This window comes from Lepidochelys kempii, chromosome 5, assembly GCF_965140265.1.
Source record: "Lepidochelys kempii isolate rLepKem1 chromosome 5, rLepKem1.hap2, whole genome shotgun sequence".
NCBI lineage: Eukaryota > Metazoa > Chordata > Testudines > Cheloniidae > Lepidochelys > Lepidochelys kempii.
Genome location: NC_133260.1, coordinates 88,959,845 through 89,248,202, shown reverse-complemented (window position 1 = coordinate 89,248,202; position 288,358 = coordinate 88,959,845). Strand labels below are relative to the sequence as shown.

At 41.5% G+C, this 288,358-nt stretch overlaps 5 protein-coding genes and 1 non-coding gene across 11 annotated transcripts; 2 read left to right on the top strand and 4 right to left on the bottom strand.

Annotated features, from left to right (window-relative positions):
• Window positions 1-79,007: 79,007 nt before the first annotated feature.
• On the bottom strand, window positions 79,008-107,667 carry HSD17B3 (hydroxysteroid 17-beta dehydrogenase 3). Its single transcript, XM_073344956.1, has 11 exons — window positions 107,514-107,667; window positions 104,356-104,402; window positions 94,660-94,735; window positions 91,600-91,707; window positions 90,821-90,888; window positions 90,401-90,436; window positions 87,950-87,984; window positions 86,854-86,935; window positions 82,513-82,578; window positions 82,079-82,228; window positions 79,008-81,658 (listed from the first exon to the last, which is right to left on the bottom strand). Exons 1-11 carry the CDS (start codon window positions 107,665-107,667, stop codon window positions 81,548-81,550), a joined length of 933 nt encoding a protein of 310 aa, XP_073201057.1. The 3' UTR covers window positions 79,008-81,547.
• A 2,193-nt stretch (window positions 107,668-109,860) lies between these two features.
• Window positions 109,861-140,719, bottom strand: SLC35D2 (solute carrier family 35 member D2). 2 transcript variants are annotated; one of them, XM_073344950.1, is made up of 13 exons: window positions 140,230-140,719; window positions 137,009-137,042; window positions 135,252-135,338; window positions 131,647-131,714; window positions 128,978-129,049; window positions 127,782-127,850; window positions 126,235-126,337; window positions 124,316-124,408; window positions 122,349-122,504; window positions 120,426-120,493; window positions 119,168-119,246; window positions 116,419-116,501; window positions 109,861-115,694 (listed from the first exon to the last, which is right to left on the bottom strand). In XM_073344950.1, the coding sequence occupies exons 1-13, from the start codon at window positions 140,364-140,366 to the stop codon at window positions 115,607-115,609; spliced, it is 1,137 nt and encodes a 378-aa protein (XP_073201051.1). In that variant the 5' UTR covers window positions 140,367-140,719; the 3' UTR covers window positions 109,861-115,606. The 2 variants fall into 2 exon arrangements, with proteins under 2 accessions (XP_073201051.1, XP_073201052.1); XM_073344951.1 differs by lacking the exon at window positions 122,349-122,504 and having other exon boundaries at window positions 140,230-140,716.
• Window positions 140,720-146,195: 5,476 nt separating this feature from the next.
• ZNF367 (zinc finger protein 367) lies at window positions 146,196-159,463 on the bottom strand. Its single transcript, XM_073344949.1, has 5 exons — window positions 158,751-159,463; window positions 155,764-155,914; window positions 150,782-150,901; window positions 150,289-150,427; window positions 146,196-148,819 (listed from the first exon to the last, which is right to left on the bottom strand). The coding sequence occupies exons 1-5, from the start codon at window positions 159,087-159,089 to the stop codon at window positions 148,582-148,584; spliced, it is 987 nt and encodes a 328-aa protein (XP_073201050.1). The 5' UTR covers window positions 159,090-159,463; the 3' UTR covers window positions 146,196-148,581.
• A 6,549-nt stretch (window positions 159,464-166,012) lies between these two features.
• Window positions 166,013-190,368, top strand: HABP4 (hyaluronan binding protein 4). 2 transcript variants are annotated; one of them, XM_073344947.1, is made up of 8 exons: window positions 166,013-166,519; window positions 177,225-177,375; window positions 178,330-178,491; window positions 178,682-178,753; window positions 180,230-180,313; window positions 185,999-186,170; window positions 188,241-188,423; window positions 189,818-190,368. In XM_073344947.1, exons 1-8 carry the CDS (start codon window positions 166,210-166,212, stop codon window positions 189,872-189,874), a joined length of 1,191 nt encoding a protein of 396 aa, XP_073201048.1. In that variant the 5' UTR covers window positions 166,013-166,209; the 3' UTR covers window positions 189,875-190,368. The 2 variants fall into 2 exon arrangements, with proteins under 2 accessions (XP_073201048.1, XP_073201049.1); XM_073344948.1 differs by lacking the exon at window positions 178,682-178,753.
• A 7,130-nt stretch (window positions 190,369-197,498) lies between these two features.
• On the bottom strand, window positions 197,499-278,380 carry CDC14B (cell division cycle 14B). 4 transcript variants are annotated; one of them, XM_073344942.1, is made up of 15 exons: window positions 278,051-278,380; window positions 263,178-263,271; window positions 261,799-261,874; window positions 255,130-255,222; window positions 240,223-240,299; window positions 236,474-236,540; window positions 235,146-235,208; window positions 232,433-232,520; window positions 231,875-232,105; window positions 229,816-229,954; window positions 229,501-229,654; window positions 228,615-228,715; window positions 206,413-206,529; window positions 202,442-202,507; window positions 197,499-202,181 (listed from the first exon to the last, which is right to left on the bottom strand). In XM_073344942.1, exons 1-15 carry the CDS (start codon window positions 278,196-278,198, stop codon window positions 202,142-202,144), a joined length of 1,554 nt encoding a protein of 517 aa, XP_073201043.1. In that variant the 5' UTR covers window positions 278,199-278,380; the 3' UTR covers window positions 197,499-202,141. The 4 variants fall into 4 exon arrangements, with proteins under 4 accessions (XP_073201043.1, XP_073201046.1, XP_073201047.1 ...); XM_073344945.1 differs by lacking the exons at window positions 202,442-202,507; window positions 206,413-206,529 and adding an exon at window positions 225,492-225,636; XM_073344946.1 differs by lacking the exon at window positions 202,442-202,507.
• A 7,284-nt stretch (window positions 278,381-285,664) lies between these two features.
• Window positions 285,665-285,824, top strand: LOC140912187 (U1 spliceosomal RNA). Its single transcript, XR_012159263.1, has one exon. It is a non-coding gene; the product is annotated as a U1 spliceosomal RNA (small nuclear RNA).
• The last annotated feature ends 2,534 nt before the right edge of the window (window positions 285,825-288,358 follow it).

The window sequence follows — 288,358 nt, the reverse complement described above, 5'->3', positions numbered from 1 at the left end:
ATGGTGAAGATAAAGAAGGTGTTGGGAGGAGGCCATGGGGAAGTAGCCCAGGGAGTTGTAGCTGTCACTCAGCTGTTCCAGGAGGCTCTCTAGACAGCTGCATTCCACAGGGCCCTGGGCTGTAACCCGGAGTAGAGGGCAGGCCCGGGTTCCCCCGAAATCCTCTCAACTCCTGGTCAGACACAGGAGGAGTCGACCTGGACTGTGGGTTCAGAAAAATGGCCAGACTGAGGGCTGCCGTGAAGCTCCAAGATGAGCAAATCCGCCAATAAGTGCAAGACCCACCAAGGTAGAGGAGGAACTTTGTTACAATACATATCAGCAGAGGGATCAGACGCCCACTGGCAGGGAAGAACAGCATGAAGTCATCTGAGTCTGGGGACAAAATAGTGAGTTTGGAAAGATATAAGGGGAGAGAAGAAGCCGTCATGGCATCCATCACTGAACAGACAAAAGGGGCCAGAGCTTTTGCAAGCTGAGAAAGTCTCTGGGAACTGAATATAGGTGAAAAACCTGCTTAGACAGAGATCTTTCACCTAGGAAGACAAGGAAAGCCAGTACTTTGATCTTCTAACTTCTTGACTGAAAGAAGGTCAGCCATGGCTATAAAGAAGAAAGATTGAACAAAGACAGTAGCTTGTTAAGTCTTAGCCACTAGAAGGCATATTTTACTTTCATTCGCTGTCTTTATCGTTTGTACTTGAAATCATTTTTAACCTACCTCTTTTTTGGATAAATAAATTTTGTTTTACTTTTAATCTAAACCAACCCAGTGCTGTGTTTGAATTGAAGTGATGAACACTTGTTAAAGTAATACGCTGAGCTTTTATCTCTTCAAAGGCACAACAAACCTTATTGACTTCTCTGCATGTTCTGGTAGAGGGCTGGACACTTCATGGCAGATGCCTGTGGGGAAATTTGGGGTTGGGAGTATGTTCGAGTCACCCTGCAAGTAGTAACCCAGGCTTGTGGAGACCAAGGCGGGGTTGTGGTGTAGTAGGCAGGCTGCTGGGGACAGAGTGCTGAATCCAGGCTGCACAGCACACACATACTCCAGGAACTGTATGCTTGGCTGCTGAGTGTTGGTGGCCAGGCTGTGAGCCATAGCAGCAGAGCATTTAAGGCATGCAAGATTACAGGCCAGGCAGTGACACAACCTCTCACTGGTCTGAACTGCACTCAGAGGAGTGAATACATATCCATGACATCCTACAAGCCTTTGGGTGTGGAAGAGCACTTGCTGGGATTTCTCACAGAGAAAGGAGAGGAGCCATTTGAGAGCAAATATATCAAGAGGCACCTGATAACTCTAAAAGAATAAAGCGTTCACTTTCCTCCCCAACCAGGAGATCAGCCCACCACTACCACCAGCACCACACCAAGACCTTGGAACCAGGTTATTTTGGAGTCAAAGAAATATGTCAACTTCATATACCATCAGAATTCTATTGCAAGACTTCTTCTATTACAAGAAGGTCAAGAGATGGGATAAGATAGGGTGATTGCAATATTTTGTGTTCTGCTTTTCAGATTATGATATTCTAGTTGGAGGAATGTGCCTCTGCAGTCTTCATTTCTACCACACCAGTAGAGACTAAACCACATCTGGTACTCAAATGATGTATGGGGCCTGGTTTTTGTTTTTATTTTGTTTATTGTGCTCACTAGCTAAAACTAGAGAAAGAATTGTTCCCCGCTTCTCTGTAAAAGTTATTTTTCACACTAATTTTGTAATTGGAGGAGAGAGCAGTTCTTCAGTCTCACCTCGAAGGCAAAAGTTAATCTGATGCTCATTATCATTCTTATAATTTCTCAGCCAGTAATCAGTAACAGAGAATATAATTATTGGCCAGTTCCAGGACCCTTATCTTTTCATTAATTACAAGCAAACTTCATTCTTATTTCAAGTTTTACATTAGCTCTTGAGTTATTTATTTTTAAATATTTTGCTTCTTCTAGTACCTTCCTATAAAGTATCATTTACAGTATAGTAGCTTAGATCATATGACTGTCTTCTTTGGGTCTCTGGGAATACTGCACAGTGAAAGACCAGAGGCGTGTGGCTAACCTCAATCCTAGAGTGCAGGAGACAGTCATACAGAGTGTCTCCAAAAGAGGAATGTACTAAAAATGAGCATGCACCACCTTATGAAACTCCTAAATGAGATGCTAAGTATGACTTTCTCCTGGACTCTTGGGCATTGGTCAGTCATACAGCCCTGTCCTTTGCCCTCCAGCACACTCTGTTTTCCTGGGGATGCTGAGTGATATTCAACATGTCTCCAGTTCCTAAGTGACTACTTGGGACTATTAATAAATTGTTTATCCTTGGGTCCAAATTACTTTTACACCCTCCATGGGGTTTTATGCTGCTTTATTCCCTCTTGCCTCTCTACATTTGTGAGGATTCTGAAGTTCTTCAGCATAAGACTGGCAGTTCTCTGTTTCCAAGTGCAGCTTTTGTTCAGCTAATGAACATTTTGCAAATCTATCCCTTCTGTGTGTAAGCCTAGTTTCTACTCTTCAAATTCAGGTAAGATTCCCTTACAGAGATCCTTTGTCCTTATTTAGTCCAAAACTCTTGTTACAGTCAGTGAGAGTTTTGCCTAAGAACTGAGCAAACTCTCCATGATTTGACACTAAATCTGTTAAAAAGTAAAATTCAGACAACTTTTCTTAATATTGCTTTTAGTTGAACACATTCTAGTTGCTACATTTGAATTGTGTTGTTTAAATATATTATTTATCTAGTCCCCTTATAGTACATAGGAATTTCCATACTATATCAGGCTATTGGTCCACATAGTCCTGGTATCCTGTCTCAGATAGCAGCCAATGACAGTTACTTCAGAGGAAAGTACAATAAACACTGTAGTGGGTTTCACGCTGTCTGGAGTGGCTCAGGACCTTGGGTGCCAACTTCAGGGCAGACTGTCAAAAAGCAAGGCAGAAACCCCAGACTGGTTGTATGTTTTATAATTCGATTTCATCAAGCCAGTAACAACTGTGAACTCCTAAAGTATTGTAACAGTCTTACCATGGGGTCACAGACAGTTCCCTTGGGCAATCCAGTCTATCTTTGCTGCCCAAGCAAGCTGGACTACGTGATAGATGGTCACTTTACACTAAAAATCACAACAATACTCAGGTTACTCCCTGTCCCAAAGGACCAGTCACTTACCCTGGTCATTTGTACTCTAATCTCAAACCAAGACAACACCTGAAGCCAATCCTGTAATAATCTAATTAAAGATTTAATTACTAAGAAAATAAATGAGTTATTTACAAGATTAAAACAGGAAACACACACACATGCACAAGTTACAGGTTTAGATTTACAAAAGGTAACATTAGCTTCTAATAAAAGCAGCTTTATGTGCCCTTTAGGGCTGACCCATGCCAAGCAGCATGGGGATCTCTTGCTTATGTTTAGGAATCTTTGCCCCTCAGAATCCAGACAGCATGAAGACATCTCGATTCCTTCTGGTCAGGTATTTTTATCCCCTTCACCCCAGAATCCAAGATGAAGTGATAAGTTCCTGGGAAGGCCTCCCCTTCCTGGTGGGAGTGAGGAACACAGTCAATAAGATCTCTGTCCTTTTGATGCTACACAACGTCTCATTTACCTTCAATGGGCCATCTTGTGTGCAGGACGAGCACTTTACCTTAATTAATGTTTCTTTTCCTGTTTGGTGAGTTATACAATCACAGCAGTTTACAATGCAAACACTCAATCTAACTTTATACCATGGGATACAGATATTATAAGTAAGACTAATACACGTAGCATCCTAAAAGCATTCCATAAAGTCTAAATATATTCTTATAGCAATGTCTATTTTAACTGTATCAACACACAGGCGCGACAGACTGGTTTCCAGCTGTGCACTTGTCAGTGTTCAGTGAATCCCTGGGCCTTGGCATGAACTGGCACCTGGTCTGCCAGGGTCACAGTGGGTATTTATGGAACTTCTTGCTTATAGCAGATGTTTCTTCCTAGCCATAGGCAATTAATGGGTGGCTTTTTTCCTGAAGAGTGAGAGTTTATACATAACTCTATGGTGTTTGCCTGATGAGAAACATACTCCTCAGAGGCACTGAGTGCCTTCAATTCACAGTGAAGTCCATAGACATTGAGGGCATTCATCATCTTATAGGATCAAACCTAGAGTGGTTTATACATGAAGCACTTGGAAATCAATTTGCTCTTCATAAATGTCATATTAGAACACTAGACCTAATGTCCTTGGGAGGTGGGGGGGAAGAGAGAGAGAGTGTCTTTGCAGGAGCAAGAAAAGCTCACAAAGTCACTTGTGCTCCCTCTCCCTGTTGTGATCCTCATTTCTTGTGTCTCATAGCATCTCCTCTCAGACATTCCAAGTATGATGACAGCCATAAAAATTAGGCTTGTTAAGTGACAGGAAAGATCACAGGCTTTCATTCTTATTGAGCTCCTCCAACAACAGCTGCCATTTGGCTCACCATCACCATCTAATATGGGATCTGATTTATGAAGCTGCTCAGATCAGAAAGTGGGACACATGTATTGTCCTTTCCCACAAATAATGAGGTGGGACAGAGACACTGAAAGAGCTATTCTGGGCCATCACTAAATCCTAAAGCTAAAAAAATTCAAAGGTTATTAAAACTCACTTTAGATAAAGACGTCCAGTAATTCACAGGAATAGCTGTAATCTTATACATAGTTCAAAGATGCAGGAACACTAATGCACTTCAGTAGCTAGTAAAAAGTATTGTAGAATAATTTTTATTTGAAATCCACAGTGCTTGTGAATTACAGGGATAATAGATACATAGCTGCTTTGTAGCAATGCTGTCTAACATGGAGTATTTACTCCTGAAAAATAATTAGCCATGATAATATCTAGCTTTTATATAGAGCTTTTTATCAGTAGTTCTCTACTGATTTACAAAGGAGGTCAGTGTCATTATCCCCATTTTACAGGTGGGGAAACTGAGGCACAGGGCAGTGACGTGACTTGCTTATGGTCACACATCTGCCAGGGACACAGCTGGGACTATAACTCAGGTCTCCTGAGTCCCAGTCCACTAGGCCGCATTGATTCCCACACTGTTGTGATAAGCTGCTGAATTAAATAAAAATAGACATTTGATTTTCAAGATGAGGGGAACTGCATGTGTGTGGAAAATAATATTTTAACTTTTTTGAGTCATAAATCTTTTAGTGTGTGACTTTACTGAAGTGACTGTAGAGCTCTGAGGATGAGGGAGGAGTGGGGAGTCGCATATTAAAATTAAATGAAAGCAGAATATCACTGTCTTTCCCTGCATTATGGGACTTTCTGAAAATGTAGATTAATTTTGTGTCTCCTCCCACTACATCTGAAAGCTCTGAGCTGCCTAAAATGTCAGATGCCAGTTTATTTTGCTTCCATTTGGTTCAGATGGATGTAGAGAACAACCTTATTTTACTGTACATTGCTATTTCTTCTTTGTTGTACTGTACGTAGTTTTCCAGCTGTTGTCACTGATTCAATGCACTAGATCCTGTCCTGACTCTTAGGGCAATGGCTGCTTTTTTCTTGTTAACTTCTGTCCTCATAGTACGATGGTTTCTTCTCTGTGTGCAGTCTCTTCTTTGCCCCTTCAGAAGGGACTTCATAAAATACAGGAGAGGGGCACTCATCGTCCCAGGGTCTGTGGTTCACCCTCCCACTTTACTGTTACTTCAGGTGCTACTGCAGCTGCTGTTGCCTTTCCCTCCTCCCCTCCCCCACCCTGTGGTGGTACTACACACTAAATAATATCCATTAGGCTCTCTCTTTCAGGTCTCTGTTTTAGTCAGATTGCTATGTGATGAACAGGGAGACATTTGAACACCCACCTCAGGTGCCAGTCATATGGGTGATGGTTGTTCCTTTTGGTGCGGCAATAGCTGTTGTTCCCCACTAGTGTTATGCTGCCAACATTTTAACTCCATCAGTTCCATGCTTCTCTGTCCTCTGCAAAAAATCTGTTGTTTCCATACTCTTCCTTCCCTCCCTCCATCCCCCCAACTCCATCAATTCAGCCACCACTCCCACACCTAGCCCTTACCTCTTCACCCACCTATTTCCCCTCTCTTCATTATCTCATTAAGGCCCTTCTAGGTGTCAGGTGTTCCTCACAGCAGCAGCAGTGGTGTTGGTAGGCAGGTTTCTGGCTGGCTGCTTGCTTGGTTGTGAAGCAGGTCACGTCTGGCGATGGGCTTATGTAGTCAGTTGAGGAAGGGATCTTGTTTGGTTCCTGAAGTACGCAAGTATCCCCTGACTGTTTAAGGTCTCTCTCAATTGCTCTGGATAGGAAAGATGGAGTACATCACCCCAGAGTGGTGAGGTAGATCTCCACTAGCTGGTGGTTGGTGAGGCAACTGTGTCTCAAGCGCCCTCCTAGTACCATTTCTTCAAATTCCAAGCTGAGGCTGGGAAGAGAGGCACTGGCCGAAAGACAGCCGGGCTGCATCATGCTTATCTGTCTGGAAGTGGGGAATAAAAGAAATAAAAAATGAAGATGTGACTAATAGACATCTCAAGCTTTTATATGCCCTAGCACAGAGAAACCACACTGAGATGCCATGAAAGTTGTGGATAGGAAAAGAGACAGGCTCAAAACAGCATAAGGAAATTTGGTGCTCACATGAAAAAAGTCCTTGGAAAGAAAAGCATATAAATTAAAGGGGGTGGGGCGGAAGGCAGGCAAACGGAGAGTGCAGGTATTTTGGATTGCGAATGGGCTGATAGGGGCATTCATTGGGATTGCAGTCCGTGAATAACAAAGATGGTCCAAAATGTCTTGAATCTGTTGACCTTCAGGACATGCTGCAAGGTCCACCTGTTTTTCTCAGCAGTAGCTTGGCCCCTTCTTTCCTCAGATAGTACTGGAGAGGGATGGGGGGCTTCTGGAACTACTTGGTTGCTTCCCAAGGCACACCAGGAGGCACTGGTGAAAGATGCAAGCAGAGAGGATTAACATTTTTAATAGGCAGAGCTGGCCATAGTCATTTTGGAGCTGGTTGCCAAACAGTTTTTGCCATCTCCATCCTGAATGTAAGAGATTCCAAACTGTCACGATCTCACAACCATGAATAGGCCCAGCCTAAGGATTCAGGGATCGCAAACACCATGATACTTTGAGATACACCCAAAACTTTACTGATTCATTTTACTTAGCGATTGTGTGGGTATGTTTGTACAGAGGCAGGTAGGAGATTTAAGGGCCTCCCTGCTTCCTGCTGCAGAACAGAAGTGGAGCTCAGCTGCATATTCCTTTCAGTCTTAGCCTTGAACATGTAAACTGATTGCCATCTCCTCAAGAAAATGGTCTAGAGAGGTACTTTATTTAAAAATAACCCAAAAAGCTGAGATTCTCCTTTACAGGGCCCAGGGACCGGTTCTATTAACAAGGATCTCATGGTCACTTAGCAATCTCCAGATACTCCCCAAACTTCTCCACCCTGATAATTTCTTTCATTTTCTTCTCTTCTGTATTCTGTCTCCTAATATTTCCCCAGTCATCTAACTTCTCTTCCAAAATTAATGAAAGTAATAAAGGGACCAACTTATGCCAAAACACTTACTCAATATGGGTGCATATATATGTGTGTGTGTGTGTGTGTGTTTGGATGGTTCTATTATTTTTGTCATTTAACGCACCAGTAATTTTAATAGCCCTTTATCTGACTTTTTCTCTACAGGCTGTAAATTATTTTTGTGATATTTCTTGCATGTGACTTTTTCCAGATAAAGGTTCTGATTTGTCATGGTGTTTCTCTGGTTATATGTGTAACTCCATTGGTATCAGTGGACCTATGCTGCTGTAAAAAAGGTCTAATGGTGCAGAAAGTTTAATTGTTTGCTGTTGTAAAAGCAAGCCTAGCTTAGAAGGGAAAAAGCATTAGTAAGGTTTTTTTTTTCTTTACACATCAGATAAAATAAATTATCTGTAAATACTTATAAAATATAAGTTTGTAGCAAACTATGTCAAATTATGATATTGAATCTCTAAAAGTATCATTACTGAGGTAACAAATAATAGTTTTACAGTGAGTGTAAAAGAATGATTGTAGTCGTATTTGTTTCTTTTTTAAAAAAAAACACAGCTTTGGTTACTAATGGGCCTTTATCATTTTCATTTCATGTGCTTTGAAGCAACTGTATCTGTCCCTGGATGAACAATGGCATAGTGGAGAACTGCAATTTGCTGAGAAACTGAATTCAAAATCATTTTCAAATTAATATTAATCTTCCCCCTCTCGCTCCCTTTTGCATGTTCCCTGGAATTTTGCTTTGACTGGGAACCAAAAGTTGATGAAAAAATCTTCACTTCTCATGTTTGCATCCTGCAAATGTTATGTCTTAAATACTTCTTTTTCCACATGACTTCATGTGCTAGCAATTTGACTTAATGAGTAGCTGCAATAAATGTACAGTATGGAAATGTTGTTACAAGTCTGCTAGAGCATTCCCATGCTTAAGCAAAGCATTGCGTTGAAAGAGATGTAAAATATATAATTACTCTGAGGCCTTGAACAAAATCCTGGTTCTTAGTTCACTCTTACCCTTTTTTGGACAGTGTGAGTAAACCTTAATTATGCCTTGTTTTTAAAGAGAATTGCTGAGGGCCTGTACATCTGGACTTTGCTTTCCCTATCATCATCTATGGATATGTTCAAGCTATTAAAATGAACACAATTCACTGCATATTGTTTATTTTAGTTGAAACCCTGCCAAGTTCCTTACCTAATGATGTATTTAAAAGATCTCACATAAGCATATTGGTAATTTTATTTGGAAATTCAATTTAGTGGATGCAGCAAACAAGATGAACCCAGAATTAAATGTGATTAGATTTCCTCTCCTGAATATTTACAAATTTTAGATGTTAAATCTGCCTTCCAATCCCCTTCAATGTCAGCCTGTTGCCAATTTGTTTCTCATTGCTTAGAAGAGCAGAAAATCATGGGTGTGACTGAAATGTAGATTTTGCAGTTATTGTTGCTTTTCTCAGAACTGAAGCATTCAGGGTTTTTTTTAAATGGTTAATGAATAAATTCTGTGCTGACTTATACCCTATACAGTTTCAGTTAGTTTCTTAGTTCTTTTGAATGTCTGAAGCAGTCTTCATAGTGTAAACTGATGCACTGGTAATCAGTACCTCTTATTGAAAAGAATCTGTAGTGTCTAGTGATGGACAGAAATAAATCCACAGGTTAATGGTGGTTGAACTTTAAATGGTTTGCAAGTTAAGAGTCCAATCCTCCAACTCTATCAAGTCAACAGAAGGGGGCCAGCAAAGAAGGAAGTGCATGCACCACTTTTCAAAGGTGTGACAGGACCACTCTGCCTGGTACACCCAGAGCATTGCACTGTCTGATGCAGTCAGATACCACCGTGATGGGTGTGATATAAATGCTTGGGTAGATGGATGGGTAGACACACTGGCTACAGCAGCTCTCACTGGCACAGTGCCACCACTGAGAGGTGAAATCTGTCTGCTATTCAGTTTAAGACCTGGTCCCAGGAGGGCTCAATTTTGGTTAATGACATGTTGCTGAACATGATCTGTCCTTACCAATTAAATGGTTATGATATATTAACAGTTTCCCCAAAACTGAGCTGAGTGGAAAATATTTTTCTTCCTGCATAAGTTTTTCTTTTCTGTTTTAAAAAAAAAAATGGTGGTGGTTGAGGCGGGGGGCGAATTTGGCCACAATCTTTAGGTTAAAATTGAAAATACTTCACTGAGCCTCATGGAAGTTGTAGTTCAGGTGTCTCATACTCCCATTCTCCTCTATGGGCCAGGCTCCCTGGATGAGCTATATCTTCCCTGATACATTCGAGTTTCTCCTCTTGCTGAGCATAGAACAGTGCTTCATCAGAATCCCTAGCTGCAGTGCATTGTGGGAGATGTAGTCTGGCTGGGGAATCTAGCCCATAGAGGAGAATGGAGGCATGAGGCAGCAAAATAACAACTCCCATATAGCACCAGAGCAGCATTTCCAAATTGAAATATTTTAGTTTTAGACTTAAATGCTTTGGTTTTTTAGGTGTTCAGCTTTTTAATGAAAAGTCAGGTTTCCATGGAAAGCAGGACACTTTCTGTGACAAAAGGTTGTTTAGTCAAAAACCCAATTTTTTATCCAAAAACAGTTTCAACAGAAAATTTTCAATCAGCGCTACCCAAAAACATTGTGTCTCTCTCTCTCTCTCCTAATAAACATTAGAGCCATGACTAACATCATTTGATCTGAGAAACCATGAACTTAGGGTAAGTTCAGATCTGAGCTCTGCAACTCAGGCCCTTGTTATTATCTTCATGTATTTCAAATTCAAACAAAATGACTCCTCTTCATATTTGTTGTATTGAAGGATGGGCAGACTTCAAAAAGCTGGGTAGTAGTTTGAAACAGGACTTGAAGATGCTTATTTTAAGCCTTCCCTAATCTATCCAAACCATTTTATCCTTCAAAACAGGGGTTGAAACATTATGAAAGTAGCGTAGTAGCTTGTGTTTCCTGTTTTGCCTGCAACCATGAGTTACAGATATGAGTAAGGCTGAAAATATAATGAAAAAATCTAACGGGCTAGGGTTTGTCTCAGGAGTCAGATGAGTGGAGAGTCATTTTATGGGAACCTGTTCCTAGTTGCACTATGTTATTCTGGAGAAATTCTGCCCTATTTTGCTCCATACTACTGGTTTAGATGGTTCTTTTACTTGACAAATTACTGAGACTATTTTTAAAAATTATTTAAAATTCTATTTTTAAAACAACTATAGCAGAAGAGCAGCAATAGTACTGCCACGCTCTTTTACAAGGCCATAATTCAGTCCCCTTGTTGGCATAACCCATGAGAGCTTTGGTCTCATAGCTTCTCCATTTGGTGACTGGATTACTGCCTTGTAAAACAGCATGACAGTACTATTACTACTAAAAGAAGGGACAGCCATCCAGAGAGCCAATTGGCTGACACCTTTTTTTCTTTTGGCCATAATATTTTTGTTCTTGGAAGTAGCATATAAAACAAAATGTTTGCAACTCTAACACCTAATAATTTACCTTTTTTTCCCTGCAATATGAAGTCTATTTTATATAGTTTGCTTAATTTATTATCAACTTGCTGATAGTATTATTCATTATTTATATAGCACTGTAAATGTATGAGGCATGTCACAATCAGTAATATGTCTAAATATGTATATGGCTCCTTTACAAATATTATTAATTTACCCTCCCAAGACTTCTGTGTGGTAGGGACATATTATCCCCGTTTTACGTATCAGGAACTGAGGCTCAGAAAGATTAAAGATTAGATTGTGTATCAATTTCTCACATTGGTGAGCATTTACATACAGTGTCCTAATGAAGTCACCCAATGTGAATGTGAAGAAGGGGTGCATAATCTAGCCATTTGTGACTTGCCCTGGGTCATAGCAAAAGTCAGGATGGAACCCATATCTCCTGAGTCCCAAACCAGTAGCCTTAACCACAAAATCATTCTCCCATTCCTTTGAGAAGTAAAGGACACAATGCCTGCCCAAAGAGTTTACACTTTAAAGGCACTGTTGTGTGTCCTGGTCCCACTAATATGGCCTGGTATCATGCAGACAAACAGAGATCATTGTGTTGTCACTGTAGCTGCAGCATTTCCACAATTTAGGTGGGTTTGCGGAGACTTTTGAAGGAGGACAGAACAGGAATTTAGAACAACCTCCCAATTTTTTCACACATTCACGAGAGGGGGGCGGGGAGAAAGAGTAGTGGATAAAAGTCCTCAGAAGAATGTTTCCTGCTGCTAGAGCAAAGCAGAAGACCATAGCCAGCTGGATAAAATAGAGTAGCCCCCGAGCTGTTCTATTCTGTGCCAGATCTAAGGAAGGGAATCAGGGAGCCAGCTATTCCCCTCTTTGCTGCACCCAAGATCTGGCTTTGTGCCTTTGATGAATAAACTACTGCTAATTATCCAGCTAGATGAGCAATATTTTTTCTTTTCAAATACATAATTGCTTGTTTGAATCCAAAATTGCCAAATTTCATCTGTATCCACATTTTTATTCAAATTCACTCTGAACTACCAGTACTACAGAAATCTGCTTCCAGGTTGTCTTAGGGCTTGTCTTCACTACAGAGTGGAGTTATAACTCAAGTGGAGCTCCTAACTCAATTCCCATCCACACATAAAACCCCTTAACTTGAGAGTGGTGGTGCTTTTTACTCAAGTTGGCTGAGCCATCAGGGCCGTACCACTGTAGTGTCTCACTGTAGATGTTGGGTTGCCCTCAAAGTTATATAAGTATGATAGAATTATCATTATGTAGTAGTAGAAATAAAGATAGACAAAAGAGTATATAGGTATTGTAAAAAAGTATGAACATCAGTTCCATGCTGTTGAATTTCACTCTGTAACAAATGCAAGGCCAAAGTGCTAATTATTTCAGACCGGAACAGGACAAAGAGTCTGTGCTGGAAAGTGATAAGAACTTTGAGAAAATAATGCTGTTCTTTAAAACAACACTCTGATGCTCTTTCCCCACGGGGGCCCCTTGTCATGCCTATGTAAATTTTGGTATCCAAAGAGGGAAAAATAGATAGTGGGATAAAACTTGTTCAATGAATCAAGAATCATAGATTGTGTTGTTAAGTAAAAGAATGGATGATGAGTGCATGGAATTGAGAGCCTGAAGCAGGGAAATAATTGGTTAGTAACTGGTGCCAGCCTAATCCTAAGAATTTCAACCTTGGTATCGATGGGCCGAAGAATATGCAAAGTGGAGATAATCGGATGACCCCGGAGGGCGAACTGGAATCCACGCAAAACGCATCAAGGAACAACAAGAAGATAACACCTAGCCATCATGGATGTACCACCTACTGATTGAGCTGATTGATGGTCATCTCAATTGTAAATTCAGCATGATGAAGCAACTTCCATAGACTTGTATTGAACCAGAGACCTACAAAAATTGGGTCCAGGGACTGTGTTCTTTGAGTCTGGTTCTACAACCACCCTCCAGGAGCATCGGATGCGCATCTGACAATGACTCGGCTCCACTCTTGTGTCCAGGCCACCTGGCCAATGACTTGGCACGAGCAATGTCTAGGCTGGTAACTATAACAACCTTTTTGTACAACCTGTGTGTGAATGTCTGTGTGTGTGAATGGATCTATATAGAAATTGCATATAGGAATACTTTGTTGTATTTACAATAAACATGGCAACTTGCCTTGTCCCTCTTACAAGATCCTGTTGGTATAATTTTTATTAGTGTAACATAGACACTACCTATGCCAAGGGGAGGGGTTCTCCTATCACTGTAAGTAAGCCACCTCCCCAAGAGATGGTAGGCAGGTTCATGGAAGAATTCTTCTACGTGAGCACTTGGGTCAGGTTACTTACACCATTCAGGAGTGTGGATTTTCACACCCCTGACTGACGTAGTCAAACCAATATAATTTTCCAGTGTATACCAGGCATCAGTGTTATTTCACAGTGTGACTGCTCTCACTCAAGCGAGGCTAACACAAGAAGAGTTAATGCAAGTGTGTATAACTTGAGCTAACTCTGCAGTGAAGACGCAGTCTTAGAGAACAGAGTGCTGGTGCATTTCAGCCAGACAGAAACCGGTGTATGGGTAAAAGTAATTTTTAAAATAATCATTCATTCATAAATATTCTGGTTGCTACCACAACAGAAGCTTAAATTCTTTACAGATTTCATCAGTAAGCTTTCCTGGAACAATTTACAGGAAGCACAGGTAAACCCTGATTATCCAAATGTTTATTCATTTAGAACTTACATAAGACATGAACAGCATAATGTTTAAAAAGGGGGGGAGCCAGGATTGCAAAGCATATTGTCTCCCAGAAGCATTAAACATCATGCAATTCACTGCCCTTCATAAATATATAACTGGCTTGCTTACTGAATTGCATGTGAGTCCACGCATCCAACTCCCCCACTGAAAGACCAAAAATAAGTTACTGTAGCCAACATTTAGAATGGTGTTGGCAGATGCCAGAGGGAGCCTACCTAGCCCACCATCAGAGTGGTTGTTGTGACACAGAGCATTTAAGGGTAAATGGGAGGATTCTGGGATATGGTCTCAATGTAAATGTTTTTACAAGTATCTGGAACTTTGTTGTTTAAATTGTGGAATCAGTTGCTCCAAGGGAAAGTATGGAAAAAATGATGTAAGCCCACAGATCAAAATCTAACAAGTTTATTCAAATACCAGATTGCTTTCTTTTAGTTGGGAAAAAAAAACATTCTGTACTAAAAAGACAGTCTCGTTCCCACTTGGTAGCATGCTCTGCTTGCCTTCGGGCTGTCTCTCAGACAGCCCTCTTCACAGCTCTGCTGACAGAATTCAGAGCTCACCAAGGGTGCCTGTCTAAGAGTAACGCCCAACACCAACAGCCAAAGGGGCTGTCTGTGTTTGCCTTGCATGGTAAATGAGACCTCAATTATCATCTTCAGGACAATAAATCCCAGTGGATCACAATTTGATGAATACCACCTCAGTCCTAGAGGAAATGTTGTGTATATATAGTTCTAGCCAAATGGTCTCGAGGAGAATTGACCCTAGATTGTAACATGGGAACATTCTCAGCCAAGTTGTCAGCACTTCAGAGAGTTTCTTGCTTTCATGTAAATTCTTGATGTTGGGTCTTTCTGGTTACCAAAAATCTCATTTGAGTTCATTTTCTGCCATCTTTTAGCATCTTAAAGCTACAAAACTGACCTTAAAATCACAGCCGCTCATTTTATTAGTGCTCTGTATTTACACTTAGAGATTTTACACCTGGAGATTTTTATAGGATTTCAGTTTTGATTTTGTTCCAATAGCTTTTTTTTGTCCATCTCTATAACAATAATCAAAATAGCTTACATTTTTATGCCATGCCTTTCCTCCCAAAGGATCCTAAGCACATTTACAATCTATAAAAGCTGACTTTTCTGTATACAGAAATGCCTTTACCCGTCAGAGAAGTGCAGTCACCTGTGGGGTGGAGCACAGCTGTTTAAAAGCATACAACATTTTTGCATTTTAAAGTGGAAAGTGAAGAATACTGTATCCATTTGAAACTACAGAGGGGCTTTAATTAGGCAGAATGTAATTTATGCGAATAGTAATCTGACCCGGGCAACACCCCAGTTCTTGCAAAAAGTGCCAAAGGGCCTTTTAATTTTAGCATGCTGTCAGGACATCAGTTGTATGACTTCTTCAGAAAAACCAAATGTCCAGCATGGTGGCCCTTAATTCTATGCAGAAGGGAAGGGAGGAACCAAGTGAATAATCTGCTTCCAAGCTGCACTCTGTATTTTTCTTAAAAGTCTCTCTAAGTGCTGAGCAGGTTTCACTCTGCTTTGTTTGTGAGATTTGAGAAAATTGTAGCCCAAGGTGGTACAGCTGCAGCAAATCTCTTGATGGTGCTCACAGAAATCATGTTCTTTATAATAATAGAAAAATAATAATTGTTGGTGATGATGGAAGTAAAACTAAGCTTGTGTGAACGCACTGGGGGATGTTTTTGTTTTCAAACAGATTTCTTTATGATGACTCAGTATGAATAATAAGCTCTGTTATGACAAGTTGTATACTTGGCAAACTCTAAAAGTACCTACAGCAAACTAAGCTCACGCTTAGCGTTAAGCACATGCTGGTGTTCCCTTCCTGAATAGAGATGCTTTTTTAATCAGGGCCTATATGCAGAAGATATTTTAAAATACTCTGGCAATGTGAAGATTTGAAAGTAATGACTTTACTGGAATATCTGAGGTGCAAACCCCAGAAGAGGATAATATCCACTGCAGCAACAGCTGTTGTGTCCATGATAGTAACAGTAATTGGTGCTTATATAGTATTTTTCATCTAAGGATCACAAAGCATTTTCTGAAGAAAGTGCCATTTTTAAGTACCCCCATGTCACTGAATGGGGAACTGCATTACAGAGACTATGCTTGCTCAAACTACAATTATAATGAAGTGCTATCCACCATTTAAAACATAGATTTTAAAAGCCAGAAGTGGCCTTTTGGTCAAAGTATGACCTGATTAACACAGACCAGAGAATTTCATCCAGTTACTCCAATATTCAGCCTAATAATGTGTGTTTGACTAAAGCATGCTTTTCTTTTCTCCTTCTTTTTCTTTTATTGAAATTTCCCTTCCCCAAAATAAGGGAAGAACAGAAAACTAAACAGAAGAATGGGAAGGGAAGGGAAGGAAAGGAAAGGAAGGGGAGGCAGAGAGGGGAAAGGATAGGGACATCTTTGATTAATTCCTAGGGGATGAAAGCTAAGATTTCTAAAAAGTCAGACCAAATCTCTTAAAATTTGTCTGAGTTCCCTCTTCTCCAAAATGTTTCCCACTCTTCAGCTGCGAGATCAGCCAAGATGCTTCATGTGCCAATATATATTCATGCCTGTATCTGTAATTTTCACTCCATGCGTCTGAAGAAGTGGGTTTTTTATCCACAAAAGCTTATGCCCAAATAAATCTGTTAGTCTTTAAGGTGCCACTGGACTCCTTGTTATTTTTGTGGATACAGACTAACATGGCTACCCCTCTGATTTAAGATGCTGTGCTAATTTCTGTCCCTGGAGGCAAGCTGCTCTTCCCTTGATACAAGATGAGTCGTTTGGTTACAAGTATTGTTCTAGAACTAAGCTTTCCATGCCTTTCCAAGCTGATGGGATATATCCCAAAACACAGTTCTGGGAAGTCATTTTTAGGGCTATGTCCATTAATATATTAACTCTCCTACCTAGTTCTAGCGAAAAGGATTGTATCCTGGGACAGTCTCAAAACATGTAAGCCAGAATGGCTCTGGGTGACCCTTATCTACAGCAGCAAGTCTTTGGCAAGGCCCATGGACTGTAATCTAAGTGAGGACCATTGTGAATAAAATAGATTTTTCTGGTGGATCAGCCTTAATCATAGGTCAACAGTAGAGTTTTAATATTTCCCAAGGCACTTTCCCATTGGCTAGGGTTAAAGGATCTAGACAAATCTTTGCTCCAGGCCTGATGCAGGCAATATAAATTAGGGAAGGTCTTTTGGGCCAGGAAGGTGTAACAGGCTACAATTGGTTAGGTGCCCTATAAAGCTCCTTCCATATCAACGACTATCCTGGAGTCTCTGGTGCGCCCAGTACCTCAGGACCAAATATGTCCTTCAAGAAATGTTGAAGCTGGAAATAACACCTTGCCGCTGGTCAGCTTGACTAACGCTTCTTCCTGAGAGGCATCCCATCTTGGTATGAAGACTTCAAGAGATGGAGAATCCACTGCTTCCCTTGGTGAATTTCTTTTATATTTTCCTAAAACAAGATAGCATTAGAACACAGCTATCTAATGAAATCTCTGCACATAGATACAAAAAGGAGGCACTAAGAACCAGACCCTCAAAGGTTAATAGTTAGGCACCTAAATACCTTTGAGGATCTGGGTCTAAGAGCTTTCTATAAAGCCCATTTAAATCAATGAAAAGACTCTCATTGACTTTAGTGGATCGTGAATCCAGTGCTAAGGGAGCAAAATGAAGCATACAGTATATGCACAAGTCGGTCCAGGATGGCTGTCTATTAGACAACGAGCTAATAGTTTAAGGGGGCCTAAGCCCTAAATCAAATCAATGTCTTCACATGCATCCAGTTCGAGGAAGAACCCCACATGATAGTGCATTTTGAGCTGGATGCTTATTATTGTGTTAGAACTGCAGCGTGCTTGGTACTTTACCAACCAAGTGACATTGCAAATGGAACAAGAGAATTTGCATTAAAGGGAAAATGTCAGTTTAAAAATCCATATGCAAGTTAAAAGAAAAATATTTTCTTTCCTGATGACTAATATACCACAGATTGTAAAAATGAAAGGAATTTTAAAAATCAAATTTACTGTTCACTGTGTTCATGTATTTATCCATTTCACTACATTCAGTAAATGAAAATAGTCCAGTCGGCTTTAGTTTTTACTAGTGAGTTTTATTCTGTGATTGAACTGTAATACTACAAAAGAATATTTAAATCCAAACCCAAAATGAGAAATGTTTCAATGATTTGATTTATTTTAAAATTAACCTAAATTTTGAGGCTAAGTTAACAGTGTCCCTAGGAATTCAGACTTTTATTCCAAAGTGAATTCAGAATTATGAGGCCTTTTTCAGGAAAACTGTAGTAAATGGTAAAGCTAGGGTTAAAATTCTCTTTCTTGTCCATCATAGCAGATTTCTAAAAGAAAAACCCAAAACACACTGATGGATATATCTAATACTACCTTTATTTTCTTTTATCAGCATGAGCTGAAGATAACCCATTTAATTCTATTTGCCTACCACATGCTGTTTCCATGTTAGAAAGTGTCAAGGTTCCTTCCCCACTCTGAATGCTAGGGTACAGATGTGGGGACCTGCATGAAAGACTCCCTAAGCTTATTCTTACCAGCTTAGGTTAAAAACTTCCTCAAGGTACAAACTTTGCCTTGTCCTTGAACCCTATGCTGCCACCACCAAGCATGTTAAACAAAGAACAGGGAAAGAGCCCGCATGGAGACATCTTCCCCCAAAATATCCCCCCAAACCCTACATCCCCTTTCCTGGGGAAGGCTTGATAAAAATCCTCACCAATTTGCATAGGTGAACACAGACCCAAACCTTTGGATCTTAAGAACAATGAAAAAGCAATCAGGTTCTTTAAAGAAGAATTTTAATTAAAGAAAAAGTAAAAGAATCACCTCTGTAAAATCAGGATGGTAAATACCTTACAGGGTAATCAGATTCCAAACATAGAGAATCCCTCTAGGCAAAACCTTAAGTTACAAAAAGACACAAAAACAGGAATATACATTCCATTCAGCACAGCTATTTTACCAACCATTACACAAAAGGAAATCTAACGCATTTCTAGCTAGATTACTTACTAACTTACGGAATTATGAAGAGCGTTCCTGATCTGTTCCCGGCAAAAGCATCACACAGACAGACAAACCCTTTGTCGTCCCCGCCCCCCCCCCCTCCCAACAGCTTTGAAAGTGTCTTGTCTCCTCACTGGTCATTTTGGTCAGGTGTCAGTGAGGTTATCTTAGCTTCTTACAGGTGAAAGGGTTTTGCCTCTGGCCAGAAGGGATTTTATAGTTCTGTATACAGAAAGATGGTTACCCTTCCCTTTATATTTATGACAGAAAATCATTCATAAAGAATAAGTCATAGCCAGGTTCCTTCTTTGAGAGAAGACAGAGCATGTAATTCTTGCAGGAAACTAAACTGATATTTCATCTCACAACAATAAGAGTCTACAGCAGGGTGAAGATAACATCAGGGTCATGGAGGAAAAGGGTAATCATACCTGAAAAGTACATCATGATCAAACCTGTAAAGTATGTCTGGAGGAAACCTTAGAGGGCCTCATTGTCTTTATCAACTCTATCTTTTTAAAGTACTAAACTGATATAAAAGCAGGGGGAAATGATTACGGAATTTCAGTGCATTACAGTATTATTTACAAGGCTATGGGTCAAAAGGAGGTATATCATAGATGACTTTGGCCCATGGTGTTTTAAAAGGGTAAATGCACCCAAAGCCTATGTGAGGGGCATATTTTTAAAGTATAAGGCCACAATCCTACAAAGACTTACACACATGCTTAACTTTACACACTGTGACTAGTTCCATTGAGTTCAACAGGATTATTCCTGGGGTGTAAAATTAAGCATGAGAATTGGAGCCTAAAGAGGTAGGGGTGGACTGTGGAGATGGTATACAGATTTCAATTAGGGTTAGGATTGTGTTCAAGGCAAAATCAGGGCCTGGAGTCATGTTCAAATTCAAGGTCATGGTGAAATCTCCCTCACTGCTCAGTAGTGTCGAAAGCTTGAGATTGCTGATCTTGCAAAATTTCTGCAACTTCTAATAGTGGAAATCTCATGCAAGATAACAGTTGTTCTTTTGTGAGATTTCCATTGCCTTGGGCCAGAATATCACAAGTATAGCCATCATCAGGGAATGTTCTCTATATCCTAACCCCAAAGAAAAAAATAGGCCCCTTCGGGTTTTGGATGTGACCCACAACCATGGGTCAGATTCAGATCTAGGGATTCATCCCACTCTCTCTACCCCTCAAGCCAATCCAACTCTTATGGAAAAGTCCTATAGAATTCAATAGGAATGAAGGCAGTCGGGTTCTATATCAATTTGATATAGTCCTATGGGAAAGTTTGATCTCCTTACATAGTGTTTTGAACCATCCGATTCTGTAGCAGAGATATAATTCACTAATAAGTTTTATAGGATGATTTAAAAATCCTCTATTACTTTTTAGACACCTTTTCCACGAGGGCATGTTTTTTCCACTCCCTTCCCAAGAGGACATTCAATAGGGTGCATATTCAGGCTTGCAGTTTAAGCCCACCTCTAATAATAACCTAACATTTCATAAATAGAGAGGATGGGTCAGATGCTCTGCGATGGAATATAGAGCTTTTGCTTAAAACTGATCCAGGTTTTAGTAGTAGTGCCCTTACATATCAGTGTTTCTCCATAGATCTCAAAGCATGGTAAAAAGTTGTGTAAGTATCAATATCCTCTTTTTACAGATGTGGAAACTGACTCATGGAGAGATTAAGTAACTTGCTCAAAGTCACACAGCATGTCAGCAACTGAACATGGAACAGAACTTGGATCTCTTCATTCCCTGGTGCCTTCTCCATGATGCAGCTCAGGAGTTACCTAAAGTTGATTCACTGGTAAAGAACATGTTTGAGTCATACACAGGTAGAAATAAGATTTCAAATTACAGATGAAAATGTGTAGTGGTGGGTCTCCTAACTTGTTGCCTGATTCAAGTAACAGATCATAAATTGGTGTGTTTATAGACCACAAAGTATTTGTTGTTCTTTGTTTCAGGGTGTCCTAACATATTAACCATCTGATTTAAATTTGTTCCTGTAGATGCAAAATGGATACTGAATTTTCCTTTCTTTAAGGAAATTGAAAAACAAAGATGCTGGGCTTCCTCTCTATTTGAGAGAAACCATGTATATCTGTAGGCAAACCTGTTTCATATTTCATGCTCTGTTGGTGCTTTGCATTGTTTAAAATTAATTTCAGATCAGACTGCTGTTGAGTTCTAATATAGTTTTACTGAGCTCATTCTAAAAATTATTGGTGAGATGTTGGGCCAGATTATTCTATGTAGCATGATCTTTTTATGCTACATCATCAACATGATCTGGACCGAAAGGGCCACATCCAGCCCTAGGAAGATCATTCCAGTGCAATGAAAATCCTCTGGTGTATAGCCAGTCTACAGGCTCTTAGATTATTTCTTTTCCCTGATGTCTGCATAGCATGGAAAAGGTTGCAGAGCCAGAAGAAAGGGGGCTAGGTCAGGATGCCCCCATACCAGGCAGATCGCTGGCTACAATTTTAACCCCTTGGGGTTGTTATCTGCAGTAGGAGAACTGGCTCACATACAACTGCAGTGGGGGCTGTGAACAATTCAACCATTGCTGAGGATCTGACCACATGTGTTTTGCTCTTTTGCTATGAATCCTTTTTGCTATGTAATGCACATGATGATGGGGACTATTAAAACTAAGGGAACACTTGTAAGCTACATAGGAGGTGGAGTTGATCCTACAACTGAAAGGGAAACATTGCTGTTTCTCAGGATATTTATAGTAACCCCAGCACCATTTGTACTTTCAGGGAAGTCCTCCTCCTCCTGGTGATACTGTGTACTTTAGCCATGTGTGGTCCAGCATATTGGGCACAACACTGAGATTCACAGTTCTCTGAACCCAAAGCTTCCTTTGAACTTTGCAGTCCTACACAGTAAAGCTCTGTGTGGTGCTGGGCGTCCCACCCAGAGAGCTGGATACTTCTTGTGTGCTATCCTGCACTTCTCCATGGTAAACTACTGTTAAAATGCGATGGTAGTATCCATCTTTGTGTCAATACTGTTTTCTTCCCAACCCACTCCCACTCCAAACTACCCAGTGGAGGTGGACAAGGAACATCATAGTCTCATACATCATTGTGTGACAGGGTCGGGCCAGATGGCTACAGGAGAGTAATAGAAGGCAGATATATTAGCCCCATGTTAAGTAGGTCCCTTTTCCCTGGGTAAGGTAACAGGGAAGGTTCGAGAACAATCGGGAACCTTCTGGAGACAATTAAGACAGACAGGCTGATTAGAACACCTGCAGCCAATCAAGAAGCTGCTAGAATCAATTAAGGCAGGCTAATCAGGGCACCTGGGTTTAAAAAGGAGCTCACTTCAGTTTGTGGTGCGTGTGAGGAGCTGGGAGCAAGAGGCGCTAGGAGCTGAGAGTGAGAACACGTACTGTTGGAGGACTGAGGAGTACAAGCATTATCAGACACCAGGAGGAAGGTCCTATGGTGAGGATAAAGAAGGTTTTGGGAGGAGGCCATGGGGAAGTAGCCCAGGGAGTTGTAGCTGTCACACAGCTGTTCCAGGAGGCACTCTAGACAGCTGCATTCCACAGGGCCCTGGGCTGGAACCCAGAGTAGAGGGCAGGCCCGGGTTCCCCACAAACCTCCCAACTCCTGGTCAGATACAGGAGGAGTCGACATGGACTGTGGGTTCAGAAAAATGGCCAGACTGAGGGCTGCCGTCAAGCTCCAAGGTGAGCAAATCCTCCAATAAGTGCAAGACTAACCAAGGTGGAGGAGGATCAACTTTGTCACAATATATAAGTACAGTCCTAACTGTATGCTGTGTCTGAGTTGTGATCATTGAAAAATGATTCCATGCTTCTGATGGTTGATTCACTGACCATTACTTTTAATTGCTACCTTATCACAGAAATTAGAAATGGAAAAGACCTATTAGGCCAACTGGACTATTCCCAGGGATCAGTACAGGACTGTTCACTATGCTAAAATATCTACTGCTTAATCTGGGATCAGGTTGTAAGAGGAGACCTGCCACCAGAAGGATTGTCCTGTCCAAGAGTATTGTCACTCCAGGTGATTGACGTGGAAACCCTTAACCAAACATTATCAGGCTTTCAGACAGATTCAATTTGAATTTCACAAGGTGATTCTGGGAGGTCCTGACTTCACCCAAATTGGTTTGCTCATCTATGATGGGGTTCACCCCTGACCAAAACTAAAGAAGTGAGGAAGCAGTGCTGAGCCAAGAAGGTCCATCCCTCAGCAGCTGCAAAGCATGATCCAAAGGAAGGACCTGCTTAAAATAGGACTCTGGCAATCAAGTTCGGGGAGTGTGAAGGAGAGGCTATCTACAGGTAGGAAGTCAGTTAGTACCTTCTGGGACAGAGGAATCCACAGGGGAAGGACCTAGACTGTGGGTAAAGCTCAACTGGGCAGCCAGGGCCCTGAACTCTGTTTCTCTTTCCTTCTCCCTCACAAGGGAGAAATCACTGTAAAGGGAGCTGGGAAGCCCCGGTAGACTATCTGAATCACTGAAACTGCTTGAACAACCCCTCTGTGAGGGAAGCAGAGGGCTATGACCATGGCCCAGTTGGAGGAGAACACTGTGGGAGGGCAGATAAGAAGTGGCCCAGTGGAGGCTGGTCTGTGGTATCAGCTAGAAGGAACAGAAGCATTCCCCACACCTTCCACCTTGGACTGCTACATCATCTCAAAATACGAGCACTCTGGGTATTAGTGTTGTTTGTTTAGCACTTGTATGTATGACGTGTTCCACAGATAACATTGTGGGTATACATTTTTACTTTGTGCATTTCTTTTCTTTCAAAATTACAATCAATACTTTAATGTTATGGGTACCAAAATATCCTCTTAACTGCAAAATGTCATCAGACATTGATTTCTTGCTAGAAAGAAGTGGAAGCTACAGATAAGTCTTGCCAATGAGAGGAAAAAACCCTAGTATTGGTGACTTTAAAAAACAGTCATTAAATCCACCCTCTTTACATAAACAAACACGGTTGTAAAAGGTAAATATTTGGGGGGAACACTAAAGCCAGATGCAAAAAGTTTCAAATTAATAAGTCCAAGTACTGTGTATGAATAGGATAAGGCAACTATATGTATTTTTAAAATTTTATTGCAGCCCTTGATTTCTGTTTAATTAGGAGGGCATGTTTGTCCAAGCTTTTTTCTCGATCACAACATGTCACTAAACTGACATGCTACCCTAAAATGGCACAGACACTGTTTCAGTGTTAAACAATAGCACTTCTTGCTGCTAAAGAGCAAGTGAGTCACCAGTTTTGTTTCTTCCAGTTATAATACTTTCCATATATGCCATCTTTCATCTGAGAAGCTCAAAGCACTTTGTAGTCACTGGAGAATGAAGTCTCTCAACACCCCTGGGGGAGGTAAATAAGTGTTGCACATGGTAAACTGAGGCACAGATAGGCTGTTACATTCCCAAGGACAGACGGACAGTTGCAGACATGAAGAATAAAACCTGGTTTGCCTCACTTCCAGTTTGCTGCTGAAACCACTAATTTTCACTCTTTCCCATGTTAAAAGTGCTCCCTCTGATCAGAATCCTGGGTGCATTAAAGCTATATAAGCATCTAATGGATCTATTTGTTGAATATGTTTTTACTATAGTTTCCCAGAGCTTTCTGAAGGAGAACAGATTTACAGAACTTTTTAGACCTGCACAATCAGATTGGGGGGAAAAACCTGGTACCCCAAAATACTGTGAGATATTGCCTTCCCATCTGCTCAAATTGGTAAATTCAGGGAATGCAATGCATCACCCTTAGAGCTTTTTGGTGTCATCCTGGTGAAATAATTTCCCACATTTCCAGGCTCTTGAAAATGCTGGAGCAATTTCTGCTCTTGCAATCACACTGACTATGGTCAGTACTTCATCCTCTCATAATCTACAAAGAACAGGAGCACGTTTGTTATGTGGACGAGTCATATTTGTCATGCACAAAAATCTTGTGTTTGGCACTTAGTAATCAAACCCATTTCCAATGACTACGGTTCTGATATGCAGTTGGGGAATATTATCTCTGATTTTCTCTATTTCATTGGTGCCTTGCATAGCTGTCTCTTGTGGATTTCCTGTCTCTTTAAGAGCACTTGTCAGCTGTCATAAGTGCCCAGCTCCTGCCTGTGCCATAGACTGTTACACTAAGCACTTTATAACCTAAGCAAATTGGAATATTGTTCATATGCCTAAAGTCTACTACCTCTCATATGATATCACCCTGTAAATTAAAACATGCAGTTGTATAAAGGCAATTAAAGATTTGGCTTATGTTGGGCTTTTGGCCTTGAGGATTTCATTCTGTTTTTAGGTTTCAGAGTAGCAGCCGTGTTAGTCTGTATCCGCAAAAGGAAAAGGAGTACTTGTGGCACCTTAGAGACTAACAAATTTATTAGAGCATAAGCTTTCGTCAGCTACAGTTCACTTCATCGGATGCATTCAGTGGAAAATACAGTGGGGAGATTTATATACACGGATAACAAGAAACAATGGGTGTTACCATACACACTGTAACAAGAGTGATCAGGTAATGTGAGCTATTACCAGTTACAGTGGCTATTACCAGTTACAGTCATCACTGGCAATTTTATAGCACCATCAAAGTTTTTGGCACCCATGTGATCACTGGCTGTGTAGCGGCATTCCATGGTAAACATGTTTCAGAATTCATGGGTTGTTCATTCTAATAATATGTCCAAACCAAGAAACATCAAAACCAAACTAGTGCTGATTGAGGTGGTTTCTGGGTTCAGCTTCGAATATCCTCATTTCTGGTTTAGCCCTGCTACTTGATGTGGAGCAGCTGCTAAAAATTATGAAAATCAAAAGCATAAATCTAGTATTCTTCAGCCTGCTTCAGCAGCCACATTTCACTTCTGTACAATACTTGGTATAACCCTTGTTCAATGGATCTGCAGCTTCCTATCAAGCTTGATGGCACTACTTCCTTATGGAGGCCACTGAAGAGACTAAAACATGACAGTAGCTGGTGCTGTACAAGTGTCCACATCTTTTGAGTGTCCTCCAGAACTGTCTGTTACGTTGCCCAAATATTGTACCATTACCACCTGCTTGATGGCCCCATGCGGACAGGTTAATACTGAGCTGGTTGTAATCTGGAGCTGGAGACTGCTTGATGGTGATGGTGAGGGACTTAGTTTTAATAACCAGACTAATAACAGACTAATACACAGTGCTTCTTGCCTGACCATGTCTGCCATCAGCTGCAGTGATTCACCAAACTGAGCCAACAAGACAATGTAATCAGTGGATTTGAGAACTCAAAGCAGCTCAATACCACCACCAGCTGCCTCTTCAAACTTATCCACCAACCAATCAATGATTGTATTGAAAAACAATGGTGACAGAAGGTAGCCTTGCTGAGCTCCTGTGGAGAAACCACGCTGTGTATCTATCATGACTCGAACACAGCTTTCTGTCCCATTATAGAGCTCTTCTGTCAATGATACTCTCTTTCCAGAGACTCTGAGTCACCTCGTCAGACCTCACAAGCTTGCTCATTGCACTGAGTGAAAGGCCTGAAGGAAGTCTACAAAAAGCGCTGTGCTTGGTTTATTAAATTTAGCTACCTTGTCAAAGAAGTTGTCTCAAGGTAAAGATCTGGTCAGCAGTAGAACAACCAGGTCTAATGCCACAGTCAGTTTCCTGACCTTTGCCATGAAGTAGATAGTTGATTTGAGACATTGATATGGAAACAAAGGCTTTCTATGGGACTGACAACATCATAATACCTCTATAATTGCTACATTTGGCCTTCTTACCTTTTTTGAACAGAGACCGAATAACTCCCTTCTTCCAGTCATCGGGGATGATATTAGTGCACCAAATGGTCTGGAAAAGCCTATGCAACTGCAGTACAACAGTGCTCTCGCCTGTCTTCAGCAACTCAGGTGTCATGTTACAAACCCCTCATGCCTTCCCAGATTTCAGTTCATGGATTATGACCTGGATCTTTTCTTGGTTAAAGGAAGATGGTTCTACTGGGACTTCTTGCCCTTCTTCAAACGCAAGAGGGACTCCAGGTGGCAGACAACTGAGGAGCATCTTGAAATGATGTTTTCCATCAATGCAACTGATCTTGCAGATTCTGCCTGATTCTGCCATCCTGATTCTTTATTAGATAAACTGCTGCCACTCTCCCCCGCAAACACAGCAAAGTTGAAAAGAGGGCCTAAATATGAAAGGTATTACAGGCTACTACTATTAGTCTCAGTTCAGCTAGTTTCCCAGGATTTTGTCTAATCAAAATTGAACCTGAACTTCATAGATAATGAAACACGCTGAGTCAGAACGGGAGATCTGCAAAAACTCCCCAGGTTCTGCTCAATGGTTCAGTTGTTTATCCAGATCTTATTAAATTAATATTTGTGTCTAAAATATCAGTCTGTAAATCTCAGAGAAATATGCTGACAAAAAAAAATTCAGATTCTTCCTTCCACTCCCAACAAGAAGTATGTCTCTTCTCATTTCTTCTCTTTGTAAAAATCAAAAGAGTTTAGGTTTGATTCTGGGGTTGAACATAGACATAAGTTGGTTCTTATTTTACCATAAGTGGCTCTCAGACACCCACAAAGTTAGTTGGCACAATTATACAAATAGAGGTGATGTAATGTTAATATGAAAATAACTATTTTCATTGGTCTGTTAAGCCTTTGAGCATGCCCAATTAGAGAGAGATGTTACCAGAAGCCTGAACAGACTCAGACTGATCTATGTGTTCAAGGAGTTAATAAAAATAAAGTACTGTTCCTGACAAACCTGATTCGTGAGTGTCTGGTAAATATTATAGTTCCTAACATGGAAATCCATTTGACATCTAAATATGTTTTTGATTGAGTTGTTAGTGGTTCAGACTATGCAAGAGATCTGCAGTATGAGTCAGAGAGGAGAATTTACCCACTGGGCTAGACAGTGCAGCTTATAAGAACATACAAAGCACCTAGTGCAATGAGGTTCTGGTCCATGAGTAGGACTATGAAGTACTATGGTAATACAAATAAGCCATATGATTATTATTTATTTATTAACTTTGCATTCAAGAGTCTTTCATTCAGAGCTCTTTAAACACTCTTACAATTAGAAAAGGAGTACTTGTGGCACCTTAGAGACTAACCAATTTATTTGAGCATTAGCTTTCGTGACCTACAGCTCACTTCATCGGATGCATACCGTGGAAACTGCAGCAGACTTTATATACACACAGAGAATATGAAACAATACCTCCTCCCACCCCACTGTCCTGCTGGTAATAGCTTATCTAAAGTGATCATCAGGTTGGGCCATTTCCAGCACAAAGCCAGGTTTTCTCACCCTCCACCCCCCCCCCACAAATTCACTCTCCTGCTGGTGCAGGTGCTGGTGCAGGAGAGTGAATTTGTGTGGGGGGGTGGAGGGTGAGAAAACCTGGCTTTGTGCTGGAAATGGCCCAACCTGATGATCACTTCAGATAAGCTATTACCAGCAGGACAGTGGGGTGGGACGAGGTATTGTTTCATATTCTCTGTGTGTATATAAAGTCTGCTGCAGTTTCCACGGTATGCATCCGATGAAGTGAGCTGTAGCTCACGAAAGCTCATGCTCAAATAAATTGGTTAGTCTCTAAGGTGCCACAAGTACTCCTTTTCTTTTTGCGAATACAGACTAACACGGCTGTTACTCTGAAACAACTCTTACAATTGTTATTTTCTTATTTCAGATTTATATTACAGCAACATCCTGAGGCCCCAATCAGAGCCCAGGCCTCACTCTGCTCAATGCTGTACAACCACATATAATGACACAGTCCCTGCCCTGAAGAGTTTACAGTCTGAGAAAAGATCTTACAATGTTAATAGCAAGTCAGAGAGGAGGATCTGGTTCCTGACCCAAGAAGCTTCCTACCTAAATAAGGAACTGAAAGCTAAGTAAGTCAAACTCACCTAGTAACGGAATGACAGAAATGAATGATTATCAAGCGAGACAGGCTTTTAAAAAAGCCATTTTCAACCCACAGTTCCAGGCATTCACAGTAAAAGCCAAATGCCAATTCTGAGTTAGTGCAAACTTCTATTGATTGTCTCTCAAAAATCAGATCTCAATAGCTATATGAGATCCTGGAAGCTCTGGATTGTTCTTTGTCCTGCAATGGCATTGGCTGATAGATTACAGTATGATAACAATTAGCTCTAAATATCAGTTTTGATCTGTAATAGGCAAATCCATGCTTGATCTACATGATTTTCTTATTGTTTAGTAGAATGTAGACTAGAAGAGTTAAGTCACCCAAACATAGTTCACATTCTACAGCCCTGATCTAAAGCCCATTGAAGTCAATGAATATCAAATGTCCGCTCACGTCCTTTCCTCTAAATGAGCTATTAGCATGTTTCTTACAATACATTTCACACACTATATACAATATTTGTGCATGTACTGTGTACAAGACATTTTTTTCCATATATGTTTTCTGTTTCCCTGTGGTCTTCTGATCCTCTTGTTTCAGAGTAGCAGCCGTGTTAGTCTGTGTCTGCAAAAAGAAAAGGAGTACTTGTGCCACAAGTGATCCTCTTGTGTGAATGAAAATTTACTTATGCCAAAGAACAACTACTATAAAACAGGGGTTTTATAGTGGAGTTCCCTTTAGCCTGAGCCACTGTGGAAGGGGAAATAACATCTAGTAGACTCAACAAGACTGGTAATGGGTGTGATGGTGACTCAACACTTGACCACATTTCAGGATTCCTGTAGATTATTATTGAACATGAATGATAGAAGTCAGCTTGTTAGCCCACCAAATATGTAAAATATCAGGAAAAAAATCTTTGAAGGGAGATCTATTAGTATGAGAAACAGTCTTCAAAGGGAAGCCTCATTAATTAAACTGAACAGGATGTTATACTTCCAGGAGGAGAGGAGGGAACTTTGGTGGAGAGGAGGGAAACGGGGGGGTTGATGGGGAGTAAGCAGCTAGCCTTCCAAATACGTCTCTCCCATTTTTAATGTCTCCATATTGTATAATTCTATTCAAACATACACTTTTTGTTTATAAAAAATAATATCCCCTGTGACAAATGCATAACAATGACTCTGTTAGCCTGGGCACCGAGTTTATATATGTTAATCATTTGTAAGGTTTTATTAAGAGATGTTAATGCCTAGACCACAGCCAAAAATGTATAGAAATGCATGGCATTGCTATCACCTGTCATAATATCCTGTATTGTTGTAGGACTAGATGAAAGTCCCTCACTGTGATTCGCTTATTTATTGCAAGAATTCAAAGGCTGTTTATCTCGATTAGTTAAAGACCTATAATTACAGCAGTTTGACCTAGAGGAAGGTAATTACTCCACAAAAGCTCTCTACAGGAAACCAGACATTAGCCTTGGCTAATTAGGCTGACATTCACAAGCTGCCCTTATCAGAATGCAGATGGATTGGCAATAGCAGCATGCGAAGAGCATCTACAAGTACTGCATGAGTTCCCCACAGAAAGCGTCTGCCAGTCAATGGTGTCTAGGAGTGGAATTATTTTTTGCTGTCTTTTATACGTTTCTTTAAGAAAGTCCCTTTCCCAGAGACTGTTTCTCATGAAGAAAGGTGGAAGTTGATGGCAGTCTGGGGGACAGAATCAATTTATTTGGGGAAAAAACTATATGAGCCTGGTTTCAGAGTAACAGCCGTGTTAGTCTGTATTTGCAAAAAGAAAAGGAGTACTTGTGGCACCTTAGAGACTAACCAATTTATTTGCACATAAGCTTTCGTGAGCTACAGCTCACTTCATCGGATGCATACTGTGGAAACTGCAGAAGACATTATATACACAGAGACCATGAAACAATACCTCCTCCCACCCCACTCTCCTACTGGTAATAGCTTATCTAAAGTGATCACTCTCCTTACAATGTGTATGATAATCAAGTTGGGCCATTTCCAGCACAAATCCAGGTTTTCTCCCCCCCCTCCCCCCCCCTTTTTTTTTTTTTCCAAAAACCACACACACAAACTCACTCTCCTGCTGGTAATAGCTTATCCAAAGTGACCACTCTCCTTACAATGTGTATGAAAATCAAGGTGGGCCATCTCCAGCACAAATCCAGGTTTTCTCACCCCCCCCCCACACACAAACTCACTCTCCTGCTGGTAATAGTTCATCCAAAGTGACCACTCTCCCTACAATGTGCATGATAATCAAGGTGGGCCATTTCCAGCACAAATCCAAGTTTAACCAGAACGTCTGGGGGGCGGGGGGCGGTAGGAAAAAACAAGGAGAAATAGGCTACCTTGCATAATGACTTAGCCACTCCCAGTCTCTATTTAAGCCTAAATTAATAGTATCCAATTTGCAAATGAATTCCAATTCAGCAGTTTCTCGCTGGAGTCTGGATTTGAAGTTTTTTTGTTTTAAGATAGCGACCTTCATGTCTGTAATTGCGTGACCAGAGAGATTGAAGTGTTCTCCGACTGGTTTATGAATGTTATAATTCTTGATATCTGATTTGTGTCCATTTATTCTTTTACGTAGACACTGTCCAGTTTGACCAATGTACATGGCAGAGGGGCATTGCTGGCTCATGATGGCATATATCACATTGGTGGATGTGCAGGTGAACGAGCCTCTGACAGTGTGGCTGATGTTATTAGGCCCTGTGATGGTGTCCCCTGAATAGATATGTGGGCACAGTTGGCAACGGGCTTTGTTGCAAGGATAGGTTCCTGGGTTAGTGGTTCTGTTGTGTGGTATGTGGTTGCTGGTGAGTATTTGCTTCAGGTTGGGGGGCTGTCTGTAGGCAAGGACTGGCCTGTCTCCCAAGATTTGTGAGAGTGTTGGGTCATCCTTCAGGATAGGTTATAGATCCTTGATGATGCGTTGGAGGGGTTTTAGTTGGGGGCTGAAGGCGACGGCTAGGGCGTTCTGTTATTTTCTTTGTTAGGCCTGTCCTGTAGTAGGTGACTTCTGGGAACTCTTCTGGCTCTATCAATCTGTTTCTTCACTTCCGCAGGTGGGTATTGTAGTTGTAAGAATGCTTGATAGAGATCTTGTAGGTGTTTGTCTCTGTCTGAGGGGTTGGAGCAAATGCGGTTGTATCGCAGAGCTTGGCTGTAGACGATGGATCGTGTTGTGTGGTCAGGGTGAAAGCTGGAGGCATATAGGTAGGAATAGCGGTCAGTAGGTTTCCGGTATAGGATGGTGTTTATGTGAACATTGTTTATTAGCACTGTAGTGTCCAGGAAGTGGATCTCTTGTGTGGACTGGACCAGGCTGAGGTTGATGGTGGGATGGAAATTGTTGAAATCATGGTGGAATTCCTCAAGGGCTTCTTTTCCATAGGTCCAGATGATGAAGATGTCATCAATATAGCGCAAGTAGAGTAGGGGCGTTAGGGGACGAGAGCTGAGGAAGCGTTGTTCTAAATCAGCCATAAAAATGTTGGCATACTGTGGGGCCATGTGGGTACCCATAGCAGTGCCGCTGATCTGAAGGTATACATTGTCCCCAAATGTAAAATAGTTATGGGTAAGGACAAAGTCACAAAGTTCAGCCACCAGGTTAGCCATGACATTATCGGGGATAGTGTTCTTGATGGTTTGTAGTCCATCTTTGTGTGGAATGTTGGTGTAGAGGGCTTCTACAGCCATAGTGGCCAGGATGGTGTTATCAGGAAGATCACCGATGGATTGTAGTTTCCTCAGGAAGTCAGTGGTGTCTCGAAGGTAGCTGGAAGTGCTGGTAGCGTAGGGCCTGAGGAGGGAGTCTACATAGCCAGACAATCCTGCTGTCAGGGTGCCAATGCCTGAGATGATGGGGCGCCCAGGATTTCCAGATTTATGGATCTTAGGTAGTAGATAGAATATCCCAGGTCGGGGTTCCAGGGGTGTGTCTGTGCGGATGTGATCTTGTGCTTTTTCAGGAAGTTTCTTGAGCAAATGCTGTAGTTGCTTTTGGTAACTCTCAGTGGGATCATAGGGTAATGGCTTGTAGAAAGTGGTGTTGGAGAGCTGCCGAGCAGCCTCTTGTTCATATTCCGACCTATTCATGATGACAAAGGAGGTGCTGTTGTAGGATACTTTTAAATTGGATACTATTAAATTAGGCTTAAATAGAGACTGGGAGTGGCTAAGTCATTATGCAAGGTAGCCTATTTCCCCTTGTTTTTTCCTACCCCCCCCCCAGACGTTCTGGTTAAACTTGGATTTGTGCTGGAAATGGCCCACCTTGATTATCATGCACGTTGTAGGGAGAGTGGTCACTTTGGATAAGCTATTACCAGCAGGAGAGTGAGTTTGTGTGTGTGTGTTTTGGGGGGGCGGAGGGTGAGAAAGCCTGGATTTGTGCTAGAAATTGCCCAACTTGATTATCATACACATTGTAAGGAGAGTGATCACTTTAGATAAGCTATTACCAGCAGGAGAGTGGGGTGGGAGGAGATATTGTTTCATGGTCTCTGTGTATATAATGTCTTTTGCAGTTTCCACAGTATGCATCCGATGAAGTGAGCTGTAGCTCACGAAAGCTTATGCTCAAATAAATTGGTTAGTCTCTAAGGTGCCACAAGTACTCCTTTTCTTTTTGTATGAGCCTGGTTCTGTAAGTGCTTCAGTCATTCCGTGCCCTTATGACAATGGTTAGCCATCTCATCATTATTGGCACATTCTTCAATCTTCCCCCTTTTGACAATTTATATTGTGTTAATCTCTCTGAGGGGGTTTATATTTAGGCTTTCTGTATATGATCCCAATGAGCTCCAGAAACGAAGCTGATCAAAGAAAAAAATGACATTTAATTTGTGCTAAAAGTTGCATCATTTGCATACTAAATAAAACTTTTTATGGTTTGAATTTACACCTCAGTCATTTATGTAAGAGTGAATAATGATTCAATTAAGCCATGTGGAATTGTTTTTAAAGATACTAAGGATGTAGCTCTGGTTAAAGAGTTTACATTTTCAAAGTGAATTTAGTATTTTTTAAAGCAGCTGGACTGTCACTAACAGCAGAACAATAGAAGCTGGTCCAGTAAAAGCTATTACCTCACCCACTTTGTCTCTCCCAAACAGCTGCCAAGTTTAGAATTTATCCCAGTGGGACAGACACCTCCACTGTGCTTTCATATTGTCCATGTTGCGAGATTATGATCCAACATCTTTCTACTGAGAGGCAGTGTAATGATGCTGAGACAAAATGGCATTGTGTTGTAGCATGAGGATGTTCCATGGGCATGGAAAGTGAATTGTTTGTATTCCTCAAGCAGTGCTTACAGGACAGAGGGTTTCCCCAGTGCAATCATGCCAAGTCTGCAAATGATGAACCTGTGAATTTCAAGATGGGTGGTAACCAAAGTGAGCCCGTAAGAGAGTTTATCCACCCCACCCTGCCAAAATATCTCAACCCTGAGATGTAAGGACCACCTCAAGAGATGAGAGGGTAATTCAGTCCCACACATATTCAGTCACTGGCCCCTGCTGAGACTGTGAGTTGTAGGGGTGTCAAAACACTGTCAGTTGTGGTGATGTGCACTTCAGTCTCTGTAGGTATTAGACTGAACATTCAACTTATTTCACTTATACAGCCAAGCAGCCTTCAGATGATAACTACTGCCTGTTACAAAGTCATACCAATCAGGGCTAGTTTAAAATAAGCAATTTACCCATGGAAGGCTCTAATCCCAGTACAGATCTCTTCAATCAATCATTCCCTTTACATGGTTTCCATGGAAGGTATATCTATTTTATATATATATATACACATATAGGGCAAAACTCTCATTGAAGTCAATTGTGCAAGAACAGACTCCTAGAAAGGTTAAATTATTTTCTTCGTAATAGCCAAGTGTGTGGGGTTTTTTCCTGCTATGTTTCTGCACATGGTTTGGGGCCTTATTAGACAGAAGTGAGGATGTAAAAGCCCACTCCATCTTCACACCAGAGTACAGTAGATGTGCAAGTTGTGGTCCAATACCACAGTTATTGTTATTTATATAACTAAATATACCTGTTTCCAAGTTATTTTCTTTTTCTTAACAAAAGACAGATGCACGTCCTTGGAAAGAGGCCCCTTCAAATGTTTGAATTAAAAAGTTTTATTAAATGTCAGTTTGTTTTATTAGTTCACATGAGATTTTAAAGGCAGAATGATGCAATATATCAGTGCATCAGTTAGTTCATCCTACCACAAATATTCATGATGAATGCAAGCATGCTTTCTGAGTGAGGAGGAGAACTGGGATGAAGATGAGTCAAGAATAAGGAGGGAGTTCTTAATGTCCCCATACATATGTGCTCATGCATGCACTTGGATGTAGGTTCCTTCCAGCTCCTTCCACCAACTTCTGAACAATGCAGTATTTGACTCTCCATCGGCCAAGCTGCTCTTGCTTTTCTCCCTGCAATAGTCCCTAAATTTAATAAAAGAAGAACCTAGAGTATCTTGCACTTTTTAAAAATGAGATACAACTGAAATGTGGAATAGGAGTGAATAAATCCTCTCCAGCAGAGCGAACATTTTCTACAAGTTTTTTAGTTTCTCACCCGCCCTTGCAATAGATGAGATGGGGGACTAAAGGAGGGCTAGAGCAAGTGTTAATAAATCAGTTTCTTCTGTGTTAGTTTATCTTCTGTTTACTTCCCAGTCACAGCACAGGTTGTATTTTATTGCTGAAACAAGAGGGTAACAAGTAAATGTTAAATGTTGTTTAAGCCTCCTGGACAGTAAAAAACAAAGGAAACTATGTTGCATTGAAAAATGTCAACTAGTCCTTTAGAAGAATGTAGTTAACTAATGAAGGTTTGCATAGTACTTACAGAATCATTTGGTGGAGAAAATGAATGAAGTTCCTCCATCTAATTGCAACACTTGCTCACACAGAGCAATAGGGAAACTTCAGAAATGTCTTTGGAGTGTGTTATATTCACAATTGCTCTCCATTACAATCAGTCTAAAATGTCTTGAATTTTACACTTTTCCAACAGGGGCCAGCTCCTCAGCTGATGTAAGCTGACATAATTCCATTGAAGTCTATAGAGCTATGCTGATTGCACATTGGGGAGCTGGCCCTTGGTTTGGGACATCTGCATTTCTCTGCTAAACCTGATTGTCCATTGTAACAGTGTGTTTCCTGTAAGTGAAGTGCACAGTGCCTTGGTCATATCCAATTATTGTAAACACTTAATCTTCTGCTTGGAAAAGTGTTTGGAAATGTACATTAATAAGAGAGTAAGTAGATTGGTGTGTTTCTACTTTGGGTCAAGCACAACGCATTGCCCATTCCCAAGTTTTTTTTTAAAAAACACTTCTATTATAATCACACACACACACATATATATATAATGGGCCTGTCAGTAGTCTCGCTTCCTGTCCCCCCACCACTGCCCTGGTGTAAGCCCCATTTTAGGTCAGCACAGTGTATCGGCTTTGGGGGTAGGGCCGGTTCTAGGCACCAGCTCAGGAAGCTGGTGCCTGGGGCGGCAAATCAGAAGGGGCGGCACTTCGGCTGTTCTTGGGGTGCACTCCTTCCTCAGTGGCAACTTCTTCATTTTCCCTTCTTCGGTGGCACTTTGGTTTATTTTTCCTTCTTTGGCGGCTGCTTTTTCTTCTTCTTTTTTTCTTTTTTGCTTCACTGCTTGGGGCGGCAAAAAAGGTAGAGCCGGCCCTATTCGGGGGTTTGCCCTAGTACAGGGGCTCTCAACCTTTTTCTTCTGAGGCCCCGCCAACACGCTATAAAAACTCTACAGCCCACCTGCGCCACAACAACTTTTTCCTGCATATAAAAGCCAGGGTCGGTATTAAGAGGTAGCAAGCAGGGCAATTGCCCATGGCCCTACAGCAGTTGCTCAGGCTTAGGCTTTGGCTTCAGCCCTTGGTCGCAGGGCTTCAGCTTTCGGCCCTGGGCCCCAGTCAGTCTAATGCTGGCTCTGCTTGGCGGACCCCCCTGATACCTGCTTGCGGCCCCCCAAGGGGCCTCAGAACTGCTGCCCTAGTATAATTACTTCAGTGTAGTTTTATGGTATTTCCTTAATGTAGACAGGGCTGAAAGACCTGGAGATTGAAGTCCTTTACTTTTCACAGAAACAGTAGAGCAAAGGCAGCAGTGGAATGCTCCCTGCCCCCCACCAAAAAACATGTTTCTCATGTGTGGCCTGCAGAGACCAACCTAGATGTGAGATGGTCATAAAGTGCTAAATCTTCCAATTCACAACTTTGAAGGTGTACACGGAGAAGGGAGATCTGGGGCTCCCAAGCTGCTGCTCCATTGCACCATTTCCTCTTGGTGAGGTGATGCCAAATTCACTACTGCCCTTGGCAGGTACAACTCAGTTGACTCAGCTGAAACTGTACTCATATGCTGAAAATGAATTCAGCCCCAGGTCTGCATAGAGCATGTCTGGGAAGGGCCATCAAAAAGGGTGGAGTCCTGGAACTATAGAGGAAAACGCTATGGCTTCCTGGCTTTCTTTGTAGCAGTAACATGCTTCCACAACTCTCCTGACATCCCCACCTCACTCCAATAACATTGCCACATAGCACACCCAGGCCTCTTCTAAAGTATTAAAAACCCAGGGATCTGGACTTACCACTGTTAACTTATAATTTATAATGCATTATACATCATGGGATTGAAGAACATGCTGTCTTGAAGTGCCAGTACCTTTGACCTCCTGTCCTCTGTAACATTCCAGCTATGAAGCTGAGCTCTATCGTAGCAGCTGCAGAGATCAGAGAAGTAGCTCTCTATGGTGAAGAGAGAACATAACAAGTATTACCTTTCCACTCCATACAGCCCTCCCCTCAGCACTCTGCCACGGGATTTAGGCCTTTCATTTTTCCACCATGCCTTGTAAAAAAAAAAAAGGAGGGGAACATACAGCTGTTAGGCTCCAGACCCAGGTCACCAAAGAGCCATCAGCCAGTATCATCAGCAAACCAGGCTGGAGTCAAACTGGCAACATAGAGGGGAAGGTTCCAGGTCCCATTGCCAAACCCCTGAGCATCCAGTCCTGCTCCCAAATCCCGTTCAAAAAGATTGCCTGTCATGCATATGCGATGGAAAACTGTACTCTGGCAAAACACAAAACGTAAATATTTAAAGAAAAAAACACAATGAAACAAAATGTGATGCGTTTATATTTCCATGGTTCACTGCCAAGTATCTCTCAACCTTTTACCCATCTAGTGCTTAGTGCACCACATGTTTTTGAAGACAGTGGATTAAACTCCTCCATCATTGTGGAAAACATCAGTGTGTTTGTTCTGGCCTTTCTCTCCCTGCATTTGTTGTTAATTTACAAGTTTCTCACATCCCTTTGACAATTTCTGTCAGTGTATTTACATGTTTTAGATTTCTGAAGGAATGTATATACTGCCTGTAACACCACCCAGGGTCTGGTGGAGATTATCCCCACAAAGAATGAGTGTAGCCCCACCAAATTTTAGTGGACATTTGAGAACACAGACCAGAATTTAAGCATCTGAGACACATGCTGAGTTCAAAACTCCTTGATGCCCCACCGATGCACATCTTCAGATGCTCAGCAGGACCCTCCCTCTACAGAGAAGTAAATCATTTACAATTCCAGCCCAAAACTCCATCTAAACCTCAGGGTGAATCCGACCCTGAACCTTTGTTGAGAGACAGCATTGTTGTCTAGAGGAATGAGAGTCAAGCACTTGTAAGTCCTAATCCTGTCTCCAATGTAGATTTTTTTCAGCCAGTTACTTCACTTCACCACAGCTTCCTGATCTGTAAAATGAAGACAATAGTTCGGACCTACCTGCCAGGGGCACTATGAGAAATAGGAGAACAAATTGGGTAAAGAAAATACAGTACTTTGAATAGATAAAGTGCTTGAAAACTCTTAAGTGTTAGTGTCATTAATGTTGTGGTTTTAAAAAGTCAGTAAAATGTATTAAGCACTCTGACATAGTTGCCAATTTCAGCCAGGCATGGGAGCAGAAAATACTAAGCAAAACAGACCCTGATGAATACTGCCAAAAAAATCCCACTTCTAGTCCTTTGAATTGTTAAACAAATTTGTTTCAAATGTATTTGCAAGCCTTTTATAGCAATTTGCTATAAATATTCTGGAGAATGAGTTTATTGGTGGGAATTTTCATAGAAGCAACAATTTTTATTAAAAAAAAGTTCCCCAACTATTCGTGGTGACCACATTCTGATTTTGTAAGCATAAGTATTCACGCTAGGAGCCAGATTGCAAGAGTGACACTCGTCCCAGCTAGGAAGATGTGAGCCCTACTTCTCCCTTTTGGCCTCTGGAGCGGTGCAAAAGGACCAAAGTCAGGCCACAGATGCTATTCCTCAAACATTATGAAACGTTTGGTTGAGGTTCCCCACTATGAAGGAGAAGGAATTGGCCCCTATAATCTCTTAGTATATTCACCCTCCCTATGCCCTCCTTCATCCCATGCACATTTCTTACTTGGTGGCAGGTCTTCTTGGATGGACTGTCTGACAGCTGCTCTGCCTCCAGGATTGGGGGGGGCTTTAGAACTGATTAGCTGGGCAGCTCACAAAAATACATGGCTGCCGTCTTTTCTGAGGTGAACAGTTAATCTGCTCATTCACCTCAGGGCAGTGGATGAGCTGCCCCTTTAAACAAAAAGAAAAGGAGTACTTGTGGCACCTTAGAGACTAACCAATTTATTTGAGCATGAGCTTTCGTGAGCTCATGCTCAAATAAATTGGTTAGTCTCTAAGGTGCCACAAGTACTCCTTTTCTTTTTGCGAATACAGACTAACACGGCTGCTACTCTGAACCCTTTAAACAAGACTCCAGACATTCCATCCTCAAGTGAGAACCTTGTTCTCATGGCAATGCAGGCAGTCTGACCATTGCTTTTGCAATTCATAAATGTTTGCTGGTCCTATCCCCCAGCCTGGAGGCTTCTGCATCACCTGCTGAGAACCATGCCTGAAGAAGCAGCTAGTATTAATAGCAACAGGAGAAATAGCAAGTAGTTGAGTCTGTGTCCAGCATTCTGACTACTTGTGCCTATCTGGCCCCCTCACTTATACTGAACACCCGATTACAGGTCCTCGCTACATTCTGATCCAGCTAAAATATATATTAGATTCAGGGGCTAGTCTACACTAGCAACGTTAAAGCGCTGCTCCAGCAGCACTTTAACATGGCTTGTGTAGTGGCGGCAGAGCACTGGGAGAGAGCTCTCCCAGCGCGCCAAAATATCCCACCTCGACGAGGGGCATGGCTACCAGTGCTGGTGCACGCTCTACACGGGTGGTTTACAGCGCTGAAACTTGCTGTGCTCAGCAAAAATTAACCATCATATAAAATATTTGGTTTGGTTACTGTTGAACATGGACAACTGCGCTCTCCTCAACAAATGGACTCAGAAGAAATCCATTCCACTCAGGGCTTCACACTCAAAATCCCCTAGACTGTGTCTCCCGTTGACTGGCAGGAAATGGAATGTAACCCTACAGTGTTTTGTCAGTATTCATCTTGGGCCTTCTGTCCCCTGCTCCTCCAGCCAGTAAAATGTGGCAACATAAATGCTTTTTTGGGAGAAAAACCTTGAAGGAAAACAAGTGCTTACGCTAGATTGAAGAGCTGCTGAAAATGCTCCTTGTGATCCCTGAGGAAACCACATCAGAGCAGAGATGGAATTGGACAACAATGTATTGGCTTTGGCAAAGTCTCTATTGTTGTGTTTTCTCCAGGAGCATGAAAGAAACTAACAAGCAGCTTTCTATCCATGAAGCCCCTGTCGCCCCGCACCCTCCCGCCTACCCTGGCCTGCACCTGTCATACATTCCCTCATCACCCTCTCTCCCATTCAGACCTACACCTCTGAGACACCCTCTTATCCACCGAAGCTGAAAGCCATATTTCCTCCCCCACACCCCTACCATAGTCTGCACCCCCTAAGTGGAGGGGGAGGGAAGCAGCAGTGAGTATTTGGATCTGGGTGGAATTCAAAACTGCAGGGCACAGACTGGAAATGTTAACATACATGCAAACACTCCCAAAATGTGTGTGGATACATGTGTTAGGACTTGGGGGCACCAGTGCTGAGGCCATCAATATTCATGTTTGCCATTGGGTTCATCAAGCAGAAAAATAATGCTGCTGATTTTGCAGGTGTAGAATATGTGTGTGTGGTGCGCTGGGACGAGAACATGCATTTGTGCATGTCTGTGTTGAGTTACAGACCATGTCCCGAGAAAGAAAATACTAACATATTCTTTTCAACACAGCCACAGGAATATAAAAGTTGTTTAAAAACTAGATAGGCAAAGTCTGGTCAAAGTGCTGTCCAGAGAAATGACAGGTGTTTGTTCTCACGGGTGCTCTTCATGTCACAGCTTGTCTGCATATTAAAAGGGCTCATTTGTCTGTGAGGGGGTAAAGACGGGTCAGGGTCACATTGTTCTTTGCCGTCTTTGTTCCCTTAGAACAAAACAAGGAGTCAAACTTGAGTCCACAGAGCGGAGGGTAACCAAACAGCATGCTTGGGAACCTGTTTGCATTTGTAACTAGTGTAATGTTAATTACATTGAAATAGATTCACAGACATACTTTCTGCCCTGGTTTGGTTCTTCTATGAAGCTGAGTTTTGGAGGGGCTCATTTCATTTTATTTTTCATGTCACAATTTAAATGCTATTGGATGAACACCACCATTGTGCTTGGAGCACGTCACAAAAAGACAACACATCAGCTAAAATATTTTGTAATGGTCCCGTGTGTGACTTTGCTTTTTCATTAGAAATTTACCACAAGTAAAATAGTCCAACTGCCTGTGAGCCATGGATCAGTGTGTAACCTGACATTTTATTACTGAAATATTATGGTTCAGATGACGAATAGCCCAAACATTCATCAGTAGTCAACATCACTGCCACTGTCTTTGAAGAAGTTCTATTCTGAAAAGTGACTCCGTGAACATGGCATTATGGGGCTCCATGTTTTGAAATTATTCCAGGTCAAGTTTATTCAGTCTACACATAAGTAGAATAATTTTCCTAAATGCATGCTTGGCTAACCCAATCTGTGCTTTGGGGGCGGGGGGATCTTCTCACAGGACATCAGCACCAGTAAAGATGCTGCAAATTTGATTTTGACATGCACATCCACCATGCCATTTTCACAGTCATTTATCAAAACAGAGATGTACCTTAAGTGAAAACCACCTCCCTTGTAACACAAACATACAAAGAAACATGTTGTTTCTCTACTGAACTAAGGAAAAAGAAGAGAATCTGAATGACCATGCCATGGCTAACAGTGCTATATTTATAAGAACATCCTTCTACTGTGGAGAGTGTGTTATTGAGTGATTAGAGCAGGGAACTGCTTTGTAAACCCAGGTCTTGTGGACTCAGTATATCCAAGCCTGTGCTTGAGCATCCACACTATATTGTAAACCTGAGTTTACAATAATTGGACCTGGGTCTCACAGCCATGTTAATGCATCCATACTGCACTGCGCAAAACCTCTGACTCAGGTCTGTGGCTTGAGCTGCTTCCACGCTGCAAAATCACAGGGTTTGGATCTGATTCAGAACAGGACTTGGTTGCTGATCCACCCCTCAGAGGATCTTGGACCCAGATCCTACATGCTTGCTGACCCGAGTCAGGCTGATTTGTATGTGGACAGAAGGGGCCTGGGTGCAAATCTGCATCCAGGATCTGGCTATACAGTGTAGACATACCCTTAGATTTCTCTCAACAAGCCATCATAGAATGAATCATCTATCCTGTTGCGAGCAGAGTCACCAGCCACTTGCAACCAGTTGTGCATTTAGTATCTGGTACACAAATGCATTGGATTTGGGTCTGACAGCTACCTCCTAAAATTTTTGAGATTTTCAAAGCTTTAGCTTCAGTCTCTTCTTGTGGGATTAGTAGTGCGATCGATCAGAGAAGCACCAGATATCTCGGCCCGTACATGATGTTGCCACTACTCCTGGTTATATACCCGTTGACTGGGACCTCTTAATTTCTTCAAGGCCCTTCATATGTTGGCAATCATCCTGAGGTGCTCAGACAGGAACCTAATATTCCTTTTACGTTCTCTCTCTTGTCAGGATTCAGCCATGGGTTGAAACAAACCCCTGAACATGAGATATGAGTGATCTACCACCCACCTTTCCACAAACTCCTCTCTTTGGGCAAGCCTGAATTGTCCTATGGAAGGTTTCCCTCGATTGATTTAAAATGTTGCTGTCTGGAAGAGTCTCATGAGTGATGCATCTTATTCTTGTGGGGCTCCTCAGGAGGCACCACTAGGCCAACATACTTCAGTACAACACTATGTAACGTAGGCTACTCAGTCTAAAATAACAGAAAACATCTGAACAGTCCATTTCAGTTCATTTCACACAGATTTCTTAAAATAAAGCATAAAAATTGTCTTAAAACCAAACAAAATGGACTCCTGTTTCAAAGGAAGGGGCAGCCTATTCCATCTATTTGTAACCACAACTATGGAATCCTGATTCCTATAGCCCGTGTTATTTCTAAGTACTTTAAACTACATTGGGCCAGAGTCTCTGGTCTGCGGTTGCTTATTTGTACTGCTCCATTAGTGCATAGGGGCTGTAATGGTGGCTTACCGTGCCAGCTGAGAGAAAGGGAATCCTGGAGCTGAGTTTTGCTTTGGGCCCTACTATAGTTGTTCAGGTACCTTGGAAGTTTTGGTTCACAGGACATTTGGTGAAACACCTTTTGGTCTGGATCCATTTTTGCATTGTAATTTGGTTCAATTAAGGTGATCTCAACTGAAATATTAAGCTTTGCCTGTTTTGGGACAGGTCAAAATCCCATATAAAAGTGTCCCATTTTCCCCTGTAAATCTCCTCTTCCCGTCTTGCCCCATTACCCAAAACTTGCCCGGAATTTAGCTTAGGTTCTCTTGTGAACATTTGGTGAACACAGCCCTAGTGAAACCATCAGAGAGACTGCTACTGAGCAGCCAAACCTCTGTTCAGTCACTATGTGTGCTTTCCTACACTGTGTCCTAAATCTGGGGATAAACTGATTTTCTTTTACGTTGCTTCTCTGAAGATGTGACACAGAAATACACGTAAATGGGCAGGAAAGCTAAGGAATGTGGGAAAATAAATCATTCGGACAGCAGGCCTGCCTCTAAATAGAATGTGCACTTTATGGAATGTCTTAATTCACACCACTTGTTATTATCCTAAAGCCAGCTGCTGTGTCATTACTAACAGGAATGGATATCTGAGCTTTGAAAAGACATGATGTATTTTTAGGGTTATCTCCCAGACACCCAGGCAGGGCCTGATGGTCTCACTAAACACGAGGTAATTCTTGGTAAAGTAAGATTGGAAAGATTACTCACATGATAATTGGCTTTTGTGTGGGGCTGTGGAAAAGTCTTTGTTCTAGATCAGATTATTTGTAAACAACTGTATTAAATCATAGATTCCCCCCCACCCCATGATGACTGCAGTCAACATAGGGGGCATTAACACTGCACTTTCCCAAGTGCGGAGTTTGGGGTAGTCTGAGTGATTGTGTTCCCCGACATGTATGATGCCTCTGGTGGTACAGTTTTCAGAGGGATAGCCGTGTTAGTCTGTAAACTTCAAATTAGGCCTGAATAAAGACTGGGAGTGGCTGGGTCACCTTCTTGTCAACTATTGGGAATGGGCCACATCCACCATGCTTGAACTGGCATTGTTAGCACTGACCCCACACTTGGCAAGGCAACTCCCATCTTTTCATGTGCTGTATATTTATACCTGCCTACTGAATTTTTCACTCCATGCATCTGATGAAGTGGGTTCTAGCCCACGAAAGCTTATGCTCAAATAAATTTGTTCGTCTCTCAGGTGCCACAAGGACCCCTCGTTGTTTCTAGTGGTACAGTTCTACCTCCATTGGGGCTGAGGCTCACAGTGACTGTAGCGTATTCTCTGTAAAACAGGTGGCTGCATTTTGTTAGTTGGCAAAGTGACGGGATCTGGATGTACATATGGCTGAATCTTGTGGTATTTGTGTCTTTATGCTCAATTTCTCACCCTAATTAACTCTGACTTTAACCATGAATTCTCAGCCATTTCCCCAAAAATGATGTTTTAATTGAGAAACACTGGTCAGAGGCACCAGCGAGACAAAAATTTTATTTTGATTCCCCACTTCAGTGAGAGGTACTTGACGATATGTAGACCCGAGCCATCCTGGATGCTTTTGAAAGTGATCCTCTTAGCAGTTTTTGTTAGTCTTTCCTGTGGTACAAATCTCTTCTCCCTGCTGTGGAATGGTACATGGTTGAGAAACAAAGGCTTGGGGGATGCAACAGAATAAATGGGAAATAAATTGGCTTAAAATCTCACTTATGTACTGAGGGTCAAGTATAGGCTTGTGTTAACAAGTGCAGATTCATGGTTTTGCACCTTCTTACACCAGGACTGAATCTGGCCTCTAATCTAGAAGAGAGACAGACTGACCATGGGCCAAGCGCATCAAGGAACCTGAACTAAAACCCTGAACGTTGGGGAAGTTCATCTCCAGATCCAAACCTGGAGGCTTTACAGGAACAAGGAAAATCAGTGTCCTGGGACTGCACTTTCCCAGTCTCCCTTTTGAGGAAAGATGCTTTAAAAGGCATCTCTATGATGCACTCCTCATTGGAAAGCTGAGTGCTGACAGGATGCAGGGGTCTACACTGACACCATTTGGTCAGTGATTATTTGAAGGTTAGGGCTTAGTGGGTGGCATTGGATCTCTCTGTGAACTTTTTCATCTTGTTATTGCTTTTGGTTGTTGTTTTTTTTCTTCTTCCCCCAGAGTGGCCGGGAAGCAGCGGTGGGTGGGAGGACAGCACATTCACAGCTAGCCTGAGACACTGACCAGTTTATTTACTTAAACAACAAACATCCAGCCTGCCATGAGTGCAGTGACAGAGGGCAGTTCCTGAATGGGATGAGACAGTGTGTCTTTGCAGGCGCCCACCCACGTAGACTGAAGGGTTTAACAGAGCTGACTTCTTGCAAGGAAATGACAGCTTGTGTGTTCAGAAACGTCACAGGATGCCCAACAATGTGTGTGATGTGAGGATCCCACAAGCTGTTTGCAAATGGCCAGAGGCAAAACACTGCTCCTTATTTTCTTTTATTTCTCTTCCTCCTCCCTCTTTCCTCCCACCCACTTCTTTAGAGCGCTCATTCTTCTCGCCATCCTGCTTGCAGCTGGCAGTAAGCAGCAGAGGGGAGTCTAACATTCCTCCTTGAAAGGAGGGGGGAGTATATAAACAAAACAAACAAAGCAACAAGAACATTTCTAGGAGCAACATCAAAACTGACCTTTTGTCTTAACAGCAAAAATTAACAAAGGGGCTCTTGGGAAACTAAATGAAATGAGAGGGGGATAAACAGTAACCTTTAAACTCTTGTGTCTGTGTGTAGCGGACCATGCAGGGCCTTGATTTTTACCAGGGCTCTGAACTCTGCTGGACTATAAAAATGTATACCACAGTCATCATCCTCACTGTGCAAAGGCTGGTAACCTCTCAACCCAGCTGTAATTGAAGCAAAATAACCTTAATATTCCACTGTTTTTCTAGTGAGTCCTGGATTTGGGATTTGTGCTGACAGCTCCTCAGAATGGCAAAGCATGACACCAGTGCTCCAGGATCAGCACTGATGCCTGCTGGTTTTCCAGATTGAATTTAAGGTGTTGGTTTTGACCTACAAAGCTGAAATGACTTGCGACTTTCCTACTTGAAATACTTTCTCCTCATGCCAGCAAAGTTGCTCCAGACAGGTCTGTCTCCATTTAAAAGAAAGGTGGCTGGTGGAAGAGCTGTCTCTGTGAAGGGTCTGGACTGTGGAATAAGCTGCTCCCCGCTGCCCAGTCCAAAATACCTCTGGTCTCTTGACCTCTGGGACATGCGGCAAGTCTGCCTGGAGGTGGCACAGTAATGCAAGCTTCCATTCTGCCTGGGTCTTGGAGCTGCCTGACATAGCCCAGAAAGGGAATAGGACCAGCTAAGGGAGTGGACCAGACCAGGGCACCAGTAGATGTGCTGTGTCAGAGAGGATCCCCTAGGCCACCTCCATCAGTGGGCCTCCTATAAAAAAGCAGCCATAGGTTAGATCCGTGCACTCCTGTCAGAAACACATTGGGAGGGTGCATGCAGGCAGGCCGACCACCTGCTCATTACCAGCAGTGATTTCCCCCTCCAGTGAAACTGTTCCTAACAGTGCGAGAGGACAGGAGGTGCAAACTCCTTGCCTCTGCACCAACAGGACTGAATCACACTCTGTGTCTTTTAAACTTCATCTTAGCTGGGATGGCTAAGTTCCCACCATTGCTCAAGTCCACTAGTGTCTCTGGCAGAAGGGACCTTTCTTTCACTTCTATGCCTTGGATTTTCAAAAGCATCTATAGGAATGAGGCACTCAGCTCCCTGTGAATTTCAATAGGATTTTGGAGCCTCGCTTCCTTAGATTCCTTTGAAAAATCAAGCCTATATTTTAAAAAGATCAAGAGGTTGAGCCAGTGCTCCCAATTCACAGTGGCAATGGACAGCTTCATCTAAAAAAATGCGTAGATGATAAATCTGTGGAACTAGCAGGCAGTGAGGGTGGAAGGGTTATTTCTATTGCTTTTGCCCAGAAAACTGTAGCATGTAGAAGCATCAGCTGAGATCAGGGCCTGACTATGCTAGGAACTGTAGAAGTATATGGCAAGAGACAGTTGCTACTCTGAAGAATTTATAATCTAAATAAACAAGACAGACAAAGGGTAGAAAGCGTAACACCCTTTTCCCTCTAGAGTTTTAATCAAAGGGAACTATGTATACTTAACAAGCAACCCAGTGACTTTATTTTTTCCCTCATCCTTCTAAACAGAACAACTTTCCACCATGCTGCTCCTTTTCCAGGACATTTTTGATCGTTTTTAATGCTCTTTTTCTGCCCTAAACACTTACTCCCCAAGACACAAACCTTCTGACCCACCCGACAGCCAGTTATAGGTCCAGGAAATTTGAACGCATGCAAAGATGCAATCCACTCTTCATTGGTGTGATAATAGATTCTCAGGGAGCTGCGGTGCTGATAAATAAATATTACTTCCCTTTCCCCGCACAGAGGCAATTCTTGAGAAAGCTGTTAGACCAGATCTGGCCCACATTTATTCTTGATTTTTGTGGGTGAGCCATGAAAGTGACCCCTTGTATGTGACATTAGAATAGAGTTCATTGGGTTGTATGATAGTGTGGACAATAGCTAGAGGCTTCAGGGTGCTGCCACACTCATCCCAGGTAAGGAGCAATGGAGAGTCCTCTAAGCAGGCTAGAGTGGCTGCAGGGGAAGCAGCCAGTCAGGGCTGAGGAGGGCCCTATAAAAAGGAGCTACAGCGTCAGTGACAGTTCAGTGCCTCGCTAGCACTGGAGGAGTGTGGATGGCTCAGGGCACTGCAACACAATGGACAGCCTAGTGCTAGTAGGGACTGAGGGAGCAAGGGAGAGCTCCTGGCTGGCTACTGGGCCCTTAAAACAGCACTGAGATAAGGGTGAGACATTGGTGAGGGCTGGGGTCATGGGGAAATGGCCCAAGGAACTGAAGACCTTTTTACAAAAGGGACATGCTATTCTTAGGGTTCCTGGGCTGAGAACCAGAGTAGTGGGTGGGCCTGGGTCTCCCCCCACCCTAGACCACTGGGGAAGGGCCTACAGTTGGACATCAGTAAACCCCGAGAAAGGGACTGAACTGTCAGAAGGCCCAGTTGAAGACTGAGGCTAAAACAGGAGAAGAGGGAAAAACCATTGCCTCCAGGGAGGAAGCCCTGGGGGTATGGCCTGTTGGTAGGGCTGGGACTGGTTTGAAGACCGGGGACACACCCAACCAGAGGGGCCGCTTGCGAGAGGTGGGTGCTGACCCCATTACAGGTTGTATGAAAACAGCTCTTGAAGTTGGAACCATTGTGTCTTATCCTGCCATAACAAATATTACAGAGTGCTAACAAAGGACAAGTCTACATTACGGGCTAAGTCAACCTAAGTTACACAACTCCATCTACATTATTCACGTAGCTGGAGTCAACGTATCTTAGGTTGACTTATTGCAGGGTCTACACCGCGCTGGGTTGACAGGAGAAACTCTCCCATCGACTTACCTCATGCTTCTCATTCCGGTGAAGTACCAGAGTCGGTGGGAGAGAGATTGGCGGTCAATTTAGTGGGTCTTCACTAGACCCGCTAAATTGACCCCTGGTGGATCGATTGCTGCAGTGTTGATGCACGGTAAGTGGAGACCAGCTCAAAGAGTTAGCACTTCTATAGTGCTTGATACCTTCAGAGATTAACCATCTTATTCTCACAACACCCTTGTAACGTAGGTAAATATTTTTACACAATTTTACGGATGGTGAATCTGAGTTACAGACAGCACATTTTTGGAAAGGAAGATTTGATATCTGGGCACAGAAACATATACACTCTTCTATACTTATGTGTGTATGTGTCATTACCACAACTCTGTATGCAAATTGGTCGATTGTGCACATGAATATACCTGCAAAGGAAAAAGTGACAGTCAGTGGCAGAACTGGGAACAGACCCATAAGAGCACTGTGGTTAGGTCACTAGGCCATGTATGTATATACAGTAGTGAACTGGAGCCGGTTCGCGTGAACCGGTTGTTAAATTTAGAAGCTGGTTTAGAACCGGTTGTTAAACGGTTGGGCAAATTCCGGCCTGAGGGCCACATCTGGCCTGCAGGACCATCCTGTCCGGCCCGCCTGAGTTCTCAGCTGGGGAGGCTCCCCTTGAGAATCCCTTTTTACTCACCCGGCGGCACTCTGGGTCTTCAGCGGCACTTCGGCAGCAGGTCCTTCACTCGCTCCAGGTCTTTGGCAGCAGTTCGGCGGCGGGTCCCTCAGTGCCGCTGAAGACCCGGAGCGAGTGAAGGACGTGCCGCCGAAGACCTGGGGCAACTGAAGGAACCGGTTCTTCAGATTTTGGCTGCTCATCACTGTGTATATATCTATGTGTATACAGTGTTGCTGTAGGTGCGTTGGTCCTAGGATATTAGAGAGACAAGGTGGGTAAGGTAATATCTTTTATTGGACCAACTTCTGTTGATGAGAGAGACAAGCCTTCAAGCTACACCAAGCTCTTCTTCAGGTCTGAGAAAGGTACTCTGCGCGGCACAGCTAAATTTAAGGTAGAACAGATTGTTTAGCATAGGTAGTTGGCACATATTCTAAGACGGGCCATTCAAAGGGGAGTGGTGCTACAATGGCCAGGTACTAAATGTTACTGTTCAGCTGAGGATAAATCATTTGAAAAGACTTTAGAGTATGAAGTAAAAAGGGAGGAGTCTGTAATGATTCCTCAAAGTGTGTATGAGGAATCCCTTGTCAATATCAATCTACAGTGCCTAGCACAATGGGAGCCCAACTGGGTAGAGGGCTTTAGTTGCTATTGTAATATACATGTTAAATAAAATAATAATAATATTCACACAGACCCCATATGTTTATTGACAAAATTATTCTTGTCAGATGATGCTGGACAGAATGCAGTACCCTACAGTTTAGTATATATGGGTCTTTCAAATGAGACCTTGAACAACAAGGTCCCATCTATTTTGCATGGACATTAAAGATCCCTTTGATCTTTTCGTAAGAGCAGAGGTTTGCTCCAAAACCCTGGACAAAATATCTCCAGGCTACAATGTTGCACAGTGTGCTGAACGCTCATGGTTTACTTCCACCCCAGAGCCGGTTGCTTTTTAAGAATGGTGCATGATTTTTAATGCCAGCCAATTTTCATTGGTTTGTTTACTGAAACCAGTAAATGGGATGATAGTTGGCATTGCAGCTGCTGTCTTTCCCTCTCTCTACAATATCAGTTGCGTTAATAAATCTCTCCTGCTCTCTCCATGCAAAGAATTTTATATGCATTACCAAGATGTCTGCCTGAGAGATGTAGCCCTAACTCAGACCTGCAGCAGGAAAAGAGCATTTAGGTTATGCTGCTGCCAGAATTTCTCTCATCACTGCTACTGTTTGTTGTGCAATGGATACTCTCTCGTACACAGCATCAGTGAAGCACCAGCCAACTGCTAAATGCTTGCCTCAAAATTCATGAGTAAAGGGCATTTATAAACCATCATTACCTTGCTTTGTCTCCCCCGCTAAAACATTTGCTCTGAGCACTTACCATGCAAGCATCGTAAGTGGTCAGATAGTTGAACTGTGGCAAATAAGCTCTTCTAGGATTCATTAATAAATCTTAGCACAAACATTCCCCTGGTAGGATTATAATCAGAGTATTATATTATCCCTGGGGGAAGAGGAAACTAGTCCAGATTTTTAAATAGACATTTCTTCTGCACTTTGCATCAGTGGGAAGAAGCTCATATTAGACAAAAAACAACTGAGTCCAAACAATTACCAATTGGCTCATGTTTTACTTGATGAACTTTGGCCAATCTAAAAGTGATCATATGAGGAGCAACTGGAACCCTGTTCACAAACCTGAAGTGAAAAATGAACCTCCAAATTAGCAGAGCTAATTTCAAAGCCTAGTGCAGGAGAGACTGCAGTGGTGTTGTGAATACCCGTTATCAAGGAGTGGTCAGGTAGGTAGAGCTTGGAAATCTGTATACACAAAAGCTTAACTATTGATTTCTGCATGCCCACATCTTCCAAGATGGATAGACCACTAAATGCAGCGCGGCCTTGTCTACACTAGCATTTTCCTTCAAATTTCTCACCATTGTATTACTATTGGTACAGCTCCATTGGTGGCAACAACAGTGGGAAAACCAGTGTAGACAGTCTTCTGATGTTTTAACCCCATGTTGTCTACATTTTCTCTGAACTGGGTTAGACAACAGAGTGGAGATGCACCGGTGTAACAGTGGGAAATCTGAAGAAAAATACTATCATAGATACAGACACATGAAAAAGAGCCATATCCTCCCCTGTTTAATGAAAAGTAGAAGAAAGGGCGTAAATCCTCACATGTTCAGAGCAAAACAGAGCTACATAAATTAATATGTAACTTGCCATCTAGTCATGAGACAAAATGCTTATAGGAACCAGCAACGGGCATAGTTAGAATGCAAGTAAATCCCAATGAGCCAAATAGCTCAGGAAACATTCAAAATAATCCAGTGCTCAAAGTTTCAGCCAAATGAAACTGATCTCCACATGATGTTTCGAGTCAAGGGACATATCTGAATTTTGGATACCCTGAAATTTGGTTAACCAGCATTTGGATAACCTGGGTGTACCTGTACTACATTACCACGGAGACAGCATGTGTATTCAGGGCCCACAGTACATGAACATTTGCTGCAAAATGTATTACATTTTTTCCAAGCCCCTACAGTCAGAGATAAAGCCCACCTACCTCTACTATTTATATATCACTGTTGTATGCTCAAACACCCATTTCACCATAGCTATTTTGCTATTCTGTGCTGTGAATCTTTAAACAATTGTGGAGAATCATTAACTCACTACACTAGAATCTTCTTACAGTTAAGGTGTAATTTACAGATCTTTTTTCCCTATAAGTGAAGATTCTCAAGCCCTGGGAACATATTGGAACTGACGATGGAATTACTGTGGAGAATTATATGGCCTGGTTACATAGAATGGTCCCTTCTGGCCTTAAAACCTGTGAGTCTGTATGGATCTAAAATGGGAGTGCAATGACATATGCTGCATGTTAATAAAACATCTGAACTGCAACAACAAAAACCCTACCTGTGTAATCGAAGGGATGTTGTCCTAGGAAATAAAACTGCCAGTGTAGTAGTATGTCACACTACACTCATAGCAAAAAAATAATAACCTATTTCATAGATTGCCAGAATGCTAGTCAGATCTACTGCACGTGCCCTTTCCATTAGGGACACTGAGAAAGCAAGGCAACTGTATGCAGTGGAAATACATATCAACTATATTTCTACTTCACACACACACACACACACACACACACACTGGAATTTTTTTTCCAAATTAGACACAGGCAGGTTCTATAGAACACCCTGTGTTGCATTTTTGGAATTCACAGGGGTGTTCTAGAAATAAACAAATAACACTGATCTAAATAGTGCTATTGGATTGCAAATCACTTCTCTACTTCAGTTCAGTGCTTAAACTCCTTTTTTTAAAATCACCATACTCCTGATCAGCCACTTCTAACTTGAGTAACATACTACATAGGGAAGGAAAGAGAATCTAAGATGGTCCCAAAAAAACTATTTTTAAAATTGATTTTTCCTGTCTCTTTCTAATAAGCAAGATAATAAAAGGCTGTGGAAAAACATGGCAAAATTGCACGGAGACAGACAGACCCACAACCGAGAATGTTGAACAGCTGCTAAACCTATAGAAGCCACACTGTTTCCTGCATTGATTGTTGGAGGAGCTGAGTTTATTGAAGCCAGGGTGATTTGGAACAGCTTAGAGGGAAACTATTGACTGAAGAGCCCTTTTGTATGGGAAGCCATTGTTCGGTAAAATTTTATGACTTCACAGCTTTTTAACAAGAGGAATTTTAACAAGGAATGTTTCCTTCGAGGTTTCTTTATGAAGTGGGTGAGCTGAGTTCCCCATTTCTCCACAGATTAAGCTGTGCTCTAAGAAGCTTTCTCGTCTTTCAGGTACTGGAAAAACAAAAGGCTTGGCATGGATTTAGCTGTTCTAAAAAGGAAAAAGAAATTAGAGGAAAAAATTCTCAGTTTGATTAACTTTTGTATGTACTTTATAGAAGCTGCTGGTGGTGAGTGGATGTCTTCTACTTTGTCAGTAGTTGCATTATCAAGAATTTCATCTCAGTAGGTCTGGACATTCTCCAGAAACAGTAGTCCTGTCTACACTGAACTTTTACTTAAAATTTCCTACCATTGCACTCCCACAGCTGCAATTCCACTAATGGTACCAACAACAGTGGAAGCGCTAGTGACCATCCATGTTTTCACCACCATGTCATCTAGTCTTGTTTTGAGCAGGGTTAGATAATAGTGATATAAATGCCTTGACTGACCTTGTTTGCACTGGAGCTCCTGCTATTGCTACTGCCAGGACACAGATACAACTTAAAGCAGAAATGAAATTTTGGTCAGTAGGACTCCTTGCATGGAGTTAGGATTTAAGGATTCATCCTCTTTTTCCTCTGCTTCTCAGACTACATATTCTAAACTAAACTTGTGGCACCTTAGAGACTAACCAATTTATTTGAGCATAAGCTTTCCTGATCTACAGCTCACTTCATGCATCTGATGAAGTGAGCTGTAGCTCATGAAAGCTTACGCTCAAATAAATTGGTTAGTCTCTAAGGTGCCACAAGTACTCCTTTTCTTTTTGCGGATACAGACTAACACGGCTGCTACACTGAAACATATTCTAAACTGACTCCTTTGACTTGTGAGAATACAAAACAAACTTGATGATCCAACATGGGATATGAAATTACTGTGGACAATCACATTAATATAACAATGATCTTTTTGGTTTCAGGAGACTGAGTCATAAGCTCTGCAGACGAAAAGGATCTGTAGTTTATAAAAAATTTTGGGAAAAAGTATTTTGTGTGTGTGTAATATACTGTGCAGTATTAAGTGGTCATTCCAACATGGGAAATGTTATGTGCTGAAATCAAGCCCCAGGTGCAAATGAGAGTTTGTGTGGATAAACAAGGTTAGGTTCCATGTTAACATATTTTATACAACTATTTGACCAAATCCTGACTCTCCTGCTGAGAAGCGTGTAGACCAGCCAGAGTTCTGCAGCCTGGAATGGCATTGAACCAGTGGAATTCTGATGGAAAAGGGTCACCGCCACTCTCAGCAAGGTGCGCTGCTCCGGAGGTGCTGGCAGCTGTACAGCATTGACCCTTCTCCCACAGGTGAAGTCTGTGCCTCAGCCCCCTGCTGCCGCTGGGTATGGCAGTGAGGTTGCCGAGGAGCGATGTTACCAGAGGCAGTGCTCCATGGGTCCTGCTGCACCACAACAGCTACAGTATACTGAGCAGAAGAGAAAGAGGGGCCAGAATGGCAAACATAGGAAACTCATGTTAAGCCTTCATGGAGCTTGAACATGGAGCGGCTTCTCTGCACCCAGCTGCACCAGCCTGACCTCCTCAGGATTGGTGTGGCCTGCCCCAGAACTCATATCTGTAGGGTTAAGAGGCCTGCACAGCCCATTTGGCCCATTGTAAGCATCTTTTAGAAGTATAACAGTTGATACAGACACTGAGTTTTCTTGCTGTTGATTTTGTTTTAATTAATTTGGAAAACTTAGTAAAGAGATATTTTAAAAGACTATTAGTATTAGCCAGTCATCCAAAGCATCACACTCTTTCAACGGGAGCAGTCAGGGTTATTTAAACATTTCAAAACCAAGTATTTAGCCATAGAAGGAAATATATATAAGGACAGTGGTGTATTGGCAAATTTAGAAGTGTGCATACTGTTTGTCATATGTAGTCTCATGCTCTGGAGTGTTGGGGAGACATGACCCAGAAGAAATCATTCCATGGTCATAATATAATTTTGGGAAACGAGGGAACTTCCCAATTCATGTGTGCAGTAGCTCCATTGAGCTCCAGTTAAGCTACACCATGGCTGAATTTGTTCCCACATAAGTCAGTGCCTGCTCACTTCTGCAGGTTGGGCTTTCCCCACAGTAAGATGTTAGGACTCTCTCCTGCTGCTGCTGTAACAATTGTAGGACTGGAAAGGACCTCTAGAGGTCTTCTAGTCCAGTCCCCTGCACTCAAGGCAGGACTAAGTATTATCTATTATTATGATCAGCATCTATATAGGCAAGACTTGTCACACAAAGGACAACCACAGCCTGGCCTTGGGTGGTTGGCAGTTGCTCCAGGGATCCAAAATCTGCTCCTAGTTACACAGGTGCAAAGCTGGAGCAACTCTATCAGTTTAGGACAGTGGTTCCCAAACTTTAACAGCCCGTGAACCCCTTTCACTAAATTGTGAAATCTCGTGAACCTCCTCCTAAAAATGAATATTTCCAGGGATTTAAGTTTAAATTTCCTCCACACTCCGCATTCCGTGGGGCTCCTGCTGCTGGACCACATTGACCGCCCCGGTCAACTGAGCTCCACTGAGCTCGGGCTGTAGGTCCCGCTAATCGCCGGGGCTCGGACTGCCAGCCCCAACTGCCCTGCCCCGCTCTCCCTGGGGCTCAGGCTGTCTGCCCTGCAACCAGGTCCCACCTGCTACCTCCAATGCCCGGGGTCCTCTGGCCACCATTAGTGATATTTTTCTGGTGAACCCCCTATAACGTTCTGCGAACTTCCAGGGGTTCACAAACCCCAGTTTGGGTACCACTGGTTTAGGAGGAATTGGCCAGATTAAGCTGGTGTAATAATAGAATTTGTCTCATCCCCTCCAAAAGTCAATCAGCAAGAATTTATTTGAATGACATCACACTAATCTAGTCCTGGCATTCTACTCTACACAGGTTCGTTCATCACCCTCATCACCATAGTATCTGAGAGCATGTCCATACAACAGCTAGAAATCCTCTTGTGTTTACAGAAAAGTGAGACTGGGATTTTTTTTATTTGTTTCTTTCTTCGGAGATCAAGTTGGGAATGTATTTGAGGAAACTATTTAAAAGGCATTTGTAGCACACCTGGGGGTTAGAATATCTTGTATAAACATAATTCCCCAGCATTTGGAGCATTCACAGCTGTGAAACGCAGTTGAATATACTCTGAATACTTACATGCAGTTAACCCTGTACTGCTCTGTAATGCAGAGACTGAGGAGTTTTGCATGTGACTCTTCTGAACAATAGGCCCCTACAGAAACCACACTGAGTCATTATGCTGGATTATAGATATGCAGAGCATGGGTTCTAGAAGACATGGCCTCTGAAAATAGTATAATGTCACAAAGTATTTGCCAATGATTCTTGCTGTGGTAATATCCCATTCTGTTAGCTCAAAGGCTGTAGCAGACTCATAAACTTCTAAGTGGTCCATTCAACACGAAAGGGGGATAGAACCATGCTGAGTAAGCATAAATTACACATGAATCACCACTGAGTCTTGCCATTGCCCCAAGATGACATTCCCAGAAGTACAGTTTTCTAGGCGGCTTTTTTTCCCATGTTGATATTGAGAGACATGGAGGAATTGGATAGTGCAAGAGATTGACAATTTTTTTAATGGAGCCCTTCCTGCAATATGTTGGTGAATGGGTCCCACCCACACATGCCCATCTTTCACTTGGCCCCTGCACAGTTGCCATCTCTATACTTGTCTCTCTTCATTCTCTCTTACCATCATGTCTCTTTCCTGTCTCCATTCTTTCCCCCTTATCTGTTTTTTTAATCTTCATGTGCTTTCAGTTTTTATTCATTTTTCTTTTTTTCCTGCTTTTTCCTCTCCTCCCTAGGTTGCTCCACTCATTCCATCACTTGCCAAAAGGCTACAGTCTGTTCAGGGTTGGGCTTCCATTAGTGGCTCTGTGGCCAGAGGAGACAAAATCCTGCAGTTGAGTTTTGTAAGAGCAGGCACCAATGGTCTTCTCCCTGAGAATCACCACGGACGATAAATAATCCCCCTAATCAGATCATTGGTGGTTAGTTCATATTCAGAAATTGTGAATAATCCAGGAGTTCACTGAATGAACAGCACAGCAGTAACTGGGAGCAGAGCATGTAGAAGGCAAACAGTGCAAACTAGAAGGCCTTAGACATTTTCCTTTGGCTTTTGTTGCTGTTCTTTACAACAGTTTTCAAATTCGTATTGGCAAAAAGGTGTGAGATTTAAGTTGTGGAGCCTGAGATCCTCCAGCCACATGACAGGGACCGTAGTAGCAGCAGTAGTTCAGCTTCTCCACAATGTGCTTCAGATCGGTTCTGCGGAGACCATTTCTAATGGAGAGAAGATAGTTCAGTATCCATTCCCATTCAGTCCTTGGCCTTCATTCCCCTTAACACTTTATCATTCCCTTTGTAAATTTGTGTTGTAAAGCACTCTGGCAGAACTCATCAAGTCTCTGCATTTTCCTTTTTGTATGTCATGGTGATCAGTCAGTCAGGGTTTTAATTAAACTTACCATTGACATCTATTGACCTGTCAGTCCTTCATTTACCAGCTTTGGTAGTATCTTGATCATTCTTATTTTTCCAGGTAGGTATTTTCATATGTATTCTCTTCATCTCCTTTCTGGTGTTCAATACATTGGGTCTCTTTTATATTTGGGCCTCATGCCATCAACTTCTGTGCATATTGATTTTACTACAGATACACCATAACTTGTTGCATGAGCACTCCAAGGTATCACCATATCTTCAGACAAACAGAATAGTCACACTGTGCTGTTACTTTCTAGAAGGAGTGTGATGGAGTGTATTACCACTTTAGGAGCCAGCCAAAAGCCACAGTCAGAACCACCTGCATAGAATCAAGGAGGCTCCCTGCTCCACACTAGGACTGACCTATTTAAACAGGAAGAGGAAGCTGAGTAGGGAGTAAGAAGCTGTAGAGCTGGCCAGGGGTGGTGAGTGCTCTTCAGCTCTCTGACGGCTGTCCTGGCCAGATACAAAGACTTTTGTTTTGGGGGGACTTTTAAGTTGTGGGAGTTCTGAACCTGGATCCTGAAGTGAGGCCCTTTAAATGGTTTTCCAAGTGCTCCTTTCATGGGGCTTTGTTAAAGGGAGATGTACTTATGTTAATTAGTGTGTTTGGTTTCTTATTGCCCTGATCTGAGCAAGACCAGTTGTTGTCACCCAGTTGGAATAAACCAGGGTGAGGTATACGTGCAGTACTACACCTGCCTATGAGGGTTGCATTGGGATGGCCCATGCCCTCTACAGGAACCATTTCTAGAATATCCTACTATGGCAATTGTGGAATAGTAACAGCCGTTCAGTATTTCTAATGCAACAACATCCGTCCTGGCAAATGGGATGATGTGGCCTTGACAGGAAAGCAGGAGTCAAAAGTACCCTTACTGGTATTCTAACTCTTATTCTAATCCACCATAATCCTCCTTGCTATTAGGTTACTGCCAAAAGGTCATTCTTGGCCTTCATATCCAGGTTCATAAATTGAGGGATTTGTATCTTCACCTCATATTAGCTTACAAATACCACTTCTAAAATATTGTTCTCCTTGACTAACCCACATGGGACAAGGTTTGATATCAATCAGTTTGACAGTTTTAAGGTATCTTTGACTTACTGTGTTGGAGGCTAAGTAAATTTCCCTTTCCTACAAGAGTAAATGTTTGATATTGATTGCTCAGAGTACAATTCATACTCTCAGAATTGTCCTGCTTTCCTGTTTGCTGATAAATGTTATCCAGGTCATGTGTGCATGATGTTTCAGACTCATTGTTTCATCCAAAAATGAAGAGAGTTCACACCAAGAGTAATTAAAGTCAAAGCAAAGGACATGAGGGAGATGAAATATCTTGAACTTTCTCAGTAGTTCATACTATTTCACTCTCTAGTAATTGTATCGGTGTAAGATGTGTTCTCTCCATTTTTTTTCTGGCATCAGAACTTGGCAATTGAAAAGGCTACCTGTCTGACACTTATGGCTCAATCCCGCAATGTGATGGATGCCGCAAGGTGCAGTGCTGAGTGCCCACAATTCCCAGCTAACTTCAGTGCACAATGCAGGATGCAATCCACGGTGGATGAGAGAGGCTCGGAACATACCCCTGTGAGAAATGGCAGTTTTAACATGCACTGCATTTGTGAATTACTGTACAATATTGACAGGTTTCAGAGTAACAGCCGTGTTAGTCTGTATTCGCAAAAAGAAAAGGAGTACTTGTGGCACCTTAGAGACTAACCAATTTATTTGAGCATGAGCTTTCGTGAGCTACAGCTCACCTCATCGGATGCATACCGTGGAAACTGCAGAAGACATTATATACACACAGAGACCATGAAACAATACCTCCTCCCACCCCACTGTCCTGCTGGTAATAGCTTATCTAAAGTGATCATCAAGTTGGGCCATTTCCAGCACAAATCCAGGTTTTCTCACCCTCCGCCCCCCCCCCCCCCCAAACTCACTCTCCTGCTGGTAATAGCCCATCCAAAGTGACAACTCTCTTCACAATGTGTATGATAATCAAGGTGGGCCATTTCCTGCACAAATCCAGGTTCTCTCACTCCCTCACCCCCCTCCAAAAACCACACACACAAACTCACTCTCCTACTGGTAATAGCTTATCCAAAGTGACCACTCTCCCTACAATGTGCATGATAATCAAAGTGGGCCATTTCCAGCACAAATCCAGGTTTTCTCACCTCCCCACCCCCATAAACACACAGGGCCTAATAACATCAGCCACACTATCAGAGGCTCGTTCACCTGCACATTCACCAATGTGATATATGCCATCATGTGCCAGCAATGCCCCTCTGCCATTTACATTGGTCAAACTGGACAGTCTCTACGTAAAAGAATAAATGGACACAAATCAGATGTCAAGAATTATAACATTCATAAACCAGTCGAAGAACACTTCAATCTCTCTGGTCACGCAATCACAGACATGAAGGTCGCTATCTTAAAACGAAAAAACTTCAAATCCAGACTCCAGCGAGAAACTGCTGAATTGGAATTCATTTGCAAATTGGATACTATTAATTTATGCTTAAATAGAGACTGGGAGTGGCTAAGTCATTATGCAAGGTAGCCTATTTCCCCTTGTTTTTTCCTACCCCTCCCCCCCAGACGTTCTGGTTAAACTTGGATTTAAACTTAGAGAGTGGTCAGTTTGGATGAGCTATTGCCAGCAGGAGAGTGAGTTTGTGTGTGTGTGTCCCCGGGAAGGGGGGGGGGTGAGAAAGCCTGGATTTGTGCAGGAAATGGCCCACCTTGATTATCATGCACATTGTAGGGAGAGTGGTCACTTTGGATAAGCTATTACCAGCAGGAGAGTGAGTTTGTGTGTGTGGTTTTTGGAGGGGGGTGAGGGAGTGAGAGAACCTGGATTTGTGCAGGAAATGGCCCACCTTGATTACCATACACATTGTGAAGCTCATGCTCAAATAAATTGGTTAGTCTCTAAGGTGCCACAAGTACTCCTTTTCTTATTGTGAAGAGAGTTGTCACTTTGGATGGGCTATTACCAGCAGGAGAGTGAGTTTGTGTGTGGGGGGGCGGAGGGTGAGAAAACCTGGATTTGTGTTGGAAATGGCCCAACTTGATGATCACTTTAGATAAGCTATTACCAGCAGGACAGTGGGGTGGGAGGAGGTATTGTTTCATGGTCTCTGTGTGTATATAATAAAAAGAAAAGGAGGACTTGTGGCACCTTAGAGACTAACCAATTTATTAGAGCATAAGCTTTCGTGAGCTACAGCTCACTTCTTCAGATGCATATCGTGGAAACTGCAGCAGGCTTTATATATACACAGAGAATATGAAACAATATCTATTCCCACCCCACTGTCCTGCTGGTAATAGCTTATCTAAAGTGATTTCCAGCACAAATCCAGGTTTTCTCACCCTCCACCCCCCCACACAAATTCACTCTCCTGCTGGTGATAGCCCATCCAAAGTGATAACTCTTTACACAATGTGCATATTGTGTAAAGAGTTATCACTTTGGATGGGCTATCACCAGCAGGAGAGTGAATTTGTGTGGGGGGGTGGAGGGTGAGAAAACCTGGATTTGTGCTGGAAATCACTTTAGATAAGCTATTACCAGCAGGACAGTGGGGTGGGAATAGATATTGTTTCATATTCTCTGTGTATATATAAAGCCTGCTGCAGTTTCCACGATATGCATCTGAAGAAGTGAGCTGTAGCTCACGAAAGCTTATGCTCTAATAAATTGGTTAGTCTCTAAGGTGCCACAAGTCCTCCTTTTCTTTTTGCGAATACAGACTAACACGGCTGTTACTCTGAAACCTGTGTATATAATGTCTTCTGCAGTTTCCACGGTATGCATCCGATGAAGTGAGCTGTAGCTCACGAAAGCTCATGCTCAAATAAATTGGTTAGTCTCTAAGGTGCCACAAGTCCTCCTTTTCTTTGTACAATATTGAACAGTCATGAATACAATATGTTATCTTGTATTGGTACCACAGTAGGGCCACTTCATTTTTGTCTGAAAACTTCATGCATACCTTGGAGTAGCCACAATGGAAAACATTTGGTTAGAATAACACGAGTTGTTCTCTTTCCAGCAGCAGCTAATTAAAAGCATTAAAAACCACACATGTACTAGTAGAAATGAAGCTTCAAACAAAGGCACCTGTAATTCACTGACACTACTTTGCATAGAAGCATCCATTGGGTTACTAAATGGTAAACAGTGGCAGTACATAATCACTCCAGATACTGCAGTGGCAAGTCAGATTCCAATCTTTTTGAATTCTAGATTTGATAAATGCTACAGTATGTGTGGTCCTAAAGAAAGGGTGTTTATACTTAATTTTTTCTTGTGCAAGCAGGATACTTTAAACAAAAAAAATTCAAGACTATAAATTTGTTTTCTGTTATGTCACAATCTTACTCCTGCAGATCAGCAGGATTTGTCACTCATCTTTTTAAACTCCTTTGATAGCACTTCTTTTATTTCGTCAGACAATTTCTCTTCTTTCAAAAGACTTTTTTCTCCAAATATTCTATAGCATTATAGCCTTTATTTCTGATAGCATTACTAGCAATTGTATTGATTATGGTGTGCCATAAGTATGGATGGTCCCCGTAGCTAACAATCAAATCAAGGAGATAAGACAGTTCGGACAGGAAAAAAAAGTTGAGTCTCATAGGTTAGCAGTCTAAGGCATTCTTTAATAAGTGATAGCTGTTTGTGGGATGTGTTGAGTGAGTTTATAGTTTTCTCCAGCGAAGTCTTTTTTTGGGGGTGGGGGGGAGCTTGCTTGTTTAGACACTGGTTTCCAAAGTTTAAAAGTTTACAGCACTGTATTTTTAAAGAAAATGATAGGAGGAAGGCAAATGGAGTATGAACTGCACTGTAATTGTGACCAGGTGCATGGAAGTATTTTATTACCTTAAAGCAGCTGAAAGTCATTTATGAACATGCAAGATATGTACAGGAATAATTTTGTGTATGTTTAGTAATAAATACCAAAAGGCATTGTAAATGACTTGACACCATCAGAAAACTGCCTCAGAGTATTCACTTTTATTCCGGATATTGTATCCTGAGTGTGTGTGGATGGGCTGAGGGGAGCGGAAGGGGGAAAAGGGGAGTACAATACCTATTCACACCTTTATTCCTGCGAATTCTAAGAGATTTACTCCCCCAACAACACGTGTGTGTGCTTTCAGAAGTGGAAAGAGAGTAACACAGCCATGGGGCTGCTCTAACTTATGCCAGAATTGACGAGAGAAAGGTGGCATAAGACTACCTTTGGCTCATTCCTGTGAATGCAGGCCTGCCAGACATAGTAACCAACAGTCATTACCAGATGATGGCTGTTCATTAACCTACTGGTACATGAAATGAGACAGATCAGCTGTCTGGTGGATATGTCCCTACATCACAAAATACTGTAATCAATAGTGCAGATGGCACCTGCACCACTATATGATGCTGTGCCTTTCTCTTAGGGCTTGTCTACATGAACACTTAATGCGTGGCCAGCTGAGGTATGAATCTGCCCTGCACTAGCTTGCCATGAATTAACTGTTCATTAGTTTGAAAGAACTAGATCAAAGCAATGAGGACTAGCTCAAAGCAAACCAAATAGTTAATGCACATCAGCAGGGTCCACACAGACAGTTAGTCCCTGGTGGGCTAGTATGAGGTAGATTCACCCCTAACATGCAGTAAGCTAAATGTTCATGTAGACAAGTCATTAGTGGTATTTTATATGTTGTCTGATCTGGGGTTTTAGCAGGAAGTTGAGTTATTCCTGTGCATGCTGGAGTTAGTACTTGCAGTATACCAATAAATCACTGATTCTGCAATTGAGCATTACCCTACACTACTACAATTAGCAACCTCAGCAGATAGCAGTGTCTGAAGGGGCATGGAGGCTGAATTACTCTTTCACTAACCCAGTTGGTTCAGTCACAGTGGCTTGGTCTATTTGTAGCTAGCGGGAGGACAGTGAGTCTGATATGGTTCACTGACTTTCAATGTGTCATGTCTACATGCCTCTGCACATCCAGGTTCCCCCATTTCCCCGTATAGAAGGGATATAGTGCTGTACCACAAGATAATCTGTTTTGAGAGTGGGTGAAATTCACTTTGGTGCACAGAGCCAGAACAAAGCCCTCTACACCCTATACTTAGGCACCATATTGGGGCTGTAGGGAAGGGGGGAGTCGTAGGTGAAGTAGTTGCACACAGGTATGTGCTCATTGCAGAGTGGGCCTCTGCACCAGCCCACACATGGTATGGAGAATGGCCTTCCTCCATAGCCAGGGGATGGGCTATGGGATCCATGTTTATATAGATCTGATGCTCCTAGCACTGTGTGCAAATGTATGGAGGGGCTGTAACCACTTGTCCAACCCGTAGTGGGCAGTAGTGGCTCCAAAGCAATGAGCTGGAACTCCACAGCCTGGCTCTGAGTTGGGGAGGTGAATTTTGTTTCCCAGCATCCTATACTTATCTACATACTGGTTGCAAGGGCTTAGTGCAGGTGATGTGAATGTCATCCAATGTTTTATGGACCCATGATGAGGTTTGGAGCACTTAGAAAGCTTTGATCTAGACTTTTGAGTGCTTATCTGGACTGCATCTCTAATCCTTAGCTCCCTCCTTAGGTATGCTTGCCTGAAGCCCTCTTTAAAAATGCTTTTATGAGGCTGTTTCATCCCAGGTAAAACATAGGCACACATTTGCCCTCTTCCAAGTTAACCCTAGCCTAATCTCCAATGCAGATAGCTGAAATGGGCCTTCCTCTGGAGAGGCAGATCACTAGCTGAGATGGAGATAGATGGAGCTTCTAAAAGCCTTTCTCTTATTTGTAAGGCAAGCATGTCTTGAAGTGGACGTGGCTGACACTGTTTAGCCAGTCTCTGTGGATGGGTCCATGCTGGATGACTGAACCATGCTGAAATCACTGTAGCCAGGCTGGGGATGGAGAGCCCTATTGGGATTGCTTGGCTGGGTATGGAGGGACCATTTTGTGCTGGAAGTGATAGCTTCAGAGGTATTTAGAGGACAGTGAATAGGAAGAGACCTTGTCTAGATTAGCCTATATTCAGCCTTGGTGTCCCTGCACTCTTAAGTGAAGAAAAGAATGTACAATGAATCAAGATTTAGCCTCCTTAAACCATCTTAAACCCCAGTTAGGTAAAATTGCTGCAAACCCCTGCATGTTCTTCCCTATACAAAGGGTCAGCATTGACTGCTGACTCAGGGATATACCTGAGAGAGGAAAGCCAGGAATCCCCCAGACTGCCCTGTGGTAGCAGCCTAAAGAACTTGAGTCTCTACCGTACAGTTTCCCTATTGTCTCCCCTAATCCCACTGCTATTTTTATGGAGAGAGAGCAGAAGCCAATGAAGGTGCCTGTTCAGCTACAAGGTCAATCATCTCTAGCTTGCTGTACTTATGACCACCCTAGTGAAGGAGTGGATAGTGAAGAGTTGAGGGAAGAGAGAGGTGAGTCATGGGACTGTGCATTAAGGTGTAATGAATGTGATGGAAATGGAGAGACAGAAGCATAAAACGTAAGTACATATTTTTCTTTACCCAACTTAACTGCTTGTGTGTATTGTGGCTGAGGATGCCTCGACAGCCTCTCGCCCGAACCTCCCCAAAGGTCATTATGTAGAAGACTGGATGTCTTCTGACCTGTTCTTCTCATTCCCCACTGGGGCAGGTTTTCTGGTGAGTGGTGGTAAAAGAGATGGGCTGTTAAACCTCACAATACCAAAGTGAAAGAGTAGGATGGGTAAACCTCAGCATCTAGCTGTGCTAGGATCCACTTTCCTACAACCAGGCCATAGTTCTGCCTCCTAGTCTCTGGCCTTACCTAGCTGAAAATACTGTCTCCTCTGTATGATTGAAAACATTGTGGGGGCGGGCGTGATGTAGTCTAATGACTGCTCCAGAGAGAGGATAAGGGGTCTGCTCCATTATGGGAGAGGCCAGCTTCTCAAGAAGAAGAGGCAAATGGTTTTGGTAGTGAATGACCAGAGTCTTAGCACAGCTCTCCTGACGTGTGCATGTGTAATTTATCTACCATAACAGAATGTAACCACTCCAGGGAATAAACTTTTTTATTTCATTTTTATTGTAAAGCCCCTAACTCTGTTGTGGGCAGTGTAAAAGATCAGAGGTGGCTTGAAAAAAGGGTCACTTTTCTGGCAAAAATTGTCACTGAAAATGTGTCCCTGTCCAAAAAAAAATCTCTGCTAAATTTTTCAACCAGCTCTAACAAGTAAACTGTCCTGCAGGCACTTGAATTCATTATGCATTTTCAGTTTTGTCATGCAAATGCCCTCTTTTAATTATAAACTGTTTGTGTAAAAGTACAGCCTCTATTTAATATTGACTTGATTACAGCTCTCTTTTTTCTACTGTGATATCTTTCTTCCAACAAACTGTCATACATCACTTACTGGCAATGGATTTTCTCAGACTGAAATTGTGCTGAAAACAAACTAAAGCAATTGATTCAGAGTATAATATGTTGATCATGTGTTTGCCATATGCATATGTTGTAAGTTCTGCCAGGCCTACATGGTTATTCAGTATTAAAAGAATATTATTCAACTCTTACTGACATCCTCTGTGATTTCATCAGTACACTGGTTTCTGTGATCCAGATGGGGTGGGTGACATGGTTTAGTAAGGCAGGCAGCTCTGAAAATCAAGGTGTTCTCCTTCAGGCCACCCACACAGTGCCATTCATTGGGATCTGCCAGATAGAACATGAAGCAGAATTGGCATTTACTGTGCAGCGGCAGCAGAGACATTTTGTCACTTTATTGATCTATGTATTGATTTATGAGGTGGGTGGGCTGTTTGGAAGAAAACTGTCTTCTAAAGCCTGTATGTATATCATCAACATATGATGATAGTTAGAGGCTGCTCTGTGAACACTTAGAGCAGCAGTCCTTGGTTTCTGATATTTCTTTGTACAGAATGTCATTAAACATCCCTTTCAAAACTTTTGTCACTCCCTTTGGAAATTAAGTGGAATGCCTTGCTTACCCATTCAGAACAGATCATGTATTGGATTTGGAGGCAAGTGATTAAGAGAGAGAACTTCTGAAGGTTTTTACGTTCAATCACCAGAGTCTGAATAACTTCCTTACCAAAAAATGACAAGTTTTTAATTAAGACCTGTGGATGTGTTATAATCATTGATGAAAATGGCACCACCCCGGAATCACATGAAAAGGTACATTTAACAGTAAGAAGGGGTTAGCATAAACCATTAAAAGTAAGGAGACTGAGAGTTCAAGAGGAATCCCGCCCTTGCAATCTCCACTCAGCACATGCTATGTGACAGTATGTCATTTTAGAGGGCTGGGTTTTTCTGGTGGGAAACGCTCCTGTCTGAACACAGGGAAAGGTGTCACAGAAGCACCCCCAGATTGGGTGCACGATGGCTATCATGATCCTAAGCTTAGCCCTGTATCTTCTGACTTCGATTTGCCACAGACTGTCCAATGCATTAAACCATCTTGAACAGAGTTGGTTATAATGTTTTATTCAAAACAACATCTTGGAATCAAAGTGAAAATCTTCAAGCAAACTCTTTTCAAATTTTTGTTTTTAATGAAAAAAGTTTTCAAAATACAAAACTTTTTAAAGGTTTATAGAACATGAAAACCAAAGGCTGAAACATTTTTGTAAAAATCTGGGGGAAGGGATTTCTTTTCTTGAAATCTTTAGCAGAAAATACTTACCACTTTCAACCAGCTCTAATGTTAATAATACATAACCATTGTGCTCTGTATTCTGCTTCTGTGGGTGGAGAAGTTAAAAATATCATTGTCTTTAGAACTGATAAGTTCTAGCAGTTCATGTTACTTAATACACATGCATTGTGAGGTCACACATTGACAATGCTGATGGAGGGAGAATGGACGATCCAGGAGTCTTTCACTTACAGATCATTACTTCAAATACAGCCCAGGTCAGTATTGATCATTACCGTTTGGTGGTCTTTCTAGAATGGGTAAATAGTAGACTGTTGTCTACATCACAAATACCAGGGTTGCAACTGGCACTAAGTGGCAATCTGGTTGGCAAAGCTGCAAGATCAAGGATGAAATATGTATGATCTGAACTACACCGTCATCCCTAGAGTGGTCTCTTCAGGGCAAGCTTGAGCAACTTAAGTTATTTGACCATGAAGAAAAAAAGGCAAAAAAGCCCCATGATGGCTCACATACTGGCTATGCCCAAGAAGTGCTGACACAGATAAAGTACCTTTCGTACACACCTCTCCTTAAGCCACTTTTAGGCCTCCAAAACAATCTTTACCCCAGTCAGATGCTGTCACATTCTGAGATGCAATCCAGGCTGGTGAGGAGTTTTCACCACTGGCCCTGTAACCCTGAGTGCTTCACAAGACTCGGCTGCTGTGGTTCTCTTGTCTGGATGCTCCCAGCCAGCATACAAACCTGCACAGAGTGTCTGTGAGGTAAGCAACTCTATGACTCAGCAATTCTGATTCCAGCAGCTGGCTTGTTACACCTCAGCCACAGTCTGGTTACCCGTGCAGTAAATACACCCTTCCCTTCAAACACAGCACTGAGTTGGTTTATCAGACATTTTTGTTAGTCAGAGGACATCGGGTTCAGTGATACCAAGTAGAAGGAATACAGTTAGAAAGGGTTACAAACAAAAGTAAAATACACTTTCTGTTGCATGGTGGCTAAGACCTAACTTAACAAGCTACACTCTTTGTTCAAAGTCTTTACTGATCTTGTTTTCCCAGAGACTTCAGCCTCCTTGGTTGAAGGGCCCATCTTTCTCAGCTTACAAGAGCTCTGACCGGGATGAAAGAAAGATAAAATACTTACTGGGATGGGGGCCCGGCTCCAGGACCCTGGAAGGGGTGGGGTCTCCGGAGGAAGGAGCAGGGCTGGGGAGGTCAGCCTCACCCAGCCAGCCCTTCCAGGCTGCCCAGTCTGTGCAGCCCGGGACTCTGGTGGCAATTAAAAAGGACCCGGGGCTCTGGCCGCTGCTGCAGTAGTGGCAGCTGGGAGGCCGGGCCCTTTTAAATCGATGGGCCCCAGGGCAGCTGCCACTTTTTCACCCCCACCCCCACCCTGGCAGCAGTCCTGGCAGGGGGCGGAAAAAGGGGCAGCAACGTTAAAGCATTGCCACGGCAATGATTTAACGTTGGTTGTGTATGGGCTGGTACTGGCAGCCACTTCTTACCAGTGTGCCATACCGTCCCGTACCAACCCACTTTCACCTCTGGCTCTGACTTTTTGTCTGCCCGGTAGTGGATGCCAAGATGGCTTCTCCACTCTCTTATATCTTCACAAACTTACTGTTTTGTCCCCAGACTAAGGATGACCTCATGCTTTACTTCCTTCCAATTTCCTTCCTGATATGTATATAAATGGAGTTTCCATTGTTTGTTTTTTGGTCACACCTGAGTTAATTTCATGGGAGATACGTAGGTAGCTGCATTTCCTCTTGTTTGGGGGGAGGAGGGAAGAGAGACCCATTTCTCTCTGTGTTTGGTCACAGCCTTTAAAGCATTATATCATTAAGTATCCATATTTCCTCATATAGTGTTAATAAAAACATTCACAATGATATTAATCACCAGTGTGCCATTAACTTTCAGAAAAGACCTCACTTGATAAACTTTTCTAATACAGTAATATTGTATACAATCAGTTGATTCAATTACTTATTTGAGGTTCAGACCTGCTGTCTTTATAGTCCAGATAATGTTTCTCTTGCTGAGGCGAGGACACCATTCTGTCTTCCTCCCTACTTGATGGCTTTGTTTACTTTATAAGTAAATAGACCTTCATTGTTTCTGACTGAGAACCAGGCTGGATAAAGAAACCCAATACATGGCCCATTTGGGTAGGGCATACTGGGCTTATGCATTGCTTGCCAAACACATTTTTGACACCACTTTTTTTTTCTTGTACACAGCCTATGCATGATCATGCATGATTATATGTGATCAGTGAGTTACTAGTTTTCCAGTAATATCTTACATGCCACCTTTCAGATATGGAACTTCAGTAAGTTGGGGTACAGTGAATTGGTTAGGCCAGCTGAAACTTACTCCCAGGTAGCAGTAAACCCCTTGCTTGATTATACCAGGATGTTGCTAGGGTCACATAATTCCCAAATCAGCAGCAGTTGTAGCCACTGCTACTGTGTTCTTACATTGGAGCAATGCTCCTGTGTCTGGTGAAACTGACCTTAGGGCTGCTTTGCCCCAGCATACTGGGAAATCAGCCCCTTTATGTTCAGAATAGAAACCTTGCCCTTAAATGACTCAGAATTGGCTCATGTGATAAGCTTCAAACTTTGCCTGTTTTATAGATCTCACGGAGACTTGGAACTCAAGTCATGTTTGTAGACAGCTAGCCCGGTAGTTTTAATTATGAATATTTGGGACCAGGCATTTCTAAAATGAACCCTGAGGTCTGTGCCTTCAAGGCTATGCTGGTGGGGAGTGAGAGGGCAGGATGAAGCCATGCTCCCAGGTCTTTGATATCCTGCCTCCTTATCCTTGCCTAGCTGAGCTGTCATAGTGCTCTCCAACTGATGGGCTGCCTGGGCACTGTCTCCTATCAATCAGCAGCTAGCCCTTCACCTACACTGCCATGTTCACCACAGGGAACACCACTCTGCCCGTATGTCTTTAAATGAAAAGGAGATCCCGCAAAGTTTAACGAACCTTAACTATGGAAGTTACTAGTAATGCATCCATAATATAGAGAAAGAAGATATGTTCACTGCATATGAGAACATTTCAGCCTTTGACTAGACCAGGGGTAGGCAACCTATGGCATGCGTGCCAAAGGTGGCACGTGAGCTGATTTTCAGTGGCACTCACACTCCCTGGGTCCCGGCCACTAGTCCTGGGGGCTCCGCTGCTGGCCTGGGGGACAGGCCACCAATCCCCTGCCTGCCGGGGTTCCATCCACCGGCCCCGCTTAGCCCGCTGCCGGCCTGGGGTCCTGGCCAACGGCTCCTGGGGCAGTGAGGGGTGCAGACAGGGCAAGAGGGAGCGCAGCTCAGCACCCCCACCTTAAAAATTGTTCCAGTGCCACTGTACTGGGATATTTTTAAGTCCTGATTTGTTGCTTACATCACTATCACGCCACGTGGAACAGCACACTGCATTTGACATTGAGATTAGAATGTACATGCAAGAATTGGAATCAGAATTTTCTGACAGATTTCCAGATTTCCAACAATTGGCCCAATGCTTTCTTTTCTAATTAAACCTGAAAAGTTCAACGAAAGCAACTTGGATTTGTCTGTATTTCAGTGGATGGGTGTTGAAGATTTCGAAATGCAGCTCATTCAGTTAAAAAGCTCCGAACTGTGGGCATCAAAGTTTAGAGATCTGCGGAGTGCACTTGAAGCTACCGAGAGAGATCCTGGGGCCGCTATTCTGACCTGCTGGACGTCCCTGCCAGTGAAATTTAACTGTTTGAAGAAAATTGCGTTTGCAATGCTTTCAACATTTGGATCCACATACCTGTGTGAACAGGTATTTTCACATATGAAATCTGTCCTCTGTCCCTCCCAGAGCCGGTTAACAACTGATCACTCAGAAACCTGTGTGCAGGTTAAAGTATCCAAATACGTGCCAGACACTGGAAAACTCAGCAAGGAAAAGCAAGGGCAAGGATCACGCTAAACTGATAAGATCTGCATTTTAATTTAATTTTAAATGAAGCTTCTTAAACATTTTTAAAACCTTATTTACTTTACATACAACAATAGCTTAGTTAGATATTATAGACGTATAGAGAGAGACCTTCTCAAAACATTAGAATGTATTACTGGCACGCGAAACCTTAAATTAGAGTGAATAAAGGAAGACTCGGCACACCACTTCTGAAAGGTTGCAGACCCCTGGACTAGACTATATCAGGGTGGTGAACATTCAGTTACTAGCCACACATCAGGGCAGAGGCTGCCAAAACCATAGCCAGAAAGAAGATGGATTTAAGCAGCACTACATACTGTAAATAATAAAACGTCTACAGTAGAAGAGGCCAGTAGATTTAGACCAGAGCCTGCTAGCGGAACAGACATAAACCAGAACCATGTGTTTCCCTACAGGTGGAGTTCCTGCAGTGTTGGTCATTCCTCAGTATTGTGTTGATATCGGTGGTCTTTCTGTCTGAGCATGCTCAGTTGGCTCATTCTGACATTAGGGTGAACTAAATTCTATTGATAGGTATATGAACGCTAACACTTAATACTCTGCTGTAGCACTGAATTGAAAAGTGCCAGAAAGTGCTGATGTCTGAGTTCTGCACAGGACAGGACATAAAATCTGGATTTCAAATCCCAGGGTCTTTACTCTGTCCTTATACAAGCAAAATACTCACTGAAGTCAAGATGTGACTTTATCTACTATTTGACATTTGAACTCAGAAAGATAAGCTAGATGAACTTACAAAAGTTAGCATGACATACAGGGAAGGGCTAGATCGTGATGGCAAAATCCCCCTGGAATTTGTTAGAATGAGGCAATAGTGCCCTCTTCTGGTAATGTTTGGAGAAATATAAAAATATCTGTTAAAGGAATTACACATATTTGTTGTTTGTTGAAACATGGCTTTCCCCTGGGTTTTAAAGCTAATAGGGATAAATATTAAAAACTTTGCTCCTAGAAGCTGATGTTTGCACTCCTAGGGTAAAATTCTCAGAGGCCCAATGTCTGTATGGAAAATATATACAGAATTGTATATGGATTTACTGTGATTGTGCATGCAAACTGCCATTTGTACACCACTGGCAGTAACTGCATGCTAATTTAGGCATACTGGTATTGAATGAATGGAGAATGTCTACCTACATTCATAATGCCAGGCAAAGGAAACCTTAAAACATGATATGTCTGCAGTGCCTATTCCACTGGGCAAACATCTACCCACAAATGAAAAAAACAGTACTGAGATTTTCAAAAATATGAGCCTAACATTCACTTTAGTTAGTTCAGGCAATGGTCTTATTGAACACAACATAACATGCTTACCCTTAAATAGTAGATGACATCTTCAAAGGACTATACAACTATTAATGAATGCATCCATCCAAGTAGGTAAGTATTATCCCGATTTTACAGAGTTTAGATTATTAGCCTAAGGCCTTACAGCAGAACTCAGTTCATGACTGCTAATCCTGCGCCTCTTCTACAAAACTACACTACTGTATTCAGGTTCTTACAGCAGCCTTGGGTGCAGTATATCTAAGCCAATTCATGCTGCTGTAACATTCCTAACAGCACTCTAAGATTAACCAGTAGCTAGACTGCTTTTCCTTTAGTAGGATAGCTGCAAGAGTAAGCCTGACATGTTCCGTGAAATTAATAGAATAACTTTTTCTCTTTGGGGAGAGAGTGAACCTACACAGCTGACTATGCAGCCTGTAAATAATAAACATGTTAAAATTAGAAAATCCTGTCTTCCTGAACATAAAACTTTGGGCTGATTGGAACTGCTATGCTTTGGCATCTGAGAAATAATCCCACAATCAGCCAGCAGAAAACTCATTTTATTTGCAGTGTAGGAAGGCAGACAAGCCAAAAGCTAGTGTATAAATATGTCCATTGTGTTTAGAATATCTCCTAAACATGATTCTCAATTGTTGCCATAATATTTATTAGTTAATAACTCTAAAGTACTGAACACACAACACAAAAGGTCTGAGTTTTCAGCCATAATCCTGAATTTTCTTGGGTTTTTTTACAGTTAAGTCAGATCTTCAATTACTTTAAGGCGTCATTTTCTGCAGTTCTTATCCACACACTACTGGTATTTCTCCTAAACAGGTGCTGCAGGGATATTATAATTAAGCACTCCTTTAGTGCCCCTTAGTGGTGAATTTACCTTTAGTTATTGTTACACAACGGGGGGACTCTGAGCAGCAAGCAACATTCATACATTTCAGAATGATACCAGAGAAATCAGATTACTGTACATGACCTATTGCACAAAAGCCTTCTCTGCAATATTCAGCTACTTTGAGCCATCATGGCCAGTGTTAGACTCACTAGGTCTCAGGGCAGAAGGCAGAAGGCAGAAGTCCTGCAGCATGGGACTGCAGCCTGGGACACTAAGCGCCACCACCTGGGACTGAAGCCAAAGCCTGAGCAACTTAGCTTCACAGTGCCCCCTATGGTGTGGGGCCCTGGGCAATTGCCCTCCTTGCTGCCCCCTAATGCCAGCCCTGCCTTTTATATGCAGCAAAACAATTGTTGTGGCGCAGCTGGGCCATGGAGTTTTTATAGTGGGGAGGGGGAGAGATCAGAAAGAAAAAGATTGAGAACCCCTGATCCAGGGATTTAATTATTCTAGCTATTTGTAGGTCCACCCAAGGTGGCAGGGATAATATCCAAACTGTGGGTGAGCGAAATGGTCCAGTGGCCCTGACTTTCTCTTGAAACTGAGGCACTGTTTTGTTTTTCTTTAAGCAGTTGCCTTTTAACCACCCTTACGGGCCTGAATCATAGAGCAGTTCCATTGAATCTACCTTTACCTGGCTCCCTCTGAGCAAGTTATGTGGAACTATCTCAAATACTCTGTTAACACGGAGAACTACTGAACAGGCTTTATAGCCTGTCATAAATAGAAATCAAGGGTCAGATTCTGCCAGCTATACACCTCTTGAGCAGTTCCTTCTTCCACAAGTAGTCCCTTGGTCACTATGGGACCAGTGCAAAGCCCACTGCAATCAATGGGAGTCTTTCCACTGACTTCAGTGGGCTTTGCTCCTTAGGGCCTCACTTGTTCTGAGGTCTCAGAAATAATTGCCCATGGTTTTGATACTAGTTCCTGTAGCATTGTTGGGGGTCTCAGTAGGGCCTTCTACCTTGAATGGAAGTAAGTTAAAATATTAGTATGTACTCTTTTTAGACTGAGCATGCTTCAGGTACACTTTTCTGTTTAGAAAGTGCCACGCCTTTGGGGTACTACGGCAATCTAAATAAGCAAATAGCAATAATAATATGGCTTCATAATGACATAGCACCTTTTATATAAGGATCTCAATTCTTGACACACATTAATAAAAGCCTTCAAACTGGGGGGAAGAAGGGTTTTTTTTTCTCACCTATGCGGTAGATGTAAAATAGAGAAACTGGGGAAACTGAGGTCCAGAGAGGCTTAAGCGACTCATCAAAGGTCAGACCATCACTCATTGCTAAAGTTAAATATAGCCCAGGCCTTCTGACTTCCAGGCCTCTAAGACAGCAGAGTATCTTGCTACCTCGAGTACTTATTCTGGTCCAACATAATTCTTCCTTTTGACTTCTCCCTTTCCTTGCTAACTATTATTACATTAATATCCTCTTACCATTAACCATTTCTACAACTTACTTTGTATAACATCTCCTGTGGCATCCATTTGCTTAGTTAGTTTATTTGGTTTCCACATAGGGCACTTCTGCAATGAATGGTTATCAGAACTCTCATGAGTGCTGGCAATGTGTAGCAAAAGTTTTTTTGCATCAGAAGTGTTTGCTTCAAGGAGAGAACCTTGCAATAGAGTTTCTGCTTGCACTGGAATAGTTTTCATATTATCATCTTAGATAATTGCGTCATTTTAATGTGGATGAAATGAATAAGTTTGTGGAGCGTAACCATCTGCCACCTGCTCTGGAGAGGGAGTAAACTACATTGGGTCTATATCCAGTACAACAGATGCTCCTCAGCATGTTGGCACAGCTATGCTGCTGGGCTCATGGATGTAGAAATCCAGGTTCCGGCACTTCTCCTGCCTCCCCCTGTGAAGGAAGGGATGGCATGTACCAGCTCTGCAGAACCTGCTTCCTCTTCTGTGCCCCAAGACGTGGGTAGCTAGTGCAAGGGCCTGGACAACTTTTTTCATTTGGGAGACTAGAGTTTAACCACCCACCCCCACACACTCTCTCTCTCTCTCTCTCTCTCTCTGTTGGCTAGCACTTTAATGAGTAGTTTGGTACCATAACTAAATCTCCGTTTTACTAAAGTGTGATAAATCAGTTTTTTGTCCCAAACTCAGTGCTTCCTTTATTTATTAATACAATCCCTAAATCTTCAGAGAAGCTAAAGCCCCCACAAGCCTCCAGTTGTCTCTGGCCACGCAGTGCATGGGGAGGCAGGGGGGAGAAGGGGGCGGGCAAGCGGATGCCTTGCAACCCCCTTAATCCCTTGTGCCACTGTTCAAGCAGGACAAAAATTTGACCCTAAACTCCATCTATAGTTATAAAATGAGAATGTAGGTTTCTAAATACAGAATTAGGTACATAACTTTAGGCATCTAAGACTGAAAACTGGGCTTAGACAGATCTCACTGTCCCACAGCTCCCCATAGAGAGGGGAGAAGGGTACTGATTAATGCATCAAGCTGTAGTCCAGTCTCTCACTTCTGCTCCATCAGCTGCCACTGTTTGGAAACTCCTGGACACGGTATTGAATTCTTAGCCTGGCCTCCCTCCCAGCACCCCAAAAGTGCAAGTGTATGTGGTGCAAGAATTTAAGGATCATGAATAGAATGTGCGAGCGTGTTTATAACTAAAGATGTTCCTCACAATAAGATTTGGATAACTGACCCCTGCATGCATTTTCCCCATCAATGTGTGAGCCTTGCCCTTCTGCTGGGATGGGAAGACAACCTAATCTGTCAGAATAGCCTGAGAGAGCGTGTTTGCAATGTTGCTCATTTAGGAGGACTGTATCACTTTCTGAAATATGTATTGCAGCCATTGTCAAGGCCAACCCCATCAGCTGCTCGCCCAGTAAGCACTCCTCACTCCTACAGCTCTTTTACATTGTTGCCACATAGTAATATATCTCAAATAAATATTTTGGGCAAGCTGCCACATAAAATTCTTTCTGTTGCGGGTGGTCCTTAAGAACAGTAGGGTCCTGTCAGTATTACCAGTCTTGATAATAGTGTTTACAACTTTGGGATTCAAGGGTTTCGATTTTTTGTACTGTGCTCTAAATGGCTTGTCTAGACAGATTTCCAGTTCCAATCTCTTTAAAAGTAAGACTTTGACTTAGTGCTATGCCACTGATATACTCAATCAGTGGATTACATCGTTATTGTTAAAAGCAATCGTGCCCTGAACTGCTTCTTTTTTCCTTAATGTAGTACTTTTGGTGACTGGCTGCACTTTTTGTTACCGAAACAATGTCCCCTTTGCCTGTACAAACATGTATGAGGCTAATTCAATAACTGAAATGTTTTGTAAGTAAGGGTTGTTCACATTTTCAAGACTGTGTATTACATTTTTAGGTCAGTAGACCAGACTCAGTAGAGCTAGTCAGCATTTCACTCATTAACTGAGAGCAGGAGCTATCAAAGGCCACAATCTTACTATTAAGGAAAGTCTGTCCAGATAAAATAGTATGGCCTAGACTGATTTTGTCCAAATTGAGACACTTTAATGGGGTCTGATTCTCAGCAAGTGCTGAGCACCCACCCTGTGGAAGTCAGGGCCCTTTAAAATGCCTCAATTTGGACACCCAGAATTTAAGGCACCCAAGATGACTAATGACTTCGTGTTTGTGCATACAAACACACATTCTTGTTTACCCATGTTTCTTAAAACTACCTTTTTTTTTTTAAACCTTATTTTCTTCTTGTCATATGCCCATCTTATCTAGCTTTCTATTTTCGCTCTGCTTCGGTAACAAAACTAGATTGATCATTTTCACTTTTGAAACTCAATAGGGAATTTGCCAAATATCCAATTTTTTCTAATTTAAATCCTATCTGCTAGAAGCAAATATTTCTTCTTGCATTATACGCTACTGGAGAACTTGATATGTTAATTTTATTGATGCTCTAGTCACTTCCTGAACAGGTCACTCAATTCCCCAAAATATCCATTTCTGTCCCACCCTTTTCCAGCAGCATGTGTGTGGGGGCGGGTCCTTGTGTTACTGAATAAGGCAGTATTTGATTTATCAACAAGCAAAAAACACTGTCATCGCTAGAGGAAACTGAAGGCCTGAGTGATAATGCAGTGTAGACTTTCCCAGGGTCTCAGAGCCTGGGCTCCAGCCCAAGCCCAAATGTCAACACTCCTAATTTTAGCCCTGTAGTACGAGCACAAGGCAGTTGACCTGGGCTCCAAGACTTGCTGCAGGGATTTATTTGCACAGAGTGTAGACATACTCTGAGGCTGCAGTCCTGCAAGCATTTAGGCTTTGTCCTCACTGAGGAAAAAAGTAAGTTATCTCATTAGCTACCTCGAGGAATAATCCTAAAGCAGCTTGGAGTTTTCATATAGGTTAGTAGATCAAATTAAAGGCGAAATGCCCTCTCTGCTTCATTCCGCACCATTGAAGTGAATACAGAGCATCCATTGACTTAGATGGGTCAGGATTAGACACTAAAACACAGTCCCATTGCTCACATGAGTAAGCCAATGGGCCTACTCACGTGCATAAAACTAAGCATGTATATAATTACTTGTGGCTCTAGATGGATGTAGGGCTAGAGAAAGAATATTATTTATTTCCTTATCTTGCCCAGACTTAATTTCATATCTCAAGAGAGAGAGTGTGTCAGTCAGTCTGTCCCCCTCAATTGTTGAATTGAACAGGGGATTTCCCAAAGGCCTGTAGGCTTTGGCTCACATGTAATATTTATCATGTATTGTTGGTTTATTGTAAAGCTGTACAAGTAGCATACTTTAGAGACTATCTTTTAATCTATATAAAATGGTAATTTATGAAATGATGACCAAACCATGTCCATTCCTCATTTTTTCAAACAAAGTTAATATGTATAACACCAGTGTCTCATTGCCAGTTGCAGATGTTTTTTATACTGGGTGTGAATATTCAGTAGTTTATATTCTATGAATTGTTTAACACAACTATGAAACAACCAAATAAGTAATGTAGAAAGACTGTTTAATTTACAAACTGAGCAAGTTCAATGGGCATAAAATGTAGGAAATATTTTCCATATAACAGGGTACTCAAAAAGACAGACAAGGTATTTAGTTCCAATGTACAGTATGTGAATTTCATAAACAGGAGAAACATTCATTTTGGGTTGTGTTATGATATTGTGTAACATTTTCAAAAGCACTTATGTCCCAGCTCCTCAAAAGTAATTAGGCTCCTAACTGCCACTGCGGGGAGAAAGGATGACCCAGCAGTTGGGGAGACATAGGAGACACATGTTTAATTCCTTGCTCTGCCATGGACTGCCTGTGTTGGACAAGTCACTTAGGCTGTCTATGCCTTAGTTCCCTATCTGTAAGGGATCCCAGAGAAGATAGGGACTGCTAGGATAATATCACCCATTGAAACATCATGAAATGATGCCCCTATGACTGAGTTGGTCACAGAATACATGGACATAGAACTGCCATTGAAATCAGTAGCTAGGAGCCAACATACCTTTGAAGATCTGGGCCTAAGTGACTTCGAAGTCCTAATGGGACTTAACAGCGAAGTCATGTAGGTGCTTTGGAAAATGTCTCTCTAGACTTTTTCTAACAGCTATTAAGCACCCTACATATAGTACTGTTTTTAATTAAATTTTTCACTTGTTTTTCTTCACAAAACAGCAGAGTGATCTTTTAATACATAGTGCCTTTTGTACAACTGCTATCTGCATTCCTAAAACTTTGGCAAAACTTTTTCTGGAGTTAGAAATTCAAATCTACTAACCCCAAATCTCTTACTGAAATGTAACTATTCCTTTCAAGAGAAGTCCAAACAATGGGAGATGCCAAAATTCATAGCTAGTGCTCTCATGCCTTAATTGTGTTTCTGCTGTTCTTGAGGAACCTGGCTCACTTTTCTCTCAATGTTTCATTTTCAGCAGTCAAAGTAGGAAGGACCTAGCAGTGTTGCCAAGTGTCACAATTGTAGAGTTTCCTCTATGGTTTTGGGGGGTTGGCTCATGGTTTTTTGGAATGCTTCGGAGTTGGCAATCCTGACCTGGGTGACCTATTACTACCTTAGCCCCGATCCTGCAAACCCTTATGCACATGCGTAAATTTAAGCATGTGAAATAGCCCCACTGAACTCAGTGGAATGACTTATTTACATAGAGTTACTGGCATGCTCCTGTGAGGCCTTGCTTTACAATTTCCATAGAACATAGTTCGTTGTACCTTACAGGTGGTGTGGTGGGTATTACATGACCATGAAGAATGCTCATTGTTTCCTGGAGATTGAAGTAATTATTTTAATGATGATGTTCAGTGTGAGAGGGGTTGAAAATAGATATTAGTATGTAAACGTCAGAATCAACTATTTCTAAACACGTATGTCCACGCACACACACACAAACACCATAACATGTAGTACGCTTTGCGGTGTTCCCTAATATGCCTTTGAATGAAGATTCAGAACAGTGCAGAATTTGGTTTCTGTGCTGACATATGTGGAGAGTTAGGATCTTTCCTGTCTCGTCCTTCTGATGTAAGTCAGACTTACAATGAGATTTTAACATTGTATTTTATGGAAAGGAGCTGCTATGCTGTACTATGTCAGTGCGTTGGCAGTATCTGGCATATGTCATTATATAGCTTTTTGTCACATGGCATCTTAAAGGAATGGCAGGAGCCATTAGGATCTATTTAGTGGTTGAATTAAGTGGGAGCACAGCTTTACCTCCTATCTTGTGTACACTACAGGGACATCCTCAGATCACATTTGGCCAACAAATGCAAATATATATTCACTCCTGCTGGTTTAAATAAGACTTCTGATACTTGACTGTTTCTTTATTGAATAGCTTTTTGGAACGCACAAACAAAACAAAGTGCAAAGATTCTCACTTCCTAATTCTACACAAAATAAAGAGAAGTTCTGAATGTGTAAAGTTTTCCAAATAACTATCTAGATTCAAAGTCTTCACCTTCAGCTTTCATCTTCCTACAAACACAGGAATAGAAGTTACCATACTGGAGGTCTACTTTGTCCAGTACCCTGTCTGACAGTGATTCATATAAGATGCTTTGGAGGACTCCAAAGCCCTTTCCACTAATAAACTCTGTTCCTGCAAACTTCCAAAGCCCCTATGCACAGATTCCCTCCAACGTCTAAAACCTCTTCCCACTATCTCCTCCTCCTCTAGAAAAAATCTCTGTGTCCTACCACAAAAATCCAAAGCCCCTTCACAGATCAGGTGAATCTTCCTAAAAGCATCAAAGCAAACAAACCTATGTTTGGAAATAATGCAAATTGTCTTATTTGTAAACATTAAACAGCTGTAGCTACCCACCCTTTGCAAGCTCAGTTTAAAGAAGCAAAAGCAGCTGTAGCATCCCATCCCTCTGTAACTGATCCAAAGCCCATTGAAGTCAGTGAAAAAACATTGACTTCAATGGCCTTTGGATCAGGCCCTTAGCAAACTTCTTCATTAAGCATGCTGGGCCAAATTCATCCAGAGCTGAATTTAGCCCCCAGAATTATAGTGTATGAAGCTAGAATTCACAATTTCACATGGTCTAAAAAGTTGATTTTGTTAGGGCCTCTTCCAGTTCCTTTTCAGGTAAGTCGAAAATGTGTTCAGAAACACCTCTTGAAGTCTGTCACTGTGGAATACCCACAACGGAATGAGCTGCACGATGCATGCCTTACAAACAGTGGAACAAAAAGGAAAACAAACAAACAAAAAGGGGAGGGGGAGGTAAAAGAAAAGTCATTACAGGTAGCTATAAAGAAATCAAATCAGTGTTCATGTAGGTTATAATAATTAGCATTGAAAACTTTTGTGATACTGCTACAGTCAATATTTCAGCGTGGGGAGGGGTTTTTTTTCAGTTTCCAACTGATGGAATCTACTCATATCAGTGCTTGTACCTAACTCCAACTACGGTTAATTGGTGACATATATAAGCATCAACAATTCACAATCAGCATTAAGCCTGTACAGAATTTTTCATTTGGGGCCTGATCCAAAACCCCATGAAATCAATGGGAAGACTCCAGTTGACTTCAATGGGCTTTGGGATCAGTCCCTGAGAGCCCTGTAATAATTATTAAATTTAATTACCAAGATCTCATGGGCTAAACAACCAAATGTCTCCTCTCCAACAGTTACATACATCAGTGATTCTCTAACAAACTCCTCCGCAGTCTTTGTTATGAGATTGGGTTTTTGGTACATTGTCATTGGAGTAGAAACAGCAAAAGGAGCCACCACCTGAAATAAAAGATCATTATTGACAATAATTAGTGCCTTTCATTTAGAAAGGTCCTTAACACATTATAGAAGGTATATGGAGCATCAGTGAAAGGGCAGCCACCTCTCAGGTGGAGTGAGGAGAGGAAGCTTTTGTTTCACAACAGTGAGGAGGAAATTTTAGCAGGGACATTGGGCCACCCAACGCTTCCACACGGGTGTCCAGCACTTCATGGGATTGGGCTCTGTGACTGGACTTCAAATATTCATGAAAATGAAGGCAAATAACAAAGATACTATATCACCTGTATGATAATTCCCTTTGCCTTATATTCTGCTTGAAGTGCTTTGGAAAATGTGCATACAAAAGCCTAGAATAACAAAATTGAATAAACTTAGTCATAAGGAACTGAAATTACTTGTGTGCACACATGCATGCATATACACACATACCCCTTACCAAAATGGCCCCCAACTATCATCCAAGCTAGAGCACAAACATGTCTGCAAAACCTAGCAATGAGTTACTTAGTGAATCCACCTGCTGTACCACATTTAGAAAAGGAGGGCCTGAATCTGATCCCACAGGATCTTCTACACAGAAAAAGTTGTACCCATAGTCCAGCACGAGTCAGACATGAAACAAGCGCTAGTGTACAAGGGACTCAAAAGTATCCCAGGTTATGAAAATGCAGTTTTGAGGACACAGTGGTAAAAAAGCCTGAGCTGTGTTTACACCAGTTGCTAGCACAGGTGCAGTTGTACCATTGCTGGAATATAACACATTCTTCTTTTGACACATGTGCTGAGACATCCACCCCACACCAGGCCTGCAGGGGGAAATTAGGCCAATAACCTATAGGCTGGACCTGGAGGAAACCTAGGGTGTACAAGGACCTACTTGCAGATAAGTCCAGCTCGGGGGAGGAGCTGGGCAGGACCTATAAAGAAAGGAAGGAGGTGGGTGGGGTGGGTAACCTACAGTTGCATTTCCTGATACAAGGGTAGGGTTGCCAGGCATCTGGTTTTTGACTGGAATGCCCGACTGCTAAAAGTCTGGTCGGCAGCACAGTGGGGCTAAGGCAGGCTGCCTGACATGGCTCCACACGGCTCTCAGCAGCAGCCGGCATGTCTGATTCCTAGACACAGGGGCAACCATGGTGGCTTTGCATGCTGCCCCTGCCCCAAGCGCCGGCTCTGTAGCTCCCTTTGGCCAGGAACTGCAGCCAATGGGAGCTGCGGGGGTGATGCCTGCAGGTGTGGGCAGCATGCAGAATCCCCTGGGTTCTCTGCCTAGGAGCCAGATATACTGGCCATTTTCAGGAGCCACCTGAGGTAAGCGCCGCCTGGCCAGAGCCCCCACTTTGAAAAAATCCTTCCTGCATCCCAATCCCCTGCCCCAGCTTAGAACTCTCTTCTGCATCCCAACCCCTCATCCCCAGCTTGAGTCCTGTCTCACACCCAAACTCCCTCCTGCACCCTGCCAGCAGGTTTAAAACAAATAAAAGGAAGTTCTTCTTCACTCAGCACACTGTGGAACTCCTTGCCTGAGGAGGTTGTGAAGGCTAGGACTATAACAGGGTTTAAAAGAGAACTGGATAAATTCATGGAGGTTAAGTCCATTAATGGCTATTAGCCAACCCCCTATCCCAGCCTAGTGAGGGTGGAAGAGAGCAAACGATGGAGGGAGAAGGGATGGAGTGAGCAGGGGTGGGCTCTCAGCGAAGGGTCAGGGCAGGGGTGAGTTCCCAGGGCAGGAGTTGGGGCAAGGGTGTTTGGTTTTGTGCGATTAGAAAGTTGGCAACCCTATACAAGGGGGAAGAGTGGGAAGCTGCAAGGAGAGAGTAGGAAGCAGTCCAGGGAAGAAGCAGTAAGGGCTGGAAGAGTAAAAGCCCAGAGCTGCTTGGTTGAGGGTCCCTGGACTGGAACCCAGTGTAGAGGGTAGGCCCAGGTTCCCCTACCAGCCACTGGAGGAGTGGCACAGACCAGGCAGTGAGGAGCAGACTGCACCTGAGACAGTTTGCCTTACAGTACCTTAGATAGGGGGAGAACTTTAATGTGAGTTGACTGGCAGGCTAAGCTATGAAGAGGAAAGTGCCGCAGCTCCAGGAGCATGAGAGGCTAGTGAGTGAGTGAGAACAACGACTGACTGAGTAACTACAGGAAGGGTTTTAAGACCAGATAGCAGAGCTAATTCCCCATCTGAGCCACAAGGAGGCACTGCCAAGTGGTGAGTAGTGCAGTTCCTGGGCCAATGCACTTACAGGAGAGTAACCATTGATTCCACTCAAGTTAGTCCCAATTTACTGTTGTGAGTGAAATCCAAATCAGGGCTGGAATTTGGACATATTTATTTGTATTGCTGCTGTTCAAATGTCTTGCCAAAAATCATGAGTCAGGCCCCATAACATCATGAGCCTGGCTTACAAATAATTAGACTTTTAAAAACAGTACGTTTGGCAGAGGAAAGAGAGATAGATACTTTCTGTTGCTTGATCCTTTAGTGTTTTAGTGTTTCCAGGCTTCTCTCCACACCAGAAGGGCTAGAAACTTGGCTTTCATTTTTTAAAAAAAGTAGTAAGAGTCTCACATAATCTCAGGTTTCAGAGTAGTCTCATGACTTCAGTAGCTGGGGCATGGAGACACACCAAATATCAAGTGACTCGGCAACACTGAGTCATTCATCAGTAATTAGATGCACAAAATCAGTGTTGAAGATAATGTTTTCTGGTGCTTTTTAGATATTATGCAGAGGGCAACTGGTGTTTTACACCTCAATAGTCTCATTCCAGCATCTGAAAATATACTATGAGCAGTGAGAGGAAAGGTCCCTTTTTAAACTGGAATTAACTATATAGTGGTAGAAGATAAATCATTTGTATGCTTTTTTTGGCCCATAATGCCATTTTAATCCCTAAATAGAATTGAGGTTCACTTTATTTAAAAAATTAAAATCACCAAAAGGCTAGACAGCTGAATAAGCCATTCTAGGCACCAGAGAATAAGGGTTGCATTTTGTGTGTGTGATTCTCAAGTAGAGGCTGGTAGACAGGCCCTCTGAAAAACAAGAGAAGGGATTGGAAAAAAACCTGAAAATTAAAGATAGACGAGTGTTAGCCTTTTAGTTCCTCTCCATTTTCTGTCACATATTGCAGTGCTCTTTATCTTGCAACAGTGACAAGAGCCAAATTCAAAAACTCTAGTGTGGAGAAGAACCCAAGCCTGGAAATGTGGCTCTGGATTGAGATCCATATTTCATGGACCCAAATTGCAAAATTAAGATCCACAGATGAATCTAGATCCCAATGTACCCATAGTTCAATATTGTTCCTGTTGGGACCATCTCTAGTCTGGAAACTTTGGGCCTGATTATCTGCCGTGCACCTTGTATAGTATGTTACTCCTGTACAAACTGAGCAAAACTGGGTGTAAAATACTATCAGGTCAGAATTCTCCACTCATTTACATCAATGGTAACATTTTTACATCCACTTTGCACAGATCAATGACTATGCAAAGTGCAAGTAGAGATGACGGATGGTTTGGTTTTTAGGATACTAGCCTAGGACTTGATCTGGGTCCGAGTCCCTGCTCTACCACAGACATCCGTGTAACAATGGGCACGTCACAGCCTCTCTGTGCCTCAGTTTCTCATCTATAAAATGGGGATGATATGGAAATGCTATCTTACAAGTTTCAGAGTAGCAGCCATGTTAGTCTGTATTCACAAAAAGAAAAGGAGTACTAGTGGCACCTTAGAGACTAACAAATTTATTTGAGCATAAGCTTTCGTGAGCTACAGCTCACTTCATCAGATCTTGTGAGTATTTATATATTAGAGTGTGAGGTTCTCAGATATATGGTCCCTGTTTCCATAATAAGTACCTAAAAAGAGACATGTCAGTCGGTCATCAGAAATTTTTAGATAATGCTGACCACGTTTTTTTCAATCTAAAAATATTTTATTAAATTTGATTTCACTTTTGAGTAGAGCCATGAGAAACTTAGGCAACCAAAAAACCCCACCTAAAAACTCAGGTTTCAATGTAGCTGAAACTTGGGCTAGATTTGTGTGAGTTTGGTCTGGGTTTTGAGGAAGCCTGGGTGGAACGTCACCCAAACAAGAGCTGAGTTTCAGCATTTTATGGTTTTGAATGGAAATCAAAGTGAATCCTATCAGTATGAAGTTAAAATTTTGGGAGTTTTAACTCAAAGTGAAGCCTCCAAATGAAACACAGGCAAGGCAACCCCTACCTGCTGATGGTGGGGCAGCTGAGTGAGGGAAACTGGGGGTCCGACCTGCCTGCCCTCCCCCGCCACGCATCTCCCATCTCCATCCTTCCACTACACAAAATTTTACCCTCCACAAAATCTGTCACATTTTGTGCATCTTCAGTCTTGAGTACACCAGTTAGCCTGTCCCTACAGAAGTTCACCATTGTCCTATTCTTTGCCTTAGTTTAGAGGGATACTATGAATATTGTGGTGGTGGTGTTTAATTGTATCTGAAAATATCAATATTATTAGTCAGATTCGCAGCTAGTGCATTGCTTCCATAGACTTCAATGGAGCTACACTGATTTAGACCAGCTGAGGTGTAAAACATTTCAGCAACACTGATTTACAAAGCAATATGAAAGACTTACTTTAGAAGCTGAATATATAGTATATAATGGACAAGGAAAGGTGCCCAAACCAGAAGAAAGGTTCAGAATAAGTCCTTTTCGTCTGAAATTCAAATTAAATTGTTAAAATTAAATTTTCCTTTTGCTATATTACAGTAGGATCTGGGTCCTGCACAAGATTAAATCTGCAGTCTTTTCCTCTAGAAGGCAGAACTTTTCTATTATACAAACAGAATAGGCTACATTCTCAAAGAGAGTCTTTAGAGCTTAATTAGGCACCAGCAAATACACAGACAGAAAATTGTAGAAGTGTAATTTAAGTGAATAGTGCAACTGGAACCATGGGGGATTTTGCTTATGGTGTTTTACATCTGAGCATGAATATTGTCAGATATTTGAAAAATTCAGAGAAAAGAATTTATGCTTATAACTGCTCCTTAACCAAACCATTCCTCTTCCTACTTCCTTCATTTGTGCCTTCATTTTCCCTATACGCAGTAAAAAGCATCTCTCAGCTATTTTCATACTAACCAAAGGGAAAACTAATAAAAGGTAAAAGCTTGTCTTTATTGTTGCTGAAACAAAAATTTACTGTATCCTAAAATAAAAATTTTCTTCTCACCCTTTTTAAATTCTAACAGATGGAAATTTAGTTATCAAAATTATGTCTTAAATATATGTTCCCTTGAAACAGATAAGAAAAGGAACCCTTTACTCATGGAGCTGAATTAATTGCTCTTAGTAAATCCAGTTATTGTAACCTATCTTTAACACTTAAATATTATTATTCCAAACTCTACAGCTACCTTTAAAAATACTTATGTGCGTAAAGACATTTGTATGTTTAATTAGACTCATAAAAGGCAGGTTTACATATGCTATACAAGCATATCTTTTTTGTAAACTTAACCCAGTATATTACATCTTCTGATCTGCCTTATATTTTACTTTTTTGTTACAGTTCCTACCAGTTGTTCACACAGCAATGGGAGAAATAAATTATACTGAACATCGACACACTGGAACTTGAGTAGTTATTGCAGAACTAATTGGAGCTAGCAAGTATTTGCTAGAATTAGAACCCACAGAAAGCTTAAGGGAAAAAATGTACTTTTACCTTCGCTCCATTTGTTTCAAAATTATCTGTGTCATCTACAAGAAATAAAACAGCTATGAGTTACATTCCTTCTCCCTGTGCTTTGTGTCTTTTTTTTTGTTTGTTTTGTTGTTGTTTTTTTTAAACAAAGAAAATGTGCTAACACCTTAAGTTCTTTAAGAGTACGGGGGGGTCTGAGCCAGAGCAGGTAGGTTAAAAAAAATACTTTGAAATTTTGGGGAAAGACTAGAAATTTTACTGGCACAGATTAGAACACATTGAGTTGAATTGTTGACCAAAGTTTCCAAGGGTCAGTTTGATATGCAACTTTCTCCAGCTTATGTAAATCTTCTCCAAACTATCTGAATTTCATGAGTCTGTAATATTGGATCAAATATCTCAATCTGTTTCTTGGTATTTCAGCATTTCCACTTCTGGTCCCAACTAGGATCAGAAAGTGCAAAAACACAATGTTTTTCCTTATCTTTTCAACTTTTTCAAGCCGCAGCATAAAAGCTTTAGGTTCATTTTGAATTTCAAAGGTTTGTGTTGTATCTCTATCACTCTAACCCTGTTTTAGCAAAGCACTTAGTTATGTGCTCAAGTCCATCCCTATTTAGTGAAGCACTTATGCACATGCTTAACATTAAGTATGGACTTGAGTCCGTTTGAACTCAATGGGACTCCTCAGTGTTCAAAGACTTACACATGTGCTTAGCTTTTAAGGAGAAGAGCCTTGATAGACAACTTACAAAGAAAGGAAGGGCTAACACTGTAAACTAGTGCAGATAAACATACTGGTGCTTAGTTCCGGTCAGCAGCGTGAAGGGGGTGAGAATGTGCATTCGGGGGTTTAAGCCTCATTTTCAAATTGGAATTTATGGACGAAAGGATGGAGCCATTTCGTGTCCGAGTGGGTGAAGGGAGAAGGTGCCAGTCATAGTGGACAGAGTGGAAAAAGGTCCAGAGATGAGTGGCTGGAAGACATCAATATGGAAATTTGCCATGAAGTTTCACTGGAACAAGGAGGGCAGAAGAGAGAGACTACAGTATCAATGAAAGCAGATGCCACAAGGAACATCCTGCCCCTATCCAATACAATGGCAAAAATCCCATTAAATGCACTGGAGCCAGGATTTCACCTCACGATGTTTAGAGCTTGCAGGAGGTCAAGAGCTTACATATGATCAGGACAAAAATGAGAAACCAGCAGAAACATTTGAAGAGAGGATGGATCTAGTCAGAGACATGATTAATTCTTGTACCAGCATTTGGAATAGACGGAAGGGGGCATGTGGCTTTGTGAGAGGCCAGAGAGGTGGAGGTTGCAGTAACTAGGGGAAGGCATCATCCAGGCCGAGAAAGGGAATTATTTGGTGGAGGGGTAGAGAGGAATTGGCAGATTTTATGGAAGTTTTATAGAAAGAAATGGCAGAAATAAATAGTTTATTTTAGTTGAACAATATGAAAGGATTTATACATCAAACCTTGAAGAAGAAATCATTTGCCTAACCAGCTAACACAGCTTATTTTGGCTTGTCCCACTTCTACACACTTAAATTTAGCCTTTTAGCTGTCTCCCCCCCCCAAGAATTATTTTGGGGTTTGTGCTGGATTTTAAAATCCAGACACCTTTCAAGAAGAGAGATTCTTTGGTAAGCAGTCAAAGCAATTCTCAGAGCATAGCCTTTGAGAAAGTATGTGGTGTGATCAAACAGGCCAAACTGGGGGAGGTAGGTATGTTAGATAGGGGGAGGAAACTCTCAACAATTAAAGAGGAAAGTCTGTCGATAAAAGCCTCTCATGTCATGTTTATAAAGATATTAGCTAAGGTTGAGATGAACTATGAAGCATTTAGTTGTAGCTCAGGTTAACATGTTGCCCCAAACAGCAGAGCAACAAACCTTAATCAGAGCTGGGGAGGTGGTGAAATACTAACTGTGCTTGAAAGGGAAGTAGCTAATCAAAATTAGAGCTGGCCAGAGAACAGTTTTGTTTTGAAACAACTTATGAGGTTTTGAAATCTGTCTTCAAAAGGTTTGTTCAATCTGCAATGAATGTTTTCACAAGGTGGAATTGCATCACATCCATTTTTGAAGCAAAAAGGTCAGATTTTCAATCTCTCTCTCTCCAACCAGTGTGGACAAGAAGCTTTCCTGTCAAAGGTTTTGTCAAAATTGTTACCTTTTTGCAAAACATTTTGGTTTTTGCCACAACAGCCTATTTAGACAACCAAAAATAGTTTGTTGAGAACTTTCTGACCAGCTCTAATCAAAATGTTTCACACGTAGCAGAACCTAGCAAGTTAATTAGACTCCTAAAATAATGCTTCCATTATGGCTCAGGATGAGCAGCTAAGAAGCCAGCCAAAATGCAAGGAGATAAGAAAACTCATTGTCACTGTTTGAAACAATATCTTTCTCTGGTATAATACATTTATTTCTTTATACACTGAATGTGTGTTGTACATACCTTGGTAACAGAGATAATGTTGCAGTTGATGAGGTTCTGTTGAAAACAAGAAAATAATGCAAATTTAAACACATTTTGAGGGGTCACTTAGCTGGCATTTATAACATGAGGATTCAGTTTGCACAGACTTCTAATGGAACATCCAGGGTAAAAAGTAATTCAAAAGGAGGCTGCAAAAATGCATGCATATTTACCAAGTTTGTACATGCAAATAACTATTTTCCTGCACAATTATCCATTTGTCATTGTATGTTCATTTGTAAGTATGTTTAGTTAGGCCCCAGTTCTCCTCCCACTGAATTCAACAGTGCGACTTCCACAGACCTCAATGGATGCAGGATCTGTCCCTTAGTAAATGGAACCTCCGGCCCTAATTGTTACATTGCAAGAAAAAACAACAGTACTACAACGTAATCCTACCTCATCTGTGTCTGCTCCATTTAGGAAACGGCATGGAAGAGAATTATGAAGCATTCCAACATTGTTAACTAGTCAGGAAGGAAACAGAACAAGAAGAACTATATTTGGATGAAGTGCATAGTTTAGCTGGTTAAACAAAAGGTTTCTCCTTAAGATGCTTTTAAGCTATATGTGAAGAGAAATGCTACGTTAGTGACCCATTTGCTCCCACTGAAACCAAAGCCATTGATATTGACCTCAGTAGAAGCAAAACCAGGCTATTACTGGGTTTTTTAAATTCATTAAAGGGATACTTAAAAAATACTTTGTTCCTATTCATAACACTCCAGTTAGCTTTAACAAAAAGTTCATTTCTAGCGGCTTTCAGGTTCAGTGCAAGAATTCCACACAGCTGTAAAACAAATGCTGAAAATGAATTCATTGAGATTAAACAGGCAGAGTTACCACATAAAATGGATACTACTCAGCAGGTGGTAGATTGGCTTAGATGGTAAATAAATTACTGTACCCTATTAGAGAAATAAGGAACCCAGAGAGGGCCTTGATTCACCTCTACAACCTGTATAATAAACAACCAAAACCAGTTTATTAAGCAAGTGCACACTTAGTTTTAATAACGTCTACATGTTAAAACCAGCTGTTAGTGTCATATACATCATGTTCTAAAACAAGTGATGCCAATTTGTAGTTCCATAGTAAGCTGCAATTACTTAAATGCATTTGTATTTATATAATGTATTATCAAAATACTCTTCAATTAATGGGTCTAATTAACTTACCCAAAATGCCAATTTCTAAGCCTTCAAGACTTTCTTCAATATTCTCATATATGTAATCTTTTGTAAAGTCAGCTTGTATGATCTTCACATTTCTACCTGTGGCCTGTGCTGTAATTAACAACACAAAATGTCTTTATATATAAATAGAGAGAATTGCAATCAGGAGGAATGAGCCAAAGAACTTGGTTCACCCTTTTGTATTGCACTCTGTACTACATGCAGCTGTTTCAACTCCCTTGCTTTTTAACAGTAATCAAAATATAAGCAAAAGGCACTTTCTGTAACACATTTTTTAAGGAAAATGTAAGGTCAGTTTCTGCTCTGAAATCTGTGGAGCGCTGCCCAAATATCAAGACAAAATTTAGCCCCCTAACTATAAATAATGCAAAATTTCTAACATTTCCCCCGATTATTTTAATGTTTATAAGAGAAGGGTTGCAATTTATTGAAAAAGAACATGCTGACAGATCTTTGATGTAAACTCTGTTTTATACAATTATTTAAAAAGTTTGCTTCTTTGTAAGATGAACATTTTAACAAGCAGAACTGGACTTGGCATTTTGGGTGCAGGTTGTGAAATAATATTTTGCTGCCTCCCTCTGAAATATAGCCTATTTGTGTTATTCATAATCACACCACTGTAAAATGGGTCAGGCTAAGGATTTTGGGAAGGATTATTGAGGCAACTCTTTGGGCAACACCTCAACTTTGACTCATTTTACATAAAAGGGAAATGGGAGAATCTATAATCTCTCCCCCTCCCCAACACCTACCCCTCCTCCTGCAAAAGTGGAATCCAGCTGCAGAATTCTGTCTCTGAGTTGTTTGATTTATATCCCGTTTACATTTTCAATACTGTCTTCACAAAGAAGAGAGGTTGACTGACTGACTTCACAAATGAAAGCTGAAATTCTCTGTTGGAGAGCTCAAATTATAACTCTGCTAACAAGGGGGCTCACATGAGAAATATTTACTACTAAACCTGCTTTCAGGTTTCATGATCATCTTGAACCTCCGACCAGGTTTGTTGAAAGATTTGCTAAGTGAATCTAGGACCAGTTGAAAGGCTTTCTCTTCCTCCCTTTCTTGAACGGTGATCTGAACACACACATTTGTCAACAATGGAAATGCAGAGACCATTTCAGGTGCACACAGACTCCAGAAAGTCTAGGAGCTTCCTTCGGTGAAATGGAAACTGATTCTATAGCTATACGGAATTGGACTTTGTATCTAACTTTCCTATGTGTTTCTTTTATGTCACCCGCTAGTGTCATCAGAGCTTGGCCTTTTGGTGGGGGGAGAAGGGAGAGACCCTAATTTCCCCAGAAATTGCAAGCTTCTAATTCCACTTCAGTTATCAGCATATCTTCAGATTTGGCAAGAGCTTGCTTCTTCTGTACATCTGAGCTCTGCTTGGGGCAGGACAGCAGGGAGGCTGTCAGGAAGCCAATTATGGCTCCGTGATTCTGCGGGCCGGACTGTGCCAGGCCTGGCATGAGTTAGAGAACCAGTGTAATGGAGTGGAGCAGAGCTCCAACCTGTTCCCTCCCTGCCCCCGCCCAGTATGCTGTGGGGTGAAAATGGCTGGTGCAGGAGCCAGCTCCATCAGGTTTGTACCAGCTGAATCCCTGCACCTGAGTAGCACAAAGGAGCCTGAGCTAATTGCAGAATCTAGCCCTAAATGTACAGGGAAAGACTCCAGCAGCAGCACTTTTCCTCACCACAGTGAAAGTCTCGGGTGGCATGGAGCCAACAAAGCCTTTCTCTGCTGCCTCCCCTCTTCCGGAACCTTTCGCTGACAGACGTAGCTGCACACCATAGTGTGGAAAGGGACCCTGGCAACTCTGGTCAGCACTGCTGACCAAGCCATTAAAAGTCCATTTGGCCACAGCGGGGCTGGCTGGCTCCCTGCCAGGGTCCACGCAGCTCCCAGGAAGAAACTGGCATGTCCCTCTGGCTCAGGAACGGCCCTCGGGGCTCCACGTGCCTCTGCCCTGAGGGTCTGGGAGCCATCCAAGGTAAACACCGTCTGGAGCCTGCACTTCAAACCTCCTCCAGCACCCCAACCCCCTACCCAAGCTCAGAACCCCCTGCTGCACCCAAACTCCCTCCCGGAGCCCGCACCCCAAACCCCTGTCTCAGCCTTGAGCTCCCTCCTGCACTCCAAACTCCTTGGCCCAGCCTGGAGCCCCCTCCTCACCCCAAGCCCCTCATGCCCAGCCCCACCCCAGAGCCCTCACCCCAACCTGGTGGGGGAGAGCGAGTGATAGAGGGAGGGGGTATGGAGACTCAGAGAAGGGGCAGGGCAGGGGTGGGGCTTCGGGGAAGGGACAGGCACGGCAAGGGTGTTCGATTTTCTGCGGTTAGAAAGTTGGCACCCTATGTGACATCTAGCTATACATACTTTACACACTGCCATCCAATGGTTTATAGTATAAACATAGCCTTCGTTTTATGGTTTGATCAATGTTTTACATACACGACACAAAATGTGTTACATTAGGAGCCTAATAGACATAACGGCTCTACTTGTCTGCACAAACTCAATCTCTTTTTTTCTCTCGAATCTTATCTTGATTTTTTTAAAGGCCTTCCTGTCTGAATAGGTGGAAATTTCACTCTACATTCCAACACTGGAGATAAGTGTTTTTTTAATTCTGGATTTCTGCCTATGTAGAATGCCAATTCTGCAAACTCCTATGGCACAACTGTAATTCATGGGGCTGAACGTGTCAAAAGAGTAATCCTTTTCAACTCACTTCCTATACTGGAGGAGGAGGTGTTCGCTATTTGTTAAAGTACTGGACTGAGAATAAGGAGGTGTAGGTTCAATAACTAGTGCTGCCACACATTTATGTGACTGTTTAAAAATTAATCTCTGTGCCTTCGCAAAGTATTTCTAGCCATCAGTTGTGGATAATGATACTCATCTACCTCACAGAGTGGTATAAGAGTTAATGTTTTGTAAACACTTTAGGAACAGAATCCTGGGTCTCCTGAATCCAGTGCCCTATTACACCATGCTGCCTGTCACAGTCTTCTTCAGATTTAAACACTTACCAATTTCAGTGGCTACTTTCTGCAGTTTTTCAAGTGTTCTGCTTATCATAACAATATTTAATCCACGTTTTGCCAGCTACAAAAGAGGTGTTTAAAATGATTAAAACCGATGACATTCTGGTGATGAGAACATTAAATGACTTTTTTAGCTTTCAGCACTAAGCATTTTATTTAATATTTCATTTACTTTCAAGTACCCATCACTGTACTATCTGGAGACATGACAAAAATTAAAACCAAGCAACACATTAGTTAAACTGCTTATAGCAGCTGCACAAACATCCCCCTCCGTATATGATCCTGACCCATCATAACAAAACCCTCTGAGCGTCAACCTATAGCCAAACAAAAGATTTGCCAAAACAATGTCCCTTGAGCCCTTCTCGGAAAGGCTCTAATTAATTGACAGAAGGAGAGCAATTCCACCTGATATTTCCAATAAGGGGCCTTCTGCTGTAGAACTGACTTCCCCATTAATTCACCAGAACCTGAATTTGTTGACTTCCAGGTCACTCTATAATATTTCATGTTTTTCCAACATGCTTCCCTCCCCACCCCCACCCTGAGAAAAGGGGCTAAATGGGCTGTATTGAATAGTGGGAGGGTCCTAACTTTGGGGTGAATTTTAAAAGGATTATATATTTTGGACTTCGGTTAGAATTTATATTATATAATATATATATCATGCCCCCAAAACTTGAATGAGAGAATTTTTAAGTAAAGTGAAGTAAATAAACAAGCAAGAGTTTTTGTGCACACAAAAGTACATCCATAAAAATGTAGACAAGAATTTAGGTTTGTAGATGCAAACACTTCTTGACATAAGTCTGTTTATAGTTGGTGAGGTAATGTGAAATAATGCAAAACAAATGGTCATATTCTCCCCTTATTCTTATGGCTTCTTGTGGTAATTCTAGGCCTAGCAGCAGTCAGTTTGCAGGCAGGCAGCCTAGAGTAAAGTGGGGTGATTTGTAGCTCTCTGTTTTAAGGAGCAGCCTGTTTTGTCTCTCTCTCTCTCCCTCCGTTTTTGGGGTCTTGTGTGTTATAATTCTGAAGTCTAAGAAATAAAGTAGTGTTAGGTTGCAACCTTCCAGCAAGAGTATTTTATGTTTTTATCTAACTTCTCTCTGTGTGTACATATATATAATGAACATAAACATTTCCACTCCCAATTAGAGCTTTGTGCACAGATTGAAAGGAGAATATGCCCCAGCTTGTGGAGTGTATGTTTTTAACAAGCTGAAGTTGCACTAGAGTTTGGGTGCATGATCAGAGGAGAGAGCTGAAGCTAGAAAGCTGCCCACAGAAGCAGGGAGAGGCGGAGTTAAATAAATGTGTACAAAGATAAGGTCAACTTCATCTGAAAGTACCAGGTTTTACTTAGAGAGTAAGAAACTAGTTGACAAACCCCACACACTGAAAAGGCATTCATTTCTGTAACTGACTCCCTGCAATGCTTTCCCCCCTAAATCTATTTGAGGGAAAGTTTGTCCCATTGAGCTTCCCTGAAACAATGAAAAGAATGTTAAGAAATAAGGACCTTTGTTTAAAAATTTGCTACATCGAGAGTATGAGGGAGAGTTGTCCACTAAATGTATTGGAAACAACCATTTGCATTTTAAGCACAAAGACCATTCTCACAGTTCTGAGCTTTTGGAGACTCTTACATAATTGTCCGGTGCCACAAAGAAACATGCAAACACTTAGACACTGTGGCATTTTGAAAGCTCATTTTAAGGGCTGCATTTGAAGTACTCAGGAAGAGAACTCTAATTGTCTACGTACTGGCAAATTTCCCTTTGTCCACATTAGGCTTGACTCAAGCTGTTTCCAATCTATTCGGAAGGCAACGGAGACATGGTCGCTGTTTCCATGGTCACTCATTCCAAGTTGTAATTTGGGGACCATTTGGATGGGTTTTTTAAGCATTCAGATCCATGCTAGTAATATAAATATCATCATCAAAAACTGAGCTATTTTTCTGAACTTTGGTTTTAATAAATGCGTTTCACTTATTTTTATTGCAGTTTGCTGAAAAAAGTAAATGATAATGATTTTCATTGCTAAATGAAATGCCAAATTTCAGCCAAGAATAAATGTTTATGGCCAGCTAATAAAACCCTAATAAACAGTGATCATTAGACAAGAGCAGGAATCATTTTAGCTTCTCTATAGCAGGCTGGAAATGTGACGTGATGATGGCCAATTTTTAATGCAAAAGAGAGTTGGAAAATACCACTCTACTTGGGCTTGTATACTATGGCCTTTTCTGTATTGAGAAAATTCATTTTTAATCAGTCATGTTGAAGGGCAAAGTCATGTTTAACATTCTATTAGTAAAAACATCTTTGTTAAAATACTTTCTAAGACAATGCATTTTCCTAGTACAGACAAGGCCTGTGATGCAGCTAGAGAATAGAATTTCCCACTGCGGATGAGAGCAAGCCCCAGCTTCCAGCATTATGCAACATAAACCTGTTTGTATTAGGAAATCCTGACTCCCAGTGGTAAAGGATTTAAATGCTCATGAAATTCTGGGGTTCCTAAAAGGCAAGATCATCATGACTACTTCCAGCAGTGACAAATGTCTAAGCATGTTGAAACAGGTTAATAGAAGGCTTAGGCACGCATTGTAGTGTGCAACAAAAGACTTTCACACACATCAAACCAGTAAAAAAACCACTATGCCTTATAGAGCATTTTTGCAGCTTCCAGAATGAGCCAAGTTTTCAAATAGCTAGAGCCACATGCAAAACTGCACAGATTTTGGGCCTCATTTGTGCATGTTATTACTGCCGTTGCACACACAAACTGGCCATACTCAGACTAGATCATAAGAACTTAAAGTTGCAGGATTATGATTTATGGAACAGTTGTTCTAGATTTCTAGACGTTTGTAAAAGCTATTAGATTATTTTTTCCTAAGGTCTATATAGTGGGATTTTGGGCAGGACTGGCATCCCCAGTCATTTTTTTTTTCTTTTAATTTCTCGCGGTTCAACCCTGTGAGACCTGTCTGACTCAAATCTCTCAACAAATATGTGGCCCAGAGGAAGTAGGATAGGAGAGCAGGATTGCAAAAATGAAGCTCACCAAAAGGAGAAATGGATTCTGCAAAACTGCTTTAAAATGTTTCTTCTGGTTCTACTGCTAAAACAAACCTAAAATATTTGTGTCTGCAGAAGGATGTAATGGGAGACTCCTGCAACACTGTAAAATAGTGAATCAACTGGAATAGGGCAACTCAAGCCATAATTAATTTTCACCAGATTGTAAATAACAGGCTAAGTTTTAACAAATCACACAAAGGTTTTCCCAAACACCACAGCTTATATTATATGAAATTCCTCGCTCTCAAAAATGATCTAATGAAACCCTGATTTAAGCAAATCAACCTTAAATGTTTAAAGATATGAAGCTATTAATAAACAAGAAAAGTTGTAGTCAAAAATTGCCCTATGCTTTCACTTCAGCTCAGCAAGTTCAGGGTGTTCAGAAATGCTGAGCCACAAGCCTTACATAAATACGGGTCTTCATATTAGCCGAGCAAACTAGAGATGCTCAGCCAGTAATACTCACAGAAGTCTGTCCCTGGACATCATTCCAGGAAGATAGAAGTGTCAAGCCTGTAAATTGCCAAAGGCCAGTGCCTTGACATGCTAAAAGTGCAGCGTAATGGTACATGTAGGTACCAATGCTAAAAGTGCAGCATAGTGACTTCATAGGGGCCTAAGACTTCACATAATCCCAGCAAGCTGTGGCTGCTGAGCCAGTAATTCTCACAGAGACCTGTGCCTTGAGATCAGTTTAACAAGTCTGAAGCCCTGACATCAGCCCCCAAATTAAAAGGCCTCACAGAAATCTGTTCCGTGAAATCAGCCAGCAAGCTAGAGCAAGTAACCTCAGAGCGGTCTCTGCCTTGATATCAGACTAGTCAGCTTGAGGAACTCAGCCAGTATTGTCACAGATGCCCAAGAAGCTGGAAATGCTGATTCAGAGACCTCATGGGAGTCTGGACTTTCACATCAGCCCAACACGCTAGAGTGCTCATCCAGTGGACTCACAGAGGCCTGAACTTTAATACAAATCCAGAAAACTATACATGCTGAGTCAATTGCTTCCACAAGCCCTGTGACATTAGAAAGCTATAACTGTCATGCCAGTAACACTATGCCTTTACATCAACCCAGAAAACTAGATATGCTGAGCCAGGAACCCTCACAGGGGCCACCCCTCACAGAGGTTGCAGATGTCTTGAGGCATCTAGATAAACTTATGTGTAGTGCTGGGAAGAGCAGGTGGTCGTGGTACATGTAGGTACCAATGACATAGGGAAAAAAGTAGGAGAGACGTCCTGGAGGCCAAATTTAGGCTGCTGGGAAAGAGACTGAAATCCAGGACCTCTATGGTGGCATTCTCAGAAATGCTTCCAGTTCCACATGCAGGGCCAGGTAGGCAGGCAGAGCTTCAGAGTCTCAATGAATGGATGAGATGATGGTGTAGAGAGGAGGGGTTTAGATTTATTAGGAACTGGGGAAACTTTTGGGATAGGGAGAGCCTATACAGGAAGGATGGGCTCCACCTAAACCAAAGTGGATCCAGACTGCTGGCACTTAACATTAAAAGGTTTGCAGAGCAATTTTTAAACTAAGAGATGGGGGAAAGCCGATTGCTGCAGAGGCGCACATGGATCAGACAGAGACTTCTCTTAGAGGAGAGTCGATTGATAGAGATTCTCTAGGTTTTAGTCAGGAGGAGAGGATGGAAGAGAATAAAGTATGGGCCAGATCAGACAAGAAACATTCACATAAAGAATCTGCACATCAGAAAAGGGCAGACAAATAAACAGTGACAAGTTTTTAAAGTGCTTGTACACAAATGCTAGAAGTCTAAATAATAAGATGGGTGAACTAGAGTACCTCGTGTTAAAGGAGGATATTGATATCATAGGCATCACAGAAACCTGGTGGAGTGAGGACAATCAATGGGACATAATCATTCCGGGGTACAAAATACATCGAAGGACAGAACAGGTCGTGCAGGGGGTAGGGGGGAGGCACTATATGTGAAAGAAAATGTAGAATCAAATGAAATGAAAATCTTAAATGAATCCACATATTCCATAGAAGCTCTATGGATAGTAATTCCATGCTCTAATAAGAATATAACAGTAGGGATCTATTATCGACCACCTGAGCAGGACAGTGATAGTGATGAAGAAAAGTTAAGGGAGATTAGAGAGGCTATCAAAATAAAGAACTCAATAATAGTGGGGGATTTCAATTATTCCCATATTTACTGGGTACATGTCACCTCAGGACAAAATGCACAGACAAAATTTCTCGATACTTTAAATGGCTGCTTCTTGGAGCAGCTGGTACAGGAACCCACAAAGGGAGAGGCAACTCTCGATCTAGTCCTGAGTGGAGCACAGGATCTGGTCCAAGAGGTAACAATAACAGGACCGCTTGGAAACAGTGACCATAACATAACAACATTTAACATTCCTGTGGTGGGAAGAACACCTCAGCAGCCCAACACAGTGGCATTTAATTTCAGAAAGGGGAACTATGCAAAAATGAGGAGGTTAGTTAAACAGAAATTAAAAGGTACAGTGACTAGAGTGAAATCCCTGCAAGCTTCATGGACACTTTTCAAAGACACCATAACAGAGGCTCAACTTAAATGTATACCCCAAATTAAAAAACACAGTAAAAGAACTAAAAAAGAGTCACCATGGCTTAACAACCATGTAAAAGAAGCAGTGAGAGATAAAAAGGCATCTTTTAAAAAGTGGAAGTCAAATCCTAGTGAGGTAAATAGGAAGGAGCATAAACACTGCCAAATTAAATGCAAAAATATAATAAGAAAAGCCAAAAAGGAGTTTGAAGAACAGCTAGCCAAAAACTCAAAAGGTAATAACAAAATGTTTTTTAAGTACATCAGAAGCAGGAAGCCTGCTAAACAACCAGTGGGGCCCCCTGGACGATCGAGATACAAAAGGAGCACTTAAAGACGATCAAGTCACTGCAGAGAAACTAAATGAATTCTTTGCTTCAGTCTTCACAGCTGAGGATGTTAGGGAGATTCCCAAATCTGAGGAATTGTCACAGACTGAAATGTCACTAGAGGAAGTTTTGGAATTAATTGAGAAACTTAACAGTAACAAGTCACTGGGATCAGATGGCATTCATCCAAGAGTTCTGAAAGAACTCAAATGTGAAATTGCGGAACTATTAACTCTGATTTGTAACCTGTCGTTTAAATCAGCACCTGTACACAATGACTGGAAGATAGCTAATGTAACGCCAATATTTAAAAAGGGCTCTAGAAGTGATCCTGGCAATTACAGACCGGTAAGTGTAATGTCAGTACCGGGCAAATTAGTTGAAACAATAGTAAAGAATAAAATTGTCAAACATGTAGAAGAACATAAATTGTTGTGCAAAAGCCAACATGGTTTCTGTAAAGGAAGATCATGTCTTACTAATCTATTAGAGTTCTTTGAGGGGGTCAATAAACATGTAGACAAGGGGGATCCAGTGGACATAGTGTACTTAGATTTCCAGAAAGCCTTTGAAAAGGTCCCTCCCCAAAGGCTCTTATGTAAATTAAGTTGTCACGGGACAAGATGGAAGATCCTTTCATGGTTAAGAGATAGGGAACAAAGGGTAGGAATCAATGGTAAATTTTCAGAATGGAGAGGGGTAACTAATGGTGTTCCCCAAGGGTCAGTCCTAGGACAATCCTATTCAACTTATTCATAAATGATCCGGAGAAAGGGGTAAAAAATGAGGTGGCAAAGTTTGCAGATGAGTTAAGACCAAAGCAGACTGTGAAGAACTTCAAAAAGATCTCACAAAACTAAGTGATTGGGCAACAAAATGGCAAATGAAATTTAATGTAAAGTAATGCACATTGGAAAAAATAACCCCAACTATACAAACAATACGATGGGGGCTAATTTAGCTACAACTAATCAGGAGAAAGATCTTGGGGTCATCATGGATAGTTCTCTGAAGACGTCCATGCAGTGTGCAGCGGGCAGTCAAAAAAGCAAACGGGACGTTAGGAATCATTAAAAAAGGGATAGAGAATAAGAGGGAGAATATCTTATTGCCCTTATATAAATCCATGGTACGCCCACATCTTGAATACTGCCTGCAGATGTGGTCCCATCATCTCAAAAAAGACATACTGGCATTAGAAAAGGTTCAGAAAAGGGCAACTAAAATTATTAGGGGTTTGGAACAGGTCCCATATGAGGAGAGATTAAAGAGGCTAGGACTTTTCAGCTTGGAAAATAGGAGACTAAAGGGGGATATGATAGAGGTATACAAAATCATGAGTGGTGTGGAGAAAGTGAATAAGGAAAAGTTATTTACTTCTTCCCATAATATAAGAACTGGGGGCTGCCAAATGAAATTAATGGGTAGCTGATTTAAAACAAATAAAAGGAAGTTCTTCTTCACTCAGTGCACAGTCAACCTGTGGAACTCCTTGCCTGAGGAGGTTGTGAAGGCTAGGACTATAACAGGGTTTAAAAGAGAACTGGATAAATTCATGGAGGTTAAGTCCATTAATGGCTATTAGCCAGGATGGGTAAGGAATGGTGTCCCTAGCCTCTGTTTGTCAGAGGGTGGAGATAGATGGCAGGAGAGAGATCACTTGATCATTACCTGTTAGATTCACTCCCTCTGGGGCACCTGGCATTGGCCACTGTTGGTAGACAGGACACTGGACTGGATGGACCTCTGGTCTGACCCAGTATGGCCATTCTTATGTTCAGAGATCTGTCCTCTGTTATAAACCCATAAGTGCAGAGGTGTTGAGCCAATACCCATATAAAGGCCTTTTGGCTTCAACCCAACAAACCAGAGGTGCTGAGGAGGAGACATCAGTGAGACCTGTGCCTTCACATCTGCCCAGAGAACATGAGGCACAGAGTCAATAACCTCAGAGGGGTTTATACTTTGATATCAGTACAGCAAGGCAGAGGAGCCATGACAGAAACTTCAAAGGGTCAGAGGTATTTAACCAGTAGCCTCACAAAATCCTGGGCCAGCCAAATGAAGATGCTGAGCAGTGAGCTCACAGAGGCCTGTGCCTGGCATCTGCCCTGTAGATTAGCTGAGCAGGGTTTAAATCAATAAGGCTTCTTGTGGAGTAAGGTCCTATTCAGCATAAATAAAGATGGTGGAATCTGACTCTTACTCATACAACAAAAGCCAAAATAATTAACAAATGCTCCACAGTAACTGGTCAGTAACAGCCAAAGTTTCCAAACCACACTCAAGCTGTTCTACTCCTCCCCAGTAACACAAAGCAGCATAAATGTGTTTTAATTGTCCTGTTAAGCCAGGTTTACAGTTGCTTTCTATTGCTCAAGTAGCACAAAGCAGGCAGTGTGCACTGAGTCTGACACATAACATTTGCAGGTGCACCTCTGTATGCATGCAAAACCCACATTTGTGTGGGCAACACAGCATTTGTAACGACACATTGGTTAAATGTCATCCAAACACTCACTTATATGCACTGATCCACAAGTTCCACGGGTAGGCATTTGCACTCATAAATGTGGTTTTGAAGATGCAATTGGGCATGCATACTTATTCCTCCTATTCTGCACATTCTTCTCCTAGATGATCCCCTCCCCACACCTGCCCATTCACTGAGAACTGGACCAAAGACAAGGGAGGGAGCAATGCTGCAGAGAATGAAACTGACCCACTCTTCTGCATGAGAAGGGTGTGATCCATGGGTCATGGAGGCTGGTTTGGACACAATAATAATAATTACCAATGCATATTACATTATAAATACTAGACACTTTTGTTTATGCTTTATATGTTCAAACAAACTATAATACTGACAACCCCAAATGCTCAAAATCATGCGTCAGGCCCTTAATGCCCTAAGATTGGCTTAAAAATAATGTTTTTAATATGTTTTTTCTATGCCTTCTGGTTTTTGTGCCATCAGATAACATTTTCAAGCTTTTCTCTGTAACCATGAGGGCTAGAAAAAAAATTTCAATTAAAACTGAGATTCTGTCACAAACATTTGTTTCCAGGAGCAGGGGCATTAAGTAATTCAGCATGGAACTCACAATAAAATTGTGGGAGTTGGCACTGCTATTAAATAGTCACCCCTGTGAGGTAGATATTATTATCCCAGTATTAAAACTGGGGAAATTGAGGCAAAAAGGTTAAGGCCAACACTTTCAAATTTGTGTTTAAGGTTAGGCACCCAAGTTTGAAATACTTGGCATAAGTGACTTGCTCAAAACCAAACAGCAGGTTAATTGAGAATGGAACCCAGGTCAATAGATTTTCCAGTCCCAAACCTAGTCTATTAGACTATACTGTCTCCTAAAGTTTATACTATATAATTATTACAGAATGCGTTAAATCTTTAGGATCACTCAGTATTTCCCTTTGATTTTCTTGGCACTATGGAAGCAGTTGGGGCTATTTCATGTCATTCTTCTAATTTTGAAAGTGAATATCATATCTCTAAGTGATAACATGAGTTATGCACATACACAGAAGAAAGATTAGGTCCCTAAGCATATAATGTTCTTAACTGTAGAATCAGTTTACTAAGTTGCAGAGAATGTTGGAAGGGAGGAAATTTCCCATTCACCAATATTTCCCATTCACCAATATTTGATTTTATAGATGCTTTACTTACCTCAAGGGAATATGCTTTTCCAATTCCATCTCCTGCTCCTGTGACCACTAGGGGGAAAAATAAATTTATAACCTTCTTTTGTTCGTCCTTTCATTATTCAATCTTTTTGTTTCAGAATTTCCTAAACACTAATGGCCAGTGCTCAAAGAGCTGGGCTAAAAGTGCAAACTTTAGTCTCTTTTTAGTTTTTCTCCAAGGAACCTGCTTCCACTAATCAGTGATTAAACACATTGTACAGAAAGTATGGCTTATAATTCCCCTTAAAGTGCAAGCAGAACAATAATTTGTACCAATGGTGTTTCATTCTAGATATTTCATTTAGTTGAAAAAGTCACAATGCCAATAAGTATAATTATCACCTTATTTAGCTCTTTTCAATGTCAAGGTATTTTAATAACATTGACTGATTAATCCTTATAGCAACCCTATTAGGTAGTTAGATCAGTATTATCCCCATTATAGATGGAGAAACTGAGTCAGGATACCAAACCAAACCAATAGACTCAATTTTTTTCTGCAAAAGAATTTGAGCAAAATGTTCTAATCTCTCAGAGATTTTTCAGTGGCACAATGGGGCAGTTAGGCGCACAACCTGATTGAAAGTAATGGGAGGTGGATCTCTTGAAAATTCCAGCCTTATCCCATGTTTAAGTACCTGTCATGAATACCACCAGCCCGGAGGAGTCTTCAGGTGACCTATAAAAATGCCACAGAGTTTCCTCCTCACAACTAGTAGCAAAACCAAAAGGTGCAATGAATGAATCTGGTCCTGCCCCTCTCAACTTCTCCCCACCCTAGACACAACCGGAGCTGAGTAGCATGCCAGGCCCTTTGCCTCTTCCCCACTCTACATGGCTCAGACCAGCCTACAGGTATGTTTACACTGCAATAAAACACCCTGCAGCTGGCCTGGGTTAGCTGACTCGGACTCAGGCTGTGGGCTGTAAAATTGCACTGCAGCAGTTTGGACACTGGCACATCCCGCCTTGCAGGGTCTCAGAGCCCAGACTCCAGTTTCAGCCTGAATGACTACAGCACAATTTTATAGCCCCGCAGCCTAAGCCTTAGTTAGCTGACCCAGGCCAGCTGTGGATTATTCATTGCAGTAAGACATACCCTGCCTAGGTGGCCTGTAAATCACAGTAGCAGGTGTAGTTCCCCCAGTCTCCAGCTAGTGCAGAGGATGCAGGGAGTGAATCCAGGCCTGCCAATCCCCACTATTCCCCACGGTCTTGGACCACCCCTCTTGCACTATCACGTTCTGCTCACGGACCGCACCATTGAGTACTATGACCCTTTCCATTCATTCTCCTGTTCCTCATCCTCATCTCCCGGTCCCCTTGCATCCCTCTCTTTTTGCCTCCATCTTCCCTTTAGTGTCTCCTCCATGCTCCTTTGCTCTGGCAAATCCTTCCCCACCACTCCAGTCCCATCTAATCCACTTCTACCCCACCAAACCTTAAAATACAATATCTTAATTTTTTAGAGAACAACTTTAAAGATGCTACGATCCCCAAGCAGGACATACATAGACCACAACCAAATCAAATTTGCCATCATGTACGTGCAACCCTTCTCCCTCCACTCTCCTACCCATTCTCTTCAATTTTGTCTTCACACTTCTCATCATCTCTTCATTTGGCTTGAAATATCCTTGGTGCAGGGACCCAGCAACTAGAATGCGTTGGGTGCCATATAAACAATCTGACCATAGGGAACAAAGTGAACAATTCCCAGGTGGCCCCAAGAAGTTTTCATAATAAATGGAATGAAATGACTATGAGCATTAAAGGATTTTGTTTTGTGAGAGTCTCTGGAAAATATGGATTTGGGTAGCCTGAATTATAAGAGAGAGTTTTTAATGCCAAGATTAGCTGTTAATACACACATCACTCCCCTATGTCATATGGAGCCAGGAGCCCTTCAACAAAACAAGCAGTGATTGGTTAGGTTTCCCAGCAGACCAATAATTAAAAAGCCATAGTCTTCTGGGCAGAGCAGCAGACTTGACAGGTCTAGATCTGCCAATTTTAATTCTAGTGCCTTAGAATATCCTGCTTCATGTGATGCAATGAACTGTTTAAATAAACCTACCAATCTTCATTGAGCCCATTGACTTAAATGGGGTCAGGATTTCAACCAGAGAACTTCCACTTAATGAAATCCACTCCCCACGCAGAGAGTCAGCACTAGACTTGTGCCCCACTGAAGTCCCACTTAATTCTTCATTATAGGGTTTACAGGTTATTCAGTAGTGACTGGGCATTGTGCTGGCCTTCTGAAAAGGGGTGGATGCCACCCATCAATAACAAAATGTAACATGTACAGTGAGATGTGATCTACTCCCATTGAAGTAAATGAGACCAGGCTCTTGAGACTGCAATCTGGAGGGGAAGGTGTTTACACCAAAGTTGGTATTTGATGCTAATGATGGCATCTTGTTATTAAGTAACCTCATCTGTGACACTTGTAATACAGGAATTCAGAAACTGCAATAAATCCTCAATCCTGCTTAATGCTAGCAGTTTAACAACCCTAAAAAAAAAATCTCTGCATTAAATATCAAGAAAATGTTTTATTTTTAAACACCAATATTCTTCTTTTGAGGACATGTGGTACCTTTAAAATGGAGCAGCCAAGTTTTGAGTCTACTGTAAATGTGGATGTCAATGATATTATTATTGACAGGTAGCCACTTCAGGCAAATTACATGGGAACCAAGTTATCATGAACATAGGAAACTACCTTCAGAGGATGGGGACAGATGTTCATGGTAAATTAGTTGCTTCATAAATGCTATATCAGGAAACTAAGGATATAGGCAATATTATAAAACTAAAGCACTTCCAGCAGAGAAAAGGTGATAGAACTGGGATGTGTGCAGTATAGGGAAGGATGAGGAGGGAGTTAAATTCCATATATATGTATTTAAAAAAAGAACATATGGTGTTTGATACCATTCTGATTATTTTCTTGTATTCCCAAGTACACTGAAATGTCTGGTTCATAAAAACTAAAATCAGTGGAACCCCCCGCCCCCCCAGCAAAAGTTACAAGCTTAGTTCTTAAGAGGGTTAGGGGGAGAACCACTCATGATTAATAACACAGAAATTCATCACTCAATTATAGCAATAAAAATGTGAAGAAAATTCCATTACCTGCCCATTCTCCCATTGACTGAAAGAAAGATTGAGGCAAAGCATTCCATATACGTGGGAAAAAATACTTCAAAAATCTAATGCATTTCACCAGAGTAAACAGACAAATTAGACCCCCAAAAAGAGCGAGAAGTTGCTGTTGGAACTCTTCCATTGTGAACAGATCCAGTGAGCTTGGATGAAATACCAACACTATCTTCCCCTTAACTGCCTCCTAGCTCACTTCTACTCTCTGAGCATTGGCAGAGAAGTGTACAGTCTAATCAAATCCACTGGGTCATGTGATTTTTTTTTTTCCCCACTGAGTGCCAAGGGTTTAGATTAAAGTAATTTCCCTATACTACACTCAGATTGGTAAATTACTGGAAAAAATAAAACCAAACTAGGATTTCTAATACCTGTTTTAGACAAGGTTCCTTTTTTGGGAAAACATCCAGGAACAAAAAAGAATTTTCATAGAGACTAAAGATGGGCCTAACCCAAAACCCTGGATGAGAACACCTTCAAATTTGGGGGACATTCACATCCAGATCTTTTGCTGCTGGACAAACTAAAATTCCTTCCCGACCCCAAATATGGCAATCAGCTGAACCCTGAGCATGTGGGCAAGATTCACCAGCCAGATACCCAGGAAAGAATTCTCTTTAGTAACTCAGATCCCACCCCATCTAACATCCCATCACAGGCCATTGGGCCTGTTTACCATGAATAGTCAATGATCAATTAATTGCAAAATCATGTTATCCCATCATACCATCTCCTCCATAAACTTATCGAGTTTAATCTTGAAGCCAGATAGGTCTTTTGCCCCCACTGCTTCCCTTGGAAGACTATTCCAGAACTTCACTCCTCTGATGGTTAGAAGCCTTCGTCTAATTTCAAGTCTAAACTTCCCGATGGCCAGTTTATATCCATTTGTTCTTGTGTCCACATTGGTACTGAGCTTAAATAATTCCTCTCCCTCCCCGGTATTTATCCCTCTGATATATTCATAGAGAGCAATCATCTCTCCTCTCAACCTTCTTTTGGATAGGCTAAACAAGACAAGCTCCTTGAGTCTCCTTTCATAAGACAGGTTTTCCATTCCTCGGATCATCCTAGTAGCCTTCTCTGTACCTGTTCCAGTTTGAATTCATCCTTCTTAAACATGCTGTCTTTCTTGCTGACAGATCTGGAACATGAGCCTCAGGACTCTTAGGGTCTAGTTCCAGCTCTGCCAATGACTGACAGTGACCTTGGGGATTTCCCTTTTCTGGGACTCAGTTTACAACAACTGTTTACAGGTTGTACTGTCAGAAAGTGTCTCCTGATATTCAGCATCAGTTTTCCTTTTCTTGCTCTCATCCAATTACTGCTAATACTATGACAATCAATTCTTATCCATCCTTGATCTTTACAACCTATAAATATTTGTCCAATTATAATGTCCTTCCTTACCCAGTCACTGCTTATCCAAGCTCTATGTACAGAATCTTTCCCTACAGTTACCTAAACATGTGGCCTGATTTTCAGACGTGCTAAGCATACAGCTGCTTAACACTTTGGAAAAATCAGGCCATTTGTTTAGGTACCTAAATATGGACTTAGAAGCCTAAAATTGGGCACCTATTTTTTAAAATCTTGGCCTGTCCGCAAAAAGAGAAAGATTAGAGCAGTGAGTTCTAAGAGTTTACAAAACACCTTAACGCTTGGTTAAAACAACCTATGAGTTTGTATAAAACTAAGAGTAGGGTTATCTACTAGTGTATGGCAAGAGACATTAGAATTAGTTTTGATATAGTAAATGGATACTTTGGGGTGAGATATGTAAAGTTACCAATATCTGTCAAAATAATTCTGAATTTAATTAGCATTTCAATAATTCAATATTTGTTTACATTTCTAACTTAAGAATTACATTTGATTGAACAGTCCCTGACATTCCTGTAGCTTTCACTGATCTAAAACTTGACTGGCAAATGGATAAGCACTAGAATTAGGGATAAAAATTTTCTATATAGAAAGAAAATAGTAGATTATTGTTTGCCACTGTGTGATTAGATTTGGGATTTGATTTCTTCTTGATAAGTTTTGACATCCTACATTATTGTCTTAATTTCTTAATGATCTTTTACATCTACTTTGATTAATAAAACATACATATGTATAAGAATGATCAAGGTTTGTACTTTAGCTAAGCAACCCAAAATTCAAAGCCTTTATCAGAAGCCTGGTATGCACAATTGGCTAATTAAAATTACTTCAGCTATGATTATGTGTTTTTTTACTGTAATGCATTTGACCTAGGGTTCACTTGTGACTTAGAAGTATCTTCCCTCTGCACCCAATAATAAAAATACAAAAATAGTAACAATAATTTCATTTATGTATTTACAAGCATACAGCAAACAATATTGCAGAATTAAGCCACATACCAAGTTGAACATAGCTGTTTTCCTTGAGGGTCTCTTTCTAAGTGTGCCTCATTTCAGTAGTTACAATTGCTAAACATCAAGCAGTGCTGTAATCCCACTTCTGTGCTAACCCTCTGATTATCGGTGAAAGCCATCCTGCCACCTACTTAAAGTTGAATTGTCAGGTAGTTTAGGCCCCAAAATTCTGGTGGTAGTGGTGGGGCAAAGGAAGTTTTACTAGACACCGGGAACAGAAAAATGTTCAAGAATTTTTTAAAATATAAAAGAAAACATTTTTAAAAATTAAAGTATTTCCCTGAATTGGCAGAATTGTACGAGATCATAATAGCCAGAAAGTAAAAGTGAAAGTGATGAACATGCTTTCAAGTAGTAGTATACCAAGTCACACTCTGAGACTTTTGGGGTATGTCTACACTGCAACTGAAAACCTGTGGCTGCCCTGGGTCAACTGACTCGAGCTCACAGGGCTCAGGCTAAGGGGCTATTTAATTGTGAAGCAGACATTCAGGCTTGGGCTGCAGCCCGAGCTCTAGGACCCTCTTCACTCACAGGGCCTAGAGCACAGGCTCCAGCCTGAGCCCGAAGGTCTACACTGCAGTTAAACAGTTCCTTCGCCCGAGCCCAGGTCAGCTGTCATGGGCCAGCCACAGGCTTTTACTTTTAACCTCCGTGCACTGTAGGAGTGTCCATGTGGGACATTACTGTGCAATCAACTTGGAAACTGTGGATCCACACCCTGGTTTACTGCACAGTAACCTACCAGGTCAACAAGCCCTAAGGGAAATTAGTTTAACCAGAAAACAAACAAACAATCTAGTCATAGCTGCTTTCTGGATTGGGATATGAAAGGTAGAATTACAATATGGGCTTGGTCATGGTATGTAGCCTCAACTGCAGACAGTGGAAGTGCAGGGCTGCATCACCCAGCAGGAGTGATGAACGATATTGTATCTCTAGCAGGCAAAATACCTTGCACAGCTAGAAAGAGACCAACTGTACCACGTTTGGGGAAGGTGCAGTGTCTCTGCTCTCCTCATTTTCGAGACGCTTGCCCTAACGACAGTACAGGTCCTGGGAATGCAAGGATGTGTTTGATCTTGAGTGGGGAGAAGCTCTTTGCTCTCCAGTCTAGATGTAGGGCTGGCAGAAAAGGGTTATACAGTACCTGTGAGAATTTGAGGTAATTTTCAGTTTCATGCTAAAAACTATTCATCAGCAGGTTAAATACCCTGCAAAAAAGATTTCAACAATCAAGCAGCATGGCTTATATTTTAAATTAAGTTAGCAAATACACTGACTAGAGATGGACCAGAGTCCAAATGCTGAATCTAACACCCCCAACCTGTGGGGTTTAAAATCCAAACCTGGCTCTGGTTTTTGCAAATGGCCTCCGTTTTTCTAGGCTGAAACATAACCATGGAAACAAATGCCTCCCAAACTTCAGGGGATGTTTTAAATCTACATTCATAATACATGGTTCTCTAATACTAACAAAATACCAGGGTGTTGTTTGAACATTATAATGATAAAACGGCATTTCAATACCTGTTGTGCTTTTCTTTAACAGCTCACAGAATGGAGATGGAAAGATCACATACTGGTTTCTGGATTAGGGCTTGTCTGCACAGGGAAATTTGCTGGGATAGCTATGCCAATATAATAATACCAGTATAGTGAAACTTATTGACTTAGCTGTGTAGACAAGCTCTTAGGCTGTTCTTTGAACTATTCAAAATGCAGTGGTTTCACTTTACAAAGCTTCACACAAACACTATTTTTGGTTTGATCTACAGACCTTAGAAAGGAAATGGATAAATGGGGGCATGAAGCATACGATACACTCCCGTTTATTTGACTGGCCTGGGGTACATCCAAAACTTTCAGATAACTGGGCATTCAGATTAACAGAAATGCTATTCTGAGCTGCAGTTTCACAGATACAGAAATACAGGGAACACAGGCAGTAATGCTGATATTTCTAGGGGTAGAAATGCTGCAGCTGTGCCACTATAGTGCCATAGTGTGGATGCTTCCTATATCAACAGAAGGGATTTTTTTCCATCTATGTAGTTATCCACCCCTCTGAGAGGCAGTAGGTAGATGGATGGAAGAATCCTTCTGTTGACCTAGCCACGTCCACATAGGGGAGTAGGTTGACCTAACTACGGTGCTGAAGGCATGACAATTTTCACAGCCCTGGGCAATGTTGCTAGGCTGACCAAGTTTTAGGTGTAGGCCAGGCCTAGGACCTTGAGAATGTGTACTTGCTGCTTGAGATCCTAACACACACACATATTTTTTTTTACATTGTCCTGCCAAGCTGTGCAAACAAGATTAGATCTCACTAGTTGCAATAACCACTAAGAACCGCTATACAGATATAAAGCTGTTGAGTAGTGCTAGCGGGTGTTAAGAGGCTAATTGAGAACTTATCAGTGGGTGATTCACTAAGATAGAGCTACATGGGGGGCCACACTGTGGATTCGGATAAACTAGGATTTTTTGAAAAACGGTATTTGGATAACTGGAATTATAGTGTATAAAAGAGCAAGTTGTATAGAGAAGGTAGAGCGGGGCTTCTGTTCTCCCTATCTCACAACAAGAGAACAAGGGGACAGTGAATGAAACTAAAAAGATGGGAAATTCAAACCAATAAAAGGAAATACTTTTTTCACACAACACCTGATTTAAGCTGTGGAACTTCTTGCCGCAGGAAGTCATTGTGGCCAAGAACTTATGATTCAAAAAGAGAGTGGATAATTACATGGCTATCAAGAATATCCAGAGTTATAATTAATGACAAACAAACATTTAGGAACTTTATGCTTCAGTGCTTAAGCCAACCTCTATCTATTAGAGATCAGGGTGAGACCGGCAGATATCCCACATTTGCAGACTGTGGGATTCTGACAACTTCCTCTGAAACATTTGGTACTGGCCACTGTCAGAGAGGATACTGGACTGCAGCTGACTCAGAATGCCACTTCCTATGGTCCACATGGGTTTGCACTCCCCAAGTTTTGCTGAGTTTGAACCTCAAATCTCAAACTGAAACTCAGTCAATCAATACTATCCAGATCTACCTGGTTCCATGTCAAAATCTTGTGAAACTTCAACACTTCTCATGATTTCAACAGAAAATCATAACTTGGCTCGTGCATATCTGAAATTGAGAACCCTAATAATCACTGTACACCCCATGGCACCATCTGAGGATTTCAAATGCTTTGTAAAAATTGATGAACTTAACTATATGATGTAGGTAAATATATATTTTCTGCCTTTTCAGATAAGAAAAGACAGACAGCAGTTATATTATTGTCCAACATCTATGACAGAAGCAAGAACAGACCTCAGCTCACCCAATTTCAAGTTTGTACTTCAACTACTGGACTATCCTCCCCTCCTTAGTGAATCTTTGGGAACACAGTCTGAGTTTAGAATACAGAACAAAACCAGATATTCTAGATGATTTCAACTATTATTATGTACATGGTACACCGTGGAACATCAACAATTCTGCATCAATGAAACATTATTGCTTAAAGTCAGTCTTCAGTGTGCCATTGATTTTTTTCTGCTCCAGTCAGTGCACAGTAATTGCATTTGCTCTGTATTGTTCCAAGCTACGCGCTGACAAACAATGTGCAGAGGGGAACCTTTGATATCTAAGTATGCATACCTGAACAGAAATGAATTTCCCTTTCTGGTCTCTCTCAGATTTTTCCATGCAGTACTGGCTAATCAGCCAAGGTATTTCTCTTTAAACAATAAATATTTCTCTCGCTTCCCTTCTCTTCCTTTCATTTGATCCAGCAGAAAGTCAGAATAATCCACTTATGACAAAACAATCATGATTGTGGCAACAGACTGTGATACCACAGAGGATGATAGCTTCTTTGAATGAATGAAGCAGAGAATTGGTAGGATAAGAGAGAACTCCTTTTTCAAAACATACTGGACTGTACCCTGAGTTCCTTATTCAGTTTTCAATCACTCCTTATACAGGAACACCCAGGATTCAAGTATCAGAGGGGTAGCTGTGCTAGTCAGTATCCACAAAAACAATGAGGAGTCCGGTGGCACCTTAAAGACTAACAGATTTATTTGGGCATAAGCTTTTCTGGGTAAAAAACCCTACTTCTTCAGATGCATGGAGTGAAAATTGCAGATACAGGCATAAATACAGTATATTGGCATATGAAGAGAAAGGAGTTACTTTACAAGTGGGGAACCAGTGCTGACAAGGCCAATTCAGTCAGGTTGGTCCACTCCCAATAATTGATGAGGACGTATCAATACCAAGAGAGGAAAAATTGCTTTTGTAGTGTGCCAGGATCCAGTTGTGCAGTCATTTATACTAGTGCAAAGTGGGTGTAAAACCATTTTGATTTGGTAGCATTGTATACCCTCTTTGTAGGTGTAAATAAGTCCACAAGGTACATGTAGCAGGGTGGTCACACCGCTCCAGGCCTGAAAGGGTTAAAAGCCAGCCCTTGGAGAGGGCTGGGGCTGAGAGCCAACCAGGAAAGGCTATGAGGCAGCTAATCAGGGCCAGGCTGGGCCCTATAAAAGGGCTGTAGGGCCAGAAGGCAGTCAGTCTTTCTCCAGCCTTGGAGAGAGATGGATCTGGCTGCCTGAAAGAGGAAAAGGGTACCCTGGACAGTGTAGTGCTGGGGAAGGGCAGGAGGAGCTGGGGGAGCTCTGGCCTGGCAAATCCCCAGGCAAAGGCCTTGCTGTCAGGGCCCTGTAGGGCTGGTATAAAAAGGACTGTGATCTAGGAGGCAGGCAGTCTTACTTCAGCCTTGGGGTGGGAAGGACCGGGCTGCCTGGAAGCACAGGGTACCTTCAACAGAGCAGTGCTGGGGAAAGGGCAGGCTGAGCTGGGAAGCTCAGGCCTGGTGACCTCCTAGGCTGAGGCCTGACAGGAAGGCCTGAGGTACAGGGGCTGCAGGAAAAGAGAGCAGGTCCAGCCCCCTAGCCAATGATGAGTGGCCATTGCACACTGCAGTTTGCCCCTGCGTAAAGGGGCTAGATGAAGACTGGCAGTGGGTCACTGAGGCGAGGTGGGCTCAGGGGAGTGGGGTTCTCTGGGTGAGGGGCAGCACCCCAAGATAAGGGGCACTGTGGTCTGAGAGGGAGTGAGGCCTATATGTGGTGGAGATAAAGGGACTGCAGAGAATAGGTAACAGAGGGCGAGCCACCGGCCCATAGATAGTGCTCCAGTCCTGAGAGAGCTAATTCCTGGACGACCAGCAAGAGGTGCCACGCTGGTGATCTGCTACAGTACTGGACAGAAATGAATCAAGCCCCCATTGTCTTTGTGGGAGTTTTGCCTCACAAGGATTGATGAAAACTGAGCAAGAAATTTAAGATTTGGCTGAGTACAAATATTGTCAATAGCAAGAATAAAGACGGTCACAACTAGCCAATTACTTTGGATAGATGTTCCCATATTATAAGTGAAGCTTGGTTATAAAACAAAAATAAGTTGTGACGCTGTGTGTAAGAACACTTCTGAGCCTATAAGATGTCTGTGCACAATGGTTACTGAGGTAGATTTTTCTCATTTCAGATACATTCCTGCTGCAGGTGCTTGATTAACTTTGTGGCAGTGCTGTTTAGTGGGCTTGCATCTTCACTGCCTTTCACATTATTCATTTTTGCTAGCTCTTTGAATCAAGACACGTTTTCTTCATCTGTAGGCTGCTTAGGTTTCTTGTGGTCTCGTAATGTTAAAAATGAATATCTCAGTCCTCCTGCCATGCTAAAGAAGAGAGAGCAGACACAGGATCAGGGATACTTGCTGACAAAAATCATATATACATATAACAACTTTCCTTCCAAAAGATTTCAAAGTGCTTTACAGACAGAGAGCCAGATTCTCAGCTGGTGTAAATTTATATAGTGTAGAGCTACACTGATTTACATGAGCAGAGAATCTGGCCCTGACTATATGGGGGAAATCAATAAATAACCACTCTATAGCACCCATATGGGGTGGGATGCAGGTAACACAACAGATTTTAAGAACTGGAAATGAAGAATGATTACTCCTACTGAAAGTACACCATCCTGGCACACAGATTCAGTAACAAGTTACAGGAATGAGCACATCTCATTGAATCAACATTCCCATTTCCTGCAATACTTGGAGTTTCCTTAGATGGCTTCTCCCCAAACTGACAAGACCCACCTCTGCTCATAAAAACTAATGAGCTACAGCTCCCAGTAGTAAAATGGTAGGCATATCTACATAAGTACAATCTTAACATGACAAAATAAATATACAGAAACAAACATAAATAGACATAAAAATTAGAACTGAACCAAATGAATTTTACATCCTGAGGCAACATCTAGCACTTGCCCAGTCACAGGTTTCACAATTACCTCAGCCAAATTGGCCAGCTGAAACAAAAACACACTAGTCCTCATTAAGGAATAGTTTCTCAGTTTCACCCAATGAAGATCATTCAGATTTCACTTACCAAATATTTAGCCCTATAAAGTTTAATATAGAGAATATGTAGTCTCCACCAACCAACATTCCAATATAAGCGATGGATATATTCTGAAAAGAAATTAAAAGCCATGCATTTACTAAACAATTTTAGCCTCTGAGATCTTAAATGTCATCAAGTCAATTTGCTTTTGAACACGTTTAGCTGTTCTCACTTCAAAAACTATTACTAAAATCAGTTTCACAGTGTGGCAAGTTTACTGATAATGTAAAAACAATAATATATAATAAACATTCATCATTTTCCCAAATATGGGACAATTCACTACAAGCTGATTCGGGTAGAATGTTTTTGAAGGACCGGAAATTCCAAGGACTATTTCTTTAATACTTTGCTATGTCCCTTTTTTGCAGGGTACATTTTCAGCTGAGCCCAACCTCTCTTTTTCAGGTGAAAATCTCAGCATCTGTGTCTATAGCTTCTTGATTTATGTCTGCAATTGTGTAGAAGTGCAGGTATTCATATTTGCACTGGCTATTCAACTGTAGGCACAAATTGTCCCTCTCTCCCCCCAAAAATGGATGCTACTTTTTGCGATATAAGGAGGGTTCCTCTTCACAGCAAAATGGTGTATTCTTAACTCAGGTTAAAATAGCAGTGAAGATGCAGCAGCAACTCAGCCTTTAATTTGGGCTAGAAGCTCAAGTTCAATGCTAGCCTCCCCTTTAGGCTCTAACTCGCACTGCTAACCTGAGTTAAAAGCTAAATCGCCATGTTTTCACTGCCATTTTAAGTCAAGTTCGCTAACATGGATTAGGTAGGCTAAGCACACATTCTTTCTCGCAGTGAAGACATACTCTAGGATTCATTTCACCTCCAATTTCCTGAAAATAGGTCTCATGTCCTCCAAAAAAGGGTGGGTGGGGAGGGGGGAGGAATGTTGGAAAATAAAATAAAAATGATTTATTGTTGTTCTACAAGGTTCAGTGTTTTGCTCTGCAGAATTAAAAGGCAGTCAGACCATTTGGCTGTAGGTCAATATGAACACATCTTTTAATAAAAACAAATTTAAGTTTCAAAAAATGAATTTTTTCCTGGAGACAGAAGGAAAGGTATTATGCACTGTGCTCATTTTGCCAACACTTTTGTTTCACAAGTTTTGGCATCTAGTACGGTCAATGACCTTGTTTCTCTTCGGAGTTAGAGTCACTAAGTGCCTTTCAAAATTCAAAAAACCTTTCAGAAATTAGTTATGCTATTTTTATTTAGTCATTGTCTTCTTTCGTGTGGCTTAAAACAGAAATGTTAGCTATCCAAGTCTCAACTGGCGATCCAATTAATTGCTTCACGTGACATAGAATGGATGGCAGAGATAGGATCAGATCATTTGGGACATTAATTGATGATGTGTTCCCTAATTTGAAGTCCGTTTCCACAGTCACAAATAGGATTGCATCTAAGTCCCCATCTATGGGGAAGGTAGGAGCATCTGCCTTGTGATGTGTGGATGTCATTCAAAGTGGACCATATTTCCTAGGGGAGTGAAAAACCACTGGGTCCTTGATGAAGTGTTTGTTCAGGACTTTGGCATCCTTCCACCTTGCTCACCAGTGATTTTCCAGGGAAAATCCAAGTCTTCGGAGCTCTTGCAGTGCAAGCCAAAAAGATTTAGTAGATTTGAGTCAGAATTTCGGTATGTTATTTGCATCTTCATGTATTGGAAGATCCTTGTTCCCTTGAATATGATGGAATGCATAAAGGATTCTTATGTCACTGCAAATTTGGGGTGGGTATATGTGAATCAGTACAGAAAGCCATGGCTGTGGCATTGATTTTACTGTGCCTGTAATGATTTGCATTTATTTAGTTATTTTCTGATTTGTAAGGTGCCCTACCCAGATGTCTCAGGGCACATGTACAAAATTTAAAACAATGCATGGATCATATCTGAGAGATAGGGTTTCCACTTCAATGCTTGCCAGAATTAGAAAAGAAAACATTCAGAAGACAGCGACTTCAATCTTCCTCTGACAAATTTAAACATGTTGGAGCCATCCAACTGGGGCTTCTCTAAGCTTTTGCAGCCAGTCTGACCAAGGCCATTCTAAAGGAGATGCTTAGGGTGTTCTCTCCTTTGTTGAGACTGAGAACCATTTTAACAGGCTTTTTTTTTTTTTTTTTTTTTTTACCAGTACTCTTCTTTCATTTGACAACTCTTGTGTTCTCCTCCATGAATTGGCTGGTAAGAGGTGCTTGTGAAGTCAGTGACCTTCTCACATGGACACTCAGGCCTTATCTACATGAGGGAGTTGCATTTTTGTTATTTTAAATTAGTTTAGTTAAACAATGCTTTGTTTGTATTATCCTAAGTCAATTAGGAATCAGTTTAAGATAAACCAAAATAAGTCACTCAAACTGAAATAAATGTGTTCACACAGGAGCTTGCATCAGATTAACTAAATCAGTTTAAAATCAGGTCTTTAGTTATACTGGTGCAGCTTTATCAAGCAGCCAAGGCCTGAGTCATGTTCATTTCTACAATACATCTGAGCTTCACTTAGTTCTGGGAGAAATTATACTCATTCTCCTAATGTGGATCTCCTGTACTGACAAAATGTAGCACTGCCACCAAGACATGGATTAGCCATTTGTTGAGTTTCCAGCTCATACAGACACTCACAACATCAGCAAGACACTTGGTGACTGAATACTCTTCACCATCTGAATATTCTTCACTATTCCAATGTTCTCACTCTTTTTTCCTGCTACCACTTACCTTGAATGCACCAACCACTGATGTCGTAAGTGCAGAATTGTAATGGCTGCACAGGACCGCAGAATACGTTAAGAGAAACCTAAGGCAAAGAAACAAATCTTAGTAAATTCATTCCACATTAAACAATTCAGCATTACACAATGGTATTCCAGTTAATCAAAAGTAAAAGGTTTATGACTTTTAAAGTAAAAAAACATATGACTGACACTGGGTTACCTTAAATACAATACAGAATAGCCCCACTTCAGTGTGACCCAGGATAGTGAGGTTTACATTAGCACTTCTAGTGCTAAATTGTGCTATAGCTTCTTTTATAGAGATTGTGTTTCTAGCTCTGTCCATAGGTTTGTGGACTACCCCTAAACTGACCTAGGCCCCTAAATGATCCTTCAAGGCATTGACAGCTTCTAAGAGACGCTAAGCATCCTTATCTCTTATTAACATTAATGGGGGTCTAGGATGCTCCTGAGCACTTTGAAGTGCTCAGGACCTTGCATGATCAAAGCCCTACTGAAATCCTCAAACTTATCAGTTCCTTAAAAGTGCATTTAACATTCTGAAAAAACAGCTCTAAAAGAAGACATAGTTGGGTTATGGTTTAGTTTCTTTTAATGACTCCCATACCAAATTTTTTCAGATTACAAGTCTAAAATTGATTTTTATAAATGTTAGCTGTACAAGCCCCACCCAAGATACGCATCAGGCTGTATCTTCTCTGCCTCTTACATCACCACCCGTAGTACCAATTTCGTTACGTGTGCTTACTTGACGCTGGTTGGTGATGAGGTAAGACACAATAGAATCCAGCTCACTTTCCTATATTTTTATTTGCTCTCCTAACTGTAGCAAAGGCTCATGTTTTATTCACATTCAGAATTTTTATAGCACCCAGATTGTGCTAGGTGCTTTAAAGAATAAACAAACATGGTTCCTGCCCTAAAGAGTATACAATCTATAAAACTCAGTGAAATAAACTCATATAATTTGGAGAGAGGTGACATTTTAGATTCATGTTTCTGACCACCACAGTTAAAATAAAAGATAAATATAAAAATGCCAGCAAGTGTTCTGATAATAGTCCATGTTCTTAGAAATCTCCTGAGCTTTACCATCTTACATTTCAATGAAGTACTTTCTCCTAGAAATTCCCAGAGAACTATCTTGAGGATTTACTGTTTTCTGCCTAACTAACTACAATTTCTGAGAGATGAAATAAAATTGCTGCCAAAACCTCTTCATTTATCATGGCCCTTCTTACCCCAAGAAGCAGGAGAGAAGAAACTGAAAGAGAAATAAAAAGTTTGTCCAATGCTTGAAATCTGTGACCTATTAAAAAGAAAGAAATATGCAATTAAATACGGTATAATTAAATATATACTTTCATGGAAACATTGTTAAAAATGAAAATGTTCAAAATAACAAAAACAATGGATTACAAATCACGCTAGTATTATGGAGGGTTTATATTCACATGGGAGATAGTTTTATACATTTAGCCGGCTAACAGCCCAACTGATTTGTAACGTATTCTTTAATTTTGTCTGTTATAGCAATCTTTACAGAGCAGTCACATTAGACTGCATGTTGCAAACACTATGCAACAAATGAATAATTCTTTATACAGAATCTTGGTTTGAACTCTCATTCACGGATGCTCTTGCCTAATAGTGCATATCATTAATATGCAACAAACTAGAATTTACACTAAACTAGTGAAAGGATAAAGAATTAAACCTTCTCCAGAAAAGACACCTATTCTATATCAATGTATTGCATATTTACAGCTTTTAGGGCCTAATTCTGCACCTACTGAAAGCAAAGGGATCACTGCTACAGGTATTACTGGATACAGGATCAGACCCTAATCCTTCTTTTCAGTGAGATTTTACAAACTAGTGTGTCTTTTAGAAGGTTTTCAAGCATGAGATTAGATATAAACAGCTCTGGATCTAGTCCCCTCTCTGCCACAGGCTTCTGATGTGACCCAAGGCAAGTCACTTAACCTGCCTGGGCCTCAATTTCTGCCTGTACAGCTGGACATGATAATTCTTAATCTTACAGGGGTGTTTTGTGACTAAAATATGTAAATATTTGTAAAGCACTAGAGGAGATCCTTGGATAGAAGGGACTATAGCCCCAATCGTGCAAATCATCCTTATTCATGTAATTAGACCCATTCTACTCAACCCACATAAGGACTATTGACAATTCAATGGGACTACTCATATGAGGAAGTGTTTGCTGGATTCAGCATGCAGATACAATATAATTTAGAGGGGGAGAAAATCTTAACCTTTGGAAACTTCCTCAACAATTAGAATACCCCACCCTCTTTTATGCTACCTTTTACAGATGTAAACCAGGGATTGGTTTTCATAAGTGGAGTTAAGATCCACACCTTCTTGTACAGGCATACTTACTACATGTTGCATGCAAAGCAGGAATTTACTCACATACAAGCAGGCAGGCACCTGCTAGCCTTGTTTACATGCAGTTCTCAGTTACTGGGCACAGATGGTAAACGTGCATGCAAAGAAGGACTGCAGTTTGGCCTCTCTATATTTTGAAAATCAGACCCCGCAAGTGACTTGTTTGGATTCTTAGCTGTAGCTGCTTTGGGAATTAACAATAATTTGTTTGATCTTCTGTCCTTTCAACACCCATTATGCACAGCTGTACGAAAGGGAGGGCTAGCTATACTGAACACTCATTTTTCTACCATTTTCACATATGGGTGTTGGGCAATATTTTCTTGGAAGTGCACATGTTTTTGCCTTTGAGGTGAAAAGAAGCCCTGACTCTGCTCCCTAAAAAGATGCAATTGTGTGTCGTGTGGGGAGATCAAAACTCTCGCTTATGTTAACAAGATTTGTTCCCAGTGTGCAGGGGCAGGACTACTCTGTATCTCAAAAATTTCATTCATCTAGTCAAACAAAAGGCTCATATATCACTCTGAAGGTTGTTCCTTGGGAAGAAACACAACTAAACACAAAATTCACATATCAGTCTCTACTAAATGTGTCAATAAGATTCATTTGCATTAATTTTGATGATAAACTGGAATCATGATTGTTACAGTTACTGAAGAGACTTCATTTCTGTTTTGTTAGTTCATACTCCACTAACAATTAATCAGCCAGCTGTGTTAAGGACAAATTAATAACAGACACTCCTAGATTACCTCTTCCTCACAGCAGCCTATGGGATGCTTTACTCTACCAGATCTGTATGAGTCAGCAGGAGTGGGAACAGTTTCCATTCCACACAGATTGAACACAAATATTTTGTTTGGCATGTGGTTGTTTCTTCTGATTACAGGGCACAGACTGCAAAGTGCCTATGTTGGATTACAGCAGAAAACCTTGTAATGTAGCACCAAAGCAACAAAAATTTCTGTTATATGACAACCAGGTAAAAACAGGTATTTCCCTTGATCTACAGATCATTCATCAATGTTTCTACATTACCATGGCATTTTCCATTATTTGAAGTATATTCATCATGCTGGGTCAGCTACACAAGTGTCTCTTATTCATAGTAATGGAACTTAATTCTAATAGGTACAAATATGTGTTCTCAATAGCCATGATATATTTGTGGGGCGGGGTCTTTTTAAAAACAAACTGTGCATGAAATTGCTTGTGAAAGGTGCCAGAACAACAGCCCAGGACAATGAAATCCTTGATTTATTCACAGAACAAGCATAGCACAGACTGCAGCAGAGCAGACTTCCTCATGCATTCCCATCAAAATGCCTCAACCCTGCTTACAGGGATCACATCTAAGTGTGAGAGAGCAGTTCAATCCCTATAACCACATAAGCTTAGGCTCCACTAAGTCTGCTAACCAAGGCCCTGGTAAGTTGTGTTTTTTGTGATGGGGACACAGGTTCACTGGACTGAAGCCACAAGATGATGTTTTGCACAGAGGACTGAACTAAGACATAATATATTTGTAGTGGGTGACAATGTTCCAGTTAACTGCAGAATTTTAAGAACACAGCAGTATGAATGACACAAAAAACTAAGTGTCCAACATGCAGCAAAGAACAATGTAATGAATAATAATAAATATTAGTGATAATACATAAACTCTTATATAGCACTTTCCAGCTGTAGATCGCAAAGCACTTTACAAAGGAGGTCAGTATCATTAACCAATTTTACAGATGGGGAAACTGAGGCACAGAGCAGTGACAATGTGACTTACCCAAGGTCATCCAGCAGGCCACTGGCAGAGCCAGGAATAGAATGTGGGTCTCCAGTGCTCTATCCACTGTGCAACACTGCCTCCATTGATGTGCTATAATTATCTATGAAGGGCCACTGAGCTATCATGGGTTTATAACTAAGTTATATGTAGGCCACATGTGGAAATGGGGTCTAGCTAACTCTGAATATTCTCTCTTTGATAGAAGACTAGATGGCATGGAAGTTGCTTGCTTTGGCTACTCTCAGCCACATTTTAGAGCATTTGGCAAAACTGAAAGCTCATATAAATCACATGACACAGCTGGGACCTTATTTTGGGCACACTAATTCCAGCTGCTATTCATTAGTAAGTTTTACACACTGACTGGAAGAGGACTAGTAATATGGCTAAGGACCACTAATTATAGTAAGGGTTTGCAGGATCTTTCTGGTGAAGAGAAAGCCCAAGCTATATGGAATCCAAATGCTGGCCTCCAAATAGAGGGGAAGGTGCCTTGTAAAAATCCATGAAGCAGAGAGTCAAAATGAGAGATACTGAGAGCAGTAATCTCATAATTCTAACTGTAATGGGAAAAGGTCAAAAGGAAAGACTGTTGTGCTAATTAAGGTAGCTTTATTTGTTCTTTATCATGGAGAAAAAATGAGAAAGTGAATTTACCATGTGATTACTCATCACTTAATGTCGTTGAACTTCACTACATTCCTAGCTGGCTGAAAAATTCATGGCCACAACATAGCTGGACTAACATCATGTGCAATCCGAATGAAATTAACAGGATTGACCAGGGATGTAGTTCTGTGCAGAAGGTGGCCCTAAATTTGGAGAACGGGGCTAGAGCATTTTGTTTCAAGGAACTCTAGATACAGCAAAATAACTAAAAGGGGTGAAATAATTAGGGTAGTGTACTAGTGTAAGATGTCTAACGGTGCTGCTCACCTGCTGAAGGTCTCCAGTGGAGAAGCTAAGAATCATTGTGGGTATCACCATAAAATAAGCATTATAGAAAAGGACTCCATATGTTCCCAGCTCCTGTGAAAAATGAAACACACTTTTTGGAAACCTGGACCATTTGATAACAACCAACATCCCTGTAATGTCCCTTCAGGCAATCTATTTATGAATGTGCAAAATTTCATGCAATACAATTTAACTGACAAATTTGTTATCATTAGGTTTCAAAACTAAACACTGAGCTGACCTACCATTTCAGTTAGCCTGTCTGCAGACTCAGTAAAGCAACACTGTACTAGTTCACATTCAAACATACATATCCAGAACAATATAGTTAGAAACTCAGTTAGGCCTAAATTTTTAACTGCTTTGTGTTACACAGCTGAAGAATTTAGCCTGACATAGCTGTCCATGAGAGAACTCACCACATCTACCATAGGGGAAATCTTCAGTAGGGTAGGGCTGACACAGTGGCTCCTATATCACCTCCCCAGTCCCAGTGTAGTGGGTATGACAAGGACAAAAGGGATGATCCCAGGGTGGTAATATGGAGCACTTTGAGTCACTGGCAACTGATGTAACCTAGAGCAATCCTGGGGCTGCTGTATATTTTGTTGGCGGATTTGCCTGGTACAGGGGAAGTCAAGAATCAGGGGAGTCCAAAGGTCACCTTTTAGCTACACTGTGTGATCCCTGACCGTAGCCAAATATCTGGATTTTAATTTTTGGTTTAAAATGAAAGCCTAAATTCTGCAGAAATAGATGGAGTACAATGCACAGAATAAGTTCAGTTCGACCTCTGTGTTTACTAAAGGACATATAATCAGTGTAGGGATGAAATCCTGGCCCCAGTGAAGTCAATGGTAAAACTCCCATCGACTTCAGTAAGGCCAGGATTTCACCCAAGGTGTTTAATGCTTGGTGTTTAAGGTTATATAACCTGCCAGTTTGATAGCACTTCTTGTTTTGAAGAGCAAATTGCTTCTTGAATTACAAGGGATTAGTGCATAATCTGTTCTTTTTGTGTTAGTTTATTCTTGCACCATTTTGTTTTGGTCATTTCTGCATTAGAAAAAAGCAAGAAAAACTGAAGAAAACAAGAATTATAACTCCAAAATGGCTTCTTTTTAAAAGTAACAGAGTAAAATTCAAAGATTTTGTTAGTTTGGGAAAAAAAGTATAAAATGATTGTGAGATAAAATTGCTTAATGTAGTCACAATACCACCCAGGTGGGTACAGCATGGAAAGAGGCAACCTTCCACAAAGTCCTTACTTATATGCTTCAAACATGTTCTTGTGGAACCACCCACTGGGGCAAGATGGTTCATTTTTCATGCACATTCAGTTCTGGGGCTCTCCAATGCCACCTATTATACCAGCATCACCACAACAGTTGGCACATTTAGTGATATAAAACACTTGGCTACTAAAAACTGGATTAAGATTAACATCATTCCCAGCTCATTTTATATAATCTTTTGCTTTGATAAAGATCATTAGTGGCCAAAAAGCTGTTCTCTTCTAGATACGCATGGTATCATAAACCTTTTTTTGCTTTTACTGTAGTTTCTGGATATAATTACTTTTTGAGAAAGCGAAGTTTATTTTTTCCTTCTTTAGTAAAACAAGATTATGTTACTCTCTGCCTCAAAGGCTAAATTGGGTGAAAATCAAATATGTTATTCACCCATGCGTAGGCTGAGAAATTCCTAACAGCTTCTCCCTCAGCCAATCTATATTAAGAGTATGTAAGTTAACTGGAACATGAAGGCAAATGAAATTAACTCTATTTGTTAAATTTGGTGTTACCCCGCTCGTACGCAAGAAGTTACATAACAGTAGATGACTTTCCATTATCACATGCACAAAATGACTAAGTGCAACCTGATCACCACAAAATTACCTTTGGATCCATTTTCTGTTTAGTGTATACTCCATTTGCTGCCGTGAAGATATCATTTAGCAACACAAAGGTGTAGCCTTCCAAAGTAAAAGAGAGATCTGATCTGAGAAAAAAAACAAAAACATATATATATATACACACACACACACATATACATGCGCACACAAAAGAATATAAACCTTGAAAACCCCAGCAAATTCAGGGTTTTGCCTTAAGTCTTTTTTGTATGCTGAACTATTTTACATTTCCACAAACATGTCAATATTACAAACAAGTCAGCTCTTCACAGAAATTCATACAATAAAGAACTATCAGTACTATTCCATTCTACTTTTGCCCTGTTTTTCCATCTAGCTCAGTTCTGACAACATAGAATCATAGGATCATAGAATATCAGGGTTGGAAGGGACCTCAGGAGGTCATCTAGTCCAACCCCCTGCTCAAAGCAGGACCGATCCCCAATTAAATCATCCCAGCCAGAGCTTTGTCAAGCCTGACCTTAAAAACTTCTAAGGAAGGAGATTCTACCACCTCCCTAGGTAACGCATTCCAGTGTTTCACCACCCTCCTAGTGAAAAAGTTTTTCCTAATATCCAACCTAAATCTCCCGCACTGCAACTTGAGACCATTACTCCTTGTCCTGTCATCCGCTACCACTGAGAATAGTCTAGATCCATCCTCTTTGGAACCACCTTTCAGGTAGTTGAAAGCAGCTATCAAATCTCCTCTCATTCTTCTCTTCTGTAGACTAAACAATCCCAGTTCCCTCAGCCTCTCCTCGTAAGTCAATACTTACTGAACTTTTTCACACAAGCAGTAACTACAGATTAGAATCTAACCAATTTTTATAAGTAGAATCGGACAGGAAATAACTGTCTCTTCTGTTTTGTTTGGTTACTATTCTCAAATAGGGCAATTTGTTTAAATGATGGTGGAGCCATTAAATTCATGCCAGATGGAAATCATTCACTCAACTATACCTAACTGCTTTATACTTTGTATGTAGCTAACCAAAATATGCTACATTTCTCATGGAATTCCATCCTAATAATATAATTTTCTAACAGGAAAGGCAGAGGAGACAGCAGAAACCGCCCCCCCCCCCAGTGATCCATCTCAAATTTAAACTTGTACAAAATTATATGAACTATGTACACTGCCTACTCTAATTTCATGACAACCAACAGACTACCCCCTTTCTATCAAGGATTGGGGTGGAAGGGTTCTTATGTTTGATTATGTTATATTTAGAATTTTATCAAGGAAAAACAGTTGCCCTTGTGTATTCTTGGCTTGCTGTGTTATTTATATTAGCATGTATATGCAAAACTTAGTAAAAATGTAGCTAACAGAAACATCGTTCAGTTAGAACTAGATTTTGCCCTTATACGATTGTGACCACCACCCCCCCCCCGCCCCCATCCACTTTAAGTAGATCTCTTCTCTAATTTAGGATTTGCACTCATCTAGGGGCAGATTAGCCCCTGAATAACAAAGAAAAAAATAAACTTTAAACATTACTTAATGAGATCAAGTGAAAGCCTTACCCAGCGGCTATGAAAGCCCCAAGAATGATGGCAAATACACTGACTATAATACCCATTGAATATCGTTTCCTGTAAACAAAAATCAGACAAGTTCATATTTAGAATATTAGAAGAGAAACTAATTGGCTTCCAGTTCATTTAAAAGACTTCAAAATCAATCAGTATTTGGAAAATAGCTAACAGAAGGACAAATCTTGGTGGCCCTAAGCAAGCAAAGTTCTTTCTGATGTCAAGGAGAGTTCTGCCTGTAAGGCCTTCAGGATTTGACCCTGTGAAAATATAAAACCAGTAAGTAATAAAATCTGCAGTCTGACAGGATTCTTATTAATGTTTTACTTGCTAATCTTGTCATAATTTAAGTATAGTTTTTCTTCAGATATTGTTATTGTAACAAAATGCTAATGCTCTAATACTTTGGGTTCTGTAAACACAGCTTGATAAACAGTGTCACAAATTGTCAAAAGTCCTCTGCTGCTACATAATTTCCAAAGTAAAGCCAAGAAAAATATGTTTCAATGATGGTGAGAGTGGAACAAATTCTGCCTCAGGTACACTGATGCAACCGCAGTCTTCAATGGGGTGGCATTTGTGTAACTGACAGTATGATTTGGTTTGTTGACTCTGGGACTGGTTATTACAACTCGAATTTCTTTTATACCAAATACCTGATATATTTTTAATTAATTTGGCCAAAGAATGCTGTTTACACAGATTGGTAGATGCCCACTTTGCCTTATTGAGCAGATACATTTTAAGGCCCAACCCAGCAAGCTGCTCTGCATGATCAGAACTCCTGCATAGCTCCACTGACTTCAACAGGGCTCCATGTGGGCACAAGGCTCTGCCTGTTTGGAGCAGTTTGCAGGATTGGTGTCTAAAAAGAGCAGACCTTAACCAAACAAACAACAATTTGGACCAAACCCTGCTTATCTTACTCAGGCGAAGTGAAGTCACTAGACTCACTCATATGAATTAAAGTGAGAGGACTTTGTCCTAGATCCACAAAAGTGTATATTTTTTTTATTTCCACAAATAAATTCTAACTAGTTTCTATACTTTTTCCTCTGAGTTTCTCTAATCAGTGAAAATCAGCCATGCAACAGCCTGACTGAATACGACAAATCCTCCACTTGGTAATGACATCAAATAAAAGGTATTTTGCAAATGAAACAAACAAACAAACAAACAAAAATCACCCAAGTATGATGATTTCCAGCAGTAATGTAAGTGGAATGGTAAACTTCCTGAGCACTGTAAACATCGGCAAACTGTCCAAAAAAAGGAAAAAAGAAAAAAATGATCCAAGCACTGTGCAAATGCAAAGCATTTTTATTGGTTTAATTCTTACCTAACTTCACTAAGCAGAAGATGAACTAAACAGACTAGCATTAAGAAGTTAGCAAAATGAATTCTCAGCCTGTTACCATACATAAAAATGTCAGTCTGACACCAGAGTTAGATTAGATAACATAATCACTGCAAATAAAGAGGCCTGCCAATTTTTCAAAAAAACCCCAAACCCGGCTACCTGTTACAAAGCTTCTCAGAGTTTGAAAAGAGGAAAAAGAATAGAAATAGTTATTTTCAAATTCTACCTAATGAAGCCCATATGAACTGATGTTTTCTGTAGAAATCCTGGTTATAAGAAATAATGAGGGCCTTTATTATAAAGTTTAAAGATGACTAGTGAATGTGGCTCTGTACATGAATAAAAGAAATATAATTAAAGGGATTGTGTTTAACATCAAACAGGTTTTGTATTTAAAAATGAAACATAACCAAAAAGATGGAACTAGAAACATGTAAGTTGGTACTAACCCTATCTATTAAAAAAAATTGTGGCATTTGAATAACAGATAGTTAGGATACACAGAATGATGCATTCTGGGGTCTTGTGTGTTTATTGATAATGCCTTTGCAGCTGATGTTTTCAAATGAGACACCTCTGCCATCTGGACCAATTAAGCCCTTTTACAAGGTAATGACTAGTGGTCATGTTAAAAAATTATACAAATCCTAGTTTCAGGCTTACAACTCACTGAAATCTTGGATTTATACATCTATATCTTGTCTTCAGGACAAATTCTTTCAAAAACCAGATGTGAAGTGGAAAATTCCATGTGGTGAATTACATATTAACAATTAAAACACTGCAGTATTCCTTAATTTATTATATGAAATCATGGAGAAAAATTGTGATGAGTAAATCTAAAAGTATATTTTTGCAGTGGAAGATGGGTGTCTTGCATTTGGAATTATAATAAACTGATACCTTTGTATTTCAAAATAATTTGTGAACCAAACTACAACAATACTCACTGTTAGATTTTGTTGAGCTGAAAGCAATTCCAAATTCACATGAGCAAATGAATTATTAACCACCATATTGTTGCCGGCCGTACAACAGTTATAAAAGGATCAGTCACATTGGAAAATTGCCATGTGACTTTAATTGGACTATTGGTGATTACATGCTACACACCATGGGTAAAGCGTTTCAGAATCAGGTCCTCAGTCTCTTTAAATTATAGAAAATTAATTTGTTATCTTAAAAAGAAAAGAACAAGATATATACGCCACCAAAGCCTCTTAAACATATAAAACACACATCCAAATTTAATTCCTTTTTAATTTTTAATTCCAAATTTTAATCTATTTTAATTTACCATTAAAACACTGTAAAATACAGAAAAGTTTATGATGGGGGTTTTCATGTTTTTTTTCAAAGTGTGGTCCACATTTTACCAGATGTTCTCTCACAGAGCACTTGCCCTGCCCATTTATGTTCACACAGACCACTTCCCCTCCCAATGACACCTGAATACCATTTACGGGTAAACAAACCTACTGCTTACACAAGGAAAAGTTAATTAAGGAAAGTATTTGTGGTTTTTAGTTGTCTTCTATGCATTAAGCATTTAGTTCTATTGGAGAAAATTTAACCCCTGCTTTTTTCCTTCATCTCCCTCTCACATGTACTCTGTTTCTTTCAGCTGGAAACAAGGACCAGCAGCCCCCGTTCCACAGGCTACAGTTTGGGACCCTCCCGTATAACATTACTGGAAATTGCTCCATGGGCACTACTACAGCCTCAGGTCCTACTACTACCATGCTGCCTATGATCCCTTTCCACAGGGAGCTTAGTCCCCAGTTCACATAGCAGATCCTAGGTCATTTCAGTCCTGTCAACAATCCTTATACCTGCAGCCCTGGTGTGAAGGCAACCACCATGGAGCAGTGTTCAGGGGCATACAGAAAATGTAAGTATGTATGCCTTCTGTATGTCCTCTCCGCAGCCTGTCCTTCCTATCCAATGAAACCAAGCTGGTTCCACTACATGTGAATTCCATCCATCCCCTGTACCAGTCTACGTAACTCATGCAAGACTTTGGTATACAAAGAAAAATAATAAATAAATAAATAAATAAATAATAATACCTAGCTCTTATATAGGGCTTTTCACCATAGATTTCAAAACTATTCATATGCATGTAAAAGCATTTTTCTTACAGGTTTCACCCCTCTTGTTGGGCTACCCATGGAATGCTGGCCATTCACATGAAGAGAAGAAAACATTTAACAAACACATTTATTATTGCAGTGAAACTGCGTTCGCACTCTATGTTGGTACAGACTATGCTAATCCCTCCTAAAGGCAGCACAGAGATTGTAAACTGATCAGCTGCTTTGGTTGAGATTTTCAAAGCAGTGCAGGGGATTTTGTCATACATCATCTATTAAAATTAATGTGCAGCTAAATCCCCAGCACTACTTTGAAAATCTTAACCTTTAACCTTATACTTTGTACCTACAAGAATAAAATAATAAAAACCAAATGGTCTACTATGACCCGTGCTTACTGTACCTTAGTTTGCTGGTGCTTGTTAATCCACTTATGTGATTTCCAACATAAAGCAGAGGCAGAGGAAACAACTGCAATAAAATCACAGCACAAGTCAGATTAGACCTATGCTTTAAATTACTGTTGAGGAACTTTGAGTTATTTTACTAGTGTAAAATTCCTTCATTCCTAAAAGAGATTATTTTTCTTAGGGGGGGAAAAGAACCCCACATCCATTGAATTTATTAAACAATATCCTCGACTGGTGTTCATTGGCATAACTCCATTGACTCCAATAGAGCAACACTAAATTACATTAGCTGAGGATCTGGCCCAATATAGATTAAAAAAGAAATACTCAGCACTTGACTGGTTTCACTTTTGTAAAATTAATACTTGATTAGCTTAGACCTACTGTTTTTATTTAGATTTAAAACAGAAAGAAATTGAGCGGGTGGAATGAAAGCATGACTGATCTTCTGTAAGGACACAGTAGAGTACACAGAAGAGCACATACTACTATGTATAGAAAAAGAGATTATTTTAAGTACAGCTATTGAGGAGTCCTAGTGAACAATCATATAAATTATAAAGACTGCTGAAAAGAAAATTTAGATGTTTAGGGCTAGGTTAGACTGTAGGCCCTTTAGGGCAGCACCTATAACAATGCGGTCCTGACACTGTAGGATTGCCAGATGTCTGGTTTTCGGCCCTAGCTCCGCGCGGCTCCCAGAAGTTGCCACCAGGTCCTTGTGGCTCCTAGGCGCATGGGCAGCCAGGGAGACTCCGGGTGCTGCCCCCTCCCCTTGTGTCAGCTCTGCAGTGCCCACTGGCCAGGAACCACGACCAATGGGAGCTTCGGAAGCAGCACCTGTGAGTGCGAGGGAAGCGCACGGAGCCTCCCTCATCGCCCATGTGCTTAGGGGCTGCACGGCAGGGACCTGGTGGCCACTTCCTGACAGCCACGGTAAGCACTGCCAGGACTCTGCACCGCAAGCCCCTCCCGCACCCCAACCCTGTCCAACGTCGGAGTCCCCTCCCGCACCCAAACTCCCTCCTGGAGCCTGCACTCTGCACACCCCAACACCCTGCCCCAGCCCTGAGCCCCCTCCTACACCCCAAAACTCTTATGCCTGGCCCCACCCCAGAGCCTACCCCCCCCAGCCAGAGTCCTCAAACCCGACCCCACCCCCAGCCCAACCCCCAGCCCCAGCCCCAGCCCGGTGAAAGTGAGTGAGGGGTAGGGGGGAGAGCAAGCGAAGGAGGGAGGGGGATGGAGTGAGTGGGGACAGGGCCTCAGAGAAGGGGCGGGTCAGGGCGCGGGGCCTTGGGGCTGGAGTGTTCAGTTTTCTGTGATTAGAAAGTTGACAACCCTATGACTCTGACAGAAGCCTTTGGGCCCTACCACAGTACAAACAAATAACAACAACGGATTGCATTTAGCCCGAACAGAGCATGCAAGGAGCTATGTATCCCTGACACAGAAAGACCATGGGAGTCTAAAGCCAACTGAGGTAACCAGAGGGGACAGAGAGGAGCCATAGCTCTGGCCTGGCTCTACATGAGCTAGCAGAGCTGGACCGGCATGGTGGAGGGACATGCCACAACCATGCCTGGTGTTGCTGTGTGTGTTCCCCAAGAGACATTGACTTATGTGCTTTTAAAACTCTATGTGACAAAAGTATATAGACATGAACATTTTATTTATTTTAAAAAGTATGCCATATTTGCTCTCAAGTGGAAGGGAAGAACAAAGGAGACGCAGGCGGAACGGGGTGACAGTATATTTACAGCCTATAAATCTCTCATAAAATGACCCTGCAAACATTTAGCAATAACAACCCCCTGCTGCAGCATTTTATCCAGAAAGAGAACTTTAGATATGGGGTGAAAATGGAACTGAGTGCAATGGAAAAGAGAATATATTTTCACTTATTGTAATGGTGAAAAAACACAGACAACTGCAACTTACCTAGCACAATCCCAGAGGGCAGTGAAAAATTTGCCGAACAATAGCCAAATACCGAGAGCTTCTCCCACTGAAATCAGCAGTTTGCAAGCACAGGTCTCAAATTCAAAGTTCAGATTAAATTTATCTGTAATTTGAAGATTCTCCATCTCAAATGTGGGTCCAGTCATGCCAGCTGCTGAGCACCCTCAACTCTAGAGGAGCTGAGAGTGCTTCACATCTAGCAGGAGGCCTTTTTGTTTCATTTTGTGGCATCTGGCTCTCCTTCAGCATGATGGATAAGACCAATGCTAGAGTACTCTATACTGGGAATGAGAACCCACAGTGACTTAAGAGAACTTGAAAGTGAAAGGGAATCTAACTGTGCTACAGTTAATTACAGCCTAAATACACTTTACAAAGTAAAAGAATCAACAAATATAAACGCAACTGATGTGCTGAGACTAGGAAAATCCAGTATTATGGCTGGTACATAACTGCTGAAATGTTGCAACACTGATTGCTCAAGATATAGTTCCAGAAAACCTCCAAAGCATTAATACTGAAAAAATATAAAAGAAACGCCTGGCACCGAGGATACAGCAAGGAAAGAATGTATGTAGGGAGCAGTATGCATGGGGAACAAGGTGGTCTCAAGGATCCGATAAGATTGTGACATTTGCGCTACTGCCCCTTAGTACCAACCTACCCACTGAGACTTCTTCCCTGACCACATTAAGGAGAAAAACAGGTGTCCCCCATGATCATAGCTGTTCCTGCAAGACTTCTATACATAGAAGGGCCATTGATTTCAATGGGAATTCCATGTAAATAGGGCTCATGGGATGAGGCTCTTTAGTAGTAAGGTGTGTTCATGGTAAAACTTCTTAGGCCCTATAGGAAGGATGGTTCTGTAATTAAGGTGCCAGGCTGGGACAGAAGAGATCAATGGAAGAACTGGGAACTGAACCCAGACTTCCTGTGTGACTTTGGGCAAAGCACTTAGGCCCTGATCCTGCATCAAGATGCACACGGGCAGACCTCTGCACCCATCCAAAGTCCCAGTGACTTCCATGGTGTTCTGCAGTGGTGCAAGAGTCTGCATGTGTGCATTTCACTGCAGGATCAGTGCCTTATTCACTCTGTGTCTCAGTTCCCAGTATGACAAATTGAGATAATAGATCCTTTCTCCTATTCTTTGTCTTGCCTTTTCAGACTATAAGCACTCTTACTATGTGTATGTAGCAAAATGTAGTACAACGGGTCCTGTTTGCACATAATTAATAAATAAAATAAAATAAAATAATAATAGTGTTTTCCCACTGCAGAATACTGGAGTCAAACTGTGGGGCTGATCTGAGAAGATAATTTTATTATTAGACACTACCGTCTCAAATGCATCCTCTCTCATGCCAAACACAAACTACATAATCAAACTGCAATTTAATTCAGTCTCTATAAAATGCAAGATTGTTATAGTGAAATTATATTATCTACTTACAACAAATTAAGAAAATAAAGACACAAAATCAAAACTTCATGGAACATCTGGAAAAATCAGAATGTTTGCAATTTTCCATTGTACCTTCTGTCCAAAGAAAACATTTTTGAAAAACCACAGTAAGAAGACGATTGACAAAGGTACAATTTCCTTCTAAATCAAAATCCAGACATTTCATACCTTCATAGGGATACTTTTGTCAAAATCAGGGAAGTGAATAATCTTACTGAATTTTGACACATACAGAATAAGTATGGTGGTTGCCATCTAAGAAAAGAAAAGAAAAGCAAGACACAATGTAAGAGCCAAAAGCTATTTTAAACTTACATATAATAACTGTTTTCAAGACAAGTTCATTACACTTATTAGACAAGTACAGCACTAGACAGCATATCAATTAAGTGTTACTTTCAAAGGACAATAACAGAGTACAAAGAAACAGCTGGGATATTTTTCTTTTTTACCAACCATATTGGTTGAAACTACAATACAAATATGACATGCTTTACTGGCATGAGAACATGTGTGACACCTTAACATATGTATATACTCATTGGGTAATTGAGCAAATAAAACAGATGATCAATGCTCCATGCTATTCATGCAAATTTCTTATTACTAGTGGATTCTCTCAACCAATCAGAATGCAGATGAATAGAAGAAGACCCAGTCCTACAGCTTTCCTAATGATGTGTGAGACAGAGGGCTGTGAGTGGACCAGTATATTGGCAAAGCAATTAGTAATCCATGTATGTATGGTCAGAATGAGAATGTATGGAGAGAAAGCATGGAAACCCCCTGGATTCTTAGGTTCTGTGAGGAAATCTGGCTACATCCGTGCAGGACTTGGCCCACTCTGAAGTGCTCCCCTGGTTTTTCTGCTCTTTACCCTTTAACAGCAACATGGCTCCCTTAGGAGCCATGGCATCACTGGGACTTCACCGACACCTCTACATTTCAACCTTCTCAATGAGGTCATGGAGATCAGTCACTACGCTATGTACATAGGAAAAATTATCACCTCACCAACTTTCCAGCAGAAATCTGCATGGTACAGAGGAGAATATACCATGGAGAACAAGAGTTCCCTACTCCCATTTCAAGGCTGAGGAGCCCCAAAGATACATTTGTTGTATGGAGATGTTTCCACAGTCTCTGGAGGTACAGAGCATCCCACTGCAGTCCAGCTCTTTTCTTTCACATATCTGAGCTCTTTTCTGGCCACTTTGCTTCCCTCTATATCACTTTGCAGAGAGGTGCTTGTGGCCCACTGTTTCCCTTTTGTTCTCTAAGCTCAGCATCTTCTTGCCCTCATTTAAAAATCACAGCTCTCTCTTAAATTGTTTAAATTAACAACAAATAAGACTTCAATCTAGGGCTCTATTCTCCCCACCCATTCCTTCTTTGAGTAATCAACTCTTTTCATTCCCAGTGTAGACAAATGGTTAGATATCTCTTTTACCAGTGTCAACAAAGATTTCTCCCTTTCTCCTGCTACACCATTGTCCTGAGCTTTATTGTCCCCTCGGCCTCTGTAGGCAAAGAATAAAAATTATGTGGATCCCTATTAGCAAACTGCAAGGGAATTAGAAAGAACTGTGAGGGAATGCAGAGACAGTGCCACCACACATACATTCCAGGTCTTCAGTGGATCCCCTGGGATCCATATGGATCTGGGGAACTAGCAGATTTTGAGGGCTGAGCATCTTGTTCACTGAATTTTGCAAGAGAAAAGTTTGTGGCATTTCCAGTCCTCTACATGGGTTTTCCCACGTAAGGGTTGAATTGGATCCTGATTTCCTCCAGGGCATTAAAACAGATAAACTGTGAGGAAGAGTGATTTCTTCCATAACAGTAGTATTGCACTGTAAGATGAAAGCACTTAATTTTATTATCAATCTTAACTGCAGTATATTAAGTTTTATTGTTGAACATACCTGTCCAATTCCAAGAACCATTGGAGATGGGAATCTGAAAAGAAAAGAGAACTATAAACATACATATCACAACAACAAAAGTGTGAGGAAGCAATAGGGTTCCTATTCCCTTAGGTCAAGCTTATGAAAAATGCGTGTCTAAATCCATGTTAGATACCTACATGACTGGCCAAATTTTCAAAAGTGCTGAGCAACCGGCAACTGTCACTGAAGTCCCAGGTAATCTTGCACTATTCTAGTCAAAGGCAATTCCCTCCTCCCCATCCTCCCAAAATGCAACATATCACAGGCTGTATAAATGTTGCAGAAACATACATTGGCTGCTTAAAAAAAAGCCTATTTCTCTACCCTCTGGATTGGCTTCAGCCAAAAGCAAAGATACTTCAAAGGAAGGGATGCAGTTTGAGTAGGATATTCGTAGAATCATAAAGCCCCCAAGGATCTTTTTTTAATCCATAATAAATTAATTTTTAAAAAAAATTAAGGCACTAATTCTCCATGGGTATCTTGATGTTAGGAGATGGGTCTAGCAACAAGTTCCTACAGATGCTTCTTATCCCATAGCAATACAGGCTGGAATTTGTGGGTGCCAACTTGTTAAGTGCTGAAAGACCTCAACTTTCCATGAATTTAATAGGGCACTGCTTCCCAGGAGGCACTTAGCATCTCGCAGGACTGGTCAGCAAAAGGGTTGGTTTGCACTCAGACTTTCACCACAATAGCAAAACATTTTAATTAGACCCTATTTTCGTGCAAGTCTGCATGTAGCTTAAGAAAGCAAGCATCTGATTTCTTGGCAAGCTTTCTAATTGTGCAGGTATCCAGTGTCCAGCACTCCATGACACTGTGATTATGAATCACAGAGGTTGCTACAAACTGTTAAAGCACCACTGAGCAAGTACAAGGAAGCACCCTTCTCAGCTGAGTGACCTCAGACCAGGACTGTAGTGTTAGCAATAGAAACAATCTGAACAGAGCAGGAAGAATGTCATAACTATACTCAAATCATAATATAAAGAGAGGGTCAAGAAGGTCCAGAAGAGATAAAACTTCTGGGAAATAGAGATGAGATTCAGGAAATACAGAAAGGAAGAGACAGGATATTTACTGATAGATGTATTACATATTCTGTTCATCACTATATGAGTACATGGTCTGTATTCATCTATACAACAAATGAAAGTTTGTATTATATGAAGATCTGGGAGACATGTAATAGACTGTAGTTGTATGTTTCAAAGAGCACTAACTTTTAGCAAATGCAGCAGAAATTGTGTACCTTTTTTTCCTCAGCTTCTGATAAATACTGGAATAAAAAAGTTAAAAGAGAGAGACTGGGCTCTGTAAAGATGGCAATATTCTTTAGCTAAGGGTGCGGAATCCCGGAAGTAACATCTGGCCAAGAGGACTGTGACTGAATGTGATTATTGTTTCAAGCCAAAAGATGTAATATCTTTTGTTTATTATTAATTTAAAGAAGCCTGTTTTTAGTTTTACAATTGTTTTCCTTTGTATACCTTAAAATGCAGGACATAAAAAAAAATTCTTCCATCCCTAGTTCAAAACACTTAAAGTTTTGTATATTGTTGTGATTCTCGATTGCAGAATTTATCTATCAGTCTGTGAGAGACAATGATTCCTACAAATAGCTGGACTTTCAGGTATACAGATAATTAGGCGCTAAATTGGTGTTTAGGGGAATACCAATCTTTTGTATCTGACGGAAACAGTGGTTTTGCTGCTGAACTGTCAAGAATCTTCAAATCAGGAAAGTGCTTCTTTATTTTCCCCCCATACCTAAGAGGGAAAGATTTAAGAACAGTAGTTGTTTCACTTCTGTGCTGCTACTGATGATGAGATTACAACACTAATAATCATATTCACTTGCTGACTTTATTCACTTTTTTTACTAATTTTTTATTAGACTTGTTCTATTACTTGAACTGGGCTTAATTCTGTATTTGATTTTGTTTTCTAATCAAATCAATGGGATTCCATTGGTCACAGGGATCTGTGTTAGTGAGCCACAATGTAGGACATAGGCCTTCAATTTGCCCTGAGGTTTTTTGTGAGCATGTAGGTAGAAGAATGATCTTATGTGTAAGGATCTGTTTTGGAATTGAATTCAGGAGATCTGGGTTCAGACTCCCTCTGTGACCTCAAATAAGTCACTTAAGCAGAAATTTTCAAAAGAGCCTAAATTTTGCCTGACAGTTTCAGGTGGGTTTTGACCAGCTATGGAGATGGTCGACATTTCTGAAAAATTATGATAAAATTTTGAGGGGGACAAAGCAATAAAAAACCCTTATTTTTTACTGCACTGCTTTCATTATTTGTGCATATTGGAAGTAAATCTACTCTAAAATTAAATGGATTAACCACTCCCCGCCTGGATCTTTGTAAATGTCAGTTTCAGGGAGTGCTTGACCATTTGTAAGTGTATTACTATTGTCAAGCTGTCTGGAGTGGCTCACAACTGTGAGTGCCAACCTCAGGGCAGACTGTCAAAAACAGGGTAGACACTCCAAACTGGTGGTATGTTCTATAATTAGTTCTTACCAACCTGGTAAATAATTTGAACTCCTGAATCACTATAACTGTCTTACCATGGAGTCACAAACAGTCCCCTTAGGCTCTCCAGTCTATCTTGCCACCCAGGCAAGCTGGATTTAGTGATAAATAGTCACTTACACCAAAAAGCACAAAATATTCAGGTTGCTCTCAGTCCCAAGAGACAGGTCACTTATCCAGGTCAATTGGTATCTTAGATCTCACACCAAGACAACCCTTGTAGCCAATTCAGTAATAAACTAACTACAGGGTTATTAAGAAAAAGAAATTAGAGTTATTTACAGGTTAAAGCAAGCATATAACACAACTGAGTTGCAGTCTAAATCCTAAGAATGACAGCGTCGTAGTGATTGGTCAATGCAAAATGTCTTTTTTCAGGGCCCCCCCAAAAGCTGGCTATTCCTACCCACGGATTTGCAGACAGGACGGAGGACTAAGAAAGCCGGGGGGGGGGGGGTGGGCAGCAGCTAGGATTGGGGTTGGCTCCCGCGCCAGCTTTGGAGGATTCAGGGCCAGCCCCAGCATAAATATTCCTTTTGCAGCCGGCAAATTGTGCGTGTGCGTGAGCGGCGTTTTCCGAGGGGGAGCGGAGGAAGTGAAGCGGGGGAGGAGCCGGACAGAGGGACGGGAGCCCTGGCCCCTCGTCTCACCGGTAAGTGGTCAGCACGGTCTTGTTCACCAGGACGATCAGGAAAGAGCAGGTTCCATAGAAGAAGGCGGAAAGCAGCCTGAGCAGCGGCGGGGGGGCGGCACCAGCCGGCTCCTCGTCGGCCTGCTGAGCGCTCATCTCCTCGTACGTGCAAAGTGCCTGGGCCGCGGACGACAAAACCCAGCCCCTGGAGAGCGGCGAGGCGCGCCGCCGGACATGCCCGCGGCCCGGGGGGAGAGTCCCACAGCGGCACCCAGGGCAAGAGCCGCCGCCCCAGCCCCTCCTTCCTCAGCACCAGGGCAGCGAGACAGGAAGAGCTCGCGCCCAGCCAGTCCCCTCCCTCAGCAGGCGGGCGCCTCGCTGCTGCCCCGTCTCGCTCCTGCTGACGCCTCGGAGGCGTGTGGCTGGGGCAGGGCGCGCCCGGGCTCACGGTCCCATCGTTCAGGTGCGCTGCCGGATGCCAGCCCTGCCCGCTGCACCGATTCAGGCTGAGCCCCGGAGTGGAGGGAGCCAAGCAGCAGGGAGGTGCCGAGAACAGCAGCTCCAGCTCGTAGGCTGTAGCCTGGAAAAGTTGGGTAGACTCGCACCTCAGCAGTCCCGGCCCAGCACTGGAGAGAGACGCGAGCTGAGTGGTTTCCTCCCGCGTCCCAGCCAGGTGGGCTTCTTTGCCTTCCGAATTTGTTCCTCTCTCTCGAAGATACATGTTCACTCCTACGTCTGTGGGAGATGCACATAAAGGTGCATGTAAGCATGGGGCCTGTACTTATGATTTAAAAAAACAAACAAACCCCCAAACCCTACAATGGAAAAGGACCTGCAAATCTAGAGTTTAGTGATTGTTATTATATACACTTGTGGCAATTTTTGTTTTTGAGGATGAATTGAGTGGCTAGAAATATATACTATGTACATACTCACCAGTGTTGAACATGAATTAAATATAAAGAATTTGAAAAGCAATGATTGAATATTTAAGCTTTCTCTACACAAGAATTGCACCCATTTAACTTAAGGTGTGTTTTTGAAACTTATTTTGGCTATACTTGCGAGTGACAGCGCAATAAAGGAGCCCCTGGCGCACTAGCTCATTACCCGTCCACACTGGCAAGGTACGTAGAGCGCTCTGACTCTGGTACTCCCCCTCGGCGAGTGGAATAACGTTTGCTGCATCCCCGCTGGAGCGGCCGCGGCACCAGTGTGGATGCCCTGGTCCTATAGTGCGCTGTGATTGGCCTCCCGAAGTGTCCCACAATGCCTGTGCTAGCCACTCTGGTCATCACTTTGAACTCTACTGCCCTGCCCTCAGGTGACCAACCATCAGACCTGCCCTTTAAATTCTCTGGGAATTTTGAAAATCCCCTTCCTGTTTGCTCAGCCAGGTGTGGAGTGCTTTCAGTGAATCTTTCCAGGTGACCATGCCTCCATGCGCCAGGCAAGCCCCAGTATGGAACAATGGCAAGGTGCTGGACCTCATCAGTGTTTGGGGGGAGGAAGCTGTCCAGTCCCAGCTGCGCTCCAGCCGTAGAAATTACGATACCTTCGGGCAGATATCAAGGGACATGATGGAAACTTGCATCAACACGATTCCAACAGTCGACTTTCCCATTCCAAACTGGTTAGCAACCAATCGGTAGCTGTCTGGAGTTGCCAGCTTCCGGATTGCACCCACTTCTCCACCGTCAGGGAAGCTCTCAATCTCGTGTCCTTGCGCCGCAGGGTGGGGGGGGTGAGCTCCTCACACAGTCCCATGAAAGTGGGTTTTCTCATCTGAAAGTTCTGCAGCAACTGCTTGTCATCCCAGATTTGCATGACGATGTGATCCAACCACTCAGTGCTTGTTTCCGGAGCCCAAAAGCGGCATTCCACGGTGGTGAGCATGTCTGTGAATGCCACAAGCAAACTCGTGTCATATGCATTACTCAAGTCGATATCGTCAGAGCCCTCACTGTCACTTTGGATCATAAGGAATAACTCAACTGCCAAACGTGATGTGCTAGTGAGAGTCGTCAGCATATTCCTCAGCAGTTCGGGCTCCATTCCTGCAGACCGAAAGGGAAGACAGAGCATGCAGTACAAAAACCGTTGAAAGATGGTGCCAAATATGGACAGAAACACAGGGATTGCTGGGATGCAAACCGATGGATCACGGGGTGTTGGGACAGGACTCAGAATGCCCTGCACCCCCCAACCCCTTCCCACAAACCACAGCACCAGAATGGGAAGAGGTGCTCTGTGGGATAGCTGCCCATAATGCACCGCTCCCAATGCTGCTGCAAATGTGGCCACTCCAGTGCGCTTATTCCTGTCAGTGTGGACAGACTGCAGCACTTTCCCTACTGCGCTCTCCAAAGGCGGGTTTAACTCAAAGCGCTCTACATCTGCAAGTGTAGCCATGCCCTTAGTTAAACCAAGGCGGCGTGTGGGACACTTATTTCAGTTTAGCGAAAGTTTATTTAATATCTGTTTTAAGTTAAATCAGAATGAACTACTCAGACTGAAATAAGAGTATCAACATGGGGCTTTGCACCAGATTAACTAAATCAGTTTAAAAACATATTGAAGATAAATCAGTGCAACTTTCTCATGGTAGATAAGGTCATACTTCTCAAAGGTCAAAGATACTTTAAGTTTCCAAAAAAGTAGTTACACTTACGATTACTTTTTGATATGTTTAATGAGCAATTTAAACTTTTTTAAAAACAGGTCATCTCACTGGTAGTCTTTTCACTACCCTGAGCACAGATTGAGGTAAACCAAAATTGTAAACATTTATAATTCTTAATGGAATAAAGCAGTGATACCACCAGCTGCCTCAAAGTACAGTGTGAATAGAGGCCAGGTCTGCAGAAACAGACTTTCTTACATGCTGCTTCAGTGGGCTACTCTGGTCTTCGTTCTAAAGCCCTTTTATTTCAGAAGGCCATCATTCTGCATTACCAAACTGATCCCCAGTATAACTGCATAGGCCACTTTCATTGTGTAACATGTATATTACACTTAATCAAACTCTCCAAGTCTTCTTGGCTTTCATTCTTGCTAATTTGATATGAAAGAAATCTTGTCTATTGGGCTGCTGGTATATGAATACTAATATGCTGATGACATTCATATACTGCTCTACTCATCTACATGCACTCTCTCGTCCACTTAAAGCATTTGATAATGCTAAATTGTATCAGTACCTTCACAAATGTGATTAAGTGGTACTCGAGAGACAAAGTGTGTGAGCGAATATCTTTTATTAAACCAATTTTTGTGAGTAAGAGACAAGCTTTTGAGCTTACACTTCTTCTTCAGGTGGTACTATCATGCAAATAAGACTCAATTCTGCAATTTCCTGTACAGTATTTGTACAGCCTGTTGTATAGGAATGCAAGATTCTCACAAAAGAGCACCTGTTAGAAAGAGACAGCGTACACAAATTCCAGGGTTAGACTTTTAGGTAGGTTCTGCCCCCTCATGAGAAAGCTAAGCAGATTGCTCATTTTAGGTAATTGTTTCAGCTATGGATTTGATCAGTAGGGCATAGGAGTGGTTACTTTCAGATTTTTCAGTGATCTCCATTCAGTTTCTTGTGAGTAGGCCACATGCCAATTGCCACTCTTGCCAATAACTTACAAAAAGTCACTTCAAGGTAACATGAACTTTCCTCCTGCTCATTCAGGAGAGGAAATCATCTTTATAAAATATTTCATTTTCCTTAACAATGCTTTTATTTACCAATTTTGTCCCCTCAGAGAACCAAGAATAGAAGTCTGGTTAATAACACAAACTATAATTTCATCAGTCTTGCCACTTAAGTATTCTGGACAATGTTGCAGGACAATTCCAGTTGTATATCATTAGTTTTCTAGTGTCCATAGTTTACCTTAATCTAAAATACTAATAAGCAGGGTGGATAAAAATCAATGTTTTTTTTTTAATTAAAAAAAATCAGATTTAATTTAAATCAGATTTTTTTGATAAAATGCTTTTTGAGGAAAAAACCTATCTAGCAATATTTGATCTATAATGTATCATCATGGAATAGGGATTATAAATTCTAATTCTATAGTATGAGACAATATATTCATGTAATGTTTTTAAGAAAAGGTTTGTAAATGAGCTTCAATAGTTCATGGATTAGGGACCCAATTTTATGGGATTCCAGGCGCTTTTGTATAGATAGAAAGATTAACCTAAATACAATCTACCAAATAGGACTCAGTGCTCAGTCTAGAAGATACCATCAGAGATGCTTAGTTTTGCAGTTCTGAAACTGTGGATTTGTGTCTCCAGAGAAACATGTTAACAGCAAAAATGTTTTAAAATATATAGAGGTGAGAAATAAGACCTCAACCCTATTGTCCCTCTGCAAATTTATGTACATAATCAATCCCTTACCTCTCTCTAAAAGTGCAAAATTTCAAAAAGTTCAATGAATAGAAGATTGTTGGGGCAGAATAGATCTGGACAAGGAGAAGAAGTCGGGGGATAAAACGTGAGAAGGGAGGGACAGGCAGTAGAAACAAAAGTGAAACAGTTTGAGCAGCATGTTCCAGGAGTCTTGAGGTCTTTGAGTGTAGCCTTCATTGATTTGAGATCTAGCATACCGTTCTCTCACTAGAAGGGAAAACCTATAATAGCAGCAGGCCGTAAAAGACAGTTTGGAAATAAGAACCATTCAGGAAATTTGTTTGCTGATGTTTTAGAGAAAGTCACACCAGTGAACTAGTGAAAGTCACTTAAGCATTTGGATTCAGAGACTGTTGAAGTGATAGTCTCACTTTTAACAGCAGTTGCTTCTTCTACCAGTATAGAAAAAATATTTTCTTCCTTTGGACTAATTCATTCCAAATTGAGAAATCTGTTAGGACCTGAAAAAGCAGGGAAGCTTTTTTTTCCTCTTTTCCAGACTATGAACAGGAAAATGAAGGTGAAGATGACTGAGTTAGCTGCAGAAGCCAATATTTTAAGCTTCTTATGTTGACTTAGCTGACAGTCCATTTAATTTGTTTAATATTTCATTTAACTATTTTAGTTAAAAACAAAAACAAACCTGATTTAAAAAAACTTGTTTAAATTCAAAAATTCACATGCTTGTTTTGTTAAAATTCTATGCTTGCTGTTGAACAAAAACCAAGAATACATAACATTGTTGTTTTAGTTAAATAAAACAATTTAAAAGGTCTGTCTGGTGATGTTCTCCTCCTAATACAGCATGGCAAGAAAATCCTCCAAATATTGATTAACCTGTTGAATTGGAGATAGTTCACCTCCCAATGACTTCATAGATATCATCTTCAATTACCTTTGGTAAATTAAATAACCAAAAAATCATTCATTTTCTGATATAGCTGTAAAACTAGTCTAAAAAGTTTTCAAAATAAATCACTTTAAAAATGTATAGTGTGTACCTCCTAAAAATGAAACCTACGTCTCTCTAGGTTATAACAACCAACAAGAATTCACTTTTATGTAGAATGATTAAATTGAGTCTTCCTGCCTAGTGATTTAAATAGATTTGATTTAAATCAAATCTACCCTGCTGATAAGCTCTTTCACACATACCATGTCTGACAAAAAATAAGAACATAAAAATGAACAGATCAACTGCAAACTGAATTGTTGGTCATGAAGTAGGACACTTCACTAGCTTGGACTACTTCAAGAAAACGTATTCTTGCCAGGTTTATTCATTTTGGGCTACCATAATTACTCCAAACAGGATTCTCATTGAAGTGAATTATCTTGAACTCATCAAGTACAGTAATAAGGTTCAGAAACCAATTTCAAGTTAGAAGATTAGGAAGTAAACAGCAAGAGTAATTTTTTTTCCCTACAATAAGAATGTATCGGTGAGGCCAATAAACCCTTAAAAAGAGGCAAGGAACAGTTATAAAGTGATTGAACTGTAGGAGTCAAGAGCAACTAGCTTGACAAAATACAATTAAAAACATGATCAAAAATTACCACTGCTAACACTTGGATTTTAAACTTAAAATTAAACCAACTTTTATTTGGAGCACCTATGAAAATTACAGCACTTTTATTCTTTTGCTGTTAAATCATGCCAAACTACAACTGACACTTATGCAGCACAGAACATTTCAAAATTATGTTAAGAAATACTCCAAAAGCAGTCTTCAACACCTCAAACAATTCTAGTTGGTATTTTCCCAAAATGTATAACATATACAAAACAGGTTAAGCTGCTTGAACGTGTTTAGTTAGACCAAATTCAATGTATTGAATAATTTGTATAAAGTTTCTTCCAGTACTATAAATGTGTCGAACCTTTTACAATTGATTGGGGAAACTGGTTCTCCTCCCCAACCCCAAAACATGGTCCTGATTTCTGCAACTGGCTACTAACAGATCCCTGTGCCCACATGGAGTACCTATAAAGTCAGCAGTGCTCTATGTGGGCATGCATAGGAGATCTGCCCATGTCCAGCCACTTGAAGGATTAGGGCCCAACACTGTTAGTCTTAGAGGTTTTACAGCTACTGCCTTTGAATTGCCAAGTAGTTGTATGTAGTTAGAATATCCCAGGTGGCCACAGAAGAGTATTTTGCTTTATTTAATGGTTTTTTTTTTTTAAAAAAAAAGCTTGAGGCCAAATAAATTAACAAGGAAATGAACACAAGAAATTAAGAACCGCATTGGTAAATCTAAAAATCACCATCACTTAAAAGTTAGAATCTCTGACCACTGTTCAGTTAAGTGCACCAACAATTGTAGACATGTACCAGGTTAATAAAATTCATGCCATTATAGGAATCAGTTATTAGAAAAACTGAATTCAAGAGTTGCATTCTCTACTATAATCATGTTATATTTGTGAAACATCTGTCCTCATCTAATCAGTTTAAAAAAAAATTAAGAGGGAAGAGTCTATAGCCTGGGTAATGTTATGAACTACAGAAGCAGTAGGTCAATAAATTTGGAAGATATTAACAAAAAAATCCAGTTGTTATCACTAAACCAGCAGCCCAACATTAAAATATTTATATATAAAAAATTTGGTGAATTGGGCATGCTCAATTCAACAAATTTTTTATCATCTGTTAGCATATTACACATCTCTGGTTATATGCTGCTCAAAAGAAAGGCAAAATAAGACCATCAGACAAGCCTGTTGTATTGTAAGTCAGATAAAACCAATACAAAACATGAGGTGATGAGGATGTACTGCTAACCTTACTTTTCAGTTTGTGCTTGAGGTCACTAAGCAGTGCTCTATAACTTCATTTATTTGGGAAAGATATATGAAACCACACAATTTAAACACACTTGCAACTATCTCTGAAGCCTATTTTCTAGTTGAACAGCAAATATTCTTCTGCAGTGTTTAACTGATAGCTGTACTACACTTAGTGAACACAAACTTGACATCTTATCCTGAAGTAAAGCAATAAGGTGGCTTTATGCACTTAAAACAAAAGAATATGGAGGCTTCTATTTGCTAATAGTCATATAAAAGCAGAACTTTAAAACTTAGTGTTAGCTAATAAGAGGTCTAAATAGTTTACTACAAATCAATACCACCCTGTAAATACCCACTTTATTAACAAAACAAGTGCCAAATCTCATTACAGGGTCCAAAATATCTGAGAAATATTACCAATTGTTACCTTTATGTCTAGACTTTGCAAGACTAATCATTCATTTTCAAATAAGCCTGACAATGTGCAAAAGTTCCCAACATCACGTGCTAGGAATAACAAGTGCTACTCAGACCAAGAGATTCTACTGAAATCTTAAGTCTAAAATAAGATAGCGAAGTCAGTCTCATACTTTGGGCAGTCGGCAGTCACAGTGAAGATCCTGAACTCTTATAGTTTCTATGTAACTAGTTTCTTCGCCGCCACAAGTTAGAACCTTTGCCCTCTTCTCAGTGATACTAGATAATATATTGCCATTAAAGACTTGGTTGCATCACTGCTTACAGTATTATCAAACGTACTAAATGTAATTTTGTTTAAATAGTCAGATAAATAATCCTCCTCGTTAACTGTACAATTCTCCTATTCATACAAGCATTATGTTCAGAAAGTGCTTCCTGTGAGAACTGCTTCAAATGAATGAATTAACCTTGCAAAAAATCTAACTTTCCACAATATGCAATTTGTCGACCCTGCATTGTGCAGTCCCATATTTACAAAATACTTAAAAACTTTACATCTGTCTTTTACCATACAAAAAAGTGCAATTCTCTCACCCCATCTTGTGAGGCAACAACATTCTTCATAAATTCTACAGAATAGCAGCCTATGACAAGCAAATAAGGTGCTTAGCTTATGCCCAGGATCTAACTGTTTAAGTACCACCAGGCAGTACATTTTATATACTGGCAGATTCAGTTCCTATGCTACTGTCGCAGTGGTGCTCCAGCCAGGTTTGCAAGCTCAATAAGAGCCAGTGCACCATGCAGGCGTTCACGCTGCTCCTGAAGACGACGGCGGGCAGCTGAGGGAGCACTGTTTTTTTCCTCATCATCCTCTTCATCAGACTGAAGATATTCCATGGGATCTTGCTGTTCCTGGTCAGCTTTCTGAGCTGTTTTGCTTTTCAGAGTAGGAGTGCGCTGTTCTCTTGTCTCCCAATACCTGTGAAGTCAAAGTTTTACATAGTTTATAAGCATCATCCAACTTGACCAACAAGTTTCATTGAAAGCTGACAAGAATCTTCCAAACCAGAATCTTAACATGATTGGATCATTCATTTCATTCCAATTGCTAATTTCTCAGCCCCTATTTTGTGGTATTTAAAGAAACAGAAGGCTTTCCACCGCAGGAAGATGATTCAGTATTCAGCTCCCTGTCCACACCCTCCCTCCCTCCCCCTTCCCCCCCAATCCTTTCTATATGTTGTTCCCACACCTCCATCATAGATTCGAAGGCCTGGAAGGACCACTCTGATAATTTAGTCTGATCTCCTTAATAAACACAGACCAGAGAACTTCCCTGAAATAGTTCCTGTTTGAACTAGAGTATATCTTTTAGAAAACACTCAATCTTGATTTAAAAGTTGCTAGTGATGGAGGATCCACCACAACCCTATGTACACTGTTCCAAAGACAGGGAGTATTGTTATTCACATTTTACAGATAGAAGTTTTAATGTCTCAGAATCTAAGATTAAAAGACTAGCTTAGAAGTCTGTGGCAGTCAGGAACTGAATTCAAATCTCAAGTCCCAGTCCTACAAGACCACACTCTCTCTCTCTCTCTCTCCCCCCAAAGAGAGAGTCCGCTCTTATTACAACTACCACCACCTTCCCTCATACATGCATATTCAACACCATGAACACTGCAGCACCAAAGGAAAGCACTGTATTAACAGCTGCTGTAATAAGCAAAGAGCCACTCAAAGGGAGAATCGTATAGAGAAGGGAAAACAGATGAGAAGGAAAAAATCAAAAATGCATCCCAATGAGAAAAAAAGCAGAAGCAACTACCACTAGAGAAGTTAATTCTAACCTCTGGAATTTAAACAAATAGCATACTAGGGAACAGCTGAATCATTCAACCTGAAGAGAAAAATGAAGAACAGAGGAAGTGTGTTGTATCATCTTCAGAGTACAATGCTTTTATACAGCATGCAGTAGCACATTCATCAAAATGAGACATCTGTGTAACCACGGAGGGAATATTAAGAACTTCCTGAGAAACTGTCACAAGAAGTGCCTAAAAGAAGAAGTCTGACTTGGGGTGGTTGTGTCAGTGAAAAGTACCAAGTCCGTATTTGATACTGATGACAATTTTAATTCTCTTAGAGGCTCTATGGATACGTCCTTTGCTAAATTAAGTCTCTCGTGGCATAGGTGTGAAGGAATCGATACATTCGAGAACTGCCAAGGTGAATAAGAGCCAGAGAAATAATGATGAGTCTTTAAAAATTGTTTCACATAAAGGTTGTATAAAAAGTATTATAATTCAACAGGAATTTAAAAATAGTCTGAGATGACAAAAAACACCATGAGTGTAAAAGTTTTTGGCTTCTACTGACATTTCAAATCTCAGTGCTCTCAGCATCTTAATAAATAATTCTAGATGGTCACAGTTTAAGAGAACTTACTTTGCTAGCCACTCAGCAACAGCTTTATTGTCAGCTGTTTGTTTTTTACTCAGTCTGCCTGTGGGTTCTTCTCTCTTCAGTCTTGCATAGGGATGCTTGGGGCAATGACGGTTTGCATGTGTGAATCTGCTTAAACATCCTTAATAAAAAAGCAAGGACAATAATCAAGAAAAGCAGTTGTCCAACATGTAAGCCCAAAATTTAAGAAACTAAGTCATTATTAAATTAACTTTCTTCCCACTCTAAAATCTGGATTCAATTCACCATAGAATGCCCCATAATCAAAAAATTAAGTAATTTTTTAAACAACCTGCTTATACTTTTAAGAACTTTGCTTTTAAACTGACAAATGTTTATGTGGTTGCACACAGATTTATTTTCCCCCCTTTTAAAAGATTATCTAAAATGGAAATCCAGGGCACATTTAGATAGTACTACTACTGCGAAACTTGCCCATGCTCTAAATACTGCCAGTTATTTTCTGATGGCTTACCATTTTCTGAGCAGACAAAAGGCTTTTCTCCTGTGTGAAGACGTTGGTGTGTTTTGAGCTGCCCACTCTGAACAAAGGCTTTCCCACAGTCTGGATAGTCACACAAATAAGGCCTTTCACCTAAAAAAGTTGAGTAGAATTTTAAGAGTTATAAATTCAGAAAGTCTGGACACCATCTAGTGATGGTCCATGGCTCAGTGTTTCTGCTGAGGATCCCCTAAATCAATGATGAAAAAAATCCTTTGTGGAAAGATAATGGTTGCCCAGAAACTGTAAAAATCCACTTCCACAAGGACATCAAATTGAAATTTAGTCAACTGAGTTAGTGTTTAAGTAGTCTTAGGTGCTACACTTGCCCTAATTTTCTTGACAGTTGTGATTTTACAATGATATTTTGCAATTTACACAGCCTTTCCCATGTTACTATGTAAAAAGAACCACACAAATGAGAAACAAAGTGACAATATAAAGGAATAATAAACTGATCTAACACAAAGTAAACAGCGACTACAGAAAAAAATATTCTCTAGTAACTTTCAGTTGCAACAATCTTAGGTGTTACTTATAGCAGAAGTAATTTTCAAACAAATCAGAGATTTGAGTGTCCCTAACACAGCAGAAGTGATTATGTTGTGGTAAAATGTAGGAATCCTCGTGCATAAGCACAAATGTTTATATTACGGGGTGACTGATTTAATCTTTCTCTAGCAGGAGGGGGGCTTGGGGGGCTTGCAGAGGCTACAGCCACTCCAAAATTTGGCTTAGCCCCCCCACCCCCCCCAAACTGGGCACCTGGCCAGCAGCCGACAATCTCCAGCCACCCAGCTGCTGTCTTGACAGTCTCCCCTTCTTTGGGAAGCTGATTCATGGCTGGCAGGATGCTGTGGGAGCTTGCCCGATGTTAGAGGTGGCTGTGCCTGAGTGGATCTCTGCTGAGCTGGGGGGGACAGGGAGCCTGTCTGTGCTGGTGCCTCTGGCTCAGGAGTGGGAGTTGCAGCTGCTGCACTGAACAATTGTTCAGGCTCTTGAGTGCTCAGCTTAAAGAGACAGTGCACTCACAGGCACACACAGTCTCTCATATACTCCCTCCAACACAGACACACTATTATTATTTCTTGGTACTTTGTCAAAATGCACATATATTCTCTATAATTTCACTCTTTCCAAGTTCATTAAAGATTACAGTACTGTTAAATTAGTTTTTTTGACTGGACTGTGCATTTCATAATTTTATTTCTCTTATGCTTAAATTTAATCCTTTGAGTAGTGAGTTCTAAAATACCTAACCTGTCCTGGCTGGAGTAATTATCATTACTTTTACCGTATTGTGCTTTGTCATTAATTATTTAAAATGGTACATTCAAATAGTGTCCTTCTAGAAAGCAAATTTAGCTTGTACTTACTTTAGCAGTACAAGTTTAAAAAAAATGAGCTGAACTAGTAACTTTAAACATTGTGCAGATGGTCACTTTTTTCAATTTTTATTTTTAATTATATTTGTAACGTAACTTAAAATGTGTACGAAAATAAATGCAGTTCCAAGTCTGATACTAATGGTAATGGAGTCTAATGTTAGAGAGTCACATACATGATTGTGATCAGTAAACATAAATGCCAAAATAATTAGAAAAATAAATTCCTGTCCTTAATAAAAGGAAAAAAACAATCACGTTAAAAATTAAATATGTTTTTAGTGGAGTAAAAAAATAATTGATTAAAATAGAGTAGATAATGGCAGTAACAGAGTAGGTCTTTTAGAGAAAATAAGCAGATTTTATTTCTCTCTACTATAGATGCGTACAAAGCATCTAACTTGTGTTTCTGATATCTGTCCTAAGGCTCCAAAATTTATACCTCAAGGTTTGAAATTATCTTGCTGCATTATCTCCTAATTTTTCTAAACTTAAAATATGGCTTTAATAGGGGCTTTTAAATATGTTTTTCTTTCTTTATATAGGAATTAGATACACTGCTCCTATCAATTCATTTCTAAGTTATCTGCAAAAAACACAACCCTGGAGTTTTCGGGTACTTAAGTAGCCCCTGGAATCACAGTAAAAGTCCACCCCGCATCTGAAATGGCACCCCTCCTTCCTCCCTACATGGTTCACATCCCCAGTGTGGCTCCCTGCCACATGCCTGCTGCAGCTGCACATGCTCTGGCTTAGGCCGACAACGTTTCGGTTTGCAATCTGGCTTGGGCTCAGGAGCAACATAGAACCAGCATCCATTCCCTTTCCCACCCACTGCCTCTTCCCGTTGCTAAAGACTGAGCACAGAGCAGGTGGTGTTCAGGTAATGCCTTCTATAGCACCTGTGTGTTCAGTTCTCTCTTTCTTGCACCAAGGCCCCCTGCTCCAGATTGACTGCAGCGTGAGTTGTATCATGGCTCTGAGTCTCCAAATATCTTACTTTGCCATGTGAAAATGGCAGAATTTTGAAATATAATACAGTACTTTCTCCAATTTAAAGTAATTAGCTATTAATATTATTTAACCAGTGATTTTTTTCCCCAGAAGTTTGCATTTGTTAGTTATTAGTTTATTGGCTTAATTATTTTTCCTGTTGGTTTTCTGTAAATAAATGTTGCACAAGTGAGCTGCTACAGATGAAGTTTAAAACCAATCAATCACTTTATATTTTTATTCCCCTTCTGAGGATAACAGATAAAACACACATTTAAGTGCATATTGTTAAAAAATAAGCTAGCATGTGTGCCCACAGCATGTATAGTGCCCCTGCCCTCTCAATTTTCATTCTAGCCAACCTCAGCCCTGCACTGGGAAGAGGCTGGAGCCGCCCCTCTGGTCTAGTACATGAAGGGCGGCACTTGGCTGAAGTTATGTTCAAAATCTGTAGCACTGTTCACAATTCCACCACTAGGTGATACTAAACAAATACTGTTTGGCCAAAAGAATACTGACCAAAAGAAACAGTATTGCTAACATTTCAGAAATAAAGCTCTGATTACAATGGAAGTTAAGAGTCTAAATACCTTTGGGGATCTGGGCCTAAGTCCCTAGCCTATGGCCAAATCCTGAGGTCCATAAATGGAGCCCGATCACCCTTGGTCCATGCACAGAAATCCACAGATCCTACCCTTTCCAAGAGAAAATGGGGTTGTTGCCTCCACAACACTGTTAGCATTTCCTGGACTTGCACAGAAGCAAGAGCTTGATATGGATTTGGATGGAGAATCATAGTGACTTGTGAATGGGGTTGGCAATATGCTACTCATTATGGTGATGAACCTTGCCCTGCTTCAAATTTCACTGTGAAGGTTTAGGGGAAGCAATACTACAGCGTTAAGCTGTATTTCCTGCCTCTCCAAAGCCTCTGGCAGCTACTACTAAGCAGTCATATGCAACCCAACCAATGGTAGAATGTCTCCAAGAAGGCTTCTGTCCTTTACAGAGCCCTAATAGCTAGGGCTAGGAGGGGCAGTTTTAGGAAGGCTGCAAAAAAACTTCAGATTTTCTTCTCTTCCCAGCTATTTGCTGCCTGCTGTCTACAGAAATGCGTTAAGACCTTCAGTTATACAGGCAAACTACCACTAAAGTCAATGGGAGTTTGCCTAAGAAAGGACATCAGGATTTAGAGGCAGAATATTAGGTCAGCTGAAGACAAATCTGCAAATAATAAATACAGCTAATAATTTCTGCCTTCCTATTCTACAGGGAAATTTCAAAAGTAAATGAAATGGGCAAATAGTCTTTTTGTGAGATCTAACTGGCCAAATCTAGTACCGTAGTAAATCTATATAAGTCAATGGAGTATCATCACCAAGGATGTATCTGACCCAACGAGTTTTCCATTAAGACAATCTGAATCGGTTAGCACTTCAGGGATGGAAGTTTAAAGTTACCGAGGAAAATGAAATACAAGGACATCTTGTGTGTGACCAAAAAAGAATAGAGAAATTGGCGTTTAATACTGGCAGACAGGCAGACTTGCCTTATTTGATCCAGAAAAATAAACCACAGGAGGCAAGTTATTTTGAAGGTATTATCAATTATTGTGACATTTTATTGCAGAATACAATGTCAGGTACATAAGAAAAATCTGTTCAATTATGCTTAGTATAAGGGAACAATGAATCTCCTTTTCAAAAGCAAGATGGGTCCAGTTTGTCAATGCATAATGTTTGAGCAAAGAATTAACCATTTTTCTGTAACACTCTTACATTATTTTTCCCCAAAAAGATGCAGTTCGGTGGTCAAAGGTCTGTGTTAAAATAGTCAGCAGTTTTTTCCCCCTAACAGCCAAGAGCTGAGCAAAACGGAGCATCTAGATAAAGTTAAAAAAAAATCTGATCTCCCCTAATCTAAATGCATGTTAGCTACACAATTATTAAATAACTACTCATAGGAAGAAATTTTATCCTTAAATTTAACCCAGAAACATATTACATCATCAAATAATAAACACAAAAAGAAGGGGTGGTAATGAAGAAAATGAGAGAGGGCAAGGTCTATTTAAATCTAGTCAATTTTTTTTTAAACTCAAAATATAATAATACCTGGCCTAAAGCTCCCCGACAATTTTTATGGCTTTATTAACATTTTCCTTCTCTGCACTCACCCTTCCATTGTTGTGTGAAAGACCCACACAAGAGGGAAACAGAAAAGAAAGTGAAAAGTACCATCATATATAGAGTAAAACCAAGAAAAAAAATCCTCCTTTTTTTCAGTTACTAAGTGTAACATGTCACTAAAGCAGAGGGAAACAATCTCTAAATGTTTCCTTTTATCACAGCAATGCTGGTTGCTCTGCCACAATTACTCCAGTATAAACACAAGCAGTTACACAAAGATAAATTTAAACAATGTCTTGACCACACTAACAGACCTCAGGGAAAAAAGTAGTCCATTCAATAACTAGACCAGAATACTAATTGTAAGAATGGAAGAACTTCCAAGCTAAAATCTTAACTACTTGATAAATATTTTTTCTATGCACAACATTACATTCCTTTCACTTACCAGTGTGAGTTCTTTTGTGTGCCTGTAAAGATTTCTCTCGTGGAAACACCCTGTTGCAGATGTTACAACGGATTCGGCTGGATGAATGCTCTCCCTCACTTATTAGATCTCGCACTGTGTCTGCTCTTGGTCGGCCACGTCTAATACCATCCTATCAAAAAACCCACACTGTTAAGAAACTGTGCAGTTTGTTTAAAAAATATTAATATAGTACTTGCAGACAAATGATTCAGTCCAAGGGAAGCTTTTCTAAACAGGAACTTTCTGTTTCTCGAAAGTATGTACCAACACATCAGGAAAATGCAGTTGTTTAATAGCTTTTATTTTCCTCCATCGTAATTATTCATCAAACATTAAAAGAACCACATCAAGAGATTTAAATCCATAGCAACTATTCTTCCCTGAAAACAAGTTAATCACAAAGCTCCAGCTTAAATGTCATTTTTAAAGAACACAAGTAATTAGATACTAGAAACATGATGTCATTGTATAAACACAACAATAGCATTCAAGTTATATATATACACACACACAGACATGTAAGAGTGAAAGAGCTGGACCCACGGATTACCTCGATTTAACATTAACTCCTGAACCAGTTTATTGTTTAAAAATAAAGTATATCATGAAAGCACAACAAATACGAAGTTAGGGTATATCTGGCACTCTAAATTATTTTATGGTAGGAGTCACCAGATGGCCCTATTACATAGTTTAAAAAAAAAAATTCTCAGCATATGAGCTCTATTCAATCTTCAAATAAACGTTACATTGTTCTTAATTTGGTGATGTAATTTCTTTTTGGGGTAGCCACTGCAAGCAGCAGCACAATTTGCTCTCTGCCTTAATCTCTTTAAGGAAAGAGAATTCTTGGTTTTCAGGGAGCAACTCTGTCCCAGGCATTGGTGTTTGGGCTTAGATTCCTGAAAAAGAGGATTGCCTGTGTGCTGCCACAGAATGCATCCGATGAAGTGAGCTGTAGCTCACGAAAGCTTATGCTCAAATAAACTGGTTAGTCTCTAAGGTGCCACTAGTACTCCTTTTCTTTTTGTGAATACAGACTAACACGGCTGCTACTCTGAAACCTGTGTGCTGCTTGAGTACTCTTGTTCAAGGATTGAGGAATACAGTGTAAATAAAAACATCACTGATTTCACCTCCTATGGTGAAACCTACTTGCACAGCACTATCATCGTGGCAGAGGGAAGACTATTATATGATATTCTAGAATATTTTGGAAAGAGCCAAACTTTTTTTTGTAACTTTTAAAATATATTAGACTAAGTCATCTAGCTCCTATCTCAGGGAGTGTCAGGATTGAGAGTCTCCTCCCGCTAAACTTCTCCCTTTCCCTACAACTGACACCATGAAATTATAATTGAAAGTATAAAGGCCATTCCAACTTTGGATCAGTTGGACTGAGCATAACAGAACAAGAGGCAACCTTTGTCATGACTGAACTGCTCCACTTGTGAAAAGGAAAGAGAACTACCACATCATGCATAGTCCTCTGTCAGCTAACAGATTGATTTGAGCACATTTTTAAACTTCAGGTCCAGAAAAGACGTGGCAATAGCATTTGTATGAATGTAAGTAATACACAAGAAGTCTTGGAATGTATTGTTCTGAGACTTATACAACTCAGCTAAGTTGCTATTTACATTTTTATCACTAAAGGCAGCAAAGAGTCGCTGTAATCAAAGACTGAATGGTTAGCCAACTACAAAAGCAGTTTCTCCTCCCTTGGTGTTCACACCTCAACTGCTAGAAGAGAGCCTTATCCTCCCTGATTGAACTAACCTCTTTATCCCTAGCCTGATTCTTGCTTGCATATTTATACCTGCCTCTGGAAATGTCCACTACATGCATCAGACAAAGGGGGTATTCACCCATGAAAGCTTATGCTTCAATACATGTTAGTCTATAAGATGCCACAGGACTCTTTGCTGCTTTTACATATCTAGACCTACACAGCTACCCCTCTGATTTTTATCACTAATATTTTTAGTAATGCCCTTTTTGAAGGGTTCCTATTTTAACACTGGGATATAAATGAAGTAAAAGATTGTTTTAGAGGGGCCTGAATCTTGAAAGAACTCAGCCAGCCAGCCAATGTGCAGAAGGATCATGTATTTAAAGATCTACATTTCCTCAACTGCAACCAGGAGTTTAGAGGAAGTTTGAACGACCAAATGACCTCCTCACACTCTACACCTTGGCTGGGGTTGCGGTAAAACAGATTCAGTTGTTACTAAGGCTGAGGGTGGGAAGTAAGAGCACAGCTGGACTCTCAGGGCCAGGCTGGCTTTGCTGGGTTGTCAGTTTGGAGAAGCATTTTTACTGGGAAGCTGAGCATGTGGTCTGCAATCGGCGAGACACAGCTGGCGTCTCACGGAGCATTTGTACAGAAGCACTGTGCGGGGTGGGGCTGCACTGCAGAGGCTGCAAAGGGCCACGAGTTGCGAACAGGTGAAATTCTACCACTGTAACGACCCCCATGCCCGAGAGTTTACCGAGAGGGGTGTCAAGTCACTGGGCCACGCTCCCCGCAGCTCTGCTCCCAGCCCCGGCCTCCGCGTCCCAGACCCCGAATGCCCAGACTGCAGGCAGCCCCGCCCCCAGCAGAACCCTAGGCTTATAGGCTGACATACCGCACCGCGCCTGCGCACAAAAGTGGAGCTGGAGCGCGGTCGCGCCCTCCCCAGCCGGCATATGACACAGGCAAACGGCGAGCGAGCGTCTGGCGGGTATAATTTTGGCGCGCGAATGTATCGTCACCGGCGCACGAGCTGCACCCGGAAGTGACTTCACTTTAAATCGGGGGTGGTGGCCAGAGATTCACCCTTTAAACCGGACAGACGCCCGGTGCCCGCCCTCACCGATGCCCGCAAGCGCCCCGCGGCGGCAGCGCCTCCCCCATCCTATGGGCCCGGCGAGGGTTTAACCCCATCGTGCCCAGCTCCCTGGCATGCTCCCTTCGAACTCACCTTCAGGTGGCTGCCGCCGCCGCCGCTATCTGGGCTGCCCGCCTCCTCATCCTCCCCGCTGGAGGCTCTGACCACCCCCCCTCGAGGCTGCTGGACGGAGGAGGGAGCGGCGGCGCTACTGGGGCTGAGGGTCACGTTGTGCGCGTTTTCCCCCCAGCGCCAGGGATACACCATGAAGTCACTGAAGCCGGGGCTGGTGGGGACGGGCGGTGGGGGCGCCGGCTCCTCACCCCCCCGGGACGGTTTAATCGGCGTGGTTTTAATAACGGAGACCAGGACCCGCTTCGGGGAGTCCTGGCAGAAGATCACCGGGGGGCCCGGGGGCGGCCTCTCCGCCATCGCTAGCCCCTCGCAGACAGCGGGGCGGGGAATCTCTGTGGCGGCTCAGGCCCGCTCTCCCGGGCGCCGAGATCTCACCCTGCGGCCGCCTGTCACCGCCCGATCCGCCTCAGCCACTCATCGCCAGCCGGTCCTCTCCGGGTCTCCCCTTCCGCTCCGGCCGCGGACCTGCTGAGCCGCGGTGTCAGCGGCGGCCGCCGGCCATGGCAGCAGCCCGCGGAGAAGGGGCCACACCTGCGCTCCTCTCGTTTGCAGCGGCGTCGGCTCCCCAACCTGGCCTCGGTCACAACAGAGCCCGAGCCGCCGCCGCCGCAACCCTTCCGAGCCTGCAGGCAGCCCGGCCCCTGCCGAGCCCAAGATTTTCCCGCGTTACATTTCGCGCCTGGGCGGAACCAATCACCGAATCCCGTTGATATATAATGGAGTGACAGCCAAGTTCAGGCAATCACCTGTGAGAAAATGGCCGGCCACGCCCCCGGGGGCGGGATGTGGGTGGAGCCCGGTCACATCCAGGCCCCGCCATTGGCGGGAGAGCTCTCCGGCCTACAGAATTCGAAACTTCTTGGGATCGCGGGCCAGCGGCAGCGATGCTCCGCCCTGCACTAGGGGCGCCGCTCCGACGGAGTTGGTCGGGTGCTGATTGGGCCGCTGAAGGAAGGAGGCGGGGCCATCGTGGCCTTATGGTCGGCTGTAAAGAGGCCGGGCGGGTTGCTGAGTTTGGCGGGCGTTGTTGTTGTCTTATTCTTTTGGCCAATCCTGGAGGCGGAAGATAGCTTCCCGCGCGCTTTCACCATTTATGACGTCTCTTGCTGTGTCCCCTGTTCATCTTAAAGCGGGTAGGCGGAGGTATTGCTGGGGCCTCTGGCGGCTCCTCCCTCTCCCTCCCCCGGGCACTGTTAAGCCAGCGACCGCACGCTCCAGGCTCCACCCCCGCCTCGCTCCGTGCCAGGTGCCGCTTGCTGCTGTGGGCGCAGCCCGGCTTTCCCGCGCTGGGCTACGCACCGCCTGGCCCGTGGGCCGCTGCAGGCGCCGGGACGTACCCGGCGCAGCGGTCGGCGGGCAGCCTTGCCACCTCCTGCATAGAGCCCCTGTGCTGCGGGGGTGGCCGCGTCTGCTGATTTCGGGCACCTAGTGCCCCAGGCAGAGTGAGCAGCGCTCCCCGGGAGGAGACGTAACAAGGACAGCGGGCGCGCTCTTCATCGCAAGCTTTTCTCCGCAACCTGCAAGGCTGAACCTGCCTTTCATTAGACAACCCGCGAGCCGGGCCCGCCCATGAGTCTCTCCGCGCTGGGGGCCGTGGCTTGAAGAGGAGGCCCTGGCAGGCTGTGGTGGCCAGGCCGGGACTGCTGTCCTTCTCCGCTCTGCCTAGATTGGAAGACTGAGTTCCCCAAGGGGATGTTTGTTATGTTGTGTTTGCCCCGAGATCTGGAGGGCGGATTTTACAACGCTGTTAGGGCTTCGTTTTAAAGAAAATCAAACATTTTAACTCGATGAGTAAATAGTTATCATCGATATATTGGTTGATGGTAACTGCCCAGTCGTTGTAGATGCTTCCAGGAAGAAGTGGGTGTGTGCTTTTGAAGTGGCAGAACCATTGTCCTATGAAAGCAGCATTATCAAAAGGGGAAAAAAAAAATCTGCCTGTGCTTTGAAGACCCTGTGCTCTCTGCTTGAAAAGTCAAATATCTCAAAACAGACAGAGATTGCATTTTAAAGTTACTCCTGTTCATATTGCAATAGCATCTAAAGGCTCCAATCAGGATAATTTCCTACATACTACATATCTGGCATGTCAGATCATCTGCCCTGTCTTCATCAGTTTCAATTAACATGCGTTTTTTAAAGTTCTGCAAGTCAGTTTCAGAAACAAGAAACAAGCCCTTGTGATACTTGGGGGACAGTTTGCCCCCGGGATGTACAACTGTAGTTAGAGCATCCTAAATGATTCAGAACTCTTATTTGGTACTGAATCAGAAGTAATCTATAGCTGCAATGGAATTTTATTAGTATTTGATTTCCTTACACATTAACAGGTTTCAGAGTAGCAGCGGTGTTAGTCTGTATCCACAAAAAGAAAAGGAGTACTTGTGGCACCTCAGAGACTAACAAATTTATTTGAGCATAAGCTGGATTCCGATGAAGTGAGCTATTAAGTGAGCTATAAGTGAGTAGTATTAACTTCAATGAGAATCTTTTGGGATGTAGGTGTCCATGCTAGCAGCTGCTCAGATATGTTGGCAATGGTTAGATCGGTTCAACCAATTTTTTTTTTTTTTTTTACAAATGGTATAATGCTAAATTATCCAAAAGCAATTTCACTGTCTATATTCAGACAATTTATTGCTACCATTTACATATTAGTTGAAACTTGGGAATCTTTTTGGTTATACAGAATCATGTGTTCTCTTGTAAAGATGGAAATTTTATTACTAATTTATGTTTTGGAATACAAGGTGTGGGTTATACATGTGAAAGAAAGATCCCAAGTACTTTAATCAATGCTGGAGAACTTGTATTCAAAACAACATATTTTGGACACATCTACTGATTATTCCATATTGCGAAGATGGAATAAGTAACTGAATCAATAACAAATTGGATTAGAACCCTTCAATATGCTGTTAGTGGGAAGATGTATCAATGGACAAATATCAAGAAACTAACGCTGCAGCTATTACTCTGCAAAATAACAATGCAAGAAATTGGCTACATGCCTAGAACTTTTAAGCATCACAGAATGGAACAAATGTCTGTACATTGATTAGGGTAGAAAGGTTAACTCACTCAGCAAATAATTTTCTTGATACAGATTACAAACGATGTTCACTTTAGCACACATGAAACTGTTAATGTGTAAAAAGAAAAGGAGTGCTTGTGGCACCTTAGAGACTAACCAATTTATTTGAGCATAAGCTTTCGTGATGCATCTGATGAAGTGAGCTGTAGCTCACGAAAGCTTATGCTCAAATAAATTGGTTAGTCTCTAAGGTGCCACAAGTACTCCATATCTGTCACAGTTACCCAACAAAAAGTTATAGTACTAGTGCCATTTTCCTTAAGCTCTGCCAACATCCCTCACTGCTGGCCCATCTGCACTCTTCCTTCAACTAGTACAGTGAGTCTCAAATTGCTTTTGCAGCGCAAAGAGGACTTGTGTACCACTTGCCAGCGAGACAGCAGCCAAGTGGAAATTACTGTGAGCAGTGTAAAAAAAAAAAAAAAAGTCTCTTAAACATGCAGTATGTGAGCCATGTTTAGGAATGTAAGGATGATGAGTGCAAGGGGGAGAACAAGGTTTTCAGACAGGCTATAGGCAGCAGGCTAGATGTACTAGAGCCCTGCAGTGGGACTGGGATCCTGTGGGTCCCACACAACCCGCTGCAATAACAGCAGGAGTGAGATTAAAGAATAGTCCCATGCAGGGATCTAAAATGCACCACAGAAGTACTAACAGTACAGTAACTCAGCTTTCTCTCTCTGATTTTGAATATAACTACACTGAATTTCCACATGAGAGCTTTGCCATCAACTTCATGGGATACAAGTTTTCATTGCTGACGTGGTGCTATGCCATCTCTATTAATTTTATAATATTTGATAATTACTACTAAAATTATTTCTAGTATTTTTTATTTAAAAGGGACTCTGAACCAAAAACCCCACATTCAAAGAACCCTAAGAGGTGGTGAAGCTCAGCATCAGATCTGAGATTTGTGGGAGGCCACTTTTCTAAAACAGAATGACTCAGAAAGTCAGATCCAAACAAAGCCAAACTTTAGAGAAATTTTCAGATCCACCGGGCCCATCTCTAATTGTATTCCTTGTTAGTGATTTTATTAGGAGAATAAAACATGCAACATGTGTACTAAAACATTTTCATGGCTACTTATATGATTTGTGCATTCAATCCTTGTAAATGCAGGTGAGGGCAGCCAGTATGTTGGTCTGAGAAAGCTTGGATGCCCAGTGGTGCTCTGCTGCATTGGCTTCCTCATGGTGAGGTTTAGATGCTTTCTTCTCTAATCTGTTTTATTAGCACCACAGGACAGAATGCACTAGTACTTGCCCAAGTTTTAAGAAAATAAAATTACATTTATAGTGAATTGTGCAAACTTTAATAATATGATTCTTCCTCTTTTCATATATGCTTTGATTTGCAGTGAAATAGTTAACAACATTGACATTTAAATTTTCATTATTGGGCATTTGAGTCAACACCGCATTAGAGCTATTCTTTCATGCTATCAGCAGATGCAGGCAGAGAGTGAACACTTCACTGATTTGTGCTCAGATTATGTTTTTTCATCGTTTTCTTTGAAAACATAAGGGCAGGAGATTTATGGTTTATCTATATGGGGAGGTTACTCTGGAATAAGATAGGGGAACTGAAAGTGCAATAGGTATTCCAGAATAGCTCCCCCTGTAGACACTCTTATTCCCGAAAAAGTGGGTTTTTTTCCGGGTTTATCTTAATTCACATCCAGTAGCTACTCTGGTTAATTTCTCCATGTATACAATCCCTTAAAGAAAGCAATTCTGAGATGTCAGTCTAAAAACTAGGTCACCAATCTGGCATTACCTAGCCCAAGTCAAGCCCTCTGTGTTCCTCACAAGACGGGTGGAGAAAACACTATTTTGGTCAACCTCCGAGGATATTTATCAGGAATCCCTATTTCTTCCTTTTAACCTCTAATTTCAACCCTTCAGTTTTATGGTCAATTTAACTTGACTGTGTAAAGATATCCAGAAGACTTCAACCAGAAGCCTTTAGACTTTCTAGAAACAACTATTAGGCATTCTTTTTTTTTTTTTCTCTGCTTCCCCCAACCATCCTCTAACCAAAACAACTGATTTCTTGAGTAATAATAGCATTATTTTCTCATTTATTGCATCTGCACATTTGCCAGCTTGCTGTGATTGTTGTGTAAAGAAAAACTAATCAAGTAATGTATTACAAATGCCTGTGCTTTACACTCTGCTACATTTGCTGGCACCATAACCTTTAATGCGTGTAAGTGAAAAGGAATAGTAAATGTTTTACAGCGAAATTCAGCCATAGCCTGATTGGCCAGAACTCCATTGACTTCAATTAATGTGTACTATTTCATTAGTTAATGTGAAAGGGTGCCCTGGAGTCTTCTGTTTTGACCTTTGCAGAGGTAACACCCCCCCTTTACCTATGGCATCTTACAGGAATATTTTTTAAATTAAAGCTAATATTAAAATTATCTAATACAAAGGTTAAGGAAAGAGTTTCTATGCAACTGGGTATAACATACTACACCATGAGCAGCATCAACCTTCTACCAGTTTAGTACCAGACTAATTATTATTACTGAGGGTACGTTTGCAGTACAAGCAGGGCCAGGTTTACACCTTATGCCCACTTAGGCACAGCATCTTCAGCACCCCCTTTGCCTACAGCTGACCTTTGTGTTTTCCATAATAATTGAAACTTTTAACCCATTTTTAACTTCTAGGTGCCCCTAGGCACGTGCGTGCTGTGACTAATTGGAAATCCGGCCCTGAATACAACAACAGCGTTAGTGGCCCAGCTGTGGTGCTCCGCTCTAACACAGACCCTTACTTCAGAGATGGATGGAAGGGCTTTTCTGTTGCAGTAGTATAACCACCCCCTCCAGAGGTGGTAGTAGGTGGATGCAAGAATTCTTCATTGCACCTAACTCCATTTACATGGGGGCTAGGTTGACCTAACTATGGTGCCTTAGTTTTTTACAGCCCTGAGAGATGCGGTTAGATTGACCTAGGTCAGAGGTGGGCAAACTATGGTGGCCCGTGGGACTGTGCTGCCCGGCCCTTGAGCTCCCCGGTGGGGAGGCTAGCCCCCAGCCCTTCCCCTGCTGTCTCCTTTTCCCCACAGCCATGCCACAGTGTGGGCAGTGCTCTGGGCGGCGGGGCCGCGTGCTCTTGCAGGGCAGCACAGCAGCATGTCTGATTCTGGCTGGGCTGCGCGACTGCCAGACATGCTGCTCTGAGTGGCATAGTAAGGGAGCTGGGGGCCTGGGGCAGTCAGGGGACAGGGACCGTTGGATAGGTGTGGGAGTCCCGGGGGGCGGTTGGATGGGGCAGAGGTTCTGGGGGTGCAGTCAGCGGATGGGAAACAGGCAGAGTTGGATGGAGGTGGGAGTCCTGGGGGGCCTATTAGGGGGTGGAGGTGTGGATAGGGGCAATCGGGGGGTTGGATGGGGGGAGTCCTGGGGGGTGGTTAGGGGCAGGGGGTCCCAGGAGGGGAAGGTCAGGGGACAAGGAGGGGGGGGGTTGGATGGCTCGGGGGTTCAGAGGGGGGCAGTCAGGGGGTGGGAAGTGGGAGGGGTCGGATAGGGGTCAGGGCCAGGTTGTTTGGAGAGGCACAGCCTTCCCTACCGGCCCTCCATACAGTTTTGCAACCCCAATGTGGCCCTCGGGCCAAAAAGTTTGTTCCCCCCGCCCCTCGGTTTTAGGTGTACACCAAGCCTTAGAGATGGGGCCACGGAAAGCCACTCCATGCCATGCACCGCCCCCCCCCCCCCCCACACACACACTCTGGCTGTGCTCAGACCAGTCCCTGCCTGTGCAGCCCCAGCCCCTTCCGAGCCACATCTGCTCATGAATAATTAAAAACGTCATAAATAATTAATAAGACGATTTACCACGGGGGCGGGGGTAAAATGGTTAAATGGAGCCGCTGAGGAGAAACTACCTGCAGCGACGACATAGTCGCTAGACTTCATTGGTCGGTGGCGTGTGATTGACTGGCGAGCATCCTACGGATTTGATTGGCTTCCACGGCACGCAGCAGGTTGGACCAAATGTGTTGATTGGTTGCTAGAGCTTGCCGTGGCTGGTATTGGTTGCCTGAGCTCGGAGGGGGCGCGGCCGAAGGCGTTGATTGGTTGTGAGCGCGGGCCGCGAGGGGTGCTAGTGCTTTGGTGGGGCCTCGGCGCTCTCTCGGGGTGTAGGGAAGGGTCGAGCGGCGATGGCGCGGTTGCCTGGGCCCTGCTGAGCCGGCCCCGGCTCTGCGCTCGTCCCCCGTTCCCCCTGCCGCGCGGGTTGGGTTCGCCCTGCGCGCTGGTAGCGCCCGCAGCTGTCGCCGCCCGGAGGTGGCGGGGCGGCCGCGGCGATGATGAAGGGGGCGCTGGGCAGCCCGGTGGCCGCCGCCATGCAGGAGAGCTTCGGCTGCGCCGTCGCCAACCGCTTCCACCAGCTGCTGGACGATGAGTCCGACCCCTTCGACGTCCTGCGCGAGGCCGAGCGCCGCCAGCAGCAGCGTAGGAAGCGCGATGAGGCGGCGGCGGCGGCCGCCGCTGGCGGCAGAAAACCCGGCCCCGGCCAGAGACCCGGCCCCGCCGCCGGCAAGAGGGAGTCCCAGAAAGAGCGCAAGGTCCTGCAGCCCGAGAGCCCCGCGGCGCCCGGAGCCCCGCCGCAGCCGGGTACGGGGAGCGGAGCGGCCCGCGCACACCGCGGGAGGCAGTTGAGCTCTTCCCTGGGGGGGCGGGGAGTACTGGGGCCGGCTGGGCGGCGGGCCAGGACGCGCGAGGTGCGTGGGCGGGCGGGTTCCTGCTGCTCAGGGCTGCGGCTGGCAGCGGCTACCGCCTGGCCCTGTGCTGGGCAGCGTCTAACTGAACGCGGGGAGTCTCTCTGAGAGTAGCTGTGAGCCTGGGGTGCTGCCCTGGCCGGGAGAGGGTGGGAAGCGCTTGGCCATTGACTTTCTGAGAATGGTTCAACGCGTTGCCGGGTTCAGCGACTGCAGGTAGGCAGGAGTCCGCGTCCTCCCGTTCCGCACGCGGCCTAAGCGACTGGGCCCATGTCGCCTAGCGAGTCTGGCGAGCTGCCTACAACACACTGCCTGACTTCCAGCCCTGCCTGACCCGAACCACAGGACTGGCTTCTCCCTCCCTCGCTGTCTCTTATCTTCCCCCAGGCTTTTCTTCTCCAATCACCTCTTGATGAATGAGATCTAAAGAACTTGGGGATCAGCTGGTTCTGACTTTAAAGAGGTTACATTTAAGTCCAAATACATGATCAAATGATTATCTTGTTTCAGCATTAAAACAATGAGGTTGGAAATGAAGTTATACCGTTGTCCAGCAGTAGGTGAACCAGCTAGAGCTAAAATCTGTGTACAGTTGCGTTTATACTTTTAATGTTTTTATTTTCATGTTCTGAACACGAAAATTGTGTGGACAGCAGGTAATCAGATGCACAGACTAAACTGTGGTGGTATGACTTTAACCCTTTATATTTTATAAGCAAGTCCACTCTTTGTTGAAGGCTAGAGTGCTTAGTCTCTAAGGTGCCACTCTGAAATCTGGTAGAAATTCAGTGAAACTACTCTAATAGCACTGAAACTAAAATACATAGAGGTAAAACTGTTTCAAGTGTATGAGCCAAAATAATTTAGGAGAGTATTGAGATTGAGCATTTATTTTGGTTGTCTTTACTTTTTAGCATTTTGGAGGTGAGCCTGGATGATGTTGAAACACAGCTCAGTGATTTAAGGATCTAATTTAATAAAGAGAAACTACTGATGTCTGTAAAGTGATTTAGAAAACTAGGGCTAGTGTTACTAAACAACAAAGTTGACCACAAGCATTTGTGGATCCTATAATCAGACTGCAGATATATAACATCAGTTGAATGTGAACAGCTTAATGGAGCCAGGATGTCACTTCTGTTTTTAAGTCCAGTGTTGCAGAATTCTTGCCAGAACAGTGTGCATCTGAAAGTTCACTATTCTTTTATATATAGGTTCTTATACTGCTTTCAGTATTTTAGTACCTGAGCACTTTACATATGGAACAACTTTAGATACAGGCTTACCATGGCTGTGGCTTGTTTCCAGTACAAAGTGAGCTGTGCAAATGTAAATATTGTATGTCTGGTTCTAGCTATTGCAATGGATTCTTTATATTTTGGAGCACTGTAGTAGTGGTAGTTGATTGAGGGGTTGGTAAACTGAACACCGTGGGCTGGTTCTGTGTGGTGCTTGTCTTCTCAGTGTTTCAGCATGTGTTTTGGCCAGTGTTTAGTATTTTGCAGTTTCCCCACAGTTCTTTGAAGCTCCCAAGATTGTCGTTTTGGAGCATCAACACCTGAGGTGCTAGAGAGCTAACTCAGACTTTTCAAGAGCATAGCAGCGCCTGCTTTGTGAAATCAGATCTGTTTATTTCATGCCTGCATTGGTGCTGTAGCATAATTCGAGTCAAGGATAAACAACAAAATCCCTCTTTTCAGTTGTTTTCTTTTCAAATATGACATCAAATGAGGAAGGAAAGCCATTCTGCAACTTCACACCCTGTCTGTGGTGGAACAGTGTTGAAGACCCATGACCATGTTTGTTGCACTGTCTGCCTTGAAATTGACCAAAATGCTCTGGGGGCCAAAGTCCTCCTGAGCAGGGATGAGGCATCAGTAGAACCTCAGAGAGATTACAGTGAGAGTGGCACCAAGATGGCTTTGACTACTTTGAAGGATAATCCCTTGAAGCTAAAACTTTGAGTTGGTCAAGACTGCTGAGTGCTAAGATTTGGTACGAGAGCTGCTTAAACAGTGCAGGCCCAACTCTTCTCTGTTAAATCTGGCAGGGCAGCGTTTCTATCAAAGTAGGTGGTAATGTCATCTTCAAAGCTGAAGGCTCTACCAGGCATTTGTGGTCATTGGTACTGCTCTTCAGGTCACAAGATGAGACAGTCTCTTCCAAAGAGGGAGGAGTTACTGAGGAGTGGCTAGCAACACCCCACTGCTAGATATCTGCCTCGTAGCCTCTAGACTCTCTCCCACAGTCATTCATGTACAAGTAACAGAAGGGGATGCCTGTTCACGACTAGTCCTGTGCAAGGTTGCCATAAAGCTAATAGTTAGGGCCCTACCAAAATCAGGGTCAATTTTGGTCTGTTTCACAGCCAGAGGGTTTTAAAAATAGTCAATTTAACATTTTCAGATATTTTCATCTGAAATTTCATGATAATGTAACCAGGGGGTCCTGACCCAAAAGTAAGTAGTGGGGTGGGGGATTACAAAGCTGTTGTAGGGGCCATGCAGGATTGCCACCATCACTTCTGCACTGGCTTCAGAGCTGCACTCTGAAATCAGCAGCCATGGAGCATCCTGCAGCTGGAAGAGGCTCGTGGAGGTGGGTCTGATCTCCCCCATGCAGCTGGGGGTGCCTACTATGCAGGGGTCCAGCTACTAATCCTGGCTGGGCTGGAGAGAGATGAGACTTCCTCTTTCCACTGTGCTTCCTGCAGCTGAAGGAGGTTCTCGGAGGTGGGTCTGATCTTCCCTAAGCTGCTGGGAAAGCCCCAGTTGTGGGCTCCTAGTTGCTAGTCTCGGCCAGGCTGGGGAGGGACAGGGCTTCCTCTTCCCCTGCATGGCCAATCTTGGGGCAGGGAGGGAGATCATACCCAACTTTGGGTGCCTCTCTTGGCTGCAGGCAGCTCCGCGGCTGTTGCCTTCAGAGTCCAGGTCTGAAGGCAGCACAGTCGCTGAGCTTCTTGCAGCCAGGGGAGGTACCTGGAGTTGGGTATGATCTCCCCACTGAGCGTGACTATGTGGGGGAAGAGGAAGTCCCATGCCTCCCTAGCCTGCAGACTACGAGCTGGAACCCAGCAAACAGTAGGAGCCCTTGATGGGGTGCCCCCGGCTCTCCACTGGCTAGATTTCACGGGGTAGATTTGATTTCCCAGTTTGTGATTTTCACAGCTGTGAATTTGGTAGGGCCCTACTAATAGTACAGTTTTTCTCGCACCCTGCAGGCTAACATTGCACCCTGGGATTTGGTGCTCGTGGTACAGGAAGCTCCATGTTAGACATCAGCCTCTTGCACCAGAGGTTATGGTGCAGACTATGATTTGCAAGGCATTATTAGTGCTCCAAGGCTTTATTACTTAAACTCTTTACAGATTTTTGGGTGAGACTGTGGGTTGAAGTGCAGAGGGCTGCTATTTGAGCTCAGATGAGCCAGAGCCATAGACCAGAAGGGACCAGCAGATAATCTAGTCTGACTTCCACAGACCATCAGCACCTGCACACTAGAACCAACAACTGAAATTAGACTAAGATACTACAGCCCACAGGAGACTAGACTGTTACATGCCACAGGAGGTACACCAGTGTCTGAGACCACAGCAGTGATTCCAAATATATCCACTATTGAGGACCTCCACAGAGGATGATCATACGCTTCCTACTTTCCTTTATTTTTGGAGGGCAGAGGTGGAGAATCTTATAACCTCCATGATTGAGAGGACTCAGTGCCAGGACCATCCTGTTTGAGGCAGATGAGCTTTTTACCTCCTGTTGTACTCCAGTCACCTTAGATGCATGGGTCCTGATCAACAATCAGTGAGACATGATCAGGTTTTCAGAAGCCTGTCAAGGTATCTTTTCTCTCTACTTTGCCCCTGCATGCTCTCTGCTGCCTCAACATCCAGAAGACCTGTTGCCAGAAAACCAATCTTTTTCTGGCAGATAGCCATCAAGCCCTGCCACCAGACAAAAGAGGATAAAGGCAGCAGGGGGTGTGTGATTAGTTGTTCCAGATATTTCCTGCTAATCAAAATGACAAAAGATCTCTGGCCCACCCTAGATTTCAGGGAGACTGGGAGTGGCTAAATCAGTATGTTGTCAAAGAGAGGTTGAAGATGGTCACTCTGAGAGTGGCCATACCTCTTCTATGCAAGAGCAAGGCAGCTGACAATTAAGTCCAAGTGCTCTGGACTTAATTTCAGTGCTCAGGAAGTATTTCTATGCACATATATACAGCCATAATCTGATTTGCACTTGAGGAACATTGCTACCAGTTTTGTGACTTGTCTTCTGGGAGGGTGTTGGCTTCATATGCTTTCATGAAAGGCCACAACGACCATCAAGCATATCTGCATAGGCAGGAAGGGCATGTGGTTTCTTAATTGAACAATTGACTGATTAAGGACACTACTCTGAAGAGTTTTCAATGACTGATCTATATCAACATCGGGGTGTTCCTAACCGTAGGGTTCATGATAGGCTACAAAAAGTCTAAAATTGTCCCTAAAAAGCAATTAGAATTCTTAGGAGCCTTTCCTGGATGCGGTTTGACTGAAAGCATCCTGCTGGACCCAGTACAGGATCCAGAGCATCGCCAATCTGGCAGAAAAAAATACGCAAGAGCTTGTTAAACTCCTTGCAGGCTGAATTTGTCAAAACTGTAGAGTTCTCTAATGATCCCCACCTGTGTTGAAGGGTACAGCTTTATATTAAAGATAAGTGAGGTTGCTTTCTTGAATTGTCTTGTAATAGACTTCAAGGGACTTGTTACTAGACTCTTTGCAAATTAAAAGCTTAAGTACTTGAACAGCCAAGACTGATTCTGGTATTAGAGTGAAAGTACAATTGTGCAATTTTCATTATAGTAGCTTGATCTAAGTTATTTCGTTATATGGGTTACTTTGGCTAGAAAAAAATTCCTAGTTAAGAGCTGTTCCTTGCAACATGTAAAACCTGAATATAAACATTCAGCATTTTTCAGAAAGATTTGAATTTCACTCGTCTAGACATCCTGTGACTTCAGATCTTCAACTAGTAAAACTGTCCCTCTGTCAGGCTCTGCTCAAAAGTTCTATATAATATTATTCAATATAATGTTTTTTGTGGTTTGAATGGAGGTTTTTTGTATTTGCATATTACTGTTAATCATCTGCCTTTTTTCTTTGTCTTGACTGGTTCTCAGCTTTTATTCCTAAGTGAGTTCCCACTTAATCATGGAGCTCATCTGAAAGTGAGCAGTTTGTCAAGCAAATGGAAGTCAGAAGTCCAGGTCCTGTCTGTTAGGTGTTGGCCTTGCACAGCTCAATATTAAATCTTTTTGAATCCAGAATACGCTCTCCCTAGGCTTTGTTGTTAATTAGATGAGACAGTAATAATAAGAGCAGTACCATTGTCAGTATTTAATTGACCTTACCTTTTTTTTTTAAATAGATCTCTATTCTTCAGACTACCAAGGTTCTGGTGCTTCCTTACTCTTTCAGAATAGTGGTGGATGTTTGCAAAGCCTTGTTCTTTGGTCTTTGAGCTGCTTTTGTGTGTGGTAGGGTGAGGGGAGGGGTATGGAATGTAGGTATTGTAGCTTTTGTAATTGTCTCTTGATGTTAGTTCAACTCACCCATTCTTAAAACAGTCATCAAATTGCATTTGCCAGCTCTTTATTGAAAGGGCCCAGTGAAATGCAGAGCTTGCATTTTCTACCAGTCCAGGCAAATAAAAGTTGCTGATCCTGCAGTAATAAAAAGCTTTGTTCAGTTTGTCTCTAAGCCTATTATGAACATTTTAGGTGATTTGTTTCCCATCTTTAGCATGTACATTTTGGAGATGGTGTAGTTTAGACATCATCCCTGATTGCTAAAAGATTAATTGTATTATCATCCACCATTTTAGTGGGTAGTAAGACACTGAATGTTTTGAAGAATCCTATATCTTGATGATAGCTGTGAAAACCACAGTGTGTCTCTTCTTTTAATGACTAACTTCAGTATAATTATTCCAGATATATGGGCATGAGGCTGTACAGGGGGAACCTGCTGTAGGTGATTCTGTTACAAAATGCTGGCATATTGAAAGCACAAGATCACAAGGTGGAAGTCTATCTCCATTTAGTTCATTGTGTTTATATTATATGAAATAGATATAAAAAATGGTGTTCTTTTATGCACTTTCCTAGTCTTCTGAAGGGAAAAATGAAAACCAAATTCTGTTGGTTACAACCGTACTTCTCCCTGAGTCATTAATGAATCAGATTCCTGTATGGTGCCATATCTTATGTCCGTGACCTTTGAATTATAGAGCACCATCTCCCATTCCCAATTCTAGTCAATTAGGACAGTAACCTTGTTTTGATGTTTAAATTCATTGTATTTTGAGGTCTCCCAAAACTTTCAGTTTTGTGTGCCACAGATTTTTATATTGAAAATAAACAGCACTCAAGACTTGGGGGGTAAGGAGGGAGAGGTATGATAGCTGGACGTTTTGGCAACTGTGTAGGGAATATTTGGACGGGGAGGGGTTGGGACACCTATTAAGTGCGGATGTTGGTTTTGTGTTTTGATAACCACAAGGCATTTAAGGCTTTAGTCAGTGTGTTTTTAATTCCTTTTTTTTTTTTTTTACAGCAACTAGCTGCCCCACTACTCATTCTCAGTATCTGTTACTACATGCAACAGCAGTGAAGTATGTTAGCTTGACATTTCTTCAAAAATAGTCAGCAGTGAAAAAAGCTAAGTGTTGACAGTCTTATCATTAGGCTTCAATGTCAGTAGCCCAGTGGGATGAATGGGTCAGCTGACCCGGTTCACAGCTAGTTGTTTTGATCTGCCTGCATACTCATGCAAATATCACAATATCAGTTAACATTTTGACAGCTAACCTTCATAACACAAAGCTAGAGACTTTTTCTTAGCTGTGCTAAGTTTTTAACTGTTTAAGAATCTGTTTTCATTTTTGTGGCAAATTGAGCTATATGGGCAGGACAATTTCTATGGTCATAATCATGTATATAGGGCCCCGTGTTAATTTTGATGATGGAATTGCTCTGTTAGATGGGATGTAATAGTGTGGCTCTGATCACTTGTCTTATGTAATGTTAGCAACCAATTTGGACTAGATTATGGATGTTAACCTCAGCTTCTGGTCACATTTAACAATTACTAAATATATTCTGCATATCTACGTTTTCCTCTTTGGTTTCAAATCAGCAGTGTTCTTCACTTACTGTTTTAAATAATGTTGTATATAATTTGTTGGCTGCACTTCGGTAATGGGCAGAATGATTTATATACAGTTTTTAAATTGCTTTAGTTTCCAATTCTGTAGGAACGATACTACATAAAATGTTTGCTCTAAGGCTAACCTGTCTGGAGTTTTCAATTTAAGCTGGGATAGGAATTTTCAGTGAAGTGACCTGCATTATATTTCCTTTATGAAAGGTTGAGTGAACTCCCAAAATCCCATAAATTTCTGTGGCATACATTAGCTGCCCAAAAGTGAGAGAGTGGAAGTTAGTGAGGGATATGTGAATAGCTTAAATAAGCCACAATTGATGAAGATGTTGCCTGTGAACTTGAATTCAGGCCCCTCCTGTGCATGTGTTGTGAAAGTCCTGAATTACATGATCATATATGACCTTTTCCACAGGTCCTCTGCCTCATTCATTGATTCATCCCCAGTTGTTATTTAACACTTGTCATGCAAACCCTACACATAACCCATTATTTTCTCTGTGTGTTTCTATAGTGCCCTTCTGACCAGGGTCCCGGGGGTGGCCACACTGAGGTTACTCAATTAGGGCAAACTGCAAAGAATGGGGCAGACAATCCCCAAAGCTGGTGGATATTCCCATACTTGGCTTGATAAATCTAGCAGAAAACAACAGCTTCTATAATACCTTACTGATTACCCAGAAATAAAAACACAGTTCCCTTAAAGCAGTCCAGCCTTTGGGTTCCCTCCCAGGCAGCCAAGTCAGATATGAAAGTTCTACCAATCCTAAAGGATTGGACACATTACTTTCCAAGTTAACGAATACTCCAGATCTTACCCAAATACATGCTTACAGCCAGTTCTTATTAACTAAACTAAAATTTATTTAAAAAGAAGCGTGAGTGAGTATTGCTTAAAAGATCAATATACGTACAGACATGAGTACAGTTCTGATATCGGTTTCATAGTAGAGATGGTGAGCTTTGTAGCTGCAAAGAGTTTTCAGAATTAGTCCATAGGTTATAGTTCAGTGTTCATATTCACCGCTATCCAGGTGGGACTGAAGATCTCAGTCTTATGGACTCAAGCTTCCCCTGCATAAAGCATCAAGATCTGAGATCAAAGGATCAGGTCCCAAGAGTCTTTTATATAGTTTTCTAGCAGCCTCTTGAACAATAGGCTTTTGCAGTAACCTTCTGTTTCCTAAACATCACTGGTAATGAATAACATGGTTAACATAAGGTAATTATTCATTAAGCAGTTCATATACAGTTTACCACAACCTTCAGACAGACACATAGACTGACATTTTCACCCAAGATTCATCTAAATATTAATATTCCCTTTTGATTTCTGAGTCAATAGCTATAGTAATAGACAGGAACTGTCTGTTTACATGGCTAACATCTAACAAGATACAAGTAAACACATACATTAGTATCCCCTCTAATTCTCAAACAGTACAGGATTGAATTTCAAAGTTCTAGCAGATTTAACATGGAATGGCCCTAATTACAATTTACATACTCTTCTAACATGTCTCTAAAGGTTGAACCTGGGTCAATTAGCCTGTGAGCCGCTTAACCCTTTCTGGCCATGTGTCACAGCACTCCTCATGGTATCTGAATACTTCATAAAGATTAATGAATTCATCCTCACAACATGCAGGTTAGATTCAGTGGTGGTATTAGTTCCCTCATCAACAAAATGAGGGTACTGAAACAGAGGCCAAAATTGCCAAGTGACCACTAATTTTGGAGGCTCAACTTGAAATACCTATGCTCTGATTTGTTTTAAGATTACTTAGGGTTTTTATAGCTCTTCATATGTCCAGAACTCATCTTCCATTGACTTCAGTTGCATTTGTGTGTTCAACACATCTGTGTATCTGGGCCTTCGGTCACGTTTTGGGCACTCAAAAAAAGACACCACTGGTGACTAACTGTAAAAAGTTTGGTTGAAGTGACTTGCCCGTTAACTCATTGGAATTCAGTGGCAGAGGCAGGGATAGAAATCATTTCTCCAAGGTGGCATTAACTACAAGGCCATCCTTTCGCTTTCTGTGATCATCTGCCTCATTCACTACACACCTTCAAACTTCTGTCACAATTAAGGCAATGATCCTATATACAACAGCTTTATTCATTTCTAGAGCGTCATGCATTCTGCACTGAGTAAGGTAGGAGTCCTATGAGAAAAATAGTATGGGATCATGTAATTTAAAGACTGTATCGTGGTGCATACATAAAAGGAGAGCAAATTATGATTGCTTTGGCAACCTCAGTTCTGCCATTTCCTGAGTGCTTGGCTTTGCAACCTTTACATACTGTCATCTAATTTCCTAATTTAGAAAAAAAATCAGTTTTTTTTTTTTTTTTTTTAAATCGTATGGCATCATAATCACACCCACATGTTTCATCAGCAGGTTAGGTCCATTGCACAGACTTCTTCCATTTAAACTAACGGAGTAACTGATAGCAGTATAATTAGAGTCAAGGTGGGTGAGGTAATATCTTTTATTGGACCAACTGCTGTTGGCATGAGAGAGAAGCTTTCACATAGTTTCCGCTTCAGCTCTGTGTAAGCTCGAAAGCTTGTCTTTCACTCCAGTAGCTGTTGGTCCAATAAAAGATACCTCACCCATCTTGTCTCTCTAATATCCTGGGACGAACATGTCAATAACACTGCATACAGCAGTAGTAATTGTCACTCTCTATGGACCACCACTAGAAAGGGATGACACTTTGTCAGTGGATTTCACATCTGTTTACTGATTGTAGAGGAATGTAGACACTGGGGACTCCTGGGTTCAATTGCAGGTTGTGGCAGAATATGTTCTAAGGGGTATAAATCTGCCTGTTTTTGTCCCCCTCTGTTCCTATTTACATCTAGCTCCCTGACTCCTGTTCCCCATCCTCTGGCTCCTGCAGCAGCCTTGCTCCCCCTCTGCCCATTCCTCATCCCTCTGTGTTCCAGTCAGGCTGTTCTGCCATTTTGCTGTCTGGGTGCCCACAAAAGGAGAGAGAGTTCCTGTAATAATTTTTTTTAACATAAGCAAAGTGAGGTATTTTCCCTAATCTTGTTTTCTGAAATGGCTGCACTATGTTAGCCAAAACACTCCAGAATTTTCAGCCTGGGGCAGATGCCTGGCATGGTAATTTCAACCTGAATGCCTAAAGTTTGGACTTATAAGCAACAGAAAATATGGTCTTTTATCGTAAGAAGTGTTAGGCAACCTTAACCACAGTTTGGCCAACAACTACCAGCTTGTAACTTGGTAGGAGTGCAAAATTAGAGGACTGTATGGTGGCATAGTCCTCTCTTTTGAGCCTGTAGACCGGTAATTGCAACTAAATCTATTAATGCTGCTTATGCTTAGACTCTTCACAATTTTTTTGTGTGCAGGTCAGAAGCGAGCTCCTAAAAGGGGAGAACAACAAGGATGGAATGATAACAGGGGAACGGAGGTAAAACAAGACAAAGCTGAATGGAGACCATCTTTTAGGGAATACCGTCCCTATGAAAAGGAGAGACAAGTGGAGTTCACAGTAGAAAAGTATGTATTTCTAAGAAGATGCAAGGTGGTCCTCAGTGAAGAGTTTGGTGTCCTGAGATGCTTTTATGGAGTACTATTTAGTTAGCACCTAGTAGTGTGGTAGCCCAGTTTTGGCTGTATAAAGACTGATATGACAAAGAATCTATCAGTTCTCCAGTAAATTATCCTGTATTTATACAGTAGTCAGAATGTTGTACGGGTCTGGTGTCTTCATGTCCGTTACATTTCTAATGGAATAATACAAGCTTTTTTTGGTAGTTAAGCAATTGGTTTAAAAGTCTGGTTTCAGTGTCTGACATATAGTACTTAATATTTCATGACTTCAGCATGTGAGTATTAACATCACCAACCAGATTTTAAGTAATTGTACATCTAGGTCCCATAGACTCTGAAGCAAAATGAGACCAAATTCCGTTAACCCTTAAATTCTGTGGCAGCGCTCACTTATTGTATCTCCATGAAATACTTCTGCCCAAATACATATAACTAGCCCGTAGCTAAAAATAATAGATGTACAACTCATCAATGCTTGTTGTCAGCAATGGCTGCGTTTGTGTGTGGTGGTTTGTACTAGAACTCCTCTTGAGTTTCTTATAGTCCTGGTATACACCCTGCTACATGCAAATCTAACATATGAGGGCAGTAATAGTGCCTAAGAATTAGAAAAAAGCAAACAATTAATACAGTCACTATTACTGACATAAGGATAAAAGAATGCGGGCCTTAAACTCTGCTCACATTTAGCTTCTGTCTGTTTTTAATCCTGACAAAGAGCATCAGTCTGGGCATAAGATCAGTGTAGTGTAAGATGTGATCTAAAAACTTCTAGAAATAGTGAGTATAATTGATTGATTGATTATCACAACTACACTAAAGCATCCCTATGACACCAGATTTTCCCCTATTAACTTTTATATAGAAGTAGTCTGACTAGAAATCTTCCTTGTCTTTCAGGCCAGTTGACAGATTTGACCGGGAAAGACCAATGAGAGGTCGTGGGGGAGGAAGAGGTGGAATGCGAAGCCGAGGAAGAGGTGGTGGGATGAACAGAAGTCTTAATGGCTATGACCAAAGAGGGAAACGGGAATTTGAACGACAGAGTGGGAGTGATAAAACGTAAGTGCTTTGTGTATATACTGCTCTCATCTAATATATTGGTAAGAAACACACACCTCAAACATTTCAATATCTTTTTGAAGGGTTGAAGTGGGAAAGGAATATATTCAACAATTTAATACTGCTTTTGGTTTGGTACATCAATGAGGGAGGAATTTCCTAATTTGAAGAATACTGTTTCTGTCTCTAGAGGAATCAGAACAGAAGACAAAAGGGGTGGAAGTGGAGCTCGGAACTGGGGAACAGTTAAAGATGATCTGAGGTATATGCAAATTTGTGCCCATTCTAGTTTATAATAATTTCTGTAAAGTAATAGGCTTGCCTTTATTTCAAGCTTTATCCATTCACCATGTCTTTAATTGTTATGGCCCCTTTGCTCATGCTTACTGAGTAGATCCTAGCCTGAAGGAGATTCTTCATTTATTGCAGGGTTCCAAGTATCTGTTTGCCTAAGGCCAAGTCATCTTTTCACTAGAGTGAAATATACTTCTCTTTCCTATTTTAGTAAATGGTGGGCTTGGGCACTGTGACTGGCCTGTGTAAATTTTAAAGAGAATTCTACAATGCTAACAAATATCTAGGTCTTAAATTGTTATGTACTCTTTATCTGGTTCTGTTTGAAATCGCCTTGAACTGGAAACAGGACCAGAAGCCGCCTTTTCTACCCCTTGACACAGTTGGAGGTGTGCTGCTATTTCAACTAAATATTATTCTGGTAACTGCATAAGACAGCTTTCCTCCAAGGGGACATAGCAGGACTAAGTTGCTTGTCTGGGTCCTCCTAAACTGGCTTACCGTGGGGAGAAGGGAGGCAAAACTTCTAATTTATAGCAGGCTCTGTAATGGCCATTAAATTGTATTCTTATTCATTGCGTTGTCTAAATAAAGTGCTACGTCTTCATATATAAACACCTTAATAGCTCACAAATGCATATTTTTATAATTTGAACTTAAAATAAGTTTTTCAGGGTTAAAAATGGGGGAGAGAGTATAATTAGTTGTAATTTACAATAAATCAGCTGGGTAATCTTAAAGTCTTAAGGTAAAAGTTTGTACCTTCCATCAATAGAAATTGGTCCAATAAAAGCTATTGCCTCACTTACCTTGTGTGTCTCTCAAAAGCATGTAGGTCATCTGGGCATTCCAAGTGCTGTTGAAAGTCAACAAAAATGAATTAAAAATGAAACTAGGTATGTGAAATGGTATAGAGAAGGTCAGTTGGGTATTTCTAGATTACCTTTTCTCATAAAACAAGGGAACACCTATTGAAACTTAAAAATCAAATTTAAAGCTTATTAGGGCATACTACATATTACACAGCACACAACTAACTTGTGGAAATCTGAGCCGCAAGATGGTGAGGCAGATATATATGATTCTAGAAAATTCATGTAAATGCATTAGGTCTGATTTTCTCATATCGAGAACATGCACACTTCTGGCTTTCACATATTTGTGGATTCCACTTCCTCCAGCCAAGGATTTCCAGTGCTTCCCACTGTATAATCTTGTATTACTAGCACACTAAACTAGTCTTGTTTAATGGTTTTGTTGTGGTTTTTGGGTGATCAGTAGATTGGGAATTCTTATGATCACAGAAATGTTCTGATCTAGACAATTCCAGAAAGGGTACTATCTTCAGTTGGTCGTGAAATATGCACATTTACAAAGAATGGGGTCTATTGATCTGTAAGCTTTCAGTATGACCTAGATATGTGGTGGCTTTTCTATTTTGCAGTGAGATGGAACAGACTGCTCCTGTGGAAGATACTGCAGAAACAGAGGATCACCAAGGGGCACCTGAAGGAGAACCTCTGACCAAGTACAGTCTGCCTTGAATATCTTAATTCTAAAATGCAAACAAAATAACTGGCCAGTGCCAATGTTCTTGATTCGTATAGGGAGACATTCCAAGACCATGGTTTTCAATGTGTCTGTAAAGCACTTAGCAGACATTTGGCACCATATAAATGTTTTAAAATGGAAATATATACCTACAGAAAAGTTGTTTCCTAGCCAAATGGGGCTCCAATCCCAGCTGAGGCCTTCAGATGCTATAATACATACATACTAATGCTAAGTAGTGGCACTATTGACCTGTTTAAAAAACAAACAAACAAAACCCTCTAGCTCAGTAGCTTAGATGATAAATTTCTGTAACATATGAACTTTTATTTAAGTAAGAGAGAGAGTGCTCTCTAAGTTACTCTTAAACCCTACTAGGAATATAACTGATATAACGTGTTCTAGTTCCCAGTTTATTTTTAGAAATATTACAACAGACATCTTGTAAAGCAACCCCTCTTGTGGAACCACATAGTGATGATATGATTGAAATACAGTAACAGAAAATTCCCTTATGAATTAGTCAATCAAAGGTGTCTCCTATACAACAGGAACTTCTCCCTTGAGATTCATATGGGGCCAAGAGTGGTCTTCCTCCTCCAAACCCAATGTTAAAAAAATGACTGCTTGGAAAGAGTGTTGCATTGTTCCTTAAAACTAAGGTAAATTGAGATGGATGTTTGCATCCTGATATTCAGTCATTGGTTCTGATCAGTGTCCAAATGTAAAAATTAATTTTGCTTCAAAAGATCTTAATTATCAAGTTAAAATTAGATCAACTCAACTGTTTTTAGATATCTCCAACTTGAACACTACCAACACAAATAACTTCTAGTGAAGGGGTGGTGACATCAAAGTAAGGAGTAACATTTCAGCCAACATTCCTTTACGTTTGAAGTTGGGAAGAATCTAACTGATTGTGTTTGGGTAAGCCATTAGACAAAAGTTGAAGGCATCTAGCTATTGCCAGCCACTTCACTATGATTTTATGTACATTCTTGTTCAAGTTGGAGATATTTTAAAAGATTCTAAGTTGACCTAATTTTTCAACTATGCAATTAACATATTTGGGTTACTCAATGGTTTAAAGTAACTGGTGGCGAGGAGAGTCTCTTGAACAAACTTGAATTAAGAATGTTGAGTTTCCAGAAACTTAGTTTTCAGCAGACTTAAATCATGTGGGCAGTGAAGGTAGTCTGCATAGAACTTAATTCTTATGTATGCACTGTACCACTTTAACAGAGCTAAATATTAAAAATAGCAGTTAAGCCTTTTTACTTGAGTGTCCTGGGTCATATTTCAGAGTCTCACATAATTTTCCTCTTCATGGTAGTTGAAATCAAAATCAAATCCAGCTGTCCTAGCTCTTTCTTTGTAAGTACATGTGTTCTAACTTCAGTTCTCTATTGAACATAGAGACATGAAAAGTACACCCAACTGTAGTGGGCAAATCCGGTTGGCTTTTAATTATGAAACTATTAAATGTGTGAGCTAATACTCTGTTGCTATTTTAGACTATTCTCTGCAGAGTCTATCTGTATTTCCTTACCGTGCTAAGGCTTTCGTTGCAGACAGGAAGGTTAGAAACTTTCCTCCTCAGTGAATTTAGATGTAGGAGAAGTCCACAGCAATCTGGAAGATAGCAGTATATGCAAAGGTTCTGTGAAAGGCACACTATCATATGGTATCTTACTTCAGTGTAAATGACTCTCATCCTGAGAATTCTCAAAGCTGTGTTCAAACTAAATATGTATTAAATATATGGGCCTCATTGTGGCTACTTCTGGTGGAAGATAACAGCACAATGAGCCCACACTTTAGAAGAGCAAGTAATGCCATATCTAATAGAGGCAGAATATATAATTAAGGATTGAATTTATTCAGAACATCTTCTAACACCTACACTCTTGCACAAAGTCAGACTGGGGCAGTGTCTTTATTTATGACCTTTGCTGTTCAGCAGCAGGAGTTAGTTGAATAGAATAAAGAAAAGGAGGACTTGTAGCACCTTAGAGACTAACATATTTATTTGAGCATAAACTTTCATGAGCTACAGCTCACTTCATTGGATGCATTCAGTGAAAAATACAGTGGGGATGTTAATACACAGAACATGAAACAATGGGTTTTACCATACACACTGTAACGAGAGTGATCAGGTGAGGTGAGCTATTACTGGCAGGGGGGGGAGAGACCTTTTGTAGTGATAATGAAGGTGGGTCATTTCCAGCAGTTGACAAGAACGTCTGAGTCCGATGAAATGAGCTGTAGCTCACGAAAGCTTATGCTCAAATAAATTTGTTACTCTCTAAGGTGCCACAAGTACTCCTTTTCTTTTTGCGGATACAGACTAACACGGCTGCTACTCTGAAACCTAGTTTTAGTCTGTTTAAAATGACTTGAGTTGTTTTGGGACTCCTGTGTGCCTAATGCCCCCCTTTCTCTTGGAGGTAGTGCAATAGCAACAGAGGCCTCCTGGACAGGCAACTCAACTCAGTAGGGGCCCCAGAATAGCTTTAACCTTCCCAGACATAAATAGGTAATTTTGGCTTCTTGAGTTCAGTGATTCCAGCTGCCTTTTAATGACCACTTGCAGTCAGGCACTCGGTTTCAAGTGTCATCTGAAAGCTCTAACCATTTAGTCATTCCTTCCCTTCTCAGTTTATTAGAACTGATCCTTTTAGGAAAAAGACCCCAGAAATTGGGTATAGCATTTGTGATGCTGAAGAACTATTGTTACTTTCCTGGTCTTGCATTTAATAACCTGGAAGGCTTTTAACAGTATTGCACTGCAAGCCTGTATATAACTTTTCTGCCATTATCACTAGATCCTTGTCCATGTTACTGTTCTTCAGCTTTCATTTTTATGCTGGTGCCAGGCAGCATAGTTTGTCTTCTATTTATCGAAGTGTGACCTTATCTTAGTTCTATTTGCCCATATTTTTGAATTGTCTAGGTTCTTTTCTAGCTTCTTTTTGTTTGCAGCCTCTCCTAACATAGTGTGCACACTATTAAGCTATATGCATGCTGTAGTATGAACATGTTCCAGGATGTCATTAATATATTAAACTATAAAGATAGTACTGGTTCCAATTGTCTTTATAGTCTCATTTTTACAATTACCTGGAAGACTTCTATGGGGCTTGTCTGCACACTTGGTTTAGGAACTTGTTAAAGCATTTTTTTGAGTAGTAGGTAGTAGTAATTACAGATATATTTCTCTATTTTCTTATTTTACCTCTTACTGAGATTAGATTTATTTCCTTGATCTGCTACTTACTCTTGGTATTAAATCTGTCCTTTTTCAGTTCTCTGGCACCTAATAAATTCACAGTTGTTTACCACTAGTGGTTCTACATTTCCTTCTGATCATTCTTTCTTCAGGAAACCTTCAGTTCCCATCATCTAGTTTGCTGATCTGTTTATCTGACTATCGTTTTAATAGCTCTATAAAGCTAATCTATAGGTTTAGCCAAATCCTCATTAGCATTTCATTCAATATATTTCTCAGTTTTGTTTGCTAAGCTGATAGTGTTGAATGTCTCACCTATCGGAGTTGTTGGTCTTCTGGAACCACTTATTAGCTTGATTAACCTTTTTTCTTAACCCTTTGGCTAATTGTCTTAATTTTAACCTTAATTTTGGCACTAAAATATATTGTTGTTGTGGTTTTCTGACCACCCCCCCACACCCCCCCATCAGCTAGTTACACAATGTAGGTTGAACCTTTTCAGTTGAAGGTAAAGTAAATAGAACTTTTGCTGTCACTAAACTAACCCATGTTTTTAGTGTTTACCATCTCTTAAGGTTTGTCTCTGGCTACTTTTATAACTGGTAATGTGCTATGAAGGCAGATATGTTTGTGATTCCGGCCGCACCCCCTTCTGTATACTACTGTTCATCCAAACAAAGCAATCTCTCTGCAACCAAGAGGAAAAGACACTTTAAACTAATGCTTAGTAAAGGGCTATATCCAAAAAAAAGAAAAGAGAAACTGAAGCAGAATTGGAAAGCAATGTGCAGCATTACTAAAAGTCTCTTAAATGTATACAGGGATACCAAACTAATGGAATTACAAACTTATTTTATTACAGTCCTGCCGTGAGGCCCCACTCCGGGACTCTGCAAGGTATTGTGCAAACATGTTGTAAATGGTCAATCCCTGCACTCAGGAGCTTATAACTTCAGTTAATGAAAACATTCAACAGCTGGATAAAATAAATGGGTAGGAGTGGAGAGCAGGAGGATGAAGTAACAGTATGAACAACATCCTTTCAAGTAGACCTTCAGTGTGCACAATGTATATGGGGGTAGCCGTGTTAGTCTGTATCCACAAAAACAACAAGGAGTCTGGTAGCACCTTAAAGACTAAGATTTATTTGAGCATAAGCTTTCATGGGTAAAAACCCCACTTCTTCACATGCATGGAGTGAAAATTACAGATGCAGGCATAAATATACTGACACATGAAGAGAAGGGAGTTACCTCACAGGTGGAGAACCAGTTCTGACAGGGCCAATTCGATCAGTGTGGCTGTAGTCCACTCCCAATAATAGATGATGAGGAGGTCTCAGTTCCAGGAGAGGCAAAGCTGCTTTTGTAATGAGCCAGCCACTCCCAGTCCCTATTCAAGCCCAGATTAATGGTTTTAAATTTGCAAATGAATATTAGTTCTGCTGTTTCTTTTTGAAGTCTGTTTCTGAAGTTTTTTTTGTTCAAGTATGGCTGCTTTTAAATCTGTTCTAGAATGTCCAGGAAGACAGAAGTGTTCTCCTACTGGCTTTTGTATGTTACCGTTCCTGATGTCCAATTTGTGTCCATTTATTCTTTTACATAGGGACTGTCCGGTTTGGCCAATGTACCTGGCAGAGGGGAATTGCTGGCACATGATGGCATATATAACGTTAGTAGACGTGCAGGTGAATGAGCCCCTGATGGTGTGGCTAGAGTAGATACGGGGACAGAGTAGGCAACAGGGTTTGCTACAGGGATTGGTTCCTGGGTCAGTGTTTCTGTGGTATGGTGTGTAGTTGCTGGTGATAGTTTTCCAGGATAGGTTGTAGATCCCTCCCTCTCTCAGACCTTGGGAGGCAAGCCAGTCCTCGCTTACAGACAGCCCCCCAACCTGAAGCAAATACTCACCAGCAACTCCACACCACACCACAGAAACACTAACCCAGGAATCAATCCCTGTAGCAAACCTTGTTGCCTACTCTGTCCCCGTATCTACTCTAGCTACACCATCAGAGGACCCAACCACATCAGCCACACCATCAGAGGCTCATTCACCTGCACGTCTACTAATGTTATATATGCCATCATGTGCCACCAATGCCTCTCTGCCAGGTACATTGGCCAAACCGGACAGTCCCTATGTAAAAGAATAAATGGACACAAATTGGACATCAGGAATAGTAACATACAAAAGCCAGCAGGAGAACACTTCTATCTTCCCTGACATTCTAGATATATTGGCCAAACGGGGTCTATGCTTCAGGTGTATTTTCTTTAGTATTGAAGTTCTTCAAATACAATTCAGAGATGGCAGAGAATCTGAAGCATTCAAAATACTGTACGTAGCAAAGTAGTCTTACTTCAGGTTTTTTTGTTGTTCTTGGATGTCAAAGCTAATGGTTTTTACTTTACAACTATAAACCTTTAGAGTTGCTGAAGGGGAGCCAGTGGAAGAAGTAGCAGCTCAAGAAATGACGTTAGATGAGTGGAAAAATCTGCAGCAACAGAGTCGACCAAAGCCTGAATTCAACATCCGGAAGCCAGAATCCACTGTTCCTTCCAAAGCAGTGGTGATTCACAAGTCAAAGTATAGAGATGATGTAAGCATTGCTTTAGAATTCTCTAAATTCTGCTTTCTACCCGGAGATCCAGGGTTAGGACACTGTCTCCTATATTAAAACAGATTCTGAACAAACTGGAAATAAGTATTCATATTTCAAGCTCCTGTAATAGTGTGCAAAAAAAACCCATCAGATTCATTTTGTCCAGTCTCCAGGCATCCCTTTTGTATTATGAGCATGGAACGCTTGACCTATCATGTTGTATTTATACCAAGTTAAGTTTCAGTTCTGCTTACTTTATGGCTTAGTTTTAGAAGATTGAAGTCTGTCTCCTTGCCTATGCCACCTCATGTACAATTTTGTTAACTGAATTGTAGGCACTAGTGAACTCCATTTACTAAATGTTTTATATTTTAACTTTGAATCACATTTTGATACACCCAGTGTTTAGCTTACTTATCGCTTTACTAATGAATTTTTATCTGTGTATACTGGAAATTCAGTTTCCCAGCATCATCAGCATACCAAGTTGTCCTGAATCTGGTCACTATCACAACGCAATTATCGCTGAATCACTTGAGAACATCTGAATGATTTTTATGAGGACTGTGGTTCTGCTTCTTAAAGTGATCCAGGAGAGCTTGTTTTATTTTCCATAACTCTTGTTCTGCTCAGAGCCACTACGCTGTTATAACTAAAGGTGTAGGGTGAAATCTTGGGCCCCACTGTCAGTGGAACCAGATTTCTACCGTAGATTCTTGCCTACTTAGACTGTAAGCTTTTCAGGTAAGGGAAGTCGCTGTGTCTGTTCAGTATCTGGCATGATGGTGGGGGCTTGATCCTTGACTGGGACCCTTACACACTGAGAATCTGAATTAAAAAATTGGTTCAGCATATGTTAGTCACTGTTGGACTGTGATAATTTATTGGGCAGATTGTACTTAGTAGGCTGTTTACAATCCTACATTTGTGTTCCTTTAGTGTGGCTTTAGACTTCCCCCAGTTACAAGCCTGCTGAGTTTAGGACCCGTCTTTCACAGGATCTGAAGAATGTGCCTTACATTTTATTTTACTCCTGAGTAGACTTTATGGCCAGCAGTGTAAAGGGGCCCTAGTATGGCAAGAAACGTGCCCTAGAGGAGTAGTGACTTGTCTGGTACAAGTATTGCTTAACATGGGCAATCTATTAGACATCAGAATCGGTACATGGGGAATATGATTTGCTGTACCTTTATAGCACTACCGGTGTATTCGCAAAAAGCAAAGGAGTACTTGTGGCACCTTGGAGACTAACAAATTTATTTGAGCATAAGCTTTCATGAGCTACAGCTCACTTCATCGGATGCATTCAGTGGAAAATACAGTGGGAGATTTATATACATAACATGAACATGAAACAATGGGTGTTATCATACACACTGTAATGAGAGTGATCACTTAAGGTGAGCTATCACCAGCAGGAGAGCAGGGGGGAAAAACCTTTTGTAGTGATAATCAAGGTGGGCCATTTCCAACAGTTGACCAGAATGTCTGAGGAACAGTGGTGGGTGAGGGGGGGGAATAAACATGGGGAAATTGTAAAGGCTATTTTGGAAAATATTATTTTAGTATGCTAGCTATATTTAATGCTAAAAATCGTTGCCTGCTACAGTAACACTAGAGCTGTAACTGTAGCAAGGTCAGTACTGGAATGGATCAGTGGTAGCAATTGATAAGTAAATTTTAGTGTTCGATTCTTATTCCTTTCCAGCCCTCCCCTAGAGGGTATCTCATGAGTAAATGCCTTGGGCCAGATTGTGTGGTCCCTCTGGAACTGTCGAGATCTTGCCACAGAGAGTTTTCTGAGTGTGGGAGTTCTTTGGTGGTATAGAGCTAGCATAGCAGTTTCCTGTGTGCTTATGCTTAATTGCTCCCAAGCTAGTGTAGAGCTAGCCTGAGAATGGAGGAGCTGTCATAGTCTCCCTTCTTACCCCCACTGCCACACACAACTTAGGGGCTCCTGGCTATCCAGGAAGTCTGACTTTACTGGTGTGCTATTTGGTTTGTAATATAGTAACTTTTTTTTGAAGCTCTGAGCAGCATGCTAATTGCAGATAAATTCACTTTCAGATGTTAAAGGAGGATTTTGAGGATGACTCCCACATCTTCCGAAAAGCAGCTAATGATATAACTTCTCAGCTGGACATTAACTTTGGGAATCTTCCTCGTCCTGGGCGTGGAGCCAGAGGAACACGAGGAGGTCGTGGGCGTGTCAAAAGAGTTGAAGATACTGGGCCTAGACCAGAAGTGGTGGTAATTTGATTTTGTGGCTATGCATTTGTAAATGACATGAGAATTTGAGGGTTTTTTTGTTTTGTTTTTTTTTTGCTGAGGACTTGTTAGTGTTTTGCTTACAATACTTTACCAGGCTTTCAGTCCATAGTATGTTGCTATATGTGATGAGATTTCAATTCAGATTGCAAATACCGTTTTTTATTTGTGAAGAGTTTGTTCAAAGGTCAAAGTTCAGGTCACTCTTATGACAGCTGGAAGGAGTAGTATAGGAGAAGTAACTTCCAGTTTCTGAAAAGAATTCTGATAAAATCAGGGAAATAACTCTGCACTTAAAATTACTAAAGGCTGTAGCCTTCAAGCAAAATTATTGTGTAATAAGATTCTAATACTTCCTCTAGCTACCAAGAGTGAAGTTAATAAATGTTGCATGTTTGACCCTGCAGGTTAAGACACAGGAGGTACAACCCTCTATTAAATAAATGACAAGTCAGATATGGTAAATTGTTTCAAAACAAACATAATATAACTACTAATGATCATAGTATCATAGTACCTGCCACTTTCCATTGAATCCCCTGATTTAACATACTCAAAACCATTCTCCTACCAACTGTGAAAGAAGCCATTCTATCTGCCAAGGGTTGCTACTGTTGAGGTATGAAAACCAGAACATGTGGGATGATCCTGAGTCCATAAAACTGGGCAGCTGGCAATGTGTGCTGAGCACCCATACAGATTTCCTGTGGGAGCTACCTCCAAAAAAGGGACAGTCCTGGGGATACCTGGGCTGGTAGCAACCCTATACTGCTTGAAGGTGAACAAATATGGAGGATTGTTGTTGTGGGTGGGTTGGTTTTTTTGTGTGTGTGGTTTTTTGTTTTGTTTTTTTAGTAAAATCCCCATAGTTTTTTCAGTTCATCAAGGATAAAATACTTAGCCACATCTAAAGTTTGGAACTTTAAAAGGGACATGGAATTAATCCCTCTGGTGCTTTTGTTAGGTAAAGCTACATTCTGAAAACCTCTAGTAAATCAAGTGTGCATCACTGTCGCTTTTTGTACACAACTAAAAATTAACTCTTCAGTTTTTCAATGTTTAAAATAACTTCTCATTCACTTTGAATGATGAACTGCTTCCTGTGTCTGTCTATAGATTTCCAGTAGCAAGAACCTGAAGTATCAGGAAAATGTCACTTCTCCTTTAATCACTATACCCATACCACAGTGACAGGTACAAGTCTAGTACCTGCGTAGAAATAGTGATGGATACAAAACAGTTTAGAAATAAGCATTAATTGCCTCTTAATGTAATTTAGCAAATAAATAAAATGGAACTAGTTCTTAGTTAGATTGGAGACTCCAGATGTGTCCCTGATATGTGTATTTTTCTAAATTTACTTCCTTCTTTTGCAGACACAAATCATTGCTCCAAATCCTGATGACCCTGAGGATTTTCCTGCTTTAGCCTGAAAGAACTGTCCTGAATGACAGCATCTCAAAGTAGCTGTGAAGAGACCAGTTTTATGTTGCTGTGGAAAAGGATCATCTGAGTCTGAAGGAAAAACGGATTTTTTTTTTTTTCTTGTGTGAAATGATTGCACTTCTGTGGTATTGAGGGAAGGGGGCTCTGGAGATATCAGTGAACTGGGATCTTGCAACAGATTCCAGCACCTCCTATTGGGATAACTGTGTGAAGGCTTATGGTATTATACTCAAGGGATTTCAATAAAGTTCAACAGTACAGTGTTAAAAATGTGTATATAGAGATTATTTAGAATTTTCCATGAAAGCACAGTGAAATGTAAGCTGTACAACATGGTCTGCTATTGGAAATCTGTAGCAAACCCTTGTAGACACTTGAAAGCTGCTTTCCCTACTCCATTGAGTGAAATGTACCTTTGCATATTTTAAGCAGTTATACCGCAATTTTCGTAAGTTGACAAATAAAGAAAACTGCTAATTGGTTTGGGTGTGAGGTGCTTATCACTCACTCCATTGTTCCTTGGTATTGGAGCAGCAAAGTGTGACTGCTTCTACTATACTGTAGTCTGAATATCAATTTGCATTTCTCTTACAGCTCTACCTTGCTTGCCCCCCTCCCCCCAACTGTTTGCTGTTTTCAGTACAAAAACAATCTCGACAATGTAGGAGAGATTTAAATTTAAAACTTCTCTGCGGCACATTTACACTTTCAATTTTTTTAAATGTCCTCCTTTAGTAGAGAGTGAGAAATGGAAATCCTACTTGTGTACCATAGAATAGCCAGGTCCTAACCACAACTTCTTGTATGTGGAAGAGCTGAATGTGAATTGAAATGTTTTCTGGTTCCATCCCTTGCTGTAGAAAACTCTGCTTTAAGAAGCAACTCCAGCTTTTGGCAGTTGCTCCCATTAAAGTAAATTCTAAGACTTTTAAGTATAAGTTTTTACTGACTCATGTGGGTAGAGGAGGAGATTGGGCTTTGCTTTAATGCCAAGGATAAGAGATCTGAGTGTGGCTGCCCAAGTTGGGTACTAAGTGATCCCTTCCTTTTTTTTCCACACAACTATTGCAAAGGCTTAAATACGAGCTGCAAGAGGAACGTAAATTGTTAAAGCTGCATTGGAGCAGAGTTGGTGTTTGGACACTGATTGCAAGGCAAGGGAAGGAAATGGGAAGAGGGGCTCATTAGTGGCCAACAGGAGCAGCTACCACCGGCCACCTCTGGTTGCTGCTTCTGAGGCACAGAGAAAAAGCCTTTGAATTCCTGCAGAGGCTGGGTTCCTTTCCTACCCACTGTTACTGCATGCTCATGCAATTTTCTTCCTTCGTGCTCCCCATTCCTTGCACATCTAACTGCAACAGAACAAGGCAAGGCATGAAGTAAAATCTATCAGCATTTGAAGAGAGCAGGTAGCAGGGTGAAAATTCTCAAAAGCATAATTAGTGTGTACTTGTGGCAGAGTAAGAGCCGGGGAGGGATAGCTCAGTGGTTTGAGCATTGGCCTGCTAAACCCAGGGTTCTTGTTTCAGCAACACTTTCCACCGGCAAAGCAAAGTCCTGATACGCGGGCCCATTTATGTTGAGTTCAAAAGTTGAAAGTCTTTTCTTCTGAGCTCTGAAACATTAGCAGAACTTTGCCTGAGATCAGACTTTCATACGCAGGTTGTAAACCACTTGAACACACAAGTTTAGGTGAAGAGTTGAGACTACAACAACTACAGTAGAGCTGCAGAGCTGATCAGCACTGACTCCTGAGCCAGCTCCCACTCCTCCTCCACTGGAAGGGGAACACTCGCTGCTCCACATGCTGAGGAAGGAGACTTTCCTCATCACATGCAACAGCTGTGGAAGACGGACTGTCACTCCCTTCCCCACAAACAGATTTCTTCATAGACTGAGGTGTTCTCTGCTGGAGGACTTGCAGCAGGGCTGAAAATCCAGTCTGTGGAGGAAGCCTACTGAGAGATCTGGGATCGCTTTCTGCTTCACTGGTGTGTTCCAATGGCAACACTGAAAGCTATTTAACATCCTACAGTAATTTTATGTGGAGGTTTGGGCCAGAAAATGACACATTGTAAGCACCTCGAAGGAAGATTTTAAGCAGGCAGAATATATACCTAATAGGAACCTGATCATGAGACACAGAATAAAAACTGTTACAGAAATTACAGTGGGCATGCTAATGAGGACTCCCAGCTGAGACCTTGAATTTTCATCTCTTCTGACAGCAGCACTGCTCCATGTTGGGAATGGATTCAGAATGGGTGCATGGCAGATTCAACCTCACTTTCCTTATAGCAGCTGAGTTTTTCTTTGAGGTCTACCATCAAACTTCTAATTACATTGGAATCTGCTTAGCGCATGCAAGCTCATGTAACCAGAACCCAAAGGGCTATGAATGTAATTTGAAATTTTTTTTTGCTATCTTTGAACAATTTTGCATTAGGTCTAAAATTATTTTTCTAAAGGTGCAATGGAATCATAGCCCTGAAAAATTAATGATTAATTCATTTAACTCCCACTTCCACAGTTCTGATACTGGAGAACAGTTATTTGTTTCTAGAGTCCTGCCTGCTGCCAGCATTGATTTAGTCTTTCAAAATTATTATATATATTTATTTTTCCTGTTTATGAACAGTGCCAAAGGGTCCAGAAACTACAAAATCCAACCCTCTTGACTTAGCCATCATTTAATTCTTTGGCTCATTTCATGACTACACCGATGCTCCATTCTTTGACCTTGCCTTCTCAAATATAAATTTACAGCTGACAGTATATGTACATAAACCCTACCAAAATACTACAAAGCATGCACAATTCTGCTGCTGGGGAGAGGATGAGAGAATGAACTGTAGCTGACAGGTATATGTTAGTCTCAGCACTTAATACTTTCTCTGAGTACTTTTCAGTAAGTAGTGCATGGTGGGAAGGGTGGTTTGAGTCTGTATGGAATAGAAGAGAAACCACCACCCAGGATTTGCTCACTTAGTCTAGAGTGTCTCTCTTCCTCCAGTTTTCCCCATAGCTGCTGCTGTAATAAATAGGTAGTTCATAGAGCTTTCTGTGGTCTGGTCAAGACAGACACTCCCACCCTTCTGGGCTTTTCAAGGCCAGGCTTTCACAAACCAAGACTTCCCCTTGGTTAGGGAAGTATTGCAGGCTAAAGAAGCAGGACAGATCCTGTCTCTGTGAGCAAGACAGGAAAAGGAACCCAGCATCTGCACTTTCAGCCTGAGCAGCAGAAAGGGAGATGAGCTGTTAAATGGCAATGTAAATTGCCTTTTCCAAAACTGCTAGTGATTGGAGAACAGTTGATTGATTGCAATTGTTGTAGACCATAGAAGCTTGTGTGCAAAATCCACAGAGATGGTGCTTCAGCCTTACTCCAGTTTGATCTGATCTGACTGCCTTATTTACATCGAGTTCTGGGTAGAGCATTGTATTTAGACTTCTATTTTAAGACAAACCTTGAGTGTTCTGATGCATGTTGTAGCAGGAAAGCTTGTTCCACAGCTTTCTAATCACCTGCCATTTCCCTCCCTCCAGAACATTATCTAAATTTAGCAGAGTGTCACAGATACAGGGAGGGTAAAGGGATGGAGAAAAAGAGTCAGAATTTATATTCACAGACAGGAAGAACCTATTTTACAAATAGCATGGTTGTGTGATGCTGAAAACCATTTTTCCTCAAAAGACTTGGTTCCTTTCGTCTGAACAGGAGCTGGACAAGCATGGTATGGTTAGCTTTAGAAATAGAAATAGTCATTTTGCTTTAGTGAATGTGTTCTGTGACACACACACACACACACACAACTGGAACCTGGAGTTTTAAGTACAACTTGTAGAGATAGCCTGGAACTCGCTTCTGATGCATTTTAAAATGAAAGACTCAGCACAACCTTTTGTTTCCTTGGAACTTTTGTGTGAATGTCTTAACCCCAAAAGAAGATTAAACTCAGTGGGACCCAGCTTGAGGCCTAAACAATGTGAATGCCAGGCATGACAAAACCCTGGGGAGGTGGAAACTGTGGCATGGAATGATCAGGCGGTGTTGGGCAGCTGTGCCCCACAACAGACAGTACCAGTTAATTAAAATGAGACCTCTTGCTTGTGTTTCAGTGTGTATGCCTCATGCTTTGCATGTCTGGTCAGTGCTTCTGAGTAGGAACTGGAGTGACAATTTACAGGAATCTCATTTACCAGCTCTTCACAAAGCCTTAGGTTGGAGGGAGCTGTATGACAAAGGTGGTGGTTTTCCCTGACATGACCAATGCTTTTGAATATGGCAGCCATAGCCATGAAAAAAATAACAGCTGGTCCCACACATCTTCTGTTCCTTTTCCCTTTGAAGGTCTACCAGTAGGAGGTAGTAGAAGTTTATTTTCAAGGACAAGTTTCCATTGAGCAGGAAGACCATCCTAGCAACAATCCTAAATGCTCCATTATATGAATAATTCACCCTAAAGGAAAACTTCTTGCAGTGGCTGAAGCTTTTCAATAGTTACCAGAATCCAGTCACAGTGACAAAGTAGAACGGTAAGTGTTGCCATGAGGGTGGAGAAAAAGCACCCAATTCCCCACTACCCTACAAACATATAGGGTAGTTAATTCCTTATACTGTTTTCCTTTCATTTAAATTCCAGTGACTGTAGCCTCGCCTCTATGACAGGTGAAGGGCATTAACACAAGGCTTCGGGTTTTGACATGTTTTCTTAAGCAACCACTGTCCTCTTTTCACAATCTGCATACGCACTACTAAATTGAATAGTTCAGGTAGTACAGCATCCTTTGTCTGACAGCATCCAATGCTTGGTGACTCAGGAAAGAACAAAACCAAACCAAGGGACAAACTGGTCATTTAAAAACAGAAAAACTTTTTCTAGCATGTGCAGTTAATCTGTGGAATGTACCAGTATGGGATTTGATTCCACCTGCATCTACTAGAGAAAAAATAAGTCTTCTCCATCCTTGTGCTTCAGGATATACTACTTACCATGTGGAATCAGGAAAACACTTTTCTATCAACACCACAGGTTTTCTAAAGCCTCTGAAAGATAATCCACACCACCTTTGCTATTTTAAAAATTCTGTTCCATTTCCTGCACAGACCGTCAAGTGTGGAGACTTTGCAATATTGACAAATAGAAACTATAGGCAAAACAAAATCTTTAATTCCAGAGGTGGTGCAGAGGCCTCTACTCCCATATGACCAAAGTAACAAAAATCCAACTCAGCCTGCTACGCAACTGTTCTTAAAAGTTAGAAAATGTCAGAGGCAAATATACTGGTACAAACTGAATTGTTTAGGTTCAAAAACTGGTGATAAAGAATATTCAAGGCTGTTGGTGAAGTCACCAGCTGACTGGAGTGCTGCTGGGGTGCCATAAAGAGCTAAAAGATTGTAGAAATGGGAGGAAACGTTTACGATTGATGGGTTAAGGTGATGTTGTTGTCACCCCTTCTTGGACATTGTTTATGAGGGGGGTCACAGTGGGAACAGCTGGACTGAAAGGAGCAAGTTTCTCCATCTCGTCTGCCACCTCATGGGGGACACACCACCACTATTGGATCCTTATCATCCTGATCCTGAAACGCATGCTGGCCTTACTCTATCAAAGAGAGGGAATCAGTGCTGTCATCATCTTCCTTGGCTGACTGCTGAACATCTGGGAGATGTGCTGCCACGACCTCTCTTGTGTACCCTTTTCCTTCCCCACTTAGTTTCTTCTCTCCTCTCTCTCTCCCACCTCATTGAGTGACACTGCTGTGAGTTTGACCCGTGAGGCAGCTAAGACCTATGCCATAAACAGCTCAGTGCTGATATAAATTTGACTGATCACAGTGGTTAAGAGTGGGCTGTGTCCACCTCTCTCCAGCAGCAAGGTTGCAAGGTACAGTCAGTGCCAAAGGCAGGAGCTGTATTTTTTCTACTCTTTTCTGTTCTCTTTTGTGTTTCTTGGTTTGTCTTCAAGGAAAGAAAACTGCACCTCAACAGCTCTAGGCCATTTCATCTCACTACTTTCCCCCCAAAAAGTACAATTAATACCAGCTTTAAGACGGTCAAACAGGGATTTTTCTTATTAAAAACTCTTCACAGCTGAAGGGAATAAAGGGTAATGTTAACATGAAAGCCTTACTTAATATTTTGTTTCAAATGCATTAACTGTTTCCTTTTTCCTGCATCTTCAGTAAAAGGTTTAAAAGATCAATGGTCATGGTTACAGTGGAAGTAAGCCAGCAACAACTTGACAAAACCCCAAACCCATACTTAGTGTTCTAAAGTGAGCACCGGTTTCATTAACATTTTATCCCATTGGGCCTGAGATAACCCCCCTGCTTTTTTAAAACAACACAGCATAGTGCCAAACTCTTAACAGAGAGTAAATTATTGTGACAGGACATCACATTCTCCCTTGGGATGCCAGTCATTGTCATTTCCTCCCTGGAGATCTGGACTATGTATAATTTTTTTTTAAAAAGTGTTTCTGCTCTGACTGTTGGTCTTTGCCATGATACGTTGTCACTGATTGACACGCAGGCTCAGAACAATTACACACAGTGATATATCTATTACCGTGAGCAATGTACCCTCTAATTTTTGACAGGCCATGTGCGCAAAAATTTTCTTCTGTGCAGATTTTTGAGCACGCAATGTTTCGCCATGTGCGTGGGGCTTAAGATCTGCATGCGCACACGCACGTGCGCAACTTAGAGGGAACAGTGACCGTGAGACTCATTCATTCTCCAGCATGCAGCTTATTCGGGTCATGAAAAACCTTTTTTATTTGTAAAAGTATAATTATCTTTAACCAATTTCAAAGCAGAAAAGGATGAGAAGTGAAGATTAGCATTTTGCTGTCCAAGACCAACAGGATGATGATATATGCATGGGAAACATATCGGGAGGATGGGAGGAAGGTTTATTTGTGCTTTTGGGAAGAAGGATGAGGCTGTGTTAGAGTTTTAAAAGTTTGCTGATTAGCTGAGCCTAGTGTGTTTTTGTTGTTTGACAGAGGCAACCACCAATGGCAAAGGTTGACTTTAGGCTAGCCCAGCTTGGCCATTGTTGAGTTTATACAGAATTTTAGAGTTTGTGAAATTTTGAAGTTTAAGAGTTTGCAATGGACCCTTTTTTGCAATGTGTATTATATTATGAACATTTCAATAAAACTTGATACTATACACTTTTCACTTGATATTTTTATCTTTTATTCTTCCATCTTGCAGCACTATACAAAGGTAGGTACTATCCCCACTTTACAGGTGGGGAAAGATGCACAAGAAGGTTAAGTGATTTGCTCAAAGCAAAGTCAGTAGCGGAGTCAAAAAAAAAAAATAACCCTGGCTTCCTGAATTTCACTCCTCTAATCTTGCTAGAGGTAAGTGTCTTCACAGAGTGAACATATTTACCAAGGCAAGAATTATTCATGAGAATTAGGAGTTATTTTAGTAAATGAAAAGTTATCCCTTACAATTTTGCCCTTTGATTATGTTGGTCAGGTAGGCATGATTAATATATTATGCATTTCAGGGAATAGTCACAAAAATGTTACCATTTGTTGATCTACTGCTGGAAGCCACCCACATCAATGCAGACTCTGACCAATCTGATTGTCGAGGTTGTTGGGCATAACAAACACCAGGTTAATAGTTTTATTGGTACACAATTCGTATTTACAATTATTACTATTCAATATTTTGTATAAAACAAGTTACAATATGCAAGATTTCCAAATGACAAATGCATATCAAACTAAGTTTACAAGACATTATGAGGCTTTATCTTAAAAATACCTTCAGCAAAATAAAACTCCCATTCTGTCATTCAATCGGATTTAAAAAAATAGGATTAGAAATATACAAGTTAAAAAAAATCAGGGTGAGCAGTATTGAGTATTCAGTAAGGTTTAAAGAGCTTTCCAGACTCTGTACCCAAGGCAAATGAAAGTCTGCAAACCAGGAATATAAACCTGCAGAATAATCTGATGAACATAATTGTTGATTTTTCTTCCACTTAGAATGTGCGTCACATTTGATACAAATCCTAGCTTAATAGTTTTTGTCCAGTCTTTAAAAACAGCAGCACATCTGCAGCAATTTCCTATTTACAGTCAGAACAACAGGTCAAGATCTGGGAGTAACTTTAATATAAATTACTGACACTTTGCTGAAAAGCAGCAACTTGACCCGAGATAGTTACTATGTATTTTAAGTAGCATATTCACTATATTATCTCAGTATAAAAGGGCGGATGGGGAAAAAATGATAGGCCACCCACGCAGAATTATAAATGCATCACAGCAGGGATAACTAGCTTCTCAGCACACACAAGTTCAAGGTCTCCAGCAGTGTTTTACATGTACATTCCATTTGGCACGCTTTCACAAGTCTTTAGAAAAGAAGTGCTTTCTCCCCTGGCTTTCAGAATTGCATGTAGACAACTTTGGTACATATGGTGCAAACGCAAGGCAAATGTCAGATTGAAAGTACGAGCTAAATGTTAAAATTACATAGGATATGAGGAGGTAATGCTGGTCACTATACAGCAATGCTGATTTGAATATTCAAGTAAGAATGGCAGTAACATTTCTGTGTTTCTCCGCAACTGTAAGACGTACAGAGGTGAAAAATGGTAGCCCAGAATCTTCATACCTAACAAAACTGTGAAACTTTGTTTAGAGACTTTCACTATATGTAATAGACATTTGTGACAGGCTTTGTTTTTCAATTAAAATCAGTACTTGATGTTTAAAACAATTATACAAAATTGAAAGTCCAAGAGTTCATCTGGTTTTTAAAAATGTAATTTCAAAGTTTGTTAAAACTTCATATGTTGGGGTGATTCTTAAAAAACAAACAAACAAACCCTAGTCTGATTCTTTTCAGGTTCAACGGACAGTTCAAACAACTCAAACTGTGCATATGTATAAGCAACTTATAGCCATTAAATTATTTTGAGGCAGACTTTAACTGAACAAATCAGTTCAATATTTGCCAACAACAGACATCTCCTCAGTTTCACTCTAGCGCTGAGGTAAAAACACAAACATACACACAAGATGAAAATACCTAAAAAGCAAAGAACTGGGTAGGCAGCTGGGAAGTTAAAACTATTACTTACTGTCCAAAAGCCTTCTTGTGTTTTTTTAAACTAATCCTCCCAACCACCCTACCTTCCCCTCATTCAGCTGTTTAGGCTTGTAAAAAACGTAACTGTGACATCCCCAGGGTCAGGACATTTTTTAAAAAAATAGTTACCTGTACAGCACCTAGCACTGTGATGTCCAAACCTTTCAGCTTTAGAGGCAAACATTTTATTTTTGAAAAAGGTCAAGGAGCACCAGTTGTTACACTGGAGGCAAAATCTCTTGCCTTGCATTGTAAGTCTTGGTTGTTGGATGCACAAGTAAAATTTCTCTAACCATTTTCACAAACCATCAGTCTCTTGACCATGCACACACTGGATCAATGCCATTCCTATTTGTATATTAATAATGAAGATGAGCCTAATAAATTTGTTACAAATGGAGGGGGGGAAATCACTCAGGTAATAAAAGGAGTGGAATCCCTCACAATGTCCCTGCTGGGGATTCTACCCAACTGGAGTGCATGGAGCCAGTTTAGCAGGGCAGAGGTGCCCAGGAGGGGGAGCAGGGAAGGGTGAGAGAGTAGAGTGTGTTATGCTTGGGCTATCCTCAACAGGCAGACGGTCCCATTGGGACTGTTAGCTGGCACAAGTTAAGAGCAACTGCCAGGCTGGCTCTGACCAGGATTGGGGTAGAGAATCATGAGTTTTAATTGAGTGTTGTCTCTCTGTCTTTATCTCCCTGCTCTCTTGGACTGCCCTGGGCAGCTGCTGGAAAGGATGGAGCAGAGGGGAGTCACCCTTTACTAGGTGCTCCCCTGCATTGAGGCAGAGTCAGTGTCAGTTAATTTCCTATCCTACTCTCCTTGGCTCCAACAACTCAGCAAGGAAGTAAGGCTGTTGAGCAGCCAGAGCTACACTCTCCTCTGCAACACAGCAGGCAGGTGCTCAGAGCATTCCAGGCTCACCCAAGAACTGCAGCTGCAAAAGTGAGAGGTATGGGGGAGGCAGCCATCACAGGGCCTGGGATGACACACACACACTTTGTTTTTTTTAAAAAAAATCCATACGGATGGTTCCGGGAGCACATTTTCAATTCATCATTAACTGCACATTCTCTCTTCAAGGTCACTGGTGGAAGTTGGACGCACCAGTCTAGCACCACAGGGACTCTAATTCTTGATCAGAGTAAAGAGTGCTCCTCTACTCCAAATAAAAAAAAACAAAGGGGCTGTATTAGCAGAGAGGGAATTGTTTTAAAAAAAACCCATTGACTCATTTTGTCCCTCCTCCCCTCACAAAGTTAGCAAGGCTCTTGTCCCCAGAATGATGTGGCTCAGCCCCTCACTCCCAATTGTTTTGAAAGGCTATATAAACACAAAGATTACTATTTCCCTGGAGACAAGAGTCTCTAAGCTGTACAAAGCAAAGGAGCAAAGTCAGAGGACTCAAAGGGGTTTCTTCTTATAAAAAAAAGAAAAGATATTAAATACCTGTTCAAGGTTTTGATTCTATACTGGAAGAACCTTTTCTTCTATATTCTTTACATTCAAGTTTGTATAATTAAAAGTTTCAGAACAACTTGGGAGGTGCTTCCATTAACTTAATAAGTAACCATATCCTGGACTATTACTCTTCTCCCTTTAGCATCGAAAGCTAGTCAAGTCAACATATTGTTACTTACACTATCTAGGCAACACCCTTCAATTACCATTACGATTTTTTAATGCTTTAACAGGGGATGTAAATTAGACCTAGGTGTTGAACCTTGCCTAGCACTGTTTAAATTTAGTAGGAACATTCCCTCCCACTGCAAGACAACCGGTCTTCTTCCTTCAGGACAAAAAAGTCTGTTGAGTAACATTTCAACCTTCCTCCCCAGACTGTATTTATACAGAACTCAAGAAAACAAACCTCTTTTTACTGTTGGCTATGCAGTAGCAGATCTATTCTGAGGCATGTGCACATGTCAAATATGATGCTGGCAAACAAAGATACTAGGGGGAAAATAAACTTCAAATATAATAGGATAAATCTGGAGGAAAAACTTTTCTGATTTAGAAGAGGATATTGAAAAGGAAATAAATAAAATTTCAAATCCTGGGTCACCTTTAAAAAATTACAATCACATTTAACAGATAATTAGGTATCCAGGACTATTTTTTTTTTTTTAAACCAAAAGTACCGGGATGTTTAAAGGAGCACTGAAACCTTGAAATAACCATTTTTAAAAGAATGACTGACTACACCTGTTTCCCACTGCCAATTTCAGTAGTTTTATAATCACAATTCCTTATTTTTTTGAAGTGTCCCTCTTCCCCACTACCGCCCCACAGTATGGAAGAAAATGATTAAACAAGGGAAACCATGACAATGACCATAAAGCATGGTCTGATGCATAAACTTTAGGGTTGAGAACCTTAGGTATTACCTCTAGCACAAGTAGGTAAAAGGTTACACTGCTATCTGAAAACTAAGTTGATGGTGCTGCTTTAAAATGATAAACTCTGGTAGGAAAATCAATGTTTTTGAGCAACTAAAAGCTATTACTAATAAAACAATTAACAGCTTTTAGTTAAATTGTTTAAAAAAACCCTTTGAAATAAAGCACTCTTTGGTGTACAGTAATTAGTTTGGATATTTAACATTACAGCTTCATAAAAAAATCCATATAAAATAAGGAAGGCTATCCAAATCAACAAGAAAGTACAATGTTATGAGAATAAAATCTTGCCTTCCCAAGCTTTGCTCTGTATTGGAGACTGAGACCAGCTTGGACAGACAACAGTGAACTAAATATTTAAAAGCTCCCACCACATCTTCACTTCTTATGGTGGCCAGCATCTAAGTGATTGCCATCACAATTACACACATGCATCATACCCACTAGTAAACCCTCTTTATAATAGAGAGTTTAGATATTTACACCTGAGTCTAAATTTACAAGTTTTTTTTTTTTTTAACATTTGAGAACATTTTTAGAATTAGAAAGCTGAACTGTGTCAAGCTTCTTGAACAGGTCGTTTTCTTCTGCGAATTAGGAGGAGTTTTTCTGCTAAATCTTAGCTGCATTTTGCAGTGAAAATGTCTTTCCTTTCAAAGAAATTAAGTTCCATAGCAATATTCCTTTTTTCCCCCTTCAGCATCCTCTTCAGTCACTTCTTTTTACTTAACGCAGCACTGTCCTGGTCCTTGGTATGGAGTGACCACTAAAATGATAAAACACAGATTTATGAGGAATAAAAACCATCCGATTTGAAATTCAAAAAACAAAGCAAGCGCAAAATCTTTCAAACATTTCTGCCAGTGTAAACTAAGTTAAGCATAATACTACAAAGAAAAATTTTTGAAGACTTGATACTTTTATAGGGAATACTTTATCAATTGTAAAGAAAGCACAGACTACTGTTCTGATTACAAAGAGTAGGAAAAAAGCCTTTGTAAAGAAAAAGCAGAGGATTCAAAGTACCATAATTTCATTAAGCGAATTTGCTGTAAAGCATTCCTTTTCCTTTTCTCCTTCTGAGGTATCAGACTGTGGGAAAAGTAGAAAAGAATGGAAAAGAAATATTAATTTTTTTAAAGCTAGAATTAGATCACAAACTGAAAGCTCTGGTGTGCTGCATGCCATTTCCATCTCAACACGGGAGGAGAATGTTGCTTAATGGCTCCCTTCAATGGTGAAAGCATATTGGGTTAAGAGTACCCCTCTGTTAGTTTTTATGACTTCTCCAGTGAGAAAAAAAGCTAAGAGACCTATAAATTAATTGTTGCATATGTTTCCCCTTTCCTGCTAACAGGGCCACAATTATTCCTTGGCATAATGATTCCTATAGTCCAATTCCATTTAACCCCCCAAATCCTCACAATACACACACTATTTCCTCTCTTCTAAATTGCTAACAACAAAGGAGCTCAAGAACTTGTTAAATACATGGAATGTTAACAGTGTAATGAGTGGGACAATAGCTTAATTTCTGTCCATTTTGAAGGGAAGAGGGTTCTGTTAGTTTCTTTACTTCATGCCGTTGGTGTTGGAATTTCTCAAGCATCTACTGGATAGGTCACAAGGTGGGGGAGGCGGCGGTTGGGAGATGGGGGTCCTTTTCCCGGCTCAGTCACTGCCTTGCTGTGTGCCTTCTGTAAAGTGGTGATACTAACACATGCTGTATCCACCTCTGTAAAGCACTTTGAGTTCAAAAGAGGAAAAGCAGTTTAAGTGCTCAGTATTAGGATTATTTCAGTTTTTTTGTTTCAAGATGGGATAATTATTAAATGTTGCCTCTACTGTAAATGGTCCGTCCAATTAAACAGATTAACAATAAGAATTTAAGGAGTGTCTGCATTTTGGAAGGAAGAGAGAGAGAAGAGGATAAAATTTCACCATAAAATGATCTGATAAATGCACACTGTAAAATGTGAACTCTGATCTATCACTTATGGACCAATCTACAACAGTGATGGGGAAAGTGAGGTGCCAATTGGCCAAGTCAGTTAACCTAAGGTCACAGAGCAGATCATGACCCTAGGCTGTTACATGAATCCCATGCAGTCCCATTACATTCTCCCATCCACACTACAAACAAAGTGCCATGTTAATGTAGTAATACCCCCTCTCCTTCTGGACAACCAGGCATTGACACTGGTAGACATATAGTGTCACCTGAAGGAAAAGGCACGAATATTGTACACATTGGTTTGATTGAACAATCATGAGATACCTTCATAAATCTCATCAGAAAACTTGAAATAAATATTGTAATTATAAAATGTTTTACTGGGAGATGAGTCATTCTGGACCAACTACTTAACACTTTCTTCACAATCTGAAGGATGAGGAAGGACTCAAATCTGAGGATATAATGCTAAGAATGAATTTTTGATCATAGACTGTGATTCAGCTACAGCAAAACTGTGAAAGCTGAAGAAATCAGTGCAATACCTATAAATAAAATGAGATTCAATGAAAAAAACTGAAACAGTAGCCATATAGGAAAGCTATTAAAATATACAGACACCAAATAAAAGAATACTGGCTAGGCAGTGATGTCCAAAGAATCAAAGGGTTTATATTGGATGATAAAGTTTACGTAGGATTAAATAATATGTGTCACAAAAGACATGTTAAGTTAGATTAACAGCAATACTACAGTATTAATAGAAGTCAGAATTGTTCTCCTCTACTCTCCATTTATTAGGCTTTAATTGGAATAATGCAGTCAGTTTGGGTGACCCACTTTTTTTTTTTTTTTTTTTTAAAGACAAAGTTGAATAAACTTCAGGCAAAAAGGATGGGAAAGCCAGTTTTTGTTTTGTTTTGAATACACTAATGGAAGCTCCTTGATGTCACCCATTGATGTGCATATCCTTTACCAAATGGAGAGCTGCAAAAGCCATCTCATTCTGTGATAGACAAGCACCATATAAGATTTCTCCAGAGGCTACAGGTCAATAAAAACACATCTATATCGCAGGGAGGATATTCTTTATAATGCCCATGAGAGGGCATACATTTAATCACATGATGCGTATATGAACTACAACCAAGCAACCTTTTTTGATGGAAAAATGCCTAAGAGCTCCAGAATTGCGACACTACCGGACGGCACTATTTTGCTTTGAGATATCTTGAATGGCAGGATCTAGTCATTAACTGATTGAAGCAGTATGGTCTCAACATTAAGTATCAGAAACATGATCTGATACTGTTTAAAGTGAAAAATCTGGGGCAGAAGTTTCAGAAGCAGTGTCAGAAAGCCAAATTACAAATACTCTACAAAGCTAGTGCTCTTATTAACTGAGGAAACCCTCATCTGTAAGAGCACTCTGAGTCTTTCCTCAGAGTCAGAAGGCAACTTGTCAGGTTTGTAAAAGATATCTCCAAAGTGGCAGCACTTCTTCATAGAATAATTTATCAGAAGGTCTTTTTCATTGTGACAAATAAAAAGAAAGAAGTGGGGAATGCCTGCTGTTCTCTAGGAGGGAGGATCTACTCATAAGGATGCTTTCCAGGAACTGAAGAGGTATGTCACTGAATGGACAAATAGCTACAGAGCTAAGAGGCTCAAAAACAGAAGAGGCATGAAGAATATAAGAAGTAGCCAGAACCAAAGAGGTCAGCATGGACAGAATTCAGTACTGATAAAAACAATGCAGTCAAGGAGACCTAATCAAACCAAACAATTATACAAAAACTAAATATAGTGTTTCATAAAACTAGCATTTAAGGTAAGGTTAAAAAAAGTTGTTTTTAGCTTTTAACTATTTGTTAATATGAATCAAATGGTATATAATACCCTGAAAATTCTCTCAATGTTACATTAGAAGTGTCCTGCAGGTTATTTGATACAGTGTTTCCATCTTTTACAACCATCAGAGGATTAATTTGGTTTGTTATTTTAAAAATAGTTTGCATATCCCTTTAAGGATGAGGGCAGAAGGGAGAGAAGAGAAAAGGAAATTCTATGGAACAATACCACATACAAAGTTTGTATTTATGGCATATAAACACCAACTCATAAATCCTAGTTGCAAGTCTAATGATTCACTCCTCTCAACAAAACAAGGCTCTTCTCTTCAACATTTACTGATAGACGAATTAAAAGATATTCACAAGCACAAGACAAAAAATTGTCACTTTCACGAATCAAAAACTATTTGAAACTGCTGTTGACATATAAACCACAGATTATATGTGATTTGGATTTAATTTGCTTAGATCTTTTGTTTTCAAACTGAAAGTTGCAAGCCCTCTTGGCAGTTTCACTCCCAAAAAAGATAAATATACATTTGGTATCTCTCTTCCACAGTGTACTGATATCTGTGAATGTGAAAGAGGACAGCACTAGGAAAAAACCAGACTGATGGCTTTGAATTCCGCTAATTAATGGTTGTGTAACCTACAGATCTGAGCTAGAACCTCATGCTCATTTCCAGCACAACTTGAGAGGGTCTAGGTCTGCATACTGGCTTTAGACATGGATGGACACAAGAACTCATGTGGTAGCTACCAGAAGTAAATATACTTTGTACCCATGTGCTTACACACAAGAAGGCACTCACACTCTTGTTCTAAACCATCCAAGTTTTTAATTCCCCATGAGTTCGTAGAGCAGACCATCTACTTTAAATTCTGAATCCTTTGTTTCTGGAGAGGTTTCTTCATAATACCTGTAGATATTGTGATGGGAACTATAAAGTCAGCAAACTCCTAAATTCAGTAATCCTTAAATCATACATAATAACCACAATACAAGTCTCCCAGTTTCCAGAATTCACTCAGAATTGTATGACACAAGAGATTCAACGCTTCAGACAGTCTCATTACAGGATACATTTTAAAATATTCTAATTAATTCCTTGTCACTAGGAGGCAAATATTCCCTCAGACAAAGTCCATCACCAGTAATGGACATGCCAGCTCAAAAGAGTAACTCTCACCTTTTTAAACTGCTTTTTCTTGCAGCAGACCTGGTAGTTCTTTTATTAATGTCTGTACTGCCAGAAATGCTAGGTTCAGACGTTTTACTTTTCTGAACACTGGACTGTAGAATTACTCTGAAAAGAGTAGGAAAAAGACAATTATATAACCTGAAAGTTTTCCAGAAAAAAATGATGAGGATAAAATATTGTAGCACAAAGTACAGATATATCATTATATATATCCCACAAATAATTCTTGAATAAGGGTTCTTTGCAGACTCAGGTATACAACTTCCCCTTGGTAATGCTTTGTTAGTAATTAAGTTAATTCTTGCAGTATTACTAGTTTATGTTTACTTTACTTATTTTATATTCAATAAGATTGTCAAAGTGCTTTTCTTTTAGCATTATTACCTTTTTGGGAGGAAAGGAGAAGGTAGAAATGAAGTGAACAAAGAGCTGTTATTTTAAGTGTTTTGTACTGAAAAAAAGAGCAACATGAAGAGCCTGATAGAGAAACAAACATTATTTTCCCACAAATAACATCTCAACTGATGCAAAAGGAATCACAACTCTCAACAGCTCCTGAAGATCAGAGTCCAAATCTCCAACCCGTAATATATTCATTTGGAACACAGTCTGTAAAAAGCTTGGTTACCATTGACCAGGGACAGTTTTTAGTTGACAATGCTCGTATTTTGCTGTTAGAAAACACGGAATGACCACACCACACTTGTGGCATGATTTTCAAAAATGCTGACCACCCAGCATCTCCCAATAGTGTCATTGGCAGCATCAGGCACAAAACACTTTTTAAAAATCAAGTCACTTGTACCCTTTGCAATCCCCCATTCTCCCTATGTCTTTTGTTTTGCCTTGCCACATCCCACCATGTTTCTGCTTAGACTATGGGAGAGACTTAAAAAAAATTACTCCACATGGCACCTAGCACACTTTTGGATGCTCAGTTAATATATAATAATTATTATATAACAGAAGAGTAGGAAGGACTCTCCTCTCATTACATCAATTAAATCATTTTAGCAAGGCATTTCCAACTCAATTTGAACTCTGCCTTCACAGAACCAACTAGATTCTGAAACTATAATAAAAATCAAATTTGTCCATGAAGTGAAATAGTTCATTGTTATGCGTGAGACACATTCTCATCATTTTACCTTACAATAACTTGAGTTCTTTGTGTGGTCCCTATATGTAGTCCACTTGAGGTGCACCTGCATTGGATATGGCTGAGACCAGAAGATTTTTCATTAGTAGTGTCCATTGGTCTGTGTCTGCGCACTCTGAACACAAGGCTAAAGGGGTCAGCATGGACAGGCCACCTCTCCAGCTCCTACACCACCACCAATCACTTTAGGAAAGGATCCAAAATAGAGGAGAAGGACAACAGGTAGTGGAATACATATAGGAATCACACATCTTAAATAACTCCAGTTACTGTAAGGTAAGTAATATGAATTTCTTCTTCGAGTGATGGTCCCTATGGATAGGTCAACAGAGGACTCAAAAGCACGACTCATTGAGGAGGAGGGTGTGAGGACCCTGATGTACTACAGATTGCAGGACGCATCTGCTGAAAAAGCTTTTATCAGGGCATAATATCTTGCAAAAAGATACATACACAACCACATGTTGCTGCTCTACCGAAAGGAAACATCCTTAAGAAAAAGCTACTAAGATAGCCTGGATTCTGGTCAAGTGGGCTCTCTTACTTTGTGGGGGAGGTGTCACCATTAACTCATAGCAAAGCAGGATGCAACCTGAAATCCATTTGTAAAGTGTCTGTGAGGAAATTACTTCTCCTTTCATCTATTCAGTGAAGGAAACAGTCTCAGAGATCTCCTGAAGGATTGTGTCTTGCAGGTAGAAAGCCAAGGCTCAACAGACATCTAAAGAATGGAGCTTCCTGTCTTTTCTGGTGGTGTGAGGTTTTGGGTAGAAAACAGGAAGGTATATGACCTAATTTAAAGTGGAATTTGAAGGAAACTTTTGGAATGAACTTAGGGTGTAACATCAAAGAAACGTTATACTTCTGGAAGACTGTGTAGAGAGAGTGTGCCATAAGGAATCCAAAGTCACCTACTCTTCTGACGGAGGTGACTGTGGTCAGAAAGGACACCTTCAAAAGACAGATGAAGGGAGCAGGAAACTACAGGTTCAAAAGGAGGATTAATGAGTGCTGACAAGGAGAGACTGAAGACTCAAATCAGTATAGGTTTCAGTACTAGGAGGAAAGGTTCTATCAAGGCCTTTTGAAAACCTCACCGTAGATAAAGACCAAAACAGATTTCCACTACAGAATGGAAGGCTTTAATCATTGCCAAATGCACTTTCAGTGAGCTGAGCAATAAATCAGACATTTTTAATGTAAAAGGAAGTAGTCCAGAATGGTACGGATCTCTGAGCCCTTTGGAGGTATCTGAGGATGCAGACATCAGATAGAAAGTTTCTTCCATTTCATCACAGAGACTTCCCTGCTATTACTGAGAATGGATTGTTCTGCCTCTGAACTTGACCTTTCTAAGCTCATCATCCATCCAAATACCAGGCTTAGACTGAGGGATGCTGGATTTGGATGGGTGGTGTTGCCTTTCTTCTAAATCAGCTGGTTCAGAAACAGCTGGAGAGGAAGCCATCTGAAGGATGCTGGTGAAGCAAAACTGCCTCAGCCACCAGGGTGCCACAAGGATTAGCCAATGTTTTTTTCCTGCTTGATTTTCCTCCAGCTTGAGGTAAGAGGGGAATGGGTGGCAAAGCATACATTAGTGGCTCTGATCATTTTACTGGGAATGCCTCCTCTCAGGAATTGTAACCCTGAGCTGCCTGGGAACACTAGACTGGGCATTTCTAGTTTTCTTGGTACAAAAAGATGACCCACAACAGGAATCCCCACTGTCAGAAAATGTTCTGTATCACTGAGCTGTGAAATTTTCACTCCTGGTCTCTGGAACTGCCTGCTGAGGCTGTCTGCCAAAGTGTTCATTACTCCTGGAAGGTGCACTGCCAAGAGAGTGATCTGGTGTCAGATATACCAATTCAAGAGCTTGATCACCTTCATGCAAAGAGTGGTGGACTGCTCTCCTTCATGTTTGTTCATGTACTATACTGTAGTCATATTGCCCAACATACTGAATATGTAGGGCATGGATGAAAGGCAGAAGCCTTCTGTAGGCTTTGAGTGCTTGCAGTTGGAGGAGACACATATGAAGCTTGAATCTTGCCAAGTCCAAGAACCTTGAGCCACCTGTTCATCCAGATGCACTCCATAGCCCAATAGGGAGGCATCTGCAATTAATTTCTTCATGGGTGGAGGTGAACAAAGGTAACCATTACACACACAGCTTCTCTTTTCCCACCAGGCCAAAGATCTTGAAAACACTGTGAGGAACTGAAGCTCGCTTGCCCAGCTTGTCTCTACTCAGAGCATAAACTGTTTGCAACCACACCTGATGATTCCACAGATGGAATCTTGTGAAGGATATCACAAAGGACACCATATGGCCTAGGAGGAGCAGGCAGGACTGCACTGTTGTCTGAGGGCTCAGCCATAGCTGCGCGATGTGGTCCCTCAGAGCTTGCTTGCAATCCGTCCTGGGGTAAGTATGCTTTGGCTGTTATCAAATCCAAAAATTGCTCCAGTAAAAGTCTATAGTTTGCACAGAAACTAAAGTGGACATTTCTAGGTTTCCTTAGAGCTATGAGGATTGAAGGAAGATAAGTAGGGATAGAGCCACCAACTGTACCTCCTTCCCAGTATAACTGATTTATGAGCAGCCAGTTGTTGAGGTAGGGAAATACTGGGGTGCCTTGGTGACGCAGATATGGTGCCACCGCAGATTGTGCCTTCATGAAAACCCTTGGGCGATCAAGAGAGGGAATGAAAGCTTTCTGTACTGGTAGTGATCTAGGCTCACCATAAAGCAAAGCAACCTCTTGTGTGCTGGGTGAACATCTATGTAGAAATAGGCATTCTTCAAATCTAGAGTTGCAAATCAGTTATCTTTGTTTAGAGAGGGGATTATAGAGGCCAGGCTGACCATTCTGAATCTTGATCAGCAGATGAAGATATTCAGTTGTTTTCGATCCAGAATGGGTCTCCAGCCTCCCTGCTTCTTGGGTATGAGGAAGTATCTTGAATAGCAGCCCTTCCCTCGTGCTGTGGATGGACCAGTTCTATAGCACATAGTCAAGAGGTAGACTCCCAGCTCCAGCTAAGAGTCCTCTTGTGAGAGGAATCCATGAAGAAGGATGGAAAAGGGGGTTTTGAGGTACGAATTGACAGAAATTTTATTGTATAGCATTTGCCGGTGTTAGTCTCTAGAACCATCTGTCCGACATGATCTGATGCCACACCTGAAAGAAACAGGTTAAGTAGCCACCAAATGGAGCCTGAGTGACAGGAGAACCAGTTTACAGCTCTCAAGGATCCCATCAAAAGGATTTCTGGAGCCTCTCATGGGGCTAATCTTGCATCTCAGTACCATCGGTGGAGTCTCTGTCCTGGTCTCAAGCTTGCTGGAGGACTACAAGTCCTGAGATTCCAGGACCGATGCCCTAGGATAGGACTGGGATGTTATCAAGCATTCAGTCACAAATCTTCTGTGTGAGAGCTCTTGAGATTGCCAGATTTGGAGGGGAAAGGAATGACAAATATTGCACTTGGAAGGGATGTGGGACTCCCCAAAGCAATACAAACAAGCATTCTGGAAGTCACTAACCAGGAAGGACTGAGGGCAGGCAATGCAGCACTTGAAAACAAGGATCTCAGGCATACTAAGTACCTCAAACGGGGCCAGGGGGAGCCCCCAAATGCCTACTAACCCTATCACTAAAACTAGCTACCAAGAAAAAGGTATATCTACAGAAAAAAACTTTAATTTAAAGCAGGAATGCTAGCAAAGCTGCGAACACTGTAGGGCAGAGGTGGGCAAACTATGGGCTATGGGCCACATCAGGCCCGCAGGACCGTCCTACCCGGCCCCTGAGCTCCCGGCCGGGGAGGCTCGCCGCCGGCCCCGTGTGGGCAGCACTCTGGCCCACCACTCCTACCGGGCAGTGCAGGGAGCGCAGCTGGCTCTGGCTGGGCGGCGTGCTCCTGCTGCTCTCAGGAGCATGGTAAGGGGGCAGGGAGTCCTAGGGGACAGTCAGGGAGCAGAGGGCAGTTGGATGGGGTGGAGGTTCTGGGGGGGCAGTCAGGGGACAGGGAACAGGGAGGGTTGGGAGTGGGAGTCCCGGGGGGCGTGTCAGGAGGCAGGCGTGTGGATAGGAGTCGGGGACATCAGGGAACAGGGAGGGTTGGACAGGGGGGTGGGAGTCCCGGGGGGTCTGTTGGGGGCGGGGGTGTGGGCAGTCGGGGACAGGGAGCAGCGGGGGTTGGGATCCCGGGGGCAGTTAGTGGTGGGGGGGGGTCCCAGGAGAGGGAAGTCAGGGGACGAGGAGCAGAAGTCAGTTGGATAGGGGGTGGGAGTCCCAGGGGCTGGGGTGTGGACAGGGGTCGGGGCAGTCAGGGGACAGGGAGTGGGGGTGTTTGGATAGGGGGTGGAGTCCCGGGGGCAGTTAGGAGCAGGGGTCCTGGGAGGGGGCGGTCAGGGGACAAGGAGCAGGGGGGGTTGGATGCGTTGGGAGTTCTAAGGGGGGCAGTCAGGGGGTGGGAAGTGGGAGGGGCCGGATAGGGGGCAGGGGCCAGGCTGTTTGGGGAGGCCTTCTCTACCCGGCACTCAATACAGTTTTGCAACCCCGATGTGGCCCTCGGGTCAAAAAGTTTGCTCACCCCTGCTGTAGGGGTTCAATCTCAGACCATGGGCGGTAGAAAGAAAATAGAGGGCAGTTGGCCCACCTCACCCCTTATGCCCTTGGTTCAGAGCACCAGGGGATTGGGGGCGTAGATGCAGGCCCTGCTATCGCTGCAATAAAAAAAAATCACTGCTATCAAAAAAATCTTCCAATCTCCAGAGCATGGAATGCTTGTGCACCTCAAGTGGAATATACATAGGGACCATCACTCAAAGAATTTCTTGTTACAGATTTTCAAAAATTATGAATTGCTCACTACTTTGCTAGTGGTAGGCACATAACTAAACCCTCATTCCTCACTTTCCCCTGCTGTGATATAGGTAAGCAGCTCTCTTCTTCTCTACACTTTCCTGAACTATACTATCAAACCCTAAACACTAACTAAACAAACCATAAGAACCCATAAAACAGATACATGTTTTACAGCCATTATACAAGTGATAATTAATCATTCTACTTTTTCTCATTCATATAAAGTCTAACATGCAAGAATCATGCTTTCACCATACCAGAGGAAAAAACTGTACTGAAGCAGGGTCCCTCCCGTGACAGATATATTAATAAACTATGATTGCGCCCTGAGGCCCATTTTAGGATTTTGGACCCACTGTGCTGGCTGTTTTACAAACAGTTTGAAAGACATTCCCTACCACAATGGGCACACAAGGGGTTGAGGATTATAACAAATACATTAATTTTAGTGTGGATAAGCCCAAAGCAGTCAGTTTTCTGCTTAACTAATTTGAAGGAAAACACCACATTCTGCAACTGAAGGATCAAATATGTATTTTTTTGTATGCATAACTACTCTGGCAAAATTCCTATACTGAAGAGGTAAATAAGAGGTAAAACGAGTCCACTGCTGTTTGTTCACTGAAACATTATTAATGAGCTTCCCCTATGTATATTATGCCTTCTATTTGTTCTATTATGATGTGATGGTGTTTAACAAACCCCACATTAAAACCAGGGCAAGGCACAGAGCAGTACTGGGCAAGGTAGGCCTCACCCCTCAGCAGCTGCAGTGCGTGCTCCAGTTGGAGGGATAGTTTAGAAGGACCCTGGTGGCCCAGGGGCAAGGTGGAAGTCCACCAGGTTGCACCAGAAAGTCAGACCGATGCCTGGAGCTGTGAGAGCAGCAGTTGCAGCATTCCTAAAGCTACTCTGGGAGCAGGGATCCTGATTCTCTCTCCTCCCGCTTTGGGAGCTAGAAACCCACAACAGTCTGTGAAGAATGGAACATTACTCTGTCAGTGGGACAAACAGATACCCCTGAGCTGTGACCGTGCCCCAGAGGAGCCACAGCTTAGTAGGAAGCAAGTCAGTGGGAGTATAACTTGGGATGAACCAGCGAGTGGTCCAGATATTGTAATGCCCCTCTAGGGCCTTGGGTCCTTCCACTGCGCTCCCCTGTACCTGTGCTGTGACAGAACCTTAAGGGGAGTGGAAGATGCCCTCAAGAGGGATTGAGGCCCTCTACAGATGATTCAGCCAGGGCCCCGTCTAGAATGATCAGGCCAGAAAGAATGATGGAACCACTGCTGGACCAGTAGGCCAGCTGCCTATCAGGCTGACTCCCTGCGCATCGTGAATTTGTAACTATGAAAACATGTATCACATTTTGGGGATTCATGCCTGGGCAGGGACAAAGGAAGAGAACTATCCTACAGTGTTGTTGGAGATGCATCAACTCTGAACTGAGCAAAGCAACTCCATGTTCAGAGGCAGTTGCTACAAGAAGCAGTCTTATCAGCTCAGTTCTATAGCAGCCATACTAACAAGGAACTACAGAAAGAAGTAAGGTGCCCTGAGGACAGCACGGCCAGCCTTGAATCTCTATGGACTATTGAGGTTTTGTGTAATGATCCAGATACAGAATCTGATTCTATTTCAGTTCCTCATTCAGAAATAAGAAGAAGAACTGGATGTCTTACTGACCTGAGTAGCAGAACTGATGAGTACAAATCATGGGTACTACTGTTACTCAATCTTTGAGCATTTAGTGTTCATGAGCACCCTGGATATTAAAAAAATAATGGAGGAAGTACATACAGAAATATCTTGCCTCAGTCCAGAAAAAAGATATTAATCAAGGAATCAGAACTACTTTCTCCTCTAAAATAGAAGAGATATTGGTTTTCTTTCATTTCAAGCTCATTTACTTGAGGTAATTTCCTCTTCATGAAACATCAATTGAAATACCGTCCATCCTATGTCCATTAGCATCAGGCTTACTCCCTTAATCTTTGTACACTTGCCCCCAGAACCCTCTCTGCAAGACTTCTGTAAATAGGACCGAAAGGAAATGTCATAGTGAAAACGAAAAACTCTTAAGTGTCAAAAACGGAGAAGCATCCAGCTCCAGTTACCCTTCATTGCGTTCTTGGGGGTTGTTAGGTCAAAGATCCAGTCTGCCCCTACTTTGGAGCCACCGCCAGATCTCACTGAGGTTCCATGCTCAGAATGGTTCCTCTGCAGATGCAGGAATATTTGCCTCATAGCCTTCTCCATTGATAGCAGATGATGGATGCTTCAGCATCCTCTCTTTTCTGGATCTTTGGGTGCAGTGGAAAGCGAAAGCCACACAATCTATACACTGCCTCAGGGACTGACCCTTGTGCTGGCACCAGAAATGCTGGTCAGTTAGCAACATCTTAGCACTGACATACAGTTTTTTAAAAAAAATTTCCAGGGCAGATATTTTATCTCCAAACTTTGATTTAGGAATCAGACAGGTGCCTGGAGACCACACCAAGTTGAACGCAGCCACTTTACCCACAGAACCATACAAGGGAGAGGAATGAAATTAACACGGACTACTCTATTAATACCAAAGCAAACATTCACAATGACAACTCATAACCATACAGAAAGTAATGGAAGAAAATGGCCCAGACAGTTCTGGAGTTAAAAAAAAAAAAAAAAAAGTAGTAACAAAGTAAAAAAACCTGCAGATTCCAAAAAATATAAGCTCTCTGTAATTTATATTGCATTATCAAACATTATGTAAATTCTAAGCTTTCATATTAAATATCAGTGGTGTCTTTTCACTGCTTTGGTACAATCATTACAATGTGAACTGATCTGCTGACACTTTGTTAATTCAGTTCGGCAAGAAAGTTGTCTCCAAGCAAACAATACTAACAGCAAAGAATGCTAGCATTCCCTCTCCACCAAACTAATCACTTCAAAGCTTAACTGGAACAATAGACCTTGCCTACCCCACAAAAATAATCATTCTTAAATGTTTCTATGGCCAAGTCATGTTACAACAGGATTTATTCTTGCTTGTGTCGACAGAAAGGAAATAGTGAGAGAAACTTGTTTTACTCTTAGCAGGGCTTAAATATTAACTTTAAAGCAGCATAAAAGCAATCTCCCCATCCCATATATAAATAAAATTAGAACATCTCCAGCATTGTCAGTCTATAAGTAGAAAAACTAGTTGGCTAATGCAACACCAAGGGTAAGTTAAGGAAGCCGAGTAAATGTTCCCACATTGAATGTTAATTCTGCTACATTGAACATTCTTTATATTTTATGGTCTAGACAATGTAAGACATACAAAAATTCAGGTACACATTTAGCTAGGAAAGCAGGAATATAACTAGGGCCCTACCAAATTCATTGTCCATTTTGGCTAGTTCCATAATCATAGGATTTTTAAAATGGTAAATTTCATGATTTCAGCTATTTAAATCTGAAATTTCACCAAGTTGTAATTGTAGGGATCCTGACCCAAAAAAGAGTTGCAGGGAGGTTGCAAGGTTATTGTAGCGGAGGTTGTGGTATTGCTGCCCTCTGCACTGCTACCGTGGGCAGCAGTGCTGGGAAGATGAAGAGCGGTGGCTGCTGGCCGGGAGCCCAGCTCTGAAGGCAGACCTGCCTCCAGCAACAGCGCAGAAGTAAGGACGGCATGGTATGGTATTGTCACCCTAACGTCTGTGCTGCTGCCTAGAGAGCTGGGCCCTCAGTCAACAGCCGCCACTCCCCGGCCACCCAGCTCTGAAGGTAGTGCAGAAGTAAGGGTGGTAATACCACAACCCCCTAAAATAACCTTGCGACACCCCCCGCCCCGCCAACTCCCAGGATCCTCAATTTGAGAAACGCTAGTCTCCCCCATGAAATGTGTGTATTATAGGGTAAAAGCACATGAAAGACCAGATTTCACAATCCGTAAAGCATTTTTCATGGCTGTGAATTTGATAGGAACCTAAATGTAACATATTACTAAATATGCATAATGTGGCCAAATTAACATTACTATAGGAATCTTAATTTTTGCTTTCCCTAGCTTTTATATTTAACTGTGTAACCTTAACACCTACTTTACATTTTGTGCAGTTAATACAGATCTGCAAATATGAAAAAGCATTAAAGCAAATATGTTAGCAATTTTGATCATTTGTTGGTTACGAATTTTATCTGAAGGACATATGCTCTTCAATGACACTATGAAGTTAGGATGACTCTCCATAAGAAACTTAATCCTGCTTCTAGGTCTAAGGCTTAACTATAGGAAACCGTACAATTCTTTCAGTTACATATACATCCATTATTTCACACATTCATAGATTTTTAAGGCCAGAAGGGACCTTTCTGAACATCTAGTCTGACCTCCTATATAACACAGGACATCTCAGTACCAGCTCTTCCTTTAAGTCCAATAGCTCTGGCTGAACTAGAGCATATCTTTTAGAAAAACATCCAATCTTGATCTGAAAATTGCCAGTGTTGGAGAATCCACCACAACCCTGGGTAAGTTGTTCCAATGGTTAATTATTCTCACTTAAAAGTTTGCATCTTATTTCTAGTCTGAATTTGTCTAGCTTTAACTCTTTCAACCACTGGTTCTTGTTACACTTTTGTCTGCTATATTGAAGAGTGCCCCTATTATCAAATTTCTGCTCCCCAAAAAGGTACTTAAATAGTGTGAACAAACCATCCCTTAATCTTCTCTTGATAAGCTAAATAGATTGAGCTCTTTAAGCTTATCACTACAAGACATGTGTTCCAAACCTTTAATCATTCTCAAGACTCTTCTCTGAACCATCACCAATTTATCAACATCCTTCTAGACTTGTGGACACTGTATTTGAGCAGCAGTTGTACTGTAGTGCAAGGAGTCTCCATTTATAATTAATCTGTAATGGAACCTTCACTTTGTTGTTCCACTGCTCAGAACCTCAGGTTTTCAAAAGGCACCCTATATTATACAGAAGTACCTTCATTATTCAAAAGACACTACTTATGTTCCGGCGAGAACTCAGCATCTTAACAAGCCAAGAATTGTTAAACTGGATATAAATGGGACAACAGCAAGGCTGGTACGTCCAAACTTCACACTTTTTTTTAATCAACTAGCATGTCAATACTCTAAAAATCCCCTAAAATGCTAGTAAGCTAATGTGGGAATAGGCAACAGGGGATAGATCACTTGATGATTACCTGTTCTGTTCATTCCCTCTGAAGCACCTTGCACTGGCCACTGTTGGAAGACAGGATACTGGGCTAGATGGACTTTTGGTCTGACCCACTATGGCTGTTCTTATGTACATGAAATGAAGACAGGAAATCAGCAAAGGTAAGAAAACATTTTAATTTCAAGCTTCACTGGGAAGAGACATACAGGAGCATCTCTCCTCTGGACTGTCTAGAGTTTGTAGAGATTTCTTATATGCTATAGGAAAATGAAGACCAAGGTTTTAAAAGAATGGGTGCCTACAGTCCAGTTTTTAAATCTATACTTAGATGCCTAAGTAAAAGACTTGGTTTTCAAAAGTACTGAGAGACCCTAGCAGTTCCTACTAATCTCAATTCAGAACCTTTGAAAATCAGGTATTTATTTAGGTGACTAAATGGGTGCCTATTCTCTGCTTAAGTCTTCTTTGTAGACTACTAAAGATCTTAGCTAGCTAAGATTAATATGACAATTGGGTTTTTAACAGTAGGATGGCACCATTTTCTTCATTTAGTGGATGGACATTTTTAGTCTGAATTTTCTTCCTTAATAAAAGATAAATCTTTCTTTTTTGATGGTAGGGTTTCCAGCTATAGGGGTGTGCAACCTGATCAAGAATTGACGGCACTCCAAGGACTCTGGTTATTGCTTGGGTATTTTTCTTCCTTAACTTTAGAGTAGATTCTTACTTTTTTGGGTGCTGTGGCGAGGCCAAAGTAGCAGCAGCCTGAAAGTCTTAGCTTTCATGTTTAACATGAAAGCATAGAAGACTGTTTTAAACTATGCTTACCACTCTAGGATATTACATTTTGGACCCACTTTTTCCATCAGCAACTAAAGTTTCTAGTGTGCTACCAGAGTAATTATTCTTGCGGGGTCAGAGTTCTCTACACAAGCAAACTCCACAGTGACAAGACTTACACAAAGGGAGAGGAATGTGCAGTGGATTTATCAGGCAAATTTCTCTGGTGCATACACCTTACTTATCCAAAAAGTTGAGGTCTTGGGGCTCTTTTTAGTGGTAGGGAAAAAAAACACCAAAAAAAATCATAAATTCAAAGTGAAAAGATAATTACCTTTTCCGTAACTGGTGTTCTTCGAGATGTTACTCACATCTATTCCACAACAGGTGTGCGTGCTCGCCACGTGTACCGGTGCAGGAAGTTTTTCCCTAGCAGTACCCGTAGGGGAGTGCTCCTAGCGATCCCTAGAGTGGCGCTTCCATGGCGCTCCCCCCACCCTCAGTTCCTTCTTGTCAGACAACTCCGACAGAGGGGAAGGAGGGCAGGATGTGGAATAGACATGAACAACACATCTCGAAGAACACCAGTTACAGAAAAGGTAACTGTCTTTTCTTCTTCAAGTGATTGCTCATGTGTATTCCACAATAGGTGATTCCAAGCTATATCTGTTGGAGGTGGGTAGGAGTTCACAAATTGTCGGGACAGAGCACAGCCCTGCCAAATCCGACATCTTCCATGGTCTGGGAGACGACTGCACAATGCGAGGTGAACATGTGAACTGAAGACCATGTGTCAGCCCTGCAAATGTCCTGAATGGGGGATATGGACTAAAAAGGCAGCCGACGAGGCTTGTGCCCTAGTCGAGTGTGCCCTCACAATCAACGGCGGAGGGATTCCTGCCAGGTCATAACAGGTACGGATGCATGAGGTGCTCCAGTTGGAGAGCCGTTGAGTGGAGATCGGCCGACCCCTCATGCTTTCGGCTGAGGCTATGAACACCTGCAAAGACTTCCTGAACAGCTTAGTACATTCCAGGTAAAAGGCCAGAGCCCATTCCACATCCAGCATGTGGGGTCGGCGCTCCTCTCTGGATGCATGAGGCTTGGGGCAGAGGACTGGCAGGAAAAATGTCCTGACCCACGTGGGAGGCAGAGACCACCTTTGGGAGGAATGAAAGATGTGGACAGAGCTGGACCTTATCTTTATGGAACATCGTATACGGGGGCTCGGAGATCAGGGCCATGAATTCCGAGACCCGTCTAGCAGACATGATTGCCACCAGGAAGGCTACCTTCCACAAGATGTGCGACCAGGAGCATGTAGCTAACGGCTCAAAGGGGGGACCCATCAACCGGGCCAGCACCAAGTTCAGGTCCCACTGCGGGACTGGGGACCTAACATACGGCAAGAGACGATCCAATCCCTTAAGGAATCGGCCAGTCATAGCATGGGAGAATACCATGTGCCCCTGCACTAGTGGGTGGAAGACCGATATGGCCAAGTGCACCTTGACGGAGGAGGGTGCCAGGCCCTGGGCTCTAAGGTGAAGAAGGTAGTCCAAAATGAGCTGGATCGGGGCAGCCACAGGGGAAACGCCAAGCTCAGCCACCCATCGGGAAAACCGAGACCACTTTGCCAAGTAGGCTCAATGCGTGGAAGGTCACCTGCTTTCCAAGACGACGTGGTAAACCCCTTCCGAGCACATCCTTTCCTCCCAGCCTAACCATTGAGCAGCCAAGCCGTGAGGTGGAATGCCGCTAAGTTGGGGTGGAGAAGGCGGCCCTGGCCCTGGGAGAACAGGTCTGGGCGGGACAGCAATGGCCACAGTGGGGCAACCGCCAGGCTCATGGGGGTTCCGTACCAATGTTGCCTGGGCCACGCTGGGGCAATCAGGAAGACCTGGGCCCTGTCCGTCTTTACCTTTTCCAGGACCTTGCCGATCAGTAGGATCGGGGGGGAAGGCATAGAGAAGCTGGACCAGGATAGGAGGAAGGCATCGGAGATAGCGCCCACTCCCAGCCCTGCCCAGGAGTAGAACCGGAGCCCCTGTGCATCTGCCGGGTCACGAACAGGTCCACCTGGGGAGTTCCCCACTCTTGGAAAAGTCCATGCACCACCTCTGGGTGTAGAGACCACTCATGCGGAGAGGAGTCTTGGCTCAGGCAATCCGCCCGCAAGTTCTGGGTGCCCGGTAGGTGGTAGGCAAATGTCGTGAGCTATTCAGATGTCCCACAGCCTGAGGGATTCCGGGCAGAAGAGTGGGCCCCACCTTGCCTGTTGATGTAAAACATCAAGGCCGTGTTGTCCGTGAGAACCCCGACTACTCTGCCCTCCAGGTACGAGCGGAAGGCTACGCATGGCAGCTGGACCACCCTGAGCTCCTTGACGTTTATATGCAGGGCAAGGTCCTGCGCGGACCACAGACCTTGGGTCTGAACATCCCCCACATGGGCTCCCCACCGCAGGTCCAATGCATTGGACACATCTCCACCGACAGGGGCCTGCCCCTGAACAGGACCCCATGGAGCATGTTCCCCGGGAGGGCCACCATTGTACGGAGGTGAGCACCGGCTCGAGCTCTGTGAGGCCCTTCTCCATTCTGTCTTTGGCCTGGGAGAACACCAAGGCCAACCAGAGCTGGAGGGGCCCCATCCTGAGTCTGGGGTGGTGAACCACATATGTGCACGCCAACGTGACCTAGGAGCTGGAGACACGCTCTGGTTGTCATCACGGGCAACCTCGTGACTGTGTCGATGAGCCCTTTCAGGGACTCGAATCTGTCCAGTGGAAGGGAGGCCCTGGCCAATGTTGCGTCCACAACTGCCCCAATAAATTCTATGCGCTGTACTGGCTCGGGGTGGCGCATGTGGACAGTAGGAGCACCATGTGATCTCACACCTGTGACTGGGAGCTGCCCTTGACCAGCCAGTCATCTAGATAGGGGAAGATCTGAACCCCACGACTTCTGAGGTAGGCCGTCGCCACAGACATGCACTTTGTGAATATCCTGGGAGCAGTGGACAGGCCAAAGGGGAGGACCGTAAATTGGTAGTGCTCCTGCCCAACCATGAAATGGAGGAAGCGCCTGTGCCCCTCGAATATATGAATATGGAAGTATGCGTCCTGGAGATTGAGGGCGGCATACCAGTTCCTGGGATCCAGGGAGGGGATGATGGAGGCTAGAGAGACCATGAGAAACTTGAGCTTTACCATGTACTGGTTCAAGCCTCACAGGTACAGGATGGGCCTGAGCCCCTCTTTGGCCTTTGGGATAAGGAAATAGCAGGAGCAGCACCCCTCGTGTTTGAACTCCGCTGGCACCCCGTCCACCGCTCCTAAGCCAAGGAGCTGCCCCACCTCCTGCTCTAGCAGGGCCTTGTGAGAAGGGTCCCGCAGAAGGAACAGGGGCGGAGGGTGGTTGGGCGGGGTAGAGGTAAACTGGAGGGTGTAGACCAGGGAGACTGTGTTGAGGACCCAACGGTCCGAAGTCAGCCGCTACCACTCCAGGAGAAAAGCACACAACCAGTTGGAGAAGGGAAGCTTTACTGCTGGTGGATCCCTGGCATGAACCGGCAGGTCGCCCCTGGGCATCCAGTCAAAACTGCTGTTTTCCCGCCTATTTGCCCTTGGAGGACCCAGGCTGGGGGGCAGACTGGGACTGCTTCTGCGGGCATTTCTTATAGTCCTGTGATTTTTTATAAGAAGGCTCATATTTAGAGTGAGTGGCCTGGCTGGGAGCCTGCTGGGGCTTAAACTTAGGCCTAGCCAAAGCCGGAACATATAGACCCAGTGTCTTTAACCATAGCGTGGGAATCTTTCAGGTCATGCAGTTTCACGTCCCTCTGTTCCGCAAACAGGGCCCTGCCATTAAACGGTAGATCCTGTAAGGAGTTCTGCACCTCACTGGACAGCCCAGACAGCAGGAGCCATGACGCCCTCCTCATGGACACCGTGAAGGCCGTGGACCTCACGGCTGTATCCACAGCATCCGATGCTGCCTGCAGGGTTGCCCTGGCGGCCACTGTACCCTCCTCCACCTGAGCTTTGAACTCCTTCCTGTCATGCTCCTAGAGGAAGTCCTTGAATTTGGGTAGAGCATCCCACAAATTGAATTCATACCGACCCAGGAGAGCCTAGTGGTTCGCCACCCTTAACTGGAAACTCGAGGACCAATAAACCTTTCTCCCAAACAAGTCCAGCCTCCTTGAGTCTTTATTTTTCAGAGCGGGTGCTGGTTGACCCTGCCTCTCCCTGTGGTTGACCGACTCTACCACCAGGGAGTTGGGAGCAGGGTGTGTGTACAGGTATTCATGCCTCTTAGCGGGCACAAAGGACTTCCACTCAGCCCTATTAGAGATGGGGGCAGGGAGGCCGGGGTTTGCCACAAGGCATTCAAAATCTTTGCCACCCCTCATGGAGTGTGAGGGCCACCCTGCCTGGAACCGAGGCTGATAGGATGTTGAAGAGGGAGTCCGAGGGTTCCTCCACCTCCATGGCCTGAAGGTTGAAGCTTGATGCCACCCTTTTCAATAGTTCCTGGTGGGCTTTAGAGTCTTCCTGCGGGACAGAGGGAGAAGGGGCCGTAATCGCCTCATCAGGGAAGGTGAGGCAGGCACGGCACTTTGCGCGCCCACCGGTACCGGAGGACCCACCACTTGGTCGCCCTCTGGGCACGGCACCAAAGATGCATGTCCCACCAACTCCTTCCTGGGAGGCTGGGAAAGGGAGGCAAATGGATGTTCCGAGGCTCCGGCCACGAAGCAAGCCCCCAATGGGGGCTGCGTCGCGGGCCACGGTGCCCATTCGTACCACAGTGCCGGCCATGGAATCTGGTTCCACAGCAGGCTGTTCAGCCTTACTGGCCTGTCCCATCAATTGACGATTACGAAGGGAGGCCGGGCTGGTGTATGACCTACCGCTATTCCTGGACCAGGAGGAGCGGTGGCGTCGGGAACGGTGCCGACCCTGAGACTGTGATTCCGAAGAGGAGGAACGGTACTGTTGGTAGCAGTTGCTCTGTGATCGGCTCCGACAGGTGGATCCGCGACGGTGAGGCGCTGACGATCGATGCCCGGGACTGCAGGAGCAGTGCCATGGCGGGGTCCTGGAGTGAGATGACTAACGGAAAAGCGTAGATGCCCATGTTGCGACTGTCTATGGTAGCCCCTCAGAGACGAGGGCCTTCGGTGCTGTCTGTCTTGGTCTCGATGGGCCCGCTCCTCGAGGCGGAGCGGTGCCTGGAGCCCCTGTCAGTCGGAACCCAGCCAAACAACCTGGTAGGGGTTGATGGTGACCGGCGTGGACTACGCGCAGGAGGCTCGTTGATCAGCGAACGGCATTGGGAACGTTCCCTTGACCGTGAACAGTACTGAGCCGGGGGCGACTGCAGAGATCCAAGCAGTGGCTTGCCTCTGGACCAGGGAGCCAGCGGTGGTAGTGCCCCTGGTACCGGCAGGGGCATAACATCCCGGGCTGCTTGCAGGGCCTCCGGCATGGAGGGCATCTGGACATCTGGGGAAGCCTGCTCCGAATGCGCCGAGCTACTCCGCTTGACCTCAGTTGGAGGCCTGGAGGCTGATGGGGACCGAGGATTGCCCAACATATGTCTAGCCTCTACCCGGGTCTTGATCCAGTGCCGTGGCGGAGAAGCCTCTTCTTAGCCCTCTTGGCGTGCCCTGCAGACAGGGAGTGGTGCCGACTGGTAGACGGCACCGAGGGATCGCCGCACACCGACACCGCGGTACCCGGTGCTGACTCGGAGCAGTGCACTGGAGTTGGAGTCAACGCTGACTCCATCAGAATAGCCCAGAGCCAAATGTCCCTTTCTTTCTTGGTCCGAGGCTTGAAAGACCTGCCAATCTTCCAACGATCGCTGAGATGGGTTTCTCCCAAACAGCATAAACAGTCCGTGTGCGGATCACTCACTGGCATCGGCTGCCTACAAGTGCTGCACAGCTTAAACCCCGGGGCACAAACTAAACTAAACTAATCTAACTACTTCAACTACAGGTACTACTACAATGAACGAACAAAAGTTTTAGAGGAAAGCTGCAGACAAGCTGGAGCAGAGCAGTTCTGATGCACCTTCACTGGTGTCAAGAAGGAATGGGGGGGGGGGGTGGAGTGCGCAGCACCCTTTATACTGTGCCATGGAGGCGCCACTCCAGGGGTCACTAGGGGTGCTCCCCTACGGGGTACTGCTGAGGAAAAACTTCCGGCACTGGTGCATGTGGCAAGCATGCACACCTATTGTGGAATACACATGAGCAATCACTCGAAGAAGAAAACTAGGTTTCTTTGGCAAGAGCTATTCATCAGTATGATCATTTTAACAGAAGAGGTAGTCAAAGGAACATCAAGGCATGAACCTGCAGAAACCTAAAAGGCTACTGCAATCCGAGTGACAGAGAGGACAGACTATCTTTACAAAATTCTATTCAATAAAATATGAATTTTTCAATCATACAAAAGGGCTAAATTTGTAATTATGCATGACTGGAGTAAATACTGCAGGCCTACACCCATGGCAGACAGATTTTAGAAAAGATTTTTGTCCTGTTTTACTATGTTTCCTGTTGTACGCATAAAGTAGTCCATTAGCAAAACTAGATCTATTGCCAGAAATTGAAAATCCCAACTCCAGGTATTAAAGCAGTTAACACGGGCAAACTCATCTGTGGGGAAACTAAGCAATTTCATAGCCAGTTCCAGAAATCCAAACTAAAATGGGAGCTAAACCTCTCCAGATGCATATGCGATAGGCAAAGGACAAAAAGCACACTTTAAACAATGTAATTTGTTTTTAAAATTATATTTCAGAATATTTGGAGTAGCATGCAGAGAAGAAAACTTCAGAACTATGAACTGTCCTACTTGTAATTGCTCTGCATCTTTCAAAGAGATATTGCAAGCCAGCCACACAATTACTTTATTTTAAATCACTCAAGGAATCTTTTCTTAGAAAAAGATAGAACAATGAAATTTTCCCTTGCAACAAAGCCAATAAGAAAGCATGCAGTTATGAAATATATTGGACAGAAAAAGTGAACTATTGTAGAGAAATGGAATGGGACACTTACACAGTGGCTCTTTCTCAGGGGGTCCTGAGGTTACTATGTTCTTAAACCATCTAGACTGAATAGCAGGCTGGGAAGAAGGGAGCCACAAACAATCCACCAGATGACAATGCTACACAGTGTAGAGACCAGCATAGCTAGGAGCCATCTAGAAAGGGTTGGGAGGGGGAGGAAAAGATGAACAAAAATTCAAACGGGAATGCTATTGGTGCATTTTAGCCAGTTACAAGTTTTAAAAAAAGCAAATGATCCTTTAAACTGGGCCAAGCATTTTCTCCTTTTCTACTGTTACAACAGTCATGCAACCATTTCATATGGAAAGTTTTATCCATGTGTTACTTGGGACCAACTTAAACTAGGTTTTCTGAGAACCGGAAATAACCCCACATCGGCTTTCAATTCCAAGGAAAGTCTACTGCACTATCTTAAAGAGAAACAAATTCTGAAATAGCTTAATACAGCAACAAACACTTGTTGCCCTCTCTTCAACCATTATTAGCAATGCAGGCTGGTCAAACTAAACAGTCTCAGTGAGCCACTAGATTCACTACTTCTGCTTCACAGCTGTATGTTGTTGTAATATCAAAGCCATAACCATCTACTAAAAGAGCAAACAAACAATTATACAAAATATCCAGAAGGTGAGGGTCAATTGCTTTTCTACATTCAAAATTACAACTACTATTCAGTAGGTCGTTACCTCAGGTACAACATATTTCTAACTATAACACACATACACAGGATCCATTCATCAAGGCACAGAGGATTTATGCAAGTAACACTGATAAACTAATGAGCGTTACACACAAATCCCTTGTGCCTTAATAAGAAAATAATAGCCCTAGCTCTTAATCCCCCCCCCATTCTACCTTTTTGTAAACAAAGTGTTTTGTTCTCTGAGATAGTCTTACACTAAGGAAATACAAATCTCATTCTGCTTTCTTCCTATTAATAACCTTGCTGTTCAAATGAGGAGGCTTAATTAGGTGTAGGAGAATCTGAACTTAAAAAAAGTCTAATAGCTATTCAACCTGAGAAGGACACCCTACTTGATTAGGACAGCAAGATAATATTTTTTGTAGTATTGTTATTTCGGGAGTAACAAAATTGATTACATATTATCACTTAGCTTCTTGATGCAAATTATTTCACTATGTACTGCCACCACACGTGATGTAGGGTACTGGGAAGGGGGAAGTCAAACTCCCCAGAATAAATGATTTAAGATAATTTTTTTTTTTAACCACAAAGCACAGTACATAAGGATACTATTAGCTTTAGCTCATTTATGTTAAGCTTATGGAAAGGCAACCTAGTATGTTATGAAAAATTTCTTTATACAAGCTTATTTTGATAGAAAGCCTATAAACCAGCAAAGAAAAAAAAAACATTTAATGAATCAATATGATGGTTATGAACGTGTTCGGTATCATACAATGAATACTCATTCCAATAGTGATTCTGCAGATGCAGTTTGTTATGTGAGAGAGGGATAATGCTTATTTATTATGTTATTTGACTTTAGAAAAGTGGTCTTCTTGCAACTGGAGTGTGAAGGAGGTAGGCACAGGCTGTGTTTAAGTTAACTATGTCAGGTGACTCTGGTTCTAGACCTAATTTTGCAAGATTTTGTAGTTTGTATTTTCTTCTTTATTCACAACATATTCTATAGTTAGCTAAAGATGTATTTTTGTTGTATAAAATCCTTTATTTACACTTAAGTTAAAATATTTATATTTTTATGCATTTATAAAAGGTACTTAACACCATCGTATCTAGGCAGCAAAGCAATATTTATTTGATATACAGAATTAGCTGCCTATGGTAATGTAATGGAAAATACACTTAGGACATGGATAAGACAGACAAGTTTGGGTGTTTTAAAGATGTATTCCTTTACTGTTAGATTAGCGTATATTTTTTACTGCTATTTGGCTCCCTGCTTTCCTGATTCAGAAAGGATCACAATGTTGTTTGTCTTCTGTAGAACTCATACCATTTTTCTGTCAGTCCAGCCACAGCACGGTGATATGAAACAGAAGAAAGGACGGCTAAGACAAAAAAAAAAAAAAAAGCAGCTGGCTATGGGTCTCAATGTAGCTCGTAGGTGCAAAGACAACCAGGGTAGAGACTAAGTTTCCTTTATTCTTGGGCTCAGGAGGCATGGTGGCTGTGAAATCTACCAGTAATGATGAAGTAGATAGTAACTGTCCTGGCCATTGTCTCTCTAGTTTTGATAAAGGAGCAGAGAGTTCCCCTGCTGCTGCAGAGGCTCTTGTATTTCTCTCTTACTAGATGTGAAGGCACCAGGAGAACTATCTATCCTGCAACTGTCAGCAACAGATGATAAGGTCAAAGGTAGATATGTCACTTCCTTTGCAGCTGATGTTGCATTGTCTACCAGAGACAACTAATAAGTAGCCCGTGGGCAATGCCCTCTTCCTGTAATCAGTGTCTTGGGATCATCATAGGTACGCACATTCCCTTTTGAATTTATCCAGTGAGAATTCTCTTGAAGTTTGACTACTCCTTGGCTAGGCAGAACTGCCCACAGGAAAATACCAGCAGTTCTTATAAAACTAGCAGCATCTAGGGAAGAATCTTCCCCCAGAAAGATGAAATCAATAGAAGTTAAAAGTAAAAAACATTTAAAAGAGAAATAGTTTAATCTTCTAATATTTATTTTATACTTATTTTAATAAATTAACTACACAAATTGAGTCATTTGAACACTACACCTTATAGAGAATGACCTCTAATTTTTTTAAATATCATGATACTGAGTTCAAGGAAGTGTTTGTGTTCTAACAGACTGTGCTGTCAAGAACATGCAGACACACAACAAGGCTAGTAGACACATGTAGCATATACTGGCAGTGGGTCATTCTGGTGACAGAGGAAACAGATAAGAGAACGAGAAAAGTTGAATACCATTGTTTAGCCAAAAAATCAAAACAAAACAAAAACCAAAAGCAACCAGTCACTAAACCTACAGTGAATTAGTGAATTCATACTTCCTTTAATCAATGTGAGCACAGCCTTTCCAATGAACCTTCAGAATGGGCAAAATGGAAGACAGTTCCCCCTCTCTCTTTTGGTATTTATACACACAAAAAGTTGACTTACGTTAGTGGAACTGTGGTTGCAGCCTTTGCCTGCCTTTTACTTTTCAGGGCACGAAGCTTATCACCTTGTGTTACACAGTTTGCATCATCTTCATCACTGTACTGGATAAGTAAACAAATTATAAGACTTTAAGTTTTACCCATTAATATCGCAGTTTTATTTTAAAAATTATAATGCACACAAACTTCTTCAAGAACAAAATCTGCAGATGTAAATTAAAGCACATTTACTTGTATAAATACAATTATATCTTCCCTAACTCATAGTTACTGCATTTAAATGTGCAAAGCATTAACTCATGAGCTATTCAATCAATATACCACCTGACTTTGAAATATTGGAAGTATTTTCAACAGTGCTATTTAGATATAGCATTATCTTGGTTTCTATTCTTTCTTGGAATTCACGTCTCTCTCTTTTCCTATACTTGGCTTTTAAAGACCACATCATCTCCTTTTACACTGGATGCCAGTGGCTAAACAAAGGTATCAGACAGTGTTCTAGAAGCCAGTTGTCATGGTAGGAAAAGGCATTTCAACACTAAAAAAAAAAAAAAAAAAAGCATATTTGAAATAGAACAAGGATACTTCTGCTTGTGAACTTCAAAACCTTGATTTGTGTCTGTTCTAATATTTACCTAGTGAATGAAAAAGTCTAATATATAACAATATGCTCCTATTTCAACTGCAGCATGCACTTCCATCTTTCACACTTGCTGTCCATACCTTTTTGTCCCCAAATCTTTTAGTATGAAAAGGAACATAGCAAAACATACAAAAAGAATCTGACATCTTGAGCTTTATTGTACTCATAGCTTTGTCCATGTCCTCAGTGGTCCTCAACAGCAGTTAAAACATTTACAACAGCAGAACATTAGGATGTTTACCAGTTCAGTGTCTTTTCTGTTGGCTCTCCGGTTTTTTGCATCATTAATTGAAATATCATCTACTCCTGTGAGGATTTTTGTAACAGCAATTTTGCGATTTCCCTTTAACTTTGCACGGAAAATATCTCCTTCTGTCCAAAGTTCTGTCTGTTTCCTATTATGGAATGGAAAAGATAACCAGGTTATAACTTTCCAGAAATTAGCAGTGTTGCTTGCTTTGTTTTTAAAGGAACTAATTTCTAATTTTTCTATTAAAATACAGTTTTTAATTAGTTTTCCAAATTATTGATTCTAACGCAGTAACAGTCTACTTACTCTACAAGGAAGTGCTGCTGTGGTCCAATTACTGAGCCGGGTCTATTTATTCTAATCCAGGCAATGGTTTCAGCAGCTGTCATCCTGTAATGCTTCATAATATAACAGGCTATAAGTGTACCAGTTCGGCCAAGACCAGCTGTGTAAGATACAAGATTCTTTTTATACACATTTTTACATAGAGTTTAGTTTTAACTAAAATCTTAAGAACTAAAACTAAATCACTTGTATTGCTGCTTCTATGATTGACAAATATTTAATTGCCCATCTTACTAAATCTATCACTGGCCAAACTTACATAGGGAGCAGTGTTTTCAAAAATTATGTCCAATATTTGTAATGTAACTTATTGTTTGAATAAAAGTATTACAATTTTAGGTTTAGAAAGTGACTTTCCAGTAAATCACAAATATGCTTTTGAAATCAAGCCTTTCAAAGTCAGCTGCTTTTTATGTACAGGAACAAATTATAAAGACAGTTGTCTATAGCACTATGTATCATAAAATACTTTAATATACTAATAAAAATTTGCATATGAACATAATATTCAATGCTCAACTAAGAGAATATGAACTCAAAAATTGCCTTAAAGTAAGATAACTACCAACGCATCCCCTTATCAAGATCTATGGGGGGAAAAAAGACAGGCTTTGCGATATGCCCTAAGGATAAACAAATCCAAGTCCCTGTCAACAGTCCTCTCCCAATTTAACTTGCCAGGGAAGAGGAGAGAGAAGTGTGTGAAGGAAGAGAAACTGGCTCCAGCTTAAGTGTCTGGACTGATCACAACTGCTGCCTGGGGTCACAGACTGTTTGGTGATCAAGTCTCAAACTATTTAGGAATTTACTGAACAGCAGCAATATCTTCAACTCTACCTAAAAGCGAATAGACAGACAAGGCAAACCATGCAGCACTGATATAAACAGGCTTGAAGGAATTAGATTTTTATTTTTCATAATTTTGATGGATGAAATCAATGCTTAATCATTTTTTTCAATTTTTATCAATTTAAATGTTTACAGTTCTGCAAAGTCATAGGGGAGGAGGTCAGACAATTATTCAATGACAGTATATATTGAGATTCAAAAAGTTAAAGCTTTATAACTGCCAGAACGTCAATTGTTAATATCATGTCAAAACATTGTCAATATCCTTAAATCAAATTCTAAAGCTCTCAAGCAGCATTTTTCTTTCTTTGCCCATCTGTAAATTTCTATCATCATTGATGGAAATATTTTTTCAATGGTTTGAGTGAGTATAAGAAAAACAATGTTAACCAACATTTACCAACACAAATTTAAGTCTTCCAAGCCTAGATGTGTGTGCTTTGAATGTGCTCCTAATGTAAGGTTGGATGTAAGCCTTGCTCAATAATGAACACTGTGTGACATACACAAAATTATCACCTCCAGCCAACAGAAGGTCTCCTCCTGGCTCCCAGACCAGCACACCTTTCCGTGGACAAAGAAGGCAGGAGGGATTTCTGCTGTGCTTGTGTCTCATCTGGGCATCTATGTCTACCTTGTGAAAGGCTGAATAGAGCTTGGGGACATGGTCAGTGCAGTTATGTAGGAGCTCTGTAGAGCTAGAGAACGTTCAGGTATTTTGTCAGCAAACCTCTAAAAAGCTTTATTAAATCTGTTCAAATGATTATTTTAAAAGGCTTATAATTTAGCCAGATTTGACTAGTTACTAAAGAAAATAAAAGCAGCTATCTCCATGGCGCTTAGGACTAACACCGTACCAAATTTATAGTTTCTGCTGAAAAGCACGGAGATGATTGGAAAAAGAAGTGTTAACATTGACACTAGGGAAAAATAGGCTTGCAAATCTCATAAGCAGCTGAAAAGATTTGCCAAAACAAATAAACCAAAAATATCAGCTGAAGCACAGAACAAGCATGGAAAATATCAGCCAAAATGGTTACAGTTTGGCTAACTTATAATCAATTGGAAATAAGGGCTTATAATGCAAAGTATCAGGTAAATTTAACTAACTATAGGCTTTGCTATCTACTCTCATCTCCACCTTGTAATATGAACTGTGCATGTAACATACCTTTGCAATGAACTGCTATAACACCTTCAGCATTTTCACAAATATTTAGGAATGTTTTGACTATAGTATCACTAGGTATGCTTCCATCAGCAAAGAAGAGGTCATAATGCTCAAAACCAGCATCTGAAAATCGTTTGGCATCATACATTTTTTTGTTAAGACGTATTATGGTAGTAACCTTGTGTCTTCTGAAATATGGGAAATAGGCCTCAGGAGCATGGTGGGGATAACCTGCAGGCAGAAACAAAGGAACTAGTCATGAAAACTGCACATCCAAATGAAAAAAACAAACATGTAAAATACCTTATTATTAAAGTTATGTCCAATAGAAAAATTCCATTTTCAGTCAGTTAATTTTGAAACAGTCTAATTCAAATACAGCTAAAGAAAGTCTTGGGCTTTATCATCGCCAAGCGTTCCCCCACCCTACCCCCAAAAAAGCTAAGAAAAACATACCATCGGAGGAACAAATTTTTAAAAATGATAAAGTTGCTGTTACTCATAACAATCGATCAAATACATAGTAGTAGCATAGGGGTTTGTGTCCCCAAAGCATACCGTTTTCAGTTTTACTTTTTGAATGAGGTCCACTGAAGGCAACGAATTTGTTTGGTATTATCCAGTTAAAATCCCCATTTTCTGCTTTCTGTCAAGAAAAAATTCATGATTTACCATTGTCTCTATATTTCAGGAATAATTTCAGGGCAAACTGCATGATTTACCATTATCCCTCTATTTCACAGCAAACTACGGCGTGCAGGCCACATCCAGCTGGCCAGCTGATTTAATCCAGCCCTCGAGTTCCCACTGGGGAATGGGGTCTGGAGCTTGCCCCTCTCCCGCGTTCCAGCCGGAGAGCAGGTTGGTGGCCGCTCCACACATGCCTGCTGCAGTCACGGAAGCAGCAGCATACCCCCTCTCCAGCGCCTATGTCTAGGGGCAGACAGGGGCCTCCGCGCACTGCCCCCGCCCCAAGCGCTGCCCCTGCAACTCCCATTGGCTGGGAACTGCAGGCAATGGGAGCTGCGGGGGCGGCACCTGTTGACGGGGCAGTGTGCAGAGCCGCCTGGCCGCGCCCCCACGTAGGACCCGGAGGGAGGACATGCCGCTGCTTCCAGTGGCTGCATGAGGTAAGCGCAGCCCCAATCCTGGACCCTTGATCCCCTCCATGCCCCAACCCCCAGCCCTAATCCATTTCCCACCCTCCAAATCCCAGCCCAGAGCACCCTCCTGCACCCCAGCCCCAGCCACACCCCAGAGCCTGCGCTCCCAGCTGGAGCCCTCACCTCCCCCACACACACCCCTGCCCTGAGCGCCCTCCCACACTCTGAACCCCTCACTTCTGGCCCCACCCCAGAGCCCTCACTCCCTCCTGCACCCCAACCCCAATTTTGTGAGCATTCATGGCCCACCATACATTTTCCATACCCAGATGTGGCCCTCGGGTCAAAAAGTTTGTCCACCCCTTCTATATTTGCTTCAAAAGTACAAAGCCAAACACAAGACCTGTCGGTGTAAGCACATTTCCAGTCTGCCCTTTGCATCACCAATAAAATGTTAAATGCTCTCAATCCCTCCAGTATTTTTCTTTCTAAAACAAACTTCAAGTGATGCAATTAAGTCTCCCCACAAATAGAGCCATACTTGGATTTTTTTTTAAAGCTTTTGTAAATTGTCCCATTTCACCTTTATCTACTTTATTAGTAATTACTTCATGCAACTCTAACAAGTCCTGAGTTTTCTGTATAAATGCCTGTTAGAATATAGATATTCAGGCCTGTCTGTAAAGGCCTATACTCTAAGAATTTAGGTGTATTCTTATCACTTAGCTAGTTATAGAGGTATAAAAGAAAGAATCAAAATCACTGTCTGCTGGTGTAAGGGCCTTCTCTTACTGTGACAGTCTGAGGCTCTGTTCTTAGGCTAAGGCCTTTGGCTAAGCAGCAGAGGCAGCCGTAAGCTGGGAAGCAAACAGTCACATCCTCACATTCCAAACTAGTCACACTGAAATAAGGTGCTATTGGGCTGTTAGGAATACAATCCTGTCCTGATAATACCTATCACCTCCAGAAAAAGGGAAGTGCCTAGAAGATGTAAAAGGAAACTTAGGGTACGTCTTCACTACCTGCCTGATCGGTGGGTAGTGATCGATCCATCGGGGATCGATTCATTGCGTCTCGTCTAGACGCGATAAAATCGATCCCCGAATCAACGCCTGTACTCCACCTTGGCAGGAGGAGTAAGCAGAGTCGACGGGGGAGTCGTCGCGGTCAACTTGCCACCGTGAAGACGGCCAGGTAAGTTGAACTAAGATACTTCTACTACTAAGTTGCATATATTAGTTCAACGCCCTTCCAGTGTAGCCCAGGCCAAAGTTTAATAGCATCCTGTCTGGCAAGAACTCACTTATCAATAGCTAGGATGTGAAATCCTCATTTCTTTGTTGGTCTATCACTGTAGTCCCCATTTCCCTATTGTTTGTATAATCTGTCTGGTTCTGTGATTGTTTCTGTCTGCTGTATAATTAATTTTGCTGGGTGTAAACTAATTAAGGTGGTGGGATATAATTGATTAAATAGTCATGTTACAATATGTTAGGATTGGTTAGTTAAATTTCAGTAAAGTGATTGGTTAAGGTATAGCTAAGCAGAAGTCAAGTTTTACTATATAGTCAGCAGTCAATCAGGAAGGAAGAGGGGGGAATGGGGGTGGGGAAATAGGAATCATGTTTTGCTAAAGGAGGGGAATGGGAACAGGGACACGGGTAAGGTTCTGTGGTGTCAGAGCTGGGAAGGGGGACACTAAGGAAGGAAACTGGAATCACTGCTTGCTGGAAGTTCACCCCAGTAAACACTGAATTGTTTGCACCTTTGGATTTCTCGCATGAACAGAGAACAACAATACCCGAAGGACCAGGGAAGTGAGCGGGTGAAGGAATAAGCCCCTAACAATGCCATGCTTCTTTGCCTTTAAGAGAGTATATTTATCCAAGTGTTGTAGACTGTTTAGCTGTACAGTTACACACAAGGAATTTCCCATAAATTCAGGTGAATTTCATGGGTTTGAAATTCCCAAGATCAATTATCATCAATAGATCTCAACACACTTTAGCATCTCAAAGAACGTCAATATCATTATTCCTATTTTAAAGATGGGGAAACTGAGGCACAGAGAGGGGAAATAACTTGCCCCAGGTAAACCAGCAGGACAGGAACAGACCCCAGGTTTTCTAAGTCACAGTTCAGTGTTTATCCCCAGGCCACACACTTACCTCATAATGCTCATATTCATCTACATCAAAAGCACTGAAATCCAGGAAGCCATATCGCAAAGCCTAAAATCCACAATATAACTTTTAACAAAAAGAACCTTCATCAAAACACAAAATGCATCACCATTTTAAATTTCTGCATACCCCTTACAGTGGATTCTCGCAGTCCCTTCCAGTCCTATGATTCGATGATCTGTTTTTCACCACTGTGCCTGAGTAACATTTCCTCATTATATTAACTCCACTAATTGGACTGAACTCAACTGAATTCATAAACATTTTAACACTTGTGAAAATGCTGGAGTTGTGGAAAATATTTAGCATTCAGTCTTGGTCCAAAGCAAACCCCTCCATTCCTGTGTCCATGTTACATATACTTCAATACAATTAACGATAAATAAGCAAGCCCACTCTTTTCTGATTTCACTTAAAAATAAAATGAGAACCAGGCCATAGAATCATTCATGGCAACAAGTCTCAGAACCCCAGTCAACTAATTCAGGTTTACTAGGCTTGTTCTATGAACTAAAAATAGTAGTGCAGACATTCCTGCTGGGGCTGCATCTTGGGCCCTAAATCAAATCCCTGTGACAAGTTTCAGAAACCGAGAGGGAATAGCTATACTGCTATTTTTAACCCTATAGCACGCGCCTGAGTCAGCTGACCAGGTTTCTGAGGATCGCTGCCACAACTCCTACTTCTGCCTGCCCCTCTCCCCCAAGTGTGGATATACTCAGAGTTGCAATAAACCCTTGGATGATTAAATCAGTGGTGCAGAAGAAATGAAGGAGCCTGGCAACCAGTTATCGGATTCAGGTATTTTCTCTTTCAAGTTCAGAAACAAATGTTGAAACAATAAGGCCACGGAGTTATGCAGGCTCCCTCCTACAGTCATCATTAAGTTACACACAATCCCTTTATAATATTTACCATGCTGACTGTTTGGAAGACCAGTCATGGAGGGCTGTTTGGTCCAACAACTTACCAATTTTCACATTAATATCAAGATGTTAGAGGTAAACTGACTGGCCTGAACAGTTTTGCCCATCTGACTCTATGGCTCCTGCTAAGATTTTCTCTAGATAACTCCCATCAAGGGAAGAACTTGCTCTATATTAGGGTGCCAGACCGCACCTATACATGTTCATTGGATTCCCCAGATAGCAGTCACAGGAGCTCAATTACTATACAAGTTGTATAGACTAGGCAGAATCAGACACATTGCTATGGTGAAGGTCGAATAATTAGGTCCTTAGTTTCATGAGCTAATCTTGGTTGTATTATAATTAGCTGACAAACATATCACTAAAAATTATAATTTTACTTACCTTATTTATTGCATGAAAGCAGTCAAGCAATGTTAGATGAAAACTGCAAGTACCAAATGAAGCATCCCTGTAACACACAAACATGTGAAATCAGTTTTGACAGCTGACAGCATTTCTAGTTTCATAAGCAAAACTGCCTGAGTTCCCTCATGCAGATCCAAAACTAAATGAATTAAAATGTTATTTCTCAAGAGCCAGCAGTAAAAAGATTTGATTATTAGTTATTTTAAAATACTCTACTGTTTTCCAATCTTGAAGTTATTAATTTAAGTTTTAATTGATTTTTGATTGCCTTACTGGTATCTTATGTTAAAACACATATACAATCCAACATTAAGTTTATTTCAGCCACCTTTTTTCAACAGAACTGCTGCCACTTTCAGTTTTTGTTGGACTTCGTCAAAGACTTCGTCAGTTTAGTGAATTTGGACAACACCACTTCCTGAAAGATGTTTATCTTGTTTGAAAATAAATATTTTTTAGAAAATAGTTTGTATACTGCGATTCCTTGTGTACTGTGAGATTTTTGGAATCTGACCAAAACAATGCATATGTGGATGGACAAGACTCAAATTACTTCTAACACCAACATTCCCTATTTAAGTATTAAATATATATGGCAGTTTAATTTTTCTAAACAAAGATTAAAGAAATAGCTATAGTAATATTTAAAGTGAATTTTCCTAAACTTACAGCTTCAAAATATTTAGCTGGACTATGCTTAAAAATAACAACAGTCTGATTTTCATTATAGCTTTTTTCCCTGCCATTCTTCTTAAATCATCTTGAGGTAGAAATAGAATGTTCTTGGTACTATGTCAGTTATTGACAAAGAAATGACTCAATGAAACTGATGAAACCATGAACTTAGAACTGATCTAAGGTAGGAAAACCCTATTTCCTATTATATTTTTAAAAAAAGTCTCTGAATTTCAGGATTATATATTTTAGTGGAATAACTGTTGGGTTTCAAATATTTGAGAAAGCCAGTGATGGTATTGTCAATGGCAATTTATAGTGGCAAGCAACACTTCCTCCCCTCTCTCCTCCATTTCTGCCAGCGCATGGAAAGAAGCACTTTAAATTGTCCACTTCATGTTGCACTATGGGATTTCATATTTGGAGTGTCACTGATTTAAAGTCTCTCTTCACCTTACCACTCTCTATGGTCATGTCTATCCCTCATTGTTGCTACAGATTTATTACCTACTACTCTCACCAGCAACTGTGCTGTTTGAGGCATTAGAGTGAAGTAGTGTCTGGTTTAGGGTTTTTTTAAATGTGTAAAAGAGACACTTTGTTATAATGTTCTGACTAAAAATGACAAAAGTGAGAATTTCAGAGATCTGGCTGCACTTACTCTCTCTGCACTCCCCGCTCCTCTAATGAGTTAGTGTGAAGGGGGGAAGAAGGGGAAATGGAAGTAATAGAAAGAAAAGGAACTCATTCAGGAAACTGACAATAGGATACAGAGAATTTCTCTAAGACTTTAATATAAATTCCTCTATTAGGAAAGACCACAAGTAACTATTATCCGATTGCAACAGGCAATTCCTCTCTCACTGGCTAATGAACAGTCAGTATGGACAATCTAAAAAGAACAGGACCCTAAAGCACCATCTCAACTCACAATTCTCTTCAGTGGCTTCCTCCTTCTAGTTGCATCAGGCTTGAACACCATGGGCAAAATCCTGGTCCCACAGAGTTCAGTGGGAGTTTTGTCATTTACTTTAATGGGGCCTGGATTTCACTCTTCATTCCAAAGGCTATACACAGCTATGCTGCTGCCAGAACTCAGCTCCTCTCATTCCCCCTCATGTTATGCTTATTGTCATACCACCTTTACCCTTGTGGAAGGTCCCCTCTTGCACGATAAACAACCTCACACTCCTCCAAATCCCTTTGCATCTTAGGTTATAAGCTCTTTGAGGCATACACATGTGTGTATGTAGCACCATGGGACCACAATTAAGGCCTCTAGGTACTACTGCAATATAAATAAACAATAAAAGTCAGTGGTGTGAATTAAATCGTTTTCCCATCACTAAACACTTTTCAGATGTTCTAAATAAGGTATTAAAATAGAGAGATTAAAAAAAATCGTATTAAAATAAATTCTAAAAACAAACATGATCACCTTCTCTTGAAAAATAATACATTACCATTTGTCTACTGCAATAGCTTCTTTTCTATGCGCTCATCCCCAGCACAGTCTGTTATTTTTCCACTGTCATCCAATTTAGATTGCAAGCACCTCAGACAAAGGACCTGGTCTTTCTAGAGGGCTTTAAGTCACCATATGTATCTGTAGCACTAAGTAACTATAGTAAAACCTATCTTAGGTGACTAGAGGACGAGACCAAAAAAAAATAAAAGATAGGGGATTAGGTGGCCTCTTCTACAAGTTTCTCTGCAATACTAATCACAACTGACATCACCACTCTTCTTGACAACCTCTGAGGCATGGAGGATTCAATAGATATGAAGGCTGAACGCCTCTCAATCCCAGAGCACATTGACATAGCTTGGAGAACCTTGCATTGTTCCATATTTTATGGATAAGTAATGTCACTATGCAATGTCACCAAGTCTATCTAACAACTTTCATAAACACACTGAATTTACTCTATGTACTCCAAAAAGTTACTCCCAGAAATGGATGCATGATCTGCTGGGAGGGTAAAAATCACAGTTAAAAAGAGTGGGGAGGAGAGAGATAAAAGCTTGGTAGAGAGCTACGCCTCAAGAAGAGTCCTATTACTGCCATTTAAAGGAACTCTGAAAACAGGCAAAAACAGCTCCCAAAGCTGTACTACTTTTGATAAGGGAAAGGGAGCATACCAGAAAACCAAGACATTACAGAAAACCTTGCTGCTCCCAAAAAAGGGAGAAAAACGTGAGACAGTTGCTCTGATAAGAAATGCTCACTTGCTTTTAGAGTCAGGAGTGAACGGATCACACTATAAATCTAAACATCAAGATAGTAAACTGGAGTTTTTTGGTTCTCCCTTTAACTTCCTGCATTTTATGAAAGCCTGTTTGATTGTTAGATAGTTTTATCTAACTTTTGAAAGCCTTATTGTTTTAGTTCTTGGGAGAACTTTACAAAATTGTTCATGATCAGGAACTATCAAACTTGTTTATCTACTGGATAAAAACAGAATGGCAATAAGAAGTCCGTAGTCTGGGATACCTAAAATTATATCCCCTCAGAGGTGAAGCAACTAGGAAGCAACCTTTTTATTTTTATTTATTTATTTTTAGATGTTTCTTCATTGGTAAAAATTTCATTTTACACAAAGAAGTACTAAATAATCAGGCATCTATTTTTGGGGAGTGTGTTCAGCAAGTGACAGAAAAGATATGTCAAAATTATTGCAGTCACCACAAAATATTTATATAAATAGATATTTTAGTACGAGGTTAAGAGAATTCAGACTGGGCAATTAATGGTATTAATTTAGAATTCATTATCATTAACTGTTCCAATCCCCCTTTTTAGTGTGAATTCAAAGGGGAAAAAAGCTAATGAAAGTAAATAGTTATGTAAGCTTCCTCATATACTGTAGGTTTGCCAGCACACCTCAGTACTGACCTGCAATATCACTCCACTATCTGACCTTGTTTTCATCAGAAACTGCCAAATGTGTTGAGATGTGCAACAGTCATAGGCAAGGGTCCCCAACTCAGTGCCTCTGAACACCATTCAGAGATCATGACACACAGAGTTCTAACATTTTTATAATTACCTGAAAGGAAGATAAGATACGTTTCCAGCCAATAAGAGCCTGTACACATCTTCGGGTGATTCTCTTAAGTATACTATCTATTTTTGGAAGAAGGAAAGAAAATAATTTTTAATGGTAACTTTAAGCTACCCATTAATAATGTTCAATGTTTATTGTAAAATATTAAACTAAATACCATAAAAAATACCATATGCTTGATAATGTCTTTTTCCTATAAGCACGGCATCAAGAACAAAAGAATATAAGCAAACAATTATGTGGTAGACAGAAGCAAAGCATATACTGTATAACATACTGGCCAATATTAATGTTAGATTATGAATCATAGCATCCAACGTATAGACATCAGGATTTGTGTTGAGTTTCAGATCCCAGCGAAAGTGCTTTTGTGACACTATTGTACAAAATATACAATATTTTTGCTGTAATTCTCTAACATATTCTTCATGGATAATTTTGTACAAACTTTAAAGTGATTAAAATTTAAAAGAAATGTAAGAGAACACAAAACCTCTACGGCACCAGCAAAGCAATAAAGCTGCCCATCTGCAAAGCTGCTATACAGTAATAAGGGAGAATGTTGATCCTTTTAATGTTGGAGCTGTAGGAGATCACAGTATTCCAAATCTTGCATCGCCTTCAATGCACAACCTGAACAAACACTAGGTTAAGCAGTGTCCACTAATTAAATACAGATGTCACCCAAAAAAAAAAAAAAAGCAGCCTACAATTTAATAGAAGGTAAGAAACCCCAAAAACATAATGAGGGCAAAATATATCTAGTACTAAGTACTGAAAACATTTTACTGTTAAAAGAAATCAGGAAAGGATGCCAGCTTCACAAGACCCCAGTTCATTACAGATTATGTCTAAAAAGCTGTCTGCACCAGGAGATTGATCCGTAGCTGCCAGCCACTCTCATCAATGGTTTCTCTTGAACCAGTACTATAAATTGTTTTTTCAATCAGTCATCCTTTCTGCGACTGTGCTGAAAACAATTTTGCCCTGTCTATATACTAGCTGTTACACCATTTTCAACACTGGTTAAAGGCCACTGATTGTTGACAGGGGTGGGTCAGTTTCCAACTATAAGATGAGGCCAGAGAGTTTACAGTCGTCCTTGTGAGGGACATTTGCCATCTCTCATTAGAACTATTGTTTCATATGGATAATGTCATTAAATATAAAGAAAATCTTTATATAAGAACACTGTACTTTACTGAAGTATAAATCTTAAAATGTTTAAATTGTTAAGAGATGTTTTAACATTTTAAATTACTTCCTAAATCTCTTTGTCAATAGTGCAAATTAAAAAACAAACATTAAACTAAGTACTTTAAGATCATTCAAATTAGACAAACAATTTACATTTCTTGTGCTAACAGCCACTTTTCCCAAAATTTCTGCCCAAAAGTATTTTTTGTTTGTTTTTAGACAGAAATAAAGTAAAAAAGTATCTACTTAAAAATTTCCCTCACCATTTAAGACTTTTTCTAGGCATATTTTCTTTAAAAAAAAAAAAAAAAAAAAAAAAGCTGGCATTGCCTTGTAATTACAGTTATACAGCTGTAAAGCCAGATCTGAAGTTTAACAAAATCATGGTTGAGGGGAACCATGTTGGTAACAAAGCTGGAAACATTTTCAAAACCAACATAAACTGACATAATATAAAACAACATAAAATAAAGTGTTGACTTTTACTGGTTTTCCTCTTTCAAGGAGAATAAACAAGAAAATATTTAACATTGCTAGTAGCAGGATGAAACAAAAATAAAACTATTTTTTAAACAGGTATGAATTTTAGCTTACTTTTGGTCATTTAAATACTCTGAATCCCTCCAAAAAATTGCCTTCTTTTAGTCAAACAAACATCCAGGGACAAAGAGACTAAAATTAAGTACAAAATATTGTTCAAGGACTATTCCTCAGATGTCCATCCAATTAGCATTCCCAGGACGGTGTAGTTTAACACCACAATTATCAATTACATGGTTTGGATGTATAGGCTGTATTCCAAGAATAGTCAAGCCTGTTTTGATAAAACGGACACGACACATCCAGCAGCACTAGTTATTCTCAACCTTTAACATAGTGCCAAAAGCTGCACAAAGCACTCCACAGTCCATCAGCTGTACTAGGAAAACAAGATTCCCTTCCCCACAGAACAGGAATAGCAACTAGAGGTGCAAGCAAACAGTAAGGGCCTATACTAGTGCATAGTCTACACTAAAAAGGTAGAAATGCAGCTTATACCATCTATCCTGCTTGCATAGATGCAGTTTATACTGGCAAAAGAGTACACTTGCCCAAATGAAATAAACTATACTACCAAAAGCACTTTTTTGCCAGTATAGAAGTGTTATTTAAAACAACAAAAATCACACCCTTAAACAACATTGTTATACTGGCAAAAGTTTTAAATGGAGACCTGATCTGAGCAGTAAAATGGTTATAACACGATTTTAAACACACAAATTGTTAACACACAATCTTAATGCTCAGCATACAGACAAGGATAGTTGTTTTTAAAATTATGTCAGTAAATATGACTTTCAGCACAGCAGTCCTAACTACACTTACAGCTGACATGTCTAATAAATATTTGCACACATGTACACAGTAACAGGATGTCATTTTCCAGGGTAGACAAGACCTAAAGAGCAAATCCGTGTGGAGCACAAGTCACTGTAGAAGGAAGCTTCACAGAATAGCTGAGTTTTTCAGAACTTGTGCAGACAGGGAATGATCTTGATGAACTTCAGGAGGGAGAATGTTCTAGATCACTGGTCACCAACCCGTAGACTGCGATCGACTGGTGGATCCTGGAGCCTCTACCAGTTGATCGTGATCTCCAGCCGCTAAAAGTCCGGCAGCGCAGCAGGGCTAAGGCAGGCTCCCTGACTGCCCTGGTCCCACGCCGGTCCCGGAAGCAGCCAGCACATCCCTGCAGTGCTGGGGGGACGGGGACACAGGTCTCCACGTACGATGCTCCTGCTTGCAAGCACCGACCCCGCAGCTCCAATTGGCCGGGAACGGGGAACTATGGCCAATGGGAGCTGTCAGGGTGGTACTTACAGGCAGGAGCAGCATGCAGAGCCAAGTGCACTCCCCAGGGGATGCAGGGGCATGCTAGCTGCTTCCGGGAGCGGTGTTGGGCCGGGGCAGGCAGGGAGCCTGCCTCAGTCCTGCTGTGCTGGCTACTGGAAACCGCCCGAGGTAAGTGGTGCCCAGCGAGAGCACACACCCCATATCCCCTCCTGCACCCCAACCCCCTGCCCAGCCTTAAGCCCCCTTCCAGAGCCAGCACCCCCTACCCCCATCCTGCACCCCAAATCCCCTCCAACACCCCAACCCCAGTGCTGAACCCCTTCCCAGAGCCAGATATCCAAACCCCCTCCTGCACCCCAATACTCCTGCACCCAAACTCCCTCCCAGAGCCTACACCCCCTCCTTCATCCCAACCCCTGCCGCAGCCTCAGCCCGGAGCCTCCTCTCACCCACACTCCAAACCCCTCGGCCCCAGCCCTGAGCCTGCACCCCCTCCCGAACCCCAACCTTTGCCCCAGGCCGGTGAAAGTGAGTGAGGATGGGAGAGAGCGAGCGATGGAGGGATGGGGGATGGAATGAGTGGGGTGGGGCCTCAGGGAAGGGGCAGGGTAGATCCTGGGTTGCACTTAAATTCAAAAAGTGATCTTGTGCGTACAAAGGTTGAAGACCACTGCTCTACATGTAAGAGATGACACATAAGAAGTTGCAAAGACAAGTGCTGATGAAGGAGATACATGGACCCATCAGTAAAAAGTGGCTTGCATAGAACTTGGGTACAGGATATGGTGAGTAGGTGTGATGTTATGGGGTGCTTTAGAGGAAATGGAGAGGCTCAGCCTTTACACCAAAGTAGTCAATAGTGGACCATGTGCCAAATCCGGACAGCCAGAGGTTTTTGAATGGATCCCAAAATTTTTATTTACTTATTATCATTTTTTATTCTTATTTTACCTGGAGTCTGGACATTGACTATACCTTGACCAAGAAATTTGGACCATAGATGGAAGGCTACAAAGAGATGCTATACATGTTTTAAAAAAAAAAAAAAATCTTTGCAGTTGCATAGTGGAGGAGGTTATAGTAGTCACAGTGAAGAGAGGTGCCTTGCCAATGCAGATATTAACTAATGGTCAAATTACAGAAATATTGTCAAGCAAGCAGCAACAAGATTTGATGACGACTAGATGGGAGAGAAAGGAGAGTATAGACAAAGATGATGCTGAACTTATTGTGAGCTTGGAGTACAGGTAGGATGGTCTGTAAACAGTGACAAAGGAAGGGGAAGAGGAAGGGTTTATGGAAGATAAACTCAAGTTGGCAAGAGAACATTCAGAAGAAAATCTTGGCCACACAAGCAAACATGTAAGACTAAACTAGAGGATGAAAGGTGCGAGTAGCAAAATAGGTTTATGAATCACTGGCACAGAGCGGTTGACTGAATCTATTGGAGTAAGCACAGTGTAGAGGAAGCAGAGGAGGAGACCGAAGTATACTGACAACAAGATGGGATGGGGGGGAAGGAGAGGAAGAGAGAGAGGTGAAGCTGCATCCCAGTGTTTCCAGGGAACACTGAAGAGGAGTTTGAAGATATGATCTAAAGAAACATGGGATTTGCAGAAACCAGGGTGTAGAACTTGTGGAGGAGATTGATCAACAGATCTAAAGATGGCCGAGAAATTTTAGAACTTGAGCAAGTGACCATGAGACTTGATCAAGAAAAGGTCATTTGAGAGTTTAATGAGAGCAGGTTCATTGGAATGAAGTGGTAAGCAGAGTGCAGGGGACTGAAGAAAGAACTGGAAAAGAGAATTAGTGAATGGGAAAAGACCACTTGCTTCAGGAGTTTGAAGGCAAAGGGGAAGAGGGAGATGGGCAACAGTTGGAGGCAAGTGGGAGCTGAGAGAAGATTTCTTCAGGAGACAGAAGACAAGTACTTGCTTCAAGGAAGAGGTGAAGGAGCTAGAGAAGTGTGACTGTAAGGACAGAAAAGGTAACTAAGGGCATGTCTACACTTCCTATGGATCGATGCTGCAGTGATTGATTCACCAGGGATCATTTAGCAAGTCTAGTGAAGACCTGCTAAATCAACCACAGATTGCTCTCCTGTTGACTCCAGTACTCCACCGGAACGAGAAGCATAAGGTAAGTCGACAGGAGAGTTTCTCCCATCAACCCAGCGCGGAGTAGACACTGCAATAAGTCAATCTAAGCTATGTCGACTCCAGCTATGTTATTCACGTAGCTGGAGTTGCATTACTTAGGTCATTTTAACCCCGGAGTGTAGACCTGCCCTAAGAGACACATTGTAAGATCAGAAGTACATCTGAGATTTCAGAGTACAAGATTAAAAAAAGGATTAAAGTGTTGGAGTCGTGAATAGTATAGGATGAAGACAGAGTTCCTAACATGTTTTGCAAATTTAGGGGACAGAGAACTAGGTCTTAGGCCAAAAAAAGAAGAAGAAGAAGAGCGGAACAAAGAAGAGGGTTTGCCTTTCGGGGATAAAGACCCTGAAGTTGAGATTGGTTTATTAGGATACATAATGTAAGCTTTTTCTAGTAAAATCCCTGGGTATGTTCTAGTATTTCAGGTGCAAGCCCCCCCACCTTGCATACACACACAACCTTTTTGTGAAATTTTTAATTTCACTAATGCAACAAATAGAAGATGGTATTAAGACGAGAACAGGCTGCAAATAATCAAACAAATATATCAAGTGATCTATCCAAATAGATCTTGCTAGTAAAATACAAGATCATACCAAAAATGAAATGGGAAACAATCTACAAAAATTGCACATGTCCAATTTTTCTTAAAACTGTTCTCGTTATCAATCTATTCATTTTCCAGGAAACTGTCTTTCACTCACATGACAGCTAGTTGCTCAATAAAATCTTGTTTTTAAAATAAGGAAAATCCCATTATCTAACACCTTTAATACAATATCTGTACAATACATATATTTTATATTTATTTTAAATGTGAGTGTGCATATGCAGAAAAAGTTTCACTCCAAAAGACTGGGGGTTACTGTTATACAAAAGCACAGTTTAAAAGGTTTTTTTTAAAAAATATGGTAAGTAACTGTCAGTTAAGTTATTAACACAGAACAGGCATTTTTCAGTCAACCATAATAATCCATTGCAGTTTCATCCATGGATCAACACTACTACTGTTCTAGATTATCTAAAATTCCCCTGTTAGCTTTATATACATAAAAAAAAAATCCTGATCTCACAGTACATAAATAATATGCCTGTAATTAGCAATGGGAGCATACTATCACCCTAGCTAATTACCTTTACAATTATGGCATCTGTTTCTAGTTAAGGCATACAGGGTGCAAGTTCGTTAAGAGTTGAGAAGAGAAGATTTTTTTCCAAATAAGTGTACTTTTCTACAGATACCTACAAACACAGCTCATGCAAATCCCTACCCTTGTACATAATCCTATCGACATCAGTTGGATTACACAACAGAGGAGGGATAGCCTAGTCTGCATATACTCTCTCCTGTCAAGAAGGATGAGCTCTGTAGGAAAATTTAGAAAGTGACCTTTATGTGTAGCAATATATACCATGGGATGAAGGAAAGAATTGTTCTTTTACTAGAACTTGGTGATAACCTAGAATTTTAACAAGAGATTGTTCAAACCACCATATTAAATACATTGAGAGAGATGGGACAAACAGTTAATAACAGCAAGGGAAAGGAACTTCCATCTGAAGGAGGCATCCTAAACTTTAGTACTACACAGGGTTATCAAAGAAGAATTTTACCTCATTCTGTAGTGTCACCATACAAATTTTACATTGCTACTTTGCGTTTTACAGAAGATTAGCCTATTTAAATCTAACTCAAAACAGTTAAATTGCAACAAACCAACTCTGTATTCTAGTGATACAAAACACTTCTATAGCATTTGAAATAAGACAGTGCTCATAAAGTACTCTGAACATTCAAACTCCACCTCCACTCTCCCCCCCCCAACAAAAAAACCTTAATTTAAAAATCTACTTAACATAGCAAGTTAATCACATGATTTACAAAACTCAAGCACTTAAAACCAAGTAAATAACGAAATATGCTTATGGGAAGCATAAGATTTATTATGTCATGACACAACTGCTTTAACACTTACCCAAAATAATAATTCTAACAGCTGTAAACTGCAAACAAACACATCACAACCCCCTTCTAAACAAACATAGAATCTACAGTACATATATAGCACATAGATCAGCCTCAAATGCAAGTCCACACAGATGCATACATTTTACCATAAATTAATACTGAACAGTTCTATTACATGGATGATTGTGGTTTCTCAAGAATATACAAATACTTTACAAAAAAAGATTCTCAACAGCTGATAGATTAACTGATATTTCCCACCTAATCATATGTTTTACAAGAAAATATTTAAATAGCAGAATCAAGATAAAAATACAGCAAATTAACCTAAAGGTCAGAGTTAAATTTGTTGTGTTGTCATGAAACACACAGATGGCCAATGAAAGACAAATGGTTATTTGTCTTTATAAACAATTAAAGTAGATCAAAACAAGCTCACGAGGAGAGAAACCCTCCCACCTCTGAAAAACTCAGAGTTAATCATGAAAAAGGAAGAACCATAAAAAGCCTTGCAAGTGAGGAGGGAAGATAGCCCAAGAAAGCCATTAGCTGCAGAGTCTAGTGAGGACACACTAGAAGGGAGCACTGTCTTAAGTACAAGCACATCCCGCGCAACCTTATTTCTACCAAGGAAGAAGGGGAAATCAGGTCAGTACAAGAAGAGGTAGAGAGAGAGGTGAGATTAAACTGCTACTGTGAATGCTAACCAATTTATCTGAGCATAAGCTTTCATGAGCTACAGCTCACTTCATTGGATGCATAAAGTGGAAAATACAGTGAGGAGATTTATATACACACGGACCATGAAAAAATGGGTGTTTATCATACACATTGTAAGGAGAGCGATCACTTAAGATGAGCTATTACCAGCAGGAGAGTGGGGTGGAGGGAGAGAAAACCTTTTGAAGTGATAATCAAGGTGGGCCATTTCCAGGAGTTAACAAGAACGTCATAGCCAGACAATCCTGCTGTCAGGGTGCCAATGCCTGAGATGATGGGGTGCCCAGGATTCCCAGGTTTATGGATCTTCGGTAGCAGACAGAATACCCCAGGTCGGGGTTCCAGGGGTGTGTCTGTGCGGATTTGTTCTTGTGCTTTTTCAGGGAGTTTCTGGAGCAAATGGTGTAGTTTCTTTTGGTAACCCTCAGTGGGATCAGAGGGTAATGGCTTGTAGAAAGTGGTGTTGGAGAGCTGCTGAGCAGCCTCTTGTTCATATTCCGACCTATTCATAATGACAACAGCACCTCCTTTGTCAGCCTTTTTGATTATGATGTCAGAGTAGTTTCTGAGGCTGTGGATGGCATTGTGTTCTGCACTGCTGAGGTTATGGGGCAAGTGATGCTGCTTTTCCACAATTTCAGCCCAGGAACCTATCCTTGCAACAAAGCCCGTTGCCAACTGTGCCCACATATCTATTCAGGGGACACCATCATAGGGCCTAATCACATCAGCCACGCTATCAGAGGCTCGTTCACCTGCACATCTACCAATGTGATATATGCCATCATGTGCCAGCAATGCCCCTCTGCCATGTACATTGGTCAAACTGGACAGTCTCTACGTAAAAGAATAAAGGGACACAAATCAGATGTCAAGAATTGTAACATTCATAAACCAGTCGGAGAATGCTTCAATCTCTCTGGTCACTCGATTTCTGACCTAAAAGTGACTATTCCTCCCCTCCCCCCTGCCCCCAAACCCATTCCTCAGACGTTCTTGTTAACTCCTGGAAATGGCCCACCTTGATTATCACTTCAAAGGGTTTTCTCTCCCTCCACCCCACTCTCCTGCTGGTAATAGCTCATCTTAAGTGATCACTTACAATGTGTATGATAAACACCCATTTTTTCATGGTCTGTGTGTATATAAATCTCCTCACTGTATTTTCCACTTTATGCATCCAATGAAGTGAGCTGTAGCTCACGAAAGCTTATGCTCAAATAAATTGGTTAGTCTCTGAGGTGCCACAAGTACTCCTTTTCTTTTTGCGAATACAGACTAACACTGCTGTTACTGTAACTAGCATTCACACGTTTCAGAGTAACAGTTTTTCTACAACTTTTTAAAATAAGTCAGAATAGGGAAATGTTGTAAAGGGCGAATTCTGAAGGAGAAAGACAAGACTCAAGGCAGGTTTTGCTTAAATGAAGGATAAGTAATGGAGTCTTATACTTCCTCCCTCCAAAAATATACTGCTGTCAATTCCTTTCCACATACACCCCATATAGCCTTAGTCAAAGATTAATCACTGTGCAAACACTAAAAGAGGAGCTGTGCACTGAGTATCACAAACAGAAGTGCTATTGCTTGGACAGCTCCCTCCTTCTCTCCAAAATACTGTTTTTCCTAGGTGTGGCATTTTCAAATTGAGATAGCAAAAACAGAATAGCAGCATGGATCAGAATTGGTGAAGGAAACACTGCTTACCCTGAAGAAAGAAGATGAGAAAATAGACAAAGTACAGAGATGAGTCCTGGAGAAGGTGACCTGAATTACAGCAGTTCTTGGGGCGGTACCCATGGAGGATTGCCCTCCAAGTACATAATTAGTGCCAAGCCTGAGAAAAGAAACACTGTTACTAAGTTAATGCAGCAAAGGGAGATAGGAATAAGGGAGGAGGTTAAATTTGGTTTATCTGAGTACAGACACAATAAAGATGGACGAAGGAGGCTTTCTCCATCCACACTTAAGTTCTGGTGAGGATCAAAAGAAGCCATTACAGAGACATTATAGATAATCTCAAAGAATCTCTGTTTGGTAGAACAGTAAGGCCTAAATAATGTAGATTGCTTCCAGATAAAGACAGTTCTACCTTAAGGATGACACAAAGTTGGCTTTGTTTTTAAATAATTAAACCAAATACTTTTAGCCCCCAGCCTTTGTGTTTGAGTAAGATACTTGTTCTGTGCTGCTGATCATGTGAGATACATCCCAATCTCACATGGCCAGAAGCTTGTATCCCTGCTGGTGTATTTTGATCACTTCAATGACAATTTAACAGACTGACATTACAGAAAGTGCAGGGTAGGACCAGAAATGAAAGGGATTAAGATTCCAAATCACCAACAGAGTAAATGTAGTGATAGAAATACACTTACATTTTGTTATAGATTTGGGATCTTAAAGGAGTTTATTTAAAAACAAAAACTTTGCTTTTTATCTTGAAGATCATGTTACATTGAAGAGCTCTGGCTGCTTGAGTTAGGCCTGGCTGGCACATGAGGCATACCTGGAAGAAAGCAGTAGATATAAAAAGAAGTGTTTAGGCTGGATGGCCCATTCGGAAACTAGAGGGGAAAAAAGTTGTTAAATGAAAAGGGATGGGGGGTAAAATATTAAAAAAACATAATGGTGAAGAAAAGAGTTGGAACAGCCTTTGCTCATACACCAAATCATTGATCTCAGTCTCTCAGCCTCACAACAGTTAACTAGGACTTTCATAATTACTTTAGAAAGTCAGGAACGGTATAGCTCACCTCACTTCAATGACAAACGTTGCTATGGTATGCCTTGATTTGCTTAAGTGAACGTTACAAGGATTACACGATGCAACAAATTATTGATCGTTGCAACGTTAAGGACAAACAGGTTTCAAAGCAAGAGGCTTTCAAGTTAACAGTACTGATGTATCACTTGAATGCTTACTATTGATTGTTCCTAGACAGACAGGCTCTGAGGAGTACTAATTATTTTACATTTATTGCATTATAAACTTGGGGTGCTACCTCACGTTTTATACAGCTGAGTGTTAAAAAAAAAAAAAAAGAGCAAAAATTCAATGTCAGTACCGTTCCCTAAAACAGGAAAGTCTTTGTGTGATAAACAATTTTTATTTAGCACATATACAGCGATATGGCTTATCTTAAAAAGAGATTACTTAAAATTAACACATTTAAGTGTGATCATTCCCCTAAAAGTAAGTCTTAAAATGGGCCCCAAAATTAACCCTCCAAATTAAGAGCTACAACAGTTTTAAAATCCTAGTTACAAGGGACTATTCTATTTGATAGTGACAAGGTGGGTGAGGTAATATTTTTTACTGGACCAACTCATGTTGGGCAGAAGAGACAATCTTTCGAGCTGCAGTTAATTCAATTCTATTCTTTTGAACTGGCAAGAAGTGTGAAATGATAAGAACCTTCATCTTTCTCATGAAGAATAAAAAAAACCTTTTTAATTTCTGTATTTTAGAACAGACTTATTTAACAGCAACTTGGTGTAACAATTTAACACATTTTGGTTTGTATTCTTCTCCATCCCATAGAGTAAAAACACAGCACTATTCATTTCACTGTTGCATCTCTGATGACTTCCTCCCCTATCTAATTTCACCTGCTTCCCACCCAAACTCCTCCCTTCCCTAATCTGCAGTGTGGCCAATATGTTTCCAGAACTGGAACAGAAGCGGGTTGTAGAAATGAGATCCCTTCAGGCATGTAATACCACTCAAGTGACAGAAGTCAAAATGTCACGAAGGACTCACAATCTTGACAGCCTAGGAAGCAAGAAACTAAACCCAGATCTTCAACATAACAGTGAAGAGCATTACTGATAGGCCAATGGGCTGGAAAGCTTAAATATACATACAAACTTAAATTTTTCATTCATTCCGTTTACACTTCCCTGTACTGAGCTTTAGAGAATTTTGCCCAATAACTGAGTATACTATTGACTACCAGAGGCAAGAACTTACATTATTCTAAGCACTGGGGCCTAGTTTCTTAAACTCATGTAAGTTTAATTCAAATAAATACATGTTTAAATACATATATTTCCCTAATGAAATAAAAGCAGCACAAAATATTTTACAAATTAAATAAGTCTTTCTGAATATATATATATATGTATCATACATACTGGAGCAGTTTCTAAGCCATTTTTCTCTTAAAGCATGATTCAGTTCCCACTACAGACAATGGAAAGACCTGAGGGGGACTCCACGTATGAATGTCTGGGTAGTTTAATGACAGGTCTGCCTTTGGGGGTACAGTTCTGCAATGTGTGGATGATCTTCACATAACCCTCTCTCAGTCCACTTATCTAGCTCTCCATGGAAGATCTTCTATGGGATTAGTGGGTAAGGAGATATCCCCAGAGGCAGTATTCTCTTTATCTGTTACTCCTAGGGGAATTCTGCGCCACTGCGCATGAACAGAATTCACATCCCCCACAGATTATTTAATCTGTAAATAAGGCACTGCAATTATGTCTTTCGCCCACCATGTGCTGCTGTGGCACCAGAACAGAGGGCAGGCAGCTCACTGGCAGTAGCAGTCAGCAGCCAATAGGGAGGAGAGGCTGGGTTCTTCACAGCACCCTGCCTGCGGGGCCAGGTGAGAAGGCATGGGATATGGGGGGAGGACAGAGCGGGGCACAGGGGGATGCTGGGAGGTCACAGACTGGGGCTTAGAAGGGATAGTGCCGGGGACAGAGTGGGGCGGGTGCTGAATGCGAGTTGGGATGGGGGTGGCGGAATGGGGATGTAGGGCCACATGGGGATGCGGGGAGATGTGCCGGACTGAATGGGAGATACTAGGGGTCAGACAGGGTCTGCACGTGGGAGGCTCCCCAACTCCCTAACAATCTCCTCCACCCCCCAAAAAACCTGTTCCATACTTCTCCCACCCACATCTAATAACCCTCCAGGTTCACTACCAGGCTCCTTCCCAGGAATTGCTTCCCTCTTGCTTAGCTCCTCCATTACCACTGATTCCCGTAAGCCTTTGTACTGTTTCTGAGGGATGCAGGAAATATGTTTCTGTATTGTAGTTTAAATGAATTTTTTCTCAAAGTTATATATTAATATGCCTACTAAGTAATCTATTTGTCAAAAAACATTTCCTGAATCTTTTTTGTTGTCCATATTGTTACAGACATACTTGTTGGCAGGTATTTTGAAATAAATTACCAAAATAATTGAATTGGTGTGATTATATTGTGCTACTCTGACAAATAAAATATGTAGAATTTTAAAATATCGTGTGCAGAATTTTTAATTTTTTGGTGAAGAATTCCATCAGGAGTAATCAGTGCCCTCCCACCAGTATCCAAGTGGGAGGAGAAAATATGGCCCTATGTATTTATGAAGGTTTATACAAACAGTCCCCTCCAACTGTGTGCTCCAGTGTATGGTGCCATGGCAGGAAAACTGAATGGATGATCAGGAGCAGGACTGTTAAAAGTTAATTTTAAAAAGGTATTTTACGACAAGTTACTAAAATCATGGATTACTCTGCCACTGATTATTTATTATTTCTGCATTTTGGGTTCTGCATAGGATGACCATGGCTATGCTGATGCCATGGTACTACACACAGGACAAAAAATAATAAAAGAAGAAAAGGAACATTCTATAATAAAAGCAGTCCACATTTACTTTTTGGCCTACAGAGTAATCAAATCACTTCTAAGGATTGTTTTTTTTTCTTGCTTAAAAACTGTGACCAATCAGTTGCTCTAGTATCTTGACTCCAAACAATTAAGCTGAAGCAAAATATGCTGCATATTTCCATTCAGTTTCAGAATGCTGCAATGAGAATGTAACATTTCTAAACACTTGGAGGTTTCAGTTGAAAGAAATTGTCACATATAAATGAAGATTTTGACATTATAAAAGTACAGCAGAACAGGCAACAGGAAGACCATGGGGAGCTGGAAACAGACCTACTCCATAACACAAACCAGCAGCAGGGAAACAAACGCAGGAGCTTTATAGCCCTCCAGAGCTCTTAAAGGGGAATGACTCAGGGCTGTATGGACTCTAAACCCCCTCTCAAGTCACCAGTAAGATGAAGAGCACAGGTCCTTCACCCCATTCTTTATTTTTAGTCAATGCTCAAAGAGAAATGAAAAAAAGTCAAGTGCAGTCAAGCTGCAACACAAGTCAAATACCACAATGTTAACAATCTACAGTCTGTTGCATCTTTACATTTCAAACATTCTGCATTTTAGACCTTCACTACACATTTCTGAGGTTACTGCTTCAAACTTAGTCTTTCAGAGAGATTGAGCAATATGAACACAATCGGTTATTAGGTTTTTCCCTACATCGCCAAGCACCTGACTCAGTGCATCTTCAGGCACTCTATCTACATTCCCCTCTACACCCCTGGATATTATATCCGTTCTGAGCACACCACATACGGCTTTTTCTTCCTTCCCCTAAGTTCCATCCCTGGCCTGTGTCAGGAAAGGGATAGGCTGGAGAAGATATATTTCCCAACATATAAACTCAGAAATAAAACATTTGGTGGTATTTGGGCTTTACAAAAAGGATGAAATACGATAAAGTATCAAGAATTAATCAATTTTCTTTAAAAAAATTAAATATTGGCAATAAAAGACAGAAGGTGCATTTTCCAAAAGAACCTAAGTAACTTTAAAAGAATTTATAGGATTTGTGCACCTATATCAGCTAAGGGATTTTAGAAACACCCACCCAGAAGATTTTTGGGCAGCAAAGAAATAAAAATCTCTTAGGGGCCTTTCCTGTCACATCAATCACTTTGTTGGGAAAAAAAAAAGTTTGGGTAATCTCTATATAGTAAAGAAAAAAGTCAAGAGCAACACCAGGAAGTCAAACTCTTAGCCCTCTCCAGCACCACTTTTTAAAATGGGGCGGGGGGGGGGGAAGTATCATTCTTCGTATTTTAAGGACTGCATATGGGAAAATGATAAAAAACAAAACGTAGCAATTCAATTTATGGTAAAAGGTTAAATACTTACTGCGTAAGAGCCTATGAGGAATGCAGCATTTGCTTGTTTTTTCTGATCAAAGCCAGTATAATGAATTATTTTCTTCCTTATCAATGTAAATGACTGCATCAAGAAATGAACAACAGGGTTATAATTTGGCACTTTGAACATAAATCTGCATAGCCTGATAAAAATAAGTTTGAAATCACTGCAGCAGAAAAGCCAACTACACACAGAAATTGGCCTCATTGGAAATAAGGTTTCCAAAATTAATTCCAATGCCTTTCTGGTTAAGATATGATCAAATGTGTTATTCCATTTTCAATCCTGAGAAGTGCTCAGCATCCAGGCAGGATCAGGGTTTTAGTGTACTGGTTGATAAAGCATCAAGTCTGTTGAAAACCTAGTTACACTGCACCATGTTAAGCCATTCTAAATGAGAGTGGCAGAGTGAACATTTTTACAAAATTTCAAATATAATTTTTAGGGCTGTCAAGCGATTAATTGCATTGTTAAACCACAACAGAATACCATTTATTTAAATATTTTTAGATGTTTTCTACATTTTCAAATATATTTATTTCAATTACAACACAGGACACAAAGTGTACAATTCTCACTTTATATTTATTTTTGATTACAAATATTTGTGCTATAAAAACAAAAGAAATATTATTTTTAAATTCACCTCATACAAGTACTGTAACGAAATCGGTCATGAAAGTTGACCTTACAAATGTAGAATTATGTACAAAAAAATAACTGCATTCAAAAATAAAACAAGGTAAAACTTTAGAGCCTACAAGTCCACTCAGTCCTACTTCTTGTTCAGCCAGTCACTCAGACAAACAAGTTTGTTTACATTTGCAGGAGATAATGCTCCCCACTTCTTGTTTACAATGTCACCTTAAAGTGAGAACAGGCGTTCACATGGCACTGTTGTAACCAGTGTTGCAAGATATTTACGTGCCAGATGAGCTAAAGATTCATATGTCTCTTCATGCTTCAACCACCATTCCAGAGAACATGCATCCATGCTGAAGGTGGGTTTTGCTTGATAACGATCCAAGGCGGAGTGGACTGACGCATGTTCATTTTCATCATCTGAGTCAGATGCCACCAGCAGATGGTTGATTTTCTTTTTTGGAGGTCTGGGTTCTGTAGTTTCTGCATCTGAGTATTGCTCTTTTAAGACTTCTGAAAGCATGCTCCACACCTCATCCCTCTCAGATTTTGGAAGGCACTTCTTAAATCTTGGATCGAGTGCTGGAGCGATCTTCAGAAATCTCACATTGGAACCTTCTTTGCGTTTTGTCAAATCTGCAGTGAAAGTGTTCTTAAAATGAACATGTGCTGGGTCATTACATAAGACTACTATAACATGAAATATATGGCAGAATGTGGGTAAAACAGAACAGGAGACATACAATTCTCCCTCAAGGAGTTCAGCCACAAATTTTATTAATGCATTTTTTTTTTTAAAAAGTGTCATCAGCATGAAAGCATGTCCTCTAGAATGGTGGTTGAAGCATGAAGGGGCATATGAATGTTTAGCATATCTGGCACATAAATACCTTGCAACTGTGGCTACAAAAGTGCCATGTGAATGCCTGTTCTCACTTTCAGGTGACATTGTAAATAAGAAGCAGGCAGCATTATCTCCTATAAATGTAAATAAACTTGTTTGTCTTAGCAATTGGCTGAACATGAAGTAGGACTGAGTGGACTTGTAGGCTCTAAAGCTTTACATTTTGTTTTGTTTTTTTTAGTGCAGTTACATAAAAAAAAATCTACATTTGTAAATTGCACTTTCACGATAAAGAGATTGCATTATGGTACTTGTATGAGGTGAATTGAAAAATACTATTTCTTTTGTTTATCATTTTCACAGTGCAAATATTTGTAATAAAAATAATATAAATGAGCTCTGTACACTTTGTGTTCCGTGTTGTAATTGAAATAAAACTATTTGAAAGTGTAGAAAACATCTAAAAATATTTAATAAATTTCAATTGGTATTCTATTAACAGTGCAATTAAAACTTATTAATTTTTTTAATTGTGATTAATTTTTTAAAGTTAATCACGCGAGTTAACTGCAATTAATCGACAGCCCTAATAATTTTCATTATGAAAAAACAGTAATTTTATGTTAAAGGGAAAAGTTACTGTGTTCTTTTTGGTGGTATTTTCTTCAGTTATTTTAACAATTTCAACATTGATATTAAATGTTATATTGAAAAATTAGAAAGTTGTAATATTTTAAAACAGACATAAAAGTAAATATTTTTCAAAAACTCCAAAAATTCAAACTTATGTTTCCACAACCAACTTTAACTCCTGCCCTGCATACTTGCCCAATTTCCTCCTCTCTTCTAATGTGGTATTTGAATCCCGTGCTGCCAGTTCATTCTCATTAGTCCCATTAGTCTCATTTTTCAGCATTAACATTGCCTTTTCACAAATTCTGGCTGCATCCACCAGAGACAGCTGCTGAGAGCCTAAGCTGCAGGCAATAGGTTGAAGTCCCAGCTGCCACCAGCAGAGGCTGCTGCTCTAACTGCTGCCTTCTTCGGTTGCAGCCCCTATTCCGGCTCCTCCAGAACCTCCTGCTGTGGTTCTGGCTGCACTTCTCCCCACACTTGTTCATCTTTGCACACACTATCTGTGGCCCCACTAAGTCATGAGACCTCCTCATCAACCTCCTCCTGGCACTAGCCAAAGTAGCCATTTACACCACCAGGAAGAGGATGGTAGATGAGGGGGTGCTCTGTGACTGTGGGGCTGACTTCCACTCCTCCCTGGTCTCACACATCCCGGCAGAGTTCCTCTGGGCGGCATCCGCTGGCTCCCTTGTCACCTTCGAAGAACAGCGGGTGTCTGCTTGGTGTCCCTATCGGGTTCCCTTCATTTAGCCCTGTAACCTCACTCCTGTCCCTGTTATATCTTTAGTTGTCTCCCGTACTTAACTGAGATCCCGGACTTTGTGGATCTTCCCCTTAGGCTGAGGGAGGTCCTTTAGTAGTGGGCAGGCTCCACCCACCCATCTCCAGGATCCCAACAGACTGCTACCTTCTTCAGAGTCTTTACTCCTCTCTGCTTTTGCTGTCCGTGCAGAGCACAGGTGCAGCAGTCCATGAGGACAGGCATAGAAAAAGGGAGCTGGATCGGGACCAACATGTAGCTCCTACCCACCAACAGTTAGAGTAGCAATGGTGAGCAATGGGCAGAGGGAGAAAGGATTCAAGGAGTATGTGTCCCTGCATCCCCTTCTCTCCAGCCTGTCGGGCGTAGACTCTAGCCCAGTTGCACTCTCTCCTCCTTTCCGTGTCCCACCATCAAAATCCTATATGGAGGGAAGTTGTGTGTGGGCAATACATGGGGACAGAGGGAAGGACAGGGAGCTGGGCAGGGGCAGTATCTCCGAGTTGCTAATTCTCACTATTTTAATTGCAAGTCTTGGGATATTTCAGGGGGTTCTCTTAAAGCTCCTTGAGTCTAAAAATTACATTAGACACTCAGCTTTTCAATTTAAAAAAAAAACAGTTTCTAGGTGATGGAGAAAACCTTGAACACGTGAACCCTAAAGGCTCAAAGCCAGGAAACAAGAACAAACTACCCCAAATTTACTCATTAAAAGCTCATCATTTGGGGGGTGGGGGGGGGACAGACTCATGATTTTTGAACACTTGGAATTAGCAATCCTGATATCCTGAAGGGAGGAGGGAGTCCAGAGAATGCACAGCATGAGGCAGGGTAGTGCCCACTGGACAGTGGGAGCTGCAGGGAGCCTAGGACAATACTTTGGGAAGGGATTAGCCCCACCTATCAGCCAAAAAGAAAAGAAGGTCTCCCAATTTGTATTTATTACACATTAGGAATTCCCACCTGAAATATGCAAACACAAATAGGGATAATTCCATCCACTATTTCAAATATCGGAAAACAAATCATAAATCCAATGCAAGTTTAAAAAAAAAATCTTGTTTTTTTTAAAACTAGTCATATGAATATTTTTGTCTGTCTAATGGTTTTAGAGCTTGTGGAGTTGGCAATACTGTGAATCTTATTAGGCAGTTAGAAGTATGTGCTCTATTACAATCAGTAAGTATAACAGATGTTGAATAATGTAGACCGGATTCTCCAACTCAATGGAACAAGGGCTACAAGATGATTTGTGGCTAGCAGTCTGAAGCTTCCCTGCATCCGAGTATTTTGGCAAAATTTAAGTCTATCAGACCTGCTGAGACCGGCCTACTGCTGCTATTGCCCATGACTCAGAGGCAGGCACTGCTCCTCTCTCTTTTCCCGTTTACATAAATATGTTCCCAGTATTTCTTAAACTGCCTGGCTGGAGGAGACATTCCTCCCTCCCCTTCAGCAAAACTTTCACTCCAAGGAAAGTTTATGGACATTGGGGGCATAGAAAAGGGTAACTGTATTGGCTCACATACTGATGGAGAATGCTCTCAGTTTCTACTGGTGGCACTGCTGATAAATGCCATGAAGTCTAGAATGGGTATAGGAAAGAAATTTTAGGAGATTGAGATTATATTGCAGCCTCTACCCACCCCTGAAAGTGAATGAAGGAAAAAATGAACACCACTAGAAACAAAAACTGAAACAGCAGCGCTGGGTGGCTGTTACTGGAGGATATGGGCAGGCAAAAGGCAATACCAGTGATGACAACGAGTGAGGTAGGAATTCTGGGATTTCCCCCATAAAGTTAGAAAAAGTAGCCATAAACACAATAACTCCCATTACAAATTCATATTTTGAAGCTATGCACTGAAAGGGAGGGTTCTATAGAGTATCAGAACTTTAGCAATGTTTTTAAACCTCTACTAGGATCCCTATGAGATTTCAAAATAGCTATATGAAATTACTCCAACATTTTTCACTTACCAATCATAGTCCTATACACTAGAAATAAAATTTTCATAAGCACCCCAGTCCCAGTTTCAAAAGGGAGATAGGCTCAGGATTTGTCTTAGCCAAGGGTCCTTGACAAGATTTTGGGTAAAATTTTCAGAATAGTCTAAATTTTTACTGCAAGCTATTTCTGTGATATAGCTTGATCAGAAACCTTAGAATAATTTTCAAAATATGAATTACATCCATATTTTTAAAGTCCTAAATCAGAAACCACTTGTGTTTGAATCATCTCAAATTTTGATAAACCACCATCCAACTCCATGATATACCTTGTTTGAGGGGAGACAGAACTGGATTTTCAATAGAAAATTACAACCTTACTAATGAAGTGATGGCAATATGTTTTAAATGTGCACTACAAATGAACGATTTCTCTTATCAGCCCATTCTGTTAGCCAAAAATACCACAATGCTTAAAAGTGAAACGAGTCACTCAGATACCACTATGATCAGTGTAGAATGAGTTCTGCATTGAACATCCCTTTAAAACATCTAGCATTCAAGTATATTGCTCTCACAAACCAACCCATTTAAAAATAAATCACAATACAGAAACTTCTGTGGAATAATTTTCAAGCAAAATCAGGGCAAATTCTCATGGCTAAGCGAAACAACCCATTGTAGTGTATTTGGCACAATGAATCTGAAGCAGACAGCTTGACACCAGTGCTAGACAGCAAGGAACATTCACAAAATGCCAAGATTTTCCATAAAAGACATATTGTATTGCATACTTCCAGTTTTCACAGTTCAGTGTAGGGTTTCAAAATCTGACTAATGGGCTTTTGAACAAGCAAAGAGCATATGAATTTTAGTAAGATTTTTATTTGCCTACCACGTTTTGTACTCCAACCTCTGTTGACAAACTTGCACTGGATAACTTGAATTGATATAGAAAATGTAAGACTTCATTATTTCGATTTATAGAGATACTATAAAACATAACATCTACCAAGAGCCCAATTCTGAAAGGTACAGAGCGCCTCCTCAGACATAGCAAGTTACCTCAACTTAGGGTGACCAGATGTCCTGATTTTATAGGGACAGGCCCAATATTCAGGGCTTTGTCTTATATACGAACCTATTACCCCCTACTCCTGTCCTGATTTTTCACACTTGCTATCTGGTCACCCTACCTCAACTGCAGGAGTAAGGGTGCTCAGTCACCTTGCAGGAGTGAGCCCTGAATATTTTTTTAAAAAGCAAATGTGGCTCTCTATAGAAATGTTGTGAAGACCAAAAAATTAAAAAAATTTAAAAAATCAAATTAAAACAAATCAAACAGAAGTCAAATCAAATAAATGTGTCTCTCATTGAGCCCTGAAACTCACTAGACCTTGGCAGATTTCCAAGGAGACTGAATTCCAGAGGAGGGGGCCTTCTATTGAAAGAGACCTTTGCCCACTAAGAGTTCTTCTAGTTGTTTCTAACAGTACCAATACTTAGAAGTTGCAGTTTCACAATAATTACTGTACAACTACTATGTCCTAAAGGCAAATAGTTCTCCTCCTCTTACATCCCTCACTCTCTGTCTTTTCCCTCCACACCACACACCCGCCCGAAAATATAATCTGGCCAAATCTGAAAACACAAATATATACTACATACAGTTTAGTGTGTACTCATCCAAAACACAAGCCTGAATGGCAATCCACATATCAATTTGAAGATATTTCTCAAACAAGGAACATTTATTCACCTCACCATTTTTATAAATGGGCCAATTCCAATATTTTATGTCTATTTGGTACAAAACAGTTTTTACCTTTAATTTCTTATTTAGCTTGCAACAATATCTGTAAACCATTGCCAGATTGAGAGGTCCAAAATCTGCGTAGAAGCTTGTGGGGAGGGAAAGAAAGAAAACATTTTGCTTGTACATGTTTTGTAGAAATAATTTTAAAGAAATCCACATGCACCACATAAAAACTAATAATTAATGCACACATTAAATTCGGTACAACTTCTTGAAATTGCCATCCTGCATACCATAAGTATAGTTCTGTAGTATTTCATCAGCTTTTAAAACGTTATTTTTAAATTTATTCTACTTTCTTCTCCACACAAGACCTCCTAAAAGGTCAATGAAATGATGAAGTGAGCAAACTTTTGAAAGCTCACAGTAAGATAACTTTTTTGGCACCACGTTAGGAACTCTTGATTTTAACGACAGTGCAAAAACATGCCTTCAAAAAGAAGAAGAACGAGGAGTACTTGTGGCACCTTAGGGACTAACTTATAAATTTGTTAGTCCCTAAGGTGCCACAAGTACTCCTCATTCTTTTTGCTGATACAGACTAACACGGCTACCACTCTGAAACCTGTCACCATTCAAAAACAAGGTTAATTAATTAATTCCAAAATCTTCTGCTGGCACTATGTTTAAAAGCTATCAGATTCACATTATTTATATATTTACTCATTAATCCTCACAACATTCTACCACTGTGTATACAGAGCCCCACTGAAATACAGAAAACGAACAAAACATCACAACCTGGGTAAGGTGAGCATAGAAATTTTTAACTAAAGATACTCTTATTTTTTTTCAAAAGTACTAAGGGATCTTTAATATCCATGCAGAGTATCATAAAAATAAATAATAAAATAAATGTCAAGGTCTTATCTGAAAGACCGATGCAGTTCACTGTAGCTATTAATGTAGCTATTATGCTCGGGTCATGAAGTGCTGAGTCAGCAACTGCCAGGTTTTGACCCATCTATTATTCTAGGAAGTTTAGATATTTTACCCCGGTATTTTGGCAACTAGAAACATTCCTTCTGGCTAAACATTTCAGTTAATGCTTCTAAATTGTTTTTAACTTGTTGTAAAGTATTCCGATATCTTCCAGTAGGAATAAGGTATAAGTAAGAAACAAAAAGTTTCTGAAATTTTTCAAGACAGAAATTGGTGGGGAGCCACCAGGCCCTCTCACGTATAAAGTCCCATTGCAAGTGAAATTAGCTGGCACTAGTACACTAGTTTTGAGAATAAACTCCATACATAAACTTCTGTAATCTGTATAAAAGTTTTAACTACTGCTAATAAAAACAGAATAAGAATTACATCACTTGCTTATTAGTGCTTTTCTTACCAATTTACGGCAATGTTCTGTAGAATACAAGAATAAGGACTGTACTTACTTCTCGTATACAAGTTCATCATCTATGCAGAAATAATGTGTATTTGCAACACCACTCTTTGGTTTTTGGCAGAGAATTGCAAAATAAAGGCGACCTGAAATGCAAGAGATTTTAAACTAATACTACCCTTAACATTACAAATTTCCACAGAAAACTTGAAATGTTGCTCTTAAATGTAATAACTTTAAATGGTCACAATTTAGTACCAAATTTTCCTTTCAGGGTTTCCAGATTAGAGGACATTATTTTTCAGGCACTAGACAACAAGGAAGACAATGATTAAGTTCAAAGGCTAGGTTTTGGTTACCAAACAGTTTAAAACTTACTTGTAATTTAGTCAAAAGCTCACTGTGGTTTTCCTTTGGCAAACAAGTTGTTCAGAGGATAACCAGACTGCCCTCCCATAGCTGATTTGGGAGACTTTGTGTTTGTCTATATACACACACATCTATTGACTACTACAATTCAGAGAGGAGCAAATCTGGCTCTTATGAAATCAGAAAACAACCAACCAACTAACCAGCCACACACACAAGAACATGACCTGGACACTTATTATAGGAATATAAAACAAGATATTTTGAGTCTATTAGGGATGTGAGGGTGAAGGTGGGAGGAGAGGGTAAACGTTACCAAAAGAGGAAAGTGAAGCACAGTAAAATTTGATAACCGACAATAGAAAAAGAAGGTCTCAAGTTTGGATTCTTCCTGAGAGTTCTTTGTTTGACAATGCACATGCATTTGTTACGCAATCAGTGATTTACTTATATTAACTTTTAACTAACTTAGGTAAAATATCAACAGGTTGAAAAAGGCCAGGAAGTTACAGACAGCTGCTGTTTACTGCCTCCCAAATCCACTTTACGTTAATTCATCATAGTTCCAACAAAAGAAAACGCGTTTTGTTTCAAAGAAGCGAACGCGACAAAAGCGGTGCAGTACAAGTTCCTGCCCCTTGATCACATGCACGATTGCAAAACGAGTTTCGAAAACTTGCTTCTTTAACAAACCAAAGACGGAAAAAAACACTTAAACTGGCATTTTAAGTTGCTCACCTTTGATGAACTCCACAGAGGGGCGCGATTCCTTTCTGACGCTCATCACTTACAAACACTGAAAAGGGGGCCAGCCCCCACAATGTTACCGAGCCCGCAAACAGCCTGCTGCGTTTGTCACTGGAGTCTGACAGCGCTAAGGAAACGAAAGCGCCACTCCCTGCAGAGTTTTAAAGATTAAAGGGCACCCTCGCCTCAAGGCGCATCCAAATGCAGCGTGAGCCCCGGGTGGGTCTGCTCTGGGCCCCGCCGGCCAGCCGCCTCCCGCGCTCCTTCAGCAGGCACCACGGCCAGAAGTGGGTCGCCAGCGGCTGGCGGGCTCGGCCCGCATCTGTCCCCTTCCTCGAGAAAGACTTTCCAGCTCCGGAAGCTGCCTTACGGGCATTCAAACAGAAGCGTCCTCGGGCCCGAACGAGTCTGATGCGCCCACAAGACAAATCCCAGCCCCAGCCGGGGAGAAAACCCGAGCGCGGCGCGCAAGCCTCGGCAATCGCTGCCCCCTCAGGCTGTGAGCGCAGAGCTCGCCAGCGAGTCCTCCCATGGCAGCAGCATTAGCCGGCAGGCGGCGCAGCCAGTGCGGCGCAGCTGGGCCCGGGGGCGCCGCTCCTCTCCTCTCCGGCGTACGGAGAAAACAACTCACGAGGGGAAGGCCCACCCCGCGGGCTGGGCCTGGAGGGGAGACCGCCCCGCCTCGCCAAGCGCCTGCGGCACACGGGCTGCTGGTATTTTAAAAGGACTGCGCTTGTGCCCCGGGGAGCGCTGTCCCCTTCTCAGCGCAGGACAGCAGCCCGCTCCTTGAGTGTTATTTTTAAACGAGGACCTGTCCCCCCACATTTACGGTGTGACTATAGCCCCTTAATCAACCCACCGCGCTGCCAGCTGGGCATCTGCCTGCAGCGCACCTCTCAGAGTGTTGTGGCCCCTCTGGTGTCCCCTGCACGCGGTGCGCTCAAAGCCCCTAAGCCCAGGGCCTTGCAAACACAACGAAGGTGCGGCTATTGTTAAAGACATTAAACTACTCATAAGCCATTTTCGCTCCGCTCATAACAGTGATAAGAGTCCAAAAAGAAACGGAACCCCACCAATTCCTTGGTTTGAGGGTGGGCCTTGTTCCTCATGGTTGCTCTTCAGCGGCCACCTGAAGGAGCAGCATCGACAGGTTACAAAAAGAACCACAGCCAACCTTCCCGTTCCCCATGCTAGAGAGGAGGAGTTGCTCCAGTTCCTAACTTTTTCTGCGAGTGGCAGGCCTAAACTACACTCCCAGAAGAGTGGAAGGAAAAGTGAAAGGGAAGAGCCATGCTGGAATTGGGAGAAGGGGCATCTTGAGCTAAAAATCTTCATTTACTGTAGCCTCATTAAAATCTTTAGTTGTGTTGTGAAACTGCACTAAAGGAATGTATAAGCCAACATTTGACCAGAGAGTACAAAGTTAGCGCCAGTATTTTTGATCCTCAAATGAAACTGTGAAATGCACAAATGTGAAAAGCACTATTCCAGAACAGCAGAATAGCATATGCATTTTAACACACTAGCCATATATAAATGACAAGTCATTTTTTGATATCTTCAAGCCAAAAGAGTTAAAATGTTCAAAGATATCCATGTGATTTAGGAGCCCATGTGCTAGATTAAAAAATATAGTTAGATGCCTAAAGATGCAATAGGCACCTAACAGGATTTACAAAAGCTCGATGTGATTATGTCTCTTTTGAAAATGTCACCCAAAAAGTGCGTACACTTGAGCAGAAAGAATATGAAGATATGATGCACAATACAAGTTTTGCCACTCTTGCATATGCAGGCCAAATGTTTAGGCCTGGGCTATGGGAGGGGGAAGGAATCGATCTAAATTACGCAACTTCAGCTACATGAATAACATAGCTGAAGTCGACATACTCAGATCTACTCACCGCAGTCTCTTCACTGCGGTGAGTCAAGAACTGATGCTCCCCTGTCGACTCCACCTGCACCTCTCACTCCGGTGGAGTACCAGAGTCGATGGTAGAACGCTGAGCGGTCGATTTATTGCGTCTAGAGTATCGCGTCGATCCTGTGAGTAATGCAGTTTAATACTTTTGCTTCATAACTGATTTGCAGCAAAATCACAGATTTTTTTCAGGACTTGTTTCACTCACCCAAGATTTTTTGCAGTGCTCAGACCCATATGTTTGCATACTAATATCACGGGTATTAATCAATGCTTAAAAAGATATTTTAGAATTGCACTAAAACTTTGCAGAGTATCTGTTTTACTCAGCTTTAGAACTTATTTTAAAACTACAAAATCCAAAGGATTTAGTTGTCTCATTCATGATGATAATCCACAGACATTGTTAGAATTCTTGACTAGTACAACATAATGATTCACTCAATTAGTTTGCAAAGCTTAGTTGGCAATGCAGCCAAAAACGTATTAATTAGACTGAAACAGCCTCTGTTCTCTTATGTCCACTTGTTCTCTCATAGATTTGTTTCTAGATGAATATCAGTTCAATTTATTGATGCATAAAGACAATTTATTTAAAAAAATAAAACCTAAAAAAACAGCCAACCAACCAACCAACCACGCTAATAACCAGCAAAAAAAAAAAAATAATGTAGGATTTTCTCAAGCAAAATAAAAGCTTCCAGCCAAAATTTTCCAAAGAACAGGTGTTAAATTAGGTTCTTGGAGTCTGTATTTAGCAAATAAGGAGAAGTTTTTAAAGGGAGCCTATAGGGAGTTAGGTGTCCAGGTCCTGCAGAAAGTCAGTGAGCGTTAGTTGCCTAACTCTCTTAAGCCTCTTTGAAAATCCCACCTTAAATATGTGATTTGGCACTTCTGAAAATCAAATCACTTGTTTAGGTATACAAATATGAACTAATGAGCCTAACTTTAGGCATCTGTTTGAAAATGTGGGTCTTTCATTTTAGAACACAAGAACTAATGAAATGAAACTACCAAATGAAATTAATAGGCAGCAGGTTTAAAACAAACAAAAGGAAGTATTTTTTCCACACAACGCACAGTCAACCTGTGGAACTCCTTGTCAGAGGATGTTGTGAAGGCCAAGACTATACCAAGGGTCAAAAAAAGAACTAAATAAATTCATGGAGGATCAATGGCTAATAGCCATTGGGCAGGGATGGTGTCCCTAGCCTCTGTTTGCCAGAAGCTGGAAATGGGCAACAGCGGATGGATCACTTGATGATTACCTGTTCTGTTCATTGCCTCTGGGGAACCTGGCACTGAACACTGTCAGAAGACAGGATACTGGGCTAGATGGACATTTGGTTTGACGCATTATGGCCGTTCTTACGTTCTTATGAAACAAACCCTTAGGTTAGCCTAGAAAATAAATCCACTATCAAATGTTGATCACATTATTCTTTTAAAGTGCTTACATCTTCCATAAGTTATGCTAAATGTCAATTTTGGGGAAGATACAATTTATACCAATAAAAGAGTGCTTCTGTAGGTATAACTTGTTCTACTAGTTCCCTGAACTAAATAAGCTATACAACTTTTTACTGGTATAACTGCGTCTAGGATAGTTGCTTGCATAGCTATGTCCATCAGGGATGAGGGAAAAATAAGTCACACCTTGACGGACATAGCTATGCCAGCAAAAGTTAAGCGTAGACTAGGCCTTCATTGTACATTAAAGGGGGGAAAAAAGTTTTACCTTATTTAAATACAGTCACTTAGAGTGCTAAGCCTAAATTAACTCATAATATATTAATTCTAAAATTTGTGATCATACCACAAACAATTCTAAAAGAAAGACTGACTGGAGAATCTCTAATATTGGCGTTACAAATGCTGTTTTTCTTACTGAACACAGTGTAAGCAGCTTCTGACAACCTATAAAAATAGAGTATTTGGCTGTCTTAGCTTTTCCCCCCCTTTATGTCAATTCAAGAAAAAGGACTCAATGATTTGTTTAAAACACAGATTTTTTTTTCAAATAATTAAAACCTAACAGTAGTGCAAAATAAAGTAGAAACAGCAGTTTGTCTGTGTATATTGTTCACCCAAAACCTGAATCCCATTTGACATTGTTTCATATTAAACCGAATAATGGTTTAATATGAAATGGGATTCAGATTATGGGTGAACAATATGCATGGACTATTAAATGGCGGTTACCCCTTTATTATTTAGTGCTATCTTTGGATCATTTTAATTGTTGCTATATTCAGAACAGCAGAATACATTAAGAAATACAAGCTTGATATTCTTAATTTACACATCAGCCTCAAAATAAAACCTGAGTGAATTAAATGCCATCACCCAGAGAAGCTGTCAGTACTCACAACAACTGCTCTGCAATAAAACTGCAAATAAACTTCATATTGTTCATTTTCCCTACTGGAAAATTTAAGAAAGGAATATAAAATGAAATAATTTCAGAACAGAATTAGGTTATTTACTTTTGCCTACTCAGACTGCTATCTCACTACAATGTTGAGTATTTTGGCCTCAATGACAGTGTCAGCAGGATGAGAAACTACTCAACAGAGCTATTTTATTCAGGTTTCCTCAAAAGCATTTCTGGCTCTGTTTTACAATAACCAAGTATTAACATGTTACGTTTTTAAACAGCACTATTATACACACTATGAAATTACTACGACTGAAATTAAGTCAGTGGGGCTCTGTAAGGGTCCTGATTGCAGGAGAAGGACTTGTTGTCTTGCACTTATTTAAATAAAAAAGTCATGCATCTTAAAAAAGGTAAAAGCCAGGCATTTTGTTTTATTTACAACAAATTTGAAAACTATTTTTCATATACATTATTTCAACAAAAAAGAAAGTTATTGTGATGAAAAACAAAGCTTAATTTTACACTGGCAGAAGCTAAGGGGAGCTTGCTAATCCTGTGTCAGAGGGATGCAAGACTAGGGCTGGTTAATTTCTTGTCTCTACAAGCAGGCAATGAGCTGTGAAAATATCTATGCAGGGTATCAGCAGGATACCAGCAGCTTCCTCTTCATGATCTTATTTACTTGATTCTGGAAAAGGAACGAATAGCACTTCCTAAAAATATTCTCCTTTCCATCACCCACAACAATCCTGATGTCTCTAGAGATCTGCAAGTCAAAGTCTTTATAGACAGAACTTTGAATTCAACAGGCAGCTAATACACAGCAGCACTTTAATATTGGACAGCAAGTAAACATGCCTGTTCTTACCAGAGAGATTATTCTGGTGTCTGAAGAGTGAAGATACACTTGTTCTTTTGACAAAATGAAAGTTCTTGAACTTGATGGTAAGGCAGCTAACAAGTCCCTCGGAATATTTATATAAAAAGATATTACAGACTTTAACAAATCTTAAATTATTTAAATCTGAAATGGTCTTGCTCATACTGAATTATAAAGATTAGTATTATCCTAGAGGTCTTCATGCCTTGAACACTGTTGATAAGAATGGTGTGGGTTGGCTTGACTGGACGGCATACGCCAAATAATAAAGAACGAAGTCTGAGAGTAATTTGCTGTACTAGTAGTAAGTGTTTTACAGATCTGAGTTATGTACCAATATGTATTAAAAGTTAGGGTTCCGAGAATCCAAACAATTCTTTCTAAACCTAGCAGATCTCAAAAAGATGCAATAGATAATGTACAGGTATAACACTCTGTGATGCCAAACTAATATAAATAAAACTGAAGTTTTTCAATCAATCATCTTACATTATAAAGAACTCACTAATCACTGCAGAAATCAAAGCCAAGAGATGATAAAACTGGTGACCATGATAGAAACCAAGTATCAGCATACTTTCTGAACAAGAGTATGAGGACACAGATTAAAATTAAATATAAAGTTAAACACATTGTTTGAAAATAAATAGGGATTTTTCCTCAGACTGATGAGATCTGTTCCACAATCATGGCCCTACCTTCCCTAAAATAATATATAGTCCCTGTTCTCTGCTGCTCCCATGTAACAGACATGTAAATCTGAGAGAACAGAGTTCCCACACTTTCAGCACTGGATTAGACAAAAAAAGCCTTAACCACTTTCTCAAATCAAGGAAGATTTTGAAAGAGTCATAAGAAAATGAGGTCATGCTGATAAATGATTACATACTTCTCCTGTAATGAGAGAGATTTATAATAAAAACTCACTGAAAAATGTTTACAAACACCAGTGAAAAACACAAGTCTCAGTAAAAAAAATGTTCCTATCATTCGAGAAAATTGTGTTTTCTTCGTAATGCAACAATATTAAGACAGAATTGTGAATTATGTTGTTTAAATAGAAATTATCAATGCATATATTAAGCCACCAGAATATTTCATGAAAATTCCAAGTGACAGCCTAAGTAAAAAGAGTCAGAATTAAAGCATGAGTATATTGCAGACTCTACAGCACTTCTCTGTAGAAGTAAATTTCTCAATGTAAACAAAATTGACACCCATCCTAAATAAAAGGACTCTAAAGTAGGGCTGTTGATTAATCGCAGTTAACTCAAGTGATTAACTAAAAAAAATTAACTGCAATTAAAAAAATTAATCGTGATTAATCACACCGCTAAACAATAGAATACCAATTGAAATTTATTAAATACTTTCGGATGTTTTTCTACATTTTCAAATACTGTATATCAATTTCTATTACTACACAGAATACAAAGTGTACAGTGTTCACTTTATACTATTTTTATTACAAACATTGGCACTGTAAAAATGATAAAAGAAATAGTATTTTTCAATTCACCTCATACAAGTACTGTAGCGCAATCTTTTTATCATGAAAGTGTAATTTACAAATGTAGATTTTTTTTCTTACATAACTGCACTCAAAAACAAAACAATGTAAAACTTTAGAGCCTACAAGTCCACTCAGTCCTACTTCCTGTTCAGCCAATCACTAAGACAAACAAGTTTTTTTATATTTACGGGAGATACTGCTGCCTGCTTCTTATTTACAATGTCACCTGAACGTGAGAACAGGCGTTCGCATGGCACTTTTGTAGCTGGCGTTGCAAGGTATTTACGTGCCAGATATGCTAAAAATTTGTACGCACCTTCATGCTTCAGTCACCATTCCAGAGGATATGCTTCCATGCTGATGACACTGGTTAAAAAATAATGTGTTAATAAAATTTGTGACTGAACTCCTTGAGGGAGAATTGTATGTCTCCTGTGCTGTTTTACCCACATTCTGCCATATATTTCATGTTATAGCAGTCTCTGATTAAAACATGTTTCTTTTAAAAACACATTCTCATCAGATTTGACAAAACGCAAAGAAGATACCAATGTGAGATTTCTAAAGCACTCGACCCAAGGTTTAAGAATCTGAAGTGCCTTCCAAAATCTGAGAGGGAAGAGGTGTGGAGCATGCTTTCAAAGGTTTTAAAAGAGCAATACTCAGATGCAGAAATTACAGAACCCAAACCACCAAAAAAGAAAATCAACCTTCTGCTGGTGGCATCTGACTCAGATGATGAAAATGAATATGCATCGATCCGTTCTGCTCTGGATCATTATCGAGCAGAACCCATCTTCAGCATGGACACATGTCCTCTGGAATGGTGGTTGGTTGAAGCATGAAGGGACATATGAATCTTTAGCGCATCTGACGTGTAAATATCTTGCAACACCGGCTACAACAGTGCCATGCGAACGCCTGTTCTCACTTTCAGGTGATATTATAAAACAAGAAGCGGGCAGCTTTATCTCCTGCAAATTGTAACCAAACTTGTCTAAATAATTTTGTTGGAAAGTTACAACGCAACACAACATGCTTTAGAATCTTATTTCTCAGGCATAGTTAGAGAAATGTACAGAACATACATACCAAAGATAGGAAATAAAAAACTGCCTACCCATCTTAAATAAAATCTCCACAATTTATTTGCATTGTATATAGCTATCATTTTGAAAGACATGGGAGATTACATCTAATAAGTGGAGGTGAGTTTGTTCAGTTTTGGCAAATAAAATTCACATTATCTGAGTGTCATGCATTAGTTGAAGAAAAAAAATGATGTAATTTTAAATCCACTGTAATACAGCACAACAGAAACTTTAAGGAATTGTATTCTTTAGTCAATCATTTTCCTACATCCTTGATGTTATTCCTGGAATGTGGCATGTACCTACCACGCATTCACAGGAATATGGGAAAATCTACAGTGTTTTCCCAGCCAGTGTCTTTTTTTACACCACCAGAGTAAAACATCTCAAAAAGTGTTAGGATTGCAATGGAGAGCAAAACTGTGTATGAGAAATAATTTTTAAAAGAATACTTACTGAAGCTTATTCTGACAGAGAGCTATTAGTAATAACTGAAGTACTATAATGTCTATAGATTGTAGTGTTAAACACTCAAATATAATGCACAACAGAATTTGTAATCCATGTATGTGACATCAGACCACCATGATTTGTTACACCCACAGATTACAAGTATTTAAAAATATTTAGGTTTGTTTAAAGCTGTTGCATTACGAGAGAAGGAGAAGGCAACATGCAATGTTCACAAGTATTTTGGCACTGATTTTGCAAACAGATGCTTTAGAGCATATTTGTTAGACTGGACAGAGTCCCATTTACCAGTGTGTGTATTTGCAGGATTGGGGCTTTACATCTTCTATGTCTTTAGTTAGATGAACTAAGGGTTGTGCATTGAGATGCCATGTGAAATGGTAGGAATGCTAGTTGTCTAGTTCAGGGGCTGGCAAACTTTTTGGCCTGAGGGCCACACTGGGTTTCCATAATTGTATGGAGGGCTTGTTAGGGGAGGCTCCCCAAACAGCCAGGCATGGCCCTGCCCCCTATCCAAACCCCCCGCCCCGCTTCTCGCCCCCTAATGGCCCCCCCAGGACGCCTGCCCCATCCACCCCTCCCTGACCGACCCCGGACCCCCTGCCCCTGACTGCCCCATCCAACCCCTCCTCTCCTTCCTGACTTCCCCCCCAGGACCCCTGCCCAATGCAACCCCCCCTTCTCCCTGACTGTCCCCAGAACCCCTGCCCCTGACTGCCCCATCCAACCCCCCCCCTTCCTGACTGCTCCCCACCGGGACCCCTGCCCCCATTCAACCCCCCCCCCCGTTCCCCGCCCTCTGACCGCCCCGACCCCTATCCACACCCCCACCCCCGAACTCCCCTGCCCTCTATCCAACACCCCTGCTCCATGCCCCCTTACCGCACTGCCTGGAGCAACGGTGGCTGGCGGCGCTACAGCCGCGCTGCCCGGCTGGAGCCAGCCACGCACAGAGCAGCCCAGAGCACCGCGTCAGGCCAGGTTCTGCAGCTGCGCTGCCCCAGGAGCTCACCACCCCGAGCATTGTGTCAGCGGCGTGACAAGGTGAGGCTGCGGGGGGACAGCAGGGGAAGGGCTGGGGTCAAGCCTCCCAGGCCAGGAGCTCAGGGGCCGGGCAGCTCCTGGGCAGGTCCCCCAGGCCGTAGTTTGCCCACCTCTGGTCTAGTTGCTAACATTTGTCTACATGGGGAATTTACCAGCAGAACTATTATGCTAAACCTCCATGTGTGGACACTATTATTCCAGAATTAAAGTGCATTTTCCAATTAAGTTTATGTCACTTTGGAGGCAATATAAAAAATCCTAGGGAAAAAGGCACTAGTATTCTGGAATACAAGTGTGCACACAGGGAGTTATACCAGTGTAACTACAGAGGTGTATTTGTATCAGTAAATATCCTTGCGGAGACAAGACCTAACAATATTTTTATTTTAGATTGGACTATTTTGGATTATTTTCCTTTACAACACCATTTATTTGGTTTGTTTTAAAATGGGAGTCTGGCACAGTGAGTTTGTATACTCAGTCCACCAGGCCCTGTCCACAAAATGTTATATGTTTTTCCATGATAAAATTGTGTGAACCTTGACACGTCATTTCCAGTTTTGCTTTAATTTAAAAGAAGCCATCAACTAATTGAAAAAACAACAACACTTCAGTCTATTTTTTTAAACCAGCTATTGTTATCAGTACCACCTAGATCACTGTAACAGAAAAACTTTTTTTTTCCAGTTTGTTTACTTTGTGTATTCTCAGTTTCACTCTCTTCTATAGACAGAGTTTCCTATTTGCATGGGTCTTTCACACAGGAAGAGGAAAGGGTTTTGTGTTTGTTTTTAAGTAAATCATATCATTCTCAAAAGTTGGCAAGGAGACTCAAGAGCAGCTAAATTACCCAATTGTAGTAAAAAAAATTTAAACTAACTAGGAGTTCAACCATCCTTTTAAACTAGAAAAGAGCAACCCAAACCCCGCATGCTGCTCCACAGAGGCAGATTCCTTTGCCAAAACGAAGCACAACTGAAGTCACTAGGCTCTGTGCAAGTTGAGCAGTTTGTACAGAACTGCCCAGGGGAGTGGAGCTTGGGGTTTATCCATAATTTTCTTTGGTAAGGCAGAGAGCATGAAATTAAGGGCAGACAAAGAACTAGGCTGTTTTATGAAAAAAAATTGATTTTAATTCTTTTCCAAAGACCAAATATCAATTTTTAAAACGTACAGAGTTATAGAGTTTAAGGCCAGAAGGGACCACCAGATCATGTAGTCCAGGGGTTCTCAAACTGGCAATTACAATGCAACCTCTCACGGGGTGGCAAGGTTATTACACGGGGGTCACGCGTACTTGCATGAAACAGAGAGCAACTACTATAAAATATATAATTTAAATCTAGCGTTACAGAAAATTATACACACCTTTCCATTACAATGTAGTGCATTTATTTCAAAAAGTATTGTAAACATAATCTAGCAATTATTGATCCTAAACAAAATATATATTTGTATTTTCATCACTTTAAGGAAATTGGACTCTGGAGATTGTAGTATCATGCAAGCAGCTTTGTTGGCTTGTGACGAAAAAGTGGTACCAAGACAACATTAGAGGGCTTGATTGTTCAGCAGCTGAAGAGCTGCATTAAACTGCAAACCAATCAGAGCACTGGGATCAGCAAAAACAAAAATTATAATTTAACAGTTAGACACCCAGGTGGGGCAGCTCTAAGGGGGGCTTGCGAGGGCTGTAGTCACCCTAAAGTTTGCCTTCCCCCCTCCCCTTTAAACTTTAGGCAGAAGTAGGAGTGGCATGACATGGCATTGCCACCCTTACTTCTGCAGTTCTGTGCTGCTACTGGCAGCGATGCTGCCTTCAGAGCTGGGAGCCTGGCCAGCAGCTACCGCTCTCCGGCTACTCAGCTCTGAAGGCAGCAGCAGCAGCAGCCCAGAAGTAAGGGTGGCAATGGAGCACTAGAAATGTTCCCTCTAATTTTTTTCATCCATGTGCAGAATGAATTTTGTTATGTACAGCACCAATAACGAGATAATGGGCGGATGTGCGCCACCAATACAAACAAAAAACCTAAATTGCTGGTCATACTTGAGCAGCTTTCTGTACCTTTCTACTAAAGGGTTGCTGAAGCTGCATCTCAAGTTGACCTTGCTATGTATTCATTCTAACTAATCTATTACTTTTTGCTAAAAAGTAACATAGGGCCTTGTATCATTTTCTGTTACAAGAACTATGTAGATAACTGTCATTTAGCATGTGAATTGTAAAAGCCTGTTTTCTAATTTGCAAGATTATATTATAATACTTTCTACTAGGGAATCAGATCAGGCTCTGTCAGTAACTGAATAGGACAATATTGAATCTTTTCCTATTCATCTAGAGATACTGAACATGTCCAGGCACGAAATCCTGTTACCCTTCTGTATAACCCAGCCAAACTGGCGCAGTTCTACTGCAGAAAGAATGAGCAGGCGACAGTGGGGAGAGGCATCTCTCCTCGCCCTAGCACTGAATGCCCCAAGCTTCCCACCCCATACTGTCTCCACCCACCCTCTATTCCCCTCCCCCCTTACACATCCTCTCCAGTGTCCAGGCCTACCTGTGGCTGCATGCCTGCCCCGCTCCACTAATTAGGTGCATGGCTCTTGATGCTTTCTTGTGTGGCCACACAGGTGCACACCTTAGAGCAGTGGTGGGCAACCTGTGGGCTGCATGCGGCCCATCAGGGTAATCCGCTGGTGGGGATTGGCTGTCCACAGGCACGGCTGCCCACACCTCGCAGTGGCCGTGGTTTGCTGTTTCCGACCAATGGGAGCTGCGGGAAGTGGCGGCCAGCAAGTCCCTGTGGCTCGTGCCACTTCCCGCAGCTTCCATTGGCCGGGAATGGCGAACCACAGCCACTGGGAGCTGCGGGGCGGCCGTGCCTGCGGACCGTCAATGTAAACATTGTCTCGTGACCCGCCACCGGATTACCCTGACAGGCAGCGTGCGGTCCACAGGTTGCCCACCACTGCCTTAGAGGGAACACAGAGCACTAGTAAGTCTGCTGCGGAAAGTGATATTTGTATGTTTGTTAATATCATTTTTCACAGCCTCTCAGCTCTAAAGGCAGTGCTGTGGCCAGCAGCAGCTCAGAAGTAAGGGTGGTAGTGCGGCACTAAGTCTGCTGTGAAAAATGATACTGACAAAGTTTCTTCGTGCCCGCTCCCAGTATTAAATAGTAATTATTAAAAAAAAAAAAACTTTTCTGCTCATAATAATTTGGTAAAAATGTGTTTTAGTCTTAATTTAAAAGTGGTGAGAAATGTTAGATTTATTTTAAACAATTTGGTTATAAATTTAGCATTTAAAATAGCATTAAAATATATATATAAAGTGTTTTTAATTTATAAGGCGAGGGTCACACTCAGAGGCTTGCTGTCTGAAAGAAGTCGCCAATTCAAAAAGTCTGAGAACCACTGATCTAGTCTGACCTGCCATAGATCACAGACCACATCATATGTTCACACAGAAGATTAAGAGGTTTGACAGATTGAACTATATTTCCATTCTTCTTTTCCATCAGTACTGTAAAATAGTGCAAGACAGCGGTTTTCTAGTGCCATCCTTTAAGAGTAGGCCTTTCTGGACTTGTGTGATGCGAAGAAGAATGCTAAATTAGAGGTGCTTTTGTCTGCTATGGTAAAAACTTCTAAAATTGAAATTTGTGTAAAACAATTATTGTATCAACAACAGCCAGTCAGACAAGCATTTATTAAGTGGGCAAAAGACAACAAAGCATTGTTTCTCTGTACTGCAGGCTGAAAAAAAGAGAGGAGGGAGGAGAAGAAGAAAAGCAGCAGCAAGAGGCAGGAGATGAAAGAGAAAGTTTCCTTTTATTGCAGACACTCCTTTCATTTAGGACTCAGGAAAAGCAAAACCAGGAATTTCACGCAGAATATTTTACACCTGACTCTCTGTTGAGCCCAAAACTGAAGTCAGTACGGCAAGACAGGATGAGTAGGCCACTCCTAAGCACGTTTAACGCATTCTGCTAATGATTTTTAAACGGCAGACACTCTGGAGAGGCATTATCAGACCGCGGGAGACCTACATATTTTCTCTGCGCTTTCGGGGAGACCCGTGTACCACCAGCCAAGCCCCCCCGCCCGCTCTGGGGCTAGCGTTTAAAACAAAACCCATGGAAGCTGTCACACGACGTGGCGGCTCCCATAAAGTTTGACAGCAACTTGTAACGTGCACAGCGAAGCCGGCCGGAGGCTGCTGCGAGAGGCAGGTGGACGCAGGCAGAAGGGTTTTGCTCTCACCCATTATTTGGAAGCCTGGTGAGAGGGAAGAGCTGGCGGGCGCCCTCCCTCCAGTGGGGCAGGAGGAGGAGCAAGTTCCGCAAATCCCGCCACACAGACCCCGCTGCCGCCGCCGCCGCCGCTTCCCCCGGACTGCCGCTCCCGCTGCCCACCGCACACACGGCGTCAGCGATGCCTGCCCGGCCACGGCAACCCGGGCGCTGGCTGCCTCCCGCCCCCGGCGCCCCCGGCGCCCCCGCTCACCGGTGATTTGCATGCAGCTCTCCGGCCCGGACGGGGGCGGCTCCTCTTCCACCCCCGCGGCTGCAGCCGCCGCGCCCCGAGTTTTCTTCACGGCCGGCGGCGCCGGGGCCGAGCGTCGCCGGGCCCCGGACCAGTTCTTCCGCTTCATGGCGGCGGCGGCGCCGTTACGGGGGGTGCGAGGCAGCCGGGCTCATCCCCGCCGCACGGAGCCGCTCGCCCGGGCCGGGGCTCGGGCTGCCTGAGCGGGGGCGGGGGGACCCCGAGCCAGCAACGGCGGCTGCTGACGCTTCTCGCCCGCCTCCCCGCAGCGGGGGCTTCGCGCCCCCTCCCTGCGCCTCTGATTGGGTGGGAGGGTGTGACGTCATCGTGACCCGTTCGCGTCGGGTAAAGTGACGTCATAGTGGTAAATGATCATTACGGATATGCCAGGGGTAAAGGACTGTGTGACTTTCCCACGTGCCTGCATCCACCGCGTCCATACGCCCCTTGATGTGGCTCCATGCACCAGCCTGCTGCACCGACAGACCCTGCTGTGTGCTGCTTCAACCTTCTACACATACTTTCCCCCACCACACACACACACCCCTACGTGTTGTTCTGTATTATTTCTGTTATTGGGCTGCCCAGAGACTCCAAAGCCATTGTGCCAAACACCATACCCACATAATAACAAGTTCCTTCACTTTCGTATATTCCCATACAGACCAGTATGGACCACCTTATGCTCCCTTATTGGGGTGACCATATTTCCCAAAGGCTGGCGCTGGCGTTGCTGTTCGCTCAAGCCCTACCTCCCCCCAGCTCCCAGGCGGGGCTGGCATCTCTGCTCACCCTCCTGCTCATTCCTCTGCACCCCACTTTTTGACAAAAGTGGCATCTGTCCCGTTTGCTCTTGCCAGCTGATGAAGTGAGCTGTAGCTCACGAAAGCTCATGCTCAAATAAATTGGTTAGTCTCTAAGGTGCCACAAGTACTCCTTTTCTTTTTGCGAATACAGACTAACACGGCTGTTACTCTGAAACCTTTCTCATTCTGTATTTTTACGGTACCTAGTACACTAGGGTCCTGGTCAATGAATAGGGTGCTACTACAATTCAAAGAAAGAATTCATAATAACCTCTGATACATCCACACTCACATACAAAACCACGTTCTTCTTTCTTCTTAGAGTGCCCTCGATAATGTTTTACGTTTATATAGCACCTTACATACCAAAGAATTTCAAATAGCATCACAGACTACACATACTATACTGCTGAGATTCAGCTATCTCTGGGGGCGGAGGGTGTCAGCCAACTGGCACACAGTTTATCACACAGCAATATAGGGGAAGGAACTTGCTACTAGGAAAAGAACATCTGTTTCTACATAAAATGGACTTTGTTGGAATAGGATATTTTAGATTTATTTTTAATTGTAATGTACCTATTACAATACATTAAGAGTAAGCAATTCAATTCCATTTAATAATATTTTATTGGCATGAGAACCTATACAATTGTTGCCAAAGCATAAGGAAGAGACAAATTCCTCAGGTAGCTGTCAGAGGAAGGTATACTTTGCCCAGGATAAGGCTTCACAGTGTAAGTGTGATATTTTTTCCTGTCTCCGTTTGTCATTTCTGTCCATTCTCAATCCAGAGACAGGCTGCTATGTACTGTGATGCTATCTCTGCTGTGTCTGTCCATTCTCCTAGGTTTAGAACTCGTTTGCTCCACTGGTTGGAAAGTATACAATTAAATTTTCCACAATAGACCGTGCAAGCAGTGACCCCAGTCTACCATAAAAGAAACCCCTACACAGCAGTGGTCCAGGCAAACAGATGGTTGACCAAGATGGGCTTGGCTTCCTGTCCTAAAAGTAAAAATACTCAGGGTCTCACAGACTGCCAGAGAGAGTGAACTAGAAATGCAACACAGACTCTGCCTCCAGGCCCTAAGGACCTATCTACATTGAGAATAAATGTAAGCATATTTGGTAGGCGTTCAACACAGGTGCAGCTCAGCTGTAATGGTATTAACATTTTAAGATGTAGTATAGAAAGCATAGGCATGTTTAGTACTTTCAGCTGACTCGGAAGATCAGAACAATAAGCAATAAAACAACTCTCTCAAATAGCAGTTTTCCAGGGCACTTTTGCTTATTATCTTCCCTTGTCTTCAACAGCATTTTCTGTTTGCTCTCCATGCCTTGCTGCTGTGGGTTTAGGCAGGGACACTCACTATATACATTGTATATTTTCTAATTCCCTTCAGGCAATAATTCTTATAACAACTGGTAGAAGGAGTCAGTTCACTATCAGATCTTTTATTAAAACAATACTAGATCTTCCAGTCTAACTGCAGTCCCTGATGTGTTTGGTCCATTATGTGTAATGGCATGTCTACCTTAAAAGATTATGGTGATATCATGGGAGAGTTGAACTAGCAGGTTTATGAGCTCATTTAAAATTGCTCGCAAAGCCATAGCCACATCCTAATTTATGAGCCTGAGCCTACAAACACTTACATACATGATTTGACTGCAGTGGGATGACTCAGATATAGGGGCTTTATTCTGCTGCTCTTATTCCTTGAATAATACTAGTTTTAATGAGCCTACCTTCAGCGTAAGGTACTACTCAGTGTAAGCAAGGGTGTCAGAAGTGCGCTTGGTGAGGGTTGAAGATACTCAGCACCTTTTAGAATTGGGCCCAAAGTGAAGAAAGCTTCCTGTGTGATTCCTGCAGCACACAGCTGAGAGTAAGGGCCACGCTTTGTTGATCGGGAGGTGCAGCTATCTTCTGCCTCCTACCTCATCATTAAGTGACCCTCTTTCTAAAAAGAGAGACTTTCAAATATATCTCTATTTTCAAAAACAAAATGTTTGAAAATTGTGGTTTTAAAATTAAAATTTTGAAAACAAAGACACAATATAGCTGAAAATAGTTATTTTTCCATGCATGCTTCTTGCCCTTTGTGGTACTTTGAAATAAATCTGTCGCTTAAAATGGCTTAAAAAATAAAAAAGAAGTGCAGCGTAACACAGTAGCTGCCAAATAAGCACTCTTTGGTGGCCAGAGGTGTCTCCACAGTGCCCTGCCTCTGTTTTCCCCTCCTTACACAAACTCCACACAGTCTTTGTAATCCGATAACAACGCATCTTGTGGTCTGGTTTTTATTAACACAGAGTTCCAGAAAAGCAAACACAAAAACAAAATCTTCCACCCATCCTTAAACTGGGCTCCATGCAGCCTAAAGCTGGGCACAACCCCTCCTCCCTGAGGTGCTGTCCCTTCCTACTGTCTGAGCCCCTGCAGAGAACGCAAGGCCTGGGCTACCTTCTTTGCCTTTTCCCAAAGGAAAAACAAAACTTACAGCTGGATCGTCTTACGTAGCCCCAACTCCCTTGTTTAGGAGCCACTAGAGGAAACCCTCTCTCCCTACAGCTTCAATTCAATCCTTCCCCCTTCAAGCTCTGTTCTCACAGAGCCATCGTTAGACCCTTTATAGCTCAGGTGTTGTCCCACTCCCTTAATTGGCTCAACTAGGAGCACCTCCTCTGGCACAGGGGCACTGGACTGCTTTAATCACAGGAACCAGCCACCCCGTGACATATAGTTAGACAATTTAAGTGCAGTTTTGAAAAGCAGAGCCTTTTTTCCCTTCCCATCTCCATCTGATGGACTATAGAACCTTTTTGTGAGTGTATTCTGCCATCTGCTGGGTATGAGGTGACTGTCTCTTGCTGTTTTTTTCACTATTCACTGGGTCAATTTTTTAAATTAATGTTGAACTAGTACAGAACATAAAATTATGATCAGATTTTGTACAACATTTCACATTACTGTCAACATGGGCCCCAGTCTTGCCATTCATTGGTCACTGTAATGAGAGAATTTTGCTCTGAATGTTCTGAAATACCTTGCAGCATCTTAATAGAAGCTTACAGAAACACCTTGGAAGGGGGTTGAAAACGCGGTAAAATTCATTTCTCCCAATTGATACAATTAAGGTGGTGACAGTATTAGGACACTTTGGTTTGCATAAAACAGTAATTAGTTTTAAGATTAAGGCTCTAATTAAATAGAAATTGATCGTTTAAATTTAGAAAATACAACATGGCTGGCCAAAATGGTGACGACAAGGATAATAGTTTAAATTTAGGTAGTGGAAAGTTCTAGCAACCATGATGGCATCAGAGGGAGGTGCTTAAAAACATCTAGAATCCAAGATGGCGTCAGAGGGAGGAGCTTTCCTACCTAAGAATAGGTATGATGTCATGCGGAGGAGCTGGAAAAAGCTAGCAGCTGATTGGCTGAGAGGAGCTGACCTTGAGAGAGCAACCAGTATGTAAGGCTGACAGCCAGCAGGCTGAGTCTGTAGTGGTTAGGCATAGGAGGCTGTCTACTAACAGGTTGAAAAGAAGTGGGTTTGAGGCTTTGCATGAGAATGGAAGCTGCCTGAAAAGAAGAACTGAACATCCTGAAAAGCAGCTACTTGAAAAAGCAGCAGCAGCAGAATTCTAAGGTTGCTGTGGCAACGAACAACTGCCTGCTAGCAGCTACCTTGCCAGCAGCAACAGAAGAGCAGCAACCGCCACTGCATCTGCGGCCCGACGGAGCAACAGCGCAGCTGTGGAGAACATAGTTCAGGAAATCAGACAGAGCAGAAGGACCAATGAGATGAGTCAGAGGGAAACTTTTGAAGAAGTATAAGTCTGATCTTTTTTATATCTATTATTTAAGAGTGTATGGGTTTGTCTGTAAATAAAGCTGGATGCCTGCGTCCTGAGGGAGATCTCTGCTACCCATCTTGTAACCGCTTGGCCAGCGTTTACAGAATGTTAAATGTTTAATGTTAAGAGTCAATGTTGATGTTAAGTAAATGTTTTATTTTTAATTTGTGAATATGGTAATGTTTTTTCTTGTGGGTATATACCACGTATACCACATTGTATTAAGTATGGGGTTAAATTGTATCACTAAAACTAAAAGCCTTTGTTTATAGGGGAATATCTATATGCACGTTACATTGAAGCTACTGTATTCTTTGTGTGGGGTGTCAGATATTGTAAGCAGTCTGTGTCTTTATTTCACAGTGCTGCTCTCATTATAAGATGCTTTAAATGTAATTTTATTGCATTTTTACTATGTTCCAAATAATGTCTTGCTTCATTAAATACATTGTAACCACTTATTTCTTTTAAATAAATTTTGTTTTCAAAGAATTACTCTTGTGTGTTCATCCTTGAGCGGAAGGCTGTATCTGTGTCCTTTCAGGGGTTACCAAAACTAGCTTGCTCTGGGGAATCTTCCGCAGGTTGGACACAAGCCCCCTGGTAACACTCTGGCATTTCCTTTAGGGCAGGCCACAACCTTGTTGTTCTTTGGTTAAATTAAAAGTGCCATTGCAGGCTAACATCACTGGCATCTAAAATTTTAGGGTAACAGCATGGGCAGATTGCTGTGCCTGCACAGAGCTCCAATGAAGTCAATGAGACTTTGTGTGGATGCAGTTAGTCACTCACACTCAAAAATTTGAAGCTTTAATTAGTTCTTTCAGTCCTACTCTTATTGGCCTTTTTCATATTATTTTATAATTTCTGTGCTAATTTAGAGTTTTTAAACATCAAATGTTTGAATTAATAAGTTTTTGTTGTGTGTCCCCCCCAGGGCAGCATGCTGACTCTATGGTTATGCTCTGCTCTACCATGTAAGGGTTTGATTTCTGACTCAAGTTCCTTACCCTCCAGGCCAGCAGGAGGTAGAATTACTTTGCATCACTATGTAAGGGGGAAACTAGCTGGTTTTAGAGCAAGGATTATCGGTTCCAAAAGTAAAATTTTCATCTTTTCAAACTAAATTTTAGCCCAGTCATTGCACGTCCCACCAACTCACAACTTTATCCTAAGCTGTACCACATCCTTGTGGTCTTCCTTCTCTTTCTGATGGTGTGCTGGCTGTTTTCTCTTCTTGGTCTCTAGTTCTCATCTGGTATCTCTCTGTCTCCTCATGTGAGTTCCAACTTCTCACATCATTTGCCTGTTTTCATTACTCCTCTGTCTTCCCCTGCAATCTCTTTCCTTCATTCTCATACAATCACTCTCGCATACCTCCAAGCAAGCAGGGCATCAGTTAAAAGACACAGAGGCACAGCAGAAGCAGACTAGTAGTGTGAGGGAAGTGTGGTAGCACTCCTGTAATGTTGTGAGAATTGGAAGGTGGTGTCTAGGGGAGGAAATTTATAATATGGGGAAATAGGATGGAGACTGGGAGATCAGGTAACCCATTCAAAAACCAGGGAGATGACAACCTTATTCAAAGGTAGTCTCATTCAGCTTTCTGCACTTGTATGAAAGAATGTTCTTTAAGCACAAATGAAGAATTTAGACCTGGTGGGTGAGATAATTTATGGGACCAACCTCTGTTGGTGAGAGAGACATGCTTTCATGCTGCACAGAGCTCTTCTGCAGGTCTGGGGAAGGTACTAAGGCCGTGTCTACACTAGCTCTTATGTCAGGGAAAACTTTTGTCGCTCAGGGGTGTGACATAAGTTTTGCCAGCATAAGCACTCGTGTACACAGGGCTATATGGGCGGCAGATGCTTTCCTGTTGACATAGCTAGTGCCACTCATTGAACTGGTTTTATTATGTCAATGGAGAGAGCTCTCCCATCAGCCTAATGCAGCTACATGAGCACTGTGCAGCTGCAAGCTTGTAAGTGTAGGCAGAGCGTCACAGCTAAATACAAGATAGAACAGATAGTTTAGCATAAGCAGTTAGCACATATACTAACGTACCATTCAAGGTGAAATGGCCTGTTAACACCCCTGTAGTCACAGAACTGTTGGGATTGGACCACAGAGGATGGATCACTTGATAATTCCCCTGTTCATTCCCATTGAAACATCTGGCATTGGCCATTGTTGGAAGACAGGATACTGGGCTAGATGGACCATTAGTCTGAACCAGTATGGCCGTTCTTATGTTCTTTTGACAAAAAGGGGTTAGTGGGTTACAGATTGTTGTAATAAGCCATAAATCCAGTGTCTTTATTAAGACCATGAATTTAAACTCCCAGGCTCATCCTTTGAAAGTGTTGCGCAGGTTTCCTGTGAGGATGAGAACTGAGAGGTCAGATATAGAATGATCACATTGTTAAAAGTGTTCACCCACAGGTGACATGGTGCTTTTGTCTTATAATTTTCCTGTGTGAGTTCATTCGAGAGAGTACTGATTGTCTGGTTTCACACACATAGTTGTTATTAGGGCATTTAGTGCATTGGATGAGGTATACCACATGCTGGGACAGGCACATGTAGGACTTGTGGATCTTGAAAGGTGTGTTGTGGGGGATGTTGGTCATAGAAGCAGTGGAAAAATATTTGCAGGTTTGGCATCTGTTGTTCTGGCAGGGTCTGGTGCTGCTCTGAGTTGGTCCTGGTCTGTTGGGAACTTGCTTCTGATGATGAGCTTGGAGAGGTTGGGGGGGTTGTTAACATGAGTGTTAAAGGGCCATTTCACCTTAAATGGTCCCTTAAAATATGCACTATCTGTTCAATCTTTTATTTAGCTGTGACACTTTGTACCTTTCCCAGACCCGAAGAAGAGCTCTGTGTAGCTCGAAAGTTTGTCTCTCTGACTGACAGAAGATACCATGATCATGAGGTGGTTTTCTCAGGATAAGGTTCATCCATTGCATTCCAGGGGTGCTGACCCTTGTGATTTCCCCCACTGTGGGAAACTCAACTGCATAACTTGTAGTAGTGGGAGACTGTGTTTGCACTTTCCCCTGAGAAAATAATAAACAGACGTTGGTTCAATAAGAGATATTACTTCACCCACCTTGTTTCTAACATCTTGGGACCAACATACTTACAACAACACTGCATATAGAATATAGGTTTCTAGTTGATTGCACTCATAAATCATATAATTAGATGTGTAAATGCTGTCATGTTCCTCTGCATCTGACTTCAGGCACAAAATTAATTAGATGCTGGATCAAGGCCTCTTTTAAGATGTCCCTCTCATAGACAAAGATGTCTATGACACCATAATAATGATTACTTGCATGCTGAACTCTAATACTGCTGTTAAACCTATGGTTCTTTATTCTGAAGGCCAAACAGACATTGTTAGTGGTATTTGATTTCTTACAGAAGTTGAATTTGTGTAACTGCACTGAAATTAATAAAAAATGGTTGGTTCATGGTGAACTGGATTGCTCAGGACATTAATAATGGGATGTTAAGCCAGTCAGCCCTCAGTCACTGTTTGGAATCTGGCCTGTTTCAATAGTGACAACAATTTATTTGATGGATGTTTGGTAGTATATTCTTTTTAGTTGAAACCAGTTTAGTTTGCTGGAAACTGAACTGCAACTACCAGTGTCTCCTTAACAACCACTGAACTTGGCCCTCGCTGATTAGTTTGGTGTAGTTTCAGTAGGGAGGCAAAGGACTGAACGGACACAGAGACTGACTTAAAGATGATCCTTCCAAATCAGGATGAAAGGACGCTGATGGGATAATGTGGGGAATTTGACATTGTTATAACTGGCTGTACCATAATTGTAAGGATTGAGTTCAGTCTCCAGTGCTATCAAATTAGCATATTTTACAAACAGTAAACCCACTTTAAAGGGACACTGTCCACTTAGTTAAAAGAAAAGGAGTACTTGTGGCACCTTAGAGACTAACCAATTTATTAGAGCATAAGCTTTCGTGAGCTACAGCTCACTTCATCAGATGCATATCGTGGAAACTGCAGCAGACTTTATATATACACAGAGAATATGAACCAATACCTCCTCCCACCCCACTGTCCTGCTGGTAATAGCTTATCTAAAGTGATCATCAGGTGGGCCATTTCCAGCACAAATCCAGGTTTTCTCACCCTCCACCCCCGCACACAAATTCACTCTCCTGCTGGTGATAGCCCATCCAAAGTGACAACTCTTTACACAATGTGCATGACAATCAAGTTGGGCTATTTCCTGCACAAATCCAGGTTTTCTCACATCCCCCCCACCCCCATACACACACAAACTCACTCTCCTGCTGGTAATAGCTCATCCAAACTGACCACTCTTCAAGTTTAAATCCAAGTTAAACCAGAACATGTGGGCACAATATCTGCCATGTACATTGGTCAAACTGGACAGTCTCTACGTAAAAGAATAAATGGACACAAATCAGATGTCAAGAATTATAACATTCATAAACCAGTCGGAGAACACTTCAATCTCTCTGGTCACGCAATCACAGACATGAAGGTCGCTATCTTAAAACAAAAAAACTTCAAATCCAGACTCCAGCGAGAAACTGCTGAATTGGAATTCATTTGCAAATTGGATACTATTAATTTAGGCTTAAATAGAGACTTGGAGTGGCTAAGTCATTATGCAGGGTAGCCTGTTTCCTCTTGTTTTTTCCTACCCCCCCCCCCAGATGTTCTGGTTTAACTTGGATTTAAACTTGAAGAGTGGTCAGTTTGGATGAGCTATTACCAGCAGGAGAGTGAGTTTGTGTGTGTATGGGGGTGTGGGGGATGTGAGAAAACCTGGATTTGTGCAGGAAATAGCCCAACTTGATTGTCATGCACATTGTGTAAAGAGTTGTCACTTTGGATGGGCTATCACCAGCAGGAGAGTGAATTTGTGTGGGGGGGTGGAGGGTGAGAAAACCTGGATTTGTGCTGGAAATGGCCCACCTGATGATCACTTTAGATAAGCTATTACCAGCAGGACAGTGGGGTGGGAGGAGGTATTGGTTCATATTCTCTGTGTATATATAAAGTCTGCTGCAGTTTCCACGATATGCATCTGATGAAGTGAGCTGTAGCTCACGAAAGCTTATGCTCTAATAAATTGGTTAGTCTCTAAGGTGCCACAAGTACTCCTTTTCTTTTTGCGAATACAGACTAACACGGCTGTTACTCTGAAACCTGTCCACTTAGTTGTAGTTCAATTTTAAACTTTTGTAAAAATAGTGAAACTTAAGACCAATAGAAATGTTTTCACATTTTTTTTAAAAAATTCTGTTGAAAGCACCTGTTAAAAGAACCCCCTCAAAATTTCCCTTCAGTGTTTGCAAACCAAAACATTACAGTTCTAAGAACTTGAAAGTGAAAATAAATATAAAGAAAAGTGAAACTAAATTCAGTTTCACTGAGTGATGATGCAAAAAGAAAATAGAGGGCATAAATTGTGACAAGGAAATTGGATATTTAACATTCCTTCTCTTTTAATAATCTAAAGTATCAGGCATAAGATAGGCAGACGTGTGTTTGATGAGCAAATATGGGATCTAATTCCTGCATCTGCAA

Bases quoted from the DNA above. Each gene is read 5' to 3' on its own strand.
- HSD17B3 (XM_073344956.1), bottom strand. From the start codon at position 107,667: ATGGAAGAGTTCCAACAGCAACTTCTCGCTCTTTTTGGGGGTCTAATT. The intron at 104,403-107,513 runs GTAATGGAATTT...TTTTCCCCCTAG, and splicing joins GTCAATGGGAGAATGGGCAG to TGGTCACAGGAGCAGGAGAT. The intron at 81,659-82,078 runs GTAATTAAATTT...ACTGTTTGTAAG, and splicing joins GTTTAGCCCATGAGATCTTG to GCATGCATCGTGCAGCTCAT.
- SLC35D2 (XM_073344950.1), bottom strand. From the start codon at position 140,366: ATGAGCGCTCAGCAGGCCGACGAGGAGCCGGCTGGTGCCGCCCCCCCG. The intron at 126,338-127,781 runs GTAAGGCTTTCA...TTTTTTTCTCAG, and splicing joins GGGGCTTTCATAGCCGCTGG to ATCAGATCTCTCTTTTACTT. The intron at 116,502-119,167 runs GTAAGTGGTAGC...ATTTCTTTTCAG, and splicing joins CAGTGGTTGGTGCATTCAAG to AATATATCCATCGCTTATAT.
- ZNF367 (XM_073344949.1), bottom strand. From the start codon at position 159,089: ATGGCGGAGAGGCCGCCCCCGGGCCCCCCGGTGATCTTCTGCCAGGAC. The intron at 150,902-155,763 runs GTAAGTGAAAGG...CAACTTTTTTAG, and splicing joins ACACAAAAGAACTCACACTG to GTGAAAGGCCTTATTTGTGT. The intron at 150,428-150,781 runs GTAAGCCATCAG...TTTTTTATTAAG, and splicing joins TTTTGTCTGCTCAGAAAATG to GATGTTTAAGCAGATTCACA.
- HABP4 (XM_073344947.1), top strand. From the start codon at position 166,210: ATGATGAAGGGGGCGCTGGGCAGCCCGGTGGCCGCCGCCATGCAGGAG. The intron at 166,520-177,224 runs GTACGGGGAGCG...TTTTGTGTGCAG, and splicing joins CGGAGCCCCGCCGCAGCCGG to GTCAGAAGCGAGCTCCTAAA. The intron at 177,376-178,329 runs GTATGTATTTCT...CTTGTCTTTCAG, and splicing joins GTGGAGTTCACAGTAGAAAA to GCCAGTTGACAGATTTGACC.
- CDC14B (XM_073344942.1), bottom strand. From the start codon at position 278,198: ATGAAGCGGAAGAACTGGTCCGGGGCCCGGCGACGCTCGGCCCCGGCG. The intron at 263,272-278,050 runs GTGAGCGGGGGC...CTTGCATTTCAG, and splicing joins GAGCTGCATGCAAATCACCG to GTCGCCTTTATTTTGCAATT. The intron at 228,716-229,500 runs GTAAACATCCTA...TTACTTATCCAG, and splicing joins ACAGAAAAGACACTGAACTG to TACAGTGATGAAGATGATGC.